The following is a 252,939-nucleotide window of genomic DNA, read 5'->3' as shown; positions in this document are numbered from 1 at the left end:
ATGTTTTGTTTTTATGTCATTGTAAAAAAGTATTTAAAGTACAGCATAATAGCTTTATTTTAGACTTTGTTCAGTGTGCGTTTTAGAGAAACACAGTTGTGGAATCTAGGTGCCCAATTTAGGCCACTTGAGGGAGCTGCAACCTGTTTCATAATTCCAAGAGGGTTTGCAATAAAAGCCAAGTAAAATGTGCAGCACCTTCTCAATTAAGCTTTCATAGACTAGAGCTTGGTTTTTCAGGATTGGATTGATGGTGTTCACACAATGTACTAAGCCATCCTTAACAGTAACCAAGGTTAAAAGTAACTGACGTAAAATTTGTGAAAATGTGCAATGACCTAATTAAGTATGCTGTGTGAACACAGCCAAAAAAAAGAGAGGGAAATGTATGACTTATCCTAGGTATATTCTAATTCGATTGACACATAAATAAATCACGTTACCGGTTTTGGACTTAGTGATACATTAAGCCAATCTGTGATGACCCAGGGCCCCGAACGGAGCAAAGCAATTAGCTGGTCAGAATAATTGTCTTTGTAAGCACTGCCAACGTTCACCCAACAGCCCCCACATATGCTGGCACAAGGTCAATAAAACAGTCAACAGAGTTAAACAGTTCTTTAAAGTAAAACAGATAACAAAGTATGATCTTTTCAACGCCCAGCTTGCCTGTAACCTGCAAACTGCAAAACTGAAGACAGCAAGGAAAATTCAGCAGGAAACAAACTTGATCCAAAATACACAAGTCCAGGTACAAGAGCTCACATCACAAGAGTTCACGTTTGTTCCCGGCAAATGCCCCACCCCACAGCATCTCCTTAAATACCTATTTCCCAGGTGTGCCTTGTGAAGTGGGGCGTGACGCTGCTCTCCTTGCTCTGGGATCTGGTGGGGAGGGGCCTTGCTCCTTGCCTGAGATCTGCCTTCCCTGTTCCAAACTTGAAGGCCCACCTTGCTTCAGCCTGTTCCTCCCCACAGTCCTCCGAAGCCACAGACATCCCCCCCCTCAACAGGGAACTCCATGTCCTCAGAGTCAGGCTCGGATGGAGGCATGACACAATCATTGATTTGAAATCTGTGGTATATGGCATGGTGCTATAGTTGATTCTGGCTACTGTGGCTTATTGAGCAAACCAGAATTAAAACATTCCTGGTGTCAAGGCTTGTTTGAACACAAATATTACACTTTAACTGTTCAAAGAGTGTTGAGACTAAGTTAAATTTATTTTGCATATAACGGTGGCGAACCTATGGCATGGGTGCCAGAGGCGGCACTCAGAGCTCTCTGTGGGCACGTGCGCTGTTGCCCCAGTCCTAGGCCTTCAGCTGGGTTTTATAAAACCTTTTCACTTTAGGCCTTTGCCGCTGTGTGCAAAAAAAAAAAAAAAAAAAAGGTTCAATCAATCAGTCAATTTCAATTTCTTACGTGTGGGGGGGGAAGATCTTGCAAAGTTGGAATTGATTGAACTTTTTAGTCCCATCCAGTCTGCCGTTACCACCGTAGCCCCACCCACCCAATGGCCACACCCACCCGGCACCTGATGATGCATAAATGGGCTTTGGGTTGTAGTTTGGGCATCTGGTCTCTAAAAAGTTCGCAATCACTGGCATATAACATTTACTGCACATTTACAGTGGTATCTCAGTACTCGTCAGTTGGTTCCGGCAGACACAACAAGTACTGAAAAGTACCAAAAAAACCATATGACTCAACATGTGACCCTTTGTTTTGGCTGGAAAAGGTAGCTAGTCATGAGGCAGTTGACACCAACAAGCTCTAGCTTATGCGTCAAGTACCAAACAAACGGGTACCAGGACAAAAATTTTGCGTCAAAATGCATCAAGGATCAAATTCAACAAGTTTTAACACAGTTAATGTGTTAACTGTGTTATGGCTGTAATCAGCTCCTGACTTTTTAAGATGACCAGTCTTGGAGGGATGGATGATGTCTAATATTGAGCATAGGGATGATGTCTACAAGTCCAGTGAAAGATAGAGCAAAAAGCCATTGACCAGCCAAGGCCCATGTTCCAGATGAGATGGAAATTTCTTAATGTCATTTGGATTCTAATTTTTATTACCTAGGGGAAATTTTGAAAATCTCTGGCACGGTGATCATGCTGGTATCTTTAATTAGCCTCGGAAATTTGTAAGCCTTTCTATCCTGATCTAAATATATAAGCAGAGTGCAAGAGAAAACACTATTTTACTCTAGTTTTTATAGAATATTATGCCACCAAGAATGGCTCAGTTACCATAGTACTACAAATATCTCACACATGACATCACAAATGGCTTCAGGAACCGCATATAAAGAAGCAATAGTTGCTGCCACTCTCACCACAAGCAAGCCAAGCCAGGGAAACTAATAACTACCGAAGATCCTCTATGTTGCATCATAGGAAAGGGCTACTCTCCATCCCCCATGATGACACATCTCGCCATGCAATAATGATTAATGGCAACAAAGTCTGGGATGTCCAATCTATCAGCTCATCAACCCCATTCATGCAACATCACCATGCAGACACATGTTGCGAAGTTTTAACAGAAAAATGCAATAAATCTCAAGAAACATCTTCACCAGTGGCTATTCCACCACACATCCAGTACAATGGAGAGAAAGATAGATGGACTTTCTTCATGAGCCTAGCTGGGGGTAATTGCTGCTGGGCTCCTCCCACCCTGAAGAGACAACATCAATGGCAAATCCCTATGACAAATATCAAAATGGAATAACCAATGAAGTAAGCCCTCTTCATGAACCTGTCTGGAAACAACCCTCATTGGACTCTTCTTCTGTAGAAAAGATTCCATCAATAATTGTTCCTCCTCATGGCTATCTGGGGATTGACAAAGAGCCAGGTCTTCTCCATGAGCCCATCTTGGACCAACCACCAGTGAATTCCATTGAAACAAAAGCAATTCCACCTGTGGTCATTCCTCCACGCAAGTGTAGAAAATGGATGAATAGATGTATAGGCCCCCTCCACGAGCCTGTCTGGGAACAACCACCTTTGGGCACCTCTCTCTTCTTGCAGACCCCTGCAGTACCTATTGAATTTGGCAGGTCTCATAAAGAGAAAGACACACAGTTGTATCTTCATGACCCTAGTGTAAAGCAACAGCCATCAGCTACCTCCTTTCCAGGGAAAACTCCCAGAGAAGTTGCTGATTCTAGGAACTCTAAGAAGAGTGTAATGAGATCACTAGGCTCACTTCATGAACCTGTTTGGAATCAGCCACCACTGGAGACCTTTCTATTCCAGACTCCACCAGAACCCATTGAATCTGGCAACTATCAGAAGATGATGCCAAGTCAGCTGAATCATATTTGTGGGCCTAGTTTGAGCCAAAAGTCATTGGGCTCCACCTTCCCAGATCAAACTCCACCAGTGGCATCTAGCAATCATGAAAAAGGGAAGAGGCAGCATTCTACCCCTCTCCATGAGTCTATATGGTGCCGAATGCCATTTATTTCCTACCTTCTGCAACGGATTCCATCACCCCTGAACATTCCAAATCCCCTTTATCAGAAGAGGGTAGAAAGGCAACCAGATCCTATTGAGGCATCACATTCCTCTCAACCTGAACAGTCACCATCATTGACTATTGCACCAAACAGTTGCCAGAAAGGGATGAATAGATATTTGGGACCTCTGCATGAGCCTCTCTGGGATCAACCACTATTGGGCTCTTCCCTCCTACTGCAGACTCCACCTGAGCCTATTCAACTAGATAATGGTCACAAGAAAGGGCAGGACCAGCTAGATCCATTGCCTGTGCCAGATACCTTCCAAGCTCAACCCACTACTTCAGTGACCATTCCACGTTGCAGTAGTCATCTTGGCAATCTCCATGAGCCTACATGGTGTCGACTGCCATTGGGCTCCCCCTGCCTAGAACGGGCATCATCTGTAGGCATCATACCTGGTAAAGGCCAAGAAGTAGGGGAAAGACCTTTAGGTCCTCTCCATGAGACTCTCTGGGAATGATTACCATTGGAATCCTCTTTCCTTAAAATGGTGTCCATCGGTAGCCAATTCTGTCAAAAAGAGCCTGGTTGTCACCACTTGCCATGAGTTCTCTTATTCCTTCCAATACCATCAGTAGCCATTACATCTGGACCTGTTTTGGTAAAAAAATAATAATGAAGGTATCCAAGCAGTGACTTAGCTTGTTTTCTTATTTTTCCTCCACCGTTCATACTTTTTGTTCCACTTTTATGAGATTTTAACTCATTTCAGTTGCGTTTCTATAATTTTAACAATTAAAATCACCATAAGAACTATACTGTAGTGCATGAAGCAGATTGCTCTATATAATAAGAAGACTCACAAAAATTAGCATGATCACAACGATGAAAGTGTAACATTGCCATCACTTTTCCAAAATCGTACAGCATTGTAAAGTATTAAGGATTCTCGCTCTCCCATTAGATTAGATAGCTTGCAAATTTGAGAAGCATAGTAAATTGCACTTATATCAGAAGTACCAAGACACTTCCAGGTTGAAAGGATTAGCTGATGACATCACCATTACCTGGGAATGCCCAGTTAGGAGCTCCTTTCAAGCCCCTCCTTTGAAGCTGAAGTGAAGGATAAGAGCTCATTCCATCCCACGGCAACACTCAGATCTTGAACCTGGGCTTGTTAACCTCCAACCCAGCATCCTAACCACAACATGGGGTCTTTTTTGGAGTCAAATACCCACTGGCTATCAAGGGTTTCCCCCCAAAGCAATCTCTGTAGCTCAGTGGTGAAATGTATTCTGTCAAAGCAATAATATCCTATATTAACAGCGTGACATATTCTTTGTAGTAGAACCATGACATATTCTTTGTAGCAGAAGACAGCAGCTGTAGGAGATCTCAGTCCTCAGCACCTCCATATATAGCAGGAGAAGACACTTCTGAAAACATGGAAAGGGCTTACCAATCAATGTAGAACTCTAATAAGAGTTCACCTCATTAGAGCATAGCTTCCTATGTGCTGGGTGGCAGCTCATTTGTAGAGCACATGCTTCAGATGTTGAATATTCAGCAATCCCACAAAGGTTCAGTAATATTCATATCTGAAATACAATAGTGACTAAATGCACCACTGTTCTTTATCATAGAGGTCCCCAACCCCTGGTTCATGGACCAGTACGGGCCGCGGCACGCCTGCAGCCAGGCTGCACAAGAAGCAAAGCCCCATCTGCGGGATGCAGTCACCACACAAAACCACACCCCCTCCAGTCCACGAAAAAACCTCTCCCCATGTAACCAGTCCCTGGTGCCCAAAAGGTTGGGGACCTCTGCTTTATCAGATATGTTTCAGATCTCCTCCATCATCCAGGTCTTGAACATGGATTCCTTAAAATCAGTGCCTACACATGAACTTGTTTTCCATCTTCCATTCAAGTATAGATGCCATGAAAAGAACTTAGCAAAGAATCTCATAGTTGTAATTGAATATGTGTCAATAGTGAGGCACAGTGGCAAAGAAAAATGCAATTTAGGGTGGTGTCAATAAAGGTATAGTTTCACAGTTGTGGCGATTAATAGTTCCCCTGTGGGAACTATTGCTTTGGTCAGACTCTAGCTTAAATATTATGTCCATTTCTAGACGTTCATTTTGAGAGAGATTTGGGAAGAAACTGGAAAAGTGCAAAGAAGAGTAATGAAGATAGTAAGAGAGATGGAAAATAAATTTAACAAGGAAAGTCTGAAAGAACGAAGAGTGTTATTCTTGAGAGAAGATGATTGGAGGTGGAGTGTGACAGGGATAATTGTTTTTCTTTTAATGACCCTGTAATCCCTTGCTTCAGGGTGGAGTTGGGATGACTGAATGGAGCTGAGTGTTTACTGGCTGGATGCCCTTCCCAATGCCTATGTGGAGCTCACAGCAGATATTTTCTCTTTGCCCCAGAGAGAGAAATATCTGCCGCTACCTAGGATTGAACTCACAGACTCCTGATTGTGAGGCAAGATTTATCCCTGTGATAGGGATAAAATAACACTCTCCAAATACTGTAGCTAAATAGAAGTCACACAGAAGAGCTTCAAGAACACAGGATCATTATTTCAAATAACAGAGTCTGGTTGAATATTAGGGGAAAAAAAATCTAACTACAGTATAAGAACTGTTGAATAGTATATACTGGGGATGACTTTCCTGTGTCGATTTCAGTGTTCAAGCAGATGCTGTAAGCTTATCCGCTGAGTATGCTTTAAACTGAATTCTTGCTTGGGTGGATGTTTTAATTTAAAGCCTTTTCCCAACTCTATGATTTCATAAGAGCATGAAAAATATACTACGCATACACTATTTTGATCTAATGCACTCTTCAGTGAACCAATCAAAAGGTCGTTTCACAAGTAATATTGTTTCTTGAAGGAATCACCTTCTGCAACTATTTGTAAACATATTCAGGAACCCCTTTTCTAATCATAATTACCACAGCTCCCAACACAAGAAAGTCAAGGAAAAACAGGGATCATTCCATCAGTAACCAATTATTATCACTGTAATTGCTATGGTTCCTGCTCATCAGTGATGATGATGATGATGACTCCCGTGACAACACATATATCCATGCAACAATGACCAGACTCAGCAAAAATTGAGATGTCCAAATCTATCTCATTAGCAGCCACACTCCTACAACATCAACATGGTAGCGATTGATACAAATCCTGGATAGGAAGCCACAATAAATCTCAGCAGATTCTCCAGCAGTGGCTATTATAAAACCCACTCTTGAAAGAATTAAGAGGCAGATCAGGTCAGCTCATAAGCTTGATGGAGATTGTCAGTGAGTATTACCTACCCACAAGAAATACTACCAACTGTCACTGTCTCTGGAAACTAGTAGCAGGAAATGAGCAGAAAATCAGTTTTCTTTCCTGTGCCGGCCTGGGAACAAGCGTCACTGAGCTCTTCCTCCCTGGAATGTGATTCACCAGAGATTCTTTCAACTCATGGCAATCCAACACAGAACGACGAGCCAGGTGCTCTTCACGAGGCTGTTTTGGAGCAACATTCTTCTGGACTCCCTTTGAACTCTTCCAAACGAGATTGGATACCACCAGTAATCGAGGCACAATGCAAATGTCAGAGGTGGATGGACAGCATGAAAAATCCTAGGCAAGAGCTGGTCTGGGATCAACCAACACTGCATCCCTCTTCTCCAGAACTGTTTATCCCATTACGCATGAATCAGGAGAAGAAGAAACAACCAGATACGTTCTGCAAGGTTGGCTTGATACCACCACCACCATCAGTGGGCTCAAGACAAACTTTGTCAGGGGTTACTTCATTTGGAAGCTCAAAAATTAGGAAACGGGATTATCTAGGTCCTCTCCATGAACCGATCTGGAATATACCATTAGAATCTTCATCTTCAAAACCAGTTCTTCCTGTAGTTATGTCACTACCATGTTGTCAGAAAGGGAAGAAGAAAGAACCAACATCTATTAATAACTTGAACCAAAAGCCTTTTGGCCTTGTTTTCCAGGATCAAACATCATCAGGAGTCACTGCATCTGAAAGTCATAAGAAGGGACATCACCTAGGCCCTCTTCATGAGCCCATTTGGGAGCAGCCCCCTTTAGACTCTTCCCTACTAGTGCAGAATCCATTGGTGGCTGTTCCAGCTGTCAACTTTCAAAGGGAATGGGAGGAAGACTCTCACAATGAGGAGCAATTGCCTTCTGCTCAGCCAGTCACAGCCAGCAACTCTCAAAAAGGGAGGAGACTGAGGAATCATCCCTGGTCTCCATTCACCTTCTGTAAACTCCAGTAGTGATGATTCTGCCAAATGCTGGAACACAATAGACAGGCAGGCAAATCATTTCAATCTGCCAAGTTTCTCCTGACCAAGCCGGGAGAAGTGGAGAAAGTGGAGTTTCTCCTGGCTATTGTTTCAGAGTGGCTGAATCCCTCTCTACGAATCTTCTAATCTAGGGAATGATTGTCATTGAGCTCTTCCTCACTTAAAAGAATTCTATCAGTGATTATGCTTCTGGAGAACTGCTGGAAATTTTGGGGAGAAAAGTCAGACTTTTCCCATGAGATATGTCTCCTTCAGAGAATTCCACCAATTGTTGTTTTAATTGGCTTCATTAAAAAAAAGAGAGAGAACATAAATGAGACTTGGCTTTTTTTTGTTCTCCCCTCACTTTCATTCTCCTTTACTTGCTATGCTATGTTTATTAGATTACAAGCAATCTGTGAAGAACACATTTGATAGTTTAAGCATACATTTCTTTAAAAACTTCTGCACTGCCTGTCATACTGCCGCAGAAAGAGTGCAGAGAAGAGCAACAAAAATGATAAGGGGTCTGGAGGCTAAGTCATATGATGAACAGTTAAGGGAACTAGGTATGTCTAAGCTAATGAAGAGAAGGTTCATAAGAGTTGGGGACATAAGAGTTGTCTTCTGATACTTGAAGGGCTCTCACAGAGAAAAAGGAGTCAGCTTATTCTCCAAAGCACCTCAGGGTAGGTCAAGAAGCAATGGGTGGAAGCTTATCAAAGAGAAATCCAACTTGGAACTAAGGAGAAATTTTCTGACAGTAAGAATAATTAATCAATAGAACAGCTTGCCTCTTGGAGGTATGGGTGCAACATCACTGGAGGTTTTCAAGAAAAGATTAGACAACCATTTGTCTGGGATGAAATAATGTCTCTTGCCATGGGTAGAGGGTTGGACTAGAAGACCTCTAAGGTCTTTTCCAACACTATGATTCTATTCTATAAAAGCTGATCTCAATAGATTGGAAGAGAAGTATTCTTCTTAGTGTTATACAAAAGGTAACATAATTTTAAAGATTTTTTTAAAAAAACCTCAGTGTGTTAAGAATATGACCACTGAATATGAAGTATTAATATTATCTCTTAAGACAAACTATAATGTCAGGCATTATCTCACTGGCAAATATCACTAGAAAAGTTGCCTGTGAAATCTTTGGTGCCCAATGTCTCCTGCAAGATAATTTCTATAGCTCAGTGTGAAAAGTTTTCAGAAGGTTTAAATCTAGCATATCCAGAGAGAGCTGAAAAAGATGTTTCTCTGAAATCCTGGAAAATCAACTTGGAGAGTGTAAATGTGCCAGTTCCTTAAGATTCCATTTATACGGTCGATTCAATGAGTCAAGTCAAGGAGTCAATTTTATTCGCTGAGTCAAGTCAATTGACTCAAATCAATCTGAATCATCAAATGGAATTAATTGTGTTCAAATCAGCCACTGGAATTGGAAAAAAAGTGAACCCAGCCTTTGCTAGTACCTGATGAATCCTCCAATCAATTCAGAGTTGCTTGATTTTGCTAGACACGACAAATTAATTCTGCAATTCAGTCGACCATTTGGTTCAAAGTGGAGATTTGATCAAATCATCTTTGAATATTGTCTTTGGATTGAATTGAACTTTCTTCCAGTCACAGTGAACAATACTCAGCTAAATGGACTAATTGTCCAAGAGAAGTCAGCTTCCTGGGTTCTAACTAGATAGAAACATAGCAACAAAGCAAATATTTTATATGAAAAAGACAGTGTGGAAATTGTGTTTGATATGGATGAACTATTAATTTAGATAATTAAGATGTAACCTGATTTTATCAATTATCTGTTGTTATTTCTTCTGGATAAACTTCCAGGACTGATACAAAGGAGAACCAAACAAGAGGAGGAATAAGATGGGATGGGCTTCTGGGTTCCTGCAGAAACAATCCAACTAGGGACTCCCTTCAAACCAGTACTAAACAACAGAAGTATTAGTGACCCTGTAGTTTATCTGAATACTTGCTTTAGTTCCAAATGGTTCGATGTCACCTGTAGGATTCCAGAGACAAAAACAAATGAAATGGAAAACCCCTAATATCTAAAAAATGTAATGTAGTAATCATGTCCATCAGGCATCAAGCCATTTCCCAAATTGTAGTTGTATTTTGGGCTTCAGTTCTTGTCATCTCATTTATTATGATCCTAATTAATGGCAGTTATAGTCTGAAAAACTAGAGGGCACCGAATTGGGGAAAAGTGGTAGAAGCTGTATTGTCAGTTGTGTTCTATTGGTGAGCAACTGATAGCTAGCCATGTCTGGGGCCCTACCAAAATGAGTAGAGCTATAATTTTCAATTTTTTTTAAAATCAAGATAGAGATTTTAAGAGGCAAAATGGCCAACCAGCTTTTCAAAGAACAAAGGTGCCCATAGCAACTAAAAAGCAGAAGAGATTTGAAGAATTTGGCTCCACCCACCCATGACATCATAAAGTCACTACAACTCCCTCACAAGGAGACAGAGGATGCCTCTTCCCCAGATGGAAAAAGATTACCAATCTTTTCTCAGGTTGCCTGTGTCCTGCTTCTGGTTTTGAATTCTGACTCACACAGTTGCTGTAGTAGTTCACAGTTTACTCAAGGTCAAAGGGTTAACAGTCTTAAATATGCAAACTAAAACAGAGTCTCTGACAGATGCTTGCCTGAATGGTTAGCTTTTAAACAGGAATATGCAGAAGAATGCTGCAAAAATAGATTCAAGGTACTGAGTCAAGGTGGTCAGAGTTTCATCAGTAGACTCTACAAGAACATGATGCAAGCACTGGAGATCAGACCACTGTTTCCAACAGAAGAACATGGACTAGTGCTACCTCTTAAATCAAACTGCAGCCAGTTTGATTTATTTAATTTTTAATCAAGAGATTTACTCTTAATATCTGATGCTGTTGGGCAGGGCATGCTGTCGATGTACTCCTGTGTTTGGCAAGGAGTCTCATGGAACATCTCCACTCTGTTCACCTCTCTACTCATCAGGTGAGAAGGCTGGGAGACCTTAGTCGTCTTCATCTGATGGCTCCAGCTGTCCAGATGGTACCTAGTTTTGATCAGCCCATGTGATTCTTAGCTTTTTGTCTCCTGAGATTGATAGCCCACAGGTTCTGCTATAACCTCTTCTTCAAAATCAGAGTCAGCTTCTTCAAAATTTCAGTCCTAGCCCAGTGCAACCCAGCCTTTCATATCCAAATATTAAGTATTCATGGTGAAATTGGTTCAAGTTCATGGACCATCCTAGGCATCCAAAGTCTATGAGCTGCGTGTGAGTTTCTTTAAAGGGACATCTATGTGTAAGTTGCCAGTTAAACAGATCTCCATAGTCAAAGAACAGATATTGTGTGGAAGTAGCCCTAGGATATTCTATTGCAAATGAGACAAGCAATACAGTGGTGCTTTTTACCCTATGAATATCCTATAGCCAACAGGACTTGTAATGACAGAAAATATTGCTTTCCTCTCTGTGTGTACATGTGTGTATATGCTTATTTGTCCACTGCATTGCACAGTTGGTCAATAGTCTCTCAGTGCTATGAAGAATGATGTTGGCAATCTTTGGACATGATTGGCTTTCACCCCTATGACATCACTCATAGTTTCAGATGTCGTTACCAGAATTCCCACTATAAATAGATCCGGGGTCTCTTAAAGGGTATGATACTCAAGCGTTCCCATTGCAAGCTAGATGGACATGCTACATCATAACAAAAGACTGCCAAGTAGCCCTCCTTCTTCCATGATGACACATCCATCATGCAATAATGACCAATGTGAAGAAAAACTTGAGTGTCCAAATCTAACCCACATCATCTTCAATCATATAACATCCACTATGTTGGCCATTAATGAAAATGGCATATGAGAAGTCACAATAACTCTAAAGACAGTGGCTGTTTTACTACCCAAGTCCTGGAAGGGCCTCATCAGTTAAGACATTTTCTCAGTTGTTGCTCTCCCTGGTAGGCGACAGCGGGGGATGAGCAAAAAGTCAGGTCCACTTCATGAAGCTGACTGGGAGATCCCAACACTGACTACTATTCCTACTCATGGCAATCTGGGGTTTTACAAAGAACCAGACCCTCTTCATGAGGATGGTCGGGAGCAACAGCTTCATGGAACCCTCTTGGAATCTTCCAAGCCAGAAAAGACTCCATCAATGGCCGTAGCACAGCACAGATGTCAAAAGTGGATGGACAAACAGATAAGTCCATTACATGAACCTGTCAAAGAGCAACACGTGTTTGTGCCCTCAGGTAGTGTTCAGAAGGACACAGAGAAGCAAGGAGAAACTTTGTGCCAGCCACTGGGCTATGTTTCATCACGACCATCATTCTCAAGTGCCACTGCACTTGAAAGTTATAAACAGAAGCCTTCAAGCCCTCTCTCTGAACCTGTTTGGAAACCACCAACACTGGATTCCAAACCTTCAGAACTGAAGCCGTCCGTGAATTTATCACCAGGTAGCTCTCAGAAGGTGAGAGAGAGAGAGTCAGATGCTGTCCAGGGCTTGGATCAATCATCTTTGGGTCCTGTCTTTTCAGGACAAACTTTATTTACACCAGTAAAATCTGTGAAAGAAAAGGAGAGTCATCCAGTCCTTCTCCAAGACACTCTTTGGAAGCAACCACCACTAGGTTCTTCTCAAGTACAGATCCCACCTTCGACGGCTTTGGCCATTACCTTTCTTAAGGAAGAGGAAAAAGATTCTTTCTGGGGGCAGCCATTGGATTCCTCCCAATCAAAACAGACTTCTTTGGAATCAAACAGCTTTCCAAAAAGGAAGGAGAGACACATAACTCCACTTTCCGAGACTCCCTTAAGGAAACTAACTATGGGTTCTCCTGTCTTCCTTGCAACTCCTTTAGTATCCATTCCACCTGCCCACTGTCAGAAGCAGAGGCAGAAAAACCCTCTCAGTGGGCCAGGCTCCTCCTTTCCGAAGCAAAATTCTTCTGTAGCTATTAAAGATGACGTCTCTCGAAAGAAATGAAGACAGACCCTCTTCAGGCACCTGTCTGGTACAGACTGAACAGGCAGCCGGTACCTCTCCATGAGCCTGCCTGGGATTAAAATCATCAGATCCTTCTTTTCTAGAATGAACTCCACTGCCTCCATTGAAACTCTGAAGGACGAGAATGGGAGAAACACGTATTAGCTGGCTAGAAGAACGTGTGTTGAGGTCTCTTCCCTTCTAGAACAAATTCTATCAGTAATGGTTCCACCTGGTCTCATTAAAAATCAGCATTCCCAAGCCTCGAATGTGCCTGTTTCTTCAAATGTTTGGTTCTGTTACTTTTAATATTATCTACATTGGCTTGCAAATCATTCTGATGGAAGCCATTGCATTAACTATGTAAGTGCTTCAAAGGTAAAGTTAACAGAAAGGATACAAAGTACAATGGTGCAACATTGCTTTTGACTAAATGCACTTGTGTGCTTCACATGTTTAATACGCACCTATGAGCACTGTCACTTTGTACTTCTTCCCTTGTTCTGAGTTACTGCTTTGCAGAAGGGGTCAGTATACTACCAGTTCTACAGGAAACAGTGCATCTTATCAGGGATCACAAACCAATTCAAACATATGAAATCGATTCAGAAACCCCAAAGGAAGGAAGCCAAGGAAAATGGTGATCATCTAAGATCTATTAGCTTCTTAGTTTAAACACTAGATGTACTCTAATTTCTGCTCATTAGTCATGTTGCACCCATAACAAAGGCTTTCATCCCAAAGATGACACACCTTCCCATGCAACAATAACCAATGCCAACAAAAACTAGAGATGCCCCAATCATACTGCTCACACTGATGCAAATATTTCAAGATGAGACACACAATGATTCTTGGAAGATTATTCCACAGTTGAGATGATTCCATAGCTAAGTTGCCAGAATGGGGAAAAAGAGAGATGAAGGCTGCTGAAGAGCTTGCTATACATTATTAGGAGGACTCACCCGTCTTCACTAGACACTATCTGCATTCATTCTTTTTTGAAGCTGTCAGCAAGGGATGAATAGAAATCTAGAAGCTCTTCATGAACCTGTCTGGGAGAAACCATTGTTGGACTCAACCCCCCTAGAACATGTTCCTTCAGTAATTGTTCCACCCCGTGGAAATCTAACCAGAATCGCTAAAGAGCCAGGCCCTTTCCATGAAGCTGTTTGGGAACAGGAACTTTCTGAAGTCCTTTTGGACTTTTCCAGGCCAGAATGGACTCCAGGAGTCATGGCACAACAGAGATGTCAAGATTGGATGAACAAACAGATAAGCCCTCTTCATGAGCCTGTCTGGAATCAACCATCAGGTTCTTTATCTCCAGAACTGGTGTCACCAATTTTTATTCCACCTTGCATCTGTCAACAGGAGCAAAAGTCAGTAACTTCTGGCTTGGGCCAAAAGCCACTAGATCCCTTGGGAAAAGAAGAAAACTTTAAGAAGAAGAAAGGAAATTATCCAGGTCCTCTCCATGAACAAGTCTGGGAGCAACCATTATTGAACACCCCCCTTCCAGATGCTTTCCCCCCAGTGCTTATATCAACATCTGGCTATCAGAAAGGAAAGGAGAAGGAGCCAAAACCATCGTATGATATGAACCCGCACACCTTTGGATCTGTCTCTGCAGAACAAAGCTCCTCAAATATAAATAAACCTGGAAGTTCTAAGAAGGGGAAGGGGAGGTATCTAGGCCCCTTTCACGAGCCCACTTGGGAGCAGCCTATCCTGGAACCATCATTGGGCTCTTCCTTTCTGATACAGAGTCCATCTGTTGCCATTCCAGCTTCCACGCATGAGATGATGAATGAGACGGACTTTCACCCTGAGCAATCTTTACATACCTCTCAATCAAAGCATATTCCATTACTACCCAAAGTACCCAGCAGTAGTCACGTGTATGGAGGGAGATACTTAGGTCCACTTCATAAGACTAACTGGGAGGAACTACCAGTCACTTCTACACCACTCCTAAAGACTCCCTTGGCATCCATTCCGCCTGGCAGTTGCCAGACCAAGACAGACAGACAGGAAACCCATTTCAATGCATCAGGTTCTTTCCTCAAAAAGCAGAGTCAGCCAGTAGCCATTAAGCCTGGGAGTTCTTCAAAAGAGAAGGAGAAACAGCTAGGGCCTCTTCAAGCACCAGTCTGGTATAGATTGACCCGACATCCAGTCCCTCTCCATCAACCTGCTTGGGAATAAAGACCACTGAGCCTTTTCTTCCAAGGATGAGCTCCATCAATAGTTAACCCACTTAAAAGTTGTAAGAAGAAATTTACAGCTGTAAGAAGAATGGAGAAGCAATTAGGTTCATGAGTGATGGGTTACTTCCTCTTAGATTCTAGAATCGGTTCCACCAGTCACCGTTCCACCATCTGGCATTAAAAACAATGAGAATTGGGTCTCAAAATTGCTGGTTTTCTCCTTTCCTCCACCATCCTTAATTCCTCTGACATAGTTACATGATTGCAAAGCACTTTTGTGAATTAGAAGCAGATATTCCTTTAAAGCAGAGATCTTCAAACTTGGCAACTTGAAGACTTGTGGACTTCAACTCCCACAATTCCTCAGCCAGTCAGGGAATTAATCATGGTTCCATGTGTAGTGCTAAACTCCCCAGTGGCAGTTGGAGTGTTCCCCAAAGGAATAGTTGGCACTTGGAACTATAGGCATATATGTTTAGGCCCAGTTATAGGCCCGGCAATGGTGGCCTGTTCTGCTTCTCTAAAGGTAGTTTGCACAGTGCTGGGGAAAGTGCCAGAGCTTTCCACAGTGCCTTGCAGACCACGTTGGGGGAAGCAGAACGGATTGTTCTAACGCTGGGCTGCATGACCATGTTCCAAAAGCGTTGGCCATTTCAGCACAGTCCAGGAACACACTCAGAGATGGTCTGCCTTTCTTTCCCAGTGTGAAGTCCAGAGCTTCAGAAATCTTCAAAAGATAAGTATGCGATTGGTGATGGCGGGTAAGGAAGAGTCCAGAGCCTTTTGGGGAGCCAATGGGGGAGGAAACAGTTTGCAGAAACCCAATGGTGGTGGGGGGAAGCAGGCCCAAGGGCTGCGGGGACCCTGAGGTGGAGCCCAGGGTGTCTTGTAGGGTGCATTTGTGGGGGCTTGGGAAGCCCCAGGCAGATGGGCCTGTGCCTGTGCCGGGGCCTCACAAACCCTCATCCCATTCTCCACTTAATGACCCACATGTTCATTTAATCAGGGAGAGCTGGGGGTTGTTAAGTGAGACAATCTCATTAAATGGCCTTTACGGCAAATGATTGTAATGGACAGACTCCATTGCTGCCTTACACCCAGGACTACCTTATATTATTAAGTACCTAAAATAATTGCCTGTGTTTGAGAGCTATTCTGTAACTTTGTAAAATTTCAGTTTGCATGACTGAAGCAGTATACGCCCTTGTAATACATAAATAAACCTAGTGAAGTTTTTAAATGTCTTTTTATTTAATTGCTATGGTAAGATCTATAAACCAATAACAATGGTAAATTAAATAAGCAAGTTTGCATTCTGTAGGTACACACAGTGACACACACACACACTTACCCACCGACCCACTTGCACCCATGCATAACAGAGTTAAACTTATTCCAATATAGGTAGTCCTTGACTTACAACCATTCATTTAGTAACTGTTCAAAGTTATAGCAGCAGTGAAAAAAAATATTTTAACCATTGTTCACACTTATGAACATTGCAGTCCCCCCATGGTCACGTGATCAAAATTCAGAGGCTTGGCAATTGGCTCATATTTATAACGGTTGCAATGTCCTGAAGTGATGTGTGATCCCCTTCTGACAAACAAAGTCAATGGGGAAGCCAGATTCACTTTGCAACCGTGTTACTAACTTTGCCACTACAGTGATTCCCTTAACAACTGTGGCAAGCAAGGTCATAAAATGGGGCAAAACTCACTTAATAACGGACTAGCTTAGCAACAGAAATGTTGGGCTCAATTGTGGCCGTAAATCGAGGGGTCCTTATAAATCATAAAAAATGGGATGAACGGGAAAGGCTTGAGCTGAGCCTTTTTTTTTTTTGCATTGCGACTCGCCACCGCAGCGGCAGATTGCCGAGTTTGCGTGCCGGGCGTCACGCTGGGAGCTGGGTGGGGGAGCTCGAACAGGCGCTAGAGGGCGCCGCAGCCCCTCCGTCTCTCCCTCTGCCTCCTCCCAGCAGCTGAGCGAATGGAAACGGATCAGGAGCGCACGTTTCCTGAGTCGGGGAAGGAGCGGGGCGCGCTCTGATTGTTGAGTCCCGGCGCCGCGGGCGACTCTGGGCTGGAGCCGGAGGGAGGAGGCGTCCCAGCCGCCATCCTTGCAGCTCGGGCTGGCCGTCGCCCTGCCTAATTTGCTGCATTTCCCGCTCCCACTTCGCGGTCGCCTCCGGCAGCGTCGGGCTCGCCGCTCGCCGCCTTCCTCCTCCTCCTCCTTCCAGCCGCTGCGTTGCTCCGGGTTTCTGGTTGCATCGGGAACAAAGGAAGGGCATTTGCCCCCCTCCCGCTCCTCCCCGTCCCTCCCCTCCCCTCCCCTCCCTGTCCCTCTGGGCTCCCGACGCGTCTCTCAGCCGCGGGGGACAGCCGAATCGGCCGTGCCTTCCTCGTCCAACCGGAATCAAAATGTCTCGGCTGCTGCCGTCGAGGCCCCGCAGCCAGGCAGGGCTGCCGCCGCCGCTCCTGCTCCTCCTGCTCCTGGCCGGCCACATCGCCCGGGTAAGGGACATCTGCCGCGCCTTCGAGGCATCCCGGGTCGGCTCTCGTCCGCCAGGGCTGGGCCAGCTTTGGGGCGCTCCCCGTCTTCTCTTCCAGGCTTCCCCCTCGCTTCTGTTCCGCCTGGATCGCGTCTTCCGTGGGTGGTCGGGCGCATTTCTTCAGGCCTTTTTTTTTTTTTTTTTAAAGAGGGGGATTCTGAAGCGGGGAGGGGTGGGTCACTATAATGCGAGACTCCGGACTTCCCTGAGCGGCGAGGTGGGGGTGCTTTTTAAAAGAAGCGAATGCAGGGAATGAGAGGCGTTCCCAAGGCGGTAAACCAGTCCTGCTGAATGGGGGGGGGGGCGAGACCCCTCTAGGCATTTGGCTGCCGAGGGAAGGGTCTGGACGCCTACCCCAGAGTCGGGTCTTAACGGCTCCTCTGCTTTTAGGAGCATCTTTCTCTCCCTTGGCTGAGCGGGGCGGAGGGCGTATGTGGCTTGGAGGGGGGTGATGGAGAGAAAGAGGGGAGTCTGAATGAGCGGCAGCTGCCGCCGTTTGCAATGAGGGGGATCGGTGGGTGCGCCTGGTTTGAAGGAATTAGCCAGTGCCTCACACGCCCCCCCTTTGGGGGGGGGCTTGCATCAGGCTCCTGAACCCGAGAAGAGGATCGGGCCGGCTTGCTGGAGGGTACCGAACCGCTCCGAAGCAAGTCAAGGGAGTGTCCATCTCCCGGAGTGAATGGGTCTAGTTAGATCAGTGGTTCTCAACCTTTCTAATGCCGTGACCCCATAATACAGTTCCCCATGTTGTGGTGACCCCCAAGTGGGTGTGGCCACCAATAAGAGGGAGTAGGACAGCTAGGGAAAAGGGAAAAAAATGGCGGACAGTGTGGTTTGGAGACCCCCGTGAAATGGTCGTTCGACCCCAAATGGGGTCCCGACCCACAGGTTGAGAACCACTGAGTTAGATGCGGAGCGGGGGGGGGGCCCGTCTTGCATATTCCCAGGTCATCACGACGAAGGTTGCAGTTTTGCTGGAGAATTAAGACAACCTCCCCTTTCCTTCACTGGGGCTTATGTCTTGTTTTGTAGCTCTAGTTGCAAAAGCTGTAGTTGCAAAGGGAGAGGAGAAAGTATTATCTCCCCTGCCCCAATTTGAGTGCACAACTTGAGTCATTTGAACGGAGTCCAGCCACACCAAAGGGCATCTGCAAATCTTCAGCTCTCAGCTCTTTTTCCTGTGACCTGTACAAGCTCCCCTTTTGGGAGGGTGATGGGAGAGGGTGGGAGGTGGGGGTGGGGAAAGGTGAGCTATGATGTCATTTGAAGGTCGATAGGTTTGTATGGAGGGGGCATTTCCTCTCCTCCTGTAATTGCTTGGTTGTGTAGCTCTGGTGTCTTGTGTGTGTGTGGGGGGTGTGGGGGACAGAGGAAAGGATTATGTGTAGGATTATATGTAGAACGATATTTGCTTGTCAGCTCAGTGGGTCAAGGTCTTCAGGGAAATAGAGGGAGGGTTGAGTAGGGTGGGAGTGAACCATAATCCTCTCCGCTTACCTGTTCAGTCTTTCAGGGTTCAGCTCTCCTGTCCAGCAGAAGCAAAGTAAAAGTAATCAAAGAGAAAGTGCCTCCCGTTTGGATTTCTCTTCCAAAGTGGGGAAAGGATTGCCCACTCCCCTATCTAGAGAGACCTATGACTGCCTCATGGGCAAAAGCTGGAAAGGAGGGGTCTTGACAGGGGGGATGGAAATAGGGGCTGTTCAATGAATTCCATGGTCAGGGGATCCTATGTTACTTTCCCTCCTATGTTTTTAGGCCTCTGAAGCCGCCTGCAAAGGGTGTGGCTGGTGTTGGGGGGGGTGACATCATCAGAATGGGGCGTGGCTGAAAGCATCCATCCTTTTACACTTTGGGGAGGGGGTAAGGTTTAATAGAAGAAGGGTGTGTTAAGCCTATTGTTTTCATTGACCCTAGAAAATCATACTTCTTGGGGTGTGGAGGATGTCCACCTTTGGTATTTGCCCTGGGTAGGTGTGGCTTGAGGATATCATGAATTCTGAAGCTTTGACATTATTGAAGAGGTACTTTTTAACAAGGGGGTGTGTGGCTTTCAAAGGCCCCATTGCTCGCTAAGAGGGATAGAAGCAGTAGCCCATCTGGCAGAATAGCACATTCAATAGGCTGGTCTATCGAATGCAGTATGACATCAGTGGGGTTGTGAAAGCCTAGGGCAGGGGTCTGCAAGCTTGACAACTTTAAGACTTGTGGACTTCAGCTCCCAGAATTGCTCAGCCAGCTATGCTGGAAGCTAAAGTCCACAAGTCTTAAAGTTGTCAAGGTTGTAGACCCCCTGGCCTAGGGAAGAGACTGGGACTCAGGTTGAGGGCATACCACAGGTAGTCCTCAACTTACCACTACTATTGGGGCTAGTGAGTTGTGCTTGATTTTACCATCTTTTTTGCCATGGTTGTTAAATGATCAGCACAGTTAAGACAAATCCGGCTTTCCCCACTGACTTTGCTTGTTGGAAGCTGGTTGAGAGAATGCTGCAATCATTGTAAAAACAGCTGGTTGCCAAGCAACTGAATTTGGATCCTGTAACTTGGGGATGCTGCAACAGTTGTAAGTGTGAGTCGTAAGTCCTTTTTTTTCAGTGAAGTTGTAACTTCAAACTGCCACTAAATAAATGGTTGTAAGTCAAAGACTACCTGTACACCCGTGCAGAAGATCTCAAGATGTTTCTCTGGTAACCTATAATGAACAAGTCCTGAGTCTAAAGACTCCAGTGTAAAGCTGATCTGGGCTATCTGGCGATATTCTCTCTGTCCTGCATCCTTCTGCCCTGATTGCATGATGTTGGCCGTTGTTCAAATTGTTGGCCAGAGTGTTGCCAAGATGACTTCATGTTCTACATTCAGCTTACCTGAATGTTGGGAAGGATCGTCCTATGGCAGAATTTGTTTCTCCTAGTATAAATTCAGCCACCGTGAGCCTGATTCATGTGCCTTATTCATAGCCTCTGAGATCACTCTCAGATGCCTCCAGGATGTGGATGGGAAATTTAGTGGAGAAAAATCCTCTAAACTTCTTGTAGTTACTTTATTGCTGTCTTTGGCTGCTGTTGTGCCTGAAACTTTCTAATTCCTGTGTCTTAGAGTAAAGCTCCGTTAAAATCCATTGCTGTAGTGCCACAATGCAGGGTGAGAGGAACAGGCAAAGGAATGGGTTTGAGGGCACCAGAACTATGTATACTTCCATTATTAAATAAATGAAGTTCAGCCTTGCAACATTTCAGATTTATGATTATCTTAAACAGAGAGTCATAGGCAAAGTCCTCCCATAAATCATTGCAGATAATTGCAGGGTTTACTTGGGTTTTTTGGTGTGTATCTGTGGGGTAACTTGGAGTCGATTTGCAGTTTTCTTGGCAAGGTTTTTCAAAAGTGATTGGCCACTGCCTTCTTTTTCCTAGGGCTGAGAGAGTAGAGTAGAGTAGGAGATAGGAGATAGGAGATAGGATAGGATATAGGATAGGATAGGATTCTTTATTGGCTAAGTGTGATTGGACACACATACAAGCAACAGGTGATAAATCATGATCATAATTATAAAATACAATCATCATAAATCATAATATACAAAAATCAGTGATAGCCAGAGGATATTAAATAAACAATCAGCATAAATCATAGTGGGATACTAAATAAAAACAATAGAAATCATAAGATACAAGCAACAAAGTTATAGTCATAAGAAGATAAGGAAATAGGTAATAGGAAAGATGTGAGGGATAATAGTATACACTGTAGTTTGATAGTGTTGTGGGACTTAATCTAGTTGTTTTGGCATGCAATGCCCTATAGCGTCTTGAGGGAAGAAGTTGAAATAGTTTATGTCCAGGACGTGAAGGGTCTGTAGATATTTTCTTAGCCCTCTTTCTGACTTGTGAAATATACAGCTCCTCAGTGGAAAGCAGGCTGGTTGCAGCTGTTTTTTTTTCTGCAGTTTTAACTATCGTTGAAGTCTGTGTCTGTCTTGTTTGGCTGCAGTGCCAAACCAGACAGTTATAAAGGTGCAAATGGCAGACTCAATAATTCCTTTGTAGAACTGTATCAGCAGCTCCTTGGCCAATTTGAGCTTTCTGAGTTGGCGCAGGAAGAACATTCTTTGTTGTACGTTTTTGATGACATTTTTGATGTTAGGTGTCCATTTGAGGTCTTCAGATATTATAGAACCTAGAAACTTGAGGGCCTCTACTGTTAATACTGTGTCATCTAGCATTGTAAGAGGTGATAGAATAGGAGGGCTTCTCCTAAAATCTACTATCATCTCTACAGTTTTGAGTGTGTTCAGTTCAAGATTGTTCCAGCCACACCACAAGGCTAGTTGTTCAACTTTCCATCTGTATGCAGATTCGTGGCTGTCTTGAATGAGACCAATCACTGTTGTATCATCTGCACACTTCAGTCCTTTTACAGAGGGATCCTTTGAGATGCAGTCGTTGGTATATATAGAGAAGAGTAGTGGAGAGAGCACACAGCCCTGGGGGGGGGGCTGTGTTAATTGTACAGGTATCTGGTGTAATTTTGCCCAGCTTCACCTGCTGCTTCCTATCTGTTAGAGATCTTGTGACCCACTTACAAGTGTAGTCAGGCATGGCTAGCTGAATCGGTTTAGGGAGAAGAATATCTGGAATGATGGTATTGAATACCAAGCTGAAGTCTACAAAAAGAATCCTTGCATAGGTCTTTGGAGATTCAAGATGTTGTATGATGTGGTGCAGAGCCATATGTGACAGGTCCGGCTCAAGGACACCACTTTGGCTTCATGCTTAAGGCAGGACTAGAACTCACAGTCTCCTGGTCCCTAGCCTCCTGCTTTAACCACTACACCAGACTGGCTGTCTACATGGTATTAAGAGCTGAAAAAAAAAAAGAAATGAAGGGTGGGGGGGGGAGTCAAAAGTGAATGGCCTCCAGCTTTTCTTTGTGATAACCTTTTCTCTGCTTTTCATATTCTTCTTTCCTCTTTTATTTTTTTCTGCCATTCTTCTTTCACAACAGTAGCTTGTGGCAGAGCTTTCGCCAGCAATCGGCAGGGATCTCTTCCAACAAGTTTTTGAAATTAGACTGAGGGTTGTGGCTGGCTTGAATTGCTCATCTTAAAATGAAATAATTGCCTGTGAAACTCATTGGCATACATAAGATAGCCCTTTCCTCATGGATCCCACTGGCCGGATTCACATAATGCATTTTCTTCTCCATCTGAGTTAATATAAAACAGTTATCCCCCCCTCCCTCCCTCCCTCCCTCTCTCTCTCTCTCTCCCTCCCTCCCTCCCTCCTTTCCTTTCTCCCTCCTCCCTCTCTCTTCCTCTCCTCCCTTTCTCCCTCCCTCTCCTCTTCCTCCTCTCTCTCTCTCTTTCTCTTGTATACTTTATACCAGATGTGTAAGGACCCACCCCACTTTGCATCTTAAGAAGACAGAACTCTTGGAATAATTCTTCCAACAGGAATCCTTTATTAAGAAGAAGTGGTTGCAGGCGTGCTAGACAGGACTTGGGGTCCAAGCCCTCCCATTCAAGGTTTTAAGAGGTTCCCCAGTAGTCCCACCCAATCAACCCCCCTTCCAGTGATAGTTTCAGGTATCACAATTCCACCCCCTTTTTTCTTTCTTCCGTCTGGATGGAGACTTCAGATAAACTACATGAAAGGCAAATACCCTTCTTTGTTATGGTAAGGTTCTTTGGTGCTAATGCTTTGAGGTTACAATAAACACACATTCAGCATTCAGCTCCTTAGAAGTATACTGAAGGAAGTGAGGGCCATAAAGCCCCTTTGTTCTCCCCCTTCTCTCCCTCTTATGGCAGAATCCAGAGAAGGCAGAATTGGGAGTTTCTATATTTGATAATTAAAGATGAAATATAATTGGATTCTGACATCATGTGTGCAACTCACAGCCTGCGGGCTGCATGTGGCCCTACAGGCTGCTAGTAATGTAGCCCCACAATGTTGTAATAAAAACATAAAAAATAAAGGAAGTTTGTTCTTTATATACATTAACTATGTTATATATTTTATATGTGGCCAAGACAATTCCTCTTCATTCAATGTGGCCAAGGTAAGCCAAAAAGTTGGATGCCTGTGCTTTATATCATGTTCTGAGACCACGGCTGGGTTTTCATAGCATACAGAAACGCAAACTGACAATCCTCTTTTAACCTAGTCTGATGTGCTGTCTAGTGTGAGAATAAGACTGGGTCTTGCATTAGGGCTTATTTTTTGGTTAGGGTTTATATTTGGGGAAATATGGTACTAAATGTGTCCATCTGGCTGAAGATCTTAACTGGTGCTTATTTTTGGGGTGTGCTTATATTATGAGCATCCTGAAAAATCATGCTAAGGTTTATTTTCTGGTTGGGTCTTATTTTTGGGGAAACACAGTAAGTATGTCTAGCTTTATTGCTTCTTGGACAGTTTTTTTTTAAATTGCCTTTTCTTGCTGGTGCTCCCACATAGAAGGAGCTTTATAAATCACGTGGTCTCACATTCCTCCTTATTGCCGAAAATTATGAGATGGAATTGAAATGCAGAAAAACAAGCCCTGATGCGTAAATGATCTCTTGGTATTTATGAGTTAGCAAAGAGCTTTTTGTCAACCAGATATTGGGTAGGGCAACCTTTGACTGAATTTCTGTAGATTAAGGGAATACTAGCCGGGTTCAAAGCAACATGTGTAAAAGGGCTTCTAGATCTGGATCATGGAATCCAGATGACCAACAATGCAGGGAACTGAATATTCTTATTCTTTATTATCATTTTGAAGTCTTCTGGAGTTATACAGCCCAGAACTGGTGCTGAATTAACATATAGTTTGTTGGTTTTGGCTTAGTATGACCTGTAAATCTGCTCTTCTCTAGAGATTTTTCAGAATTGGGTCTCAGCCTTATTAATGACAATCTTCTGAACTGCCAGTTTAGTCACTTATCTGAAGTCCTCTTCAGTGCTCTTGGCAATTTTAAGTTGTGTGGATTTCCAGAATTCCCCAGCAACTATTGGCTGGAAATTTCTGGGAGCTGAAATCTACCTATCTTAAAGTTGCCAAGTTTGAAAAACACTGCTCTAGACTTATCTGAGCCGGTATAAGAAAATATACCCCTACCCTCTCCCAAAAAAATACCTCAGAGAAAAATAATTCTGCAAGATGGTCTTTTTATAACTGGAGCAAGAAAAGGACAATCTTTGAATGAATGTGTGATTAGGTAAATGTATTCTGATTAATGTTGGTTGCAACATTTGTGTCTGTATAACAGGAAGCCACTGAAAAAATATTCAGCATACAGGCTGCAAAAGATTAAAAAAACCTATTTTAATAGCTGAAAATAACCTGTTTATCCAAATGATGTTCTTATTTCCTAAACAGTCTGTTCTCTGTATAAACAACTTCATCTATTTAATTCTTTTAGTTTGATTTTAAGCATGCACAGAGACAAATATTTATAGGAATTAGCTTACTTAATTAGCAGACCATCCATTTCCCAAGTATATTTTTCTGAAAGTTTATCATGAAAGAAACACAAACATTGACCTTAGTATAAATTGTAGGGTTTTTTTTTTTCCTTTAAAATTCCTCCATCTCTTGCAATGACTACTTGGAGTTGCTAACAAATGTTTCAACTCTACCAGAAGGCACTAAGAATTAACAACAACAACAAAAACGTGTCACTGTGATGGGTTACGAAAGACAAATGTTAAGCAACTGGAAGCCATGTCAAGTTTGCAAAGACTCCCGGAAGAATTCATCCACTATGAAATTCCTGACTGAATGGGTAAAGGCAACTATTCTATCAGCAGCTGTGGAAAATGGCTATGGTTGTGATAGGTCAAATTTCTACTTTCCCTCCAGGTGTGTGCTGAACACTTGTTTAGGTATGAAGCTTGTTGCTTGGAGATGTTTCACTTCTCATCCAAGAAGCTTCTTTAGCTTCTTCTTCAGAACTTGGATGAGAAGCAAAACGTCTTCAAGCAAAAACAAAGAAAGTCCAATTGCCTTTTGAAAAAGCACCTTTGGGACTTGTTGGTTTGGATTTATTTTCTGTTTAGGAGTTTTGTATGATTTTATTGGCTTGGGATTCCTTTCTTTTCTTTTGGCTGAGAAATTCTGGGAGTTGAAGTCCACAAGTCATAAAAGGGCCAAGTTTGAAGACCCCTGGTGTACACAGCATCCCAATCTAGGCTAATGGGGAGGGGTGGATTGTTCGTGAGTTGGTTACAGTTTTGTACAAACTTTGGTCATTGTCTACAAATGCGGAGAGAACAACACTATCAGGTTAAATGATAATAACTGGAGTGCAAAACATTTTGTGTGCCTGGCTATTGTGTTCTGTTATCAGGAATTAGCATTTAATATTGTTGTGTGAACCAATCATTCATTGCTCATCAAGCAGGGGACTGGAGCACATGCAGACTATATTGCATGTTTTAATAATTTGGTTTGGAGTAAAGAACACTTATGACTCCATTGAAGGTTCATTTCTTTCAAAACTAGACAGGCAGTTTAACAGAAGTGTCAATATTAGCTGAAGTATTTGCTTAGTTATAACAGCTAGAGAAACTCCATGGTGATTGAGAAAACAGATTGTGATTGGGAGGCAAAGTGCTTTATACGAGAGAAACCCTGTTTCTTGTAGTCAGTGGGCTGGTAATGGAGAACTGAGGTTTTATAGCTCATCTGACGGGATGTATAAATCATCTAAAGCTGTAATATTCAGGCACAGTTTGGCCCTTCAAAACAGCCTCACTAGGATAGACCAAAGTAGGGAATCAACACCACAGGAAGGCTTGAGCTAATTTTATTGAGTTTATTGGCTATCATAAACAGAATTTTGCAAATCTGATTGTTCTCCAGCATGATAGATGTAGCATCCACCGATTGGGTAATCAAAGCCCTCCTGCTCAGATTCAGACTAAGACCAAACTTTAGCCACGCCTCCCTTGGGCGCTCCTTTTCAGTTTTGTCTTAGTCTATGCTCAGAGAGGACACAGTTTTGTTAGCTCCTCAGCAATTGTTAGTTTAAATAGTGTAGCATTAGGATTATTAGTATAGCTTCTTGTAGTGTACTCTTTACATAATTTTTGTTTTTTGGTAAAGGATAGTGAATTAGCAATCTTGGAGATTTGCTTTCCAGAGGACCTAATTGGCCTTGTGGATCGTCGTAGCTTTTGCCACTGAGGCGGCTTTCAGCTCAGAGTAGCTGTTCAGCGCACTGAGGGAGACTTCCCTTGCGTCTGATAACAGTTTTATTGCCAGCGTTTCTGGAGAATTCAGCCAGTTACCAGAGCTTCTCTCTTGCCTCATGGCCACGAGGCTCTATCCAGGATCGCACAGAGACTCCCCCATGCTGCAGAATCGCAAGTAGTTTGTGGTGCCTTATAGCTGTAAGGGGGGAAGTGTGTGTAAGGTTCCCTCCGTCTTTTTGCCTGCCTGAACGGGGACTTCAAAGAAGAGGCTGGAGAAGCTGTCTTACAGCTCTGACTAAGAGGAGAGGCCATTTTTAGGCGCCAAGAAGACTTGTGGCTGCCATTTTGAACTTGGTGCTGGGCGCGGTCGCCATTTTAAGGTTGCTGTTTGCCTCTGATTCTGGCCTAGCATTAGTGACTCACTGCGTTGGGTCCTCTTGGGGGTTTAGCTGTTGTTTTTTTCGACGCATTGCTTCTCAGAGATTTATAAAAAATAAAATAAAATAAAAAAATAAAAATAAACAACACCTATTATCTTAAATTGTGGGGTTCCTGACCTGTTCTATTTAGCTCCCGGCACTGTGTCAGCAGGGCCCAGCAGACAGTTTTAGACAGCTGTTCTGGCTGTTTGCCATTGTGGTTGTCTTAGGGCGCGGGAAGCTTCCCTCCCGGACAACTTGATCTGTGTAGTTACCCCCACCCCAGGGCTTCTCCTACCTGGAAAGCCTGGGCACAATGGCAGATGGTGAGTCTTCTCAGGCTTTGCAGGGTTCTGATGTTCCCCCCATTCAAGCAAAACGCAGATCCTCTGATTCAAATACAGGGGGGAAGAAAAAAGCTAAAACCAAGCATTTATCAACCAAAGAACCCTCCAAGACTGCTGAGCGAGAGGCCTCGAGGAGATACCAGGCACTGGAGAAAGAGTTCTCCAAAGCACAAAGGCTCAGGTCCAGAGAAGCTGAATTGGTTCCCCCTGCTTCTCTGGCCAGCTCACCTTATGAATCCTCACTGGTGCCGTCTTATCAAGCCCCCAGGGCATGGTCTCCTCAAGGGGGGACTGAACAGGTCAGTCTATCTGCCCCTAGCCAACATATCCCTTCATCCCCTTCCGTTTCTCCTGCTAACATTAATACGCATACTCCTGCGACCACCGCTGCTAGTGTGCCTTCAGCTGAGTGATCATTATGGGCTCAACAGTTTCAGAACTTTATGCACCAGGCCTTCAATCAATTCATGTCTTCTTTCTTAGCAGCTGGTCCCTCACAAGTTTCACCTTCTCCACCCTTGCCCGCAGACTGCACTGGACGTCCCCAGTCAGCGGGTTCAGGTATTTCTGAGACTTCATCTCAGTTTGGGGAGACTGAATCTGTTGACCTGGCGACAACTGAAGGACCCTATGTCTGAGGATGAGGAGGTAACTCAGGATCCAACCCCAACATTGGGGCTTTTTGATCCAAACCTATTCAAATCTCTTTTGTTAAAAGCCTGCACAACTGCCAACCTGGTCTCGGAGCAGGAACCCAAGCCATCTACCTCGGCTGCACAAGAGTCAAACCCTTTGTTTGCTAGAAAGGTGGTAGAGGAAAAACAAGTTCCTTGTCCAGCTGTTTTCCACGAGACGGTGGAAAAAGAGTGGACCTCATTGGCCACCCTACCCTCTCCTAGCAGCACGGAAAAGAGATTGTATAATGTATCTTCTGCATTCTCTTCCCTTCTAGAGGTTCCCACAGTGGATGCTCCATTAACATTTTTGTTCTCCACATCCACTGTTCCTGGAGACATGGCCGAACATCTCAAGGCAGAGGATAAACGTTTTGAGTTTTCTCTCCGCAGGGCTCACCAGGCCTCTGCCTGGGCCATCAGGGCGTCTTCGTCCTCGTCCTTTTTCACGAGAACTTCTATCATGTGGCTCCGGGAACTACAGGCGTTAATTCCTCCGGACCAGGTACGCGCGCAACAAACTCTAAGTAAACTAGTAGCGGCAGCGGAATACATATCAGATGCTTCCCTCAATTCCACCAAATTTTCGGCCAAATCTGTTGTGGTCACAGTTGCGTCCCGCAGATTCATGTGGCTCAAACAGTGGAGGGCTGACCTCAAGTCAAGATGGCGTCTTGCTACAGACACCTACAGTGGCAAGAATTTATTTGGCCAAATCCTAGAGCCATACCTGGTTGAAGGGAAGGATAAGAGAAAAACCTTAGCTCATCCGTCCAAGAAGACTGATAGGAGACCTCAACAAGAATTTCACAGGCAGTCCTTCAGGGCCGAAAGTTCTTGGGAATGGAGGCAGCCCTTTCGATCAGGGCAGTCCTGGGATTGGCCCAGAGGTTTCAGATCCTTCTCCCCCAGACAGGATCGCCAACAGGACTGCCAGAATTTAGGAGCCAGGGGTCAGTTCCAGACCCCCTCAGGGGGGCGGGAGGCCGTCCATTCCGAAGGTCTAAGTGACGCCAGATTGGACTCTCCCATAGGCGGACGCTTAACCCTGTTCAGCAACACTTGGGAGGTCACCACAAACGATACCTGGGTAAGAGAGACCATAAGATTCGGTCTAGCCCTAGAACTAAAGTCCATACCTCCAGACCGTTTCCTTCAGTGCCCCACCTCAAGACACGCACACAAAGCCGAACTAGTAGCCACAGCAATATCACACTTATTGGAAATAAGAGCCATAGAATCAGTTCTTCTGGAACAAAGAGGAAAAGGGTTCTACTCTATTCTCTTCGTGGTTCCCAAGGCCTCGGGGGGATGGAGAGCGATATTAGATCTAAAGGGACTCAACCGCTTCCTAATCTACAGGAAGTTCAAAATGCAGTCCCTCAAGTCAATTCTAGCCAGTGTCAGGAAGTGAGATTACCTCTCCTCCGTAGATCTGACAGAAGCTTACCTTCATGTTCCTATCAGACCACATCACCGCAGATTCCTCCGCTCCTGCCATGCAAACAGACATTATCAGTATAGGGCACTTCCCTTCGGTCTATCCTCGGCACCATGGGTATTCGCAAAGATACTGGCAGTATTAGCGGCACATCTCAGACTAATACCGGTAAGAGTACAATGTTACCTGGACGATATAATCATCCAGTCCAGTTCATTCCGCACTGCTCAACTAGATCTACAGACCACAATAGAGACACTTCAGAGACATGGCTTCTCAGTGAATTTCAAGAAGAGCCACACCACCCCTACCACTCGGATCTTGCATCTAGGGGTGGTAATAGATTCAGACCTATGCAAGGTCTATCTCTCCCAGGACCGCAGGGACGGTATCAGATCCCTAGTTCGCAGGATCCAGAGAGAGAAGGTAGTTCCCCTTGTCCAGTTGTCACAGCTGTTGGGGAAGATTTCTTGCCTAGGAATAGTGCCATGGGCCAGTCTTCATTCCAGACGTTTACAATGGTTCCTGCTTCCCTTCCAGAAGCGGAACATGAGTGCCTCCATACGGAAGGTGAGAGTTCCGTACCACACTCTACAGTCACTCAGATGGTGGGGGTCACCAGCCATACACAAGGGGAACCTTTTCAAGGAGCCTCACAGACTTATCCTGACCACGGACACCAGTCTGTTCGGTTGGGGAGCGCACATGCAGACACATATGGCTCAGGGTCAATGGTCCAAGCGAGACCTCACACACAATATAAATTGGCTAGAACTCATGGCAATATACCTGGCTCTTTGCCAGTTCTCCAACATAGTGAAGGGGAATCATGTCCTGGTAATGACGGACAATGTCGCAGCCAAGGCTCATATCAACAGACAGGGAGAGACCAAATCTTGGTCCCTCATGCAGGAGGCCCTGGGTCTGTGGGCAGAATCCCATCTGAAATCCATCAGAGTAGAACACATTTCCAGGGAGGAGAATCGTCAGGCAGATTCTCTAAGCAGGGCGACGATAGATCACTCGGAGTGGCGATTGGAACCAAACCTCTTCAGAGAAATATCGGAGAGGTTCGGGCAGCCTCAGGTAGACCTGTTTGCTTCACCAGCAAACGCTCAGCTTCCCAGATATTTCACGCGGTTTCCGTCACAGGGGGCGGAGGGAACGGATGCGCTACGCAGCAGATGGCCCAAGGGACTTCTGTATGCTTTCCCTCCACTTCCCCTGATTCCAGCTGTCATCAGGAAACTTCTATTAGAGGGGGCAGAATTAATCTTGCTGGTCCCACATTGGCCAAGGTGTCCTTGGTTTGCAGATCTCGTGGACCTATCGATCTCCCCACCTTGGATGATTCCAGCAGATCGCATCTCCCTCAGTCAGGGCCAGCTCCAACATCCGGACCCTCAGTGGCTTCAACTAGCCGCTTGGCACTTGAAAGGGAGAACTTAACTAGACAGTCCTATTCGACTGGAGTGATTGCTATAATTCAAGCCTCCAGATGTCCCTCCACTAACAGGATCGACAATGCCACGTGGAAAAGTTTCTGTGCATGGTGTAACACCAGGAGGGTCAACCCGCTGGCTACCACCATTCCGATATTATTGGACTACCTTTTAGATGGACTAAACAGGGGACTGTCTCACAATACCATCCAAAGGCAGATCGCAGCATTATCCACGGTCCTCATTTGCGAGGATCAGGTCCAGCTATCTCATCATCCAGCTGTTATGGCCTTCCTTAAGGGAGCCGTTAATACAGGTCCCCCGCTACTACACAGATATCCCAATGGGACCTGCCAACGGTTCTGCAGGTTCTTACCGTTTCACCATTTGAACCCATCAGATCTTGTTCAATACACTTCCTTTCATTGAAAGTAGCCTTTTTGATAGCCATCACCTCAGCAAGACGCATCTCGGAACTTGCTGCATTCTCGATCAGGGAGGATCTTTGTATTTTTCTGGATGACAGAGTGATCCTAAAATTGGACCCTTCTTTCATTCCGAAAGTCAATACCGGCTTCCACAGGTCTCAAGATCTGATTCTTCCGGACTTTTGTCTGCGACCTTCTCACCGTCTTGAAAGATTGTGGCATACATTAGACGTACGCAAGGCTTTGCATCACTATGTGAAGCGAACCGCTGCATTTCGTAGATCGGAGGTCTTGTTTGTGTCTTTCCAACCTTCTTCCATGGTCTGAAAGTATCATCCTCGACCATTGGTAGATGGATTAGGGCCTGCATCTCTCACGCTTACAGAATTCAGTCTCTTCCTGTTCCTCCTCGCATCACTGCTCATTCTACATGTAGCGCTGCTACATCTGCGGCCTGGTCCACTCAGGCCTCGATTGAGGAAATTTGCAGGGCAGCCACCTGGGCTTCCCCCTCTTCATTTATAAGGCATTACAAGCTTGATAAATTCGCTACCTCAGACGCATCCTTCGGCAGAAGGGTTCTGCAGCAGGTAGTCTTTACGCATGAGCCACAAGCCTAGACTTCCCTCCCGACAGGGACACGGGTAGCTTTGGTATGTCCCAATTGGTGGATGCTACATCTATCATGCTGGAGAAGGGGCATTGTCTTACCTGAACGCCTTTTTGTCAGCATGAAGATGTAGCATCCACACCCACCCTTAACACTTAGTCTAGGCCAGTGGTTCTCAACATTTTTAATGCCGCGACCCCCAACCGGTCGTAAGTCGAGGACTAAACCGGTTGTAAGTTGAGGACTAAACCAGTCGTAAGTTGAGGACTTTCCCTGCCCGGGAGTGCCGCACATGCGTGGTGCCGCTCCCTGCGCCGGCCAAGGCATAGCTGGTAAGCGGCAGAGACGGAGCAGGCCGACCACCAGCTGGGCCACCAGCTGGCCCAGCCCAAGGGAGGTAAGGCACCCACCAGAAAAGGGGGAAAAAATGGCGGACAGCCGTGCTTGGCGACCCCCGTGAAATGGTCGATCGACCCCAAATGGGGTTGCGACCCATAGGTTGAGAACCGCTGGTCTAGGCAGATTTTTTTCCGGAGGAGCTACTGTGTCGGACCTAATGAACGCTTCGCCTCGACAAAATTGGGAAAGGAGCGCCCAAGGGAGGCGTGGCTAAAGTTTGGTCTTAATCTAAATCTGAGCAGGAGGGCTTTGATTACCCAATCGGTGGATGCTACATCTTCATGCTGAGAAAAGGTGTTCAGGTAAGACAAGGCAGTCTTTATTTACCATCCGCTGGTTCAGTGACTGTCTGAACTTATGACAGTGCTGAATGATGGGGAATTATGACAGATCTTCATAGTTGTGGCTGTTGGAGTGTCCCTATCGTTCATGTGATTGCAATTTGGACACTTGGCAACTGGTTTGCATTTATGATGGTGGCAGTGCCCCACAGTCATAGGATCACCATTTGCAACCTTCATTGCCAGCTTCTGACGAGAAAAGTCAATGGGGAAGCCAGCAGGAGGTCACAAATGGTGATCACAGAATGTTGCACCTGCTCAGGATTTGCCTAATCATGGCAACTGGGATTGGCACAACTGCGGCTGTAAACCAGCAGTTTTGTGACTGTCAACTCTACAATGAGCCTGTCTGCAGCTATCTTTCTCTTCATTCTAGGTTGCTACACAGGACGGAGGGAGCGGGGCTTGCCCAGATGCTTCACTAGTCATAATAATCTTTGTCCCATGGGAACCAAAGTCATTTACTGCTCCCGTGATCAGGGGCTGAACACTGTATTAGAAAGCCTGCCAAATGAATGTATTGGGGAACGTACTGATGACATCATTTTGTGGGTGGGACATTATACTTTGTAACTGGGAAATTTTAGTGGGAATTTCAGACTTGGTTTCACTTTTGATCATGCCAATACTTTGTAACTAATAAACCTGTTCTTTGAGGAATTTTTAAGCCTCGGACTTCTGCTTTATTTGTCTCTGTCTGCCGGAACCATGACAGTGACATTGCACTTTATGACTGTGTCACTTAGTAAATTACTGCCAGTCTCAATTACCCTACTTAAGTGAGAACTATCAGCAGCTCCTCCTCCTTATAGTTCCGTAAAATAGGGAAGCATCTCCCTGAACTGCTTCTGAATATTATCCTGTTGCTCTGGACTTACAAAATGGAATCTGTAAATCTCTATAAAGGTCATCTGCTACACTCTTTACACTAGCAGCCCCCCAACCTTTTGGGAGTCAGGAACTGGTTTTGTGGAGAGCAGTTTGTCGAACTGGAGAGGGGGGGTTGATATGTTTCTTGCATATTGCCTGCATCCCGCATGTATGCGGATGGACTTCTGTCATTTGTGTGGCCCAGTTCCTGGTGGTCCACAGCTCAGGAGCTGGGGACCCCTGCTTTATACTTTCTGTGATGCCCTGATAATCCTTTGGCATGTCCACTAATTTGCTGGAACCCCTGTAAAAGACATGCCTGATGCTATTAAATGTGCTGGAGCAGGTTGATGGAACGATATGAAAGTTTGCTTTGTTCTTTAGAAATAGGAGATGTGCTGCTTTGCAGGGTAGTTTTAAAAGAGGATTGTTCCTGCAGCAATAACAAAGCAAAAACCCTCCTCTGAATAGCTTTGTTATTTACAAGGATGATTTAAGCTGAGGACTTAATCCATAATTTAGGGTGGGGATGTAATCTCTGTCCTTTATATGACCCCATTCCCTTCAACCTAATGGTATCTTATCACTAAGAATTACATACTCATCAGGATAACAGACATAATAAATGAATTCATGGTATTTAAAAAAAATTATTTCCCTCTAAAGATTACTCTTCTTCCATTCCTCCTCCTCCATTTGGTACCTGTTTCAGCCAGAGGTTTGCTAGATAGCAATGAATGACAACTGAACAGTATTGCTTTATAAATATGAATGATGTGTTCCATAAATGAGAATCTCCATTTCAATTACTTTTGTCATTTATCCTAGGAGACCAGGCTCAGCTTACAGTTACATAATGAAAAGAAAAAAAAAGAAAAGAAATAGAGAGAGAAGCAACAAAAGGCAGTCTTTAAAAACATCTCTAGCTGGGAAGAACATCAAACCAGTTCTTTAAGCCTCATTGGTTTCATGGATTGTTTAACCATATTTGACCATGAAAAAAAAGGTATTCAGCTGACTGTTTTTCAGAAATAAAGGAGAACGGCATCCTTCAATTAGTTTTTTAAAATTAAAACTCAGTATTCTTCGGAAAGTTTCTTTCTTTAGGATTCTGAACACATCTGTTCCTCCAGTGTAAAGTCCCTAGTGAAATCTTAGAGGAAGGGCTAATTTTAAATTCAGAGTTTCAAGGATACAACATGTAGCATCTTGTTTCTCCAGTACAGGAGATGGATAATCCATGGATGGGTTTTCTCTGTCTGCCTGCTCTTGAGACCAAGTAGCCAAAGCTTGACACGCCCCCACTTCCTGTGGAGTCCATTCTTAACTTGGTCTCTGCTCGGAGAAGACTCGTTTTGGCGTGGCTCTCAGCTTATCAGGTTAGACAAGAAATCCATTGATTGATTATCCCTTGATAATTGGCTTCCCCTTCCCAAAAAAATTTTCCACCTATAGGAATTTAACCACAAAATTTTCTGGGGATCAGTCCTGATCTCAAACCTAAAATTAAAAAGGGGATTGGTGGGGAGGGAAATTTCCCCACAGATATCAGCCAGCCCCAGGGCTCTGGGGGGTGAAAAGGGGGGGAAGAAGGCATCAGCAGAGACTACTTGCTGAACCTTTTCCCCAACCACTAAGTTTTCCTTGGGATCATCCCTGATCCTATATTAAAATTGAAAAAGGGGGTGTGGGGGGGGGGAAAACTCCCCACGGATCCCAGTCAGCCCCAGGGCTCTGGAGGTGAAAAAGGGGGGGGGGGAACAAAGGCATCAGCAGAGACCACTTGCTGAGCTTTTCTCCCCAACCTTCCAAGGGATTTTTTCCTCAAATTGGGGGAAAAAATAACAATCTCCAGGTCCGGATTCAAACTTGAATTCGGATCATCGGAGATTCCCTAGCAGCCCAGGGCAACCGCGGGCGCCATTTTAGTTGCCGTTTTCAGACAACAAAGGCAATCCCTGGCTGGGATTCCCTTAAAACGTCACAGCGCGCCAAATTTAAATCCCCGGGCACAAGCAGCTTCTGGGAGGCTGCGGAGCTTATCTTCAGAGGGAAACGAAGCACAGGAAGGGAGTAAGCCCCAACCAAGAAACGGAGGCTAGAGAACCCTCCTGGGATCTGCAAAGCCCTTTTTCAGGGAGAAACGAGCTGTGACTGCCATCTCTTGCCAGAGAAAGGCAAACCGAGCTTAAGGAAGCTCTACATCATATCTGGAATCACTGACAGAGGCGGAATAGGAGCACACAACCAGCGCTCCACCCCCGATACACACATATAATAATAGGACAAAATATAATAATAATAAAAATAGATACATAAATTTTAAAAATAATAATAATAATAATAATAAAAAAAATTTTTTTTTAAAGCTAAAAATTAAGCGACTGCAGGGCCAACAGGCCTAAAGACAGAACACACAATATTATCATCATCACCATTATTGTTGTTGTTATTATTATTATTATTTTACTATTATTGTTGTTCCTATTATTAGTATAATAGTAATAGTATTAATAAGAATAAATTCCGCTCTAGGTGACCGCCATTTGATACCTGCTGTGTATTAAGTCAGGCCTACAGACCCTTTTGAGGTCGCCACTGATATTTTTTGCCTCCCTTTTCCTTTTTCTACTGGTGCACGTTGCCTGGTCACCTAAGGCCTCCGGGCGGAACCCAAAGAGTGGTTCCAAACGTGCCTTCGGTACCTCCCTCAGCTACCGTGACCTTAGCCCAGAGAGAATATTTTTGTTGTGGTCGGGTGATCAGGGGAACAGTCCTGGTACTTGTTCCAATTTCGCTCCCGCCAATACTTGCCTGCCTGAGCGTCTTCTCAGTTTTTCTGGGACTGCTCAAGCGGAATGGAGGGACCCTCGTTGCCTCAATCCATGAGCACGACCCCTCCACCTCCCAATTACGGCTGCAACACACCTTCTGACCAGAAGGCGGCAGGCAAGTGCAAAGCGAAGACAAAACACTCGCTCAAGAGGCCCTCCAAGTTGGCGGAAAAGCAAGCCAGCCGTAGGCACCAGGCCCTGGAGAAGGAGTTCTCCAGAGCGCAGAGGCAGGCCCAATTGGAATTGGTTCAAATAGCGGCCACCGAGATGGAATTACCATTGGGTCCATCCACATCAACCCAGAGCGCGTGGTCCATTCCAGGAACACCGCAACCACTGGATCCGCCATCTACATCAGCCCAACAAACAACCACGGCGGCAGGCACAACCACTGAGTCCAACTCTCCACCTGCGGTCACCACACCCAAAGGTAATGACATAGGGGACATCTGGGCAGATGGACGGCTAGAGGCCCTATTAACCAAAGTGGTGGACCGAGCCCTAGCACAGCGCTCCGCCCACCACGACCAGGGGCCCTCCATCTCAGCCATGCCACACTCGGAACTCCCCTCAGAGTCCTCAGGCATTCAGGAACCCGTCTCCCCGGCCCAGTCCTCCATGAGTGGTTATTCTTCACCACAAGAGGAGGATCAACCTGGGATCTCTATGTCAGAGGATGAGGAACTTCCCCCTGAGCCCCCCTCAGGGGGATTATTTAATCCCAACCGCTTCCTCACGATACTACGCAAGGCCACAGCCATTGCGGACATGGGGACGGATCAGTTTTCTCAGCCGCAAGCGACACCGGCCACCACATCCAGACCCGTATTCGTAGAAAAGGTGACAACGCAACACCATATACCTTGCCCCGCCATTTTCCTGAAAGGGATCAAGAAGCCATGGGACTCTCCCGCTTCCTTCCCATCAGTGAGTGGTACGGACAAAAAATTATACAGCACTGCCACAGACCTCAATGAGGCCTTAGAAATTCCTAAAGTAGATGAAGCCTGGACCCCCTTGGTCTCCCAGACAGCCATGGCTGGGGACCTAGTGGAGGCCCTTAAGGCAGATGACAAAAAGTGGGAACAAGCCTTTCGCAAAACCCACCAGACAGCGGCATGGGCCATCAAAGCAGCCACCTCGGCCTCCTTTTTTGTCCGGGCCACCCTCATCTGGTTGCAACAACTACAAACCATAGTTCCTATGGAGGACATACGAACACACCAGGACCTGGCTAAGATGGTAGCAGCCACGGAATACGCTGCAGACGCAACGTTCCAATCGGCCATTTTTTCATCCAGATCCATAGCATCCAACATAATTGCCAGGAGAATGCTATGGCTAAAACACTGGCAAGCTGACACCAAGGCTAAGTGGCGGCTAGCGACCGCCCCTTACTCAAGCAACGGTCTGTTTGGGGAGGCCTTGGACCCCTATCTTGTAGAGAACAAAGACAAGCGGAAGGTCATGGCACACTTGAACAAAAGGTCAGACAAACGTACCACACCTTACTTTCGTAGGCAGTCCTTTCGCCAACCGACAACCACGCCTATCAGTCAGGCACCCAAGCCATTCACTCCCAGGCAGAACAAACCGTACGGCCGCCCCTACGACAGACCGGGGTTCCAGCCCAGACAACAAAACCAGTCGAGACGACCCTTTCGTGGAACGGGTCGTCCGTACCGGAAGACAAAATGACTCCTACATAGACCTACCCATTGGAGGAAGACTAGCTCACTTCTTCCACCAGTGGGAGCAGACCTCCACGGACAACTGGGTACTACAAACCATCCAGTCCGGGCTGTCCCTGGAGTTCCTGGTCACACCCCCAGACCGACTCATCAACTGCTCGGTCTCCAGGAACCCCACCAAACGCAAACTCATGCAGGAGGCCATCCAACACCTGTTGGACATTCAAGCAATAGAACCGGTCCCAGCGGAATACAGAGGCAGAGGATTTTACTCCATCCTCTTTGTGGTTCCAAAGACTTCAGGAGGATGGAGGGCAATCCTGGACCTAAAAAACCTCAACCGCTACATCACATACAAAAAATTCAAGATGCAATCCCTTCAGTCCATCCTGGGAAGCATCAGAGAAGGAGACTTCCTGGCATCGATAGACCTCACGGAAGCCTACCTTCACATCCCCATCCACCCAAACCACCGCCGGTTCCTACGTTTCTGTTACGGGGGAAAACACTTCCAATACAGAGCTCTCCCCTTCGGTCTATCTTCGGCACCCAGGGTATTTACCAAGATACTAGCAGCGGTAGCCGCCAAACTGAGAAAAATCCCAATACGCGTCCAATGTTACCTAGACGACATACTAATCCAAGCAACATTCCTACAGACAGCTCAGGCGGACGTAAGGACCGTCATTCGCGTCCTCCAATTACACGGATTCTCAGTAAACTTTCAGAAGAGCCAGACAGTTCCCTCGTCCAGGCTGCTGCATCTGGGGGCCATGATAGACACAACCAACTGTATGGTCTATCTCTCCCAAGACCGGGTGGCCGGCATCAGGGAACTGGCTCGCTGGGTTCACAGGCAACGTTCAGTTCCGATACTAACACTTTCCCAATTATTGGGCAAGATGGTATCGGCCATAGCCATTGTACCCTGGGCCAGGCTCCACCTACGGGAACTACAGTGGTTTCTGCTCCCGTACCAACGGCAGAACACCAGCGCATCCAACCACCTAGTCAGGGTCACGGCACAAATCCGCAGGGCGCTACGCTGGTGGTGCTCTCGGGCCGTGACCAAGGGGTCACCCTTCAAGGAACCAGTCAGAGTTACCATCACTACAGACGCCAGTCTGTATGGTTGGGGAGCCCATCTGGACTCCCGGTTTGTACAGGGACGTTGGTCCGCCACGGATCTGAGAAACAACATCAACTGGCTAGAACTCAGGGCTATCCACCTAGCCTTGCAACAATTCAAAGACAGAATCAGAGGCCACCACGTTCTAGTCCTAACAGACAACGTAGCAGCCAAGGCGCACATCAATCGGCAGGGGGGGACCAGATCAAAAACCCTGATGACAGAGTCACGACTCCTATTCAGCTGGGTAGAGCCCAATCTGAAGTCACTAAAAGCGGAACACATATCGGGGGTCAACAACCAGCAAGCGGACTTCCTAAGCCGCACCACAGTGGACCCTTCGGAGTGGGGGCTACACCCGAACTTGTTCCTAGACATCTCCCGCAAGTTCGGGTACCCGATCCTCGATCTGTTCGCATCATCAGACAATGCCCAGCTCCCCAGATTTTACTCTCGTTACTTCAACCCGCGAGCAGAGGGGACGGACGCTCTGAGAACTCAGTGGCCTCAGGGTCTGCTTTATGCCTTTCCCCCACTACCACTCATACCGGCGGTCATCCGAAAGCTGATTCAGGAGCAGGCAGAAGTGATCCTAGTAGCACCATATTGGCCACAGAGACCGTGGTTCGCCGACCTGATGAACCTGTCTCAGTCGCCCCCATGGAACATTCCCCCTCATCAAGTGTCCCTACACCAGGGAACCATCAGTCACCCGGAACCCCAATGGTTACAACTGACCGCCTGGCACTTGAGCGCCAGATAATGGCACAGGAACTATTCTCTCCCGGGGGCATTACCATAATTCAAGTTTCACGCTGTCCGGCAACAAACCGCATTTATGACTCCACTTGGAAAATTTTTTGCCTTTGGTGCAGGGAACGGCAGTTTGACTTACACAAACTCTACATCCCTCAGATAGTAGATTACCTCTTGGAGGGACTAGACAGAGGCCTCGCCCCCGCGACCATCCGCAGGCAAGTGGCGGCCTTGTCCACCCTCCTCACCTGCACGGATTCGGTTCCCTTAGCTCACCACCCCAGGATCCGCGCCTTTATCAAGGGCGCCTATAACACCAGACCTCCAGTAATTCACAGGTACCCGTCCTGGGAACTACCGCGAGTCCTTCACGCACTCACTCGGTCACCATTTGAACCATTGGCGACCGTTTCCTTGCGACACCTGTCGCTAAAGGTGGCGTTCCTGATTGCCATCACATCGGCCAGACGAATTTCGGAACTGGCCGCACTGTCAGTCAGAAACGACCTATGCATTTTCCACAAGGACAGGGTGGTCCTTAGGTTAGATCCTGCCTTCATACCGAAGGTGAATTCACTCTTTCACAGGACACAGGAAGTAATTCTCCCAAACTTCTGTCCAAATCCAACACATGACCGGGAGCGGCAGTGGCATACATTGGACGTCCGCAGAGCCTTGCGGCGTTATATAAAGCGTACAGAACCCTTCCGCAAATCGGAGGCCCTATTTGTGTCCTTCCAAGCGGGCACCTTGGGGCGGAAAGTTTCCGCGGGCACCATTGGAAGGTGGATCCGAAGCTGTATCGCAGAAGCTTACAATGTATCATCCCTGCCGCCCCCAAGTCATCTCACAGCCCATTCCACCCGAAGCGCTGCAACTTCGGCGGCATGGGCTACCCAGGCGTCAATCGAGGAAGTTTGCAGGGCCGCGACATGGTCCTCGCCTTCCCCGTTTATACGACACTACAAGATAGACCGCTTTGCATCGGCGGATGCCTCCTTTGGTAGGAGGGTCCTCCAGCAAGTTGTCTCAGAGATCAATCTACCGGCCTTATCTGTTTCCCACCCCTTGGGACAGTGAGGCTTTGGTACGTCCCATCCATGGATTATCCATCTCCTGTACTGGAGAAGGGGCGTTGGTCTTACCTGAACGCCTTTTCTCAGTACGGAGATGGATAATCCACACCCACCCCAAGGCCAGCAGGCCGCTAGTAGGGAGCTGAGAGCCAATACCTCGTCAATCATCAGCCAATTCGCCCTCGTTAAGAATGGACTCCACAGGAAGTGGGGGCATGTCAAGCTTTGGCTACTTGGTCTCAAGAGCAGGCAGACAGAGAAAACCCATCCATGGATTATCCATCTCCGTACTGAGAAAAGGCGTTCAGGTAAGACCAACGCCCCTTCTCTTTAACTTGCTTCTGTCTTGGTCACTTACAAATCTAGGTTTTGCTTTTCTTTCTTTTTTCTTGTCCTCTTTCCTTGTTTTTGATTCTAAGATATCACCTGTCTTTGGTGGCAATTTTAATTTTCCAGTAAAGTTTACTCAGGACAGTAACAGATTGCCTTGTGATGTTTCATGTTTCTTTTAGAATAGATGATAATAAAAACTAAAATGTAACATTTATGATTTGTATCCATATAGGGTTTCTTTTGTAGAGATCAAATATAGGACAACAGAATTCAGCATATTTTTGATAATGTAAGAGATATTTTCAAACAAGCTTTCCTTGGAAAAAATTTAAACTGGATTGTTATAATGGTCAGGTTTTTAAAGAAACAAATGAGAGAGAAAGAGAGATGGCAGCCATTCAGACATAACAGAAAATCATATTTTTAGAGGATCCTGCTGAATCGAGGCTTTTTCTGGATGAGATTTAACCTGTTTTACTCCTAGATGGTGACCTCCAGGTATGTGAGATTACAACTCCCATAGTTCCTAGCCAACCAGGGCAATCTTTTTAAAAAAGTCAGCATTCAGGAAGAAAAGCTTTGCATTTTCTATCTCCTTCACCATCACATTTTCTGCTTTGATTGTCAGAGAAGAATAAATTCCACTATGGCTTGTTAACCTCTACTTAGCAACTAGTATTATTGATTTTAATGTCCTGCTCAACTTTAGGTCTTGGACAGTTCAGTGTATGACACTCCTAACCAATTGAAATGTTCAGTTCCATTCAAAATGTCAAATTCTTTCAATTCAAAATGGTGTTCCAGTTTGAAATGTCAAAATGATTTCATTTGAAATGTTGGTTGCAATTCTCAGCTACGCATGGGGAAAAAAAGATGCTGCTGCATTTGTATGAAAGTGATAATGTTATCACATGATTTGAACTGTTCTGATGATTTAATTCCGTATTTTAAACAAGGAAGTAGATTTTACCCTGGACACCTGGAACATTTTTTTTTCAAACCGTAAGCATTTGAGCAATAAAACAGAACAAGATTGCCTCTCTTTTGCTGGAGCTGTTTAAACAGAGGTGTGAGAGTCATTTATTGGAATGCTGTATTATACTGGGCAAGGGGTTGGACTAGAAGATCTTCAAAGTTCCTTCCAATCTGTTCATTCAGTTCCGGTCATTTGATTTGGTGGATTGAGCCCATTACCATCAAATCTCTTAACTCAGATGGTCTCTAACTTTGGGTGTCATGGTTCCGACAGATGAAACTCTTCAAAGAACTTCGAGGCATTGTTTTCCTTAAAAAATCTTTATTCGAGTAATATAGCATCAACATGTACATAGGCGAACCCAAAATCTGAATTCCCCTCCCCTGCACACATAGTATCAAGCCAATTCCCTCCTCTGATTAACAGTCATAAATCACATTCTCCAATTAGTTTGAAATGCAGGCTTTCCCTCCAGTTCTCCAACCTGCCATTTCTTATAATCTCTTATTTAAAAAAAAAACACCTTGATTTTCACACTGCTACAATATTGTTATGTCTAACTAGCTCCCGTACACATTCCTCCTCCCCCCCCCCCAGTATCATCTAATTCTAACTCCAAGAATAAAACATAAGAAGGAAAATGTTGTTGTCAAAGCAAGAACATCCGATGTTAGCAGTGTTGACATTGGGAACTTCAAGACTTGTAGACTTCAAGTCCCAGAATTCCTCAGCCAGCCATGGAGTTGAAGTCCAGAAGTCTTAAAATTCCCAAAGTTGGACACTCCAGAGTTAACTGATTCCTTGCACAGTCCTGTTAAGAAGTTGCCTGCTCTCAGCTACTGTAAGCTGAAACTCTGCTTTTCTGTTGTTGTTGTTGTTAATTGCGAAGTCGTGTCCGACCCATCGTGACCCCATGGACAACGTTCCTCCAGGTCTTCCTGTCCTCTACCATATTCTGGAGTCCATTTAAGTTCATACCTACTGCTTCAGTGACTCCATCCAACCATCTCATTCTCTGTTGTCCCTTTCTTCTATTGCCCTCAATCTTTCCCAGCATTAGGCCCTTTTCCAGTGAGTCCTTCCTTCTCATTAGGTGGCCAAAGTATTTGAGTTTCAACTTCAGGATCTGGCCTCCTAAAGAGCAGTCAGGGTTGATCTCTTCTAGGACTGACTGGTTTGAACGCCTTGCAGTCCAAGGGACTCGCAGGAGTCTTCTCCAGCACCATAGTTCAAAGGCCTCAATTCTTTGGCGTTCAGCCTTTCTTATGGTCCAACTTTCACAGCCATACATTGCAACTGGGAAAACCATGGCCTGGACTATACGCACTTTTGTTGGCAGGGTGATGTCTCTGCTTTTTAGTATGCTGTCTAGATTTGCCATAGCTTTCCTCCCCAGGAGCAAGCGTCTTTTAATTTCTTGGCTGCAGTCCCCATCTGAGGTGATCTTGGAGCCCAGAAAAATAAAATCTGTCACTACCTCCATTTCTTCCCCATCTATTTGCCAGGAATTGAGAGGGCCGGATGCCATGATTTTGGTTTTCTTAATGTTGAGTTTCAAGCCAACTTTTGCACTCTCCTTCTTCACCCGCATCAAGAGGCTCTTTAGTTCCTCTTCACTTTAGAGTGGTATCATCTGCATATCTTAGGTTGTTGATATTTCTCCCGGCAATCTTAATTCCAACTTTTGATTCATCTAGCCCTGCCTTTCTCATGATGTGCTCTGCATATAAGTTAAATAGGCAGGGCGACAGTATACAGCCTTGCCGGACTCCTTTTCCAATTTTGAACCAATCAGTGGTTCCGTGTCCAGTTCTCACTGTTGCTTCTTGACCCGCATATAGGTTTCTCAAGAGACAAATGAGATGGTCTGGTACTCCCATCTCTTTAAGAACTTGCCACAATTTGTTGTGATCCACACAATCAAAGGCTTTTGCATAGTCAATGAAGCAGAAGTAGATGTTTTTCTGGAACTCCCTAGCTTTCTCCATGATCCAGCGTATGTTGGCAATTTGATCTCTAGTTCCTCTGCCTCTTCGAAATCCTGCCTGTACTTCTGGTAGTTCTCGATCCACATACTGCTGGAGTCTAGCTTGTAGGATTTTAAGCATAACTTTACTAGCATGTGAAATGAGTGCAATGGTGCGATAGTTTGAACATTCTTTGGCATTGCCTTTCTTTGGAATTGGAATGTAAACTGACCTTTTCCAATCCTGTGGCCACTGTTGAGTTTTCCAAATTTGCTGGCAAATTGAGTGTAGCACTTTTACTGCATCGTCTTTTAAGATTTTGAATAGCTCAGCTGGAATACTGTCACCTCCACTAGCTTTGTTGTTGCTCAGATTTTCTAAGGCCCATTTCACTTCACATTCTAGGATGTCTGGTTCGAGGTCAGTGACCATCTCATTGTGGTTATCTGGGATGTTAAGCTCATTCTTGTATAGTTCTTCTGTGTAGTTTTGCCATCTCTTCTTAATCTCTTCTGCCTCTGTTAGGTCTCTGCCATTTTGGTCCTTTATCATGCCCATCTTTGCATGAAACGTTCCCTTCATATCTCCAATTTTCTTGAAGAGATCTCTGGTCCTCCCTATTCTGTTGTTTTCTTCTATTTCTTTGCACTGTTCATTTAAGAAGGCATTCTTATCTCTTCTAGCTACTCTCTGGAATTCTGCATTCAATTGGCTGTATCTTTTTCTTTCTCCTTTGCCTTTCGCTTCCCTTCTTTCCTCAGCTATTTGCAAAGCTTCGTCAGACAGCCATTTTGCTTTCTTGCATTTCTTTTTCTTTGGGATGGTTTTAGTTGCTACCTCTTGTACAATGTTGCGAACTTCCATCCATAGTTCTTCAGGCACTCTGTCTATCAGATCTAATTCCTTAAATCTATTTGTCACCTCTACTGTATATTCATCAGGAATATGATTTAGTTCATACCTGAGTGGCCTAGTGCTTTTCCCTACTTTTTTCAATTTAAGCCTAAATTTTGCAACGAGAAGCTCATGATCTGAGCCACAGTCAGCTCCTGGTCTTGTTTTTACTGACTGTATAGAGCTTCTCCATCTTTGGCTGCAGAGCACATAGTCAATCTGATTTCTATGTTGACCGTCTGGTGATGTCCATGTGTAGAGCCGTCTCTTGGGTTGTTGGAAAAGAGTGTTTGTTATGACCATCATATTCTCTTGACAAAATTCTATTAGCCTGTGCCCTGCTTCATTTTGTACTCCAAGGCCAAACTTGCCTGTTATTCCGGTTATCTTTTGGCTTCCTACCTTAGCATTCCAATCCCCCATGATGATAAGGACATCATTTTTTGGTGTTAATTCTATAAGGTGCTGTAGGGCTTCATAAAACTGGTCAATTTCATCCTCTTCAGCACCAGTGGTTGGGGCATAGATTTGGACTATTGTGATATTGAATGGTTTGCCTTGGATTCGAATTGAGATCATTCTGTCATTTTGGGGATTGTATCCCAGTATTGCTTTTCCTATTCTTTTATTGACTATGAAGGCTACTCCATTTCTTCTGAGGGATTCTTGCCCACAGTAGTATACCTGATGGTCATCTGAGTTAAATTCACCCATTCCTGTCCATTTTAGTTCGCTGATTCCTAAGATGTCGAGTGTGTCTACTCTAGCTTGATCTACGTCTAGCTTGCCTTGATTCATGGATCTTACATTCCAGGTTCCTATGGAGAAAAAATCTTTACAGCATCGGACTTTCCTTTCACCACCAGATATATCCACAGCTGAGCGTCCTTTCGGCTTTGGCCCAGTCGCTTCATTCTTTCTGGCACTACTAGTACTAGCCCTCTGCTCTTCCCCAGTAGCATATTGGACACCTTCCGACCTGAGGGGCTCATCTTCCAGCGTCATATCTTTTTGCCTTTTAGTACTGTCCATGGGGTTTTCATGGCAAAGATACTGGAGTGGTTTGCCATTTCCTTCTCCAGTGGATCACATTTTGTCAGAACTCTCTGCTATAACCTGTCCGTCTTGGGTGGTCCTGCACGGCATAGCTTATAGCTTCATTGGGTTATGCAAGCCCCTTCGCCACGACAAGGCAGTAATCCATAAAGGGGATTGCTTTTCTACAGGGACTTAAACTAGGAAAAAATGGTTTGCTGGAAGCTCTTGGCATTGAAATGCAGACATGAAGCTTTTCATGAGTTCTGAATGTCTCAGCAAGACCTTTGCACATCTATAACCCAAAGTTTTCTTTAAGCATTCAAGATAAGAAAAGGAAATACAGTAGTTTGCAAACATTCTTCCCTTTTCTTTTTTTTTTGTCTGTGAGCTGTGATATTAGCCTCTATCTGGAGTTGGTAAAGGGGGATTCCATAATTTAACTGCTGAGCATAGCATTTTTGGATGTCCCCAATGGATATCACTGTTTCAGTCAATCAGGGGCATAGGTAAATGAGCAATAAACAGGTCGAAGGGTGAGATGAATGTTTTCACTTCCTCCGTATTTTAGTCAAGCTTTGCCAATAGCTTTTTTTGTTTACAATCATGCTGTCTTTCTCTGCTTAGGTTAATGGCTTACAGAAGCAAAAGAAAACAATTTTGGGATCCTAATGTGCTCATTAGCACAAATGTTTTAATTTGTGCATGTAACTGTGATGGGAGAGAGGTTGAGGGGTACTGCATGGATGGATACATTATTTTAAAATTGAGGGCTGTAGTCAAATGAGATATACGTATATGTTTGTGTGTTTATTAAAATATTAAGAGCAATTATAAGAATGAATGTAAACTAAACTAGAAGAGAGGAAAAAGAAAGAGAAATAGAAGAAAAAGCTAAAAGTGCAATAAAAGAAAACAAGCTTAGAAAAAAGAAAGATATAAATAAAAATATAAAGGTTTAAAGACTTCTTATATTTGTCACAATGGTTGTGACAAACACAGAGTAAAAGCAGGAAAGAAAGGAAAGAAAAGCAAAAATGCAGAAAGAATAAAAATATAAAACACCTTTTTATTTCCCTTGCATCAAATATACACATAACATTATCTCTTATTCTATGATTACAAAAGAAAGCTCACTCTTTTCTGATACTTAGTTTTTTCCTCTAATCATCAAAACCACAAATCGTAAGTGCCTTTCCTCCCCCCTCCCCTCTGTTTCATGCAGAAAGTCTGTAAGGGATTTCCAGTCAGCCATAAATACAGATATTGTTTTTTCTCTAATCAAAGAGGTTGATTTAGATTATATAGATGCATTTCTTGGCAACAGCAGGAAGTGGTTTGCCATGGCCTTGTCCTAAAATATAGTTTTGATTTCCCATATAGCTCTGGTATTCCCAAAGCAATTTCTTATTTAAGAGCTACCTAGACCAGGGGTAGGCAAACTTGGCTCTTTTATGACTTGTGGACTTCAACTCCCAGAATTCTTGAGCCAGCCATGTTGGATCAGGAATTCTGAGAGTTGAAGTCCACGAGTCATAAAAGAGCCAAGGTTGCCTACCCCCGACCTAGGCCCTACTGTAGTTTCCAAGCTCCAAGTTTCAAATGGTTGTGTCGCTTCCCAAGAACCAAATATCCCGTACCTACCTTCCACGAGAGGTTGATCATATATTAAGATCTGCCATGTAATCAATAATCAGGGTCCCATTTTTGAGATTCTGTTTCTTCAATTTATAGTGGCTTTCCCCTCCTAGATGTCTATTTCATGGTGTGGGTTCACATATCATGTAAAGCCATAATGTAGGGGTGGGGCTTTTTTGTTTTGCTTTGGGCTGAAGATATTAACTGAGCACAGCCACATGGTTTATTCAGTAAAATATGGATATACAAACCATACTTTGGTTAATACAGTATGCAGATATAGCAATAGCACTTAGACTTATATACCGCTTCACAGTGCTTCACAGCCCTCTCTGTTTACAGAGTCAGCATATTGCCCCCAACAATCTGACCTCGGAAGTATGGAAGGCTGAGGCAACCTTGAGCCAGTGAAAATCAAACTGCCGAACTGCTGGCAGTCAGCAGTCAGCAGAAATAGCCTGCAGTACTGCATTCTAACCACTGCGCCACCACGGCAGCGAACAACAAATTCAATGGAGTTTATTCATTTTGGTTTCTATAGGATTGCCCTCTTTGACTGTGCATTTATATTTGCTTGCCCAAGCATGAATCCAAATAAATCCATTCATTGGATTGCACCATTGGACCATTAACTCTCCAGATTACTTTAAATACACGTTGAGACAAAATGCTTAACCTTGGCCAACCCATGTTCTTGAAATGAATGCATCTCTTTGAGCTTTGTTTAAAGTGAGCATAAGAAGTCCTTTCAGTTGTGAAACTCAGGACTCAACGTCCTCATCAGAGCTTGGACTTTTTTCTTTTATGGTTTAACAGTTGTCATGCTTACTATTTGAAGCCACTTTCTTGTTTTCCACACCTGGTCCATTGCTTTTCAGTTTTATAAATGTTTTGTAAACATGATTTGTCATTCAAACTAAGTAGTGATGGAAATCACAGTAAAACTATAAAATAACATGGTCATGCTCACCAACATTTGAAAATAATTCTAACTGATCCCGTAGGTCCCCAACCTTTTGGCACCAGGGACTGGTTATGTGGAGAGAGGTTTTTCTGCGCAGGGGGGACATGGTTTTGTGTGCTGCCTGCATCCTGTGGATGGGGCTTTCCTTGTTTGTGTGGACCGGTTGCTGGCATGCCACGACCTGGTACCAGTCCACAGACTGGGGGTTGGGGACCCCTGCCATAGAGGTTTCAGTTTAGGGCCAGCTGAGTCTCTCTGGAGACAGGTTTCCAATCATAGATATTCAAACAATGGAGATCAGTAAAAAATGGAAAAGCCATATAGCAGAAGAATGGAAGAAAAACCCTGAGATGTTCAGGTTGGAGAAGTAAAAAATTGTAGACTTCAGATAACCTGCAGGGTTATCCAGAGAAGACATGAGTGCTGTACAAACAGCAGGATAAAAACTAATGAGTGGAACAATAAGGCAGCAGTTGTGGAGATGAGGATGTAGGATTTGTAAATTAACACTTTTGTTGAGAACCTTCTTGGGGATGACCACTATCCAATTTGTTGTTGCACTGGAAATTAGAAATAATATATCATTATTTCTATAGAAGAATGGCGAATTAATTTGTGGCAGTATGTATTGATGTCAAAAATATCCTTATCTTTGAAAAACAAATCTGATATAGCATTCTGTTTAACTTTTGCAGATGACAGTTCTATAGACAATTCTGTAGGAGAGCCAGTTTGGATTAATAGTTAAGGCACCAGGTTAGAAGGCGGGAGAATGTGAGTTCTAGTCCTGCCTTAGCCATGAAAGCCAGCTGGATGATCCTGGGCCAGTGGCTCTCTCTCGATAGCTAGATAGATAGCTAGATAGATAGATAAATAGATAGATAGATAGAGTGATGAGAGCTAGATAGAGCTAGATAGAGCTAGAGAGACAGAGAGAGAGATGAGATAGATAGATAGATAGATAGATAGATAGATAGATAGATAGATAGATAGATAGATAGATAAATAGAGATAGATTAGATAGGCAGGCAGGCAGACAGACAGACAGATGAGGTACCTGTGAACTGCACTTGAGGGAGATGTTATCTTTTTAAGGTCCCCTTCTCTATTTTTAAGATAAGAAGATAAATCGGTATGCCAGAATTTCCACCTTTCCCAAAGTCTTTCTCCTAAGCCTGAAGTCACTTTGGTGAGATAATCCATATAAATTGTCCAAATACCCACATAAATAATTGGCAGCCTTTTTTGTATTTATTTGGTTACTCAAACAATATATGTATGTAGATTATCTCACCAAGGTGACCCAAGGCAGCGGAGAAAGATTAAGACCAAAGAACTATACTATAAATAATAAAAATCAATACACCTTTCAGCCCTGCGGCTCCTGGAGATGTTGTCATGTTGCTGCCATATCCCTATGATCTTTGGTAGCCAAAAGAATTTGGCCAAAAGAAGAAGAGCAAAATAGGGCTATGAGTTACAATGGGCTCGGGTTTGGGTTATTTAGCATAATATAACTGTGGACTGAGAGAGTCACTGGCTCAAAGTCATCTGTGGCTGAAGATGGACTAAAATTGCTAGTCCAGCTCCTTCATCACTACATCACATGGGTTGTCACCTTTTTTTTTGTTGTTGTTGTAAAAAAAATTATTTTCAACTTTACAAAACATAACAATCTTACAAATACTTCAGATAAAAAATAAAACAAATTGATACACACCACATTCGGTCTTGCCCGCCCATTTCCCCCCAAACTGCATCCCACCTCAAACCAACTTACTTCTTTCCCTCTTTTTCTTCACTCACCCCCTCTCCTCCTTCACCTCAACCTTCCTACTTACTTCTCACCTTCTCCCTCTTGATGCGGTCCAGGGGAAATGCCCGAGCAGTTCCTCCTCAAAATTAAAACATTAATATTACATACAATAAGACTATTTCTACTTTATCTGAACTACTTAAACTTCAACCCATCCACCCCCCCTCCCCCCGACTTCCCAGAGCAAAATACAGGATTATGCAAACATATTAAACATAATCTATTTAAGTTTACTAATTATACAATGAACAAAATCATAAAAACCCTTAACTCTCTTCAAACTTTAACATCATAAGTTTATAAACAAAATCATTACTCATAGAATAAGTGAAACTTTGTAGTTCCATATTTCTTCTGAACATATTCTATCCATCTTCTCCATACGTTAAAATATCTCTCTTGTGAATGGTCCTTTAAATAAGCAGAAATTTTAGCCATTTCTGCTAAATTGTTATTGTTGTTATTGTTGTTGTTAATTGCGAAGTCGTGTCCGACCCATCGCGACCCCATGGACAACATTCCTCCAGGTCTTCCTGTCCTCTACCATCTTCTGGAGTCCATTTAAATTCACACCTACTGCTTCAGTGACTCCATCCAGCCATCTCATTCTCTGTCGTCCCCTTCTTCTATTGCCCTCAATCTTTCCCAGCATTAGGCTCTTCTCCAGTGAATCCTTCCTTCTCATTAGGTGGCCAAAGTACTTGAGTTTCAACTTCAGGATCTGGCCTTCTAAAGAGCAGTCGGGGTTGATCTCTTCTAGGACCGACCGGTTTGAACGCCTTGCAGTCCAAGGGACTCGCAGGAGTCTTCTCCAGCACCACAGTTCAAAGGCCTCAATTCTTTTGCGCTCAGCCTTTCTTATGGTCCAACTTTCACAGCCATACATTGCAACTGGGAAAATCATGGCCTGGACTATGCGCACTTTTGTTGGCAGGGTGATGTCTCTGCTTTTTAGAATGCTGTCTAGATTTGCCATAGCTTTCCTCCCCAGGAGCAAGCGTCTTTTAATTTCTTGGCTGCAGTCCCCATCTGAGGTGATCTTGGAGCCCAGAAAAATAAAATCTGTCACTACCTCCATTTCTTCCCCATCTATTTGCCAGGAATTGAGAGGGCCGGATGCCATGATTTTGGTTTTCTTAATGTTGAGTTTCAAGCCAACTTTTGCACTCTCCTTCTTCACCCGCATCAAGAGGCTCTTTAGTTCCTCTTCACTTTCTGCCATTAGAGTGGTATCATCTGCATATCTTAGGTTGTTGATATTTCTCCCGGCAATCTTAATTCCAACTTTTGATTCATCTAGCCCTGCCTTTCTCATGATGTGCTCTGCATATAAGTTAAATAGGCAGGGCGACAGTATACAGCCTTGCCGGACTCCTTTTCCAATTTTGAACCAATCAGTGGTTCCGTGTTCGGTTCTCACTGTTGCTTCTTGACCCGCATATAGGTTTCTCAAGAGACAAATGAGATGGTCTGGTACTCCCATCTCTTTAAGAACTTGCCACAATTTGTTGTGATCCACACAATCAAAGGCTTTTGCATAGTCAATGAAGCAGAAGTAGATGTTTTTCTGGAACTCCCTAGCTTTCTCCATGATCCAGCGTATGTTGGCAATTTGATCTCTAGTTCCTCTGCCTCTTCGAAATCCTGCCTGTACTTCTGGTAGTTCTCGATCCACATACTGCTGGAGTCTAGCTTGTAGGATTTTAAGCATAACTTTACTAGCATGTGAAATGAGTGCAATGGTGCGATAGTTTGAACATTCTTTGGCATTGCCTTTCTTTGGAATTGGAATGTAAACTGACCTTTTCCAATCCTGTGGCCACTGTTGAGTTTTCCAAATTTGCTGGCAAATTGAGTGTAGCACTTTTACTGCATCTCTTTTAAGATTTTGAATAGCTCAGCTGGAATACTGTCACCTCCACTAGCTTTGTTGTTGCTCAGATTTTCTAAGGCCCATTTCACTTCACATTCTAGGATGTCTGGTTCGAGGTCAGTGACCATCTCATTGTGGTTATCTGGGATGTTAAGCTCATTCTTGTATAGTTCTTCTGTGTAGTTTTGCCATCTCTTCTTAATCTCTTCTGCCTCTGTTAGGTCTCTGCCATTTTGGTCCTTTATCATGCCCATCTTTGCATGAAACGTTCCCTTCATATCTCCAATTTTCTTGAAGAGATCTCTGGTCCTCCCTATTCTGTTGTTTTCTTCTATTTCTTTGCACTGTTCATTTAAGAAGGCATTCTTATCTCTTCTAGCTACTCTCTGGAATTCTGCATTCAATTGGGTGTATCTTTCTCTTTCTCCTTTGCCTTTCGCTTCCCTTCTTTCCTCAGCTATTTGCAAAGCTTCCTGAGACAGCCATTTTGCTTTCTTGCATTTCTTTTTCTTTGGGATGGTTTTAGTTGCTACCTCTTGTACAATGTTGCGAACTTCCATCCATAGTTCTTCAGGCACTCTGTCTATCAGATCTAATTCCTTAAATCTATTTGTCACCTCTACTGTATATTCATCAGGAATATGATTTAGTTCATACCTGAGTGGCCTAGTGCTTTTCCCTACTTTTTTCAATTTAAGCCTAAATTTTGCAACGAGAAGCTCATGATCTGAGCCACAGTCAGCTCCTGGTCTTGTTTTTACTGACTGTATAGAGCTTCTCCATCTTTGGCTGCAGAGCACATAGTCAATCTGATTTCTATGTTGACCGTCTGGTGATGTCCATGTGTAGAGCCGTCTCTTGGGTTGTTGGAAAAGAGTGTTTGTTATGACCATCGTATTCTCTTGACAAAATTCTATTAGCCTGTGCCCTGCTTCATTTTGTTCTCCAAGGCCAAACTTGCCTGTTATTCCGGTTATCTTTTGGCTTCCTACCTTAGCATTCCAATCCCCCATGATGATAAGGACATCATTTTTTGGTGTTAATTCTATAAGGTGCTGTAGGGCTTCATAGAACCGGTCAATTTCATCCTCTTCAGCACCAGTGGTTGGGGCATAGATTTGGACTACTGTGATATTGAATGGTTTGCCTTGGATTCGAATTGAGATCATTCTGTCATTTTGGGGATTGTATCCCAGTATTGCTTTTCCTATTCTTTTATTGACTATGAAGGCTACTCCATTTCTTCTGAGGGATTCTTGCCCACAGTAGTATACCTGATGGTCATCTGAGTTAAATTCACCCATTCCTGTCCATTTTAGTTCGCTGATTCCTAAGATGTCGATGTTCATTCTTGTCATCTCTTTTTTGACTACGTCTAGCTTGCCTTGATTCATGGATCTTACATTCCAGGTTCCTATGGAGAAAAAATCTTTACAGCATCGGACTTTCCTTTCACCACCAGATATATCCACAGCTGAGCGTCCTTTCGGCTTTGGCCCAGTCGCTTCATTCTTTCTGGCGCTACTAGTACTAGCCCTCTGCTCTTCCCCAGTAGCATATTGGACACCTTCCGTCCTGAGGGGCTCATCTTCCAGCGTCATATCTTTTTTCCTTTTAGTACTGTCCATGGGGTTTTCATGGCAAAGATACTGGAGTGGTTTGCCATTTCCTTCTCCAGTGGATCACATTTTGTCAGAACTCTCTGCTATAACCTGTCCGTCTTGGGTGGCCCTGCACGGCATAGCTTATAGCTTCATTGAGTTACGCAAGCCCCTTCGCCACGACAAGGCAGTAATCCATAAAGGGGTCTGCTAAATTAGAAACCTTAAATACCCATTCTTCTAAAGAAGGCAGAGTATCCTTCCAATATTGACCCACCAGTAATCTTGCTGCTCTTATTAAATTCAACATTAAAATAGTTTCTTTAACATTAAAGTCCACGAAAATTCCCAAAAGAAACAATTGGGGAATAAACTTAATCTTCCTTTTAAAAACCTTTTGAATGTTCCACCAAATCATAATCCAGAAGGCTTTAATAACTTTACAAGTCCACCAAACATGAAAATAGGTTGCATCCAAGCAACCACATCTCCAACATTTAGGTTGCAGGTTCGGGTACATACAGGACAGCTTTTTAGGATCCAGATGCCATCTATAAAACATTTTGTAAAAATTTTCCCTCAAATTACATGGATTGTCACCTTGAATGCTCATTGACAGGAGTGGGAGACAAATGATACAATTGGACCACAGAATCTTAGTCTACTATCCTTTATCACTATCAGGAGCTAAATGAGCAAGATTTATTTTTTTTCTTGGTTGGATATGAAAGGAAAATACTGAGCGCACGTGCTGATATATTCCATTAAATTGTTCCTTTTTAAACCAAAAGAAAGGTTAGTGTCTTATGCTCCCTCCTGTGAAAACGTTGGGGAGCACAGGGCTGCTTTCCAAGACTAGCCATTAAATCACAATTCTTAAATAAACAGAGATTCTGAACTCTAGGCCACTCCACTTTCTCCTGCCTTCCGGTCCCCACCCTGGAAGCTTAAATGGAACATATTGATCAAAAGTGCTTCTCATAACCCTTCCGTGCTGCAAATAATGATGTTTACTCTTAGACAGTTGGATCTCATTATAGAAGAAGATATGCACAACTTATAATTTTGGCGCTGCATCTCTTTCTCTCTCTCTCTCTCTCTCTCTCTCCCTCCCTCCCTCCCTCCCTCCCTGGATGACAAAGAGAAAAAAAGAGAGAGAAAGAGAGAGAGAGAGAGAAAGAAAAGAAAAAGAAAGAAAGAAAGAAAGAAAGAAAGAAAGAAAGAAAGAAAGAAAGAAAGAAAGAAAGAAAGAAAGAAAGAGGCTGGATCCACATATCACCCTGAGCTATGGTTGTTGAATAAGCAGCAATTAGCTGAATTCATACAACATGCCAAGACATAAATAATGGTTTGCAAATTCTGGTGGCTAGGTTGAAACAACATGTCAAGACAGAATTAAAGACCTGACATGAAGGCTTCGCTAAATGTGGGAATCCAGCTGGGAGAGACAATGAATAAATGAAACTAAGAAATGAACATCCCACAGTGTGGAAACTTTAGTTGAGAGCAGTGATGGTGTCATGGGACGCCACATTATATCTTCATTCTTATATGTGGCCAAGTGCAATGATAGGGCAGAAAAATCTTATGCATTTGGTAAATCTGATAATCTTTTCCTAGCTGTGAGTATGCACATTGCATGCCTATCTGATATTTGGCTGGATTTTCAGACGCCGTAATTTTCAGTTTGAGGACAGCTCCTTAGTTCTTGGTTGGCTTCTAAGTTGAGTTCAAAGTGTGTATTTTAGTCAGTCTAGATATTTATACATTCTCCTTCAAGACAAAACAGCACTTTCTCAGACTGGCTCTAAAAGGGAGTTAGAATATAATACTTTAGAGGCATGGCAAATGGATAGAAAAGATGACAAACTGTATGGCTTTGAAAAAAAATTGCATTGTTCAAGAGCCGTTGACCGTTATCTTTCCTGCACTTAATCCTCATGTGCTTCCTGTGTTTATTCATAGCACTAAGCTATGATGTGGACCTGTTTGATTTTGGCTTAGAACATTGTACCTAAGTCCAGCCATTGAAGTTTGTAAATCATAGTTTATGATTTAATGTTACATGTGAAAGCCTTTATTACTTTGTTGTGTAACAGAGTTGGGGTGAGAATGGGGCCAGCAGGAGTCCTGCCAATTAGGCAGAAAGATGAGGAACTCCAGCAGCTGCCATGGGTCTGGCGGCATGGCGTGGCTCGGAGGAAGGTAGAAAAAGTAGAAGGAAGTCAATAAAACGGAGGAAGAGAGAAGGCTTGTTGGAGCTTGCCGTTCTGAGCCAGCTGATTGAAGAGAGAGTAAGAAGCTGGGGTTTTCACGTTTGCTTTTTTTGCTTCGTTACAGGAAAGCTGATGAAAGGGGGAGGGATAGAGAAAATGAGAGTAGTTGCTGGAGCTGTTTGCTTGAAGCAGGCCAGGCAGCGAGGGATAGAGGGTGAGAGTAGTTGCTGGAGCTGTTTGCTTGAAGCAGGCCAGGCAGAGAGAGAGGGGGGGGGGAGGAGTGGGGAAAGGTGAAGTTTTATTGTTTCTTTTTCTTTCGTTGTGGGCAGGCCAGACTAAGAGAGGGAGAGGGAGTAGTTGGGGAGTTTTAATTCCTTTCCCTCACTTGTTGTAAGTTAGGCAGAGGGTGAGTTAGGGAAGAGTTTGACATATGTCTTTTAGTGGGAGATAAGGGGTTTTTTTCTTTATAGGATCAGCTGGGGGAGATAAAAAGGGATTACATAGAGTGAGGTCAGAGAGTGGTGAGGAGAGTGGACAAGGGAGGCCTTTGCTAGCACCAGAGATTGGTTGCCATCGTCCTGGGAAAGTTGTTGCCATCAGAGACTGGCTGCCATTGTTTTACGCAAGTTGCTGTCACCAGAGACTAACCACCATTGTTCTGGGCAAGTTGTTGCCACCAGAGACTGGCTACCATTGCTTTAGGCAAATTGCTGTCACCAGAGACTGATTGCCACTGTTTTAGGCAAGTTGCCATCACCAGAGACTGACCGCCATCATTCTAGGCAAGTTGCCATCACCAGAGGCTGATTAACATCGTTCTGGGCAAGTTGTTGTCTGTAGAGATTGACTACTATCTTCCTTGTAAAGTTCTTATTGCGTGAGATCAACCACCATCATCCCAAGTGAGTCACCGCCCCATGTGCGTGGCTGCCGATCATGACTGAATACCACTATGTTATGTGCCCTGTTAGGCAGAGGCGCCAACGCCTCTGGGCTGATGGCCACTTGGAGGGGAGGTCGGGAAGGCCCGGACTTAAGTGGTCCTATGGGGGTGGCGCTACAAGTAGGTGCTCGTTATGTAATGTTTGCTTAGTTTTGGTGATTCCTTATTTGTACATTGCCCAGAATCTGTAGAAATAGTGTAAAATAAACAAATCATGCATTTGCAGAGAATATTCAGCAGCCAGGCTTACCTCAGCAATCCAAAGTCCAATCCATTGGGTCTTCAACACCAATGGAAAGAGAACTTTGACCTTTTTTCTTTTCTTTTGGGCCATGGTGAGCAGAGGAAAGAAGTATCAATGATGTGTTAATCTGGGGTGGAAAGTTTAAAGAATGGTGAGCTCCCCAGTTGGAGGTTTGGAGTTTCTGAAGAGGTGGAGTGCTGATTAGAACATGAAGCAAGACGTTTGCCAGATCTCTGGGGGCCCTTAATAACTGATATTACAGTTTAATTTTTCAACCTCCCCTGGGTCAGAAATCTTTCTCTCAGGCTAAAGAAGGCTGGTTAATTCCCTTTGCTGGAGATCTGAGAGGTCTTGGACTGGTGCTCACCATTTGGAAGCTTCCTTGTTTATTCCAGAGAAGCCTGAATGATCAGACAAGACTTCCAAAGAAGCTACTGTGCAGGCAGAATGAACCACTCACCAGAGCCAACTCACCACGGCTAATTCACCGTGGCTAATTCACTGTGGCCATTTCACCACAGCCAACTTGCCATGGGATTCACTTAGTTCCTTTTATTTTTGTTGACTATGTTTTCATCAAAATTATTTTATCTCTTGTATAAGGGAAAAAATCATTCCTATGACTTTTGTAGTGCTTTGATGAGTAACAAAAGGAACTAATACCACATTGAACTGTCCTGTGGTGAGTTGTCCCAGGGTGAGTTGGGGAAGTCAGATTCACTTACAACCCTATTACCAATTTAACGCTGATTCACTTAACAACTGTGGCAAGAAAGGTCGCCAAATGGAGCAAAATTCACTTAACAAATGTCTCGCTTAGCAACAGAACTTTTGAGTTCAGTTGTGATCGTAAGTGGAGGACTACCAGTATGCACAGCCATTTTGCTTCTCTGGAATTATTTCCTGGGCATGCAGGTGTAGGTGCAGATAATTGGGGAGAGGCTTTGAAACCACTCCATGAGCTTTCTGGAGGATGCAGCTTCTTTAATGCACTTCGTGAAGCTCCCTTTTGAAAGCTCTGCACAGCTCAAATGAATATATGTCTGCAATACTGTGACACTGGAGCATAGCTACCCTCCACCCACCCCAGCTCCACCTCCAGTCTTCATGCATTCTGCCTCTTCATTTACACAAGCTTGGACTGGAGGGAGCTCCATTCAGTCAGCTCAGAGTTGTTTCTCAGATCTGTGCCCAGGAGGCATGCGGTCATTTAAATTCACAGATTGCCCATTATGAACAGTAATGGTTCCTATCAGATGAGCCTTTAGTAAATAGAACTGGAAAGGTCACTGCTTTGAAACCTCCCTACCCCTAGCTAGATCAGCCACCAGTTCTATGGTCCCTTGGGGCATAATCCCAGGACACGGTTATCTCCATAATAGCTTTTGGTCTCCTAGCTTGTTTATTCTGTAGGATAACATTTAATTAAATTCATCAAATAGAATGGTCTGTGAACAAGCTGGCTTAGCTCAGTTCCTTATTAACATGGAGGGTCCAGAGTTGCTGGTGAAGAACCCGCCATTTCTGTATTAATGCTACATTCCGTGCTTATCACTGAAATCCACATTTATGACATTCAGATCTGCAATTTCTCCAATCAAGTCTCATGACCTCGCTTGTTTCAGCAGATGATACTGTGTGCACAAATTCCAAATGAATCCACATTAGGTTTATGATCTATGCTGGGAAGGAGCGCAAAGCGCTCCATTAAATTGCAAACTACAGTAAAAGTATTTTAAGAGTTGCACTGGCTTGCATTTAGCATTGTTCAAGAAGAATAAAAAATACAGGTGGGGAAGCTTGAATTCAATCCAAGGTTTTCGGTTGACATTTTATCCCTTCGGTCAACCCATTCACTACCAACACAGAGAGAATTCTCAGGCTAATCTCACGCTGAACATCCTAATCACTGATTGATAATTTCTGGTTCCATAAGTATTAGGGTTTTCATTTGAAGATTTGATGTGAAGCTTTGATTTGAAGATTGGATGCAATCATGAGTCAGTTGAATAACCCCTTCAGACCAAATCATCAAACTGAAGGGTTAAATCAGCTCAGTGCATTGAATGGACTTGAAATATTTGAATTGATTTAGCAATTCAGTGAACTTCTACACGTATACGGTTCTTATCAAATCAATCTAATGCAGCTCTTGAGCTGATGATTTGAATTCATTCAAATCAGCCTGTCCAATCAAACTGATGATTAATCTTGGATCTTAGATGATTCAGTTACTCATAGACAACAAGGGCTGACAAAAAACTGAGAGCAGAAGTAGCTTCATTCTCAATCAGCCCCTTGATTCAGGAGACTCACCATGATACTTGTGCACCTGAACTCTACAGAAATCTCTAGAGGTGCCTCTCAGTCCTTTTGCCTGATCAGGTGCCTACATTTTCAACATGCTTTTAGAAAAAAAAAAAAAAAGGATTGAGAAATGGATGTGCTACAAAACAAAGCATCATCTAAGAATGCTCCTTGGCCTCATAGAGACCCCTACAGGTACTCCTGGAAAATAAAAATGGTAAGCATCTGTTAACTCAGGGCTTGGTTTCAAAATGGGTTCATCTGAAAAGAAAAACAGAGACTCATAGCCATCTGGGACAAATGAGGATGATGATGATGTCATGGGCATCATGATGATACAATCATGTCTTTGATGACATTTGTATCATTTGAATGATAATATGATGCATGGGATATCATTGCTTCCCCCCCCCCTCTTCCAGATACAATTGCAGTTAAATGTTCTTAGTTGCCAAAGAGGAAATGGCAGGGAATAATATTATCGGTTTGTCTGCCAGTTCTGGTGTTCCTTTTTTCCACCTCAGTAAATTTTGGTTAATGGAATCATTGATTATATGCCCTCAAATCAAGAAGCTAAAAGGAATATCTTATTTGAGAAAAACCCACCACCAGACCTTCCTTCCTTCCCTCCCTCCCTTCTATCCCTCCTCCTTTCTTCCATCCTCCCACCTCCTCCTCCTCCCTCCCTCCAAAGAGTTGTTTCTTCCTGAATCCTTTTTACCAGTATGTTCTTAAAAAGCATATGCTTAGAAATTGCTTTGAGTTATTGATGGGAGAGATCAGGGTCTTTCACAAGACTATGGCAATGGCAGCAAGGGTTGCCATGCCACTTGTTTCCTGCTGAACTGTCTTTGCTTTCTGTGGATACTTCTTCTCTGCCTTGATCATCTTCAAGTTAGAGGAATAGAAATATGAGTGAATTGGCAACCGTGATCTCAAACAGTTCATTGTATCTGTTAATCAAGTGGGAGGGTGTCAAGCTTGGTTTTCATCAAAGATTTGTTTGTTCCTGGGGGAGGGGGTAAATAATCTCTTGCTCAGCAAAGACGTAAATGCCAGATGGTAGTAATAGTATGCATTGGGCAGTGCGAACAATAATGCAGACTATTCTGCAGTGCTACTGAATTCTTTGTCTTGCCGAGGTGTAAATTTTAAAAATCTTTTGCTGAGAAAAAGAAAGAGAGAGAGAGAGAGAGAGAGAGAAAGAAAGAAAGAAAGAAAGAAAGAAAGAAAGAAAGAAAGAAAGGTCAAAGTAGCATTCTGTTGTGCAAAACTGGCATTTTGAGAGATGTTTTCTGGCCCCATAAAGTCTCTATAAATACTTTAATTGGAAAAAATGGAGGGTGGCAGATAGAAGCCTAGGGCATTGTTTATTCCTCAAAAAACAAAAGTAAGTAGGGTTAGCATCATTTCAGAATGAGGTGTTTAAGCAAGGAACAACTGGTAAATGGGTCTTTAGCAACTGGCCAAATTCACAATGGCAGCTGTTTTGTGAATATTCAAGCCTGCCTCTCAGGGGGATGTCTCCTCTATTGCCAGTGAAATTAATTGAAATAACTTGGTCCCCGCATTTTTTTAAAAAAAAATCCAAACTTAAGGCAACAAATAAAAAAAGCCCTTTAATTATTCCTTGCTAGCAAAAAACAGACGATGGTTTCAGGCGATAGTGTGCTTGCTCTCTGTCAGTAATTGGCAATTATCAGCAGAAAACAAGCTGGATGGGCTGCTGACATACTTCTTGCCAGCAAGCAAAGAAATCCTTTTGCAGCATGTGAACATGCCCAGTGATGTCATTATGCAAACCCCGCCCTGCAGTGATGTCATGATGCAGGTACAGTTTGCAGACAAAGGACTTGAGCAGTGATATCATTGCAGGGTGTGGCTTCTCATAACTTGTCCTATTTGTGGCAGACTCTCCTAGTCTCTTGGCAGTCATTTTGTGAAGGAACTCTTTCTTAATATTGTCCATCCACTTAAAAAAGATTGCCCCTCTCATATAGTCTCCTGGAATAGAATTATGGGTCCTTAGCTCTTAAATGTGGGCCAAAGAAGGACAGAACCTCAAGAGGGAAATTTCCTAGCAGTTTAAAAAAATCTCAGCCAACCTAAGGAACAGCAGTGACACCAACACCAATCATAGAGGTGGCTATTTCACTGCCTGTGGCAAAGAAAGCTGTTTTGGCTATTTGAGGACTAGTAGAAGGATAGAACCATAGTTGATAGCTGATGCCAAAGATCTAACATAGTGTGTTTCTGACACATGAAGATTGTGCCACCAATTCTCACTTATTCAATTAGGGAGACTGACTATCTACAACTATCCCAACGATCCTCCATGCTGACTGGAGAATTCTTGGAGTTGAAGTCCACACATCTTAAAGTTGCTGAGGTTGAGAAGCACTGGTTGCAAGTTTGATCCTTGTCCTGGGAATGTTTTTTTCTCCAGCATGATGAGTGTAGAATCCACTGTGGGTAATTTCAGCCTTCCTACTCAGTTGAGACTAAGTCAGAATCTTTAGCCACGTCTCCTTCTGGGCCGCCTCCCCCCCCGTTTTTTACTTAGTCTCAACTCAGCAGGACGCACTCTATTTGGCTCCTCAGTTTAGACTAGGTTAAAGTTAATTAATGAGTTAGGTAATTAGTTTATTTAAACCAAATTTCTAATTTGATGCAGATTACCAAATTATTCATTGGATTGTTAAATTTGCAAAGCCCTTTCTTCAGGCCAACTGCAAGCTCGATAGGAGTTGGAATTAGGACCTTTGGATTGCGGAGCTGCAGGGCTCCACTTCTCAGTTGATCCGCGCGAAGCGGAGATTTCCTTTACTGGGCGCTGCTCTTCGGAGCTCCGGAAGGCCGGAGGGCCTCGTTGGGACCGCGTGGTGGTTGCGAGGCTTCGCTCGGTGATCGGATCGCAGCGGAGGCTGCGCGACGAAACTGCAAGTGTTTTTGTCTTAATCAGAGCGAGGGGAGAAAGCCTCTATCCAGCAGGCAGAGCTCCCCAGGGCTTCCCCAGGCCGAAAAAGACCAAAACACTTTCCTTTAAGCTTTAAGATTTGGCACGATCGCCATTTTGGGAGCGATTGCAGGGGCGGCCGCCATTTTGGAAGCACTACAAATGCGTCCACCATTTTGAATAGGCCTCGTGCTCTGGTAGAGCACGGGGGAATTTCTTAGCCCTTATCTTGGCCTACTGGGTTAGGTCTTAAACGGGGGGATACTTTATTGTGTGGTCTTGCACAGGCCTCAGACCTGTCCATCCCTACAAGGGACACCAGCTACAGGGCCGTGGCTGCCATTTTGGATTCGCTTTGTGACCATATCTATTAATCAGACATCTTCTATTTCTTGAACTAAAAGATTCTGGAGGGGGAATTGTAGTCAGACTCCACCTGCCTCAACTAGTTTCGTGGCGCTGTGCCGCAGGGCCTGGACAGGCAGTTCTAGTGGACTGTCTGGCTGTTTGCCATTGTTGTTGCTTCAGAGCGCGGGATTTCCCTCTCTGACAACCAGATCTGCGTAATGTTTTCCCCCATACCTGGACATCTCCTTCCGGAATATCCAGGATGCAATGGCAGACAGTGTAGCTCCTCAGCTACCGCAGGGCTCTGATGTTCCCCCCGCACAAAAAAGTGCAGATCATCTGATTTGGACGTGGGGGGAAAGAAAAAGGCCAAGACAAAGAACATAACTACCAAGGAGCCCTCCAATGCAGCTGAGCGAGAGGCCTCGAGGAGACATCAGGCGCTGGAGAGAGAATTCTCCAGAGTACAAAGGCTCATGTCCAGTGAAGCAGAAGTTGTTTCCCCCGTTCCACTGGACCGCTCCCCGTTTGAGCCTCAATTCGTGCCTACTCAGGATGCTTCTAGGGCATGGTCTCCTCAGGGAAACTGGACAGGTTGGTCCCCCTCCTCCTCCTCCTCCTTCTCCTCCTCCCCCTCTTCCTTATCCTCTTTCTTCGATCACACCATAACATGGACCTGAGGCCATGTATACTCCAACCGCAACTGGCCTTCGTTCCTCTGATCAGGACATGTGGTCAGAACAGTTTCAGGCCTTTATGCATAATGCATTTCAACAATTCATGACCTCATCTATGGGTCAGAGGCCCTTACAGGTGCCATCTCCTCCACAAATGCCCCTTCCACAAGCAGGGCTTGACCTGTCCACTGGACCTGGTGACTCTGAGACATCCTCTCAGTTAGGTGAGGAAGGGTCCATTGATATTGAGACGGCAGACATGCCCATGTCGGAGGATGAGGAGACGGGACCGGACCCGGCATCGTCATCTGGCCTCTTCGACTCTTCTCTGTTTAGGTCTTTACTCCTGAAGGCCTGTACCATGGCCAATCTTGCTTCTGAACAGGACCCCAAGCCATCTACCTCTGCTGAACAAGAATCCAATCCTTTGTTCTTGGAACAGGTAGTAGAGGAGAAACAAATTCCGTGCCCTAGCTTCTTCCGCAATACGGTGGAGAAACAGTGGTCCTCTTTGGCCACTCTTCCGTCTCCCAGTAGCATGGAAAAGAAGCTATTCAATGTATTTTCTTCCTTTTCCTCTCTGTTGGAGGTGCCCACTGTGGACACTCCTTTAACTTCCTTGTTTTCCACCTCCACTATTCCAGGTGATATGGCAGAGGCTTTGAATGCGGAGGAGAAGAGATTCGAGTTCTCTCTCCTCAGGGCTCACCAGGCCTCATCATGGGTGATCAAGGTGGCAACATCGTCTTCCTTTTTGTGGATCCGCGAGCTTCAGGCTAGCATACCACCTGATCAGGTACGGGCGCACCAGACATTAGGCAAACTAGTAGCTGCAACTGAATACATGGCGGACGCATCACTCGGCTAGGTATTCCACGAGATCCATTGCGGCTATCGTCTCGTCCCGCTGACTGCTGTGGTTGAAACAGTGGCGGGCTGACCTGAAGTCCAAGTGGCGCCTATCCACCACGCAATATAGTGGAACTCATCTGTTTGGGCCAATTCTTGAACCTTACCTCGTAGAGGGAAAGGACAAGCGCAAGGTTCTTGCGCACCCCTCTAAGAGGTCAGACAGAAAGCCACAACAGAACTTCCGTAGGCAGTCCTTTCACACAGGAGGTGCATGGGACTGGAGACAGCCCTTTCAGGGTGGGCAGTCCTGGGATTGGCCCAGAGGTTCCTGTTCCTTCACCCCTAGGCAGGATCGACAGCAGGACCACCAGAACACCGGAGCCAAGGGTCAATACCAATCGAAGCATCCCTTCCGGGGTTCAGGAGGTTGCCCTTTCAGACATAACAAGAGATGCCAGGGAGGATTTCCCCATAGGTGGTTGCCTGTCGCGGTTCAGCGACATTTGGGAAGCCACCACTACTGAATCTTGGGTGATAGACACCATAAGACACGGTCTCACCCTGGAGTTCATTTCCAAGCCTCCAGAATGCTTCATACAATGTCCCACTTCAAGAAACCTGGTCAAGGCCGGTCTGGTATCCAAGGCCATCTCCCACCTTCTAGAGATAGAGGCCATAGAAAGAGTACCCATAGAACAGAGAGGAAGAGGGTTTTACTCCATTCTGTTCATGGTACCAAAGGCCTCGGGGGGATGGAGGGCAATACAAAAGGTTCAAGATGCAATCCCTCAAGTCCATCTTAGCCAGCATAAGGAAAGGGGACCTTCTTTCATCTATAAATCTGACGGCAGCTTACCTTCACGTTCAGATCTGTCCAGAACACCGCAGGTTCCTGCTGTTTTGCTACGCGCACCGGCACTTCCAATACAGGGCTCTCCCGTTTGGCCTCTCTTCAGCCCCACGGGTATTCACAAAGATCCTAACGGTATTGGCTGCCCATCTGGGGTTGACTCCAGTGTGCGTGCAATGCTATCTGGATGATATACTCAGTCGGACCTGGAAATTACAACCAGGACACTTCAAGACCACGGATTTTCCGTGAACTTCAAAAAGAGTCATATAAACCCGTCCACTCACCTCCTTCACCTAGGGGCGATAATAGACTCACGCCTATGCAGGGTATTCCTCTCTCCGGACAGCCGGAACAGCTTCAGGACTCTCGTCCACCGGGTTCGGAGAGAGAAGGTAGTTCCTCTGGTCCAACTGTCCCTACTGTTGGGAAAGATGGTCTCTTGTCTGGGGATCGTTCCATGGCCAGGCTACATTCCAGGAACCTCCAGTGGTTTCTCCTTCCGTTTCAGAAATGGTGCATGAGTTCGTCCACAAGGAAGGTGAGGGTCCCACATCAGATACTAGCATCCCTTCTGTGGTGGACCTTGTTGGCCATGGCCAAGGGGTCCCTCTTCAAGGAGCTAGCCAGGCTCACCTTGACCACAGAAGCCAGCCTGTTCAGATGGGGTGCCCACATCCAGACTCATCTAGCTCAAGGTCAATGGTCACATCAGGACTTGGCACACAACATAAATTGGCTCGAACTCAGAGCCGTCCATCTTGCCCTCTGTCACTTCTCCCTCTTAGTCAAGGGCAAACATATTCTGATACTGATGGACAACATGGCAGCCAAGGCAAACGTCAACAGACAGGGAGGGACCCGATCCTGGTCCCTCATGCTAGAGGCTCAGAGTTTAGGGACCTGGGCGGAGTCCAATCTAGGTTCCATAAGGGCAGAACACATATTGGGGGAGGCAAATCGACAGGCAGACTCCCTGAGCAGGGTCACGGTCGACCACTCGGAATGGTGCCTGGATCCATCGCTGTTCAGGGAGATTGTAGACAGATTCGGGCAGCCACTCATGGATCTATTTGCCTCATGGAAAAATTCCCAGCTGCCCAGGTACTTCACAAGGTTCCCATCTCCGGGGGCGGAGGGAACAGATGCTCTTCGCAACAAGTGGCCCTCCGGACTGCTGTACGCATTCCCTCCATTCCCGTTGATACCAGCAACCATCCGCAAGCTCATTCAGGAGCAGGCAGACATCATATTCATTGTTCCGCACTGGTTGAGGCAACCTTGGTTTGCCAACCTTGTGGATCTATCAATTTCCCTATTGTGGAGGATCCCATCTCCCTCAGCCAGGAGACACTATAGCACCCGGACCTGCAGTGGCTCCAGTTAGTCGCCTGGCACTTGAGCGGGAGAACTTAGCCAGGCAATCCTATTCATCTGGGGTGATCTCGATGATCCAAGCCTCTAGGCGCCCCTCGACCAATAGGATCTATGACGCCACGTGGAAGAATTTCAGCACGTGGTGTAGTAAGCATCACCTTAGTCCCCTCTCGGTCACCATTCCTAATATTTTAGATTATCTCTTGGAGGGCATGGATAAGGGGCTCTCCCCGAGTACTCTCTGCAGACAGGTTGCGGCCTTATCAACGGTATTGATTTGCGACAATTTAGTTCCTTTGACTCAACATCCGGCAGTCGCTGCCTTTCTCAAAGGGGCAACTAATGCCAGACCTCCGGCTGTTCATCGCTATCCCTCTTGGGATCTATCAAAGGTTCTACAGGCTCTAATGACTTCACCTTTCGAACCTCTTGGGTCTTGTTCCCTTCATTTTCTTTCTCTGAAAGTTGCCTTCTTTGTAGCGATTACATCGGCCAGACGTATTTCAGAGTTAGCCGCGCTCTCTGTTAGAAGTGACCTGTGTACCTTTCTCGATGGTAGAGTTGTCCTCAAATTGGACCCTTCATTCATTCCAAAGGTTAATTCCTGGTTTCACAGGTCCCAGGACTTGGTCCTTCAGGATTTTTGTCCAAATCCATCTCATAGGCTGGAGAGGCAGTGGCACAAGCTAGACGTGCACAGGGCCCTGCGCTATTACATTAAGCGAACGTCTACCTTTCGTAAGTCAGAGGCACTGTTTATTTCTTTCCAACCCTCTTCCATGGGTCAGAAGGTCTCTTCTTCGACCATTGGTAGGTGGATTAGAGCATGCATTGCCCGGGCCTATCTCTCGCAGTCTCTCCCGGTTCTGGCCCACATCACTGCCCACTCCACTCGCAGTGCTGCTGCGACCACGGCCTGGTCTACCCAGGCATCCATCGAGGAAATCTGCAGGGCGGCGACTTGGTCCTCACCCTCATCTTTTATTAGGCACTATAAGATAGATAATTTTGTGGTGGCGGACACCTCGTTTGGTAGGAGGATCCTACAGCAGGTAGTTTCTTCTGGCGGGACACAAGCCCAGACTCTTCCCTCCCAGTAGGGACATGAGCGGTGGATTCTACACTCATGCTGTCCCACCAGTGGATTCTACACTCATCATGCTGGAGAAGGGGCGTTGTCTTATCTGAACACCTTTTCTCAGCATGATGATGTAGAATCCACACCCACCCTTCAGGTCCGTCTAGGCATGTGTCATTATAAGAGGAGCCAATGCGTCAGACTTTGTCATATTTGCTTTGCCTTGTCAAAAACTGGGAGGGTGTGGCCCAGAAGGAGGCGTGGCTAAAGATTCTGACTTAGTCTCAACTGAGCAGGAAGGCTGAAATTACCCACTGATGGATTCTACATCATCATGCTGAGAAAGGTAAGACAACGCTTACCTTTGCCTCCTCTGGTTAAGACTTTAGGGATTCACTCCTCTGTGGACATGGCTTGAAGTGGCACAAAACCACTTCTTGTGATTCTTCCCATCTTACTTCTTGCTCCAAACTGGTTCATTTAGGAGCTGAAGGATCACCTTGTCATTGGAACTGTCGAGACTGATTAGCTGTTACTTTCTGCAGAGCTCTGAAACTTGCTTACATGCGCCCTTTTGACTGTTCTGCTGAGGACGTTCAAGTGTATTATACCCTTTGGTTCGAGATGCCATTACTATTGGATCAGGAGCAAAAATGAAAGATAGTGTGTATACAGTGAGTTTCCACAATCACCATTGTAATAATAATAATAATAATAGTAGTAGTAGTAAAGTTGGAAGGGACCTTGGAGGTCATCTAGTCCAACCCCCTGCTTGGGCAGGAAACCCTACACCATTTCGGACAAATGGCTGTCCAGTCTCTTCTTAAAAACTTCCAGTGTTGGAGCATTTACTGCTTCTGGAGGCAAGCTGTTCCACTGATTAATTGTTCTCACTGTCAGGAAGTTTCTCCTTAATTCTAGGTTGCTTCTCTCCTTGATTAGTTTCCTTCTGATTTCTGATTTCCTTCTGCATACTCTTATTCAATCTGTCTCCAGTCCAGCATTGATGGATGGGGCTTCTTGAAACACTTATTTTTGAAAGGATATTGCTATCACCTCATTTTAGCTAGTAAAGAAGGAGACACAAAGGCTTTTGCAGTGGCTCCTGGTCTCTGTTTAAGCCAGCCTTCTCGGCACCACGAAGCTGGCTGCCGTGAATATTTGGCTTCACAGCATGACTTGAGCTGGGAGTAACATTTGCTTCAGATGACTTTGTCCCAGAACTGATCCAAGGTAGTTTTCTGGCTGAGGTGTAGCAGCTAAGAAACCATATTCTCCCATTCAGTAACTTCAAAAGTTGGCCACATTATTTGGGCAAGGGAGACCGAAGAGTCCCCCTTAATATCATTCCTTACCCCTTGCAATTGAAACACAATACAGGAATGACAATAGAGGGTGCCCAGTTTTGCTTCCATGGAATTTCCTCATGAAGACTTCCTCAGAAGATGTGATTTTGAGAGTTGAAAGAAAGAAAAACCCTTATCCAATTCTCACCACACATTCTCATATGAGAATGTTGGATCCAGATATCAGTGGCAGTTAATTTCCTCTTGCAATCACGAGAAGAACTTCAAACTCTCTTATTTTGGCTATGGAGATGCAGGCTGCAAAATGCAGGTGAAAGGATGTGGTGAAAGACGAGCTTGCTAGAGCCAAGAGACAGAATTCTTGGACTGGTGCCATGGCATATAGGGGAGAAAGTAAACAGACAAAGAGTTTTCCAGTCACTTCTCTATTACATTCATTACAATTCATCTTGGATATAGTCCAGATGCTTGGAGGAGGGGGTCGCTCTGGAGAACAGCTTGAAGTGTTGCCACATGTGGTTCAGCAGGCCCGGGAGTGTGTATGTGTGTGTGTGTGTGTGTGTGCGTGTGTGTGTGCCTTCATAAGCTAGCATGTGATAAATCTGAGATTCACTGTTACTAAAGAATTACAGGCAGAAAACAAAGAGAAGACATCAGCCAGATCTTCAGTTCATTTAGAGATCTCAAAAATTCTGAGCCTAACGCAGAGAGTATTTGATCTCTGAATCGTTCCGCCCCATTAATGTTAAGATTTGTTGAAGACTTTGTGATCCTACTCACATCTTACAGTTATCAATGTTTCTCAACCTTGACAGCTCTAAGATGTGTGGACTTCAACTCCCAGAATTGCCCAGCCAGCATTTTGCTGGCTGAAGAGTTATAGGAACTGAAGTTCATACATCTTAAAGTTCTCGACTGCTATAAGTTGATATTTATTTATTTTGCATGGCCATCCAGCTCACACACACTGACTTTGGGCATTTTACATCATTAAATAAAAGCTTTAGGTTTCCATGGCAGCTATATGTTGGAGGGCGGAATGGGACAACTTGGTGCAGCCAACTTGCCATAGCCAACTTGCCATGGCCAACTCGGCACGGCTGACCCTCTGTAAGACAACTTGCTGTGCGACAATTCAACGATTTAAGTATTTAAAATAATTTTAAAAATATTTTAATTTTTGTCATTTACATTTCATTGTGTCCCTCCTTTTGCATCCTTTTTAAAATGATTCTATTCTACCATTTCTTTGATATTAGTTTAACTCGGGGGTCTTCAAACTTGGCAACTTTAAGACTTGTGGACTTCAACTCCCAGAATTCCTCAGCCAGTTGGCTGAAGAATTCTGGGAGTTGAAGTCCACAAGTCTTAAAGTTGCCAAGTTTGAAGACCCCTGGTCTAACTCTTGTCCTGCAGTGAGTTGTCCCACAGTGAGTTGGCCAAGGCAAGTTGACTGTGTGGTGAGTTGATTGCGCCAAGTTGGCTATGCCCAGTTGCCCTAGACCAGGGGTAGGCAACCTTGGCTCTTTTATGACTTTAACTCCCAGAATTCCTGAATCATAAAAGAGCCAAGGTTGCCTACCCCTGCCCTAGACCCATTGGAGGGTGTTCCTGTTCCCCACATCCATAAGACGGGTGCCCAGAAACAGGAACTGACAAGTCCCTAAGTGTCAAAATATTCTCCAGCATGAGGATGGAGAATCCACGAATGGGTTTAGATTGTCTTCCTGCCCAATTAGACTAAGTCTGACAAAGTAGCCATGCCTCCTGCTGGGTCCTGTGCTCCCAGACATGACTTAGTCTTCAGCCCAGCAGGACACGATTGTGGTTGGTTCCCTTATCAGACTTCTGGACAGGTTGTAACTTTCCTTTTTTCCCCTTCATGGATTCTCTTCCTTAATCCCAGCACTGAGATCAGCGCTGCCCCAAAGCCCAGGGTCTCCTATCACAACTGGATCAGGACTAAAATTAATCAAAACTATAGTTTACTTAATTTAATTTAAATTTCATAAAAATTACGGCTCTGGGCCCAGTGTTCCCTGCAGGGAACGAAGGCCCTCATCAAGCCAGCTGAGGGCCAGACAGCTCAGAATTGACTGGCTGAGCACCGGCATCAAGTTGCAGCTACAATCCCGTTTGGCATGCCGATCACGGTCACCATCCCTTTGAACTGCATGGTTTGTTCCCTCTTAGTGCCTGCAGGGGACCAGGAGGGGCAGGGGCAATACATCTGGGTCAGAGGAGGCTTGCCAGGGGCCTGGGACCCAAGGACCCTTTGTGCTCCGTTTTTGGTGCGCGGCCGCCATTTTGGCCACGCGGCCGGCGCAACCATGCAGTTTTAAACTTGCCACTTCAGGTGGAGACCAGCTGATCGGCACAATCAGCAGGAACTGTAGTATTCAGGCCAGAGGAGGCTCGACAGCTGAGCCTCGGCATTTAAGAACTCCTTGGTGCATCCATGGCCGCCAGCTGATCGGCAGGAAGCAGCAGCAGAGACACCAGCCTTGGTCCAGAGCAAATGATCTGCCCCAGGCGGCCTGATCTCCAGCTAGCCAGGCCAGTATTATTAATTGACATTAATAATTAGTAAATATTATTAATCAATTTAATTAGTTACTATTAATTATTAATCAAGTTGATGGTTAAATTAATTTTAAGAAAAAATAATATTAATTAAATCAATATTTCTAAATTACTAAATTATTATCAAATTAATTTAAATCAGTATTATTAAATTGCCACAACTAATCCTCACAACATCGAGGGCAGGTATTTATCACCAGGGTATACGCTGCCACTAACAAGGGACATGTGTGCAGGCGCTCGCCAAATTGTGGTTTTGGCTGCCTCATCTGCCTGACCACTGCGCTATCAGTGCGCTCTCAGGCATAGATAAAAAGCTATCAGGAGCATTTTGGTGTGAGAGAGGCCTACCGGTCCAGCGTCCACCAAAGTCTAGAGCAATTACTGGCTCTGCCAGTATCTGGGATCACAATCACACCCAGCGCTCTGCTCCCATATCTCAGTGGTGATGGTAGACAATGCGGTACCTCAGAATACGCAGGGTGCACCTGGCACTCCCATGCCAGGGAATCCCAAGTCCTCCAAGTTGAAGGCTGCAAGAAAGCTTAAGGCCAAGGCCAAGGCTGTTCCTGGCAAGAAGCCCTCCAAGGCAGCAGAGAAGGAGGCCAACAGGAGGCACCTAACCTTGGAGAAGCAATTCTCCAAGGCTCAGCAACTAAATACCAGTGAGACGGTCCAGACTCCCCAGATCCCACATGATGGTTCACTATTTAACCTGCAGCTGGCCCCATCCAGCTCCCTAGCTCAACGAGCTTGGTCCCCAGTTGGAGAGGCCAGACAGGGAGAAGGCCCACCTCTCAATCAGGGAACAAGCCCCCAATGGATGGCTCATTCACCCAGGTCCCAATTGGCACCAGAGGCCACATTCACACCCAGAGCGGCTGGCCTCCACCCTGCTGAGCCTCAAGGGATGCGGCCAGAGCAGTTGCAGGTGTTACTGGCTCAAGTGTTTGCCCAGAGAAAGGCATCTTCTTTCAACCAGGGGCCTAGGTCAGAATTTGTGACTCCCATGACTCCTCAGCACTACCAGGCAGAAAACCCGGGGTATCTTTAATCTGATCATTCATCTCAGGACAGAGACTCAAGCCCAGAAGAATACGGGTCAATGGATGAGGATGAGGAGTCTGCTCCGGACCCCTTTCCCTTCATTGGCCTATTTGACCCGGGCCTGTTTAAGTCACTCCTACTGAAGGCAACTACATCGGCCAACATTTCCCCTGATCAAGAATCCCAACCGGTTCCCTCCACCAGCCAGGACTCAAAGCCCCTCTTCTCCAAGCCCATGATTATGGAAAGGCATATCCCTTGTCCCCCTTTTTCCCTGAATGGTATTCTGACCTAGGCCCCTGGTTGAACGAAGATGCCTTTCCCTGGGCAAACACTCCCATCACTGGGGGGGGGGGGGAACGGACAAAAAGTTGTTCGTCGCTCTGGCCTTGTCAGATTCTTGGAAGTTCTGACCATTGATGATTCACTAACACTAATTTTTTCTTCTTCCATGGTGTCAGGAGACATGGCTGAGGCCTTAAAAGCAGAGGACAGAAAATCGAGTTTTCCTTACGCAGGTCTCACCAAGCCTTGGCATGGTCGATGAAGGCATTCACTTCCACCTCCTTCTTTGTCAGGACTTCCATTATATGGCTCCGAGAGCTCCCAGCCATGATCCACCCGGACCAGGTTCGTGCTCATCAGAATCTGGGTAAGTTAGTGGCCACATCTGAATACATGACGGACACATCTCTACACGCCCCCAAATTTTCATCCTGAGCCATAGCCTCTAATGTCACAGCCCGCAGACTCTTATGGCTCAAGCAATGGGGAGCGGACTTAAAATCAAAGTGGCACCTGGCTACCACCCCCTATCGAGGCGGGCAACTATTTGGAGAGGCGCTCAACCCTTACCTGGTGGAAAACAGGGACAAGCACAAGGTACTGGCCCACCTTAACAGAAGGGCAGACAGACGGTCCAACCCGTACTCACATAGGCCACCGTTTTGATCAGGATCTGAGTGGGCTCCGCCTCCTCGCCCTTTCCACTCCAGACCTGACCGCCAATCGGAACGCCCCACTCCAAGGCCATGACAATTCCAGGCCAAGTGGCCCTTTGGAGGCCGCCCCTTCAGAAGAAACAAGTGACTCCAGGATGGCCCTCCCCATAGGCGGCAAACTCACCTTCATTCACGAATGGGAGGCCACCACCACAGACACCTGGGTGCTCAACACAATCAAGTACGGCCTTCCCCTCGAGTTTGCATCCCATCCCCCAGAATGATTCATTTCTTGCCCAGCTCCCAGCAACCCGGGCAAGATACGACTCATATAGCGAAGCCATTCATCACCTTGTGGAAATCAGAGCCATAGAGCCAGTGCCGGCTGGCCAACTGGGAAGGGGATTCTATTCCATCCTATTCATTGTGCCATAGGCCTCGGGGGGATGGAGAGCAATACTAGACCTGAAGGGATTAAACTCTCTTGTCTACAAAAGGTTCAAGATGCAGACACTTCAGTCCATTCTGGCCAGCATCAGACGGTGCGATCTTCTAATGTCTGTCGACCTCACAGAAGTGTACCTTCACATCCCCATCCTCCCCGACCACCGTAGGTTCCTTAGGTTTTGTTATGCGAATCATTACCAGTACAAGGCTCTACCATTCGGCCTCTCGTCCGCTCCAAGAGTATTTACCAAGATCTTGGCAGCCCTGGCCGCTCACCTAAGACTGGTCCCAGTACAGCTCCAATGTTACCTGGACGACATCCTCATCCAGTCCACTTCCTTGCAGAGGGCTCGGTCAGATCTCGCCTTGTCCATCAGGACCCTCCAAGACCACAGGTTCTCGGTGAATTTCCAAAAGAGCCAGACAGAACCTTCAACCCGCCTCCTTCACCTGGGCGCGATCATAGACACGAATTTGCATGGTCTATCTGTCACCGGAACATTAGGACAGTATCCGGGCCCTGGTCAGGCAGGTACGGAAGGAGCGGGTGGTCACCCTGGCCACACTCTCCCAACTGTTAGGAAAGATGGTTTCCTGTATGGGGATAGTGCCATGGGCCAGACTACACTCCAGAACCCTTCAATGGTTCTCACTCCCATTTCAGAGACAGGGCACCAGCTCCTCCAACAAGAGAATAATTGTTCTCGCTCAAACTCTAGAATCTCTTCAGTGGTGGACCTCCCCAGCAGTAGCCAAAGGATCCCTATTCAAGGAACCAGCCAGACTTACCCTAATGACAGATGCCAGTCTATTTGGCTGGGGGGCACACCTACAGTCACAGTTAGCTTGGGGCGGATGGTCACAATTGGACTTCAAACACAACATAAACTGGCTAGAGCTCAGGGCCATACATCTGGCACTATGTCATTTCAGTGACAGGGCAACGGGACAACATGTCCTGGTGTTCACAGACAATGTGGCAGCGAAAGCCCATGTGAACTGGCAGGGGGGTACTCGGTCCAGGTCCCTCATGACCGAGGCCCAGCTGCTGAGCTATTGGGCAGAAACCAACCTCTCCTCCCTCAAAACAGAGCACATCTCAGGAGAGGCAAATCAGCAAGTGGATTCCTTGAGCAAGTCGACGATGGACCACTCAGAATGGCGCCTGCATCCCAATCTATTTAGGGAAATCTCGGAGAGGTTCGGACTCCCGTTGCTGGACCACCTCCCCGTCGAATGCCCAGCTCCCAAGGTTTTTCTCCCGGTTCTCATCTCCAGGGGCAGAACAGGCGGATGCCCTCCGCAGTCCATGGCCCGAGGGCCTGCTCTATGCCTTTCCCCCTCTCCTTTTGCTCCAGGCCATTATCCAGAAGACACTACAGGAACAGGTGATATTAGTTGCTCCACACTGCCCGAGACGACCATGGTTTGCCGACCTCGTGAGCCTTTCCATCTCTCTGCAGTGGAGAATTCCTCCAGATCGTGTGACATTCAGCCAGGGAGCCCTTCAGCACCCAGACCCTCAATGGCTCCAATTAGCCGCCTGGCACTTGAATGGTGGCTCCTGACATGAGAGTTCTTCCTGGCGGGCATTATCTACATGATTCAGGCTGCAAGATGTCCCTCAACCAACAGGATCTACGACTCCTCGTGGAAGAACTTTTGTCACTGGTGCACAAGGAACCACCTCGACCTATCGACCATCACCATCCCAAAAATCCTTCAGTATTTACTGGAGAGACTCAATAAAAGCTTGGCACCCAATACCATCTGCAGGCAGGTGGCGGCTTTATCCACAGTTCTTACATGTGACAATTCAACGCCATTGGCTCAGCACCCTATGCTGCAGTCTTTTATCAAGGGCGCAAATAACACCAGGCCACCCGTGGTTCATTGTTATCCCTCTTGGGAACTCCCACAGGTCTTGCAAGCCCTAACCTCACCACCATTTGAACCCATCAAGACATCTTCACTACGGTTCTTAACCATGAATATAACATTCCTCATAGCCATCATGTCGGACAGACGTGTTTCGGAACTAGCCGCTCTTTCTGTCAGAGAGGACTTATGCGTTTTTCACAATGACAGGGCGGTCCTCTGACTGGATCCCTTCTTCATACCGAAGGTAAATTCTCTGTTCCACAGATCACAAGAGGTGATTCTCCCAAATTTTTGTCCTTGCCCATCACACGTGTTGGAGCGCCAATGGCACACCTTCGACATGTGAAGGGTGTTGCACTATTACCTCAAGCGGACTTCAGCCTTTCGCAAGTCGGAAGCGCTCTTTATTTTCTTTCAACCTTCTTCCATGGGACACAAGGTCTCATCTTCAATGATAGGCAGGTGGATCAAAGCATGCATTGCCAGAGCATACCAGTCGCATTCCCTATCAGTTCCAAGCCACATCACCGCTCACTCCACCCGCAATGCTGCAACATCAGCAGCGTGGGCGTCACAGGCATCCATTGGGGATATTTGTAGGGCGGCAACCTGGGCCTCACCTTCCCCATTTGTGAGACATTACAAGCTGGACAGATTTGCCTCTGCGGAAGCTTCATTCAGCCAGAGAGTGCTCCAGCAGGTGGTACCTCAAGTGGGACACAGGCCCAGACCAATTCCCTTCCATAGGGACAGGGTAGCTTTGGTATGTCCCATTCGTGGATTCTCCATCCTCATGCTGGAGAAGGGGCATTGTCTTACCTGAACGCCTTTTCTCAGCATGATGATGGAGAATCCACACCCACCCCTTTAGGTCCACCAGGGCCTGTGTTAGGGGTAGGGAAGCCAACACATCGGACTATCATCAATAGCTTCGCCTTCATCGTGTCTGGGAACACAGGACCCAGCAGAAGGCGTGGCTACTTTGTCAGACTTAGTCTAATTGGGCAGGAAGACAGTCTAAACCCATTCATGGATTCTCCATCATCATGCTGAGAAAAGGCATTCAGGTAAGACAATGCCCCTTTCATCCCTGATAAAAGTCTAGTAGCACAATATCTCCTAGCAACATTAACACATGATCTACACTGGATTGGTCAGAATTTGGGAAGAAACAGTTGGGCACTAGAGAAGGGGATGTAATGGCAGTAAGGATGGTGCATGTTCCACTAGCACAGGGGTCTTCAAATTTGGCCCTTTTATGATTTGTGGACTTCAACTCCCAGAATTCCTCAGCCAGCATGCCTGGGTGAGGAATTCTGGGAGTTGAAGTCCACAAGTCATAAAAGGGCCAAGTTTTTTTTTATTGAAAATTTTTTAAAAACTTTTACAAAGACAGAAAAAAAACAATGACAACTACAATAAGACAAAAAAAGAAAAAAACAACAAAACAATACAACCCTCCCCCAACCCCTCCCAAATCACCCCTCCCTCCCCCCCCGAGCTTCCCAGAGCAGAATATAGGCTTAATTAAAAGAAGTTAACAAAATTATAAGATAATTAAGAACAAAATATATATGAATAAAGAATTATAAACCTTAAAAAGAAAAAAATATTTAAAAAAAAACAAAGAAAAGAAAAAAAAGTAGAGTTTTTATACAAGTTATAAAAAAGCTAAATGGTATTTTTTCATATCCAATTTAAATTGTATAAAATTTATCCATTTTTCCCATACAGCAAAAAAATTCTCTTGCGTTTGCTCTTTTAAGAAAGCCGAAATCTTTGCCATTTCCGCCAAATAAGATACTTTAAAAAACCACTCTTGCAAAGTAGGCAAAGATTCCTTCTTCCAATATTGACCTACTAGCAGCCTTGCGGCTGTAATCAAATTCAACATCAATATAACCTCCTTAGCATCACAATCAGTAACAATACCAAGCAAAAACAATTGTGGAGTAAATTTTACCCTCTTTCTAAAAATTCTCTGAATGTTCCGCCATATCTTAATCCAAAAAGCTTTTATATTTTTACACGACCACCAAATATGATAATAAGTGGCATCCAAACAGCCACATCTCCAACATTTAGGCTGTAAGTCAGGATACATGAGAGACATCTTTTGTGGATCAAGGTGCCATCTATAAAACATTTTATAAAAATTCTCCCTTAAATTCTGGGCTTGTGTAAACTTAACATTTCTCACCCAGATAGTTTCCCAGGTATCCAGTAGAACTGGTTCACCAAAATTCTGCGCCCATTTGATCATACAATCTTTAATTAATTCTGATTCTGAATCCAGTTCCACTAGCACCCCATAAATTCTTTTAATATGAGTTTGTCTTTGATCCTTTACTTGCTTGAAAAGATTTTGATCTTCTCTAAGCAGACCTAAATTACGATCCATCTTCCATCTATCTAATAGTTGTCTATATTGAAACCAAGAATAGGTAATATTTTCATGTAACAAATCTTCCAAAGATTTTAACTGCCAATTTAGACCATCCCATCTAAGTAATTGTGTATAAGACACCGTATCCATTTTAACACCTCTCTTTATCCCCTCTATCGCATGCCAAGGTATGGCCCATAATGGTATTTTAAAATCACTTTTATAATATTTCCTCCAGACTCTAAGTAGAGAAATCCTTAAAATATGAGATTTAAAAGCCCGATCCACTTTTTTATTAAATATTAAATAGGCATGCCAACCAAAGAATAAATCCCATCCCTCCAGATGGAGTATCTCTGAATTTGTTAAGTTTACCCAATCACTAATTAACGTAAAAACCACTGCATCATAATATAATTTCAAATTCGGTACCTTGAGTCCACCTCTCTCACGGAAGTCCTGCATAATTTTAAACTTTACCCTTGGTTTTTTCCCTGCCCAAATAAATTTGTTAATACTTTCTGCCATTCATTCAAATTAACCTCGTTCTTTAAAATAGGTAACATTTGAAACAAAAAGAGAAATTTGGGCAGGACATTCATTTTAATCACTGCAATTCGTCCCATGAGAGATAACTATAACTTCTCCCAATTCCTCAAGTCCTTCCGTATACTGGCCCACAGCCTTTCATAATTATTCTTAAACAATTTTGCATTAGAAACAGATAAGGTGACCCCCAAATATTTTGTCTTATCAACAATTTCAAAACCAGTCAACTCAGTCAAAATCTGTTTGTCCTGAATAGTCATATTTTTAGCTAATATTTTAGTCTTATTATTATTAATTTTAAAGCCCGAAACAAGTCCATATTGACGAATCAGCTGTAATAAGTTAACTACAGAATAGGTAGGTTGAGATAAAGTAACCACCAAGTCATCTGCAAAAGCTCTTAACTTGTACTCTTTTTTATTAACTTCTATTCCTCTTATTACCTGCGATTCTCGGATTTTAATCAACAAAATTTCCAATGTTAAAACAAACAGCAAAGGTGACAGAGGACATCCCTGTCTAGTACCTTTTTCTATTGTAAAAACCTCTGACAAACCCCCATTAACAATAAGTTGTGCCGTTTGCTTTTGATATATAGCAGTAAAAGCTTGTAATATTTTCCCTCCAAAATTCATCTCCTCAATTGCTCTTAACATAAAATGCCAATTCAATTGATCAAAAGCTTTTTCAGCATCTAAAAATATCAGCCCTGCAGGGACTTGGTTGTTCTTATCTAAATATTCTAATATGTTAATAATTTGTCTAGCATTATTTTTCATGTACCTGCCAATTATAAAACCCGATTGATCCTAATGGCATTTTAAAATGACGGTATGGAGCTTCCGCCGGGGAGCGACGTTGATGGCGGCTACCTTGTAGCCGTCCTCCTGGGACGGCGTTAGATCCGCGGTGTGCAGCGAAAATCAGCTGGCCCGCGGCTCGGAAATCCCCTTCCCGGGCGAAGGGAAGGGGCAGAGATTGCAAGAATAGAGGTAGAACCTCTTAGCCCCCTCTGGATTTTTCTTTTGAGGGGACAGAAAGAGCGTTCCCTCGGAGTTCCTGCTTTCTCCGCCTCCCAGCTGTTTTTGCCTCTTCGGAGACAAAAGGAAACGCCGCTACCAGCTCCGCGCTTAAAGTGTTCCGGTGAGTAATTTTTAAAGCGGACAGAGCAGTTTAAAGGATTTTTTTTTAGTTTAGTATTTTATTTTAAATTTTTCTTTTTAGTTGACTCTGATTCTTTTGTTTCTTTTTTGCTGGTACGGAAAGTGAAAGTAAGATGGCGTTTTGAAAGTACTTTGTTCTTTGTTCTTTTGTTCTTTATTTTTTTTTTCTTTTCCCTGGAAAGACAATATGGACTTAAATGAATATATTTACTGCTTCTAATTTTCTCCTTTATCTTTTGATTGTGTTTTGGATACTTTTCTTGGCTTTTTTTAAACTTTAAGAATTTTAGTATTTTTTTTTCCTTTTTTTTTGTCTCCTCTTTCCTTTTAAGAGGAAAGAGAGAGAGAAGAACACTTTGAAAAATGGCTTCAAAGAGGCAACCGGCCTCTATACTTTCTAAGGTGGTTTCCTCTCCTACAACTTTAACTGTACAACAATAACTTAAACCTACACCATCAGTATTGCTTCCACCCTCTCCTCCTTTGCCAGGTTCATCTGCACAAGAGATTAAAGATATAATGGGAAATGCTGTATCCCAAATTAGAGATGAAATGAAGCAACTTCTTGAACAGAGTAAATCTGAAAGCAGAGAGGAAATGAAAGACCTTCTTAAACAGATTAAACAGATTAAATCTGAAACTAAGGAGGAGATGAGAGACCTCCTTAAGCAGAATAAAACTGAAAGTAAAGAGGAGATGAAGCAGCTGTTAGAAGATAATAACACCATTTTGAGACAAGACATAGTAACAGCTTTGTCAGGCCTGGCTTCAGTGGTCGTGAAATTGGATTCCAGAGTGGAGGAGGTCGCTGATAAAGTTGATTTTATTGAAGATAAATTTCAGGATATGGAAAGAAAGGTGGAAACTTCACAAGAGGATATTCTCATGTCCCAGTACAGGGAAATGGAGTATGCCTTGAGAATCAGGGGCTTGAAAGAAGATTTGAATCAAGACCTGACACAGATGGTGCTTAATGATCTAGCTCTTGTTTTGAATATGGATAAAGACGAATTATGCAGAGAAGTGGAAAAAGTCTACAGAGTCAATTCTTGGATTGCGAAACAAAAGAATTTGCCAAGAGATGTGGTGATTTATTTTTCTAAGAGGTCTCTGCGTAATGAAATCTTACAAGCTTATTACAATAAGAGATTTCAGATTGCCGCCCAAGATGTCATTATTTTAAAAGAAATTCCATCCAAAATTTTAAGAAACAGGAAAGACTTTGCTTTTTTAGCTAATGAACTCAAAGCAAGATCGATGTCATTCAGATGGGAGATTCCTATGGGTATTGTTTTGAGCCATGCGGGGATGCGTTATAGGCTTAACATGGTTGCCAAAGCTAAGGAGTTTTATAATACGGTCCTGGGAGCAGGCTCATCTTTACCTATGATTCAGAAATCTTTGGGTGGCAAAGAGGTGGAACAGCAATCTGGAGGGCTAGGTCTGATTCCTGCTGGGAAGTCACAAGTGGAGACATAAATAAATATTTAAGTGAGGCTAACTTTCCTAAATTGACAGAAGATCAGAAGCAAGAAATTAATGGTCCAATTACCAATGAGGAGATTGTGACGTTATTAAGCAATTAAAATTAGGTAAAGCGCCAGGTACGGATGGCTTGACATCTATTTATTATAAAACTTTAGTTGAAGAGGTGACTCAACCTTTAGTTGAGCTTTTTAATAATATATTGCAGGGTGCAGAGATCCCTCCATCATGGCGCAGTGCTTTTATATCCTTGATTCCAAAAGAGGATCAAGATCTTACTTTACCAAGGAATTATAGACCTATATCTCTTTTAAATGTAGATTATAAGATTTTTGCAAAAATTTTAGCTAATAGGCTTATGAAGGTTGTGCATCAGCTTATACATAAAAGGGCCAAGTTTGAAGACCCCTGTACTAGCACATGGACTTCAGTTAGGTCGTAAAAATTATGCAAAGACTTGGCCAGATAGAACTGCTCTGGGTTAAATGCCACTGAGTAACATCTGAAGGGGAAGGGTTAAAAAAAAGGCAAATGATGAATGTGGTGTTGTGATGCAAGGCCTGTCTCTTTTCACATATGTGCCACATCTGGCATCTTGGGTTTTTTTGATCCCCCTGTGGATGCCTGCCGGAGCATGTGATATCACAACTTACTTTCATCCTGATGGCATCATTATGGTTAGGAATAGATTGCAATATTTGTAGCTCAGACCTGTTGCTTGCAATGTGGATTGTTCACAGTAGCACTCTTTGCTAGGTTTTCATTTTAAGGAGGAAAATATTAGATCCCAGCATGTAACTCAGCTTGGTTGTTTTCTTGTAGATAATTCATTACCATTGAATAATTATACACTGATGATATTACCTAGTTCAGTAATGAAACATCTGCAAGAAAACCACAAACCTCAGAAAGCACAAGGACCCCACAGATGCAAAGTCCTATTCATGTATTTGCACCTATACTGGACAAATGGGATGCATAGCGTTCACAAGGGATAGGAGTTTGATTTTGCTGTCACGGATTTTGATCCCTTTCAGCAGCTGAGCCATGACACTTACCCATCCAGCAGAATGAGATGGAACACAAGCATGTGTGTGTTCCATACAGCTAGGACTCCAGTGTAGGCCAAGTGGCATATCCAAATAAATATTTTACTTGACACCACTCATCTCCCTTAGCTGTAAGCTATATCAGGCAACTTCTGTGGAATTCCCATTTCTCATTCCATCCATATACAAATAAATATTTTACTTGACACCACTCATCTACCTTAGCTCTAAGCTATATCAGGCAACTTCTGTGGAATTCCCATTTCTCATTCCATCCAACCTGAAAAGATGAAGCTGGGATATTAAACAAGCTTAAGTCATGATTGAAAACCCTGATTTGCTCCAAAGCTTGTGAGTATCTTCTTCTGATCCAAGAATAGCCACCCCTTAATTGCTTCTTCAGCCAAGATTCAATTGTCTAGTAAGAATAGTTATTGTCAACTCTGTCAACTTTGGACACCTTCCCACTGTCATTCCAGACACAAGTTTGGGTTGTTTACTGGGTTGTTTAGGTTGACTTTCTTTTTTTCCTCTCCCTATTCCCCCACCCTTTATTATGACTCTCTCCCATTGCATCCTTGTCTCCAATTCCTGTTGAATCCCAAAGCATTTTCAAGACCTCCTCCCTGGCTCTATTTGCTCTGTAAGGGGCTAGTCTGGTTTCCTGCCTTGACTTTGTCTGAGTTCTCTTCCTTCCAAAATAAACATTTGGAATTGGGAAGCAGCTAAGAAGAATCAAAGGAGTATAAATATAAACAGTATTGTTTGCAAGCCTATTGTCTCTTTATAGAAATTTGAGATATGGATATGGGATATGGGATAGCGATTCGGGTAAGAATGATGAATAAACACTTATGCTGTCTTTGGAAGGAAAGGTTGTACCTGGTGACCTCATCTGAATGTTTCCATGTGCCAGGCCACCATTTGCCACCAAGGTTGGCAGATAAGAAGTAAATTTTGCCTCAGTTATCCTCCTATCAAGTCACAGCTCAAGGAGAAACAGTTTGGAACTTGGAAGTGATCAGTTTAGCACTATGGATGGTATCAGTAAGTGCTTAACAGGGTGCAGCCAATTGAAGGAATATGCACTACCTTCCTAACAATGAGCAACAGGGTAGCCTTCCTTCCCATCCAAGGATGGTTATTATGAGTTCGCAAACTAGCTGCAGTTCCATTCATTAACTTGAAGACACGCACATTTAAACTCCCAGGATTCCACAGCCATCATGCTACTGGTAGCTGGGGAATTCTGGAAATTGAAATCCACATGTCTTCCAAGATGCCAAAGTTGAGAAATACTGCATTGAAGATTAAATTGAACAAACCTGAACAGGGAGGATGAGATTGGTGGTTGTGGTGGCTGGTTGGAAAGCAGTATTGCAGACTAACTCACTGCCTACTGCCAGGAGTTCAATCCTGACCACTTCAAGCCTTTGGGTCAGCTTTCCATCCTTCCGAAGTTGATAAAATGAGGACCCAGATTGCTGGGGGACAATATGTTGACTCGGTAAACCACTTAGAGACCATTCCAACTTACAACAGCACTGGAAAAAAGTGACTTATGACCATTTTTCACACTTATGGCCATTGCAGCATACCCATGGTCACATGATCAAAATTCAGACACTTGGCCCCTGGCATGTATTTATGATGGTTGCAGTGTTCTAGGGTCATGTGATCACCTTTTGTGACCATCTGATGAGCAGTTAGTGGCGCAGTAATTAGAATGCAGTATTGTAGGCTAACTCTGCCCACAGCCTGGAGTTTGATCCTGTTGACTCAGTCTTCCATCCTTCTGAGGTCGGTAAAATGAGGACCCAGATTGTTGGGGGGCAATATGCCGACTCTGTAAACCGCTTAGAGAGGGCTGTAAAGCACTATGAAGCAGTATATATATATAGATCTAGTTGCTATTGCTATTGGTTTGGCAGTATAGAAATACTTGGCTTGGCTCAGGTTTTAAAACCCCGTCCATAACCAAAGAAAAAACAATTAAGCATAATGAATATTGTGTGGTCACTTAACATGTGCTTGTGATGGAATAAGGGAGAGGAAAGGGAGGTTGGGAGAGAATATCTTGGCTGGTCTTTTGCATTTGCAAATGGATAGCCTTTAAAAGAAATTAAAATTAGCGGAGCTTATTTTATCTTATCTTCATCGGCTGCCAGGTACTTAAAATGCAGGCATTTTTTTTACATGCCTATCTCTGAATTCATTTTATTTTAAAAGCTTCCTACTGCACTCAGAACCTGATGTACAAATGAATTCTCTTTTTTAAAAGCAAGCCCTCCCACTGGGGAAAACGGTGTTGAAAATTCTGGACTTGCTCCCTGGAAAGATGTTTCTCTATTATCACCCTGCTACTCTTCTGTTCCTCTTGGCTACTGTAAAAATATTTATTTTGAAAAACACACCTCTCTCCCCAGTTGCAGAAAACTTGCCATTCTCTGTTTTAGAGCTAAAACCATCATATCTAGCAAGCAGAGAGAGTTCTTAGCTAGCTGGTGCCAATTTTGGTTATCTAAGTAAGTTATGATCTTGTTCAGTATCTGCTTATTTCTTGGGGGTTTGGGATAGGTGACTTCAGCATGGAGTTGATTCTCTAGGCCAGGGGTCTTCAAACTTGGCAACTTTAAGACTTGTGGACTTCAACTCCCAGCCAGCCAGGGAGTTGAAGTCCACAAGTCTTAAAGCTGCCAGGTTTGAAGACCCCTGCTCTAGGCCAGTGTTTCTTAATCTTGGAGACTTTTTGTGAACTTTAACTCCCAGAATTCTGGCTGGCGAATTCTGGGACTTAAATCCACATGTCTTAAAATTGCCAAGATTGAGAAATACTGCGCTAAAACTTTCCCTTATGCACTACCTCACTGCATCACATATGGAAGAGCAGATTATGATCTTTTTTTCTGAGGAATCGATGGGTGAATTGTATCCCTTTGAAATTGGTTAATATTTGTGAGGAACGGCCATTAGAATACAATGCATTGAACAGCTGTAGACAGCTGTAAGGCTGCCTTCTTGAACCTGGACTTCTTCCAGAAACATGGATTTCAACTCCCAGAATTCAACAATGGCCAGCTACTGTACATAGAGAATTCTTGGACTTGAGGCTTAGTACATCTGGAGGGTGATCAAGTTGGCAACAGCTAGAGTAGGAGGCAACTATCTTTGGACTAGTGTAGAGCTAAAGGTAGTCCTTCACTTAAACAGGTCATTTAATGACCGTTCAAGGTTATAGTTGTTATGTGCTCCTGGCTACTTTCCTTCGTGACCAGAGGCAAGCTCGCTGACCAATAACCAGCCAAGACACAGTGAAGGCCTTTTGTTTCGTTTATTGCAATAAGCGGGGAGAGAAGCTATCAAAGCTTGGTTCTCTCCAAAGTTTTAACCCAAAGTATCTCCTTCTTTTATTCATCCCTATCACCGGCCGCTACAGCCCTCCTCTTTCCCCATTGGCTGAGGTAGTATGAGGTTACACTCTTTCCGTCTGCCTATACACATTTCCTGATAACATACTAAATCATATTCACATATACAATAAGAATAAGAAAAAATAGACATTTAAATGGTTATTTTAAACTCAGTATATTTATGTTCTCATTTTAAACAATAAGTTCTTTTCCTGCTTTTCAATTCAATGTGCCTCTCTTCTTATCTTATTCAGCTTATTTTCCTTATTCTCCACCTTCCTGGCTAGCCATTTCCTTTATATTTTTATAGCTTCTCTTCTTCCTTTCTCAGACCCAACTATTTTTGCCTTATCTTACTTCCTTAATCTCTTCCTGACTCTCACCATCTGTATTTTTCTTATTCAATTAGCTTCCATTGTCTCTGAAGATTTATCATATTGATGTATATTTATCAATCCCCCCTGTATTTCTGTATACTCTGATGAATCTTCATTTTTGGCTATATTAGATAACATAAGTTGAATCTGTACATCTTCTCCAGAGATGTTTTTCGCTATGACCCCAATGTTTTGGTGCAAAATGAAATACAGCAGGGTAAACATTGGAGACAGACACAACACATAATACCTATCACAACTATAAACACTAGTCCTATAAATATTTGTTTTAACCATTCAAAATTGGGAAGCCAATTTGTTAACCAACTCCAATCACCCCACATATTTTCATACTTTTGTTCAGGAGCTTTGGCCACATTCCTGATTCCTTTTGCAATGTCCATCACTGCTTCATGATTGTCAGCTACCTTTAAATCCCACAAACAAATTTTTACCTTTATTTCCCAGGCTGTTCTGGTGTGTTGTCTTCAGTAATATTAGAAGTAGAATCCACCCTTCATGATTATTACACAGTATTTTCCACCCACAAATTGATCCACAATTAAAACAATAACAGCTACAGCAATCACAGTGACAATAACAAAAGATATACATTTACCACCTAATTCTTACAATGTACAATTCTACGTTTTCAGTTTCTAATGGTATGACTTCTGACTTAATTATTCATTTTATTTGTAACAAACAACTTTTACTTCTCTGATGAGTCACCACCAACATCTTTGTTCTTCGTCTGGGGTCACCTGAAATTCTAATAGAGATATTCAAAATAGGTAGGGGTTCTGGTCCACTACACATTCAAGTCCTTTTAAACGTGGCTTTCAGTCCTTGTCCTGGAATAACCGTCCACCCTCTTTCAGGTCCAGTCACCACCTTTGCTCATGTGTAGTGAGTCCAACCCTTCTCAGCCCTCCGGACAGCAGATTTCATATAAGGAACTTCCTTTCTTTGGTTGTAGAAGTTCCTCCTTCCATTTACGATTCAGCACCCACTGCCCCAGTTGGATCTTATGGACTGGAAATTCCAAAAGGAGTTGTTTGCACCACCAAGCCTTCCTGTCAAAGAGAAGACAGAGACCCCAGTACTTGTTCTACATTTAGCTATTTGTCTCCCTCCTTTGGGAGCCTTAACCCTTTATTAACCCTTTTACATATCAAACATCCCTCTGTAGCCCTTTGGGCTATCCCATAAATTCCAAGGGTAGCATAGAATTTCAAATACATTTCTACCTATGCTTTAATTCCCCAATATTTCCCCTCATATAGTTTTTGGATCACCATTCTTGCAGTACCTTGTGATAACCACAGAAACCCCTTAAGACCATTTTTGTTGTTTGGTAATTATAAATCTACTATATCCTCAATCCTTTTACTATCTATTTTCCTTTCCCCTTCAACTATAATATATTCTAGATATTTTACCTCCTTTCATACCAATTGGGCTTTATTTGCTAGACACCCTCAATCCTTTCTTCTGCCAAAAAGTTGCTTTCCCATTTCTTTATAATTCCCAGAATAAGATCTTACAAAATTGGGAAGCTACATAAAAATGTATTTGCTTCCACATCTTAAAAGGGGAGGAAAGAAAAGAAAGAAAAAAAATCATTTGTCCTGTATCAGATAGACTACACTTGTCCATGGAAGCTCTATCAAAAATTGTCACATTTTTCTTTCTCCTCCCCCTTTCACCCTGATTAGATACCATGTTACAAAAATATAACTCAATAAACTTATTGTAAATAACACATTCAGGATTTTAAAAGGTAAAGCACATAGGCTCACCAATTAGCATTGGGCCAACATTTCTGGAATGCCTTTTGTCTCAGGCAAATAACATTCAAATCACTCTTGTGGCAGCACATCAAAGAAACCAGGATAGCTAAGAAGACAAAAGATTGTCTCTCCCTTCCCCCTCTCACCAAACCAGACAGAGTAAAAATTTATACAAAACTTTTGCTTGAAACAGCCTTCAGGAGGAAAATTGCCATAACATTTACAAAAGTGGCTTGCCAATACCTCCTTCCTAGGGCTAAAAATAAACCAGCCCCAAAACACTCAGCCAACCCTCATGGCTAAAACAGGATTTGAACTCAAATCCAGCCTTGCAGCCTGTGGCTATAACCCTGAAACCAAATTGGTTTTCTATAAAGATTTCCCTCCCCCTCCTTGGCTCCAAGGAAAAGGAAAACAAATTGGACATACACAGTATGCAGCAATTAATCATCTTTTCTGCAGTAGCAAGGAGTCCCAAAGACACATATTTATCAGATGTTAAATAAAACATCATAAGATTGTTCCTTTGACAAGAATACCCTCAAATGCATTATTAAGGATAAATCCAAACTAAAATGCAAAGGAAAATCACTGAAGCATGCCACACATACAAAAACAGAATATCAGAGTTGGATGGGACATTAGAGGTCCTCTAGTCCAACCCCTTACTGAAACAGGAAACTCTATCCATTTCAGACCCTATCAATTTCTAACCTCCTCCCAAAAACCTCCAATAATTAAGCATCCACAGTTTCTGGAGACAATTATCCCACTGATTAATTATCCTTACAGTCAGGAAATTTTACCCAATTTCTGTTCTTAAAAAAAACAAACACACACATACACACAAACAAACATGCAGACAGAAACTGCCTCCCCCCCTTTTTCTTTTTTTTTTCTGCATCTTTTACTTTTCCAAGGCAGAAATTCTTGGGTTAAAAAAGTAACAAACTAAACATGTTTAAAAGAATTGCTCAAAAATTTCACCCCCCTTCAATAGCCCTTCCACCATGGGTTTTAAACCCATTCTTCCTTCCAATGTAATGTTATACTGTATCTGGTGAATTACTTCACCAGGGTTCTTTAAAGTCACCTTTAAAGGATCCATGAGTACCCCTCTTCTATTGCCCTCTTGGGCCCATATAAGAGGGTCCACTTTTCCTTGAGCTTCCTCACTGAAGGTCATAATATTTACAATTATTTCTCTTTCATTCCCCATAATAACAACCCCCAATTTACCAATTAAGTACCTCCTGGCCAAATTACAGCTCCATTTAACCAATACAAAGTTCAGGTCCTTTTACTACTGTCTGGACCATAGCAGATTTAAATATTGTTGCTTCTACTACATGTCCCCAATTCCCTGATCCTTAATCTTCCCTTTCCCAATTTGCATTCCTGGAGGTAAAAGTAAATCTGGTGGTCCAGAATCCACCAAGTACACCCTTTCCTCCTCCAGGGATCCAACCTTTAAGGTTTATCAGGGTTTCCTAAAAAGCTGAACCAGAAAACAGATTTGTCCCCTGACACCCCTAATCCTCAAAATTCACCAAATGTGCTAGTTCTTCCCCCTCCTTCCTCTTAAGGTACCGTACTCATTTTCCCAGTGTCCTTCCTCCTTACAAAAGGCACATTTATTTATTTATTTATTTAAGGACTGGTGCCAACTGGCTGTCCTCACCCCCAGCCTGCCTTACTGATTTCCCCATCCTCTTTGCTGGCCTGTTTGCAATAATTGAGCCATGAATTTTATCTTATCTTATGTTTATCTCTCTCCTCTTCTCACTTCGCATATACTTTCTGAGCCTCTTTTACCACTAATAAACCTTCTATTGTTTTAGTTTTCCATCTGTCTAATTTCTGCATTTGTACCCTAATACCTTCCCATGCTTTCCATTGGTCCTAAAAAAATTTCTAACCTATTTTCCTACTTCAATAGGATCTTCTATTAGTTTGGGCAATTCTTTCCTAGATTGCCTGATTTCAAAAGCTGTTAGGGGGGACAATTCCCCCCCCCCTTTGGATAGAGGTTTTCTCCTCTCTTGTTACCTTCCAAACTATAGGAACCTCACGAAATACATAGTTTTCTACTTAACTCTTTCACACAAAATAGCAGATCAGAGTTCTCGCCTTTCATCCTGGCCAGGCATAAAACTTCACACAGCTCCTTTCTTTCTCTCTCTCTCTTTCCCTCTCTTCCATCTGATTATTTCCATTCTTTTAACACCTTCCATTGTCCTTCTAATTACTAAGAAACTACCCTTCTTCACCCTTTCTTGCTTTTACACCAGACACAAAAAATTCCAAATGCTTCATCCCAGGCAAAACAATCATTCTTATTTTCAAGGAACTTTTTCAAAGCCAATGAGTTCCATCTCCCAAATTTTCCTTTTGGAATAAGACCTTGTTGTTTTGTATATTACTGTTAGAGGGTCTCTCCCTCCCCTCCCCCAGGTCTTTAGAAATGAGTCAATACAATCCCCAAACACACAGACCATTAAACATCATTTCCAGATCTTTAAATCTCCACTTTTACTCTTTTAGGGCACTTGTAGCTTGTTCTCCAGGCAGTGGGGAAATGCAAGGAGCGTTTCTGATGGACCTTATCCACTGCCTATCCATTCCCCACCCCTCTAAGCTAAGCTGAGAAGCCCAATTTAATTTGTTGGCTGGCCAAACATGTACTTAGGCCAAATATATACTGTAATGTATCATCCCTTCCTTTGTTCAAATGCCTTGTTTAAAGCATTGACTTAAAACACTTCAACATTCTCCCTAAGGGATTCCCATCTCTCTAAGGGGGTTCATTCCAGAATGTAAATACCTTTCCTCTTTTTCCTTATTGGCCGGTACACTGGCCGGGGAGGCGTCCCTCCTCTTCAAACTCTTATTGCCCATTAACACCTCTCTGATATACAGATACCCCTCTGGTATCTTACCTGTCAGGCTGAGTTGAAGTCCTTCCTTAGGTCGGCCGACTTTCCCTTAGGTTTTCACTGGGTCCTGGCTTTCCATCTCGGGATCTCCAATTCCTCCTTGTTTGAGCAGGGGCAATCCGAACTTTAGGGCTGGGAAAAACTTACCCAGGTGCGCACTCCCCTTTCGAATATTCCCGGCTGCCAAAGATGGAACGGATGCAAATCCCGGAGGAGCCCCCAAGGCTGTTATGTGCTCCTGGCTACTTTCCTTCGTGACCAGAGGCAAGCTCGCTGACCAATAACCAGCCAAGACACAGTGAAGGCCTTTTATTTCATTTATTGCAATAAGCGGGGAGAGAAGCTATCAAAGCTTGGTTCTCTCCAAAGTTTTAACCCAAAATACCTCCTTCTTTTATTCATCCCTATCACTGGCCGCTACAGCCCTCCTCTTTCCCCATTGGCTGAGGTAGTATGAGGTTACACTCTTTCCGTCCACCTATACACATTTTCTGATAACAATACAATAAGAATAAGAAAAAATAGACATTTAAATGGTTATTTTAAACTCGATATATTTATGTCCTCATTTTAAACAATAAGTTCTTTTCCTGCTTTTCAATTCAATGTGCCTCTCTTCTTATCTTATTCAGCTTATTTTCCTTATTCTCCATTCAACCTTCCTGGCTAGCCATTTCCTTTATATTTTTATAGCTTCTCTTCTTCCTTTCTCAGACCCAACTATTTTTGCCTTATCTTACTTCCTTAATCTCTTCCTGACTCTCACCATCTGTATTTTTCTTATTCAATTAGCTTCCATTGTCTCTGAAGATTTATCATATTGATGTATATTTATCATAGTGGCACTGAAAAAAGAGATTTATGAGTAGAGGAGTGTGGGAGAAGATCAAGAAAAGAGGGGGAGTAAAAGAGACAGGGTGGTGGCAGGTAGTAATAATAATAATAATAATAATAATAATAATAATAATAATAACAACAATAATAATAATAAAGTTGGAAGGGACCTTGGAAGTAATCTAGTCCAACCTCCTGCTCAGGTAGGAAATCCTATAACATTTCAGACAAATGGCTGTCCAGTCTCTTCTTAAAAACTTCCAGTGTTGGAGCATTCACAGCTTCTGGAGGCAGGTTGTTCCACTGATTAATTGTTCTCTTAGGGTAGAAATTTCTCCTTAGTTCTAGGTTGCTTCTCTCTTTGGTTAGTTTCCTTCTGTTGCTTCTTGTCCTGCCTTCAGGTGCTTTGGAGAATAGCTTGATTCCCTCTTCTATTTGGCAGCTCCTGAGATACTGGAACACTGCTATCATGTCCTCCTCATCCTTCTCTTCATTAAACTAAGCATACCAAATTCCAGCAACTGTTCTTCATATGTTTTAGCCTTCAGTCTCCTGATCATCTTTGTTGCTCTTCTCTGTACTCTTTCTAGAAACTCAACATCTTTTTTACATCGTGGTGACCAAAATTGGATGCAGTATTCCAAGTATGGCCTCACCAAGGCATTGTAAAGTGGTATTAACATGATCTTCACATGATTCTATCCCTCTGTTAATGCAGCCTAGCACTGTGTTGTTTTTTTTGGCAGCTGCAGCACACTGCTGGCTCCTATTTAAGTGATTGTCCACTAGGATTCTGAGATCTATCTCACAGTTATTACTATTGAGCAAGGTACCACCTATACTATACCCGTGCATTTGGTTTTTCTTGCCTAAATGTAGAACCTTACCTTTTTCCCCATTGAATTTCATTTTGTTAGATAGCCCCCAATGTTCAAGTCTGTTAAGATCCTTGACACAGCTGACTTGGCAAAGCAGCCAGGTGAGATGGAAGGAGAGAGGTTAGGAAATAAGAGAATGAGTCAAAAGAGATAGAAGTCAGAATATTTTTACAAGAGAGAAAAGTCTGTCTCTTAGGGTAGAAGTAGAAATCCTGCTGTTCCTGAACATATATAGACGCCACCTCAGCGAAAGCTACAGTATCTACGAATGAAGCCACTTTTCAAGGTTCAGTTTGTCAGTTCAGATACAGCTATAGCACATCACCATTTCCCCATAGTATCCTGTGGCAAAGAAGCTTTAAATTATGACTTCAAATCTGAATATAGCAATTTCTCGTAAGCCATAGCTTCTCAATGGACTTCAGTGTGAGACAGTTCTCGGGATTATAGATTGGATCTTTGGGAATTAACCCTGACCTCGATTGTTCCCGATTTTTCTTGCCTCTTTTCATGTGCTTTTCCTGTTGTAATCAAACTCTGGTCTATGCTTCTCTGCAAATCGGCATACGACGATTTGTGACAGGTGAGAATGGTGGCCAGGGGCTTTAATTTTTGAAGCTGGGGTTTATATTGTTGGAGTTGAAGTTGAAAGAGTATACTTTGGCTTTTATACTCTACAAAAATAGGTAGGGTCCAGGTCAAACACTAAGTTGGATTTAGGTTTAACAACATTAAAATTAAACATATGTGTTTGTCAGATTTGCACCGTTCCTTTCATTCAAGAATGCAAGGTGACATCCAAAAACTTTCTTTTTCAGTTTTTTTCCTTCACAATATCAAACATATGTGGTAGGTTGGCTAGAACAGCATAATGGCCCTCTTTGGCTGAGGGGGGGGAACCAGAACTTGAGCCTCACTTCTAATCCAGCACCTTAACCATTACACTCCACTGGCTAAATATAGTTAAAAATCTAGTAACAAAAACAACTATCTGTACAAGCAATTAAATAAAATTAAAGAATTAACTAAATTAAATAAATACAATTTACTCTAGTCTAGCAGAGGAGCTACCAAAATTGCGACTGCTCTGAGCAAATACTAAGTTAAAACTGGGGAAGGACCGCCCCAAGGAGGCGTGGTTGAACTTTGAACTTAGTCTCTCTGAGCAGGAAGGCTGAAATAACCCACCGGTGGATGCTACATCTGCATGCTGGAGAACAAATGTTAAGACATATGACTAAAGAATCTTAGGCCTGTGTTTTCTACTATAGCCTACTGTGCTAGGCTCCTAAGGGGGAAAATTATACTGTATCTTCTTGGCTTTCCTTATTACTTACTTTATTATCATTACTAAAGGAGAAGTGGAATCTGAACATATACACATAACACAATCTGTTATAATTAAGGGACTATTTGCATTACCTGTTCCTATAGCTCGCAGGTGCTGTTGTCAGCAGGGCCTAACCAGGCAGTTTTAGTGGACTGTCTGGCTGTTTGCCATTGCTGTTGTTCAGAGCATGGGAATTTCCCTCTCTGACAACCATTCCTGGATATCTCCTACTCGGAATATCTAGAGAGCAATGGCAGACAGTGAAACTCCTCAGACATCACAGGGTTCTGGAGTCCCCCGCACACAACCAAAGCGCAGATCTTCTGAATTGAGCGTGGGGGGGGGGGGAAGAAGAAGGCTAAAACTAAGCATTTAACCACCAAGGAACCCTCCAAAACTGCTGAGAGAGAGGCCTCGAGGAGACATCAGGCACTAGAAAAGGAATTTTCCAGGATGCAAAGGCTCAGGTCCACTGAGGCTGAAGTGGTTCCCCCTGTTTCACTGGACCGGTCCCCATTTGAGCCTCCAGGTGTGCCTTCTTATGATGCCCCCAGGGCTTGGTCTCCTCAAGGGGAAACTGAACAGGTTAGTCCCTATTCCTCTCCTCATTCCTCTCATCTTCCTCCTCCTCCAACTCCTCCTCCTCCTCCTCCTCCTCCTGTTTCTTCTATCACGCAACAAGTTCCAGAGGTCACACATTCTCCCACAGTGGTTGGTCCTCATTCCACAGATCAGGCCATGTGGGCAGAACAATTCCAGAGCTACATGCATCAGGCATTCAACCAATTTATGGCTTCTTCAATGAGTCAAGGGTTTCCCCAGGCACCACCGCCTCCGTCCGTACCTGTATCACAGACGGGGCGTGTTCAGATATCAGGTTCTGGCGCATCTGAAGCGTCATGTCAATTAGGAGAAGGTGAATCGGTGGACCTGGAATCGGTGGATATTCCCATGTCAGAGGATGACAAAGCTGCTTACACATAGAATAGGATTAAAAAACAAAAGAACAAATTATCAGCTAATTTGCGATATTCGGTGGGGCTTCGTAACTTCAGTTGTCTCAAGTGTTTTTCTGAAAAGCCAAGTTCTTAAGGTTTCTAAAATATACAGAGGAAGGGGGTTGTCACACTATTTAGAGGCTGTTGCAAAGGAGGGGGACATGACTGAGAAATCCTCACTATGAGGCCCCTGAGAATGGCATTCCTGTGGTGGTAGACCTTCAGCTTACCTTCTCTCCCAGATCTTTCTTAGTGGCAGATTAAATCTCCAGGTGGTCTTGGAGATATTCAGCCCCTGAGCAGTAGGGTTTTAAAGGTGACAACTAACACCTTGAATTGTGTCTGGAAGGTAACGAAGAACTAGTACATCTCCTAGTGATGGTACATGAGCAATCTTGGTGTTTTCATTATTCCCTGAACTGCTGAATCTGACCCAACTGGACTTTCCAGTTGGTCTTCAAGGGAAGTCCCATGCATAGAGAATTGCAATAGTCTTCTCTAAATTCCTCCTACCTGTCCTAGGCTTGGCAGAAATTATTTTGACCAACACTCCTACTCTCATTGCCTTCTTGATATCACGCTGTGCTATTGCCCCTGCCTCTTTAATTGGTTGTTTTTGTTGTTGGTGTAGAACTGAAAGGAGTGCCTGCTTTCCATTTATCCAAAGATAATTGTTTTGGGTTCAGAGTAGTAATTCAGTTGTTTGCTAAGCAGCAATTAGGAGGCTGGGAGAAGGCTGCATGGAGGCTGGTGATGCAGTTATTATCAGTATTGCTGGCTGGCTAGCATCTCCTCTTAGATTGGCAAGAGGCCAATGCTCCCTTCCACGCCAGTGGAAATTTACCAGTATTTGTTGGCAGCAGTGTTGCTGTGTCTGGCTAACTAGCAAATCTGGACAGAAGAAGTCGGATAAGAGCCATGTGCACGTGAAAGGAATCTGGAGAGATGCAGGATAGTCCTCAATTTACAACCATTTGTTTAGTAACCGTCTGAAATAACAGTGGCACTGAAAAAATGACTTGCAACTGATACACTTAACAACCACCACAGCGTTCCAAGGGTCACGTGATCATAATTCAGGTGATTAGCAATTGGCATGTATTTCACAATAGTTACAGTATTCCAGGGACACATGATTGTCCTCTGCAACCTTCCAACCAGCTTCCCACAAGCAGAGTCAATCGGGAAAGCTGAATTTGCTTGATTTACTTAACTGCAGTGATTTGCTTAACAATCTTAGTGTAAAAAAAAAAAGGGTGTAAAGTAGGGCACAAATCACTTAATAGTTATTTTGCTTAACAACAAAAATTCTGGTCCCAGTTGTGGTCATAAGTTGACATCCACCTGTAATGACTTCCTTCCTTCCTTCCTTTTCCTTCCTTCCTTCCTTCCTTCCCTCCCTCCGTTCCTCCCTCCATCCCTCCGTTCCTCCCTCCATCCCTCCCTTTTTATCTTGTCCTTTCCATCCAACTCCTCCATTTTTTCCCCATTGTAAAAGGGTTTTCTGGCATTTACAGATGTGGAATTGTGTTGGAAATTTGCATACCGTGCTGCTGAACCCAGGGAGAATAATGTTTGCTTGGGTCATAAGTAAAACATTCAGTGTTCAAAATGGTATGGAGTGGTGGTGGAATTAATCAAGCTTGATATCCTCAAGGATGCATCTTGAAGAAACTCAATCTTGGGAAGAGAGGAGGGAGGTGGTTCTTCTCAAGTACCTGAAATGATGTCACACTGAGGGTCAAGATCTGAAGTAAGTCACTTCAGAGTGAGCACATAAAATAATGGATTTAAGTTACAGGAAGGCGAATTCCTGATGAATGCTAAAAGAGAAAAATGTTCCTAGCTGTTCAATATAGAATAAGTTGTATCCTACCCATCACAGTTACACAATTCTGGAAATGAATACTACTGCTTTAATAAGTCACATTATTATTGCACTTATAGTCTTGCATGTTTCAAAGAAGGTCTTCTGAATCAAATCCCAAGTATTGCATAACTCTAGTCCAGTGGTGGCGAACCTATGGCATGCATGCCAGAGGCAGCACTCGGAGCCCTCTCTGTGGGCACACGTGCCGTTGCCCCAGCCTTGCCTTCTCCCCCTCCTCACCAGCAGCCCCCTGGAGTAGAATCCCCCACCGAGCAGAGCAGCGCAGCCAAGGACGTGGCAGCTAGGTAACGTAGACAAGAGTCTGCCCTCACACCCCATTACGCACAGTTGATGCTGCGGGGCGTGGACAGAGGGCATGGCCACAATGGTGCTGCTGGGCTGCCTGGGCAATCTGTGGTGGGCCCTGGAGGTGGTGAGTGGCCCTGCAGGCAGGCAGGGTGGAGGTGGGGCAGGGGGGGAGCGGGGGAGGGGCCAGTTTTTGGGCACTTGGTCTCTAAAATGTTCGCCATCACTGCCCTAGTCCCTAGTAATAGGGAGTAGAATCTTGTGGTCTCTGGCAATAGGGCTTGGTGCCTATCAAAAGGAGAGAATTCTTGTGGAAAACGGAAGGACTCTTAACGAATTCCAGAGGTTTTAGCAGAGAGATTTATTGCACAGGTTCAGAAGCTATAGCGACAAGCAATTCTGAACCTCAAGGGCGGGTTCAGACTTCAGTTTTATACTTTCCCTTTCTCAGGAACAAAGGAATACACATTGTAATACACATTGTAATACATTAGGTTCGTTTCTCATGGGTATACAATGGGGAGAGTTTGCTACATACATTGTATCCAAGTGTAACGCGCATTAGGTTAGTCACATACTACTAACACAGCATTATTCCAGTAATTATGCAGACACATAATTATTCTAGTGATTGTTCTTATTCCACATTATTCCCCCCTTTGGAAGTTTTCCTACTTAAACTTCCATCATTCTATCTCCAATTCAGGATCTTTAGGGGGCAATATTTTATATTCCCATAAAGCTAACATTGTTTCATGTCTTGCAGTTAATTGGGCTGTACTTTCTGAGATCCTCGAATCATTGCTACAATACAGGGAAGTAAGCAGGGAATCAAAATACATCCTAGAATTAACAAGATTGCTATAACTATGATGGTTTGTAGGCCTGGTAACTTTGGCCGCCATCCTGAAAATATGTCTTCCAAATTAAATCCTTTCCAGGTTTGCACCGGAACGTGAGTTAGTTTGACCATTTTGTCTGTTATGTCCTTCAACACTTTTCCTCTTTCATCTGTTTCGATGCAACAGTTTGTTATGTTGAATTTTCCACATACCCTTTCTTCTTTGGCCAACAGATAGTCCAAGGCTAACCTATTTTGCATAATATATGTCCTGGATTTCACATTTTCTTTGGCCAATTCAGTTAGTCCCTTCACTGTCTCATTAGTGATTAACTCTACCACCGCTTGTAACCTAATGAGCTTGTTGAGCATATAAATAGGGGTACAGTATCCATACATTCCATCCTCAGCCCAAGTAGCCGGACCATAAACTAGGATAATGTGGCAAGGTGGCCATTCATGTTCTTGCCAAGTGACTCCTGCGCATTGGGTGTGTGCACTTAGTTCCCTTCTTTGTCTTATATTGCCAACTTCATCATAGATGGGAACTCCAAGAATTTGCTTAGTTTTTAATGGTAACAGGAAAAATCCTGGTCAAATTATTCTCAATACACAAGATCCACACAAGTTCTTAGGTAGTTGTCCGTATGCCATTTTTCTGCAAATCCAGTACATTCCATCTGGGGCGAGCCAAGGGAGACTGGTATTTGTGGGGTCTTTTAGATATGGCACCCCAGATACGTTAGTAAGGGCATAATGATCCATAGTAGTGGTTTTGTTGGTTCCAGACCACCATTTACCGTTTTCCCAAGTCCCTGTGCATAGGAGGTTACGTACTGCTACACAAGATTCTGTTTTGTTTCTTGAGTAACATACATGTCCTACCAGGTTGGAAGTGAGAGTCCAATCACCATCTTTCCCGCTTGTATAGGTTAAACTATTATTCTCAGACATTTCTAGTACCTTGGTATAATTTAACTCTTGTTCCTCCCATGGCCATTTTTCTCCCATATTTGTTCCACCACAGACAAAACAGTTGGACATGTCTAAAGTATGGGCAATATCTTCAGCTAACTTAACAAAGGTATTGGCTACATGTCTAGGTATTTCAGGAATATTTAGTTTCTCCATTTTCTCATAATATGACCAAAATAATGACTTTTGTTCTGATCTTTTGGTTGCAGCTATAATTTTGATTTCTACCTCTGATATTGGGTCGTAGCCATTGGCATCTATTCCTATCCCAAACATCCAATTTTGTCTTTCCCATTTATTTTGTTCCAGGAACCAACTGCCATTCTTGACTGTGAGAGTCACCAAATTACAGTTATCCCTTCCACAGGAGTCTGCTTTTGTATTATTATTTTCAAACAAGATGTGTTCCATCTCCTTTGGGTCTTGGGTATGCCACTTAATACATGACCACCACTTACATCTGCCCGTGGAGACTGCACACCCATCCAGTGGGCACAAATACTTATGGTTTGGGATATAGCTGTGGCTTTGACTGATCCCTCCACAACCATCTATTGCAGCCCAATAATTAGCTGCCTTACAAACATCAAAGGTGACGCTAAAACTGGAGTGTGGGTTGGATTTCCATTGAGAGATCCCTAATAGTGCCTGGTCCCTAGAGCTCCTATCTGTTCTATGTGTTCGGATTTGTAAGGCCCAACTATCAGGATTAGACTTTGGGTTATAACACTGATCTTGGACCCCTTTTCTACAAACTTTATATGTAGTTCTATTGTATGTACAGGAGCTAGGGGAGCTATCTTGGCACCCTTCTGGTTTCATTGTATAATAAATCAAAGTCTTAGTTATCTGGCTTCCTTGTTTGTAATCTTGATGCAGTTTTGACAATCCCGGTTTCCCTGTGTTTTTGTTCTTTCTTTGTGTGTACTACTCAATAGTTTTCTATTAGAGGGTTTCTGTGATATGACCTCTCGTGTAGCCATTGCACTGATTTGTGTAGGAATATGTGTGTATATTCCCCATATTAAATAACTAACAGATATTATGAGCTGTAGAATCCTCATGTCTTCCACCATGCATAGAGAGACAGCTTCCAGAGTGTCTCAGCAAGGTCTGATGTTCACACCATGTGTTGAGAACCCATTGCCGGTAGGGTTTGACAGGGTGTATTTCTTGTAAATTTTAACACTAAAGGTTTGTCAGTTTTATTCATCTTGTAAGTTACTGGATCGGCAGGTGCAGCTGCTTTCAATCTACTCCAGTGGACCCAGGACTTTCCCTCCAAGGTTTTCACTGCCAAAGGAGAACACATGACAGCAGTCCTTTCCATCTTGGGCTCAAGGGATCTGATTTCCAGTGTTTTACCCATACTCTATCTCCTGGTTTGAACCCATGTGTTGCTGTGACCACTGGAGGGGGTTGTTGTTCCATCATATAATGGCGCAAATTTGAAACAGCTAAATTATGAAGCTGTAACTGATGTAACAATTTTTGTTGGTCTATCCCCCCCTTATGAGCCAAGTCCAGCCAGCCCTGACTGTGAGGTTTAAATAGACAAGGGGGACGGCCAAACATGAGCTCATAAGGACTAAGTAAAATCAACAACGACATAGTCCATTGGAAAATAAACGATTGGTTGTTGACCAGGTGGTACTATCGGTCCCTGGCATGCATTGGTTTGGCACAAATGGAACATTGAGAACATACTTGTGCCGTTAGCGAAGAAGCAAAGGGAAGATAGAAAAATCGTTCAAGCTGCTGTAATAATGCAGTTTTTCACAAATGTTGCTGCTTATGGCCTGAACAATAAGGGGGAGGGCAAGCGCAAGAGGAACAGCAATGCGTCCATTGGGAAGGGTGTACTAGCCTTTAACCCAGTGGTTCTCAACCTGTGGGTTGGGACCCCATTTGGGGTCGAATGACCATTTCACGGGGGTCGCCAAACAACGCAGTCCGCCATTTTTCCCCCTTTTCCTTACCTGTGCTACTCCCTTTTATTCTATTGCCTTTTGAAAGCCAATAGAATAGACTCCCTTGAATAGAGTCTAATTCTATTGGCTTTCAAAAGCCAATAGGAATTGTCCAGGCTGTCTCTGCCCTGCTGAGCCCGCCAAAAGTCCCATTCTGCAAACGGTGCTGCACCAGTTGAGTAGTCCTTGACTTACGACTGGTTGAGCAGTCCTCGACTTACGACCGGTTGGGGGTCGCGGCATTAAAAAGGTTGAGAACCACTGCTTTAACCAGTTCGGCTTGTACATCCTGCTTCAACTTTTGGCTTTCCTGTTTCGCATATGTAGGATCAAGTTGTTCTAAGTAAGTGTCTAAATACATGAACCTGGTGACATCCAATTGGAGGGGGGGGCTTCTAATGCAGCTCTTTTGGCTTCTTTGTCTGCCTTCCTATTGCCCTGGGTAATAAGGCTTGAGTCTTTTTGATGTCCAGGACAATGGATGATTGCAACTTTACACGGCAATTGAGCTGCCTTAATAAGTCTTTTAATCAAAGTTGCATATTGGCTAATCTTGCCTGTGGAGTCCAAATATCCTCTTTCTTTGTAGATTGCGGCATGTGCATGAATTGTCAAAAATGCATACTTGCTGTCCGTATATACATTTAAAATCATTCCTGCAGCTATTTCTAATGTTCGGGTTAGGGCATATAATTCTGCAAATTGTGCACTTGCTTGGCTAGGTAATTGTGCTGATTCTACAGTTGCAGTTTGAGAAACAATTGCGTAACCAGAGTATCTAATTCCTTGATCCATAAAGCTGGATCCATCAGTAAACCACTGAAAGTCTGGATTATGCGATGGTTGGTCCGTAATGTCAGGTCTGAAAGAATATTGTAGTTCTATTGTTTGCATACAGTTATGCACGGGCATAGTTGAATCTGGTATTGGCATAAGAATGGCCGGATTGAGAGTAGAGTACTGTTGCAGTGTAACTTGTGGATTTTCTAATAAAAGGACCTGTATCTTATGCATCCTTTGATTGCTAATCCATAAATGTCCCTTATAATAATTGTCTGCAGGGCATGATTAGTACAAACAGCCACCGGAGCAGCAAAGGTTAACTTATTTACCTCCTGTAGTAATAGCATAATTGCTGCTAGAATTTTTAAACATTGTGGCCATCCTTGTGCCACCATATCCAATTGTTTTGACAGATAAGCGACTGGGCGATTCCAATTTCCCTGCTTTTGGGTAAGGACTCCTAAAGCCACATTCTGTCTCACATCAACATAAAATGAAAACGACCTAGATATATCAGGTAGCCCTAGAGCTGGTGCTGTAGTAAGGGCTTGTTGAAGGTGTTTCATTGCTTGGGTCTGCTCTTGTTGCCACAAAAGGGGTTCCTTTTCTGGTCCTCTTAAAACTTGGTACAATGGTTCAGCTGTGAGAACGAAGTTAGGAATCCAAATTCTACAGAAACCTGTAATTCCCAAAAAGGCTCTAACTTCCTATTTTGTTTGGGGGATGGGAATCTGTAACACAGCTTGCTTTCTCTGGGGGCCCAGAGTTCTTTGTCCTTGTGATAGCTCATAGCCTAAATACATTACAGTCATTTGACATAATTGTGCTTTCGTTTTGGACACTCTGTAGCCACAGTCTTGTAACATTCGGAGCAGTATGGATGTGTTTTCAAAGCAATCCTCCCTGTTTTGTCCAGTTATCAGAACATCATCCACATATTGAAGGCAACAGTCTTCTTGTCTGACTAACTTCAAATATGCAAGATCTTGGCCTAAAGCTTGACCAAAACACGTAGGTGAATTCTTAAAGCCTTGTGGTAGTCTAGTCCAGGTATATTGAGTCTTAACTTGTGTCTTTGGATTAGCCCATTCAAATGCAAAGATTGGCTGACAATTCTCAGCTAAAGGTATGGTGAAAAATGCATCCTTTAAGTCCACAACTGAAAACCATTTAGCGGATGCAGGTATTGTACTTAAAAGAATATATGGATTAGGAACAGTCACGTGTAGGGTTAAGGTCAATTTATTAACAGGGCGGAGATCTTGTGCCGGTCTCCACTGTCTGTCGGGCTTACGAACAGGTAGAATTGCAGTATTCTAGGGTGACTGAATTTTTCTAATGATTTTTGCTATCAAGTATTTTTGGATTAATTCTTGAATGGCAATAGCAGCCTCTGAAGTACAGTATCATTGAGGCACTCTAACAGAATATGCTTGTGGTTTTAGTTCCATCATAACGGGCGTGGCGTATTTCGCAAATCCTAGGGGGTTATCCTCTGCCCACAGTAGTGGGACATTAAATTGTTGCCACTTAGTACCTCCTACTTCTTCTGTCACTATCATCAAGCGCCATATTTCTTCCACTGGGTGGCGCACTTGAATTAATTGCTTCCCATTGTCAAAGGAAATGGTTGCTTTTAACTTATTTAGCAAGTCTCTTCCAAATAATAGGACAGTCTGGGACATATAAAAATTGATGTTTACTATTCCTTGTCCCACTTGGCATGTTAGGGGTTCCAGGAGTGGTCGAAATTGAGTTTCTCTGGATATTCCCTGAATTTGGATGGTCTGGTTTGATGGCTTGCCAATAGATTTATTTAGGACCGATCTGGTGGCTCCCGTGTCAACTAACATTGGGACAATCTGTCCTCCCACCTGTATTTTAACAATGGGCTCCGGGGGTGGGACCATAGAACCCTGTCCTCTTCAGTCTCCCCATTCCATGTTGGCTAAGCTGATCATGTTTTCTTCTCTTTCTTCCGTCTGACTGGGATAGGGTGGACTCCCTTTTCCCCTGAAGCTTCCCTTACAACTTCTTTGGAAAGTCCCTCTAAATCCTCGTCCTCTTCCATACTGGCAAGATTGTCCCTTAGGTTGGCCATTCCTCTGGGGGCACTCCCTTTGTCAGTGTCCTTCCTGTTTACAGATGGCACATTGGTTGGGTCCAATACGCATCCCCCCCAAGGCCACTGCTAACATTTCAACCTTCTTTTTTTCTTTCTGATCTGACTTACGTTCTTCTTCCTTTTCACGGTTACGGAACACTTTCTGAGCTATTTCCATGATCTCTGCTATATTCTTCCCTAATGCCCCTTCTTTGTGTTGTAACTCTTTCTTTATGTCTGGGGCATTTTGGGTGATAAATCTTTCAATTAGGAGTGGGTGATTTTGTGCCACCTCCATATCAAGACCTGTGTTTACTCTATAAGCTTCTATCAGTTGGCTGAGAAAAGCGGTTGGTGACTCATTTTCATCTTGCCAAATACTAGTTATTGCAGCATAATTAACTGGACGAATTGCGGCTTCTCTCAGGGCTTCTAAACACAAAAGCCGATAATTCTGCAACAAAGTTTGGTGTTGTCCATCGTTAGCATACTGCTTCGGTATCTCTGCTTGCCTGATAATTCACTCCCCCATCAGGGTGTCGGCGGGCAAGTACTTTTAATTCTCCTAACCTATATTTCTCTCTCCCCTCCATATCCAGTAAAGTAGAAATAAGTTGTTGCATATCATCCCACATGGGGTTATGCGTCTGAATAATGGTGGAGAATAGGTCTATTACTTCTTGAGGTTTTTCTCAAAATGGTCCATATTGCCGACGCCAATTGAGTAGATCAGTGGTTGTAAAGGGAACATACTGGAGCATCGGAATATTGGTGTTGTTTGGTCCAGGGACCAAAACTTCTCTTAGAGGGGCTATCATTTCTTCTGTTTTTACCCTCGTTTTACTTATAGACTAGAAACTAATGTTTTGCTGTCATTGCTATCTAAGTCCTGATCTTTCTTCTGAATGGTTTTATCTTTTTTTATCTTTCTTTTCACACCGGCTTCTGGTTGAAGGTGGACTTCATTTCTTTCAACTAGAGGGGGTGGAATTTGCTGATATTCCCCCCTTCTTTTCTAGAAACATAGGGCGGGGGCCTGACAACTTCCTCCCTTTCTTCCTGGCTCAAAATCTTAGCTTTTGGCTTTTTGGTTTGCCAAATATATTTTAGCACATTCTATCTGACACTTTGCTAACCATCGAGGCTTTTCTTCAATATTGATCTGCCATTGGTCTATATAGGGATATTGGTCCCAATGACTACTTCCAGTCACAATTTGATGAACCCATGCCACGAGTTCGGGATTCTCCAATCCCTCTTTGGACCACCCTATGCCAAAGGTGGTCCATTCAGATTCACAGAATCTTTTTAACATGGCTGGATTTGGTCATGGATCCCCATAATCCCTAGAAAACCCCTTTTTGAAATTTCCTAACATACACTGAAGCAGCGTCTGACCAATGCCCTTCTTAGTCTGGTTTCCTCCCATTTCTCCCTAACACACTACCACCGACCTGGAGTGCCGGATGTTCCAATGGTCACTCTTCAGGAAATGCAATGGTTTAACCTTCCACACAATCCTTCCTATTGAAGACTTAAGGACGCCGCCTTGTCTTCTAGGGGGTGATCAATCCCCTCTTCCGATCCAAACGGGATCAGGTATCCCCTTTTATATTACTTGCCTGCAGGCATTCCAGACCCTTCCGCGGATTAAAGATCCATCTGCTACCCTCGTTGGATCCTTGACTGGAGTGCTTCGCTGGCGGGTGAGTTCCCCTCCCGTCCCGTCGAGGTCTCCCCTTAGACAAAGGCCACGGAGCCAGCTTGGAGGAGTCGTTGTTAGGAGAGAGGCTACCCACCAGGGCAGTCCATCTGGAAGGTCAACGGCCTCTTCCTAAGAGTCCCAGCGGAGTTGCCAGAATTCTTGTGGAAAACGGAAGGACTCTTACGAATTCCAGAGGGTTTTAGCAGAGAGATTTATTGCGCAGGTTCAGAAGCTATAGCGACAAGCAATTCTGAACCCCGAGGGTGGGTTCAGACTTCAGTTTTATACTTTCCCTTTCTCAGGAACAAAGGAATACACATTGTAATATACATACATTAGGTTCGTTTCTCACGGGTATACAATGGAGATAGTTTGCTACATACATTGTATCCAAGTGTAATGCACATTAGGTTAGTCACATACTACTAACACAGCATTATTCCAGTAATTATGCAGGCACATCATTATTCTAGTGATTGTTTTTATCACACATTAACATGATTGACAGTTTATATTATAGGTCAAAAGAGCATGAAGACAACTTGGGAAAGAGGAAAAAGTGAACTTAGGTCTGTAATAGTTGAAGCCCTTAAAGTGAGCTTGGCAGCTCATTCCTGTAGACCAGTGTTTCTCAAGTTGTGAGAAACTTGAGAAACACTGAAGTTGTGTGAACTTCAGCTCCCAGAACTGAGTTATATCAGTTTGGTATACAAGCCTTTTCTGCAGTGGCCTCCACCCTGTGAAATCATCAAAGTAAGGTTGGCCCCATTTGGGGCCCATTTTTGCTGACCTTCTGGAAGTCCCTCAACCCAGATCTGGTTGTGTCAACAGATCTGGGGTTTGCAAGGGAACAGTGATCTGATGAGATGGTTCCACTGTTGATAATCTGATGCTCTCTCTTTTCATGTTAATATTAATGTTTGTACTTTTAATGTTTTTTTAAAAAATTTAACAGTTCTGAAAGCGGTTCTAGAAAACTTCCAAGGTCCCTTCTAGCTCTGTTATTCTGTTAGGATGGGTGGCCATATAAAATAGGCAGGCAGGCAGGCAGGCAGGCAGGCAGGCAAACAAATGAGGTATCTGTGAACTGCACTTGAGGGAGATGTTATCTTTTTAAGGTCCCCTTCTCTATTTTTAAGATAAAAAGAGAAATCGGTACGCCAGAATTTCCACCCTTCCCAAAGTCTTTCTCCTAAGCCTGAAGTCACTTTGGTGAGATAATCCATATAAATTGTCCAAATACCCACATAAATAAATGGCAGCCTTTTTTGTATTTATTTGGTTACTCAAACAATATATATATGTAGATTATCTCACCAAGGTAACCCAAGGCAGCGGAGAAGGATTAAGTCCAAAGAACCATACTATAAATAATAAAAATCAATACAACCATTTAACCCTGCGTCTCCTGGAGATGTTGTCATGTTGCTGCCACACCCCTGTGCCCTTTGGTAGCCAAAAAAAATTGGCCAAAAGAAGAAGAGCAAAATAGGACTATGGGTTACAAAAAGGTTGACTCTCCCTGCCTTAAAGTGTTGCTTTAAGCTCCAATAGAACATCACAGCTTCTCACCCTTCAGGCTTTTGTTCCTGGTGCCCATTTCGTATTGAAACTGCATCTTCTTTTGTCACCATTGTCTCTTTGCCTTCTCATCCCTGTTTTCTTCAAATGCAAGAGATGGGTTGCCATGGGAACAGTTTCCTGGTTAACAGGCAGCGTTCCATCGATGCTCATGCATAAGCTGCAGGAAGTCGGGTGTCTTGAAATGCCCTTTGCATGCCGGGTGTTTGGAAGAGCCCTCTGTCTTTGGTTTGCTGGCCGAGCAGCTCAAGGTGTGGCTGAACTCAAACCCTATGAGGTGATGCCTCTGGGAGAGGTCATGGCTGAACATCTGAACTGGGAAGCTGCTCGGGGAGGCAGCAGAGGTGACAGGATCAGTCGTATGATGCCTTGATTTTGCAAGAAGGAGACATGTCACAGCACCAGCATTGCTTGTGCTACCAAATTCATATGTCCCACATTTTTGCAGGCTTTATCTGCATGCAGTTTTATTTCAACTAATATAGAAATATAGAAGGCTGGTTTATGTCAGACCATTGGTTCTCCTTCCTTCCTTCCTTCCTTCCTTCCTTCCTTCCTTCCTTCCTTCCTTCCTTCCTTCCTTCCTTCCTTCCTTCCTTCCCTCCCTCCCTCCCTCCCTCCCTCCCTCCCTCCCTCCCATATAAGTCCAAAACACATGCAGAGGTAGGTTTCCCCATAGATCCTTCTGACCTCCCCAATATTATTTCAGCATTTTTGAGTAGGATGTCCTGTAGATTCCCAGACTCTGAAAGACTTTTCAGCTTCCAAACCAAAAAAGAAGAAAGACTTATCCATCTTAAAACCATAACAATGGAGATTATGGTATGTGGATACCTGTCTCTCAGCAAATCCCACTGTTTCCTAAAATTATGAAAAAAGTGTGCCAAACAAGAAAGAGAAAAATGTCTTATTGGCACTTCTCAGCTTGCAAAGATTGTTATGCAAACATCAAGTGTGACACTTTTGGTCAAGTATCACTCATTTCTATATTATCTATTAATTTTCTGGAAGATCTTTTCTTAATGGTGATGGCTGGCATGAAGAGGAAGTGAAATCTTGTTTATTCCTGTTTCTTCTCCAGACTACATTCAGGGTGAGCAGTACAAATATTTATAGATTTATACAAATAAAACATAAGAAGACAGGAAGGGTTTTTTTTAATGAAGGACTTTATGAACTAATGAACAAGGAAGAAACATATTTGACATTCAGTGGTACTTTGCAGCTCTTAAGATTCTGGAAAAACATCCCCTCCCCCCCAAAAAACCTCCCAGTTTTTTAAATAATTGGTCTCCCAGAACATTCTTGGAGAAGTGTATGATAAAAAGCCTTTCTTTTTTCTTTTCATAAGATCATGTGTATTTATTTTAGATAACAATAAATTGTGGTGATTTCAATATACAGTAAAATGACAGTCTAGGGTTTTGTAGTATATATTCAATTGATTATTTGATCAATGGAATAATGAAGTAGTGAATTCTACATGTTATGACACTTGTAAATTCCTTGTTATTTATTGATATTTTGTTATACAGCCATTATGCCTTTCATTGTTTTCTTCTTTCTTCTTGGGTAGTTATTTATTTATTATTTTTCACACGTTTTAAAGAATATCAATAAAGAAGTCAAAATACTGGCCACAACCTGATGATCTAAGCCTCCTTTTTTACATGTGTTGGGAGGAACTCCCCCGTTCGGTTCTTCCAGCCGGGATTCTCCTTGACAGCGCAGTGCAGAAGAAATAGATTGTGAAGCCAGCTACCAGAAAGAGGTTTTATTTCGAGGATCAGCGTTGAGTGACAATTCAGCTTGCGTCCCCGGCTAGCTAGACAGAGTGATCTTTAAACAGGGGTTTTTATACCCTTTTGTGGTTTCCAAACTTGTCATTTCTGATTGGTAACAAACTTACCATTTCTAATTGGTGAGTTAAAATTTGTCTTTCTTGATTTGCTGGTTTGTGACTATTATTAGTTCCTTTTTCTTGCCTAAAAGGTGTTAATTACTTTTATTGTTGTGTCCTGATTGCTGCTAGCTGGTTCCTCATTGTGTGTGTCAAGTGTTTGCTGTTTTAGCCTCAGGCTGCTGTTGACCCAGTTTAGTTGGGGTGTTCCTAGATTATTTCTTAGTTGGGCTGGGGAGGGGGTGTCCAACTCTCATCAATTCCCCCATTTTGGGCTATTACTGATGTATCAGTAATTAGCCCAACTGGTTCATATATACGGTAGTGGTGATCAATTTGGCACATCATGAGAGATGTTTTCTTGCTCTGTCCCTTGCTTCTGATGGGAGTTGTGCAGACCTTTAGGCATTTTAACCCTAAAGGTGCTAATTGGCATAGGCAACAAAGGAGGGCTCCACCTATTGCGACTGTGATTATACTAACAATGAGAATTTTCAACCAATGGAAGTCTGGTAACCATGAAAAGAGCCAGGAAAGGTTCCAGGATGACTGGTTGTGCCCAATGTTTTGTGCTAGTTCTCTTAAATGTTGGATGTCACCTTTAGCTTCCAGTCAGGTTTGCATACCCCCCAAAATTCTTCACAGCCATGGTTCTCCTTAGTACATGACCACTGGCTGCCCAGTTTCAAGGGTTGTTTCCTGCCTTAGCTCTTAATTCAGTGCATCCAGGTTTGTAATGCCCAACTGCCAGGCTATTAAATTTTCTTTAAATTGCACATAATGAGTTCTAGGAATCCCAATCTGAGCTCAACAGTGCAAAATATTCAGGGCATAAGTTTGGGATTTTTCCTATTGCTTCCTTAGTCATGGCATATGAATTGCAAATCACCTGAGGGGGCCTAGTTCCCTCCCCCCTGGAATCTGTTGGAAGTTGGCCCCACAAAGCTTTGGTGCAATAGAGCAAAAATCAGCCTGGGGAACTTCACTAAAGGTAGGTGGAGGGGATAGACTCAAGTGTGATTCTGAATGGTGTCTCTCTGTGTGTGCATGTATATGCAGCTACTTTTACAAAATAGTCAATACAAACATTCTGGATAAATTTTCCCTCCCACCATAGAAGTCCAAGGTGTTCAATACTTGTTCTGCCACCTATTCCTAAATGCCATCTCTCCACTAATACATTCAACTGGCTTGTTACAATACAAATGGGGCAAGAAAGAAAAGTTTACAATGAGTTTCCGCCCTCCCCCCACAGTCTTAATTTTCTCTTCTGAGGCTTCACATGGCACCACCTTCCTTCTGCAGCTCTCACAGGCATCTGGGTAAATGGTAGGACTTGGGGAAGATGTTCCCCACTCAGATTGCATGGTGGCTTTTTAGTGGATGGCTGGATTCAAAACTCAATTCCATGGCTCAAATGGACGGAGGCAGCATCTGGGTCTGTGTGTTCTGCTTCCAAAGGCTTGGGAGAGGGTTTCAGGGCTGAAAGATACAAGAACAAGGTCTCCCCCCTTTCTGGATGGACTCTCCCAGGAGAGGAAGACAAAAGATATGGAGAACAAAGGGCAGGAAAAGAATTGGAAGGGGGGTAGCTTGCAGACAGTTTGAAAATGCTGAAAACTCCAAATAATTTTAAAAGCCTAATATTTTAAGATGTGCAACTTGCCAAGGGTAGGAGAACATTTATTCTAAAATAGACCACATTATTTTAGAGATTAGAAAATGCTTATTTGTTTCAGAAAAGTTTCATAGTAGTTTCACCAGTAAGTTTTAGGATATGAAAAGTAACTTAGGAAAATTATTTCCCCACACAAGCAGACTTGAGCTTCAAAAGGCTCTTGTAGATAGACACACATTTTTCAGGAAAAGGATAGATAAAACACATACAGTAAATGCAAGTGAAACTTTTCCAACAGATAAACTTAAAACAATCCCTCCTGGTAACTTAAGGCTGTTCTTGAGCGTACACAGAGAGAAAAAGGAAAACAAACAAACAAACAAACACAATTCTTTTTCTTCACTCTGTTTGTTGGCCAGACAAACAGAGTGAGGTATTTCCTTTTTGTGGCTTATTTTTAAGCATAATTTCTAGCAGAATTTAAAATTCTTTTTTCTTTGGATTTGAAACAGTTAACAGTCACATTTACCTCTCACGCAGACTTTGACAAACATATATACACAAAGACAAGAGAACAGAAGACTTAGTTTTACACATCCTAGTCATTCCCACCATAAATTTCAGATAACTCAAGTTAGGGAAGGCACACATTTTAAACATACCATGTGGTTGCATAGAGAAGAGAGAGAGAGAGAATCACTATTTTTTATTTTCCCTTTTAAGTACCTTTATTTAGCCAAATTGGTTTCCCAGCAAGGCCCTAAGCAAAGTCTATCTTTCTTTCATACACTACACAGTCGAAGTCTCCTTGTGAGACTTCTTTCCTAACTTTGCATTGCTTACAGGGCCTTACCAGCTAGTTGCCCAAATCCAATTCTTTAATTCACTCATTCCATTTCATTTTCACACAGTCTCTCCCTTTTCCCTAACAAAAGGTTCTGTGCTCTAGCCAACCCCCATGCTGTCCAGGTTCTGCCAATCAAACAGATCCTTTCTGCGGCTAGGAAAGACCAGAAGCAGCAAAATCCAATTGTGAGTGTCTACAATAGACTTTATGGTCTCTATAACGGTTTGAGGATCCGCACGAAAGGTGGCAGTATCCTTTTTCCAAACAACCAAATCGGACGGGGAGAAAGGGGTGTGGGTTAAAATGTGTCCTGTCTGGCCCCTCGGTCGCCCAGGTATGGGCCTGTTCAACAAGGGGGCCATGAAGGTCGGTTCAGGGTTATCTAAGGGAGGCTGGGGGTCCAAGTTGACTTGGGTCGGGTTCCTCTGTCTGGAGAGTTCGACCCAGCAATACCAGTACGGTAGTTGGGTTGGCTCTATCCTTGACCTAAGTTCTTTTAGTATTCTGATTTCTAGGGTGTCACCTTCAGGCCAAATTTGTCTCCCGCAGTCATCTTTAAGCAAAGCCCATTTCCTACATAATTCCCCTAATCGCTTCTTCTTCATTCCAGCCTAGACAGGAAGCTGATTCCTGTCCCAGGCTTCAAGCAAGCTCTCAACTGGGAAACCCACTTCGGCCCTTGAATTGGAACTCCCCAACCTTTTATAACGGGGTTTTAAACCCACTTCAGCCCTTGAATTGGAACTCCCCATTCTTTTATAACGGGGTTTTCCTTTCAATGTTAAAGGGCACTAACAGTCGAAGTCTCCTTGCGAGACTTCTTTCTCCTAATACAGTCGAAGTCTCCTTGCGAGACTTCTTTCTCCTAATACAGTCGAAGTCTCCTTGCGAGACTTCTTTCCCAATACACAGTCGAAGTCTCCTTGCGAGACTTCTTTCCCAATACACAGTCGAAGTCTCCTTGCGAGACTTCTTTCCCAATACACAGTCGAAGTCTCCTTGCGAGACTTCTTTCCCAATACACAGTCGAAGTCTCCTTGCGAGACTTCTTTCCCAATACACAGTCGAAGTCTCCTTGCGAGACTTCTTTCCCAATACACAGTCAAAGTCTCCTTGCGAGACTTCTTTCCCAATACAGATTCTCGGAGGTGAGCGGCCACCTCTGCTCGGGGCTACTGCTTTAATATTTACTGGCAGAAGGGGTCCTGGCTTGCCCAGAATAGAGTTTTCTCTCTCTTTCTCTGCCCGCTCGGTCCTCCTCTCTCACCAGAAGGTCTCACGCTCCGGTGCCCCCCCCTTGCTTTCCCGAATTCCACCGGTCACGGCTCTACTAGAGCTAGCAGCAGGTCGGGGTGCGGCTAGAGGGCACACGGAGGGAGCGAGCTCCAGCTGATTCTAAGAGGAGGATGCCTCACATACACACTCATGCATTCTTCCTTTCGTTCCCCCATACCCTTTAACCTAATAGATTTAAATTTGGTGGCACTTACCCTCTTTCCTGGTAGCTGTTCGAGCGTAAGACTCAAAAACCCCCTTTGCTACCCGATGCCGACCAGGCAGGGTCCGAGGAGGCTTCCCCACGGATCAAAGTGTCCGCTGCCGGCTGGGTGATGACTCTTCTGGGCCCGGTCCGGTGGCTGGGTGAGCTGGAAGTCCCTTCGTAGGTCGCCAGATTGTTGGGAGGAACTCCCCCGTTCGGTTCTTCCAGCCGGGATTCTCCTTGACAGCGCAGTGCAGAAGAAATAGATTGTGAAGCCAGCTACCAGAAAGAGGTTTTATTTCGAGGATCAGCGTTGAGTGACAATTCAGCTTGAGTCCCCGGCTAGCTAGACAGAGTGATCTTTAAACAGGGGTTTTTATATCCTTTTGTGGTTTCCAAACTTGTCATTTCTGATTGGTAACAAACTTACCATTTCTAATTGGTGAGTTAAAATTTGTCTTTCTTGATTTGCTGGTTTGTGACTATTGTTAGTTCCTTTTTCTTGCCTAAAAGGTGTTAATTACTTTTATTGTTGTGTCCTGATTGCTGCTAGCTGGTTCCTCATTGTGTGTGTCAAGTGTTTGCTGTTTTAGCCTCAGGCTGCTGTTGACCCAGTTTAGTTGGGGTGTTCCTAGATTATTTCTTAGTTGGGCTGGGGAGGGGGTGTGCAACTCTCATCACATGCAATATGAAATGCATTGTGACTAACATAAAAAAGAAGCGGGGCTTCTGTTGTACAGTTGTGGTTACCATCTACTTTTTTATCTCTCCTCCTTTAGTGGATGCCCTGGCACCATTCCCATAACACATGGCATTTTATTTTATTGATTGTGTATTTTGGTTTGTAGAGTAGTCCAGCGTAATCTGAAAATCACTTTTAAAATTTGAAGAAGAATCTCTGATTCTTAGTTCTGTGGTGATCTCTTTCATTGTAACAAATTCCTCTTTAATTTCCTTTAATTCCTCTTCTGGTATATTTTGGTTTATAGCATAAACAGATGTAATCTGAAGATCAGTTTGAAAGTTTGGGATAGCATCAACTCTTCATTCTGCAGTAATCCTTTTCCTTATAGCATATTTCTTCAGAAACCTCATAAATCTTTTCCAGTATAAGCTTGCAATTTAAATGAGAGTGGAGTTTCTCCATTTTAAAAGTAATCAAAGAAAGTCTTTTCATTATTATTATGGATCATCGCACAGTCAGCCAGATGTTCAGACTGGATTTGGCATTTTTTCTACCTATCAAGTCTTTACCAAGGACCTGGGATAGGCAGATGTGGATGTTTGATGGTATTACAGATATCGTCGCAGGATGGAAGCAGTTCCTAGTAAGGCCGCCTTTTGCAATTGACTAATAGCGAATTTGTCAACGCCAATGGTGTTCAAGTGGTGCTCCAGTTGTTTTGGGATTGCACCCAAGGAGCCTATTACTATTGGTACTACCCTTGCTTGCTTTTGCCACAGTCTTTCTATTTCTATTTGTAGGTCTTTGTATTTTGTTATCTTCTCCAGTTCTTTCTTCTATTCTGCTGTCTCCAGGCACTGCCATGTCCATTATCCAGACTTTTTTGTCTTTTTATCGACAGTTGTTAAGTCTGGGGTGTTATGTTGCAGGTGCTTGTCTGTTTGAATTCTGAAGTCCCAGAGCAGTTTAATTTTATCATTTTTTATGACTTTCTCTATTTTATGATCCCACCAGTTTTTGCTTACAGGCAAATGATATTTTTGCAGATCTTCCAATGCACCATTGTTGCTACTTTGTCATGCCGCTGCTTGTAGTCAGTCTGTGCAATCTTCTTGCAACAGCTTACCAAGTGGTCCACTGTTTCTTCAGCTTCTTTGCATAGGCGGCACTTACTGTCTGTTGCTGTCTTCTCAATTTTGACTTTATATGCATTTGTCCTTAAGGCTTGGTCTTGTGCAGCCAGAATTAGTCCCTCGGTCTCTTTCTTCAATTTTCCTGCTCTTAGCCATTGCCAGGTCTTGTTATTATCTGCTTTCCCAGCTATTTTTTTAATGTATTGGCCATGTAGTGCTTTGTTTTCCCATGCCTCTATTCTGTTCTTCATTTGGTCTTTCTTGTAGGCCAGTTTGGTCTCTCCAGTAGTCAGTAAGCCTTCCTGATATATTAATTTCAGTGCATCTTCATCATTGTTCTTCAGATATTCTCCCAAAGCCATTTTTTTCTTCTTCAACTATCTGATGTACTTGTAGCATTCCACGCCCACCTATTTGCCTTGGTAGATAAAGTCTGTCAATGTCACTGCGTGGATGAAGGGCAAGATTCATTGTCATTATTTTTCTGGTCTTCCTATCCATTGCTTTTAGTTCTGCTTGAGTCCAGTCCACTATTCCAACTATGTACCTAATGACTGGGATTGCCCAGGTGTTGATTGCCTTTATGGTATTTCCTCCATTGAGTTTGGACTTTAAGATCTTCTTTACTCTCTTGATGTATTCACCTCTAATCTTTTTCTTGACTTCAGTGTGCTTGATGTTGTCAGCTTGAAGGATACCCAAGTATTTGTAGTAATCTTCCTCATCCAGACTCTTAATGTTACTTTCGTGGGGCATTCTGATTCCTTCAGTTTTCACTATTTTTCCTTGTTTGATACTATTATTACGACTACTACTACTACTACTACTACTACTACTACTACTACTACTACTACTACTACTACTACTACTATATGAAGGCTGTAATTAAACATTGTCCACCCCCTCAGTTCCCACAACTGCACCAGCTTATCTCTTCCAGGAATAATTTGAAGGTCAGGTTTCTATCCAAAAAATAGTTGCAATATTAGCTTTTCACCACTAGATGTCCTCAATAAATAAAAAAGAAACTTTTTCAGACACCATTGTTTTTCCTTTTTTCTCTCTTTTAAAGGAAAGAATGGAGAAAGAAATATTTTTCCAATGTTAGCTCTTAATAAAATTCAAAAAGGCATTTTTTTTCTGTATCCCAAAATGAGTAAAAATAAAGTATAGTCTTTAAGAAGTTTTTATTCTCAACGCCTCTCTTCCCACACATACAGAAGCCGCCCTTTCCAAACGGGGAAATAATTCCAACCCAAGTTTTTCAGGCAAAAAAAAAACCCAAGTAAGGGAAAGAGAGGGGCTAAAGGGGTCTCACCCGGATCCTCCGTGGTGGGTCTAATATCACTTAGCTGTAATTGTGACTTTGGCTGGTGCAGCAGGATGATCAGCCATCTTGCAGGATGATCGTTGCTCCGTCGGCCCAAAGGAAATAGCTGGAGCCGTGGGAGAAGCTGCCGCTCTCCCGCAGCCACCAGCAAGCCTCCTTCTTGGTGGTTGCCCCTCCAGGGCAGCTTTTGACCCACTGGGGGGTCTACCGATGCAGAAAACCCGGCCAGGCTGGAGATAAGTCCCCAGATATGACCAACATCGCTGCGTACCAGAACTGGAAATCCCAAATGGCCTTTCTAAAGCCAAGGGTTTCAGAACTTTTGGGGCATCACACACAGATCTGCCGTTCAAAGAATCAGTATGCCAAGATCCCACTGTTTAGATTCAAACCCATTGGCTTGGCTATGTTAGCTCTTTATATCCTGGGCTTTGTACCAACGTGGTTTGTTACTGAGCCAGTAATACTAAAGTCTTTAGTTACAACAATATAATTAAGCTGTGGCACCACCTTAATTGGATTGCAGTTGTCAGCTTCATTTAACATTGCACTGGATGCTTCCTCCCCGCTTTGTGGACCAGAATCCATAAGGAAGATCAACACTCATCATAATTTCCTTCGGCTTCCTCATCAGCAACTGTGGCTTGAGCATTACTATATGGAGGGGATGATTAGTTTTGATGCACAGAAAGCAAACTAGATGGGCTACGAAGCAGGGAAGCATTATTTATAATGTGACAATCATAAGGATTTTGAGCTTGACCCAGAGTTACACATGGGACTGTACCCCAAAAGATTGTTGGGGGGCGGGCAAAAAAGTCAAGAGGATAGCTTTTTTATATGGATCAGAGGCATGTCACATGTAAGAAAAGAATGGGTGCTGCTGCCTTCTTGATTCTGCCCCACGGATGCCTCTGTACAACAATAAATCCAGCTACAGCTTTTCATCCTTTTCAAAATATTCCATGTGAATGCATTTGGAAAAGAAAGGACACATGAATAGCTATACTGATAATTCATGTAAGATTGTTGTATATTATTTTTGCTTTGTATCTAGTGATAGTAATAGTAATAATAATAATGGACCATTGCTTGAATACCATTGGCATTGACAAATTCACATTCAGTCAATTGCAAAAGGCAGCTTTACTCAGAACAGCTTACATCCTGCAGTGATACCTTTAACATCCACATCTGCTCATCCCAGGTCCTTGGGAAGGACTTGATAGATGGACAAAAATGCCAAATCCAGTTTGAATATCTGGCTGACTATGCGACAATAATAAAAATAATAGTACCTGGAGACAGCAGAACACAAGAGAAAGAACTGGAGAAGATAACAAAATACAAAGACCTGCAAATAGAAATAGAATGGCTGTGGCAAAAGAAAGCAAAGGTAGTACCAATAGTCATAGGTTCCTTGGGGGCAACCCAAAAACAATTGGAGCACCACTTGAACACCATCGGCATTGACAAATTCTCCATCAATTTCAAAACGCAGCTTTACTTGGAACAAGTTACATTCTGCTATGATATCTGTAACACCCTCGAACATCTACATGTCTCTCCCAGGTCTTTGGGAAGGACTCAAGAGGTTGACAAAAATGCCAAATCCAGCCTGAACATTTGGTTGACTATGCTACAAATCATAATAATAGAAATTTGATAGTGTCAAAAGAAAGCCAATATGCTATCAGTCATGACAGATGCTTTGGGCACAATCCCAAAACATCTGGAGGACTTTCTGAACACCATCAACACTGACAAAATCCCACTTGGTCAATTGCAAAAGGCACCTTCACATGGGACAGCTTCCAATCTAGACAATACCTTTAACGCTGTCAAACAACAACACTTGCCTATTCCACTTCCTTGGGAAGGACTCTATAATGGATAAAATGCCAAATCCAGCCTAAACATCTGGCTCACTGTAAGACAAATCATAATAATAAAAATTGCAAGTAGGCAGTAGTGCAATTGCATTAGCTCATCTATTACTTCTGGTTTTGACAGAAGTGGTCTGGGAGAACAGCCAATGGTGCTTCTGTAATTATCAATAGATACTTGCTTATTATTGAAGATATTGATTACAAGGAAACCACAACTCATGGTGATCTGTAGTAGAATATTATGGAGTATCACAACTCCCAGTAGGTCCAAGCAGAGGAGAAAGGTCTAATAGCACTATTTTGGAAAATGTCCAAAGTGTTCATATTTTTTGTGTTTCATTGCATTTTATGTCAAAAGCTGGTGTTGTGACGTGATATTCAGTTTTCTGAATAGCCAGCTGTGCCATTCCTGTAATCCTTGAGACTATTTCAGCTCATTAAACTGTTTTTGAGACGTTTTCCTCACTTGGAGCTTGTTTCTATGCTTTTCTACAAATGCAAATATTGAGGTTTTCTCTGGCTCATTCATTTCCCCCTCTTGGGAGTTAGGATGCCACAAGGCAGGAAGAAGCATGGTTTATCAGTGAGGGATCCCAAGTTAAATCTTTGCAATTCTCTTCTCTCCATGTTTCCTCTTCATGCTGATTACCCCAGAAGGAGTTGTGGTTTTCTCTCAATGGATCCATTTTGAAATGAGGCATTATTCTCACACATGTTTTTGAAGTGAATGGCACTCTCAGTTCTGAAATGCATCTGCTTCCCAATATATGTGAAAAATTTGTCCAGCCAAAGAGTTGCTTATATTTCTGAGCTTGTTCTCAGTGAGGCAAATAGTCTGAAAAGTTACATCTGGAGTAGTGCCAGAAGCCTTTTCTGGTGTCTTAACATGAAAGGAAAAGAAGGAACGTGAGAGAGAGAGAGAGAGAGAGAGAGAGAGAGAGAGAGAGAGAGAGAGAGAAGAAAAGGAGTCATAGATGGCTTAGTGTTTTTTGCTTGCATCACTTCCCAACTGACTACAATACAGCCAATGTTAAAGAAAGAAAAAGAAAAAGAAAGAAAGAAAGAAAGAAAGAAAGAAAGAAAGAAAGAAAGAAAAAGAAAGAGAAAGAAAAGGATGGATGGATGGATACTGGGAGAGAAGAAAAGGAGTCATAGATGGCTTAGTGTTCTTTGCTTGCATCACTTCCCAACTGACTACAATATGGCCAATGTTTCCATGCAAATAAATCAAGAAGGCATTGCCAATGTTCCTTTCCTTTCCCATGTAACTGCTGTCCTGTGATTCTTGCCCCACAACAGGGACAGTTTCCTCATTGATGCTCCAGTTTGTCTCAAATGTGATGTGGCTCTTTCTCAGGGTGGTTTGGCCTTCTTTTCTTGGCTTTATCTTAATATTATGTACTCTGGGAGAAATGTTTGAGAGTGTTAGGCAGTGGAGGTGAAGAGGCCTTTGTTCTGGGCCACTGGGACTTTGCTTGGCATGGAATTGCCCAGAGATTTGCTGGATAGAAACTATGACCCAAGTCTGTTCTGATCTCCCCTTCCCCATCCCCCTTTCCCCTCCCTCCCTCCCTTCCCCCCCACAAAAAGGAAAAGGGTTATCTTCCTGGTTAGCATAGTTTAAAAGAATTTGAATATTTTTAGTTTGGATAAAAAAGCATGCATGGTATGGCCAAAATCAATACCAATAATTCTCTGGGACAATGGGCAATGGGGTGGGAAAATCAACATAATTGTATGGATCAAATAGCAGGGTGGAAACCAGGGAGGCTTCTGTCAATTGCAAGGAAAGGATTGCCCATGAAGGAGCCTTCACTCAAAACATCTTCACTTGTCACCTGCTCAATGCAAGAACATAATATTATTTTAATGAAAATGTTCCCACATTTGCTTTTCCTTTGAAAAACTTTTCAGTGGTAAATTCTTTTTTATTAGGTTGAGTACGACAAAATGCTGGAAGGGGGTGGATTCCTCCTCCCCCCTTTTTGGCATGGTGCTAATTCTACATTCTGTCCTTCCCTTCAATAACAAGTTGGCCCCTCTAAAAGTATCTACATTCTACTTTGCTTAAATACACCCCAAACAATTCTGGTTGACCATCTGTAAGGAACAGAAGTTGGATTATGAGAATCTCTGCTCTTATTTTCTTAAACTGCATATTCTTGGCTGTTGCTAAGCTTTTCCCCATAATTGCATGGCAGGATAGCAAACGCTTGTTTACCTCTCTATTTATAGCTATGAAGGAAGGTTAAGGGAAAGGGTTTGCATACTCAGAAACGGAAGACTATATCAGAATTGCAGAGTTTGAAGGGAGTTTTGAACACTGAAGGGAAGACCACTAATTCAAACTCTTGTAATTTTGGCCTCAGACCTTGAGTGGCACATGGAGATGGCTGGCCGAATGAACCATTCCTGAGTAAATTGCAGGTTTAGAATTTTAGATCATGGCTTTGGATCTGTTTGTTCCATTTCTTCCTGGCAGAATGCTTGAAACAAGCGAGTTGCTTCCATGACATTAATAGCATTGACCCAACAGCCATGAGGCAGGATAGTTCTGATTGACATCTCATGAGAACCAATGTTGTCTTTGGCTTAAGAAAGTGGGTGATGCCACCATTGATGAAGTGAAGAAAGCCAAGGCTCAAAATGAACTAAGGCTTGCAACCAAAGTCAAAAATAACAAAAAAAGCTTCTTTCAACATGTAAAAAACAAGAAAAAAGTGAAGAAAATGATTGGTCCATTAGTGAGTGGAAGTGGCAAGAAAGTGACAAGCAACAGGGAGAAAGCAGAACTATTTAACTCGTTTTTTGCATCTGTCTTTACACAAAGGGAAAAAACAGACCAACCTATCAAAAATAGTGCCATAAAAGACAAAATAGAAACACAAGTTAAGATAGGCAAGAAAATGGTAAGTGAGCACCTGTCCAGCCTAGATGAGTTCAAATCGCCAGGACCAGATGGATTACACCCCAAGGTTCTCAAGGAACTGGCAGATGTGATATCAGAACCACTGAACTATATTTTTCAAAGATCCTGGAACACAGGGGAACTACCAGAGGACTGGAAAAGAGCTGATGTAGTTCCCATCCTCAAAAAAGGGGAAAAAATGGATCCAGGAAATTACAGACCTATTAGCCTGACCTCAATACCTGGGAAGATCCTGGAAAAGATAATCAAACAACGAATCAACCTAGAGGCAAACAAAGTCATTACTAAAAGCCAACATGGGTTTGTCAAAAATAGATCATGCCAGACAAATCTTATTGCATTCTTTGACCAAGTGACAAAATTAGTGGATCAGAGGAATGCTGTGGACATAATTTACTTGGACTTCAGTAAGGCATTTGATAAAGTAGATCACAACCTACTACTTGATAAGATAGAAAAATGTGGGGTAGACAGAATCACCACCAGATGGATCCGTAGCTGGCTGACCGGCCGTACTCAGCAAGTGGTCCTCAATGGAACTGCATCTATATGGAGGGAAGTGTGTAGTGGGGTGCCCCAGGGCTCTGTTCTTGGCCCAGTGCTCTTCAACATCTTCATCAACGATTTGGATGAAGGGATAGATGGGGAACTCATCAAATTTGCAGACGACACCAAGCTGGCAGGAATAGCCAACACTCCAGAAGACAGGCTTAAGATACAGAAGGATCTGGACAGACTTGAACACTGGGCACTAACTAACAAAATGAAATTCAATGGTGAAAAAAGCAAGGTTCTACATTTAGGCAAGAAAAACCAAATGCACAAGTACAGCATAGGTGGCACCATGCTCAATAGCAGTAACTGTGAGAGGGACCTCGGAGTCCTAGTAGACAATCACCTAAATATGAGCCAGTAGTGTGCTGCAGCTGCCAAAAAGGCCAACACAGTGCTAGGCTGCATTAACATGGATAGAATCAAGATCATGTGAAGTATTAATACCACTCTACAATGCCTTGGTAAGCCACACTTGGAATACTGCATCCAGTTTTGATCACCACGATGTAAAAAAGATGTTGAGACTCTAGAAAGAGTACAGAGAAGAGCAACAAAGATGATTAGGGGACTGGAGGCTAAAACATATAAGGAACGGTTGCTAGAATTGGGTATGTCTAGTTTAACGAAGAGAAGAACAGGGGGGGACATGATAGCAGTATTCCAATATCTCAGGGGCTGTCATAAAGAAGAGGGAATCAAGCTATCTTCCAAAGCACCTGAAGGCAGGACAAGAAGCAACAGGTGGAAACTAATCAAGGAGAGAAGCAACCTGACAATGAGAACAATTAATCAGTGGAACAGTCTGCCTCCAGAAGCAGTAAATGCTCCAACACTGGAAGTTTTTAAGAAGAGACTGGACAGCCATTTGTCCGAAATGGTGTAGGGTTTCTTGCCTGAGCAGGGGATTGGACTAAATGACCTCCAAGGTCCCTTCCAACTTTACTATTATTATTATTATGGATCATCGCACAGTCAGCCAGCTGTTCAGACTGGATTTGGCATTTTGTCTACCTATCGAGTCCTTACCCAGGACCTGGGATAGGCAGATGTGGATGTTTGATGGTATTACAGATATCGTCGCAGGATGGAAGCAGTTCCTAGTAAGGCTGCCTTTTGCAATTGACTAATAGCGAATTTGTCAATGCCAATGGTGTTCAAGTGGTGCTCCAGTTGTTTTGGGATTGCACCCAAGGAGCCTATGACTATTGGTACTACCCTTGCTTGCTTTTGCCACAGTCTTTCTATTTCTATTTGTAGGTCTTTGTATTTTGTTATCTTCTCCAGTTCTTTCTCTTCTATTCTGCTCTCTTTGACTCTTTCTTATCGACAATTGTTAAGTCTGGGGTGTTATGTTGCAGGTGCTTGTCTGTTTGAATTCTGAAGTCCCAGAGCAGTTTAATTTTTCATTTTCTATGACTTTCTCTATTTTATGATCCCACCAGTTTTTGCTTACAGGCAAATGATATTTTTTGCAGATCTTCCAATGCACCATTGTTGCTACTTTGTCATGCCGCTGCTTGTAGTCAGTCTGTGCAATCTTCTTGCAACAGCTTACCAGGTGGTCCACTGTTTCTTCAGCTTCTTTGCATAGGCGGCACTTACTGTCTGTTGCTGTCTTCTCAATTTTGACTTTATATGCATTTGTCCTTAAGGCTTGGTCTTGTGCAGCCAGAATTAGTCCCTCGGTCTCTTTCTTCAATTTTCCTGCTCTTAGCCATTGCCAGGTCTTGTTATTATCTGCTTTCCCAGCTATTTTTTTAATGTATTGGCCATGTAGTGCTTTGTCTTCCCATGCCTCTATTCTGTTCTTCATTTGGTCTTTCTTGTAGGCCAGTTTGGTCTCTCCAGTAGTCAGTAAGCCTTCCTGATATACTAATTTCAGTGCATCTTCATCATTGTTCTTCAGATATTCTTCCAAAGCCATTTTTTCTTCTTCAACCATCTGATGTACTTGTAGCATTCCACGCCCACCTATTTGCCTTGGTAGATAAAGTCTATCAATGTCACTGCGTGGATGAAGGCATGATTCATTGTCATTATTTTTCTGGTCTTCCTATCCATTGCTTTTAGTTCTGCTTGAGTCCAGTCCACTATTCCAGCTGTGTACCTAATGACTGGGATTGCCCAGGTGTTGATTGCCTTTATGGTATTTCCTCCATTGAGTTTGGACTTTAAGATCTTCTTCACTCTCTTGATGTATTCACCTCTAATCTTTTTCTTGACTTCAGTGTGCTTGATGTTGTCAGCTTGAAGGATACCCAAGTATTTGTAGTACTCTTCCTCATCCAGACTCTTAATGTTATTTTCGTGGGGCATCTTGATTCCTTCAGTTTTCACTATTTTTCCTTGTTTGATAGCAAGTGTGGCACATTTGTTCAAGCCAAACTCCATTACAATATCTTGGCTATATATACGGACAGTGTTGAGTAGCGATTCTATTTCAGATGATGTTTTTCCATACAGTTTCAGATCATCCATGTAAAGGAGATGGGATAGTGTTGCAGATGTTTTTGATGTTTGTTAGCCATGTCCTTAGTTATTCAGTATTGTTGACAGAGGAAACAGTGCAATGACAAATAGTAATGGTGATAATGAATCTCCTTGAAATATTCCTCTCTTGATATTAACCTCTCCCAGCCTCTCACCATTGATCTGCAACTGTGTCTTCCATTGTGCCATCGATCTTTGCACAAATTTTCTGATGTTTCTACTGACTCCTGTTATTTCTAGGCACTTGATTATCCAGTCATGTGGCAGAGAGTCAAATGCCTTTTTGTAGTCAATCCATGCCACATTCAGGTTGGTCTTCCTTTTCTTGCAGTTTTCCAAGATCATTTTGTCTATTAGGAGTTGATCTTTTGTTCCTCTGCTATTGGGGCAGTTTCCTTTCTGCTCAGGTGGAAAGAGATTGTTTTCAACTAGATGCTGTTGTACTGCATCAGCTACCACACCAGTTAGTAATTTGAAAGTTGTTGGTAAGCAGGTAATTGGCCTGTAGTTACCTGGTGTTGCCCCTTTTGCTGGATTTTTCATTATTAGGTAGGTTTTCCCAGTTGTTAGCCACTTTTCAATTTCTCCTCCTTGTAGTATATTGTTGAACTGCTTGGCAATGAGTGGGTGTATAACAGTTAGATGTTTCAACCAAAACCCATGCAGTTCATCTTCACCTGGTGCTGACCAATTTTTGATTTTCTTTGCTCTTTTTTCTACCATTTTTGTTGTTATTACTAGTTCTTTCATTTCAACTTCTGTTTTATTTGCATCCACCTCTTTTAACCAAGCCGCATCCTTGTTGTATTTCTTTGGGTTATCCCATATCTGCTTCCAGAACTGCACTGTTTCTTCCTTGTCAGGTACTGACTGATTCCTTGCAGTTTCTCCATTGATGGATTGGTAGAAACGTTTCTGATTGGATTGAAATTGGAGGTTCTGCCTATAGTTTGCAATTCGAGCTTCATATCTACTGATTTTCCTGGCTATAGCTGTTATTTGTTGCTTTATTATTTCCAGTGCTTCCTTGATCTTCCTTGTTTCTAAGTGGTATTTCTTGATTAGGTATTCTTTGGTCTTCTTGTTCTTCAGCTTCTTTTCTTTCATCTGTTCTAGCTTGCTTGCATGTGATCTTAACTTGCTGATCTTATTTTCTAGTCTAACCTTCCATTTTTGTGGTGCACTGTTTGTTTGTTTTTCTTTTTTGTTGATTTTGCATCCCAGATATTCTGTTATAACTGCAGCTGTGCTGTACATTAGTTGGTTTGTTTCTTGCAGTGAATTGGTGTTTATACTTGATATTGCAGTATTTGCATCTTTTAATGCTTGTGCTAGCTGTTTCTTTGAAACAAGCTTCAATGCAGGCAGCCTTATTCTGTTGTTTTTGTGCTGTTCTAGATGCACAGTTATTCTTTGTTTCAATTCTTTTATTTCTTTAGTTAGAGGGTTTTGTTCTTCCTGAGGAAGAGGTGCCTGGTTTCCAAATGAGAACAGTTGTATATGTCTACTGGATTCCTTCACTGCCAACTCCCTCTGGTTTGCCTCTACATTCTGAATTACTTCTGGTAAGGCTTTGATTTCTTTGCCCTGGGTAAACCTTTGCAGTTCGTCCAATTCTGTTTCTGTAAATACTTTATTTCTTATTATAAATCGGCGTTGATCTGCTAGTCTCTGTTCTGTTATTTCTGATTCTGGATGTTGTTCTTTCCAGAATTCGTGCATTCGTTTTAGATATCCTCGTCTTGTTGGGCTTGATCTGTAGTAACAGATCATTATTTCTTTGTTTTCCATCACTGTGTATCTGCGACGGGTAAACACCTTTTCTTCCAGTAGTTCTGCAGCTGCTGGCCCTGGTTGCTCAGCCAACAGTCCTGAGTCCTGTAACCCATTTTTCACCAGATATCCAGGAACTCCAATATCTAGTGTGGACCTTGTTAACCCGGGCGACATCCGAGCCGGTATGGCATTCTGAAATTTACGTCTCACCATATTTTTTATGGGAGAGACACCCTTTGTCTGACTCCTCTGATGAGACCTGTCCAGTATGGTTGAACCTCTGGCATAGCTCTCACCTTTCTCAGAGTACACAAGCCCCACAACCACTATTATTATTATTATTATTATTATTATTATGGAACATCGCACAGTCAGCCAGATGTTCAGACTGGATTTGGCATTTTGTCTACCTATCGAGTCCTTACCCAGGACCTGGGATAGGCAGATGTGGATGTTTGATGGTATTACAGGTATCGTCGCAGGATGGAAGCAGTTCCTAACAAGGCCGCCTTTTGCAATTGACTAATAGCGAACTTGTCAATGCCAATGGTGTTCAAATGGTGCTCCAGTTGTTTTGGGATTTTATTATTATTATTATTATTATTATTATTATTATTATTATTACCATTGTGGCTTGTAATATATGGCTTGGGGCTTCACGTATGTTGTTTACTTGGATAATGGCTTACATAACAGTATTATAAATCTCGATCTTATGGCTAATAAACCTCCCCATAGCTTGCACCGCCAATTCATGTTGTATTTTTTCTCTCTTTTTTACAACTGCTGATGTTCAATTTTTTCCTGAATTAATTGGAGGCCTGGATGGGATACTCAAACAAACCAGGAATAAACCAAGAACTATAGATGAATCTTAAGTTCTGAATTATAGAACAGAGTAAATCACAGTTGCTACCAACAGTAAACCATGACTTAAAATGATGATGCATGGCTTCCAAGCTAACCATTGGCCATTCTTTAAGACACCCACCCATTGATACATCACCCACTCAGGCTGGGTTTCCTTTGTGCAAAAATGGCCTCACTCCAGAGATTAAATTAGCAGAAAATACTTTTCCAATTCCAGGACCTTTTTAGGGGCTGGGGGGATGCTTTTTTGTGCAATAAAGAAGGAGGGGAAAAAGAAAAAAAGGGGGGGGGAAGGGTTTTGGATTTCTTCTTGGTGATGTTTTGTCTCACTGGAAAAGTTTGTGTTTGCTTGGGAGAATGTTAATGGACTGCACTTAGAAGGGAACAGCATATGTTTAAAAGAAAGGCAACTTTGTTGTCAAATGGAAAATGTTCCTGTCTTAAACATGCACATGAACGAACACCACCCCGCCATCCACCTCTTGTCCTCGAAGAAACCATTCTTCCTGGCTAAGAGACCTTTCTTTAATGCTAGTTTTCTTGGCGGGTGGTAGGCAGATGTAGTAATTTTGCTGGAGTATTTTGTTTGAGTAGCTATGCTCAAAGGGAGTTTCAGATGAGTCCCCGACTTCTTCTTCTACTGCATTGATTGGGTTTAGGTTTAGGTTTGAGGTGGATCTAAGGCTGATTTTTTTTCCCAAGTCCATATATCTGACGTGCCAAAACTGCTGTAGGCTTTCTTGCCACCCAAGACATCTGTCAGAATCCAATTATATTTCATTTCTAGTTACCTACTATGGAAAAAAAAAACATTTCTGCTCTCTCTGGATTCTGTCATACTACGAAGGGGAAGGGGGATGAGCAGGGGGGTTTTATGGCTCACACTTCCTTCAGTAAACTACAAAAGGACTGGATGTTGATTCCCATCAAGAGGACTGACCATAACAATATGGCCATTGCCTTTCATCTACTCAGCTCTCTGAAGTCTTCCTTTTGCTGACAGTGAGGGAAAAGAGAGGGAACAAGGCAACGCTTGGAATCTGGGAAAAGAAGATGAGTGATCGTCGCTGGAAGAACTATGGGGTGGGGGCTGCTTGGGAACACTTAAAACATTAAAGGATGGGAGAGAACTCAGATCCTGTCTAGAATGCCTGCAACCATCTTCTCTTAATAAAGATGCCTGTTGGAAGAGATATTCCAACATTCTGTCTTCTAAAGATGTAAAGTGGGGTGGGTCCTTACATCTACCCTCAACTTTCGGCTTACATGAATGCTTTCCCACAGCTGTGGTGGATATTTTTCTAAAGAGTTTGCTTAATATAGTTTTGGAACCTGAGAATTGGCAGCCTTGTATGGAATCAACTTTCCTGTTAATGACTGGTGTGCAGGATTCGGAGCAGATGCAGCCCAGGGAGGACTGACCGGTTTCTGCTTGAAGAGGTCCAGAAGTAGCAAATCTGTTTCTCCTGTAACTTTACACAGCTTTTTAGACAGCCATAACCTATGCTCAGACTTCAAGATGTTTGCCATAAACCATGTTTAGTTTAAGCCTCCCCTCCTATATCCCTTCTAGGGGTGGAATATTGTGCCATGAATAACATACCCATGGATTCCTACCTTGACTCTCTAATCAGCCTGGCTTAGGGCTAGAAAGGATAATAAGTTATATCTCTACCAGTTAGCCTTCTCAGATGCTTTACCTACATTACAGCAATTTTGGAAACTGGCTGTTTTTTTCAATCATTTAGTATAGAATAGAGCTGGAAGGGACTTTGGAGGTCTTCTAGTCCAGCCCCCTGCTCAAGCAGGAGAACCTATACCATCTCAGACAGGTGATTGTCCAGTCTCTTCTTGAAAATTTCCAGTGATGGAGCGCCCACGATTCCTGGGGGTAAGCTGTTCCACTGGTTGATTGTCCTCACTGTCAGAAAGTTTTTCCTTAATTCCAGGTTGCTTCTCTCTTTGATCATTGTTTCTTGACCTTCCCTCTGGTGCTTTGGTAAACAACCTGACCCCCTCTTCTTTGTGGCAGCCCCTCAGATACTGGAATACTGCTATCATGTCTCCCCTATTTCTTCTTTTCTTTAGACTAACCAAACCCAAGTCCTGCAGCCGTTCTTTGTATGTCTTGGTCTCCAGGTCTTTGATCATCTTAGTTGCTCTTCTCTGATTTTTTTCCAAACTCTCAACATCTTTTTTGTGATAATACTCACAGTTTATGAGTATTCACACTGTACTTTCAGAATCTCCAGAGTGCTCACCAGCCCTTGGAAATCTGCTTACCCTGATCTAGACATATAGAGGATCGTATTGCAGTTAAATAGAACTAAAGAACAAAAGCCTTAAATTCTTTGCAAAACCTCAACATAAAGTCCAAATCTTACCTCTTGTGGTGAGGAGGATGCCTTTCACATTTCTGTTGTATTGCATCTTCTGAAAAGTAGAGTTACCATGGGCTGGAGAGAAAGCTGGATCAAGTCACACAAGGAATGAATGTTTAATTCTGCAGCCAAACAGAGGGGTCCAGGGGGAAGAACTGGGACAAATGACGAGGCAAATATCTTGAAAGCATGACCCAAGCTGCACCCAAGCTGCACTCCTTTAGTATGCATAAACTCAAGAGGGATTGAGTTTATGACACACTCATTGTGATGCTGATTTAAGTCTTTTTTTATTATTATAAATTTTTTACAATTTTACAATAAAAACCCCTTCCCCAATCCCTCCCAACCCACCCCAAAACCCTCCCTCATTCTTCCCAGAGCTGAATACAGGGTTAACTAGAACTTAAAATAAAAAACTTTTAAACTCAAATAAACCTCAAACAAATATGATTACATTCAATAAACAAATTGTTAGTACTTTAACTCCATTATATATAAAAAACAGAAAGAGAAAAAGAAAAGAAAGAAAATAAGAAAAATAATAAAAAGAAAAAAACAAAACTATTCTACACTTCTAAATAATATCTTAAACTTTAAATATAAATTATTCAAAAGCCAAATGATATTTTCTTATATCATACTTATATTGTATAAAATTTATCCATCTTTTCCACACCAAGAGGTACTTCTCTTGCGATTGATCTTTCAAAAAAGCCGAAATTTTTGCCATTTCAGATAAGTAAGAAACTTTTAAAAACCATTCCCGCAAAGTAGGCAAAAATTCCTTCTTCCAATATTGTCCTATTAACAACCTTGCCGCTGTAATTAAGTTTAACATTAAAATAATTTCTTTGTCATCACAATCAGAAACAATACCCAACAAAAACAATTGTGGGGTAAATTTTATCCTTCTTTTGAAAATTCTTTGAATATTCCACCATATCTTGATCCAAAAGGCTTTTATACTTTTACATGACCACCAGATATGATAATACGTTGCATCCAAGCAACCCCACGCATATAAGCTTTACTTGCATCCCATACCATTGCCATTGAAGTTCCCTTATGCATATTTAAAACAAAATATTCCTTTAAATACTCTTTAAGTTTCTGAACATTCATTTCTTGTCTAAATAAATTTTCATTCAACCTCCAAGATCTCCTCCTCTTTTTCAGTAGCCAGTTCCATCCACATTGGGCTGTGATCTGTCAATGTCCTTGGGAATATCTTTGCATTCTTTACCCTAAAATATAAATCCGTTGTAATAAAAAAAAGTCAATTCTTGAAAAAGATTGATGTCTATCCGAAAAAAAGGTAAAGTCTCTCTCTTCCATATTATGTTCTCGCCAATAATCTCGCAACTCCCAGTCCTCTTTCAACTCAAAAAAGGCCTTAGGTAATTTAGCCTGTTTAAAAGAAGTGGAAAATCCTTTTTTGCTGATTTAAGTCTTTTGACAACATGGCTGCCTTCTGCAGCATCCTCTATCTCCAACAGGAAAATGTCTTTGTCTTGTCTAAATTATTTTTCCTACGTTTCAGGTGACGGTCGGTAGAATTGTAGAATGCAGGGAAGCAGTTACTGTCCATCAGTCATTTTTCTATACATCATAGGTTTGCTTCTGATAATACCCACTGCCCTGCTCAGCTGCACTTAAAAAAAAGCAGATATTATCAACTGCAGTATTTATCTTTTTGGTCAAAGCTCTGCAAAATTGAATCTAAGACTATTGCAGTCAGTTTCGGTGCATTGCACCTAAAAGCACAATGCGAACAAATACATTCGCGGCATTCAGGATACCAGACACCATACTTTCTTTTAGCTTTCTATGAAACTTCTTGGAAAAGAGCTTAAGCAGGTACAAATGTTATCGAACAGCAAAGTTTGAAAAACAACGGAATCCAGCCACTGAAAACAGAATGTCAATTTCTAATAGTGGCTACTGGTGAAAATCAAATTGCTTTGTGCATTTATAAGGTTGAGATGGTGTAATGGTTAGCGTATTGGCATAAAGCTTTCTGGGATGCAATTGTCATTTATTTATGATGGATATTCTGGTAATTCTTTCTGAAATGAAGCTACCTCTGAGACTTTTAATAGGGATCAAATGATGTAAGGTAGTCCAAAGTTCTTGAAGAAAGAAGCTTGTTTTAATTAACAAGCACAGTAATAAATGAAACCTGGAGTCCCTGCTTTACTAGGTCAATTCTTGGTTTAAAGCTTAATGGCTGCATTCGCAGAACTGGCTTTATTCTGTTTCTTGCGTTGGTAGGCATTGAAGAGGCAGGAGTAACAAACAGGTACTTCTTTATTTCAGGCTGAACAGAACTCAAAACAAAATGGCTCCGCCCCTTTTTTATACATTCAGCTAGGGTCGGTGTCAGCCAATGAATGCAGCATATTTTCCTGCCTAAATGCATACTAACTTGTAGACAGCCTGTCTGGGTTAGCAGGCCACGTGGTCTGCTAATGATTCAGTGCAGCTCCCTGCACCTGTTCCTCAGTTTAACACCCCTCCCTACCTGGTTCTTGGACACCTGCACAATATTTCTTGTTGTTCAATACAACACACAATAACATTCAATAATACAAAATCTTACAATTTCACTATCACAACACAAAACATTATAGGTCATACAAAACACAACATAGTACAAAATCAGTTCAGTCCAAAGACTTACACAAGCATTTCAGTTTGCAATAAAATACATAAGCATTTTAAGGTTGCAATGACAGAAACCTCACATAGTCCTTTAAGAACTTTGGTGGGCCTTTAGCCCGCTCCGATCGTCTCGGAGCTGCTGCTAGCGCCCGATCTGCAAGCTCACCTGCTAGGCTCGGCAGACCGGGTCTTTGGGACCCATTCGATACAGGTGAAACCGGATCGTGAATGCTGGCCTCTTCTCCAGCATGAAGAATGGAGAATCCACGAATGGGTTAAATGTGCTCTCCTGCCCAATTAGACCAAATCAGCCAAGTTGCCACGCCCAGCTGGGCTGGGTCACGCCCCAGTTTCGATTTGGTCTCAGCCCAGACAGACATGATATCTTGGCTCCCAGATCATAACTTTCAAAAGCAGATTGTACACATTTCCTCTTTAATTCGTGGATTCTTCCATTCCTTTCCATCTGGTCAGCGCTGGGATCAGCGATGCTCCAGATCGGCTGGATGCATGCGAGAGCTCTTTGTTAGGCAGAACAGCCTCTGGAGTCATCTCAGCTGATCGTCAGCCGTTTTGAGCGCTATGCAGCGATCGGATCACTGCCGTTTCGACGCTTTTTCTTTGCTTACCGAGGATTATAGTGACTTTTAAGACCAGGGAGACTTCTGTTTAAGGATTGCTTCATGCTCACCGCGGCCACCATTTTGGGGCTCCACGCGGCCAACAGCCGCATCTAAGGATTTTAAGCTTCTGGCTTCTGACATTGCCTCTTTCTTGCTTTCCTGAAAGGAAATCTAGTAAAGGAGCAGGCAATTTAAAAATACCTTAATTGCATTACAAGGGGTCTTAATTAATTCCTGTTTCCCTACAGGGGAATTAGGGTTATTACTTTGTTGCGGCCACCATTTTGGAACGGGACAGGGATTAGCCGGCCAGAACCCTGGTGGGAGTATCAGGCTGAGTGATTCTGTCTCATTTCCCCAACAAGGAGGCAGGGATTAGAATCCAACTCAATCCATAAGTACACCACCTTTCTCAATTGATATTTATAGTTCTTTGAGCCTCTGCTAACATAGCCTGTGCCACTGTCTGCATCTAGTGGAATGGCTGGGAACTGTGGGAACTGCCACTAAGTGAGACACATAGGATCCGTCACTAAAAGAGCTCTTAGCCTTGACAGTAGCCCCTCACCATTCTAGTCATCGCTATTAGTGATGCGCGACATCCATCACTAAGTGTGATATCTGTAGCTAAGTGTGACATCTGTCACTAAGTGTGACTCCGAGCTTGCCGGTGGGCCTGGACTTCACAGATCCGCATGTAGGCCAGTCCCACCTCGGTGGACCATAGCCGCATCTCTTGCAGACCGGGACACTTTGGCATTCTGCTGAAAATCTCCCAAATTAGAATGGCAGATAACACTGAGCCACAGGCTTCCACCTCTGGTGGACACACGAAGCGTAAGTCCTCCAATCAGAAGGCTGCTGTGAAAATCAAGGCCAAAACCAAGGCCAATCTAGACAAGAGAGCCTTCAAGGCAGCCGAAAAGCAGGCAGGCCGCAGACATTGTGCCTTGGAGAGGCAATTCTCAGGGGCTCAAAAACTGGCAGTGGAGCAGTCAATCAGCTCACCCCCGTCCTCTTTTGAGCCGACATCGGGTGGCTTACACATTGTACCTCCACTTCCTGCATGGTCTCCAGAATGGACCACTGTCCAGGGCTCCTCCTGTGTTCTCGATCAGGACAACCTTTTCCTCTTTGAAGAGGAAGCGAGATCACAAGAATCCAATCTGGCTCCTGAGGCAACCTTTGAACCGCCTGCTACGCTGCTAGGGTCTATGGTTAGGCCGTCCCTAACAGGCCAACAACAAGCCCCGATGGCGACGTTTACACCTACTGCAGCGGGGCTTCGACCAGTAGAGCAGCCATCCTTTACTGACCAGCTACAGGCCATGATCTCCCAGGCGGTCGCACAAGCAATGGCGTCCACAGCGTGCCCACAGGCGACCCTTGCCCCAATGGCCTCCCTGGCATCTCCAGATCTCTCGCGATCTGGGGATTATCACTACCCGCACTCGGGCTCACCCCCATGTTCATTTGGGAGCGAGGTCTCTGATTTTGCAGAGTATGGCCACACGGAAGGTCAATGGTCAGACGATGAGGACTCTTCCTCGCAGGTTCCTCCACTTATAGGTTTGTTCAATCCTACGTTCTTCCCATCTCTGCTCCGCAAGGTCTATGCTACTGGTAAGATCGGTCCTGAGCAGTCCTCGGCACCTGAACAGGAGCAGTCCTCGGCACCTGCCAGGATGCCAACCCATTGTTTTCTGAACCGGTTGTCAAACACCAGCAGATTCCCTGTCCTCCAATGTTTTTGAAATCCGTACAGGGTCAATGGGGATCCCCAGGCACCTTCTCCACCCTCAGCGAGATCGACCGTAAACTGATACATATGGTTCTGACCCTGAATGAGGCGTTGGATGTGCCCGGAGTTGATGAATCCTTAACCCCTTTGTTTTCTGATTCCAAGTTACCAGGGGACATGGCGGAGGCATTGAAGGCTGAGGATAAGAAATCCGAGGTTTCCCTCCACAGGACACATCAGGCTTCGGCTGGGGCAATAAGAGCATCCACCTCAATTTCATTCTTCGCCAGGATCTCCCTGATCTGGCTCCATGAACTCCAGACTAGAATTTCTCCAGAGGAGGTAAGAGTCCACCAGGATGTAACTAAACTAAAGGTGGCCTTGGAATATATGGCTGACGTGTCTCTTCAAGTGGCCAGATTTTCGGCCCTTGCCATAGCCTCCAACATCGCTGCTCATCGGTTATTTTGCCTTAGGAATTGGAGAGCTGACACCAAACATAAATGGCAAGTGGCCACCGCCCCTTACCAAGGAGGGCGTCTGTTCGGTGAGGCCCTCACCTCATACTTAGTAGAGAATAGGGAGAAACAGAAAGTCCTCTACCACCTCTCCAAAAGCTCGAGTCGACGGTTTGTTCCGTATGGCCGCCACCTCTCTTTTTGGTTGGGACCTGACTTGGCACCGGGGAACACCTCCCAGCCCTTTCCAGCAGCGCCAGATCGCTCCTTTGACCGGTCCGGCTACAGGGACAGATCCAGACAACAGTCCCAAACCAAGCGGCCCTTTAGAGGTAGGGGAGGCCGTCCTTTCCAGAGGCAGAAATGACTCGGGGAGGACCTTTCCCTTAGGTGGCAGACTAACTTATTTCATCCACCAGTGGGAGACCACCACCACGGATGCTTGGGTGCTAAACACCATCAGAGATGGCCTGTCTCTGGAGTTCGTGACAAGACTGCCCCAATGTTTCATTTCCTGTCCCATGTCCAGAAATCCTGTAAAGAAAGGGCTCATGGAAGATGCCATTCAACATCTATTGGACATAAGAACCATAGAGAGGGTACCAACAGGTCAAATAGGTCAGGGATTCTACTCCATCCTTTTCATTGTCCCAAAGGCCTCGGGGTTGGAGGGCGATACTAGACCTCAAAAGTCTAAATTCCCACTTCTCGTATTGCAAATTCAAAATGCACACACTCCAATTCATTCTGGCCAGCGTCCAACGGGGGGACTTCATGACTTCGGTAGATCTTATGGTGGCATACCTTCACATTCCAATCCATCCGGGTTACCGACAATTTCTCAGGTTCAGTTATTCCAACAATCACTATCAGTAAAAGGCTCTGCCATTCGGCCTCTCATCGGCTGCCAGAGACTTCACCAAGGTCCTAGCGGTACTTGCCACACACCTCAGATCGGTACCGATCTGTGTTCAATGCTACTTGGATGACATTTTAATCCAGTCGTCCTCCACTCTGAACACCCAGGCAGACTTAGCCTTAACTATAGGGATGCTTCAGAGCCACGGATTTTCGATCAATTTACGCAAAAGTCACCTGATCCCTTCAACTCATCTTCTACACTTGGGCACAGTGATAGACACAGACCTTTGTCAGGTCTATCTGTCTCGAGAGCATCAGGTCAGCATTCGAGACATGGTCCTCAAGGTCCGCAGGGAGCATGTAGTAACACTGGCTTTGCTTTCTCAACTATTGGGAAAAATGATATCCTGCATTGCCATAGTGCCTTGGACCAGACTACACTCCAGGCACCTTCAATGGTTCTTGCTCCCATTTCAAAGACTGGGCACAAGCTCCTCCACCCAAAGGGTATGGGTTCCATCTCTGATTCTAAGATCCCTCCAGTGGTGGACCTCCCAGCGTTAGCCAAAGGGTCCCTTTTCAAGGAACCTGTCCGGCTAACCCTGACTATGGACACCAGTCTGTTTGGCTGGGGAGCGCACCTCCAATCCCAGTTGGCTCAGAGCCGGTGGTCCCAATCGGACCTGAAGCACAACATCAATTGGTTGGAGCTCAGAGCTATACACCTGGCCCTTCATCACTTCCGCAACACTGTTGCAAGACACCATGTGCTGGTCCTCACAGACAATGTGGCAGCAAAGGCCCATGTCAACCGACAAGGCAGTACTCGATCTCGGTCTCTTATGGCTGAGGCTCGGTTGTTGGAAGCCTGGGCAGAACAAAATCTCCTCTCCCTGAAGGCCAAACACATCTCGGGAGAGGTGAATCGACAGGTGGACTACCTGAGTCGCTCGACAGTAGACCATTCAGAATGGCGTCTGCATCCGGATCTCTTCGGAGATCTCGCAAAGGTTTGGTCAACCGATTCTCAACCTGTTCGCATCTCCAACAAACTCCCAGCTTCCATGGTTTTTCTCTCAGTTCCCCCTCCAGGGGCGAAGGAAATGGATGCCCTTCGCAGCCCATGGCCAGGGGGACTACTATACACCTTTCCCCCTCTCCCCCTGATTCTGGCAGTCATCTGGAAAATGCTATAGGAGCAGGCGGAGGTGATATTCATGGCCCCACACTAGCCAAGGCGACCATGGTTCATGGATCTCGTGAGCCTCGCCGTAGTTCCTTCGTGGAGGATTCCTCCAGATCAGATAGCACTGTCACAGGGAGTCATATAACATCCAGATCCACAGTGGCTCCAGTTAGCCGCCTAGCATCTGAACGCCGGTTCTTAACACAGGTCATACTCATCAAGGGTGATTTCAATGATTCAGACTGCCAGAAGGCCGATGACGAATCGCATTGCCACTGGTGTGAGCGACAACACTTGGCCGTGTCAGAGGTGACTATACCATGGCTCCTAGAATATCTGTTGGCAGGCCTATACAAGGGCCTAGTGCCCAACACTATCTGCAGACAGGTGGCAGCCCTCTCCATGGTGTTCACCTGTGACAACTCAATGCCATTGGCCCAGCACCCCAGGGTCTGCTCCTTTATTAAGGGGGACATGAACAGCAAACCGCTTGTAGTTCATCGGTATCCCACTTGGGAGCTATTACGGGTCCTACAGGCCATTACCAGGTCACCCTTCGAGCCCATCAGAATCTGCAATCTGCACTCGTCTCTCAAGGTGGTCTTCTTGGTTGAGGTTACCTTGGCTAGGCGCATCTCGGAGTTGGCAGCCCTTTCTGTCAGAGAAGACTTATGCGTCTTTCACCAAGACAGAGTGGTCCTGCAGTTGGACCCATCTTTCATTCCTAAAATTAACACCATGTTTAACAGGTCACAAGAAATCGTGTTACCGGACTTTTGTCCTAACCTGTCTCATGACTTGGAACAGCAATGTCATACTTTGGACATCTGCAGGGTGTTGCATTATTAAATCAAGCGGACAGCTGCCTTTTGCAGGTCGGAAGCCCTTTTTGTTTCATTCCAACCTGCCTCTAAGGTTCAGAAGGTCTCTTCTACCACCATCGGCAGGTGGATCAAGGCCTGTATCGCAGAGGTGTATCAGACGCACTCCTTGCCGGTTCCAAGTCATCTGACAGCACACTCACCCATAGTGCTGCTACATCTGCATGGGCTACTCAAGCGTCCATACAGGATATTTGCAGGGTGGCGATGTGGTCCTCGCCTTCCCCTTTTGTGCGGCATTACAAGCTCGATAAGTTTGCTTCTGCAGAGGCCTCTTTTGGCCAAAGGGTGTTACAGCAGATAGTGCCGGTGGCAACAACACAGGCCCAGCCTGCTTCCCACCCATAGGGACTAGAGGGCTTTGGTAAGTCCCATTTGTGGATTTTTCATTCTTCATGCTGGAGAAGGGGCATTGTCCTACCTGAACGCCTTTTCTCAGCATGATGAATGGAGAATCCACCCCCATCCCTTGTCCGCAGTCAGGTCCAGTGTCAGGGATCTGGGAGCCAACATGTTGTACAGTCATTTGCTTCGCCCTTTTCGAAACTGGGGCGTGACCCAGGCCAGCTGGGCACAGCAACTTGGCTGATTTGGTCTAATTGGGCAGGAGAACACATTTAACCCATTCGTGGATTCTCCATTCTCATGCTGAGAAAAGGCGTTCAGGTAAGACAATGCCCCTTCTGGTAGACCTGAGCCCTTGTCCAGTTGATTTTGACTGGCCTGTTCCGGTAAGCCCAAACCAGAGTTCCGCAGTGGGGTGGAATTCCCCTGATCGGCGTAAGTTGGGAGCACTGTCCTGTTGGCGCAAAGCCTGACGTAGTAGTGGCATGAAAAGCCGATTGAGCGCAATGTCCCATGGATGTAGTGCCAGACTCAGGAGCCGCCTTGTTGGCAAAACCCCCTTTGGTGAATGCAATGTTCTGCTTTCGCTGAGCGGCTGAGATTCATGATCGGAATCGTGGTCCTCCTCCCCCCCGAGAGCAGAGTAAGGAGTGGAAGGGTGGTTAGGTAACCTCCATTGCAGCTGGTCAATGTGCCTGCGTAGCACACGACCACCCTCCAATGCCACTTCATAGGAAAGTGGCCCAGTAACCATACAAACCACAGCTACCACCCACAATTGCCCTGGTCCATAACTGCGTGCCCAAACCGGATCACCCACTTTCAATTGCCTCAGTGCCTTTGGCTGTGGCACTTGCGATGCAACCCGATCTGTGTGTAATCTATCCAACTTGGTGATAAGACGGCGACCCCAGTGGAGCTCAGCTGGGCACGAGCTCTTGCCCATGGACGTGCATGGTGTTGTTTGTTAGCAGAGGAGAAAATCTGCCAACCTGTGATGCCAGTTCCCATGGGTTAACCTTTTCAAAGCTTCTTTTGTGGTGCGAACCATGTGTTCCGCTTGACCATTTGAGGCCAGGTGAAATGGTGCCAAAGTAGCATGCCTAATCATATTTGCCCTTAAAAAGGACTGAAACTCCGATGAAGTAAACTGAAGCCTGTTATCGGAGACGATGACGTCTGGAAGCCCATGAGAGGCGAAAATGCCCCTCAAAACCTGGATGGTCTTGGCAGTCATTGTAGTGGACACTGGAATGATCTCCAGCCACTTAGAGTGACTGACCACAACAATGAGGAAGAGCTGCCCCTGAAAGGGGCCAGCATAGTTGGTATGAACCCTTGACCAAGGAGCATGTGTGGTCCCCCATCTATGTATGGGAGCCTGTGGCATTTCTGGCCGGGACTGCTGGCAAATGTGGCACCCTTGGACCTAGGCCTCAATCTCTTTATCGAACCCAGGCCACACAGGTAGCTGCGCACAAGCGCCTTCATCCAGACTATTCCTGGATGTCCCTCATGCAGAGAAGTCAGGACCCTAGTCCTCAGTGAGATCGGGATTACTACCCTATTGCCTCACAGTATGCATCTCTTAAAGGTAGATAGCTCATGCTTCCTTTTCCAGAAACTCTGGAAGCTAGTGCCAGGACGCGTGTCAAGCCATCTTGTGAGCACCCAGTTCAACACATGTGTTAACGTATTGTCAGTAGCTGTTTCTGCAGCAACATCCCCTGCGTGGAGGGGAGACTCCAGCAAATCCTGGATAGACAGGATGTGGTTGGCTGGTGCAGGATCTGGCTCTATTTGTTTTAGAGGCAACCTACTAAGGCCATCTGTGCGGCCCATTTTTCTACCCAGTTTGTGAACCAGGCAATAATCATATGTAGAAAAGAATATTGACCATCTCAGCATTCTAGGAGAGATGATTTGGGGTGTCTGTTTGTGGGTAGTGAACAACCCCAGAAGTGGCTTGTGATCAGTGAAGACCGTGAAATGGCGGCCATACAAAAAGTCGTGAAACTTCTTGATGCCAGCCACAATGGCCAATGCCTCCCTATCTATTTGCGCATAATTGTGCTCAGCAGCAGAAAGAGTCCTGGAGTAATAGGCTACAGGGACTTGTGTCCCATCAGCCCTGAGGTGGCTTAAGACAGCCCCAATCCTGTAAGGGGATGCATTACAAGCTATGCTAACTGGCAGCTGCTCATTGAAATGAGCCAACACTGCATTAGAGGACAACAATGCTTTGACCTCAGCATAACTCCTCTCGTGGACACTTGTCCACTTCCATGGGGTCTGTTTGTCCAAGAGCTGGAGTAGCAGCTCTGCCACTGTGGCCTTGTGGGGGAGGAAGGCATGGTAGAAATTTAGAAGTCCCAGGTAGGCTTGAAGCTCTCCCTTCAACTTGGGACTGGACGCCTGCTGAATCACTTTGAGCTTGGGATTCAGCAGGATGGATGCCTTTGGCATCTATATGAAACCCCAGGAATTCTGTGGAAGTGACTCCTATTTTGCATTTCTTCTGTTTGAGCTTCAGCCCCGCTTCATGGAAACGCTGCAAAATGGCCCGGAGCCTGTCAGACAGGTTTTTGACTGATTCCCCTGCGATGAGGACATCATCGAAATATGGGCATACACCTGGAATGTTTCAGAGTGTGCACTCCATCACGCTTTGGAAAATGCTAGGGGCTACATTTACTCCGAACTGTAGCCTTCGCACCTTAAAAGCTCCCCGGTGAATCACAATCGTTTGGGCCTCTGCTGTAGCATTGTCCATCGGCAGCTTCTGATAGGCCTGGGCCAAATCTAATTTGGCAAAAATGCACCCTCCCTGTAAAGATGCCAGAATATGACTTACTACAGGTACAGGGTAGGAGTGCTGCTGGAGAGCTTTGTTTAACATGCATTTATAGTCAGCACAAATGCAGACTTCTCTGTTGGCCTTAAATGGCATAACAATGGGGGTTTCCCATGGACTACTATCCACAGGTTTCAAAATACTCTGCTGTAACAGTTTGTCCAATTCAGCATCGATCCTCTGCTTGAGAGCAAAAGGCACCCGATGAGGCTTAATCCTGATCGATGCAATAGAGGGGTCTAACCTAAGAGCGATTGAAGGCCCTTTGTATGCCCCAAGCTCAGGGCTGAAAACATCAGCAAATTCTTTGCATACCTCCAAAAGGCTTGCCGTTTGCAAACTGTTTAACCCAGTCACCTGAATTCCTAGCACATCGAAACCAATCGAGTCCAATCAGACTTGTGCGGTTGCCCTCGACAACTGCAATGTCCAAGGGGCCCTTGAAATCCCTGACCTGCACTCCGAGTGTGGCCTCCCCCTTGACGCTAACTTGGGAATTCTGGAAGTCTGTCAAAACGAGATTCGACGGCCTGAGTTTAATTCTTTGGCCGCTTCTGCAGCAAATCTGCTTCAAGGTTCTCTGGGAGATTATAGACAGAGCTGAACCCTTGTCCAGCTCCATGACTGAAGGGACCCCTTGTAGCTTGACTTTGAGGTGAAGCTTTTTCTTGAGTGGGCGGTGGGCGCCTGTCCTAAGTACACTCCTCCTATTCGTGCAAAAACCCACCCTGTTCTGACTGGGGGGCCCAGTACCTTTCCGAGGCAACTGTTCCGACGGACGATCTTTCCTGCGACCCAAACAGAAGCGGCAATGTGGCCCAGCAAGTGGCGGAATGAAAATGACAGTCAGTACGTTTGTAGCGGCCTCCACACCCGAAACACCAAGAGAAGGGAACTGCCTTGTCAAAGCTTTTGTCCGCTTGCCTTTGAGGCCTTCTTTCCGCCGGTTGTTGCAACCGATCGACCTCGTTGTCCACCTTGGAGTCTTCAACCCTCTCGGCGTCCTCTAGATGGACTATGTCCAAGCAAGGAGGGTTCTTGGAAAGCCACAAGGCCTTAACAGCACTGCCTGCTGCTTCTTCGGTCGTTATCTCCTTCAGTGCATCTTGGAAGGAAACAGTTTTGCTAGCAAAAATCTTTTGCTGAAGTTCTTGGCTCCTCAGACCACAAACTAGCTGGTCTCGTAGCCGTTCTTCCAGGTCCTTAAATTTGCAAGGCCTTGCAGCTTAGCGCAGAGCAGCAATGAAATCTGCAGTGGACTCCCCAGGACACTTGTCTCGCTGTTCAAAAGCATGTCGCCAAGCAATGACCGACAGCTTCAGCTCAAAATGTTCTTTGAGCATTCTTTTCAGTTCAGTGTAAGCAATGGGCTCCAAGGGCGCTGGAGCAACCAAGTTTTCCGCAATGTCAAAAGTTTCTTGACCTCAAATACAGCAGCATTGCGGCCTTCAGTCCCTCCTCCCGAACTTGGTTGACTCTCAGATAATTTTCCACCCTAGCAATGTAGAAGTTCCATCGTTCTGGATGCTTGACGTCGAATTCAGAAAGATGACCAATCTTTGCCATGGTGAATCTTTGGCGGCCTTTTCAATGCCACATGCTGCACAGGCTTCGAAGGGGTTCCAGGACAGTTTTTGAAGCACTCTCCTCCAGCATTTTCGTACTGGCAGGCAGAGCGAAGGAATTTGGAACACCATACTTCTGAGCGCTTGCTAGGCTTCCTGTGGTGAGTCAGCCTTTGAAATTGCGGCAGCGTGATCCCACCCTCGTCACCAATGTTCTGTTTCTTGCGTTGGTAGGCATTGAAGAGGCAGGAGTAACGAACAGGTACTTCTTTATTTCAGGCTGAACAGAACTCAGAACAAAATAGCTCCGCCCCTTTTTATACATTCAGCTAGGGGCGGTGTCAGCCAATGAATGCAGCGTATTTTCCCGCTTAAATGCATACTAACTAACTTGTGGACAGCCTGTCTGGGTTAGCAGGCCACGTGGTCTGCTAACGGTTCAGTGCAGCTTCCTGCACCTGTTCCTCAGTTTAAGCTCAATACATAACAGACTTAATTTATGAATCAGTGTGTTGTGCAATCCCAGCTAGTGACTAACTGTAGGGACCAGAAAACACAGGTTGTGTGAACATAGCCAGTAAACCAATATGCCTAATTCCTCAGAAATAACCTTAATTCATTGATAGAATATATCGTTTTCACAGCAAAGACTTTTCTTTAGACAAAAAGCTCTTCTCAGAGGTTAGAGCTGTTTGTTTACAGAAAATGTATATATTAGGCCAAAGTCTCCATAATATTAGGTCAAAGATTGCATAATATTAGGTCAAAGGTTACGTAAAATCAAGGCAAAGATCATAAATGACTCTAAAGGCTACAGATTAGACATTCTTCTCCTGCACTGATAAATAATAGATATCCCTACAAGGTCCTCCTGATTTGAAGGCATCGTGTTACGTGACTTCTTGAAGCTGATCAGATATCTAGCTAGTCAGTACCCGGATGAGAGAAACAGAGGGAATCTCCATATACTCCTTTGATTGATAGTAGAAAGAAGGAAGAATCTAACTGTAGCTAAATACAGCAACCAGATTCTAGTTGCTGCATTTAGCTATAGTTAGGTTCTTGCCTTCTTTCTACTATCAATCAAGGGAGTCTACGGAGAGTCCCTCAGAGGTCTTCTAGTCCAACATCCTGCTCAAGGTAGGAGATCTTATACCATCCCAGCGATGGTATGAAAGTCTCCAGCGATGAAGCATCCACAACCCCAAATTTGGCTTGGCTTTGGTGGTTAGCGAGATTTCTTGCCATGCTTGCAGAGGATGTGTGCTGTTCTCTGTTGGTTTATTTTAGAATAGAGGTGCCCAAAAGTTGGGGACCGGTTCCGTGGAGAGAGGTTTTTTCATGGACTGGCGAGTGCATGGTTTTGTGTGCTGCCTGCATCTCGCAGATGGGGTTTTACTTGTTTGTGCAGACCGGTTACTGGCATGCCATGGCCTGGTACTGGTCCACGGACCAGGGGTTGGGGACCCCTGTTTTAGAAGACAGATTGAGAATCAGTAAGGAAAGAGATTTCAGCTTAATAGGAGGAGAAGGCTCCTAACAATAGAAGTTGTGAGCAGTGGAAGATGCTACTTCAGATTTTTCTTCAGAAGAAACTTTTAAAAAGTCCCTGGTGCCCATCCTTTATACCCCATATTTGCAAAACCCCACAGTCTGTTCTGATTCTATGCTCCTTTACATCACAAAGAATCAATATAAAACATGCAGGATTCAGTGGGACTTTTTGCTGCTTTCTAGCTGTCTGCAAGTCACACCCTCCCCACCCCCGCCTCCATGCCCCCATTGTTGAGAACAATCCCCAGCTTTCTTAAAGCTGAGAAGTCTGCCTGTAGCTGTATATGCCCATGAAAAGATGTACTTTCGTGATAAGCGGGTGCATATATTTTGGGGGCTTTTGTTGGACGAATATAACCCTGCCGATGCCATGAATGTTAAATAATGAGGCCATGTTATTCCCGCTTTGTAAAAATATCATAATGGGAAAGCGAGTTCTTTGTGGCTTCTAAGAAGTTGAGTTTTGTCCGACACACTGAGCCTTACTCATACATACAGAATGATGGTGTTTTCTTTGTCTGATGGCTTTGATATATCTCCTTGAAGTGGTGATGAAATCTATGGTATCCAGTTCATTCATATGCAATGTTAGCAGGGTATGGTGATGGAAGTCAACCTTTTTCTTGGACAAGGACATTGATTGTCTGGTGTGAACGTTCTTTGCCAAGAGTCCCGATTGCTCTCCATGAGTAAACACACCATCTCGAAGATCACTGCTCTCACAATTGTGTGCTTGCCCTTGCAAGTTGGTTAACAGTCACGGCACAGCTAATTTCAAGAGCAATCATCGGCATGAGATCAGGCTATGCTCAATTCTCCTCGCTTCAGAAATCCTGAAAGGAAGGCAGGTATTGTCAGCCAGACAGAAGACAATAGAATGAATAGAAACAGAGAAAAATGAAAGTTCATCAGTTTATCTGCCGAGGATCAGCTGCTTATTCAAACAAAAACCCTTTTGATTCTCATTTTCTTTTAATTGATTGCAATTTGCCATGGTAGTGGCTTCAATCAAAAGGTGGGGCATACCTTGTTAAAATAAATAGCTCGGTGTTTCTGCACAAACATCTACGGCCAACTAGCAGGATGGGGTTTTTGAAAGTGGAATTCTTAGCGTAAATATAGGCAAGGTGAAGGGCATTATTTTTTATTTTTTATTTATTTGTTTGTTTGTTTGTTTGGGGTATTTTTTAGAAATGGCAGACACAAAATGAGATCCCTGGGGAAATGAATTGCTGCTGGTTATCCAGCATTCCAATCTCAGAGCTGGGAATAAATTTCAGACAGACTGATACAATTTATGCCAAGAGAGAGCTTTACTTCCAATGTCCTGTCCAGCTTTAAAGCTGGGAGAGGAGGGGAGGGAAGGGAAGGGGAGGGATGTTTTTACATCTCTTCCCTGAAGACAGAGCTGAGCCAGTTTGGAAATAGCATGTGGCTAAGAGGGCATGTGATGAGCATTTTATATTTCGCCTGAATAAATCCTGAGAAGTTTAAGAGCATATGAACACATTCTATCTATTTATATTCATTTTATTTATATCTCGGTTTAAAACCTGCTTTCCTAATAACTTGTTTTTTCCAGCTTTTCTCTCTTTTAAAAAAAAGATGCTCTTTTTAGACCAATTGCTTTCATCACATGATAAGGGCTGATAACTTTTTCGTGGTCCAAGGGTCAATTAGTGTTTTTTACTCCAAAGCAATGATGTCATAGAAGCATTTTGCAGTGTGGTGGGCTTGGGGAATTGATGGAAATGAGATGTTAAGCTTAACAAAAATTTAACATGCCAGTTTGAGTCTATTTCATTAAAAAAAATTAAAAGTTAAAGAAACAATGATAAGATGGGTGAAAAACTTTGGCTATAATATAGAACTAGAAAAGTTGCAAAAGCTATGGGAGAGAAATTACAAATTAACAATGTCAACTTTATATAAAGAAAACTTGTATAAAATGTTTCATAGATGGCACTTGCCACCAGCAAGATTAGCAAAAATGTTTAAAAATATGTCAGATAGATGCAGGCACATACTATCACATTTGGTGGACATGTGGCAAAGCTAAGGCTTATTAGAAAAAGATACATACATGGTTAGAAAAAATATTAGGTGAACATGTTGATTTTAAACCTGAACTTTTTTTACTAGTTATAATGCCTGAAAAGATTTATAAGCAGAGTTTATATTTAATTTTACACATTATTACAGCAGCGAGAATAATCTTTGCGCAATACTGGAAGAATGAAAGATTACCATCAGAAGAAGAAATAATCCGAAAAATATTGAAATATGCAGAGATGGACAGATTAACTATGAGACTGAAAGATAAAGAAGACACAGACTACTACCAAATTTGGGACTTATTTTATTGTTGGTTAGAGGAAAGAATGAAGGATTAGGAATCGAATATGTATTAGCATAGCTAACCCCAGACAGCTTGTTGATTGGAAAAATTAACATATGTATACAAAAAACCCCATTAAATCTCTACAAAAAAAAATGAAGTGAGGACTTCGGCTTTTTGCTTCATTTAAGCAACTGTCCTTCCAATGGTTGCCCTTGAAGGGGAATTAATGAAATTATTTTTGTCCTATGTGAAGTTCTTAATATCTGTGATTTTTGAGTGTATACAATATATTGAAACAGAATTTGTTTGCTTAAACAGTTAGATTCGCAGTCACAACACACATAGACAAAAAGCAAATATTTTTGTTGGTTTAATCTTTATATATTTAATTATAGCCAAAAATTAATTAAGAAAATTTCAATTAATCTTTTATATAGCCTTACACATGAATAGAATAGAATAGAATAGAATAGAATAGAATAGAATAGAATAGAATAGAATAGAATAGAATAGAGCTGGAAGGGACCTTGGAGGTCTTCTAGTCCAGCCCCCTGCTCACACAGGAGAACCTATATCATTTCAGACAAGTGACTAGTCTTTTCTTAAAGACCTCCAGTGATGGAGTGCCCACTATTTCTGAAGGAAGCTGCCCCACTGGTTAATTGTTAGGAAGTTTCTCCTTAATTCCAGGTTGCTTCTCGCTTTGATCAATTTCCAACCACTGTTTCTTGTCCTGCCCTCTGGTGCTTTGGAGAATAGTTTGACCCTCTCTTAATCTGGTCTACTTTCAAGTGTATGTTTCTAAGTCCAACACTAACTGTTATGTCCCGAGCCTTGCAAACGGCTCGGGCGTTTGCAGGCGGTCCCGGGCAGGTGCAAAGCTGCCCGGGACCAGACAGGCTGTCGCCAGCGCCGTGCGCATGCGCGGGTGCTGGCGCGGGAAAAGTAACACATTTACCCGGGAAGCGTCTATATAAGAAGCTGGGAGGTTTTGGGAGCTGCTGAAGCCATCTACTTGTAAGCTGAACGCTGAATAAAGGAAACTGAGAACTTCAACTGCTTCTCGTGTCTGCTTCCCGCCAAGGACTCAACACTGGCGACGAGGATGGGATGCCTTGCACTACCTGGAAAGGAAGAAGTGTAAGCTTACCCAAGGAGTCCTGAGCGGCGGAAAGGAACGGCGTCGACTCGGCAGCTGCCCGCCAATCCGGTGCGCATTCGGGGGTAGGCTGGCTGATAGACCCGTCTCCTGAAGATGAAGATGGCGAAAATCGGAAGGCTTTCGGAATTCGACGTCTCACATCCAGAGCGGTGGGAGTCATACGTAGCCAGGGTGGAGAACTACTTCAAGGCAAACCAAGTGAGGGAAGAGAGCTTGAAGGCTGCCACCCTGCTTTGTGTTTGCGGTCAAGACGCCTTCGACATCGCAGAAAACCTTGCAGCACCTGTTCCAGTAGAGTCTGTCAGCTACGCAAATCTAAAGAAGCTACTGAAAGAGCACTTCCACCCCAAGATGTCCGTCATCGCATGGCGCCACACCTTCGAGCAGAGGGATCAACGGCCCGGCGAGTCGGCCAAAGAATTCATCGCCGCATTACGGAAGGCCGCCAAGCACTGCGAGTTCAAAGACCTCGAAGAACGACTGAGGGACCGATTCGTGTGCGGGTTAAGGCATCGAGATCTACAACAGAGACTTTTCGCTAAAGAAGAACTGTCCTACCAAGATGCCTTAAGGGAAGTCACCGCAGAAGAAGCAGCAGGCGGCGCTATCAAGAACATGCGGCCGATCAGAAACAGTCCAGAGGTTGCATCCGTGCACCAGGAAGACGCCCAAAGGAACTCCGAGGAGGATCCGGACGAGGAAGTCGACCGTCTCCACCCCACGACGGAAGAAAAACAGAAGGGAAGCTCTTCAGCTCCGCTCAAGTGCATTGGCTGTGGAGGTCGCCACAGGAGAACCGACTGCAAGTTCCACTCCGCTACCTGCCGGGCATGCGGCAAACAAGGACACATTGCAGCTGTGTGTCTGGGCCGACGAAAGGTACAACCTCAGGAAGAACCGCGCCTGAAAGGTACCAGATTCCCCAGCCAGAATAGGGTAGGGTTTTGCGCATCGCGAAGAAGCATCCTTAGGACAGGCACACACAAGCCAATTAAGAAAAAGCTGTCACTCAAGGTGAAGCTACAAGGGGTTCCATTATCTATGGAACTAGACACAGGGTCTGCCTTTTCAATTATCTCCTTGCATACATTTAGGAAGATTTGTTCCGGTAGTGGAACTCAGGCCAAGTTAAGGCCTTCTGACATTGTGTTAACAGATTTTCAAAATTCAAGAGTGTGTGTTAAGGGGGAGGCCACCCTTAACGTGCAATACAAGAGTTTTGAAGGTCCACTAGACTTATTAGTAGTAGGGGGTGAACGAACGAGTCTCATAGGACTCGATTGGTTTGAGGCCCTGGGGATACACGTCACAGGACTCAACAGTTTACAAACACTCGACCTACAGGAAGTCTGCAAAGAATTTGCAGATGTTTTCAGCCCCCAGCTGGGCACATTCAAAGGACCCCCTGTGTCCTTAAAGCTAGACCCCACTGTCACTCCCATTAGAATTAAAGCAAGAAGGGTCCCTTTTGCTTTAAAGAGTAAAATTGACACTGAGTTAGACAAACTGATTCAACAGGGAATCCTAGAACCTGTTGATTCCAGTCCTTGGGAGACCCCCATTGTCACGCCTCTAAAGGCAAATGGGGACATTCGCATTTGTGCTGACTACAAATGCACTCTGAATAAGGCATTGCAGCAACATGCCTATCCTGTTCCTGTGGTCAGTCATATTCTGGCCTCCCTCAAGGGGGGGGCGCGTTTTTGCAAAGCTTGACCTAGCTCAAGCGTATCAACAGCTGCCTGTTGATGATGATGCTGCTATAGCTCAGACTATTGTGACCCACAGGGGAGCCTTTAAGGTAAAAAGGCTGCAGTTTGGAGTGAATGTCGCTCCTGGGATTTTCCAAAGCGTAATGGAAAACACACTACGGGGTATACCAGGGGTTTGCCCCTACTTTGATGATGTCTTAATTGCAGGAGACTCCACACACATTCTAGCTGAAAGGCTAAGGGCTGTTCTGTTAAGATTCAGGAAGTCAGGCCTCAAGCTCAAAAAAGACAAATGCAAGATTGGGGTGCCTTCTACTGAATTTCTGGGGTTCAAAATTGATGCTGCTGGGATTCACCCTGCTGAATCCAAACTGACAGCTATTTTAGAAGCACCTAGGCCAAAGTCCAAGGCCGAACTTCAGGCCTTCCTGGGCCTCCTGAATTTCTACAATTCTTTTCTTCCACATAAAGCTAGTGTAGCTGAGCCTCTTCACAGGCTACTAGACAAACAAGCAGTGTGGCAGTGGTCACATACACATGAGGCTTGCTTTAACAAAGTCAAGGCCTTGCTCACTTCTAACAGTGTACTTGCACATTTCAACGAATCTCTTCCTGTGTGCATCGCATGTGATGCGTCCCCTTACGGGGTAGGAGCTGTCCTGAGCCACCTCAGGTCTGATGGAACTCAGGTTCCTGTTGCATATTACTCCAGAACATTGTCTTCTGCTGAGCGCAACTACGCTCAGATAGACAGGGAGGCTCTGGCTGTTGTCGCTGGAATTAAAAAATTCCACGATTTTCTCTATGGCAGGCATTTCACGGTCTTTACTGACCATAAGCCTCTGCTGGGACTGTTTACCACACGTAAGCAGACTCCCCAAATCATTTCCCCTAGAATGCTTAGGTGGTCTATTTTTCTGTCTGCATATGATTTTTCTTTACTCCACAAGCCTGGGAAAGAAATGGGCCATGCTGATGGCCTCAGTAGATTGCCTCTGCCAGTAGTAGAAGCTGACCCTGCGCCAGCTGTCAACATTCTATCAATCCAAGCCTTGCCCGAGCTCCCTCTTTGTGCCAGGGATGTTGCCGCTGAAACAGGTACAGATCACACACTTTCACGTGTCCGTTCCTGGGTTTTGTCCGGTTGGCCTGAGCACTGCCCTAGTCCTGAGTTTCAGAGTTTCTGGTCCAAAAGAAACGAGTTGTCCCTTTCTCAGGGTTGTCTGCTTTGGGGAAACAGAGTTGTCATTCCCTCCTCAATGAGGACTAGGGTCTTAGAATCCCTCCACGAGGGTCATCCTGGCATTGTTCGTATGAAGGCTCTTGCACGCAGCCACTTGTGGTGGCCTGTTTTAGATAAGGATATTGAGGCTAAGGTGCATGCATGCCACCTGTGCCAACGATCTCGCCCAGAGATGCCCCAAGCTCCCGTGCATAAATGAGAGGAAACGCAGTCCCCATGGTCTAGGGTGCACATTGACTACGCTGGGCCCTTTCAGGGCCAGTTCTTCTTGGTCCTTGTTGACAGCCATTCAAAATGGCTTGAGGTTGTACCTGTCTCTTCCACCACCACTGCAAAGACTATTCAGGTACTGAGGGGGATTTTTGCTGCACACGGGCTTCCAGATGTCATCGTGTCTGACAACGGCCCTCAATTCACTTCCTCCGAATTCCAAGCTTTCTTACAGGCTAACATGATTCGTCATGCCACGTCTGCACCCTTCCACCCGTCCACCAACGGTATGGCTGAACGTATGGTGCGCATCACAAAGGACGCCTTGAAAAGACTCACCTACGGGGACTGGCATCACAGGTTGGCTGACTTTCTCCTTTCTTATCGCACCACACCGTCCACTTCTACAGGGAGAAGCCCAGCTGAACTTCGCTGGGGGCGTCAACTTACTACTAAACTTGACCGGTTGCATCCGGACAGACTGCCTTCTTCTACCTCACATCCTAGGGCACCTAGACAACTACTTGTGGGTGCCCCGGTTTGGGCTCGCAATTACGGGCCTGGTCATACCTGGGTCCCCGCTTCTATTTCCAGGGTCACAGGTCCTCTCTCCTACGAGGTTGCCCTGGACAACGGTCGTGTCCTGCGTCGGCACATCGACCAACTCCGCCCTAGGCGGGACTTTTCAGATGAGACTCCTGGGTCTTTTCCAGGGGGGGAGGGGGACCCTTTGGAGCAAAGGGAAGGGCACGAGCTGCTGCCCATCTCCACTGATGGAGCCACAAACGGCCCATCCCAGGGTTCCGCAATTGCTCCGAAAAGGAATTCATGGAGCTTACCCACACAACAGGCACTCACGCCTACTCCAGCCAGGGAGTCACCCCGGGGGCATACTCACCTTCCACACACATCACACAGCACTCCAGTCACGGAGGATACCCGGGGGCATCCCAACAAATCATTCCCCGCAAGAGAGCTGGCACACAATCCCCAAGGTTGGCCTGACCTTACCCCAAATTCTACAGGGGGTCAAACATACAGGGAGGTGGTCGAGGAACCAAGTCCCGACTACAACACCTCTAGCCCAAATCAGGGAGTAACTGAGTTTTGGGAAAGTACAGAACCCACACAAGCCCGGACACAGAACGGGGTTCAGGGAATGGTCAGCCTCCTGACAGGTCTTGGACGGACCTAGGAGGTTCAACAGAGACGCCCAGCAGTGGCTATCACTTCAAGGGGCCCGAGGGTCTACAGCTAGGCAGGTCAACCAGGTCACAAAGTGACAGAAGCCCTGGCCTGACGAGCCCGGTGGGCAAGCAAGCAGGCCAGGCATCAGGGCACAGTCCTTGGAAGGCACCAAGGCAAAATAAGGAGAACAGGCTCACATCTCCCTCCAGTCAGGGAACTCATGCTAGTAACCCAGAGCTGAGAAGGTCACAGAGAGCAAAGAAGTCTCCTAAATACTTAGAGGATTACATAACATTGCTGGCTAAACAAAAGCCAGGTAACGATAGGAGCACTGAGAAGCAGAACACTGCATAAAATAAATGTTTATATGTTGGTAGTAGTTTTAGCCCGGGGGAAAGGGGTGTTATGTCCCGAGCCTTGCAAACAACTCGGGCGTTTGCAGGCAGTCCCGGGCAGGTGCAAAGCTGCCCGGGACCAGACAGGCTGTCGCCAGCGCCATGCGCATGCGCGGGTGCTGGCGCGGGAAAAGTAACACATTTACCCAGGAAGCGTCTATATAAGAAGCTGGGAGGTTTTGGGAGCTGCTGAAGCCATCTACTTGTAAGCTGAATGCTGAATAAAGGAAACTGAGAACTTCAACTGCTTCTCGTGTCTGCTTCCCGCCAAGGACTCAACACTAACAAAATGAGGTTATGCAATAAAGGGGCACCCTAAGGTGTAAGCTCTGAACTCCTAAATATCGGAGAATTTTGGATGAGGAGAATTTTGTCTGTGTCTTTTTTTCTATTTTTTTTTTTTTTTTTTTTTGCAACTGAGATTTGCATAGTTTTTGCAGGGAGGATTTTCCTTAAAATAGTAATTGTTCTCTTATCGTGAAAAACCACATGTGTCTTCTTGGAAGTCTAACAACTGAAAACAATGACTGAGAAGACAACATAAAAATGGCTAGCAAATTAGACACTTAATAGATTCAGCTCACAAAGCAGAGCACTTGTTCTTATGTAGGATATTCGGGATCTGGGAAGCACTCTAATGCATAGGATATTGGGATACCATATTTCTTAACATAGCTAGAAGCTAGGAAGGAGTGGAAGAGAGAAACCCAGAATATACAGTCTGTGTTGGCAAAATATAGAAAGATCTGGACTGAATCGCTGTCAGGTTTTTAAGCTATGAGGGCTACCATTTCATTTTGTTTTTCAAATATTCATTTGATTGCACTGTTGCTATTTAAACTCTACCTTTCCTTGGAGGCATTTCTTTTCCATCCAAGTGAAACCAGCCAGAGCTGGCCATTTGAAAGAACTTAAGTAGGATAGCTAAGATCACACAGTTGACATCAAAGACCTGGAGAGTATCTTTGACTTCCAAAAGGTGTTCCTTCATCTCAATCTCCTTGTCTTCTTCTGAAGCCTAGAGATACCAGAGCACAGCCATTATGATGGAGGAAACAGTTACTATGGTAACTGTTGTCATGTCAATGACTATTAGGATAGTATCCCAGCAGGTTTCCTCAGTTCTGAACTGGGTTTTATAGTCTACTTTTATCAATATATCCTGACCAGCCTTTTCTGTGTTTTGTTACATTAGCAAATAAAATAAAACCCTGCTAAGATTAGTCTGGTTTCTTATAAAGTGTAATAAGGATTACATTTTTTTTCCTTTGCAAAACTATTGGGAGCTGGATATAGGCTTAGTTGTTCTTAAGTGGGGAAATTACCATTCATTTCAACAGGTCTGTGGTAAACCTGGGTCAAGATGGATTCATCCAGAACCAGTTTTTAGAAAAGCATATCACATCCTTATCTCATCATTTCTCAAATTAGTTCACTCCAGATGAGTTTGGCTATAAGCCTTTTATTCCCATTCAGTATGGTCAATTAAGAGTGATGGGAGCTGTCATTCAACAGACCTTTAGAGAACCAGATTACGGAAGGCTGGGAGCTGGTGATTCTTGAATGCCCGGAGAAATGTTAGGAGTTGCTCATTCTGATCCAGAAACATACTGAAATGGAAAAATAAAACATATCTCTCCTACCCCATAGAGTAGATAGCTATTTTTTACAATGTCAATAACCCTCTAGGTCAGGGGTGTCAAACTCAATTTCATTGAGGGCCGCATCAGCATTGCGGTTGCCCTCAGGGGGCCGGGTGGGTGTGGCCAGGGTGGGTGTGGCCTACTGGGTGGGTGTGGATGGAGTGGGTGTGGCCAGTTCTACATTGTTCGCATCAAGGGTGCCTGTGGGAGCCTGGGCAGGAGTGGGATAGATCTGAAGGTCTCTGGCAGAAGGGGGTGGGGCATGTGCCAAGGCATAGTCCTCTGGAGGAGCCCCACTGTTCCTCTCAGGCCACGCGGGGGAGGGGCTTATGGAGCTAAGACTGAATGCCTTTCAGCATAGATGGCCACCACAAAATTGTACATTGGCTCCCGGCTGGCCTGGGCCAGGGCCAAGGCAGTGGGGGCCATTCCCTCACTGTTTCCAGGATGGTTTTGCGGGCCACATGAAACCACATCGCAGGCCGCATCCGGCCCCTGGGTCTTGTGTTTGACATTTCTGCTCTAGGTAGCCAAATACATTTCTTTGGAATTAAAGATACCTCCGTTCATTGAATACCATACATTCTAAGTTTCACTTGGCCTCAATACTGCTGGCAATTTGTAAATCTTTGAAAAACTGGATGTTCCCATCAGTGTGATTTCTTTTATATGTTCATAATCTAGGTCAGATTGTCCTTGAGTGCCTAGATTATTATTATGTTATTATTTTTATTACTTGTTGCTTTTATTGCTTTTAATCCAATGTTTACCATCCAGAGTCCCAATTGTGAGATGAGCAGCTATGCAAATCAATTAAATAAATAACGAGACAACCCCAACTTTCCAAAATAAAAAAATGCTGAAAATATTGGCTAAACACCTTGCTGGTGATTTCACTGTCTTCTCCACACATCAATGTCTACTTAGAATAGAAATTTGCAAAGTTTGGGGTACTGTAACCCTGTAAAATGATAAAAAGGCTTGTCTGATCTTTGAGAAGAAAACCAACAATTTTGTTGAGGCTACGGGTGAAAGTGATATACAGTAACTCTATCATTTTATGTTACCTCTGTCATATGATCTTGACTTAGGCTTATTTTTATCCGTACTAGCAATAGATTAGTTATCTCTGGCCTTTCTCAGACCATCTAAAAAAAAGATTTCCATCTTAAAAAGTCTGAGAGGAAAAATAATGGGAAAATGTCCTGAATCTCACTAACTTCCATAAATAATCCCAAAACAACCAATATATTTCCACTGCCAGAAGTTACCAGCCAGTAGAAAACCAGCCACCAATGACAGTGTTAGTGGATGTTTTTGATGGATGGTTAGATGAACCTATGCATTTTGCCAACACTCAAACTCATTCCAGGCTTTGCTCCTCATTCCTGCTTATTGCTGAAAATCCACCTAATAAAAATTGTGGGTACAGACCAGAAAATTGTCCACAATAGCTTTGGGAAATAACCTTTGGAAAATTGCCTACCACTGTTCTGAGAAGGGAAGCTGGAGTTTTGTGTGCACATTCAGGGCCTGACATCTCCAATAAAAGCTCCCCCCAAATCAGCTTGAAACTTTGGAAAACTCTTGCCAGGAAACTGCATTATAAATACAAAGTGATGTCAGAATTCAGCAGGAAAGGGAAAAGAGGCAGACTTGTGTAATGTCTCACCCTGTGATTATTTATTGAGTATCTAAAGGCAAAACACATCATTTGATATGAAGGATGGCTTCTTAGTATGTCTGATGGTTGAAACTGCAATTTATAAAAAAAACATGTATTGCTCCAGTGAATAAACAGGAAGAAGACTTGGTAACTTTTTACTGGGTGAATTTATAATCTCTTGCATGGTATCCCAGAGGACATGTTTGAAATAGGCAGTGGTTTCTCATAGGCTCTAGAGCAGTCTTTTTGAAACTTTGCAACATTGTGATATGTGGACTTCAATTCCCAGAATTCCCTAGCCAGCATGCCGAGTTGAAGCCCACGTATATTAAGGTTGCCAAGTTTCGAAAACACAGCTCTAGAGCAGGGGTGTCAAACTCAATTTCATTGAGGGCTGCATCAGCATTGCAGTTGTCCTCAGGGGGGGCAGGTAGGTGTGGCCAGTGTGGGCATGGCCTACTGGGTGGACGTGGCTGGAATGGGTGTGGCCTACTGGGTGGGCATGGCCAGCTCTACATCATTTGCGTCAAGAGTGCCTGTGGGGGCCTGGGCAGGAGTGGGACAGATCTGAGGGTCTCTGGCAGAAGGGGGTGGACCGGGGCAAGCACCAAGGCATGGTCCACTGGAAGAGCTTGCTGAAACCCCTCCCCCGGAGCCCATCAAGCTGGATAGATAAAGTAAGTGAGGGCCATTTGCTGGCCACTTCCAGGTGATGGTGCATTTATTCATTCCTCACAGAGGGTGATACCTCCCCAGCATGTACCCAGGGGGCAGGGCTGACACGGCAGGGGTGGTCCCTTGCTGTTTCCAGACAGCCTTGTGGAGCTAAAACTGAATGGTTTCAGCATAGATGGCCACCACAAAATTGTACATTGGCTCCCGGCCAGCCTGGGCCAGGGCTGAGGCAGTGGGGGCCGTCCCCTCATTGTTTCCAGGATGGCTTCGTGGGCCACATGAAACCACGTCGTGGGCCGCATCTGGCCCCCTTGTGTTTGATATGTCTGCTCTAGAGAATCTGTAAGAGCAAATCTTGTCTTTCCTTCTCTTCTCTTCCTATTTGTAAGCCTGCAAACCATAAATATTTCAGTGTGATGGGGCTACAGAGTGTCTGCCAGCCCAATCAGTTTTCCTGGTTGATGGCCAGGTGAGATTGTTAGAAGGATGACCAGACACTAGACTGACTTCTTGGCACTAGTGGACTGTAGCTGTTCATTTTCCATTTGAATCATTTAGTGGCAAAATCCCAATGCCATTTAAGTTCAAATAGGGATAAGTCAGAGACCCAATTCCACGGTTGGTTGGCTGTTGTGGCTTAGTAAAATTACAGGTGCATTTGCTGGTAAATGAGTCCCAGCTTTGAAAGGGGAGATACCAACAATACATCAGCATTCAAATAGTGCTGGGCGACTCCCTCCATTTTAACAACTTAGGAATTTATTTCATGCTTGTGCATTTTCAACATTTCTTCAGGATTACATACTTTCCCCCTTTTATACAGTTTGTATCACTTATGCCTAACTTTTCCATATAGCCCAAGTAACCTTCAACAATGTAATGGTCTCCAAACATTTGTGACTCTGATGTTATGGTTCCGACAGATGAAACCCTTCCAAAGAACTTCGAGGCATTTTTTACCTTAAAAAATCTTTTATTCGGGAAACAAAGTATTGGCACTACATAGTTGAACCCAAGAACTAAATTCCCCCTGATACAAAGTAACAAAGTGCAATCCCCACTCCCAATAAACTGTCATAAATCACATTCCTCAATGAGCTTAAAGCATGGGCTTTCTCCTTAGCTCCACAGCCTGCAAAACTTTATCAGCTTGCCCTTGGGTTCCCACCATAGTGTTATATTATGGCTAGCTGAGCTTACATTCCAATCCACCCCCCCCCCAGTGCACCTAATTTCTAAAGTAAGAAAAAGCATGTTAAAGGAATAGAGAAAATGGTTGCATTTCCATCAGTTGCCAAAGCAGGAACATCCTATGTTAGCAGCATTGACATCTGGTTTCTGCCTGCCGCAATGAGCATAACAAATATTCAGCACCGAGGGGACATAGTTTAAAAAAGAGAAGCCCTGGTAGCACAGTGGTTGAAGTACAGTATTGCAGGCAAACTCTGCCCACAGCCTGAAGCTGGATCCTGACGGTGCTTAAGTTTGAGTAAGCCTTCCATCCTTCTGAGGTCAATAAAATGAGGACTCAGGTTGTTAGGGGCAGTATGCAAATAATATGTACATTGCAAACCTCCCAGAGAGGGCTGTAAAGTGCTATGGAGCGGTATATAAGTCTAAATGCTATTTCTATTTATGGGTTCAAAATTTGGGAAGGTTACCTAAATATATGCTGCAAAGTCAGAAGGTAGTCCTAGGTTAAATGCACACCGGCAATCTGTGTTTGCTTATATATTTGGACCTTTTCTGCAGGAACTCAAAACAATATACAGATAGTCCTCGAATTATAGCCACAATTGAGCCCAAAATTTCTGTTGTTAAGCAAGTTGTTAAGTGAGTTTTGCCCAATTTTATGACTTTTCTTGCCATTGTTGTTCACTGCAGTTATTAAATTAATAACACAGTTGTTAAGTGAATCTGGCTTCCCCACTGACTTTGCTTGTCAGAAGGTCACAAAAGGGGATGACATAAGTGCAGAACACTGCAGTTGTCATAAATACGGACCAGTTGTCAAGAGTCCGGATTTTGACCATGTGAGCATGGGGATGCTGCAACAGTCGTAAGGGTGAAAAATGGACATGCCGCTTTTTTTCCAGCACTTTTGCAACTTTGAACGGTCACTAAATGAACGAGGGCTACCTATATATAACAGTAACCATAATCCTGTGAGATATATGATTAAGAGATATGACCGGCCCATTGATCCAGAGGAATTTTAAAGAATAATATACAAGTGAGACCAGAGTTTTTTCTTTTGGGATTAATGGACAAACAATTAGAAAAAAGTCATGGTATTTTGTTTTTGTGAATGATAATTGCAACAGGATTATTGTATGCCAAAAGGTGGAAGGATTCGGTACCACTTTCCATGGAGGAATGGTTGGTAAAGATGATAGACTTTGCTGAGATGGCTAAGTTGACTTCTTTGATCAGACAGAAGATAATACCTACTTTTTATTGCTCTCTGGAGACCTTATGGACTTTTTTTTCATAAAAAAGGAAAAAGTGAACTTGCGTTCTCCAGCAGGATGGCTGTAGAGTCCAATGGATGGGTTCTATGACAGCCTTCCTGCCCGGCAGACTGGGTAAAAACTTTGGCCACACCCCTTCCTTTGGGCGTGACCCCAGTTTTGACTCAGTCTCGAAGCCCGATAGCAGTGCGAGATTCAGCTCTTCAAAAATCCATAGCTTAAGACAAAATCTCCCTCTTCCCAGACTAAATTTCCAGACGAAATTAGCAATAACAAGACCTTTAGCAGCTGGCTCAGACCGGATCTCCACCCAACGAGGATCGTCGGAGCGGTGAGAGTATCCCCAGGGGCTAGGGAGACCAGCCAAGGGGTTCGGGGGGCTCACCGGGTCGTTTACCGACCCCCAGCACGTTTATCAGCCGATCGGCGCGGGGATCATAGGTTCAGCGCCAAACAGCTGTTCGGTGCGAAAACAGGAGCTACAGCTGATCGGCGTGGACAATTGCGGCCGGAACAGCCGACGGAGTAGCGAGCCACGCGCCACCTCAGGGGAGGGTCTCCCCCCCTTGCACTTAAAGCCCGAAAGGGCCGCTTTAGCCGGCGTTCGCCGCCTGGCTTGCCCCCCCCTTTTTTCCTTTGCCGGCGCGCAGGGAGGACAAGGAAAATTTCAGAGCTGGCAGCTAGAACCGCCATTGTGAGCCTCGTGGTCTCCATAGGCTGTGGTTGGGGGGGAGTGGCCTCCTACAATTCGCCATTTTGAACGAGCGGATTAACCCGCCGTTCCATTGAGGGTGGGGCTTTTCGCCATCCGGAGGAGCCTACTTGCATTACAAAGAGGGAAGAGGGGGAAAATAGGCAAACTGCAATCAATTCGAACGTGATCTGTTTTTACAGTCACAGATTGGGGGAGTTAAAGTCACCAGTTGCATTGCGTTGGACCAGGGCTGAAGAGTCCTGGAATTAGGTGAGGAGGTGAGGAGGAATAATTTTCTCTAACTGTTCATATAGTGACCTTTAGTCACTGCCTTGCAGGATCTCCTGTCCAAAGAATCCTGTCTGTCCAGCCATTGTTGGTATAGGCAGAGGAGGGCTCAGCCCCAAGCATCTGCATCTGATCTGCGTATCTTATTCCCCCACTCCAGGCATTACCTACTCGGGGTGTCTGGCACAATGGCAGACAATGTCTCGTATTCAGTCACAGAGGTCCCTCAATTGTCCCCCCCACAACAGCAGCAAAAACGCAGATCCTCTGAACCAGAGGTGGGGGGGAAGAAGAAGGCTAAAACAAAGCATCTTACTCAGAAGGGACAATCTAAAACGGCTGAGCGAGAGGCTTTGAGGAGACATTTGGCTTTAGAAAGACAAATTAGCAGGGCACAGAGAACCAATTCCACTGGGACAAACATGGTTTCCCCTGTCCCAGTGGTGACACCCATCTCAGAACCTACTGCCCAGGAAGTTCTCAAAACTTGGTCTCCTCCTGGGGAAACTGAACAGTTAGATTCCTCCACTCCCTCCTCTCCAACTTCTTCACCCGACCACACTCCAGCGTGTCATTCCAGCGACAAAGCGCAGGAGAACATATGGTTGGCACGATTCCAGGCATTCATGCAGGATACCTTTTCCCAGTTCATGGCTTCTAAGGGACAAGTGGCCTTTCACACACCCCATAAGGGACGACCCAGGCCGCCCCCTACCAACATTTCTGAGACTTCCTCTCAAATAGGAGAGGGTGACTCATTAGACCTTGATATGTCAGACATGCCCCTTTCAGAGGATGAGAAGACCGCACCTGAGCAGGCGACGAGCTCTGGCCTCTTTAACCCTGCGCTCCTAAAATCACTCCTGATAAAGGCAGTCTCCACAGTCAGCCTAACTTCAGTACAGGAGGAGATGCCCTCTACAAGCAAGGAGGCCAATCCTCTATTTGCCAAGAAGGTCTCACAGGATAAGTACATTCCATGTCCGGAGGTCTTCATGACCACGGTAGAGGAACAATGGTCCTCACTGGCAAGCCCACCGGCGCCCAATAGCGTGGAAAGAAAGCTGTTCAACCTTTCTCCCTCATTCTCGAACATGTTAGAGGTTCCTATGGTAGATAACCCCTTGATCTCATTATTTTCTACCTCCGCGATTCCAGGAGACATGGCGGAAGCCTTGAAACCGGAAGAAAAGAAATTTGAACACTCCCTCCGTCGCTCCCATATGGCTGCAGCCTGGGCGGCCAAAGCAGCCACCTCATCATCATTCTTCGCGAGGGCCTGCATTATGTGGCTGAGGGAGCTGCAAAGCACGGTGCCTCCAGATCAGGTCAGAGTACACCAGACATTGGCCAAGCTCCTCGCGGCCTCTCAGTTCATGGCTGACGCTTCGCTGTACGCAACGAAGTACGCGGCAAGATCCATTGCGGCCACAGTAGCCTCGCGTAGACTACTGTGGCTCAAAAATTGGAAGACAGACCTGAGGTCCAAGTGGCGTCTCTCGACGTCCAAATACAGCGGGGCATTCCTATTTGGGTCCATACTGGACCCACATGTCAGTGAAGGCAGAGACAAGAGGAAAATATTAGTACACCCATCAAAGAAGTTTGATAGGAGAAGCAGTCAAGACTTCCAGAGACAGGGCTCCTGCCCAGGAAGCCCCTGGGAATGGAGGCAGCCCTTTCGGTCAGGGCAATCCTGGGACTGGCCCAGAGGCTCGCGATCCTTCTACCCGAGACAGGATCGACCCCAGGATCGCCAAAGCACAGGAGCCAGAGGCCAGTTCCAGTCCAGACGCCCATATAGGGGATCGGGAGGCAGATCCTTTAAGCGCACCAAGTGACGCCAGACAGGACACTCCCATCGGGGGTCGGTTAGGAAATTTCATCGAGGTCTGGGAGCAGACCACTACCGACTCCTGGGTCTTGGAAACGATCAGGCATGGCCTGACCTTAGACTTCTGTTCTCCCCCACCAAGCTGGTTCATCAGATGTCCCATCTCCAGAAAGGTACACAAGGCAAGGTTGCTAACTTTGGCCATAGCTCACCTCCTGTCAATTCAAGCCATAGAGAGGGTACCAAGGGGAGAGGAAGGAAGAGGATTTTATTCCATCCTCTTCGTTATCCCGAAGCCGTCAGGAGGATGGAGAGCAATATTGGACCTGAAGGGCCTGAATTATTACATAAAATACAGGAGGTTCAAGATGCACTCCTTGAAATCCATCCTAGCCAGCGTCAGGGAAGAGGATCTACTATCCTCAATAGACCTAACAGAGGCGTACCTACACATCCCCATTCATCCCAGCTACCGGAAATTCCTCAGATTCACCTACGCGGGCCGACATTACCAATACAGGGCCCTACCCTTCGGACTATCCTCAGCGCCAAGGGTATTTACCAAGATTCTAGCTGTAATAGCGGCCCATCTCAGACTGATGCCGGTTCGCGTACAGTTCTATCTGGACGACATCTTGATCCAGTCCAGATCTCAGAAACAAGCAAGGGTAGATCTCAAGACCACAATCCGAACCCTGCAGGGGCATGGATTATCGGTCAATTTGGCCAAAAGTCATCTCACTCCCTCAAGGAGACTGCAACACCTAGGCGCAGTAATAGACTCGTCACAGTGCAGGGTATACCTTTCCCAGGATCGACGAATCAGCATATCTAAGCTAATTCAACAAATTCAGAGAATCAGGAGAGTGCCCTTGATACAGCTCTCGAAACTCCTGGGAAAGATGATATCTTGCATGGGCATTATACCATGGGCAAGACTCCACTCGAGGGAGTTGCAGTGGTTCCTCCTACCCTACCAGAGGAGGAATCTCAGCACCTCCAACAGGAAGGTCTTGGTACCAGCACAGGTGATGAGATCTCTGAAATGGTGGATATCTCCCAAGATACTCAAGGGGAGCATATTCAAAGAGCCGAACAGGGTCACGCTCACGACAGATGCGAGCCTGTTCGGATGGGGAGCCCACTTGGGAACCCAGATAGCACAGGGCCAGTGGGACCAGAAGGACCTCTCACACAGCATCAATTGGCTAGAGCTCCGGGCCATCCACCTGGCCCTACGCCATTTCTCACATCTAGTAACAGGGAGGCACGTCCTCGTGTTAACGGACAATGTATCAGCCAAGGCCCATGTAAACAAGGAAGGGGGAACGCGATCAGCGGAACTAATGAAGGAGGCGTTAGCTCTGGCTCGGTGGGCAGAAACCAACGTGAGTTCTATCAAAGCAGAACACATCTCGGGGGAGGCAAACAGCCAGGCAGACTCCCTGAGCAGAGCCAAGGTGGATCAGGCGGAATGGCACCTGGATCCGGCTCTGTTCGAGGAGATCTCCCGGAGATTCGGGCAACCGCACCTGGACCTATTTGCCAACCACAAGAACACACAACTCCCCAGGTTCTTCTCCAGATTCCCGTCTCCGGGGTCGGAGGGAACGGATGCTCTCAGGTGTTGGTGGCCGGCGCATCTCCTGTACGCCTTCCCACCGTTGCCCTTAATACCGGCGACCATACGCAAGCTGATCCGAGAAGGCGCAGAGATAGTTTGCATTGCCCCGCATTGGCCACGGTGCCCGTGGTTTGCCGACCTCGTGGACCTTTCGATATCACCCCCGTGGAGGATTCCCCCGGACAGAGTAACTCTCAGCCAGGGCAAGTTGGTGCACCCAGACCCCCAGTGGCTACAACTAGCCGCTTGGCATTTGAGCGGCAAAGTTTAGCCAAGCAAGCTTACTCGGCAGGGGTGATATCGATCATACAAGCTTCACGACGAGTGTCCACGAACAGGATTTATGATGCTACATGGAAAGGCTTTTGTAGGTGGTGCGCTTCTGTGCGCCTAGATCCAGCTGCAGTATCCATCCCCAATGTTCTAGATTACCTCCTGGAGGGTCTTAACAAGGGCCTGTCAGTCAACACTATTCGCAGACAGATCTCAGCCCTCTCAACTGTTCTCTCTTGCGACAACTTGACATCCCTAGCGCAACATCCAGCGATTAGCGCCTTTTTAAAGGGGGCGTCCAACACAAAGCCCCCCGTCATTCACAGGTACCCGTCTTGGAACCTGCCTAAAGTCCTTCTAGCCTTGACATCAGCACCATTTGAACCCCTTGATTCATGTTCTCTTCACCACCTATCGCTGAAGGTGGCCTTCCTCATGGCAATCACTTCAGCAAGGAGAATTTCAGAACTAGCGGCACTATCAGTAAGGAAGGATTTGTGTACCTTCTTCAAGGACAGGGTCGTCCTTAGGCCAGACCCGGCCTTCATTCCGAAGGTAAACAGCATCTTTCACAGATCTCAGGAATTGATTCTTCCCAATTTCTGCCCAAAACCCAAACACAGGCTAGAGCATAGATGGCACAAGCTGGACGTGCGTAGAGCGCTGTGTTTCTACGTGAAACGCACGTTGACATTCCGCAAGACAGAAGCATTATTTGTTTCCTTTCAACCATCATCTATGGGAAAGAAGGTGTCTTCTTCCACCATAGGTAGGTGGATCAGAGCCTGCATAGCCCAGGCCTACGTTTCGCGGGAACTACCAGCACCCGCACATGTGACTGCCCACTCAACACGGAGCGCAGCCACTTCGGCGGCGTGGCTAACACAAGCGCCGGTAGAAGAAATTTGTAAGGCAGCGACATGGTCTTCACCGTCTGTCTTCATCCGGCATTACCGTTTAGACTCCCTGGCCGCATCAGATGCTGCCTTTGGTAGAAGAGTGCTACAGCAAGTCGTATCTGCTCAGAATTCGGTAGCCTAGACTTTCCCTCCCAGGGGGACATGAGGGCTTTGGTATGTCCCATCCATTGGACTCTACAGCCATCCTGCTGGAGAAGGGGCGTTGACTTACCTGAACGCCTTTTCTCAGCAGGATGATGTAGAGTCCAAGCCCACCCAGGGGTTAGGTCTAGGCAGGCAGGTAATAAAGAGCTGCAATATTGATTCCAACAAAGTTTCTCGCCTAAGTCAAAACTGGGGTCACGCCCAGAGGAAGGGGTGTGGCCAAAGTTTTTACCCAGTCTGCCGGGCAGGAAGGCTGTCATAGAACCCATCCATTGGACTCTACATCATCCTGCTAAGAAAAGGCGTTCAGGTAAGTAAACGCCCCATTTACGGATTTGGTGATTACACAGGATAAGATCATAGAAAAAAGAAAGTATGTTGTAACCAGCTTTAGAAGTTCAGTTATAATTGTACTTATAACTGCTGTAAAGAAGATCAGAAGCTATTTCTTTTATATTTTTCTTTCTTTTTTCTTTTAATTCCCCCCTCCTTTCTTCTATTTTTAGCTTTCTCTTTGATTTCTCTCTTTTTTCTTCATTTATATTATTTTGTATTAGTTTTTATCTTCCTTTTCTTTTTTCTTTTTTTTTAAAAATACCTTTAATAAAAATATATATAAAAGAGAGAGATATCTGGCCCAGAGTCATCTAGTTTGTGGCTGATGGTAAATGGAGAAACAGAGTTTTCCCAGTTCCAATAACACCTTAACTATTACAGCACATGGGTTTATTATGCAAGGCAGTTGTTAGTGATGCAACCATATTCAGCTAGAGATGATTGAAAAATTCATTTGAATTCTGATAGAGCTGGCTTCCATAGTGCAGATTTCAGAGTTTTTTGTTTCTGCTAAGCATGCAAAAATTGCTTGTAGTATTTCTGCTGTTGTTGAACTTTTCCAGTGAAGAACTGCATAGCTTCATTTTTAAATGCACATAACTTGCTGTTTCTCTTCCTTGATCCCTGGATTCTCTTCTCCCTCCGCCCCCCCAAAATGCTACTGATACAAAAAAAATGTGGCATTGGATGAGGGGGAGATTGACAAAAATGTAGTGCTTTGTAAGGACAAAAGTACATTCTGCTAATGCAAATCTGCAAGAGCTAGAAACTCCATTAAAGCAGTTTATAAATCAATGTTTTTCAACCGTGACAATTTTAAGGTGTTTGGACTACAACTCCCAAGAATTGCTAGCTGGGGAATTCTGGGAACTGAAGTCAACACATTTTTAAAGTCATCAACATTGAGAAACATTGTAATAAATAGTTCTACACCATTAAACCAGCTAAGTTAATTAATTATAACATGCTTTCCAGGTTTTTTATGAGCTTTTTTTTTTTTTAATGTTTTCAGCAGAGTTCCAAAACCAAGAAAATCGCCATCACATCTTGAATGAACAGCTTTGAATTCCTGGTGTCCTTTCCACCTATTTTAATCTGCTTTTCTGGAGGGGAAATATATATAATAAATGACTCCGAGACAAGTTATCTTTTACCAGCTGCTTGACTTTGGTGAACAGTATTCGCTGATTTCATGACATTTGCACTGAATGTAATTATCCTTCCTTGCCAAAAAAAACTGTGTTGCCTTGGAAGGATTTATGAGTGTTGTGATCTAGTAAGTAGAGAGGAAGGCAAGGGAAGGGCTCCTCAGTTCTCCAGAGAAAAAGTAATACAGTTCTGGACAAAGCGATCTGTAACTCATTGAAGCCTTCATATAGGCTTCAAACCATTTAGGCTGCTCTGTAGAAAGTTTCTACTATTGAATCCATGTGAATAATACGTTTATTTGTCGGCCCTTTTGATCCTCTAGGCTCAACAGTGGCGGAATGAAAATTTTGAACGGCCTATTGACATGGAAGGCTCGGGGGACGATTACTCCTTTGAAGATGAAGAACTAGAGGAAATGGAGGACTTCTATTCGGGATCTGGCTCGGGATGTGAGTACTGTATGGAATTAAAATGGCAAGAATTACATCATTCCAGGAAGGAATACATCATGCCAGTTGTGGTTTTGATAGTCCGATTAATAGAACAGATGGAAAGGCAAAGGTCCTTTTTGGGTTGAATTTTTATACTCCGTATATCTCTGTGTGTTGGATAGTCAGCATTCCTTTGAGGGAAAATCAATTGCTTTTTCTTTCAGGAAGAAAGTTTCAGGAAAATTCTGAGAGGTGGTGGCACTTTCTTTGGATATGAGGTAGATGTGAAATACAGTAGGTGTGATTCACATATTGTGCTAAGCCAGCAATGGGCTTTCTATGATTTTTCCTTTTGATGTGATGTGAACTCAGCTAACTGTTCATGGTTCATGCAATGGACAAACCTAGTTCATACCATGGTTTAAGGCAGCAATGGGCTTTCTATGATTTTTCCTTTTGATGTGATGTGAACTCAGCTAACTGTTCATGGTTCATGCAATGGACAAACCTAGTTCATACCATGGTTTAAGGCAGTCTGCAAACCTGATCAGTGCCTTATCTTTCATGGTATGCTCAGTTTTTCAGATATCTGTAGAATAATGGAAAGATTCCTCTCCCTCCCTCCCTCTTTCCTTCTCCCTCTCATCTCTCTCTCCCTCCCTCCCTTTCCTTCTCCCTCCCCCCCTCTCTCTCTCACATACACATACACACAAATCTCCGAGCACTATGTGTTCCCTCACAACAATCAAGTCTCTGGTCACCCCTATTGCCTCACTGGAAAAAGTTCTTCAGAAAAGGAGACTCCTATTTCAGAGGAAGCAAACTTTTGAGAATGTGTGAATTTTGATACAATATGTGTAAAGAGGCACATATTGTAGAAAGCCCCTTTCCCAATTTTTGTGCTCCCCAACACCTATCGAGATAAGGGTCAACAATCCTGTTTTTATGGACAATATAAGGGACAGGGTAGGTATGTGAGATCTCTTGGAAACTTAACTGACCTCTTTTACTGCTTCAATCCCATAATGATGAGCTCACTCCTGGCCGTGTCCGTCAAAGACCCCCGGGAAGATGCTGGTGCTGGATCTGATGTATCTTTGCATTCTTTGGGTCCAAATATTGTACAATGGAGTTCCTATCACCCACCGAAGTCCTTTGCAATTCTCACTGAATTCAACAGATTAAAAGAATGTTGAATGCTGCCTTAGGATTTATGGAGATTTGCATCTTTTAGAAGGGAAAATAATGAATGTTGCAAGAGTATAAATTTCTTAAGGATTAACAAATGGTAAATTCCACAGAATTGAAAAGAATGACTTCTGAGGGAACATGTAGATAATCCCAGTGCTATTGTTCGGCTCTGGTTGTAAAAACATGGAAAATCAAAGCAGGTTTTTAACACTAACTAAAATAGCAGGACTGCCCATTAAAAACCAAACTGCAGCAGTTGCCATGCTCTAATTTGCCAGCTAATATCCATAGCTTAATTTTCATTCAGTTCACAGTGCGTTGTTTTGATTCATTCATTGACTTTAATTATTTCAAAGAGATGGAGTTTTCTGCAGAAGCAAATCGAACAGCAAATCTGAATGCCGTAGATAAGAAGGCAGATCCCTCGTAGATTGGGGCTGCACTTTCCAATAATCAGAATCCAGAAAACTGGCATAGCTTCCAGATTCTTCTGAGTCACAACTCCCAGCACCCCTCTTCTCTAGGCAACTGGAGGACTACAGCTTTCCCAATTCGTATTATAAAATAGCTCTTTGTCGTATCTTGTTTCACTTGCAGTATTGCAGTTATGATAACTAATAATATTAATCAGCGTGAATAGTCTACTACTGAAAAAATGAGTTATGACCATTTTTCACACTTAGGACCGTTACAGCATCCCCTTGGTCATGTGATCAAAATTTGGATGCTTTACATATTTATGATGGTTGCAGTGTCCTGAGGTGATGTGATCACTTTTTGTAACCTTCTGACAGGCAAAGTCAATGGGGAAACCAGATTCACATAACAACCGTGTCACTAACTTAATAACTGCAATGATTCACTTAGCAACTGTGGCAAGAAAGGTTGTAAAATGGGGCAAAAGTCACTTAACTGTTTTGCTTAGCAATGGAAATGTTGGGCTGACTTGTGGTCATAAGTTGAGGACTACCTGTATTCCTGTTCATTTCCTGCCTTAGGGTAATTTAGAGTATTGTTATTTTCTATATGATGTTCGTGTTCTGTCTTCCAGATTTCAAGCAGGACCCTGAATCCAAGACAGTTGTGCGACTCACCACAGATTCACCCATCCTTCTTGCTACCACCTCAGCTGTGTTGCCTGTCACATCTGTGCAACCAGTTGCCACCCCTTTGGCACCACTCCCTACAGAGGAAGTTATTTCTAATTCAGCTACCAACGGTCTGTACATCCCCAGAATTTCAGAAACACCAGCAGTCACCATCTGGAAAGCAGTAGGTGTTACTGCAACTACTGCAGCCCGCGATGTCACTACTACTACTACTACTACTGCTGCTGCTGCTACTGCTGCTGCTGCTGCTGCTTCTACTATGGCTACGACAGCCTCCACCACAACAGTTACCTCTAAACCAACAACTGCCCTGAGGGACCTGCTGCCTGTGATCACAATTGTTGCTGTGACACAGTCAATGATGCTTGAAACCCCAACTGTAGCCAGAACGGAAATTCCAGCTTCTCCCGTGGGGACCAGTGAGACAAAGGTCAGAGATACATCACAGCTCAGCACTTCACAGGAACCAGATGTTACAACAATGCCCCAGCCTCCTACAGCAACACCAACAGATGCTGCTCAGGTAGACCTGAAACTAGGAAAGAGTTTAAAGAGGCTCTTTGTCTCAATATGGTAATTTCTGCATGAACTAAACCAGAGGTGGGCCAGCTATAGCCTATGACTTGTGGACTTCAACTTCCAGTCATAAGGGGCCACAGTTTCTCACCCCTACTAAACCATAGTCTTTAATGAATCAATCAATGTCAGCCAATCATTAGTTTCCTCCCTTTCTTCCATTTTCCCTTTCTTTCTGCCTTCTTTTGCTTAGAAACAGTTCAATATTGTTGGCCCAATTGGTTTTGAAGCAATAGCTTTAACCCTGGAAGTGCCATTTCAGTGCAAATGTTCATCACTTCTTTGTTTCTTCTGTGTTTAGCTCTTCACTCAAGAAAAAGGATTCTGGGTGGAGTCTGCATATGCAAAGAAGGGAAAATAAATAGTGAAACTGGGAGTCATAAAGGAAGACTACAACTTTTGCTCCTAGTTTCCAATAGTTTCAGCATTTCCCTAAATGACTTGTATGAAGAAATTGAGGGAATGATGATCAGATTTCCAGATGACATCCCACTGGGTGGGATTGCTACTACGATTACCCTAGATAGAAGACAGAAGTTCAGATGGATGGTTTGAGATGTGGGTTGAAAGTAACAGCTTGAAATTTAGCAGAGATGGATGTAAAGTTCTTCATTTAGGAGAAAGATGTTGCAATACTACAGAATGAGAGATACCAGGCTGGGTATAGCAATAGTGCTTGTGAAAAGGAACTGGAAACCTTAATCACGAGTGAAATGTGTTTCAGTTTGCTGAAACAGTCAAATGCAGAGGTATAGTTTCCAAATCAGAGTGTGTATGTCGAAACCCGGAGGTGGGGGATGTTATTTTAAAGGAAGATGCTATCAGTGGGAAGAATATGAGAATGATTTCCAAAAACTGTCTATGGAGATTCTCAACCATCCAGGTCATGGTTGTCCCAAAGGTGCTTTTCCAAAAGACATCTGGACTTTCTTTCCTTTTCCTTGAAAACGTTTTGCTTCTCATCAAAGAAGCATGAGAAGCTTCTTGGATGAGAAGCAAAAGGTTTTCAAGAAAAAAACAAGAAAGTCCAGTGTAAGGACCCACCCCACTTTGCATCTTAAGAATTGTTGGAATATTTCTTCAAAAAGGTATCTTTATTAAGAGAAAATGGTTGCAGGCATTCTAGACAGGACCTGGTGGAATTCACATTTCAAGAGTTTGGCATATAGGTGGGCGGCTTGCAGTTTCTTTAAAACCGCTCTGACTAGGTTAACATGTTCCTCTTTGGATTCGGTGAAGATAAGAATGTTGTCTAAGTAAACCAGGACCCCCTTAAATAGGTGCTCCCTTTAGAACGTCATTGAATAATTGCATAAAGACTGCAGGGCCCCCTTGTAATCCAAATGGCAAGACTTTGAATTGGTAGCACCCCATTGGGCAGTTAAATGCGGTCTTCCATTCATCCCCTTCCTTAATTCTCAGGCGATAGTAAGCTTCCCTTAGGTCTAGTTTAGAAAAAAAAATTCTCTTTTGAGAGGTGTGACAACATGTCTTTCATGAGTGGCAGAGGGTATAGGTTGCTTTCACTGATTGTATTCAGGGCCCTATAATCCATGCATAAGCATAAAGAACCATCCTTCTTCTCTCTAAAGAGGACTGGGGCAGCCACTTTAGGCTTGGCTGGGTCAATGAACCCCCTTTCTAGGTTTTTCTTTATGAATCTTTCCATTTCCTCCTTCTCCTTTGGGCTCATGGAGTATAATCTGGGCTTCAGGAGTTTTGGCCCAGGCTTGAATTCAATGGCACAGTCCATGGGTCAGTGCGGGGGGGAGCTCATCCGCCCTCTCCTCACTGAAAACTTCAGCAAGGTCTCTGTATTCCTCTGGTATTTCTGGTAGTCCCTTTTCCTCTCCCATGGATGCTTTTTCTGTTCTTGATTTTGGTAGCCCCCTTTGGAATTTTATGTCCATAGGGTCCTCCTTCGGGAATTTGATTTTTGCCATCCTCCAATTCACCCAGGGGTTCCATTTTTTTAACCATTCCATCCCTAGGATCATCGGGCATTCCAATCCTGGGGTCACTACAAACGTTATGTCTTCCTCATGTTTGCCCAGGGAGAGGTGTATTGGTAAAGTGGCTAAGGTAGCTGGCACCCACCCTGCTATGGACCCATCTAATTGGCCAAATGAGATTGATTGTTCCAGTCTCCTCGACGGAATGCCCACATTCCCCACTAGCATCGGGCTAATGAGGCAGCAGGTGCAGCCAGAGTCTGTTAAGGCTTTCACCTTCATGGCTTCGGGCATGGGGGGAATTAATATAGTCACTGTCTTGAGGATGGGTGCGATGCATCCACTTACCAAGGGTTCGCCCTCTGAACTGTCGTATGAGGCGTCCACCAGCCCTGCGGTGTAGGCTGGAGTTCTTTCCCCCTGATGAGCAGAGGTGGGGGATTCAACAGCCTCCATCAATCTCATGGCAGGTTCTTTTGGCTTAGCCGGAGACTTTCTGGATTTGCTGGCTGGTGATCTGTCTGGGTTGTGCTGGGGGGCTTTTGAGCGGCATTCTACAGCCTGATGCCCTTCTTTCCCACACTTGAAACACCCCATTTGCTTCTTGGCCATAGCCGATGGTTTCACTGGTTCACGTGTCAACTCAGGCGGGGAGCAGCTCCATTGTTTTCCTCGGCAGTGCCTCTTCAGTAGGTCGATCTCTGCTTCCTCTGCCAGGACGTACCATTCGTCAAGTTGGTGTGGGTCCCCTCGGGGCAGGCAAGTGTCATATAGGTCATAATTTAGTCCGTCTTTGAAATGGCTAAGGAGGATGTCTTCCGGCCAGTTCAGTTTGCTGGCAAAGGCCCGGAATTCTGGCGTATATTTGGCTACCAGGCGTTTGCCTTGCCTCATCATTTTTATCCTTTTGTGGGCTTTGTGATCAGCCAGGGGGTCCTCAAATCACCTTCTCAGAGAGGACACAAAATGGTTGAAGTCGTTGAGCTCTGGGGCATTGGAGTCGGGCAAGTTCACCACTCAATCTGTGGCTGGCCCGTCCAGGGCAGATTGCACGATCCGGATACGGGCTTTGTCGCTGGGGATGTGCTGCCCGTATCCCTCCATGTAGCTGACGACTTGGGTTAGGAAAACCCCCAAGTGTGTGGGCTCCCCCTTAAATCTCACGTCCAGCGGCGGGAGTCGTTGAATGGTTCGGTGCCTTCGTTGTTGGTGGTAGTTTCTTCTATCCAGATCGCTGTCTGCGGGTCGGTGGGGAGTGGGGACTACTGGATCAGCAGATGTCCCCAGGCTGCAGGTTCCACTTCCCCCTCGGTGTCTCTCCCTTTGCAGCTCCAGGAGCTGGGGCGGCCGTAGGGCTCAGAATTCTCCTCTCCTAAGGAGCTGAGGGTTCTCTTCATCAGGTCGATAGCTTTCTCTAGGATCCAGCCCAAGTACGGTGCCCAGTTCCCTTCCTCTTCGCTTGCGTGCAGGGATTTCTCCATCTCCTGCTTCCATTCTGGTTGGTTGGCCCCCCATCTCAGGGTCACCTTTCTTGATTTCTTTTCCCACTCGCCTTTCTTTCCAACGCCCATTGACCACCGAGGTTTGTGGTCCCATGTCTCCACCACCTCTTCTCCTGAGGAATCTGACCTCTCAGATTCCAACAGCTGACAGTGTTTCAGTCAGGGCAGCGGCTCCCTTTCCAGGGAGTTTTCTCCTTTCCCTGATCCGTCGTCTAACATGGTAATTTTTGCAAAGTCCCCCAGCAAGGTTCTTCTTTCCAGGTGGGCTAATTCCACAAGTCCTGTCTAATGTAAGGACCCACCACACTTTGCATCTTAAGAAGACAGAACTCTTGGAATATTTCTTCCAACAGGCATCTTTATTAAGAGAAAATGGTTGCAGGCGTTCTAGACAGGACCTGAGGCCCACGCCCTACAGTTCAAGGTTTTAAGGGGTTCCCAGCAGCCCCACCCCACCCCACCATCCTTCCAGCGACAATCCCAGGCGTTACATTTTCACCCCCTTTTTCCTCACTGCTGGTGGAAGGGAGACTTCAGAGAGGAGTAGATGAAAGCTGATGGCCCCATTGTTATGATTAGTCCTTTTGGTGGTATCCACATTCAGTCCCTTTGAAGTTGTACCAAAGGAAGTGAGGACCATAAAACTCCTTTGTTTACCCCCCCCTTCCCCTTCATCGTATGACAGAATCCAGAGAGGGCAGAAATGGGGTTTTCCATAGTCGATAATTAGAGATGAAATATAATTGGATTCTGACATCCAGTTGCCTTTTGGAACCTTTGGGATTTACAAAATAATTTATGAAGAAGAAGGCAAAGACTAGTTTTTTACTGAGGCAGACTGCCAGAAACAAAACAGGCAATAGGAAGGCTGCTTCCATTTGAATGTTAGGAAACGTTTAATCATAAAAATCACTTCAGCAGAGAAACTAATACTGTATGAGGATAATTATTATTTTTTTCCTAAGTTTTTTATTAATTTTCCAATATAACATTTACATATTTGAAAAGTAGCGTGGCGGTTGAGCATTGTAATTCCATTACATTTGAATATCATCAGTACAAATCTCAAAGTATTACAACTAATTCCCTCTCTTTCCCCCATAAAATCTACTGTCATATTCAGATCAATACAGTTCTTATTCTATCAATCAAACAAAAAATACCTTTCTAGTATTCATCAATAATCTTCAGTCTATACCAGTGATGGCGAACCTTTTAGAGACCGAGTGCCCAAACTGCAACCCAAAACCCACTTATGCATCGTCGGGTGCCGGGTGGGTGTGGCCCATTGGGTGGGTGTGGACAATTGGGTGGGCGTGCCTGCGGTGGTAATGGCAGACTGGGTGGGACTAAAAAGTTCAACCAATCAATTCCAACTTTGCAAGATCTTTTTTTCCTGCAAGTTGAAATTAACTGATTGATTGAACCTTTTTTTTTTGTACAAAGCAGCAGAGGCCTAAAGCAAAAAGGTTTTATAAAACCCAGCTGAAGGTCTAGGACTAGGGCGATGGCGCGCGTGCCCACAGAGAGGGCTCTGAATGCCGCCTCTGGCACCCGTGCCATAGGTTCGCCACCACTGATCTATACATATCTTAATTAATTTGACATTCCATCTTTTAGACAATTACCTAATAAGTTTTTCTTAACTTTAATTTCGCATTGATATTTAAATTTAATGTTTAATCTTTATCATTTCCGGATTTTAAATGATCCCAATTTCTCAGTCCCCTATCTCATATTTAGGGCTAATAATTTTTTTTCCTTTCCTCTTTCTACTTCCTTCCTTTCTTCCTTTCCAGAAAAAGAGAAATAAATAAATAAATAAATAAACCATCAACATTTATACCACAAGCCAATATACGAATTTAATTATTAGTATTGATACTAATCAACTCATGACAATACCTTAAATTCAAGTCTTAGTTATCTATAAACATTCAAACTTTTAGCAAATCAGTAACCTGGCGATTAATTTTCCCTTAATATTTTAATTTAACGTTTACTATTTATTTATTTTTTCCAAATTTTAATTAAGCACAATTCCTTTATCACAATTCCTCATATAATCTAATATTTAAAATACAAACCTTATATGTAAGTTCTACCATATATCTTAACACTAATAAGACAATATACCATTCTTATTTCGATATTTATATTTCTAGATTTTATAAAACCATTTTTTTATCTCAAATCATTACAATATCTTATGTTCAAAATACATATTCTATTCATTTAGATATATTCTATTTTAGATCTCATGTATAGATCAAAACCCCAATCCCTTTCAGTTTTATTCTAGCTTTTTTCCTCTGCCAAATCATCTTTTGTATCTTCGCTTTTAAATCATCAAAAATATCTCCTTGTATTGTTCTGATTATTGTTTGATATTGATAAGGGCATTCAGTTGCTGTTTTCTTAAGAGGGCTAGCTGATTTAGCAGGTCGTCTCTTTATTTTTCCAGTTCAATACAGTTGTCCCAAAGTATTTATCTTCTTTTTCATCTGTTTTTCTTTTTTATCTTCAAATTCCTTCTGGTTTATAAGAAAAGTCCTTTCCTTGTTCTCTATTACCAGTTTCCTTTTTGTGTTTTCCACTGTTTGTATTTGTTGAGTATCTAAGTCTTCTGTCACAGCATTTGGTTGTTTCCCTTTCTCTACAGAATTCTGTATAAATGATTCTTTAGTTGAAGTCATAGTTTGAGCTTGCATACAAAGAGTTTGGATAATTGCGTTTAACATATAAAGAATTTGTTCCTGTACTTGCTCTGTGGGAGAAATCCATTCCTGTTCTTCCATTGTAGTGTATTAAATTAAACAAAAAATTTACAATCAGAAAGTCCACCAAGTAAGGAGCTGAGCTGAGTTTCTTGCAGATGGGGCTTCAAGGTTGCTTTATATCTTATCTATTTTCAAGGCTTTCAACAAGTCTCTCTTAAAGAATAGCAGGTTACAGTCTCAAATTTAGCCAGCAAATGTCATCTCAGAGTTAGTTAGATCTTTTCAGTTTTCTTTTTCCCCTCTATTTTAAGAGGGGGGGAAGAACCCAAATCTTCAATAATAGTTAGTGTCAGAATCCAATTATATTTCATCTTTAATTATCAAACATAGAAACTCCCAATTCTGCCTTCTCTGGATTCTGCCATAAGAGGGAGAAAAGGGGGAGAGCAAAGGGGCTTTATGGCCCTCACTTCCTTCAGCACACTTCAAAGGACTGAATGTGTGTTTATTGTGGCCTCTAAGCTTTAACATATCAAAGAAGAGTAATTGCCTTTCATGTAGTTATCTGAAGTCTCCATCCAGACGGAAGAAGAAAGGGGATGGAATTGTGATACTTGAAACTATCACTGGAAGGGGGGTTGATTGGGTGGGACTACTGGGGAACCCCTTAAAACCTTGAATGGGAGAGCTTGAACCCCAAGTCCTGTCTAGCATGCCTGCAACCATTTTCTCTTAATAAAGGATTCCTGTTGGAAGAGCTATTCCAAGAGTTCTGTCTTCTTAAGATGCAAAGTGGGGTGGGTCCTTACATTAGACAGGACTTGCAAAATTAATCCACCTGGAAGGTAGACCCTTGCCGGGGGATTTTGCAAAAAATTACCATGTCAGACAACGAAGCAAGAGAGGGAGAAAACTCCCTGGAAAGAGAGCCGCTGACCCAGTTGGAACCTTGCCAGATGTTGGGATCCGAGAGGCCAGATTTCTCAGAAGAAGAAGTGGTGGAGACACAGGACCACAAGCCTAGCTGGTCGATGGGCGTTGGAAAGAAAAGCGAGTGGGGAAAGGAATCAAGAAAAGTGACCCTGAGACGGGGGACCAAGCAACCAGAATGGAAGCAGGAGATGGAGAAATCCCTGCACGCAAGTGAAGAGGGAGGAAGCTGTATGCCGTACTCAGACTGGATCCTAGAGAGAGCTATTGACCTGATGAAGAGAACTCTCAGCTCCCTAGGAGAGGAGATTCCTGAGCCCTACGCCCGCCCCAGTTCCTGGAGCCACAAAGGGAGAGACACCGAGGGGGACGTGGAACCTGCAACCCCAGGGACATTTACTGATCCAGGAGCTCCCACCCCCTACCGGACCACAGATGGAAATCTGGACGGAAGACACTACCACCCACAATGGAGGCACCGATCCATTCCAAGACGTCCACCGTTGGAGGTGAAATTCAAAGGGGAGCCAACACGCTTGGGGTTTTTCCTAACCCAAGTCCTCAGCTACATGGAGGAATATGGGCAGGACATCCCCAGCGACAAAGCCCGCATCCGGATCGTGCAATCTGCCCTGGATGGACCAGCTGCAGATTGGGTGGTGAACCTGCATGACTCCAATGCCCCAGAACTCAGTAACTTCAACCGTTTCATGTCCTCGTTGAGAAGACGATTTGAAGACCCCCTGGCTGATCGCAAAGCCCGTGAAAGAATAACAACGATGAGGCAGGGCAAACGCCCAGTGGCTGAGTATACACAAGAATTCCGAGCCATTGCCAGCAAACTGAATTGGCCAGAAGACATCCTCCTTGGCCGTTTCAAAGACGGACTAAACTATGATCTATATGATGCTTGCCTGCCCCGAGGGGACCCACATCGACTTGAGGAATGGTACGTCTTGGCAGAGGAAGCAGAGATCGACATATTGAAGAGGCACCGCCGAGGAAAACAATGGAGCCGCCCCCCGCCTGAGCTGACACACCAACCGGTGAAATCATCGGATACAGCCAAGAAGCAAATGGGGTGTTTCAAGTGCGGAAGAGAAGGGCATCGAGCTGTAGAATGCCGCTCAAAGGCCCCCCAGCACAACCCAGACAGATCCCCAATCAACAAACCCAGAGGGTATTCAGCTAAGCCAAAAGAAACAGCCATGAAAATGATGGAAATTGCAGAAAACCCCCACCTCTGCTCACCAAGGGGAAAGAACTCCAGCCTACACCACAGGGACGGTGGATGCCTCAGATGACAGCTCGGAAGGCGAACCCCTGGTAAGTGGACGCATCACACCCATCTTCAAAACAGTGACTATATTAATCCCCCCCATGCCCGAAGCTGTGAAGGTGAAAGCCTTAATAGACTCTGGCTGCACCCGCTGCCTCATTAGCCCAACACTAGTGGGGAATCTGGGCATCCCATCCAGGAGACTGGAACAACCAATCTCATTTGGCCAGCGAGATGGATCCATAGCAGGGGGGGTGCCAGCTACCCTAGCCACTCTGCCAATACACCTCTCCCTGGGCAACCATGAAGAGGACTTAACGTTTGTGGTGACCCCAGGTATGGAATGCCCAATGATTCTAGGGATGGAATGGTTGAAAAAATGGAACCCCTGGGTAAATTGGAGGACGACAGAAATCAAATTCCCGAAGGGGGACCCTATGGACTTAAAACCCCAAGAGAGGCTACCAGAATCAAGAATAGAAAAAGCATCCATAGGAGAGGAAAAAAGATTAACAGAAATACCAGAGGAATATAGGGACCTTGCTGAAGTCTTCAGTGAGGAGAGGGCGAATGAGCTTCCCCCCCACCGACCCACAGACTGTACCATTGAATTCAAGCCTGGGGCAAAACTCCCGAAACCCAGATTATACTCCATGAGCCCAAAGGAGAAGGAGGAAATGGAAAGATTTATAAAAAAAAAACCTGGAGAGAGGTTTCATTGAACCAGCTAAGCCTAAAGTGGCTGCCCCGGTCCTTTTTAGAGAGAAGAAGGATGGCTCTTTACGTTTATGCGTGGATTATAGGGCCCTGAACACAATCAGTGAAAGCAACCTATACCCGCTGCCCCTCATGAAAGACATGCTGTCACACCTATCGAAAGGGAAAATTTTTTCTAAACTAGACCTAAGGGAAGCTTACTATCGCGTGAGAATCAAGGAAGGGGACGAATGGAAGACTGCATTTAACTGCCCCATGGGGTGCTATCAATTCAAAGTCTTGCCATTTGGATTACAAGGGGGCCCTGCAGTCTTTATGCAATTAATCAATGACGTTCTAAGGGAGCACCTGTTTAAGGGGGTCCTTGTTTACTTGGACGACATTCTTATCTTTACCGAAACAAAAGAAGAACACGTCAAACTTGTCAGAGCGGTTTTAAAGAAGCTGCGAGCCGCTCACCTATATGCCAAACTCTCAAAATGCGAATTCCACCAGGAAAGGATAGACTACCTAGGCTATCGCATATCCCCACAGGGCATTGAAATGGACCCAGAGAAGGTCAGAGCAGTATTAGAATGGGCACCACCCCGCACAAGAAAGCAACTACAAAGTTTCCTGGGCTTTGCAAATTTTTACCGCCAATTCATCCCCTCATTTGCACAGATAGCCTTGCCCCTCACCAACTTACTAAAAACGAAGGGAACATCCTCAGTAAAACCTAGCCAGCCACTAACATGGACAATGGAGTGCCAAGCAGCGTTTGAGAGACTAAAGAGACTTTTTTCTGCCGAACCAGTACTAAGGCACCCAGATATGGACAAGCCCTTCATAATACAGGCAGATGCAAGTGATGTGGCAGTGGGGGCTGTGCTATTACAAGAAAATGATGATGCAGTATTGCAACCCTGTGCATATACATCTAAGAAACTCACGGAAACAGAACAGCGCTGGCCCGTATGGGAGAAGGAGGCTTATGGGATACGTTGGGCATTACTCACGTGGCGACAGTTCCTGGAAGGCAACAAAATCCCCTTCCAGGTATGGACTGATCACAAAAATTTAGAAGCCCTGAAAACTTCCAGGAAACTCAATCCCAAACAAGCCCGCTGGTCCCAGCATTTTCACCAATTCCAATTTAAGCTCAAACATTTACCAGGAAGAAAGAACTTCCTGGCAGATGCACTATCTCGCATGCCCCAATATAACAGCGCACGAACCACAGACTCTAGACCAATAATGGCAGAATCACAACTGGCAGCGCCAGTAACCACAAGAACCCAAGCCAAAATAAAACCACAACTGGACAGCCAAACTGGGATTGAATTCAGAAAAAGTTTGGAAACAGATGATTGGTTCCAGAAAAACAAACATGTGTGCACAATGAGAGACGGATTGCCTTGGGTAGGGGAAAAGTTATATATACCAACAACTCAAAGACTAACTTTCATGCAACTTTGCCATGACACAAAATCAGCAGGGCATTTTGGATTTGTAAAAACTTTACACTTAATTAAACGGCAATTTTGGTGGCCATCAATAAAAAAGGACATAGAAAGTTATGTTGCCAGCTGCCCAACCTGTGCATCAGCAAAGAGGTTGCAAGGGAAATCGCCAGGGCTGTTACAACCAGTGGCAAGTCCCTCAGCCCCCTGGAGGGAAATAGCCATGGATTTTATAGTGGAATTGCCTGAAAGCAATGGGAATACTGTTATCTGGACAGTCACGGACCTATTTTCCAAACAGGTGCACTTTATCCCTTGCCAAAAAATTCCCACTGCAAAGGCCTTAGCAAAACTTTTTATCCAGCACATTTACAGATTGCACGGGGCACCCCAACGCATCATCTCTGATAGGGGAGTGCAATTTACGTCTACATTTTGGAAGGAATTTTTATCCCTCTTAGGGACCACTCAGGGACTGACATCTAGCCATCACCCTCAGACAGATGGACAAGCGGAACGCTGCCAGTCGGTACTTGAGCAATATTTGAGATGTTTTTTAAATTTCCAACAGAGTGATTGGACGGACTTACTTCCTTTTGCAGAAGTTGCCTACAATAATGCAGTCCACTCCAGCACAGGCTACACTCCTTTTCAAATAGCCAACGGCCAAAGTTTCAACCCTATGCCAGAGTTAACCCCAAAAGAACCAACGATCCCTTCACTGAAAGAATGGATGGAAAACCTACAAAACACCTGGCCAATAGTCAGAAAATCACTAGATGAAGCTAGGCGGGCATACAAAGCACAAGCCGATAAAAAAAGGGTTGAGCCTACACCATTCATTATAGGAGAAATGGTGTACTTATCTACAAAATACCTAAAGTCCCTACAGCCCTGTAAAAAACTTGGACCAAAATATATAGGACCTTTTCCAATTAAAAGGATCATAAATCCAGTAACAGTAGAATTAGAATTACCCAAAAACCTCAGGCAAATACACCCAATTTTTCATTGCAGCTTGCTGAAAAGAGAGCATCAGTCACCTCTACGGCCAAAAATCCCCCCCCCACCACCTCCAATCATGGTGGAGGGGGAACAACACTTCGAAATAAAAGAGATCCTTGACTCTAGGAGATATCGTGGAACAACTCAGTACCTAGTTGCCTGGAAACACCTCCCTGCCTCACAAAATGAGTGGGTCCATAAACGTCACGTCAGAGCCCCGAAGCTATTGAAGAAGTTTCACACAGAGTATCCTAACAAGCCTAACTAAATTTTTTACTTGTGTTTTCTTTCAGGTGGATCTCTCTTATTGTTAAGAGGGGCCGGATGTCAGAATCCAATTATATTTCATCTTTAATTATCAAACATAGAAACTCCCAATTCTGCCTTCTCTGGATTCTGCCATAAGAGGGAGAAAAGGGGGAGAGCAAAGGGGCTTTATGGCCCTCACTTCCTTCAGCACACTTCAAAGGACTGAATGTGTGTTTATTGTGGCCTCTAAGCTTTAACATATCAAAGAAGAGTAATTGCCTTTCATGTAGTTATCTGAAGTCTCCATCCAGACGGAAGAAGAAAGGGGATGGAATTGTGATACTTGAAACTATCACTGGAAGGGGGGTTGATTGGGTGGGACTACTGGGGAACCCCTTAAAACCTTGAATGGGAGAGCTTGAACCCCAAGTCCTGTCTAGCATGCCTGCAACCATTTTCTCTTAATAAAGGATTCCTGTTGGAAGAGCTATTCCAAGAGTTCTGTCTTCTTAAGATGCAAAGTGGGGTGGGTCCTTACAGTTAGAGTAAAAATCAGAGAAGAAGAAAAAAAAGAGAGTAGAAAGTTACAAGTCTTATAATCTACCAGTTTTAGAAAATAGAATTCCAATTAGGATCCCAGTATTTTTCCAACGTTTTAAACTCCCGAGTGATTGATAGCTGCTGTTTCTGGAGGGAGGGCTAAAATCCTCCTTCCCTCACCAGGGGGGGGAAGTACTTTAGCAGCTTAAGCAGGTAATTAAGTAATTAGGATGTAAGAGAGGCAGTTCTTACCCAATCCTTTCCACGCTGCTTTGAAGTTGCCAGATGTTAATATGACTTCGGCTATTAGCAGCCTAGGGACGAACCATATTTCTATGGCCGGTCCTTTCATCCACCGGTTTGGAGAGATTGACAGCTCTAACAGGAGAGTTGCTGCTCTCCTGCAATCCAGCAAAAGCCCCTCCTTGCTAGTCGCCTCTTCAGGGCAATTTTTGGGCCTTTTCAGGGCCCCCCAGCGATGTGAAACTGAATGGGGGGGGAAGAGCAGATCTCCCAGCCATCCATGGTGGCTGCGTGACGAAACTGGAAGCCTGTATGAGGATAATTAGCTCATCCTCACTAGATGGGCTCAAAGAGACATCTTTGGGAGTGCTTTGAATTAGATCCCTGGTATTTAATGACTTGTTTTTCCTCTGTGAGTCTGTAAAATGCACCATTCATTAGCATGAAGAAGAAACATAATATAGAATTAAATTATGCATCTAAAGATGCCTAAGTTAGCTTCCTACCAGAAAACAGACTTTTCAAATTGATTAAACTAATTGTAGAAATCCCACTTCTGTTATTGTGTACACACACAGACACACACACACACACACACACACACACACACACACACACAAAACTGAATATCCAGGAGCAGTGAAATATGTAATTAACCTGACTAAAAATTTAGTTCTTTACATGAGTAGATAATACTTTAATGTCTTATTCCTTTGTGTGTGGTCTCCATGGCAACTTAGAACAGGAATTTAAATGTAAAACAATTGAATGAACTGTATCGCTAAAAAGGAATGACACAGATTAAAACAAAATTAAGCTATGAACAGATCTAGATTTCATTCTGCTACAGTTTGGGAAACCAAAAGGTGTCTAAATGGAATGAAAACTGGTGCTGTGTGAATATATTTATCAAGATCTATTAGGTCATTGTGATTCAGTGGGGAATGTTGGTGAAGGGGTGGTTGAAGCCCAGAACCATGAAGGCTTCAGCTGTTATTTCAGATGATACAAAAACCTACTTATCTTTCAATGCTTCAGTCCATTCTGTTGAGTGCCATCTCAAATATCTGAAGGTGGCCCTACTTGAAGCAAATTAAAGCAATGAAAAAAATGAGGGATCCTTGGTGCTGTCTGAGCTTGGTGGTTTTCTTGTAGACATTTCATTACTCAAATTAAGTAACATCTTCAGTGTTAGACTAGCACCGATGATGTTACCTAGTTTGGGTAATGAAATGATTGCAAGACAACAACCAAGCTCAGAGAACACCAAGGACCCCTTATTTCAATGCTGAGCTACAAATATTCTCCTTTATTAATGAGAAAAATAAAATGTAGAGTTTCCTCAAGGTGATACACATGAGGAACTTTGTGGGAAATGTAAAATGGGGGCTTCCCGACCCAGCCATCGTGATGGAACATTTCTAGGGCCCTTGTATCAATGGAAAAGGGATGCTGAACTTTTTAGTTCAGAAAATGTATCACCCCAAACTTTGGTTAGCCAATTCTGCAGCACATCAGGAGTCCCGATATTAGCTCCAAAGTTCCCTTCCAGGAGACTCTCATTGCCTTTCCTATGGGAGAAAATGTTTTTTCCTGGCTCCATTACACATTGTGGCTGTGACATTTTCTAAGAGGAAGACAAAGGGGCGGTGGGGAAATCACATCAGCCAATAGATGTGGCACATCCCTGAATGAATTGTTTCAGTCAGAGCCATATATGGCATCATTTTTAACAGTCCAGTGGTTGTAAATATGACAGGTGTTGCTGGGAAATCTGATCTTGCTCTGTCCTCTCTTTGGAAAATAGAAAAAGAAGAAAAGGGGATTTCTTCACTATTGTTAACATATTAAAAAACAGGGACCAGCTGTGCGTAGGTGGGAATAGGTTGAGGTGAAGGATGAAGTACAAGAATCAAATTCAAGTACCAAGCCAAGGATAAATCGAAGCTGGGTTTACTCCTCTGGTTTAATATCTATGGAGATTCTCTATTATCCAGGTCATCCAAAAGGCAACTGGGCTTTTTTCCTTGAAAACATTTCGCTTCTCATCCAAGAAACGTCTTCGGTTCTGACTGAACTTAAGAAGTTTCTTGGATGAGAAGCGAAATATTTGCAAGGAAAAAAATCTAGAATATCCAGTTGCTTTTTGGAAAAGCATCTTTGGGAGACTCTTCTGGCTTGTTTCTTTAAGCTTTTTCTCTCGCTTCCATTTTATCCTTACTACAACTCTACAGCAGTAGGCTGACATCATACCCAAACTTTGTAGCTGAGATGAAAATTCAGATTTTTGTTTTTTCCAACTCCTGCCCAGGACTCTGGTTTCATCACCAGCCTTCTCTATCTAGTCTGCTACTTTCTGATGTTAGAAGAGAATGATTGAAGATGAATTCTTACACATCTAAAGGTCACCAGGTTGGGGAAAGTGACAATCAATCCAACTGCTCAAAGTTGCTGGAAGTTGGCTGGCATTACAAATATAATAAATTGTAGTTGGTTGCACAGTTAGCCAGAAGTTCAGATTGGATTTGACATTTATATCTTCCTATTGAGTTCTTCTCAAGGACCTGGGATAGGTGGATCTTGTTGTTTAATAATATTAAAGATATTGTCTCAGGATGTAAACTGTTCAAAGTAAAGCTGTCTTTTGCAATTGACTGATTGTCAGAATCCAATTATATTTCATCTTTAATCATCAAATATAGAAAACCCCAATTCTGCCTTCTCTGGATTCTGCCATAAGAGGGAGAGAAGGGGGAGAACAAAGGGGCTTTATGGCCCTCACTTCCTTCAGTATACTTCTAAGGAATTGAATGTGTTTATTGCAACCTCAAAGAGTTTGAATGTAAATAGCACCAAAGAACCTTACCATAACAAAGGGGGCTATTTACCTTTCATGTAGTTTATCTGAAGTCTCCATCCAGACGGAAGAAAGGAACAAAGGGGTGGAATTGTGATGCCTGAAACTATCACTGGAAGGGGGGGTGATTGGGTGGGACTGCTGGGGAACCCCTTAAAACCTTGAATGGGAGAGCTTGGACCCCAAGTCCTGTCTAGCACGCCTGCAACCACTTCTTCTTAATAAAGGATTCCTGTTGGAAGAATTATTCCAAGAGTTCTGTCTTCTTAAGATGCAAAGTGGGGTGGGTCCTTACACTGATGGGATTTTCTCAATGCAGTTAATGTTCAAGTGTTGCTTCAGATGTGTTGGAATTACATCCAAGGGGCCTTAGTATTGCCACTATCTTGGATTCTTTTTTCTTTTTTATCACAGTTGTTCTACTTCTATTTTCAGGTTTTTATATTTTGTGATTTTCTCCAGTTCTTTCTCTTCTATTCAGCTGTCTCCAGGTGTTGCAATGTTCACTAGCCAGACTTTTTATCTTTTATCTTCTTTCTCTATCAACTGTTAAGTCTGGAATGTTGTGTGGCAGATGCTTGTCTGTTTGAATTCTAAAGTCCCAGAATATTACATTGTTATGCCATTGTTCATAATCAGTCTCTGGGATCTTCTTGCAGCAGCTAACTAGATGGTTCACTGTTTCTTTAGCTTCTTTGCCGAGATGGCATTTGCTATCTGTTACTGTCTTCTCAATTCTGATTTTATATGGATTTGTTCATAAGGTTTAGTCTTGTGCAGCCAAAATTAGCCCCTGTGTCTCTTTCTTCAACTTTCCTGCTTTTGGCCATTGCGTGTTCTTCTTTTTTTTTTATTTTTTTTTTATTGAAAAGTTTTTAAAGGTTTTTACAAAAAACAGAAAACAACAATACAACGACAAAAAAGAACAGGATTAAACAAAACAAAACAAGCCTCCCCCAACCCTCCCCAAACCACCCACACCCTCCCCCCCCGGAGCTTCCCAGAGCAGAATATAGGCTTAATTAAAAAAGTTAAAAAAATTGTATAAAAAGAAAAAAAAAGAAAAAAGAAAGATTAACAATAGAATATATATATATATATATATATATATATATATATATATATATATATATATATATATATATATATATATATATAAAAATTATAAAAAAGCTAAATAATATTTTTTTATATCCAATTTAAATTGTATAAACTTTATCCATTTGTCCCAAATAGCAAAAAATTTCTCTTGCGATTGTTCTTTTAAGAAAGCCGAAATCTTTGCCATTTCCGCCAGGTAAGATACTTTAAAAAACCACTCCTGCAAGGTAGGCAAAGATTCCTTCTTCCAGTATTGTCCTACTAACAACCTTGCGGCTGTGATCAGATTCAACATCAATATAACCTCCTTTGCATCGCAATCAATAACTATACCTAACAAAAATAATTGTGGAGTAAATTTTACCCTCTTTCTAAAGATTCTCTGAATATTCCACCATATCTTAATCCAAAAAGCTTTTATATTTTTACACGACCACCAAATATGATAATAGGTGGCGTCCAAACAACCACATCTCCAACATTTAGGCTGTAGGTCAGGATACATGAGAGACATTTTTTGTGGATCAAGGTGCCATCTATAAAACATTTTATAAAAATTCTCCCTTAAATTCTGGGCTTGTGTAAATTTAACATTCCTCACCCAGATAATTTCCCAGATATCCAGTGGAACTGGTTCTCCAAAATTCTGCGCCCATTTAATCATACAATCTTTAATTAATTCTGATTCTGAATCCAGTTCCACTAGAACCCCATAAATTCTCTTAATATGGGTTTGTCTTTGATCCTTTACTTGCTTGAAAAGATTTTCATCTTCTCTAAGAAAACCCACCTTACGATCCAACTTCCATCTATCTGCTAATTGTCTATATTGAAACCAAGAATAAGTAATATTTTCATGTACTAACTCTTCCAATAATTTTAACTGCCAGTTATGTCCATCCCATCTAAGTAATTGTGTATAAGACACCGTATCCATTTTAACACCTCTCCTTATGCCCTCTATCGCATGCCAAGGTATAGCCCATAGTGGTATTTTAAAATCACTTTTATAATATTTTCTCCAAACCCTAAGTAAAGAAGTTCTTATAATATGAGATTTAAAAACCCGATCCACTTTCTTATTAAATATTAAATAGGCATGCCAACCGAAAAGTAAATCCCATCCCTCCAGATGGAGTATCTCCAAATTTGTTAAATTTACCCAATCACTAATTAATGTTAAAGCCACCGCATCGTGGTATAATTTCAAATTCGGTACCTTGAGTCCACCTCTCTCACGGGAATCTTGCATGATTTTAAACTTTACCCTTGGTTTTTTCCCTGCCCAAATAAATTTATTAATACCTTTCTGCCATTCGTTTAAATTAATCTCATTCTTCAAAATCGGTAACATTTGAAACAAAAAGAGAAACTTGGGTAGGACATTCATTTTAATCACTGCAATTCTTCCCATGAGAGATAGCTGCAACTTCTCCCAATTCCTCAAGTCTTTCTGTATCCTAACCCACAACTTTTCATAATTATTCTTAAACAGTTTTGCATTAGAAATAGATAAAATAACCCCCAGGTATTTTACCTTATTAACAATTTCAAAACCAATCAGATTAGCCAAAATTTGTTTATCCCGAGTAGTCATATTCTTAGGTAATATCTTAATCTTATTAACATTGATCTTAAAACCCGAAACCAGTCCATATTGATGAATCAGCTGCAATAACATTACTACAGAATAAATAGGTTGAGACAAAGTAACCACCAAATCATCTGCAAAAGCTCTCAACTTATATTCTTTTTTGTTAACTTCTATTCCTTTTATTTCCTGCGACCCTCGAATCTTGATCAACAAAATTTCCAATGTTAAAACAAACAATAACGGCGACAATGGACATCCCTGTCTAGTACCTTTCTCTATTGTAAAAACCTCTGACAAACCCCCATTAACAATAAATTGTGCCGTTTGTTTTTGATATATCGCAGTAAAAGCTTGTAATATTTTTTCACCAAAATTCATCTCTTCAATTACTCGTAACATAAAATACCAATTCAGTTGATCAAAAGCTTTTTCAGCGTCTAAAAATATCAACCCTGCAGGAAATGGTTATTCTTGTCCAAATATTCTAATAAATTAATAATTTGTCTAACATTATTTTTCATATATCTACCAGTTATAAAACCAGATTGGTCCCTTTGTATGAGGTGGTGCACAACCCTCATGAGCCTATTAGCTAAAATTTTTGCAAAAATCTTATAATCAACATTTAAGAGAGACATAGGTCTGTAATTCTTTGGTAAAGTAAGGTCTTGATCCTCTTTTGGAATAAAGGATATAAAAGCACTGCGCCATGACGGAGGGATCTCTGAACCCTGTAAAATACTATTAAAAAGGTCAGCTAATGGTTGTATCATCTCTTCCATTAAAGTTTTATAATAAACAGATGTCAAGCCATCCGTACCCGGTGCTTTCCCTAATTTCAATTGTTTAATTACTATCGCAATTTCCTCATTAGTAATTAAACCATTAATTTCATGTTTCTGATCTTCTGTCAATTTAGGGAAATTAGCCTCACTTAAATATTTGTTTATATCTAGAGTTTGTACATTAGTAGATTTATATAGTTTTTGATAGTAATCTAAAAAAGATTTCTTAATCAATTCCTTCTGGTACACTAATTTACCCTTATAATTTATTTTATCTATTATTCTCTGTCTCTGTTTCTTTCTTAATTGGTAAGACAACCATCTCCCTGGTTTATTGGCATTGCAAAATGTATTTTGTTTCATAAACAATAAGTTGCAGATTGATCCGCCATCAACATATTAAATTGTGTTCTTAGCAACTTTATAGATTCTTTAATCTTTTCATCTAAAGGAGTTAAAATCAAAGCCTTTTCTTTTAATTTAATCTCATCTTCCAATTCTTTACGTTTCTGAATCTGCTTTTGTCTATGAAAATTATTCATTTTTATCAAGATCCCACGCATAAATGCTTTACCTGCATCCCATACCATTGACATTGGTGTCCCCTTATACATATTCAAAGCAAAATAGTCCTTTAAACACTCCTTTAACTTTTGAACATTCTTTTCTTGTCTAAATAAATTTTCATTCACCCTCCAGGATCTTCTCTCCTCTTTTTCTTGAATCAGCTCCATCCAGACTGGACTATGATCCGTCAACGACCTAGGAAAATCTTTACATTCTTTACCTTATTATATAAATCCGTTGTAATAAAAAAAAAAATCAATCCTTGAAAAGGATTGATGTCTATCTGAAAAAAAGGTGAAGTCTCTCTCCTCTTGATTACGTTCCCGCCAATAGTCTCTCAATTCCCAGTCTTCTTTCATATCAAAAAAGGCTTTAGGTAATTTAGCCTGTTTAAAAAGAGGAGAAGAACCTTTCTTGTCCCTTTGTGTGTCTAAGACACCACATTGCGTGGTCTTCTTGTTATCTGATTTGCCTGCTTTTTTTAAATATAGTGACTGTGTAATACTTTGCCTTGCCATGCCTCTCTTCTTCATTTGCTGTTTCTTATAGATCAGTTTGGTCTCTTTGGTGTTCAGTGATGTGGTGTTCATGATGTACTAGCTTTTCAATTCCTCTTTGTTAATGTCCTACAGGTGTTCTTCCAATGTCCCCTTTTTTCTTATTTTGGTTGGTTTCAGAGTTAGCTTTGTTGTCCATTTATTTTGTCCTCCCTAAGGACCTGTTATTATTATATAATTATTTCTACCATCCTAGCTGTGATTCCAGAGGAGTTTTCCTCCTTATCTTCAGTGTGCCTGAGAAATGTGTGCATTTAAGCATTTATTTAGAGCCCTCTTTTAAAAGCTTTCTCATTCATTCTTGTTTTCTGTCTGTCTGTCTGTCTTTCTTTCATTTGGGGCAGTACAAAGGTGGCCCTGCTGGTACCAGGACATAGAGACAGAATTAGACATTTTGCATTATTATGAAAAGAAATTATTACATCACCTATTCATGTTTCGATTTCTCTCATTCCTTTACTTTTGCCACCACTAAATTGAGCATATTCCAGATGTGCAAACTGGAACTTTCAAAATTTCATAGCCATCATTACTGAGAATTTTGGGACATGAAGTCCACACTCAGTTTGGAATAGTATATCCTAACTCTGGCTATCTCTCCTTTAGTGTTTCAAGATGGTATTTGCCCTTTTATGTATAATATCTTCTATCCTGAAGCTGCCATCCAAGCAGATTTCTTCTTATCCACTGGACATTTCAGTCTGCTGATCTAGGCATCCTCTCCCTGTTTTCCCAAGCAAACTCACAGGAGACTATTCTTTTCTTTTCTTTCTTTTTTTTTTTTTCTTTTGCATCTTGAAGACTTAATTTGTGACAGGCATGACTAAATATGAGTGGTGAGGTGGGGGCTAGTTCAAAAGGGATGAATCTCTAACTCCCCCTACTGGCTAGCATCCATAAAGGCAGCAGAGCTGATTCTACACAAATAGACACAAAAAACCTCAATCCCTAGTGAAAATGGTCACTTACCTGCTCTATATATATCACTACCATCCCAGCAGAAATAAATTGGAAAAGAGGCCTTGTACAAGCAAGTCAATTTGTTTTATCAAAAGTACAAAGCTTGATACAGAAAAAAAGTATTGATGAAACTTTCAAGTAACAACGGGCAGGTTGTGTGTGTGTGGGTGAGAGGGAGGGAGAGAGAGAGAAAGAGAGAGAGGGGGTCAAGAAGGGAATATCTCTAGGAGATGAATAGCCAAATTAAAGCTCATTTAGGCTCATGGCAGCAGGAAGAATACCTTCTTCTTTTTTTCTTGGACACAACATTTTGCCTCGTTTTTCCTCTTCCTATAGCTTCCTGTGTAAATGATGAATGCTTAACAATTAATGCTCATTGAAGGAGCCTCTTTCAAGCCTTATCTTTCATCCCCAAAAGAGGTGAAACAGCCTGGGGTTGAAACTTTTATTCCACCTACTCCTGGATGCTCCTGAGCCATCTGCAGGTCCTTGTAAGCTCTGGGTCATCTATGTCTGTTGTCCTGTATCTCAGGCCAACACAGGTAGTGGGCAAGTAAAATCTTGCTCATCAGCTTGGCTAAGTGCTGGAGAGAAATGCACTGAAAGGAGGGGGGCATTATTATTTAACTTTCCTGCTTTCTGTATGCTCTTTTTTCTCCTCTCTCTTCCAGGCAGAACCCATGGAAACGTCCCTTCCCACAGTTACAGTGAACGAACTTGAAGTTCCCATCAGTGGGGACTTCGAAATTCATGAGGAAGAGGTAGCTCAGACCGAGCTTGGCAATGAAGTGGTGCCCCTGGTCACCCCTGCAGCCGGGCCAGGATTGAAAAAGAAAATGGAACCAGGGCTCCTAGACAATACAATAGAGTCTGGAAATTCAGCAGCACAACTCCCCCAGAAAAACATATTGGAAAGGAAAGAAGTGCTCATAGGTAAGATGTATTACAGATTGCCAATCTGGCTCCATGGCCATGTCTGAGGGGAGAGAATGGAATGGTCTTTGTGGAAAGCAACTTCAAATGCATCGAAAGCCAGAGGATTGGCTTCCTTGCCTCAGAGCGCATGAGGTGGCTTTCCAAAATGTTGCCTTGAGGAATTTACTATATTGCATCGGTTAGTTGTCAGACTGATCAAGATTCAAGACACATTGTGTAGAGAGTAGCTGCAAGCTGCGCCATAATCCATGAAAAGACATCACCACCTTGCTGGATCACTGGAATGGTTGTTTGAAAGAAGTTCAGAAATTCTCTAGCCTAACATATGTGGGGATACAATATTAAAAGGGAATAGCTCCATGGCTAGAATTTTTGTAACCACATCCCATCCCTCTAATCTCAATAAATGTTAAAGAAGACAAATCTTGCTTGAAGGCATTATTTCTAACCAAGGCAACTGCCAGACTATCTGACACTGCAAGCTGGACTATAGCGTGGAAGAAACAAGGCAGAGGAAGGAGAAAGACAAACGTTCATATACCTAAACTTGCACTATTGTGAGCCATCATTTCTTAACTTTCTAGTGTTTTTTTTTTAAAATTATATTGTAAAAATCCACATCACTTACCATTTTCAACTCAAAACTTTCCTTTGCAATTTCCCTAATATGTGCATAATATTTAACATAAATGTCCCATGTCATGCAATTTTACTGAGGTGTGAAGATTACTTTTGATCCAGTCTGATTCAGAATCGACTCTGAACATTCATTTCAGTGATTTGATCTTAAATTGACTTGTTTCAAAAGTTAGATTTCATTCAGAGTCTTGCTTTCAAAACGCACCTCTAAACCGAAGTTTCCACAGTCCTTGTTTTCTATGGCCTTTTTTCTTTTGTTTATCTCATTCTGCTTTTTAAAACAGATTTTCCTTAAAGTTCTCCCCCTTCCATGCTTGATTTATTGTGCAACACCTTCATCTTATTCTATCTGAGCCTGCTTTTATGCACTGTTTTTATTGTTGCAGCGACTTCTTTGGCCACTGACCATAAATAAATAGAAATACATTTCAATTTTCAACTTTCCAAAGGCTGCTAGGCCAAAATGCGTCAGGGGTCCAATCCAATAGGGCCCTGCTTAGGTTCTTATGTACATTTGAAGTCAACCACAATCATTCTCATAACTCTTACAGTATAGGCTCATCTAATGCCTTGATCCAGTATTTGAGGGGAAAAAACTCAATTTTTCAAAGCTTTATGGAAAGCTAACAATTTTGGGAGCATGAAAACCCAGTGAAATATAAAATATGTCAGAGGTAGCTGTGGTGGGGGTGGGATGATAAAAAAGTCAAGATGGTGGGCACAACCATCAAAGATACACTCCATTTGTATGCATGTGACATGTTAAAAAGGGGATTTCAGTAATGCAGTTGCAGCCACACTCTTGACTATTTTGATTCTCCCTCTATAGACACTTCTGAAATCCATCCATCGGTCCATCCACCCATCCATCAGTCCATCCACTGTCCATCAGTCCATCCATCCATCGGTCCATCCATCTGTCCATTCCTCCATCCCTCCTTCCCTCCCCAAGATTTTAATATTCAATTTTCTAAATTTTTGTTTTTATACAAAAGGTAAGCAGATAAAGATGTCTTTAACTTTCCTCTGTGGTCCCTTTGCAGCTGTGATTGTGGGAGGGGTCGTCGGGGCCCTCTTTGCCACTTTCCTGGTGATGCTTTTGATCTACCGGATGAAGAAGAAAGATGAAGGAAGCTACACGCTGGAAGAGCCCAAACAGGCAAGTGTCACATACCAAAAGCCTGACAAGCAGGAGGAATTTTATGCATAGACTGGAACTTCAGGTGCCTCACAATCTCTTTCAGTCTCAATGCTGTCCTTTTTTAAAAAACAACAACACTACAAACCCATCTCTGATTCAACTTGTCTCTTTCTAATCAAGTCTATCAAGTTTAACTCAAAAGTTTGAAGAAACCAACCATTTTAAAAAGAGTTGCTCATTTTTAGAAGGCAACAAAGCTGACTTGCATTGTAGCATGGGAGATCCTGAAAGGAGTGCCGAAGTGGGGGACCCAAGAGATAGATCTTTTGACTGTCTCCTAGAAGATCTTCTGGAATTAACAGGAAGTCCTGGTCTCATGCCTAACTCAGGACTAGAGCACTGATCTTTTTTAAAATTAAGTGGACACTTTTGGTTGTCGATACTTTCTGATACTATTGAAGACAAGGGTTTGACTTCATGTGGTAGAAGATGCAATATTTGATAGAACGGCTGCTCATAGGCCACCACCTCTTCCAACTGAGCAACTGTGCTGGAGTTGACCCTTGGGATTGCTTCCTTGAAGATATCATCTGGTTTGCAGGGGCACTCCTTGTATCTTGCTTCCTTTCTCCCTTCATCTCATCACTGTTCACAGCCAAAAGACATCAGATGCTACCTTTCTCTTGCAAACCCACCCTAAGCTTGCCTTGCTTTCCAGCTGAAGCTTGTGCCCAGATTTATTGGGATTCATTGTGACGTTAAATCTTGATTAGCACAGTATTGCAAGTCTAGGCAAGAGGCTGAAGAGCATTTTTCTAAGATATTGATCATGAGGAGGAGATGGCAATACCCATTTTTTTTAAAAAAAATAAGTCAAGCTATCTTCTAAAATCCTGTAGGAAATAGATGATATTTCACACATCTTGATGAATGGTGTGGTCATTTCTTCATTGGCGGGGGACTGGTGGGAGGTTTATTGGGGAAACCAAGAGTAGAGTGATGTGAGCCTAGATCTTTGATTCCATGGAACTCTGTAAATAGATGAAATAAGTACAGTATATAGAGGGGGGGGGGAGAATCCTGATTCTTCTGAAGCAGTAAGTGGTAGAGTAACAGTAAGCATAAAAGAGAAACGTTTCGGTCAAGTTTGTTAAGCAAGTTCATATTTTATAACAATGTAGGAGAGGTGACTGTGCTGACCCCAAAGAGTTATAAGGATGTTATAAACCCCAGTCTGAACAAAGAACAAGAATAAAAATGGTAAATGATCCAGATAATTGGAATGTTGGAAACCATGCAATAAAATCAAGCAGTGGAAAGAACCAGTGTTTAACCTATTGGAAGGTGAAGTCAAAATAACAAATATGTAGTAATTGTTTGAAAAAAGACAAATGAATGATAAATGTGCTGTAATTATGTCAGTAATAGAATGTTGTTACAAGATGCTTGTTGTTCTTGATAATTGATAATTCCTGTTGCATTAACTGAATGTTGTACACATGCACCTTGAGTAGAGTGCAATGACCAAAAGCTGTGATCATATTATTTGTGGTTGTGAAGAAAGTAGAAAGGATGTAGAGTTGTACATTAACACACTCCCGACAAATTCATATGGAGAGAAGCTGGGAATTATGTTTTTAAAAAGTAGTGAAAATGGAAAAAATATCAAAGGTGCAGATAAGTAACTTCCAGCATCTAAAAGCTTGTCAAAGCCATTGAAGGGGAAAAAAGAGTGTTGTTTTTAGAACAATAGTAATTTTTATTGAATTTTCAAACCAATACAGTTAATTATAGTAGTACTTCTAGTAATAAAACAAGTAATAATGATTAAGAACCAAATTAATACACTTCATTTCATTTCAACCATCTTGAGTAAATTATACATCTAAAAAATTAAACAGCGCAAAAGAAAAAAAAGAATGAAAAAATATAAAAAACATAAACATTGTGAAAAATTAGTACTTTTCTATTATGTTAAAGTAATAGTATTGTATGATATTTATTCAAATTGTTACAAATTAGTTTTTAAACTTCATGTTAAATCTGGAGCACCTATAATCATATCATCCAATATTGCCTCTTGATTGCTGCAAAGTTGGAGAATTCACAAATTTCATTAAGCCATGCTCTGGAATCTTAAGGATGTCTCCTTCTAGTAATATACCAGAATCACTTAAAAAGAAAAAGACAACAATTCAGATTTGATATATCCAAACCTTTTTACAGATACACAATGCTCAAACTTTTAGAAAGTACAGGTAGTCCTTGATTTATGATCACAATTGAGGCCAAATTTCTGTTGCTAAGTGAAACATTTGTTAAATGAGTTTTGCTCCATTTTACAACTTTTCTTGCCACAGTGGTTAAATGAATCACTGTGCTTGTTAAGTTAGTAACATGGTTGTTAAGTGAATCTGGCTTTCCCATTGACTTTGTTTGTCAGAAGGTTGCAAAAGATGATCACATGACTCTGGGACACTAAACTGTCATAAGTACATACCAGTTGCCAAGCATCTGAATTTTGTTCCCGTGACCACAGGGATTCTGCAATGGTCATTAGTGTGAAAAATGGTCACAAATCACTTTTTTCAGTGCTGTTGTAACTTTGAAAGATCACTAAATGAACTGTGGTAAGTCGAGGGCTACCTGTAACTTATTAACATTCCTCAGCTTAAGGAACAAAAAAAAATAGCTGTTCAAAACAAAATGAAAGAAATTAAAACACCAATGTTTTAGGTAAAATCCTATATATCTATCACATAATATTACAATCATTTGAATGGGGAAATGGAAAAAAAATCCATTCCTTCTACCCATTCAGCATCCACATGTTGATTTGCCCACATGTTCTCCAACATGTGGTTTAGAAGAATCTGAAAGTGAAAATGAATGTGTTAGTTAGGTATCCTCTAATATACAGAGGACAAGGACCAACAGATGGAGTGGGAATAATACATTCATCCCCCATTTTCCCTTCATGCAATTATTATTGGGCATGTCTGAGTGGGTGGGTGTTTGAACTAATTGATGCAGTGGTGGGATTCAGCCGGTTCCCACCAGTTCAGCAGAACCGGTAACCAATTTTTTATTGCCCAGGCCCAGAATGGACTTCTGGAAGCGGCATCCACACAGAGAACTGTTTATGGACATATTTGAATCCCACCACTGGTTCTAGTCCCGTCCTAGGAATGAAAGTCAGCTGGGTGACTTTGATCCAATCACCAGGAGACTGTGAGTTCTAGTCAGTGGTGGGATTCAGCTGGTTCGCACCAGTTCAGCAGAACTGGTAGCTAACTTTTGTTGCCCAGGCCCCAAACGGACTTCTGGAAGCGGCATCCACACAGAGAACTGGTTGTTCACATATCTGAATCCCATCACTGGTCTGATGGGTCCATTGTGCAAGATGGCACCCAGTGAACTCTCTTACTATGGATATAAAAATTCAGCGTTTGCCAACTTTGACCTTGAACAAGCTAAAAAGGATTAGGCCTGGTTAGCATTTGGATGGGAATCCAGTCAAAAAACATCCGAGAAGAAGACCAGAATGGGAAATCCAACTTCTGAATCATTGCCAAATTCAAACAGTCATCAGGAGGGGAGCCTGACTTGAGAGACACTTAAATTTGTTGAATTGAAAAACAACAAAAATAAAACTGGCAAAAGGGAAAATGTTGAAATTACATGTGTGTGTGTGTGTGTGTGTGTGTGTGCGCGCGCGCGCGTGTGTAACTGTATGTTCAAACTTAAGATATTTGAGAGCATATGCATATTTTTATTCTCAGCCCATATTAATCCACTGAGGGACAATTCCATCGAAGGTTGTGGACCATCTTCTATCAGTGCAGGTTGTTAGAAAGATGTTTTTTTGACCTCTCTAGGACTGAGAGAAAGTTGCTGGCCCAAAGTGACCCAGCTGGCTGGGTGCTTAAGGGAGGACTAGAAGCTGGTTCTCTCTCTTCCTAGTCCAGCTTTTTAACCACCCTATACACAATATTGGTGGGCTTGCTGTTGCTCTCTTATCCCACTCTCACCACCCTCCCATCTCTCTACACCAGATCTTGTGTGAAAGTACAGAACAGTGGTCCCTGAGCTCTGAGAAGGTTGCTAAGCTTAGCAGTCATTTGGATTGTTCAGCAAACTTTGATTTAAATGACTCAGCAATGTCTGAATCTATTTATGGCACACCATAAAGATTTCAGTTGATTCAAGAGACTTTTTTTTGTCCATTCCAATGGGTTGAGAGAGATTTATTCCACAGATAATATGCAAAAGTTGCAGCTGTAGATAGCAAGAAGAAATAGGCTTCATTTTAAGAATGGTTTGATGTCAGGACATGGAAAATTGCCTCTAGACATTTTGAAGGAGATTTTATGAGCCTTTCTTAACAGCGGTACAGAAAACTCCCATTCTTTAGTTATAATGATTGAGAGGGAGAACAAACAGGTTTGATTTAATGTCTTTAGTCTCACAAGGAAGGAAGGTAAATCAACAGGGAGAAAGGGAAGGAAAAACAGAACAAAATGTTATGCTTAAATTCCCCTCCAGACAGAAAAATAAATGTGGTTATCCCCCCCCCCAAAGAACAGAAATCTGTTGGATTCTTGTTATTGGGGTGGAAGTTGGAATTAGTAATTGTAACCAAAAGGTTTGAACTGGAGAAGTTGAGTAGTCTGCTTTAGCAGAATAACAGAGTTGGATGGGACCTTGGAGGTCTTCTAGTCCAATCCCCTGCTCAAGCAGAAAACCCTATGCCATTTTAGACAAATGGTTATCCAATCTCTTCTTAAAAGAGCTTAGTTAACTAGTTAGCTCTAACTGTAGTTAACTAGTTAACTATGTAGTTAACTAGTTAGCTCTAACTTAGTTCCTTTTAATGATAGAAAGAATATACTGCTCATGAGCTGTTGAGTTTGGTGTTATGGTGTTATGCTATGCTGCATAAACATTCTTCAATCAGCACTCTATAGTTGTGTTGGATAATATTTCCCATCATTCCCAAATAGGGACACCACATGACTATAAATTATGGTGTTCACATTCCAATACAACTGTAGTCACCAAGTTGGGGAGGACTGTCCTTGATTTCAAGCTTTGCAGTGAGCAAACAGTGGTTGTCTGAAGCCTCCCACTTATATTGGGATTAAGCCACACATTTCCAATTCCAGACATCCTATCAAAGAGTAATGTTTCTGGCTGTCTTTGCTTCTCAACCTCAAAAAAGCTTCTATGTTTTCCCTAAGGATTTTTGATGACAGTGTTTCTCAATCTCAGCAATTGTAAGATGTGGGAAGTTTGATTCCCATAATTCCCCAGTCAGCATAGCCTTTGAAGTCCACACTTCAAAAGTTGCTGAGATTGAGAAACACCAATCTATGGTATCACCAGGCAGAAGAAATCTAGGATTGAGGCTCTTAAGTTCTAGAACGCTTTCGCTAGTCTGGTACCTTCTAGATGTGGACCAGAATACAGCTCCCAAAGTTTTCAACAAAGATAGCCAGTGACTGGCAATTCTAAGAGGTGATGATGAACCAGAGATGGGAACCTTATGGTCCTCCAGATGTTGCTACATCTCACCAGCCACATCTAGCATGGGGAATAATGTGAGATGCTGGGAATAACATCTGGAAAGCACCAGTTCTTTGCCTCTGGCCTTGAGCAACCAAATGTTCAACTGTGTTGAGGCTTAATTTGTGCCTTGAAGGCTAAGCTATTTTGGAAGGCGCAACTAACAAGGAAAGAAATGATATCCTTCTGCAGAAATAACAAAAATGTCTCTTCCTCCTTCCCAGAGCTCTTCACAGGGAGTTCTCTTGCCATCAACTCTTGCTCTGAACATGCCACTGAGAAATCTTTCAGAAAGAACTGCCTTAAATCTTAATTCATGTCAGGACCAGCACAACGGACAGCCAATCACTCTGGTAAAAGATTTATTTTGAAGAGAAAGCCTTATGAAGTCTCACCTTTGAACAAATTGCCATTTCTGTTCATTAGTGTCTTCAAGTTCAATGCTATGTGTGTGAGTTTAGTTCTTTTCTAAATTATGTTCAGCATTCTAGACCAGTTTGAGTATTGTGCTTGGAAAGAATGGTAGCTCAGTTGCAGAACCCCTGCCTTGTAGAGAAAAAGTTTCAAGTTTAATCATTAATATCTCCAAGGTAGGACTGAAAAAAATACCTACTTGGACAATTGCTGCTAATCAGATTAGAAGTCTGAAATAGGTGGCTGTAGGAAAAGCATTCTTGTACTCCACTATGGTGTGTTTAGATGCAGATAATTTTCTGTGATCCATCTATACGTGTGTTTTGTGTGAGTGAGAAATCAGAAATAGCTTCTTTAAAACTGACAATCAGAATAAGAGCAAAAAAAATACCATATTCATACACTGTTTTATACAACTTTTTTCTAAAAAAATCCTTTTATCAGTAAAACAGCTTGCTTGCTGCAGAGACTTCACCTTTGTTTGTGTCTCTCAAGACAAAAATCCAGTCTACCAGTTTTGTAAATAGGAAACAAAACGTGTATAAAAATTTCAGAAATAAAGCATTAAGATGTCTATCTCCCAATTAACTCTCAAAAAGAATTGAAATGGCAGTGAATAATTTCAGCAGAATTTAGATAAAATAGCCCAAATGATATTCTGTGCTATTAACTCCGGGGAGCAAAGCATGTAAATATTTTAAAGGATAAAATGTCTTAAAATAAAACAAGAATGTATATAACTTCTAGAGATTAGTATCAAAATAGCTATTTAGTGTCTGTTTTTAAAAAATGGAGGATGGATGACAAATTTCTTTTAAAAAGAACCACATGTTTAATTGTTTTTGACCAGAGTCTATGGCCAAAACTTTTAAAAATTATTAAAAATATTTTTTTTTGCCAATGTAACACTGTAATGGTAATGTCTATTTTTTTTTAATTACTCTTGTGTTGCGCCCATTTATAAAAGGGAGCCAAAATAAAACACAAATGCTAACTTGAAGTCTTTGGTTTGTACTTTTTTTTAATACTTTGGGAAGAAGCAAACTGAGGGTTTGATATAACCCTCTGTTGGAGAATCATTCATATTAAGATGAATTTGTTCCAGCAATAATGCCAAGATTTGTTCAGAATTCTAGATTTACAGCTTAATCAGTTTGTAGCCATTGGCTTGGGTGAAAAAAAAAACTGATTTGAGACTTGATTCCAGGTAAAAATTATAAACTTGCAAATTAATTTACCAGGAGGATTTCTCATGATTAATAGAGCCACTGTGCCATGAAGATTAATGCTTTAGAGTTCAAATACTCAGATATGAAAATACAATAAGTTAACCAGCCATGGAGGGAATCAACATGTCATTTGCCATAATATTCTCTTACCAGAGCAGTTGTTTCCAGCTGGGGACAATGCTAGGTTGTTTAGACTGTAAGACTCCAGGGGCAGATAATTTATACTCCAGGGTGTTGAGGACTTGACTTTGGAACAGCTGAACTTGTAGCCTTTGAAAACTCTTAGGGAACAAATGAACTCCAGGAGAGCTGAGATAAATATTGCCATCTTCAAGAACAGATACAAGCTGCAAATCAATAAAGGAGAATATTTGTAGCTCAGGGTTGAAATGAGGGATCCTTGGTGCTCTCTGAGCTTGGTTGTTTTCTTGCAGACATTTCATTACCCAAACCAGGTAACATCATTGGTGTTAGTCATCATCAGTGCTAACACTGATAATGTTACCTAGTTTGAGTAATGAAACGTCTGCAAGAAAACAACCAAGCTCAGAGAGCACCCAGGACCCCTCAACCTGCAAATCAAGGCATCTGGTTTCCATACCAGGTAAAATTCTAGAACAGATTATTAAGAGGAAAGGATTATGAATATGTAGAACCTGATACATTACTCAGCAGAGCCAACCTAAGTGAGAATTGTGTCAAAACCATGCAATGTAATTTAAGCAAAGCCTTTGTTATACTTGTACATGGTTTTTGACAGGTTGGAAAAATGTGAATGGATTCATGGTGAAACCACAGCTGCACCTACTTGGAGAACTTGCCCTGCATTCACCAACATTTTTAATAAATGACTTGGGAGAAAGTACAGGAGGGATGTTGTAAAATTTGCAGATGACACTAAGCAAGGAGGCATAGCTATCACCAGGAAGACAGACTGTATTCACACAAACACATGCCTCAATCTTTATTTGATTTGGGGTTCAGCACAATGTGTTAATCCATCCATTGTTGTCTTATAAACCAGTGGTTCTTAACCTTTTTGAACGAATTGCCCCTTTGAGCCAATGAAGAAGTTGTCATCACCCCCCTCTCAATCACAACATAAGAAATAATTCTTCAATTTATGCAAACATTTTTTTGTTTTCTTTAAAATTGTCATCTGGACATATCGGTGCAAATAATTTATTTCCAGTCTTTTTCCCATATCTCAACTGTGTGAAAAATTTTGGTGCCACTCGTCACTTTATTCCAAACTTCGTGATACATGTATTTCATTATTATCTTATTTATTCAAGACACTTAAATGTAATGACCACTAAAAACAAAATTCAATTGCAAGAAAGTGAAATGCCCGAAAAGAAAAATAATAACATTTAATGATTGAATTACAAATTTAAGATGCAAAAAGAAATATAAAAAGGGCATAAGAACAAACTGCAATGTGCATGAAGATAAGTGATACGTATTCACATATGTACAGCATTCTGTACTGAAGCTAGCTAGAGGAACATTTGAAAACACAATTCAATCCACTAATAGCGAGCGATCTGATGTTTTTGTACGACAGATATACAGTGATTTACTGTACGAAAAAGTCTCAAAAGTGTCCTCAAAACATCTCGCTCCATTGCCCCCATATTGCCCCCTTTTTGTTCCTTTGCCCCTGCGTTGCCCCTTTTCATTCCATCGCCCCCCTGAAAAATGAAATTGCCCCCTGGGGGGCAATATCGCCCAGGTTAAGAACCACTGTTATAAACATAGTTTATCCTATATAAGTCTCTCTAATTGTGGTTTATTCAATCATACAAGGTTAAACAAATGTGTGAACTCATTCACAGTCAAGATCAGGGGTCTTCAAACTTGGCCCTTTTATGACTTGTGGATTTCAACTCTCAGAATTCCTCAGCCAGCGTGCCTGGCTGAGGAATTCTGGGAGTTGAAGTCCACAAGTCATAAAAGGGCCAAGTTTGAAGACCCCTGGTCAAGATAGAGAAAGAATGTTCGGCTAAAATGCTCAGCCCACAACATGAATATAAAATTCAATAAATGAGTTCAAATTAAATATCAAAAGGAGTATATTGAGGAGGGGAAAGATATAATCCAAGAACAGTACTCATGTTTGAGTTTGATTCTGTTGCATTATCTAGTGCAACCTTAGACTACCTTAGAACTGTGTAAGGCCCAGACTCCAAACTTGGCAACTTTAAGAGTTGTGGACTTTAATTCCCAGAATTCCTCAGCCAGTCATGCTGGCTGGCTGAATTCTGGAAGTTGAAGTCCACAAGTCTTAAAAGTTGCCAAATTTGGAGACCCATAATATAAAACCAAGTCCTCTGAAGAATACAGTATTGAAAGAGCCAGCTATGTATAGCCTCCTTTCTACAACACATCAGAAATGGATTTATTTCCAACCTTTCCAGTGTTATGAATGGAATAGAATAAACATGATCTGCCTCTTAATCCAGGAGTAAAGATCAGCAGATACTCAAGAAAGGGATAAGGAATAATATACTTATTTACTTTTGTTTAATTCATAAAGCTTGCTTTTTATCAAATGCAAATGTGCACTTTTGGTTCCGCTATTCAGGTCTCAAAGAGCAAGAACTCCTGGGACAGACCTTTATGAAACAACCTATTTTTGAGCCTGCAAAATTAACCTCAACTGCACCATACTCAAAATATTCCTGCTATTAGCTTCATTCAGTAGAGGGAGCAACTGAGCCAAGGACAGCAATTGACAATCCTAAAGAAGTTTTAAGAGAGATAGTGAAGGAAGAGGAGAAGGAGAAGGAGGAAGGGCCCAAGACTGGGAAAAATAGAGCCACTATACATTTAGGTTTCTTTTTGAATTCCAGAAGTTAAATATTTTTAAACGTTCTTTAGTATTTTGAAATGGCCATTGCTCAATAGCTCTAATGCACTTGATAATAATTTTAGACCTGAGATGCACATTTCAAAACCTTTGTGTAGGATCCCCAGAAGTCTTCTAATAACAGCCAACAAATTGCCTCTTGCAATGCTACCAGTGCATGTGTGTGAACCTATTAGTTGCATTCAATTTTGTTGAAATTCATTAAATTTGGTCCTGGCTGAATTGCTCTTAGAAGTGTGGTCCTCCTGCAGAAAGCTAATTCTCTTTATTGGTCCCCTTGGTATGCACTCTGGATTTTATGATCAGGATATCCTATCTCGTTTTTAGATGGCATACTAGCACATTGTAACCAGCGGTGGGATTCAAAATGTGAACAACCGGTTCTCTATGTGGATGCCACTCCCGGAAGTCCATTCTGGGCCTGGACAACAAAAAATTAGCTACTGGTTCTGCCGAACTGGTGCGAACTGGCTGAATCCCACCACTGATTGTAACTAAGTAGAATAACTTAGCATGGTTGTGATTGTCCCCCCCCCTCCTTCTGCAGGCTGGAATGCTGGACTTTCCAACATGAAAGATTGCTATGAGGACAGAAGTAGCATATTTCAGTTCCCAAACCATCAGTGATTTGCAATTTACAATAATTGCAATTAATATATCAGCCATGGTGCTAAACCAGTGGCTATGTTTATTTGGCACCATTAAGCCAAAGCAAGCAAATCATATGATGACTGTTTTATGTCTGGGGTGTCTAACCTTGGCAACTTTAAGACTTGTGGACTTCAACTTCCAGAATTCCTCAGTCCACCCTTCTTAAAGTTACTAAGGTTGAGAAATATCATTTCACGGAACTTAAGTCCTATCGTGATTAGTTTTGTTTAGCCACTGTGGTTTTAAGCATGGTTTATGATCACTCTACTGTGTGAACTCAGGCTTAGTTTGAGAAGTTTCTCTGCCATTGAACCCATATGTCTATATTTCATCTTATATGGGTAATGGAACAGTTGTTTTCATTCAACAGGGCTAAAAAACTTTAGTGATAAATGCACTGAGCAATGGAATGGCTAAGTCCAGGATAGCCCACTCTCAGGAAATTAACTCTTCACCCCAAATTTTGCCAGGGGCACCAAATCAACTGGCAGAACTAAGTTTTAAGGTGCTTCCAGAAAGCCAGAAGGTGGGGTAGACCTCATGGTGGCAAGATGTTCCAAAGAGAGGGGGAATAGCAGAAAAGGCTGTTCTATTAGACCCCATCAGCCAAAAACTCCTTGACCTATGGAGTCTGCAGCATACTTTGCTAGAGTGAATAGGGTGAGCCCATTCCATTGGGATTGCATCACACTTATGTTGGAAGCACTGAGACACTTCCTTGTTGAAAAGATTAGCCAATGAAATCACCATTGCATGTGGGGACACCCAGTTGGGGGCTCCTTTCATGTCCTCAGCAGGAGCTGGAGCCAAGGACAGGAACTCACCCCATCTCTTGGCAGCACTCGGGTCTCAAACGTGGGTTTGCTAACTTCCAACCCAGTGTCCTAACTATACGAGCCACCATGCTCCTTGGCTCCTCAGATAATCTGGTCCCATGCCATGGACTTAAAGAAAGAAGTTTGTGAGGTAGCTCATATTCAGAGAGGCACCACCACGATTTCCCCAACTTTGCATGTTCTTTTATTCATGCAAAAAGGATTGCTGCTTATTCTCTTGATTAGAATCCAGGTACCTTATTTACATTTTGTCTGAAATTAATTCAGTTGATTCTTTGAAATGTAAATGCTTGGAGTGCAATGGCTGAAGAAAAAGTGGAAATTTGTCCTCTAAGGAGTGACAGGCGATGTAGAAATAATTGGTAGTTCAAATATGTGTGAGCAAGTGCATTTAGGATTGTTACAAAATCCTCAAAGAAAGGAGACAGAGCTGTAAATGTTTTGATTACAAACCAGAAATTGCTGGTAGATTTTGCCCTGTAAGTTGCTTGCTCCATTATTCAATCAATCATATGGAAATATATTTTTAAACAACCACTACTGTGCTACAAGTATGAGATGAAAGGTTGTAATGTTTCCCCAGATAGCATACACAGCTGTGATATGATCTTCTCTCTGTACCCTTCTGCTGATGTTTTGTACAGATAGTTTTGACTTACAACCATTCATTTAGTGACCATTTAAAGATTCAATGGCACTGAAAAAGTGACATGACCATTTTTCACACTAACAACCCTTGCAGCATCCCCATGGTCACATGATCAAAATTCAGACGTTTGGGAACTGACTCATATTTATGACAGTTGCAGTGACCCGGGGTTGTATGATCCTCTTTTGTGACCTTCTGACAAGCAACATCAATGGGGAAGCCAGACTCACTTTACAACCATGTTACTAACTTAACAACTACAGTGATTCTCTTAACAGTTGTGGCAGGAAAGGTTGTAAATGGGGTAAAACTCACAACAACTGTCTCACTTAGTAACGGAAGTGTTGGGCTCAATTGTGGTCATAAATCAAGGACTATCTACAGTGGTGGGGTTCAGCCAGTTTGGATCGGTTCGGGAGAACTGGTAGCTAAATGTTGTTGTCTTGTAGAAAAACATAAGAGACTTTTACGAATTCCAGGGGGTTTAGCAGAGAGATTTATTGTGCAAGGTTCAGAAACAGTAATAACAAGCAATTCTGAACACTGAGGGCGGGTTTAAACTACAGTTTTATACTTTCCTTTTCTCAGGAACAAAGGAGCACACATAGAAATCTACATTGTAATACATCAGATTCATTTCTCACGTATTAAATTCATTTCTCATGGGCATACAATGGAGAATCTGCTACATACATTGTTTCCAAGTGCAATGCGCATTTGGTTAGTCACAGATTGCTAACACAGCTTTATTCCAGTAATTATGCACACACATCATTGTTTTAATGATTTTTCATTATTATTATTATTATTATTATTATTATTATTATTATTATTATTATTATTATTTCACATTATTCTATATTATTCTACCTTAGTCCCCCCTTTGGAAGTTTTCTTGCTTAAACTCTGATTCAGGATCTTTAGTGGGCACCATTTTGTATTCCCATAAAGCTAACATTGTTTCATGTTTTGCAGTTAATTGGGCTGTACTTTCTGAGATTCTTCGAATCATCGTTATAACACAGGGGAGTAAGCAGGGAATCAAAATACATCCTAGAATTAACAATACTGCTATAACTATGATGGTTTGTAAGCCTGGTAACTTTGGCCACCATCCTGAAAATATGTCTTCCAGATTAAATCCTTTCCAGGTTTGCACCGGAACATGAACTAGTTTGACCATTCTATCTGTTATGTCCTTCAACACTTTTCCACTTTCATCTACTTCGATGCAACAGTTTGTTAGGTTGAATTTTCCACATACCCCTCCTTCTTTGGCCAACAGATAGTCCAAGGCTAACCTATTTTGCATAATATATGTCCTCGATTTCACATTTTCTTTGGCCAATTCAGTTAGTCCCTTCACAGTCTCATAACTCTACCACCGCTTGTAACCTAATGAGCCTGTTGAGCATGTAAATAGGGGTACAGTATCCACACATTCCATCCTCAGCCCAAGTAGCCAGGCCATAAACTAGGATAATGCGGCAAGGTGGCCATTCATGTTCTTGCCAAGTGACTCCTGCACATTGGGTGTATGTACTTGGTTCCCTTCTTTGTCTTATATTGCCAACTTCATCATAGATGGGAACACCAAGAATTTGCTTAGTTTTTAATGGTAACAGGAAAAATCCTGGTTGAATTATTCCCAATACACAAGATCCACACGTTGTTAGGTAGTTGTCCGTATGCCATTTTTCTGAAATCCAGTACATTCCATCTGGGGCTAGCCAAAGGAGACTGGTATTTGTGGGGTCTTTTAGATATTGCATCCCAGATACATTAGTAAGGGCATAATGATCCATAGTAGTGGTTTCGTTGGTTCCAGACCACCATTTATTGTTTTCCCAAGTCCCTGTGCATAGGAGGTCACCTACTGCTACGCAAGATTCTGTTTTGTTTCTTTTTTTTTTATTAAAATTTTTTTAAAAACTTTTACAAAGACAGAAAAAAAAACAATGACAACTACAATAAGACAAACAAAAAACAAAAAACAAAACAATACAACCCTCCCCCAACCCCTTCCAAATCACCCCCTCCCTCCCCCCGAGCTTCCCAGAGCAGAATATAGGCTTAATTAAAAGAAATTAACAAAATTATAAGATAATTAAGAACAAAATATATATGAATAAAGAATTATAAACCTTAAAAAGAAAAAATATTTAAAAAAAAAGCAAAGAAAAGAGAAAAAAAAGTAGAGTTTTTATACAAGTTATAAAAAAGCTAAATGGTATTTTTTCATATCCAATTTAAATTGTATAAAATTTATCCATTTTTCCCATACAGCAAAAAATTTCTCTTGCATTTGCTCTTTTAAGAAAGCCGAAATCTTTGCCATTTCCGCCAAATAAGATACTTTAAAAAACCACTCTTGCAAAGTAGGCAAAGATTCCTTCTTCCAATATTGACCTACTAGCAGCCTTGCGGCTGTAATTAAATTCAACATCAATATAACCTCCTTAGCATCACAATCAGTAACAATACCAAGCAAAAATAATTGTGGAGTAAATTTTACCCTCTTTCTAAAAATTCTCTGAATATTCCACCATATCTTAATCCAAAAAGCTTTTATATTTTTACACGACCACCAAATATGATAATAAGTGGCATCCAAACAGCCACATCTCCAACATTTAGGCTGTAAGTCAGGATACATGAGAGACATCTTTTGTGGATCAAGGTGCCATCTATAAAACATTTTATAAAAATTCTCCCTTAAATTCTGGGCTTGTGTAAATTTAACATTTCTCACCCAGATAGTTTCCCAGGTATCCAGTAGAACTGGTTCACCAAAATTCTGCGCCCATTTAATCATACAATCTTTAATTAATTCTGATTCTGAATCCAGTTCCACTAGCACCCCATAAATTCTTTTAATATGGGTTTGTCTTTGATCCTTTACTTGCTTGAAAAGATTTTGATCTTCTCTAAGCAAACCTAAATTACAATCCATCTTCCATCTATCTAATAGTTGTCTATATTGAAACCAAGAATAGGTAATATTTTCATGTAACAAGTCTTCCAAAGATTTTAACTGCCAATTTAGACCATCCTGTCTAAGTAATTGTGTATAAAACACCGTATCCATTTTAACACCTCTCTTTATCCCCTCTATCGCATGCCAAGGTATAGCCCATAATGGTATTTTAAAATCACTTTTATAGTATTTCCTCCAGACTCTAAGTAGAGAAATCAAAATATGAGATTTAAAAGCCCGATCCACTTTTTTATTAAATATTAAATAGGCATGCCAACCAAAGAGTAAATCCCATCCCTCCAAATGGAGTATCTCTGAATTTGTTAAGTTTACCCAATCACTAATTAACGTAAAAACTGCTGCATCATAATATAATTTCAAATTCCGTACCTTGAGTCCACCTCTCTCACGGAAGTCCTGCATAATTTTAAATTTTACCCTTGGTTTTTTCCCTGCCCAAATAAATTTGTTAATACCTTTCTGCCATTCATTAAAATTAACCTCATTCTTTAAAATAGGTAACATTTGAAACAAAAAGAGAAATTTGGGCAGGACATTCATTTTAATCACTGCAATTCGTCCCATGAGAGATAACTGTAACTTCTCCCAATTCCTCAAGTCCTTCTGTACACTGGCCCACAGCCTTTCATAATTATTCTTAAACAATTTTGCATTAGAAACAGATAAAGTGACCCCCAAATATTTTGTCTTATCAACAATTTCAAAACCAGTCAGCCAAAGTCTGTTTGTCCTGAATAGTCATATTTTTAGCTAATATTTTAGTCTTATTATTATTAATTTTAAAGCCCGAAACAAGTCCATATTGACGAATCAGCTGTAGTAAGTTAACTACAGAATAGGTAGGTTGAGATAAAGTAACCACCAAGTCATCTGCAAAAGCTCTTAACTTGTACTCTTTTTTATTAACTTCTATTCCTCTTATTTCCTGCGATTCTCGGATTTTAATCAACAAAATTTCCAATGTTAAAACAAACAGCAAAGGTGACAGAGGACATCCCTGTCTAGTACCTTTTTCTATTGTAAAAACCTCTGACAAACTCCCATTAACAATAAGTTGTGCCGTTTGCTTTTGATATATAGCAGTTGTTGTTGTTAATTGTTGTTAATTGCGAAGTCGTGTCCGACCCATCGCGACCCCATGGACAACATTCCTCCAGGTCTTCCTGTCCTCTACCATCTTCTGGAGTCCATTTAAATTCACACCTACTGCTTCAGTGACTCCATCCAGCCATCTCATTCTCTGTCGTCCCCTTCTTCTATTGCCCTCAATCTTTCCCAGCATTAGGCTCTTCTCCAGTGAATCCTTCCTTCTCATTAGGTGGCCAAAGTACTTGAGTTTCAACTTCAGGATCTGGCCTTCTAAAGAGCAGTCGGGGTTGATCTCTTCTAGGACTGACCGGTTTGAACGCCTTGCAGTCCAAGGGACTCGCAGGAGTCTTCTCCAGCACCATAGTTCAAAGGCCTCAATTCTTTGGCGCTCAGCCTTTCTTATGGTCCAACTTTCACAGCCATACATTGCAACTGGGAAAACCATGGCCTGGACTATACGCACTTTTGTTGGCAGGGTGATGTCTCTGCTTTTTAGAATGCTGTCTAGATTTGCCATAGCTTTCCTCCCCAGGAGCAAGCGTCTTTTAATTTCTTGGCTGCAGTCCCCATCTGAGGTGATCTTTGAGCCCAGAAAAATAAAATCTGTCACTACCTCCATTTCTTCCCCATCTATTTGCCAGGAATTGAGAGGGCCGGATGCCATGATTTTGGTTTTCTTAATGTTGAGTTTCAAGCCAACTTTTGCACTCTCCTTCTTCACCCGCATCAAGAGGCTCTTTAGTTCCTCTTCACTTTCTGCCATTAGAGTGGTATCATCTGCATATCTTAGGTTGTTGATATTTCTCCCGGCAATCTTAATTCCAACTTTTGATTCATCTAGCCCTGCCTTTCTCATGATGTGCTCTGCATATAAGTTAAATAGGCAGGGCGACAGTATACAGCCTTGCCGGACTCCTTTTCCAATTTTGAACCAATCAGTGGTTCCGTGTCCAGTTCTCACTGTTGCTTCTTGACCCGCATATAGGTTTCTCAAGAGACAAATGAGATGGTCTGGTACTCCCATCTCTTTAAGAACTTGCCACAATTTGTTGTGATCCACACAATCAAAGGCTTTTGCATAGTCAATGAAGCAGAAGTAGATGTTTTTCTGGAACTCCCTAGCTTTCTCCATGATCCAGCGTATGTTGGCAATTTGATCTTTAGTTCCTCTGCCTCTTCGAAATCCTGCCTGTACTTCTGGTAGTTCTCGATCTACGCACTGTCATTTAAGAAGGCATTCTTATCTCTTCTAGCTACTCTCTGGAATTCTGCATTCAATTGGGTGTATCTTTCTCTTTCTCCTCTGCCTTTCGCTTCCCTTCTTTCCTCAGCTATTTGCAAAGCTTCCTCAGACAGCCATTTTGCTTTCTTGCATTTCTTTTTCTTTGGGATGGTTTTAGTTGCTACCTCTTGTACAATGTTGCGAACTTCCATCCATAGTTCTTCAGGCACTCTGTCTATCAGATCTAATTCCTTAAATCTATTTGTCACCTCTACTGTATATTCATCAGGAATATGATTTAGTTCATACCTGAGTGGCCTAGTGCTTTTCCCTACTTTTTTCAATTTAAGCCTAAATTTTGCAACGAGAAGCTCATGATCTGAGCCACAGTCAGCTCCTGGTCTTGTTTTTACTGACTGTATAGAGCTTCTCCATCTTTGGCTGCAGAGTACATAGTCAATCTGATTTCTATGTTGACCGTCTGGTGATGTCCATGTGTAGAGCCGTCTCTTGGGTTGTTGGAAAAGAGTGTTTGTTATGACCATCGTATTCTCTTGACAAAATTCTATTAGCCTGTGCCCTGCTTCATTTTGTTCTCCAAGGCCAAACTTGCCTGTTATTCCGGTTATCTTTTGGCTTCCTACCTTAGCATTCCAATCCCCCATGATGATAAGGACATCATTTTTTGGTGTTAATTCTATAAGGTGCTGTAGGGCTTCATAGAACCGGTCAATTTCATCCTCTTCAGCACCAGTGGTTGGGGCATAGATTTGGACTACTGTGATATTGAATGGTTTGCCTTGGATTCGAATTGAGATCATTCTGTCATTTTGGGGATTGTATCCCAGTATTGCTTTTCCTATTCTTTTATTGACTATGAAGGCTACTCCATTTCTTCTGAGGGATTCTTGCCCATAGTAGTATACCTGATGGTCATCTGAGTTAAATTCACCCATTCCTGTCCATTTTAGTTCGCTGATTCCTAAGATGTCGATGTTCATTCTTGTCATCTCTTTTTTGACTACGTCTAGCTTGCCTTGATTCATGGATCTTACATTCCATCTTACATTCCATATAGCAGTAAAAGCTTGTAATATTTTCCCTCCAAAATTCATCTCCTCAATTGCTCTTAACATAAAATGCCAGTTCAATTGATCAAAAGCTTTTTCAGCATCTAAGAATATCAGCCCTGCAGGGACTTGGTTGTTCTTATCTAAATATTCTAATATGTTAATAATTTGTCTAACATTATTTTTCATGTACCTGCCAGTTATAAAACCCGATTGATCCTTATGTATAAGCTGATGCACAACCTTCATAAGCCTATTAGCTAAATTTTTTGCAAAAATCTTATAATCTACATTTAAAAGAGATATAGGTCTATAATTCCTTGGTAAAGTAAGATCTTGATCCTCTTTTGGAATCAAGGATATAAAAGCACTGCGCCATGATGGAGGGATCTCTGCACCCTGCAATATATTGTTAAAAAGCTCAACTAAAGGTTGAGTCATCTCTTCAACTAAAGTTTTATAATAAATAGATGTCAAGCCATCTGTACCTGGCGCTTTACCTAATTTTAATTGCTTAATAACCGTCACAATCTCCTCATTGGTAATTGGACCATTAATTTCTTGCTTCTGATCTTCTGTCAATTTAGGAAAGTTAGCCTCACTTAAATATTTATTTATGTCTGAAATTTGTACATTAGTAGTCTTATATAATTTTTGATAGTAGTCTAAAAAAGATTTCTTAATCAGTTCCTTCTGATACACTAATTTACCATTATAATTTATTTTATCTATTATTCTGTCTCTGTTTCTTTCTTAATTGATAAGCCAACCATCTCCCTGGTTTATTGGCATTACAAAATGTATTTTGTTTCATAAACAAAAGATTAGTTGCAGATTGATCAGCCATCAACATATTAAATTGTGCTCTTAAAAGCTTTATAGATTCCTTAATCTTTTCATCTGAAGGATTTAAAATCAAAAACTTTTCTTTTGATTTAATCTCCTCTTCCAATTCCTTACGCTTCTGAATCTGCTTTTGTCTATGAACGTTATTCATTTTTATCAGAATTCCACGCATAAAAGCTTTACTTGCATCCCATACCATTGATGTTGATGTCCCCTTATGCATATTCAAAACAAAATAATCCTTTAAACAGTCCTTTAACTTTTGGACATTCTTTTATTGTCTAAATAAATTCTCATTCACCCTCCAAGATCTCCTCTCCTCTTTTTCATGAATCAACTCCATCCAAACCGGACTATGATCCGTCAATGTCCTAGGAAAATTTTTTACGTTCTTTACCCTATTATATAAGTCAGTTGTAATCAGAAAAAAATCAATTCTTGAAAGAGATTGATGTCTATCTGAAAAAAAGGTAAAGTCTCTCTTCTCTTGATTACGTTCACGCCAGTAGTCTCTCAATTCCCAGTCCTCTTTCAGATCAAAAAAGGCTTTAGGTAATTTAGCCTGTTTGAAAAGGGTAGAAGAACCTTTTTTGTCCCTTTGTGTATCTAAGACACCATTCCAGTCCCCCATTAATATAACGGATCTATAGTCCAGCGAAATTATTTTCTGATGTAACAGTTTATAAAATTGTTCTTGTTGCTGGTTTGGTTTTTAACCTTGAGTAACATACATGTCCTACCAAGTTGGAAGTGAGAGTCCAATCACTATCTTTCCCACTTGTATAGGTTAAACTATTATTCTCAGACATTTCTAGTACCTTGGTATAATTTAACTCTTGTGCCTTCCATGGCCATTTTTCTCCCATATTTGTTCCACCACACACAAAACAGTTAGACACGCCTAAAGTATGGGCAATATCTTCAGCTAACTTAACAAAGGTATTGACTACCTGTCTAGGTATTTCAGGAATATTTGTTTTCTCCATTTCCTCATAATATGACCAGAATAATGATTTTTGTTTTGATCTTTTGATTGCAGTTATAATTTTGATTTCTACCTATGATATTGGGTCGTAGCCATTGGCATCTATTCCTATCCCAAACATCCAGTTTTTTCTTTCCCATCTATTTTGTTCCAGGAGCCAACTGCCATTTTTGACTGTGAGAGTCACCAAATTACAATTGTCCCTTCCACAGGAGTCTGTTTTTGTATTATTCTTTTCAAACAAGATGTGTTCCATCTCCTTCGGGTCTTGGGTATGCCACTTAATACATGACCACCACTTACATTTGACCGTGGAGACTGCTCATCCATCCGGTGGGCACAAGTACTTATGGTTTGGGATATACCTGTAGATATGACTGATCCCTCTGCAACCATATATTGCAGCCTAATAATTAGCTGCCTTACAAACATCAAAGGTGATGCTAAAACTGGAGTGTGGGTTGGATTTCCATTGGGAGATCCCTAATAGTGCCTGGTCCCTACAGCTACTTCTTGTTCTATGTGTTCGGATCTGCAACGCCCAGTTCAGGATCAGACTTTGAGTTATAACACTGATCTTGAACCCCTTTTCTACAAACTTTATATATAGTTCTATTGTATGTACAGGAGCTAGGGGAACTATCTTGGCACCCTTCTGGTTTCATTGTATAATAAATCAAAGTCTTAGTTATCTGGTTTCCTTGTTTTGTAATCTTGATGCAGTTTTGACAACCCTGGTTCCCCTGTGTTTTTGTTCTTTCTTTGTGTGTGTATGTTCCCCATATTAAATAACTAACAGATATTACGAGCTGTAGAATCCTTATATCTTCCACCGTGCGTAGAGAGACAGCTTCCGGGGTTTCTCAGCAGGGTTTGTTCACACCGTGTGTTGAGAACCCATTGCTGGTAAGTTTCGACAGGGTGTATTTCTTGTAAATTTCAACACCAAAGGTTTGTCAGTTTTCTCCACCTTGTAAGTTACTGGACTGGCAGATGCAGCTGCTTTCAATCTACTCCAGTGGATCCAGGACTTTCCCTCCAAGGTTTTCACTGCCAAAGGAGAACACATAACAACAGTACATGGTCCTTTCCATCTTGGGCTCAAGGGGTCTGATTCCAACCCATACTCTATCTCCTGGTTTGAACCCATGTGTTGCCGTGACCACTGGAGGGGCTTGTTGTTCCATCATATAATGGCGCAAATTTGAAACAGCTAAATTATGAAGCTGTAACTGATGTAACAATTTCTGTTGGTCTATTCCCCCCTTATGAGCCAAGTCTGGCCAGCCCTGACTGTCAGGTTTAAATAGACAAGGGGGATGGCCAAACATGAGCTCATAAAGACTAAGTTGCAGCTTAGTGCGGGGGGCCAGTCTGATTGCATACAAAACCATAGGCAAAACATCTGGCCAATGGAGATGAGTTTCCAAACAAAATTTGGTAATGAAGGTTTTAATTGTGCAATTAGCACGTTCCACCCTTCCAGCTGATTGGGGGTGAAAGGCACAGTGAAATCTCCACTTAATTCCTAAAGCCTGGGCTAAAGCTGTAATAATTTGGTATACAAATTCAGGGCCATTATCTGATGAAATCCTAGTTGTTGTTGTTGTTAATTGCGAAGTCGTGTCCGACCCATCGCGACCCCATGGACAACGTTCCTCCACGTCTTCCTGTCCTCTACCATATTCTGGAGTCCATTTAAGTTCATACCTACTGCTTCAGTGACTCCATCCAACCATCTCATTCTCTGTCGTCCCATTCTTCTATTGCCCTCAATCTTTCCCAGCATTAGGCCCTTCTCCAGTGAGTCCTTCCTTCTCATTAGGTGGCCAAAGTACTTGAGTTTCAACTTCAGGATCTGGCCTTCTAAAGAGCAGTCGGGTTTGATCTCTTCTAGGACTGACCGGTTTGAACGCCTTGCAGTCCAAGGGACTCGCAGGAGTCTTCTCCAGCACCATAGTTCAAAGGCCTCAATTCTTTTGTGCTCAGCCTGTCTTATGGTCCAACTTTCACAGCCATACATTGCAACTGGGAAAACCATGGCCTGGACTATACACACTTTTGTTGGCAGGGGGATGTCTCTGCTTTTTAGTATGCTGTCTAGATTTGCCATAGCTTTCCTCCCCAGGAGCAAGCGTCTTTTAATTTCTTGGCTGCAGTCCCCATCTGGGGTGATCTTTGAGCCCAGAAAAATAAAATCTGTCACTACCTCCATTTCTTCCCCATCTATTTGCCAGGAATTGAGAGGGCCGGATGCCATGATTTTGGTTTTCTTAATGTTGAGTTTCAAGCCATCTTTTGCACTCTCCTTCTTCACCCGCATCAAGAGGCTCTTTAGTTCCTCTTCACTTTCTGCCATTAGAGTGGTATCATCTGCATATCTTAGGTTGTTGATATTTCTCCCGGCAATCTTAATTCCAACTTTTGTTTCATCTAGCCCTGCCTTTCTCATGATGTGCTCTGCATATAAGTTAAATAGTCAGGGCGACAGTATACAGCCTTGCCGGACTCCTTTTCCAATTTTGAACCAATCAGTGGTTCCGTGTTCGGTTCTCACTGTTGCTTCTTGACCCGCATATAGGTTTCTCAAGAGACAAATGAGATGGTCTGGTACTCCCATCTCTTTAAGAACTTGCCACAATTTGTTGTGATCCACACCATCAAAGGCTTTAGCATAGTCAATGAAGCAGAAGTAGATGTTTTTCTGGAACTCCCTAGCTTTCTCCATGATCCAGCGTATGTTGGCAATTTGATCTCTAGTTCCTCTGCCTCTTCGAAATCCTGCCTGTACTTCTGGGAGTTCTCGATCCACATACTGCTGGAGTCTAGCTTGTAGGATTTTAAGCATAACTTTACTAGCATGTGAAATGAGTGCAATGGTGCGATAGTTTGAACATTCTTTGGCATTGCCTTTCTTTGGAATTGGAATGTAAACTGAACTTTTCCAATCCTGTGGCCACTGTTGAGTTTTCCAAATTTGCTGGCAAATTGAGTGTAGCACTTTTACTGCATCGTCTTTTAAGATTTTGAATAGCTCAGCTGGAATACTGTCACCTCCACTAGCTTTGTTGTTGCTCAGATTTTCTAAGGCCCATTTCACTTCACATTATAGGATGTCTGGTTCGAGGTCAGTGACCATCTCATTGTGGTTATCTGGGATGTTAAGCTCATTCTTGTAGAGTTCTTCTGTGTAGTTTTGCCATCTCTTCTTAATCTCTTCTGCCTCTGTTAGGTCTCTGCCATTTTGGTCCTTTATCATGCCCATCTTTGCATGAAACATTCCCTTCATATCTCCAATTTTCTTGAAGATATCTCTGGTCCTCCCTATTCTATTGTTTTCTTCTATTTCTTTGCACTATTCATTTAAGAAGGCATTCTTATCTCTTCTAGCTACTCTCTGGAATTCTGCATTCAATTGGGTGTATCTTTCTCTTTCTCCTTTGCCTTTCGCTTCCCTTCTTTCCTCAGCTATTTGCAAAACTTCCTAGAAGGGCAACCAAATCTAGGAACAATTTCTTTTAGAAATATTCTGGCAACCTGTATAGCTTTCTTATTTACAGTTGGAAAGGCTTCAATCCACCCTGAATAGGTATCAATTATTACTAACAGGGCTACATATTTCTTACTCCTAGGCATATCAGTAAAATCAACAATGACATAGTCCATTGGAAAATAAGCGATTGGTTGTCGACCAGGTGGTACTATCGGTCCTTGGCGTGCATTGGTTTGGGCACAAATGGAACATTGAGAACATACTTGAGCTGTTAGCGAAGCAAAGGGAAGATAGAAAAATCGTTCAAGCTGTTGTAATAATGCAGTTTTTCCCAGATGATGTTGCTTATGGGCTTGAAAAATAAGGGGGTGGGCAAGTGCCAGAGGAACAGCAATGCGTCCATCAGGAAGGCTGTACCAGCCTTTAACTAGTTCGGCTTGTACATCCTGCTTCAACTTTTGGCTTTCCTCTTTCGTATATGTAGGATCAAGTTGTTCTTAGTAAGTGTCTAGATACACGAACCTGGTGACATCCGACTGGAGAGGGGGGCCTTTTAACGCAGCTCTCTTGGCTTCTTTGTCTGCCTTCCTATTGCCCTGAGTCTTTTTGATGTCCAGGACAATGGATTATTGCAACTTTGGATGGCAATTGAGCTGCCTTAATAAGTCTTTTAATCAAAGTTGCATATTGGATGATCTTGCCTGTGGAGTCCAAATATCATCTTTCTTTGTAGATCGCTGCATGTGCGTGAATTGTCAAAAATGCATATTTACTGTCTGTATATACATTTAAAGTCATTCCTGCAGCTATTTCTAATGCTCGGGTTAAGGCATATAATTCTGCAAATTGTGCACTTGCTTGGCTAGGCAACTGTGCTGACTCTATAGTTGCAGTTTGAGAAACAATTGCGTAACCAGAGTATCTAATTCCTTGATCCATAAAGCTGGATCCATCAGTAAACCATTGAAAGTCTGGATTATGCAAGGGTTAGTCCGTAAGGTCAGGTCTGCAAGAATATTGTAGTTCTATTGTTTGCATGCAGTTATGCACGGGCATAGTTGAATCTGGTATTGGCATGAGAGTGGCTGGATTGATAGTTGAGCACTGTTGCAGTGTAACTTGTGGATTTTCTAATAAAAGGGCCTGTATCTTATGCATCCTTTGATTGCTGATCCATAAATGTCCCTTATTGTCAATAATTGTCTGCAGGGCATGACTAGTACAAACAGCCACCGGTGCTGAAAAGGTTAACTTATTTGCCTCCTGTAGTAACAATATAACTGCTGCTAGAATTTTTAAACATTGTGGCCAACCCTGTGAGGCCATATCCAGCTGTTTTGACAGATGAGCGACTGGGCGGTTCCAATTTCCCTGCTTTTGGGTAAGGAATCCTAAAGCCACATTCTGTTTCACATCGACATAAAGTGAGAACAGTCTAGATCACAGGTCGGCAACCTGCGGCTCCGGAGCCGCATGCGGCTCTTTGAGCCTTCCCCTGTGGCTCCCAGCCTCCTCTGCCTTTGCAGAGAGAGACAGAGACAGAGAGAGGAAATTGCACTTCCCTGCTTCTGTGTGTGTGTGTGTGTGTGTGTGTGTGTGTGTGTGTGTGTGTAAAAGAGAGTGCACTCACAGTGTTCTCCGAGGAGCTGAAAAGCTTTCTGGGTGGAGCTCCTCCCTTTGCTGCGTCTCTGAAGGAAGCAGGAAGCAGGAAGGGCAGGAGAGAGCTAGCTAGCCCAGCTAGGCTGACTCAGGAATTCTGGGAGTTGAAGTCCATGAGTCATAAAAGAGACGAGGTTGCCTACCCCGGAGGTTGTTGGACAACAGCTTGAAGCTTGCCACGTGAGCAGCAGATAGGAGGGGGGGGGCAGAAAGAGAGAGAGAGAAAGAGAGAGAGAGGGAGAGAGAGAGAGTGGGGGAAGAGGAGTGGCAGACCAAGGGCAGATAGAGAGGGAGGGAGAGAGAGACCCTTTTGACATCTAAAATGAAGATAAACTGCATATATCCTTTTTTTTACCTTTGTGTGTATGTAATTTTATTCTCTTAAAGCATTCTCTTGGTGATCATTGTTTTAATAGTATGGATATTCCCAAGAGTCATATTTTTACTTTTATTTTTAATGTGTATGTGTGTGTGTGTGTGTGTATACATATACACATACACACACACACACACACATACACACACCTATAATAAAGGTTAGAAAGGATATATGCAGTGTTATCTTCATTTTAGATATCAAAAGGGTTTTGCGGCTCCCAGTGTTTTGTTTTTGGTGGGAAACGGGTCCAAGTGGCTCTTTGAGTGTTTTGGGTTGCCTACCCCTGGCCTAGATATATCAGGTAATCCTAAAGCTGGTGCTGTAGTAAGAGCCTGTTGAAGATGTTCCATTGCTAGGGTCTGTTCTCATTGCCACAAAAGAGGTTCCTTTTCTGGTCCCCTTAAAACTTGGTATAATGGTTTAGCTGTGAGAGCGAAGTTAAGAATCCAAATTCTATAGAAGCCTGTAATTCCCAAAAAGGCTCTAACTTCCTGTTTTGTTTGGGGTATGGGAATCTGTAACACTGCTTGCTTTCTCTGGGGGCCCAGAGTTCTTTGTCCTTGTGATGGTTCATAGCCTAAATACATTACAGTCTTTTGAACTAATTGTGCTTTCTTTCTGGACTCTCTGTAGCCACAGTCTTGTAACATTTGAAGCAGTCTGGATGTGTTTTCAAAGCAATCCTCCCTGCTTTATCCAGTTATCAGAATATCATCTACATATTGAAGGCAACAGTCCTCTTGTCTGACTAACTTCAAATATGCAAGATCTTGGGCTAAAGCTTGACCAAAACACGTAGGTGAATTTTTAAAGCCTTGTGATAGTCTAGTCTAAGTATATTGAGTCTTAACTTGTGTCTTTGGATTAGCCCATTCAAATGCAAAGATTGGCTGACAATTCTCAGCTAAAGGTATGGTGAAAAATGCATCCTTTAAGTCCACAACTGAAAACCATTTAGCAGATGCAGGTATTGTACTCAAAAGAATATATGGATTAGGAACAGTTGCATGTAGGGTTAGGGTCAACTTATTAATGGGGTGGAGATCCACTGTCTGTCGGGCTTACAAACAGGTAGAATTGCAGTATTCCAGGGTGACTGAATTTTTCTAATGATTTTTGCTATCAAGTATTTTTGGATTAATTCTTGAATGGCAATTGCAGCCTCTGAAGTACAATATCATTGGGGTATTCTAACAGGATATGCATGGGGTTTTAGTTCCACCATAATGGGCATGGCATATTTCGCAAATCCAGGGGGATTATCCTCCGCCTACAGGAGTGGGACATTAAACTGCTGCCACATATTACCTTCTACTTTCTCTTTTTCTGTCACTATCATCAAACGTCATATTTCTTCCACTTGCATTAATTGTTTCCCATGGTCAAAAGATATTGTTGCTTTTAACTTAGTAAACAAATCCCTCCCCAGTAATGGAATTGGGCAGTCTGAGGCATATAGAAATTGATGTTTAATGATTCCTTGTCCCACTTGGCATATTAGGGGTTCCAGGAGTGGTCTGGATTGAGTTTCTCCAGATACTTCCTGAATTTGAATGGTCTGGTTTGATAGCTTGCCAATAGATTTATTTAGGACAGATCTGGTGGCTCCCATGTCAATTAACATTGGGACAGTTTGTCGTCCCACCTGTATTTTAACAATGGGCTCCGGGGCTGGGACCATAGAATCCTGTCTTCTTCAGTCTCCCCATTCCATGTCGGCTAAGCCGATCATGTTTTCTTCTCTTTCTTCTGTCTGACTGGGATAGGCTGGACGCCCTCTTCCCCTGAAGCTTCCCCTGTAACTTCTCTGGAAAGTCCCTCTAAATCCTCTTCTTCGTCCTCTTCCATGCTGGCGAGATTGTCCCCTAGGTTGGCCAGTCCTCTGGGGGCACTCCCTTTGCCAGTGTCCTTCCTGTATACAGATGGCACATTGGTTGGGTCCAATATGCATCCCCCCCCCAATGCCACTGCTAACATTTCAACTTTCTTTTTCTCTTTCTGATCTGATTTACGCTCCTCTTCTTTTTCACAGTTACAGAATACCTTTTGTACTATTTCCATAATCTCTGCTACATTCTTGCCTAATGCCCCTTCTGTGCGCTGTAACTTTTTTCTTATGTCTGGGGCACTTTGGGTGATATATCTTTCAATTAGGAGGGGGTGATTTTGAGCCATCTCCATATCAAGACCTGTGTTTATTTTATAAGCCTCTATCAGTCTGCTGAGAAAAGTAGTTGGTGGTTTTTGTTGCCAAATACTAGTTACTGCAGCATAATTAACTGGATGGATTGCTGCTTCTCTCAGGACTTCTAAACACAAAAGCCGATAATTGTGCAATAAAGTTTGGTGCTGTGCATTGTTAGCATTCCAGTTTGGTCTTTCTTCTACTGCATTGGTATTTCTGCTTGCCTGAGAATTTGCTTCTCCCTTGGGGTGTCGGTGGGCAAGTACTTTTAATTTCCCTAATCTATATTTTTCTCTTCCTTCCATATCCAGTAAAGTAGAAATAAGTTGTTGCATATCATCCCAGGTGGGATTATGCGTCTGAATAATGGTGAAGAATAGGTCTATTATTTCTTAAAGTTTTTCTGAAAATGGTCCAAATTGCTGACACCAATTAAATAGATCAGTGGTTGTAAAGGGAACATACTGAAGCATTGGAATATTGGTGTTGTTTGGTCCAGGGACCAAAACTTCTCTTAGAGGGGCTATCATTTCTTCTGTTTTGACCCCTGTTTTACTTCTAGTTTGACTAGAAACTGATGTTTTGCTTTCATCGCTATCCAAATCCTGTTCTTTTTTCTGAACGGTTTTATCTTCTTTTATCTTTCTTTCCACACCGGCTTCTGGTTGAAGATGGACTTCATTTCTTTCAACCAGAGGGGGGGGGGAATTTGCTGATGTATTCCCCCTTCTTCTCTTCTAGGAACATAGGGAGGGGGTCTGGCAATTTTCTCCCTGTCTTCCTGGCTGAAAATCTTAGCTTTTGTCTGAGGTTTGGCTTTTTGGTTTGCCAAATATATTTTAGCACATTCTATCTGACAATTTGCTAACCATTGAGGCTTTTCTGAAATATTAATCTGCCATTGGTCTATATAAGGACATTGGTCCCAATGACCACTTCCAGTCACAATTTGATGAACCTGTGCCACGAGTTCGGGTATCGCCGATCTCTCTTTGGGCCACCCTACGCCAAAGGTGGTCCATTCAGATTCACAGAATCTTTTTAACATGGCTGGATTTGGTCTTGGGTCCCCATAATCCCTAGAAAAACCCCTTTTAAAATTTCCTAACATGCACTGAAGCGGCGTCTGACCAACACCCTTCTTTGTCTGGTTCCCCCCCATTTCTCCCTAACACACTACCACCTACCTGAAATGCCAGACGTTCCAATAGTCACTCTGCAGGAAATGCGATGGTTTAACCACCCACACAATCCTACCTTTTGAAGACTTAAGGACGCCACCTTGTCTTCTAGGGGGTGATCAGTCCCCTCTTCTGATCCAAAAGGGATCAGGTTTCCCCTTTTACAATACTTGCCTGCAGGCGTTCCAGACCCTTCCCAGGATTAAAGACCCATATGCTACCCTCGGTGTATCCTTGACTGAAATGCTTTGCTGGTGGGTGACTTCCCCTCCCTTCCTGTCGAGGTGTCCCCGTAGACAAAGGCCACGGAGCCGGCTTGGAGGAGTTGTCGTTAGGAGAGCGGCTCTCCACCAGGGCAGTCCGTCTGGAAGGTCAATGGCCTCTTCATAAAAGTCCCATCTGGAGTGCCAGAATTCTTGTAGAAAATTGTAAGAGACTTTTACGAATTCCAGAGGGTTTAGCAGAGAGATTTATTGCGCAAGGTTCAGAAGCAATAACAACAAGCAATTCTGAACACTGAGGGTGGGTTTAAACTACAGTTTTATACTTTCCCTTTCTCAGGAACAAAGGCGCACACATAGAAATCTACATTGTAATACATTAGATTCATTTATTACGTATTAGATTCATTTCTCACGGGCATACAATGAAGAATCTGCTACATACATTGTTTTCAAGTACAATGCGCATTTGGTTAGTCACAGATTGCTAACACAGCTTTATTCCAGTAATTATGCAGACACATCATTGTTTTAATGATTTTTCATTATTATTATTTCACATTATTCTATATTATTCTACCTTAGTTGAGTTCGGAGAATGGGCTGAACCCACATTCTGGAAGTCCGTTCTAGACCTCGGAGGCTTGGAGGAGGCCTCCCAGACCTAGAACAGCCCACAGGAAGTGCATGTATGTCAATTCCGGAAGTCCATTCTAGCCCTGGGAGGCCTGGAGGAGACCTCCCAGGCCTAGAACAGCCCACAGGAAGTGCATGGATGTCACTTCTGGAAGCCCATTCTAGGTCTTGGAGGCCCTGGTCTGCATCTACGCAGAGAACCGGTTGTTCAGGTATTTGAATCCCACCACTGACTATCTTCTTTCTTTCTTGCGATCAAAAATGTTAAATAGTCAGAATAGCCAATTCAGCTGAGAGTTTCTCATAGATTCATGGTTCTTTGAGATCCCATTTCTCAGCCAGATCCCTTTGCAAAGCCCCAAAGAAATCTGTGAAGTTAAGGGAACTTTCCTGTTGTTGCAACTTGTTTTTCTATGATTCTATGGGCTGAACATAATAGTGGTTGAATCCATAATTACTTTTACTGCGGATATCAAGTCTCTAAATGCTATTACATAGTAGCTGCAAAAAAAAAAAAAAAGTAAGAAGGATGTGAACATATTCTCCCTTTCTCTGTGCTACTCTTCAGCTAACCTTCCTTCCATAATTATGGGGATATCTATACAGAATATATGTTTAACATTATAAATGTATCAGAATTTGATATAAGCAGACAGGTTACTGAATTCCTCATTCTGTTTCCAATTAAGAAGTCAGTGTTGTTGTTCTGGTCTGGCATTCCAAGCTGTGATTGTACAAAAAGCAAGCCAAAAGAAAGAAAGGTGTGTATGTGTATTGCAATGCAAGTGCTCCCCAGAATCTCTCAGAAGAATGAATTCTTCCAAAGGAAGAGTTTATAATATCCTTTGAAGAAAGAAAAGAAGACTTCTTTACAGTAAATAAAAGTCCAATCTACAATTCAAGATCAACAAGCATACTAAAAATTTACAAAAGGCAAACCTACAACCGATCAATTAGCATCAAACAGAATATTAATACACTTAAACCACTCTGAGAAATCCATGGCTACAGATGGCTATTAAGCTATCCTTGGCAACATTGCTTGAAATTTCAGCACATTCAGCTGATAAGAGATGGGTTGATATAAGAGTTTCTTCCTCCAAGTTTGCTCTGAAGGAATTGCGATAAACAGAGTGCAAAACCTTATCAAGTTGGTAGTGCTATAATAAATGACTCACTGTCACTAGTCTCCCTAACTACTATGGGCTACACCATGCATGATAAAGAACTTACCAGATTTCACCTCTAAAAGTATCAAATATTAAATTCTTCTGGGACTATCTGAAGTAGGAAGGTAATGCCAAGATCTGAAGGAAGAATTCAACCAGATTTACTTATCTTTTGTAGCTTTATTGTATAAATACACTGTTATTCATGTGATTGTGTACTGACTTATACCAATTGTCCTTGACTTACAATAGTTCATTTAGTGACAGTTCAAAGTTACAACAGCACTGAAAAAGTGACTTATGGCTATTTTTCACACTTATGACTGTTACGGCATCCCCATCATTACCCGATCAAAATTCAGATGCTTGGCAACTGACTCATATTTATGATGGTTGCCATGTCTTGAGGCCATGGGATCAGCTTTTGTGACTTTCTGACAAACAAAGTCAATGGGGAAATCAGATTCACTTAACAATCGTGTTAGTAACTTAACAGCTACAGTGATTCACTTAACATCTATAGCAAGAAATTCAACAAATTTTTCACTTAGTAACAGAAATTCTGAGGTCAATTGTGGTCGTCGTCGAGGACTACCTGTATATGTTCATTTAAGACTAGAAATTTACTGTGTTGTCAATACTCCAAAGACCAACAGTGTGTGTATTTTAGTTAAGCAGCAGATCCAAAGCTATGGAGGGTTGACTTTTCATGCATATTCAAGGAGGAATCATTTCTGTAGCCTCCCAGCCTTCAAAACACTGCCAATATTGAAAGAGCTTTGTACAAGGTCTCCTCTGTGAAAGGAATTATTGTCCTAAGCTGGGATCAGTCTCTGGAATTATTCTGAAGGATCAATACTGATGGGCTGGATGCCAAAACAAAGCAAGATTAGGCATACACTTCAAAAGAGTCCAGGAAGTCTGTAATTGGGAGTTTGTGTGGCAACAACAAAGAATGCTTATTCACAAGAAATATGCATGTGTGAAGCTTGTAACAATTCTGGGTGGTTACTGATAAAAGTAATGAAGAGTTAAGCATTTTGCAGACTCAGCTAAAAGTTCAGAATAGGGATGGCCTGGAGCAAATAGGATGTGTATTAGATAACTCCTGAAGCATTCATTAGCCAAGGCTTAGGAATAGGGATGGCTAGAGACCAATAGAATAATTGTTAGATCATTATTGAAATGTTTATTAGATGATATTTCTTATATATCCCACCTTATCCTGCCTTCTGCTTTAGAGAAAATGTATAAAGCTTTATTAATTCTAAGATTCGAGGTTCCTTGGCATTTTGGCCAGGATCAGTTTCTTTGAGCACTTCAATAAAAGACAACAAAACCTGCACCCAATGTCTGGTGTTCTTCATTGGCCTCAGCACCAGGCTCAGGCCTGAATTGGGGACAACAATATTTTTCATGGAAAGCAAACAAGCATCTTAGAGTCCAAACAGTCTTGCAGGCTTTCAGATTTCTCATGTTCTCTTTTATTAGTTAATGAACCTCAAAGGGGAAAAGAATAGGACAAGTCTGCGTGGTGGATTAGGCTGAGAGAGGGGGACTGGCCCAAGCTCACCTAGCTGGCTTTCATGGTTAAGGCAGGACTAAAACTCACCATCTCCTATTTTGTTAAACGAGGCTTTAACCACTAGACCAGCGGTTTTCAACCTGTGGGTTGTGACCCTTTTGGGGGTCGAACGACGCTTTCACAGGAGTTGCCTAAGACCATCGGAAAACACATATTTCCGATGGTCTTAGGAACCGAGACACCGCTCCTCTATCCGGCCACCACCCCCGCCGCCCTCCTCCACGTCCGCCAGCTCCTCCGCCTCCAGGGCGCCCTTCTCCTGCGACAGCACCTGGTCCTGCCACCACAGCGCCATCGCGCGCGCCCCCAACTGGCTCAGCTGAGTGGGTGGCTGGGCCGAGCCGGGTCTGGGCCACTGCTGGCGCTGCCACTGGGCTGCTCCGCCGCTGCCGCCACTGCTGACTGAGATGAACTGTGGCGCCGAGCCGGTTCCCACGCTTCCTGGTTGCCCAGCCACGCTCCTCCCTGGCCATCCTCCATGCTGGAACCTCCCCCACACCGCCCGACTCGCCTCTCTCGCCATCGGAGGCCGCCTCGGCCCTCTGTTGCCTGGCGCGGCCCTGGGGCTGGCAGGCAGGAGTGGCTCCTTCCCAGCTTGCCGGGCTCCGGGCCTCGGAAGTGGCCAGGCTGCGAGGAAGAGGGCGAGGCGGCGGCGATGCCTGCATGTGCGTCAGAGGCCAGGAGGGCAGGCCGGGAGGGGAGAAGTGGCGCCTTCCGAGCGGGAGCTGGTGCTCCGGCCGCACCCCTCTTGCATGTGATGAGTTGGGGAAGGGTCGTGGTGGTAAAGGGCTGTGCGGTGTGGAAAGGGGCTCCCGCAACCCCGCCACTGCGATGGTGCTCAGGAGGCTGGAAGGGCGGGCAGGTCCTGGGGGGGTGGCTGGGAGAGGGCAAAAGGTGCCGGGATGAGAATGGGGGGCTCCAGGTTGGAGGGTGCGAGAAGGCAGCTGGCAGCTCCGAGGCCCCAGAGTGCCACCGCTTGGCTCTCTGCCAGGCTCTCCACCAGACTACCATCCCCAGCAGCCCTAAAAAGCACTGTGGAAGAGTGGGGAATGCTGGGAGTTGCAGTTCATCACCATCTGGGAAAACATGACTCTCCAAAGATCAATCCTTCCTTCCTTCCTTCCTTCCTTCCTTCCTTCCTTCCTTCCTTCCTTCCTTCCTTCCTTCCTTCCTTCCATCCATCCATCTCCTTCCCTTCCCCTTCAATCTCTCCTTCCTTCCTTCCTTCCTTCCTTCCTTCCTTCCTTCCTTCCTTCCTTCCTTCCTTCCTTCCTTCCCCCTTCAATCTCCTTCCTTCTCCATCTCCTTCTTTTCCCTTTCAATCTTCTTTCCTTCCATCTCCATCTCCATCCCTTCCCCTTCAATCTCTCTCTCCTTCCTTTCTTCCTTCCTTCTTTCCCCCTTCAATCTCCTTCATCTCCTTCCTTTCCCCTTCAATCTTCCTTCCTTCCTTCCTTCCATCTCCATCTCCATCCTTTTCCCTTCAATCTCTCTCTCCTTCCTTCCTTCCCCCTTCAATCTGCTTCCTTCTCCATCTCCTTCCTTTCCCCTTCAATCTTTCTTTCTTCCTTGCATCTCCATCACCATCCCTTCCCCTTCAATCTCTCCTTCCTTCCTTCCTTCCTTCCTTCCTTCCTTCCTTCCTTCCTTCCTTCCTTCCTTCCTTCCTTCCTTCCCCCTTCAATCTCCATCCTTCTCCATCTCCTTCCTTTCCCCTTCAATCTTCCTTCCTTCCTTCCATCTCCATCTCCATCCCTTCCCCTTCAATCTCTCTCCTTCCTTTCTTCCTTTCTTCCTTCCTTCCCCCTTCAATCTCCTTCCTTCTCCATCTCCTTCCTTTCCCCTTCAATCTTCCTTCCTTCCATCTCCATCTCCATCCCTTCCCCTTCAATCTTTCCCTCCTTCCTTCCTTCCTTCCTTCCTTTCCCCTTCAATCTCCTTCCTTCTCCATCTCCTTCCTTTCCCCTTCAATCTTTCTTCCTTCCTTCCATCTCCATCTCCATCCCTTCCCCTTCAATCTCTCCTTCCTTCCTTCCTTCCTTCCTTCCTTCCTTCCTTCCTTCCTTCCTTCCTTCCTTCCTTTCCCCTTCAATCTCCTTCCTTCTCCATCTCCTTCTTTTCCCTTTCAATCTTCCTTCCTTCCATCTCCATCTCCATCCCTTCCCCTTCAATATCTCTCCTTCCTTCCCCCTTCAATCACCTTCCTTCTCCATCTCCTTCCTTTCCCCTTCCTTCCTTCCATCTCCATCTCCATCCCTTCCCCTTCAATCTCTCTCCTTCCTTTCTTCCTTTCTTCCTTCCTTTCCCCTTCAATCTTCCTTCCTTCCATCTCCATCTCCATCTCTTCCCCTTCAATCTTTCCCTCCTTCCTTCCTTCCTTCCTTCCTTTCCCCTTCAATCTCCTTCCTTCTCCATCTCCTTCTTTTCCCTTTCAATCTTCCTTCCTTCCATCTCCATCCCTTCCCCTTCAGTCTCTCTCTCCTTCCTTCCTTCCTTCCTTCCTTCCTTCCTTCCTTCCTTCCTTCCTTCCTTCCTTCCTTCTCCCTTCAATCTCCTCCATCTCCATCCCTTCCCCTTCAATCTCTCTCCTTCCTTTCTTCCTTCCTTCCTTTCTTTGTTCCTTCCTTCCTTCCTTTCTTCCTTCCCCCTTCAATTTCCTTCCATCTCCATCTCCATCCCTTCCCCTTCAATCTCTCCTTCCTTCCTTCCTTCCTTCCTTCCTTCCTTCCTTCCTTCCTTCCTTCCTTCCTTCCTTTCCCCTTCAATCTCCTTCATCTCCTTCCTTTCCCGTTCAATCTTCCTTCCTTCCATCTCCATCTCCATCTCCTTCCCCTTCAATCTCTCTCCTTCCTTCCTTCCTTCCTTCCTTCCTTCCTTCCTTCCTTCCTTCCTTCCTTCCTTCCTTTCTTCCCCCTTCAATCTCCTTCCTTCTCCATCTTCTTCCTTTCCCCTTCAATCTTCCTTCCTTCCATCTCCATCTCCATCCCTTCCCCTCAGTCTCTCTCTCCTTCCTTCCTTCCTTCCTTTCCTTTCCTTCCTTCCTTCCTTCCTTCTCCCTTCAATCTCCTCCATCTCCATCCCTTCCCCTTCAATCTCTCTCCTTCCTTTCTTCCTTCCTTCCTTTCTTTGTTCCTTCCTTCCTTCCTTTCTTCCTTCCCCCTTCAATTTCCTTCCATCTCCATCTCCATCCCTTCCCCTTCAATCTCTCCTTCCTTCCTTCCTTCCTTCCTTCCTTCCTTCCTTCCTTCCTTCCTTCCTTCCTTCCTTTCCCCTTCAATCTCCTTCATCTCCTTCTTTTCCCTTTCAATCTTCTTTCCTTCCATCTCCATCTCCATCCCTTCCCCTTCAATCTCTCTCTCTCTCCTTCCTTCCTTCCTTCCTTCTTTCCCCCTTCAATCTCCTTCATCTCCTTCCTTTCCCGTTCAATCTTCCTTCCTTCCTTCCATCTCCATCTCCATCCCTTTCCCTTCAATCTCTCTCTCCTTCCTTCCTTCCCCCTTCAATCTGCTTCCTTCTCCATCTCCTTCCTTTCCCCTTCAATCTTTCTTCCTTCCTTGCATCTCCATCTCCATCCCTTCCCCTTCAATCTCTCCTTCCTTCCTTCCTTCCTTCCTTCCTTCCTTCCTTCCTTCCTTCCTTCCTTCTTTCCTTCAATCTCCATCCTTCTCCATCTCCTTCCTTTCTCCTTCAATCTTCCTTCCTTCCATCTCCATCTCCATCTCCATCCCTTCCCCTTCAATCTCTCTCCTTCCTTCCTTCCTTCCTTCCTTCCTTCCTTCCTTCCTTCCTTCCTTCCTTCCTTCCTTTCTTCCCCCTTCAATCTCCTTCCTTCTCCATCTTCTTCCTTTCCCCTTCAATCTTCCTTCCTTCCATCTCCATCTCCATCCCTTCCCCTTCAATCTCTCTCTCTCCTCCCTTCCTTCCTTCCATCTCCATCTCCATCTCCATCTCCATCTCATCCCTTCCCCTTCAATCTCTCTCTCTCCTTCCTTCCTTCCTTCCTTCCTTCCTTCCTTCCTTCCTTCCTTCCTTCCTTCCTTCCTTCCTTCTGTCCTTTCTTTCTTCCTTCCTTCCCCCTTCAATCTCCTTCCTTCTCCATCCTTGAGAGGGAGGGAAGGGGGAGGAAGGAAGATTGAAGGGGATTCAATCTTCCTTCCTTCCTTCCCCTTCCCTCCCTCTCAACATTTTTGAGCAAGGAAGAGTAAGCTTTTCCAGCGAGCATTGCTATATTGTTTTTGTGATTAATCACTATGCTTTAATTATGTTCAATTCGTAACAATGAAAATACACCCTGCATATCAGATATTTACATTACGATTCATAACAGTAGCAAAATTACAGTTATGAAGTAGCAACGAAAATAATTTTATGGTTGGGGGTTACCACAACATGAGGAACTGTACTAAAGGGTCGCGGCATTAGGAAGGTTGAGAACCACTGCACTAAACCAAGCCAAATTACATTTCCACATAGCTTATTGAAAAGATAGCTGGAAGAACAAAGAGGAGGCTTGGCCTACTTAATTTTGCCTTCACCCCCTCTCCATTCCCCCCCTGGAAATAATTTAAGTGCAGAATGAATGTGCATCTCTGGGACACCAGTTTTCACATTTGTACACTTGTTGAAGTTTTAAAAAAGCAACGGAGAACTATACATTGAAGAAATATACAGTGTCCTTTATCTCAGATAGACCTGGACTATTGAGCAGTGGTGTCTGAGAAGCAGAGATGGGTCAAATCCTGCCCCACAAAGTTTTTAGAACAATTCCTGGGTGCATTACTTGCACAATGAGGTCGGAATCCTGTATTTCAAGGGGTTTGGAGATAGTGTGATTGCCAAAATGTTCTCATGGTGGGATGGGTTTCAGATTGGATATACTTGCTTCTTGAAAAACATTTCATGAAAGTAATGTGGAATAATGAAAAAAATCACTAAAATAATGATGTGTCTGCATAATTACTGGAGTAATGCTGTGTTAGCAATATGTGATTACCTAATGCGCATTACACTCGGATACAATGTATGTAGCAAACTCTCCATTGTATACCTGTGACAAACTAACCTAATGTATCACAGTGTGTGTATTCCTTTGTTCCTGAGAAAGAGAAAGTATAAAACTGAAGTCTGAACCCACCCTCAGGGTTCAGAATTGCTTGTTGCTATAGCTTCTGAACCTGCGCAATAAATCTCTGCTAAACCCTCTGGAATTCATAAGAGTCCTTTCGTATTCCACAAGAAAAGGAGGAGCAAGTTAGGTGGGCTTTTGCACAGGGCTGCATTGCTGTCGATCTTCTAAAAATGAAGGCACAGGGTGATCTTGTACCTTCTATGTGCTATGTTTATTTGATGCAATATTTTTACTTAGCTACAAAGTGGGGTCGGGTGGTAAGGGAAATCTGACAGCAGATGTACTTCGAGTTCTAAATTTACTGGGAGATGCTGAAAAAGGAGAGAGAGAGGGAGGGAGGGAGGGGGAGAGGGAAGAGAGAGAGAGAGAGCGCTATCTAAAACAGTTGGCAGAACATAATGTATCATTGCCTGACTGATCTTTCCAACATTTGTATATGTATAAAAATCTGTTTATGAGCTACCTCCTTGTTCTCTCATTCAGCTGCAGATTTCTAAACCAGAAGTGATAAATTATTGTAAAAGAACAATCCACACCTCTGTTTTTCAATTAGCTGGAATTGCCAGAGATGAGGTAAAGGCGCAGGAACATTGTGATCCAAGATAGCATGATATCCTCGGGAAATGCCAATAATAGAACCTGATTCATTGCTTATATGGTGAGAAGAAAGGATCTCTTAATAAATCAGTGGCTAAACACAGGTCTCTTCATGCTGACGGTGTTTGAAAAATGTTTGCTGTCCCCCAAAGCTAAATGTCTATGGAGATTCTCAGTCATCCGGGTCACGGTTGTCTCAAAGGTGCTTTTTCAAAAAGCAACTGGACTTTTTTCATTTTTTTTCCTGAAGATGTTTTGCTTCTCATCGGAGAAGCTTCTTAGTTCCTCAGTCATTCTTCAGTCAGAACTGAAGAAGCTTCTTGGATGAGAAGCGAAATGTCTTCAAAGAAAAAACAAAGGAAGTTTCAATTGTCTTTTGAAAAAACTGCATTTGGAGTACCCCCAAAGTGGCATTAATTGCTGCCTTTCACGGAGCTGTCCTTTTCACCATCTGCAAAATTCCTGTCTTTTCTGCAAAATCTGCTTATTATAACTGTGTTTCTATTTTTATTCATTGTTTATTTTAGGAGAGGAAAACCAGGGTTACTGGATACATAGAAACTCTAGACAACATGGGTTATTATGGCAAAAGATGCTGGGAATTTTAGAGCAGTAACTTCTTTTATATTTTTAAGGCCTTTATCACTCATTATGGAATGTGATACAGCCTTCATTCCTGAAGAAATTTGAATTTTTATTACAGAATCATACACAGAATTGCCAGGGATGAATTTGAGATTGAATTACATCAATTTGAGATTGAATCAGAATAACAGAATAGCAGAGTTGGACAGGACCTTGGACGTCTCTAGTCCAACTTCCTGCTCAGTGCAGGAATCACTGGAGCATCTCTGAAAGATAAGCTTTCAATCCTGTATGAAAATCTCTAGTGAAGAATTTACCAGCTTATGTATTGGCCTTTTCCACTGGCTTCCCAACTGATTCCTGGACTGGACTGGAGGCTAAAACATAAAGAACAGTTGCTGGAATTGGGTATGTCTAGATTAATGAAAAAAAGGACTAGGAGAGACATGATAGCAGAGTTCCAATATTTGAGGGATTCCTTCAAGTATATGAAGGGGTCAATCTATTCTCCCAAGCACCCAAAACAAGAAGCAACAGATGGAAACTAATCAAGGAGAGAAGCAACCTAGAACTAAGGGGAAATTTCCTGACATTGAGAACAATTAAGAAGTGGAACGACTTGCCTCCAGAAGTTGTGGGTGCTCCAACACCAGAAGTTTTTAAGAAGAAATTGGACAACCATTTGTCTCAAATGGTATAGAGTCTCCTACCTGTGCAGGGGGTTGGATTAGAAGACCACCAAGGTTCTTTCCAACTCTGCTATTCTGTTATTCTGATTCAATTCCAAGTTGTTGTCTAGGCTGAACTGTGTTTTTAATCTATTGGTTCTAGTCCTGTCACCTGGAGCAATAAAATCCACTCCCTCTTCTATATGACAGTCCTTCAGACCTTTGAAGACTGTTATCATATAGCATAATTTGGTACTGCTATCATATAGCAAATTCACAGAGCAAAATCTGGTACTCTACCCTGGTCAATTGGCTTCATGAAATACCTTGAGCTGAGGACCCATTCCTCCTTGTCAGAAAACAGATCTAAGGCCACAAGTTCAATCTTCAGTGTTCCCTAACAGGGGAATAATAAATGAGAATGAAACAGAGAATCCTAAGTTTTCTTCTGATTCCTACTTGTTCACTTCAGCAGAACACACGCAGGGTTCTCAGAGTAAGTAACCTATTACAAGAGATGTTGAAAAAAAGAAAGGTTCCCATTATTTACTTTCAAAATTAAGTTCCACAATTTTTCTCTTATTACCTCTAAAGAAAGAAAAATGTCTTCTACAGAAAGTCTTCTATTGTCTACCATTTTATGTCCCCAAATTTGATGTTGTATCTCAGTGCAAGATGTGGGGGTACCATTCATTACTTTGGAAGAGCAGAAATGTCAACAAGTGAGGAAACAATAACAGTGCATTTTTTTTCCTTAAGAAAGAAATTCAAATAACTCACCCTGAACAATTTTTGGAATATTTCTTATAACTCTTGTATTCCAGTTTTGGGGAACCAATGCAATTCAGGTAATTAGGGCCCACCCAGACACTGCTGGTTATTTGATTTTTGCCCACTGCCTCATTTTTATTTAAGATTTCCTGTAAAATAAGCCTTAATTCAGTGGAAGAAACACTGTCTATAGAAACTTGTCTTACAGAAGGGGAGGGGAGAGGGGGAATAATATATTTTAAATATTTCCACATAGCTGTGGTTGAGATCTTCAAAGAGGTCGGGATTGTAGGTTTTATAATCCCTGAGGCCAGGTGTCAAACTTCATTGGCATCTTGGCATGAAAACTGGCCTTGTGGTTTGGCATAGCACCAAGTAATTGCTTGTCTAATTCATGAAACCACCACAAAGATCTGATTATATTTGGGAGGAGAAGGTGTTTCTGATAAAGACTTAGCCACATTGTGAGAGCAATTCATTTGCAACATGAGTTAGTTCCTGATTTTTTTCCCCAAACTCAACCAAAGGATATATTATGAAGACCTGAATTAACTCTTTTCTCATGCTGGATTCAGAATCCATAAAGCAAGGGTGATACCTTTTTATGACTGATGCTTTTGGAACCTGAACCATTGCTTGCTAAAAGGTGAAGTGTCATGGTTCTGATAGTTGACATGAAGACTGTTCTGAAAGTTTGATATAGTGATGATCCCATCTCCTTAGAATGAGAACTGTTGTGTTTTCGGTTCGTTGGCAATTGACGAAGACACATGGTGAAAACAACAAGCTCTTTATTTCTCTCTCCTACAACCAAGCAAACAGTAAAAGGCACGCAGGCCTTTTATAGTGCCTGAAACCCTGACAGTGTGAACCAATAGGAATTAACCATTTTCGCGCCTTGCACATGCGCACAAGGCTGGCACTACTCTGTCTGGTCCTGGGCAGTTTTTGGATTGCCCGGGACCACTTGCAACAATTCTGAATCTGCTTTCAGCTCTTGCAGTCTCAGGACACAACACCCCTCCCCCCTAGATGAAACACATCTAGCTTACGTACAGGTGCATTGTGCAATGCAGGGAGAGTGGAACACAGATGCATTATTCAAATGCAAGGAGGGTGGAAATGCTCGGATCTGCACGCAGGCAGACACCTTTCAAAATAATTATTTAACTAAGATATATCCAAAATCAAAATAGTATATGAGACTCTCTCTGAGTGTTACCCCCCTCATTCAGCGACCTCATAGCAAGGTTCCTTATGTATTGACAGGAACCTCACATAATCTCCTAGATGTTTAGGAGGGCACTTTGCCCACTGCGACCTTCTAGAGGCCGGTGAGGGTACCTGGTCTACCTGCTTGCCTACCAGGCTAGGCAGGCCAGGACTTTGATGCCCTGAATACCCAGGTGAACCCGGTGAGGGTGCCTGGCCTACCTGCTCACCTACCTGGCTAGGCAGGCCAGGACTTTGATGCCCCAAATACCCAGGTGAACCACCCAGCTGCTGACTGGCTGGACCCTTTGAGTCCAAGCCAGTATACCTTGGGGGGTGGAAGTCCCTGAGTCCACAATGGACTCCTCTTGGGAACACTGTCCCTCGAACCCAAAGCCAGCAGATGGAGAGGACTGAGTGGCAGAAGTGCCCCAGTACTCCATAGCCCCCGTGCACGTGCCAAGGGTGCCAGAGTCAGGAGCCGCCTCCATGGCAAACCTGCTACTGACTTCCTTTTTGGAGCAATAGCTGAATTATGAGAGTGCCCCTGATGGAATTCCCTTTCTATGGCTGTGTTTGATTTATGTGGATACCCCCAGTCTGTCTCCCTGTCTGGAGCACCATCTGACATGTTTGAATAATGGGGATACCCCCAGTGTGACTCCCTGTCTGGAGCAATAACAGATGTGCGGGATGACCCCCTATCCTGGAATTCCTGCTTGGAGCATTTGCGGAGTCTTGGGATGACCCCCAAACAGCCTCAGCAGCTTGTGAGGCCCTGTTATGCCTGGGAACCTGTGACCCAGAATGCATATTAGGATCCTCCCCCCCCCCAGAGCAGAGCCAGGAGCGGAAACGTGGCTATCCAGTCTCCAACGCAGTTGGTCTATGTGTCTGCGAAGAATGCGGCCATCATCAAGGCAACTTTGTATGACAATGGCCCAGAGACCTTGCAGACCACAGCTGTGACCCAGAGATGTCCAGGCCCATAGTTCCTTGCCCAAACTGGATCGCCCACCTGAAGTCTCCTAGATGCCTGCAGTTGTGACACCTGTGAAGCCACCCGGTCTGGGTGCAACCTGTCCAATTTGGTGATGAGGCGGCAACCCCAGAGGAGTTATGCAGGGCTCTTGCCTGTGACTGTGCAAGGTGTGCTGTGGTGTGCAAGAAGGAAATCTGCTAACCTGTGATGCCAGTTACCATAAGTCAGTTTCTTGAGAGCATCTTTGGTCGTGTGCACCATTCTCTCTGCCTGTCCATTGGAGGATGGGTGGAAGGGAGCAGAAGTCGCATGCCAAATCAAGTTGGCCTGAAGAAAAGCCTGGAACTCAAAAGAGGTGAATTGAGGGCCATTATCTGAAACCAGGACATCTGGAAGCCCATGTGAGGCAAAAATTCCTCTCAACACCTGGATGGTCCTGGCAGTAGTAGTGGAGGAAACAGGAATAACCTCTAGCCACTTGGAATGGCTGTCAACGAGGAGAAGGAAGAATTGCCCCTGAGAGGGCCCAGCATAATCTATGTGCACCCGTGACCATGGGGTTTGAGTTTCCTTCCACCTATGTACCGGGGCCTGAGGCATTTCAGGCCATGACTGTTGGCACACTTGGCACCCGTGCACCTGAGCCTTGATAGCTTTATTGAGTCCAGGCCACCAAGTGCTTTCATCCTTACTATACCAGGATGTCCCTCATGCAGAGAGAGCAAGATTCTAGACCTCAATGAGGCTGGGATTACTACCCTACTACCCCATAACAGGCACCCCCTTGAAAGTGGAAAGTTCATGCTTCTTGTGCCAGAAGCTTTGGAACTCAGTATCTGGGCACGTGTCAGGCCATCCTGACAATACCCAGGTCAGCACGTATGTGAGCGTGTGAGCAGTGACAGTTTCTGCAGCCATGTCCCACAGCATTTAGGGGAGATTCAGGTAACTCCTGAATGGAAAGAATATTAATGGCAGGAGCAGGATCTGCCTCTATTTGTTTAAGAGGTAATCTGCTGAGGCCATCAGCATGGCCCATTTCTTTTCCAGGTTTATGAATTAGAGTGTAGTCATATGCTGACAGGAAAATGGACCATCTCAGCATACGAGGAGAAATGATATGTGGTGCCTGTTTGTTAGTGGTAAACAAACCCAGCTTATGGTCTGTGTAGACTGTGAAATGGCAGCCATATAAGAAAACATGGAATTTCTTTATGCCAGCCGCTATGGCAAAGGCTTCTCTGTCAATCTGAGCGTAATTCCGCTCTGCAGATGACAGAGTCCTTGAGTAGTAGGCCACAGGGACTTGTGTCCCATCAGTCTTCAGATGGCTAAGTACTGCTCCCACTCCATAAGGAGATGCATCGCATGCGATGCAAATAGGCAGTTGCTCATTGAAATGTGCTAAAACAGCATTTGAAGAGAGCAAGGCCTTAACCTAATTGAAACTCCTGTCATGGACTTTAGTCCACTGTCATGGAACTTGCTTGTCTAATTGCCGGTGTAAAGGCTCAGCCACTGCAGCCTTATGTGGAAGGAATGTGTGATAGAAATTTAAAAGCCCCAAGAAAGCTTGCAGCTCACTTTTGGACTTGGGCCTTGGGGCCTGCTGAATCGCTTGAAGCTTGGATTCAGCAGGGTGAATGCCTTGGGCATCAATCTTGAACCCTAAGAAGTCAGTGGAAGTGACTCCTATCTTGCATTTATCCTGCTTCAGTTTAAGGCCTGCTTTGCGAAAACGAAGCAAGACAGTCCTTAATCTTTCTGCTAAATTTTGAGATGACTCCCCAGCAATGAGGACGTCATCGAAGTAGGGACAGACCCCAGGAATACCATGAAGTGTGCTCTCCATGACACTTTGGAATATGCCAGGGGCTACATTTACCCCAAATTGCAGTCTTTTGACCTTGAAGGTCCCCCTGTGAGTTACAATCGTCTGGGCCTCTGCAGATGCCTCATCAACAGGTAGCTGTTGATAGGACTGTGCCAGGTCAAGTTTCGCAAAAATGCACACACACCCCTTGAGGGAGGCCAGAATGTGGCTTACAACTGGCACTGGATATGTGTGCTGTTGCAACGCTTTATTCAGTGTGCATTTTTTTTAAAATATCTTTTTTATTTTTTATTTTTCCAAACTCTCCCCCATACATATACCGTGATATTTATCAGATGTTAACATACATTCTTTTTACATTCATATATAAGATACTTTTAATAAAATGAAATAAATACATACACATGACTTTTGGTGTTGCTCGCCCATTTCCCCTTTCACTGTATCCACACTCCTTCTTCTCTACCTTCTTTCTCCCTTTCTTCTCTTCCTTACTTCCCTCTTCTTCCTCTCCTGTTCTCTTTCCTTCACCACTCTCCTCCCCTTTCCCACTTCTCCAACCTTCCTACTTCCTTCTCCCTTCCTTTACTCTTTTCTCTCTCCTCTCTCATCCCTCTTCAGATACAATTCAGGGGTAATGTCCAAGCAACTCCTCTCTCCAAATTTCCCTTTCTGTATTATATACAATAAGATTAATTTTCTCTTACATTAATACTTCTATTTATCTAACCTTCTCAGTATATATTTCTATAAATATTTATACAACCTCCAGTTATTCAATACTGTGTCGCCTGGGTCTCCCTCCTTATCTGCTTCCATCTAAATTTAACGTATTCTCTTTTCAGCCAATCATAAAAAGTTCCCCAGATTTCATAGTAGTCTGACTCTGTCTTATCTTTAATTGTCATTTTTAGTCTATTCATTTCTGCACATTCCAGTATTTTCCCAATCATCTCTCCCTCTGGGGGGGGGAGCTTTCAGTGCTTTCCAATTTTGTGCAAACACAATCCTGGCTGCCGTAATTATATGAATAATTAAATATGTTTTCTCTTTATTGTATTTCCCTGGTAGAATACCCAACAGGAATATTTCTGGTCTTAGTTCTATACGTTGTTGTATCATCTTTTCTATCCATGTTCTAATTATATTCCAATAAGTTTTAGCTTCTACACATGTCCACCACATATGGTAGAAGGAACCTGGTATCTGATGACATTTCTAACATTTCATAGACCTGTCAAACATTTTAGCTAATCTTTCTGGAGACATGTGCCATCTGTAAAACTTTTTGCACATATTTTCTTTATATGCAGTCGCCATTGTCAATTTATAGTTTCTTTCCCATAGTTGCTGCCATCCATCTAATTCAATTGTGTATCCAAAATTCCTTGTCCATTTTATCATTGTCTCTTTCACTTGTTCCTCCTCTAACTCCATATGTAGTAGATAACTGTACATTTTTTAATCCATTTTTCTTCCGTTCCTGTGAGTATTTCAGGACAACTCTTTACTTTCTCCCAGACCACAAATAAAGAATTCCTTATATGGCATCTCTGGAAATAGCTATGTATTCTGTTTTTTCCATACCATATGAAAGCATGCCATCCCAACTGTAAATCATGTCCCTCTAATGTCAATAATCTTGTATTCCTCAGTAAGATCCATTCTCTCATCCATGATAATGCTGCAGCCTGATAGTACAATTCCCAAGTAGGTAGACCAAACCCACCTCTCAATCTTGTATCTTGTAACATTTTTAGATTAATCCTTGCCTTTTTTCCCTGCCAAATATATTTCAAGATTATTTTATTAAGCCCCTCAAAATATTTATCTAATCTTATTGGTATTGTTGAAAACAAAAACAATAATCGTGGTAATATATTCATTTTGATTATCGCAATCCTTCCCATTAATGATAGTTGTACATTTTTCCATTTATCCAAATCTACTTCAATTTGTCTTTTCAATTTATGATAATTATCCTCTTTAATTGTTGTGCATCTTGCTGTCAGGTGGATCCCTAAATATTTTACCTTCTTTACAATCTGTATATCTAATTTTCCCACCAGTTCTTTTTTTTTTTTTTCAGTAATATTTTTCACTAACATTTTGGTTTTATCTTTATTAATTTTCAACCCAGCTACCTCACCATATTTTTCTATTTGTTCTATTAATACAGATCCTGTCTCTAATGGTTCCTCCAAAATAAATACTAAATCGTCTGAGAATGCTTGTAGCTTATATTCTTCCCTCTTAATTTTCTTCCCTTTTATGTCATTATTCTGTCTTATATGTCTATTTAATACTTCTAATGTCAGAACAGACAACAGTGGAGATAGGGAATAGCCCTGTCTTGTTCCCTTCGTAATGTTGATCTTCTCAGTCATATCTCCATTTATCATTACTTTGGCTGATTGCTTATTATAAATTGTTCTGATTACATTTATAAATTTCTCCCCATAATCCATAGTCTGTAATTGGCTTATCATGAATTGCCAGTTCACATTGTCGAATGCCTTCTGTCCGTCCAGGAACACCAATGCCATCTGTTTCTCGGGGTGTGTTTCATAATATTCTAGTGTGTTCAATATAATTTGCATAATGTCTCTAATCTGTCTTTTGGGTAAGAAGCCATTTTGATCTGATTGTATAAATTCATTTAAAAACTTTTTAAGTCTTTCTGCCATTATTGATGCAAATATTTTGTAGTCCACATTCAGTAGGGAAATCGGCCTGTAGTTCTTTATTTTCTGTGTTTCCGTTTCTTCCTTTGGTATGAGAGTAATAAGAGCTTCGGACCATGAATCTGGTATCTTAGCTTCAGAAAGAAGTTCATTATAAAGTTCCAACATTACATTACCTAGTACTTCCTGCAATGTCTTATATAGCTCTGCTGGTAGTCCATCCGGTCCTGGTGTTTTACCATTTTTTTGTCTGTTGATTGCTTCTATTAATTCCATCATTGTTATTTCCCCTTCTAATAGCTTTTTAAATTTCTCTGGCATTTTAGGTATCTCTGTTTCTTCCCAAAAATGTTTTATCCTATCATCTGAAACTGTTTGTTGCTTATATAAGTTCTCATAATATTCCCAGATTATTTTTTTCTTTTCTTCATTTTGATGTTGTAAAATCCCCTCAGCATCTTCCAATTGTTTAATCCATCTCTTCTCTTTCTCCTTTTTAATTTTATATGTCAACCACCTCCCTGGTTTGTTTGCATGTTCAAAAAAGGTTTGCTTAGCTGCCTTTATTTTCATTGCCACTTCTTCATTTTCTAGTAAGCTCATTTTATGTTTGTTCAGTTCCATTAAATTTGTTTTGTGGATCTTTCTGTAATTCTTTCTCAAGTGTTTTATATTCTTCCTCCAGTTTTCCCTTATTTTGTCTTTTCTGTTTGTTCTTTTCCCCCAAATAATTCATAGCAAGTCTTCTCATGTATGCTTTCACCGTATCCCAAACATTTTGAAGTGAAGTATCTTCTTTTTTGTTTTCCTTAAAGAAGAAAAGTACTTCTTTTTTCATATATTGCTGAAAATCCTTTTCAGTCAATATAGTTTGGTTTAATGTCCATCTTGTTCTCTTTTTTTGTCCTTTCCATATGATTGTAACTGGGTTGTGATCCGCCCATGTGCTTGTTTCTATGGCTATATTTTGTATATTTGTAAATAAATCTGTTGACATCCATGTCATATCAATTCTCGACCAGGACAAGTGTCTGTTAGAATAGAACATATATTGCTTCTTTTCCGGATATTTCTCTCTTCAAGCATCAAGTATATTTAATTCATCCACCATATTATAGAAGGATTTAGGAAGTGTTCTTCTTAGAGTCTTTTTTTTTTTGTATTATAATCCAGCTCAGGCTTTACAATAGCATTAAAATCTCCAATCATACATATGCTTTCATATTCCAGTTCTATTATTTTCTTATGTAATTTTAGATAAAAATTCTCTTGATTTTCATTTGGATCAAAAATTGCTACCAATAATGATTTTTTACAGTTCATAATTACTTCCACCATAAAGATTCATCCTTCTTCGTCTGAATATATCAATTTAGTTTGTATTAATATATAATGCCACACCTCTTTTACTCCGGTCCGCAAGTGAGGTGTATAATTCTCCAAATTTTGGATATTCTAATAAATTTTTATGTTGTTTCCTAATATGAACTTCTTGTAAACAAATTATGTCCATTTTTAGTTTCCCCAGTTTATTTAGTGTTCTTTTCCTTTTTATGGTGGAGTTTAATCCATTTATATTTATTGAGATTATTTTTATCTCTTCTTCCATGATTATTTATTTAAGATTTTAGCTGATCTTGTCATTCTTATCTCTCTTTGCTCTTTTGCCTCTTTTGCCCTTACTCCTTCTACCAATGCCCTTTCCTCCTGTTCTTTGCTATACTCATCCTGTTGTTTCTCTATCTGATCTCCTTGATGTCTAATTCCTCTTTCCCTTCTCAGCCTTTCTTCTTCTTGCTGTCCAAAGTAGCGATCATAAAAAAGCTCTGCTTTCTCTAATGTGTCTAGTCTGTGTCTCTGTTCTTGCCAGTTTACCATTACTCCTTCTGGTATTAACCATCTAAAATTTATCCCTTTTTCAAAAGACTTTTGTCAAAAATTGATACTCCTTTTTCAAGTCTCTCACTCTTCTTGGAATCTGCTTTAATATCACTATCTCTCTTCCTTTATATTTTATTGTAACATTTCTCAGTTTCTGTAATATATCTACCCTTAATGCTTTTTTAGTAAACCTTATATGGACCTCTCTAGGAAGCTTATTTCTCATTGCATATCTAGTATGTATTCTAAATATCTCATCTATATCATTATTTTTTCCTTGCTTTCCTCCAGTGCTTCTACAAATATTTCACCCATCACGTCTGCTAAATTCTCTCCGTTTTCTTCAACATTTTGGAATCTTAAGTAATAATCAGCTCTATCCATCTCTAGAGAGATAATTATTTTTTCCTGGTTCCTATCTGTTAATGTCAGTCAATTGTCCATCTCCTCTACTCTCTTATACATTCAATTTTCCCTTCCACTTGTTGCAGTCTTTGTTCACTTTTCCCTATCAATTCTTTGACCTCTTTTAATTCCTCTTCTAATTTACCTAACCCTTCCTTGAAGTCTGTATGTAATGCCTGTATCATATTTTTCAATTCCATATTAAATTTATCTTGTTGTATTGTAGTGTCCAGTGTTTTCTGCACCACTGGACTCTGTAGTGTTGAGGGGGCTGTTAGGTGTGTTGTGATCTTCTTCATCTTATCCAATGATTTATAATCCAAATGTCAGTGTGCTATTATAATCCCAATATGTTCCAAGAAAAGGAGGGAAGAAACAAAAATAGGAGAAAAATCCCACCTCAAAAATCCAAGGGCAGGAAAAAGTACAATTTACACTTCTTTATTTCAGGCTCTTTGTGCCTTAATCCGAAAAAAAGGAGGAGATCGAAAATAAAACCTCCATAAGGCAGTCCACTGTTCTCCAAAACAAGAAACAGTTTCTGTGTTAAATGCAATTAATATCTCACTTCTTATCACTGAGCCCAGCAGATGTTGTTCAAGGTCACTTAGTCTTCTGCTTTAGAAGAAGGAAGCTGAAGAAAAAGAAGCAACCCACTTAAAGGAAAAAGCAAACAATCTAGGCCTCCAACAGTTATTTATTCTCAAATCAGTTCTATTAGTCCAATTGTTTTCAGTAGTCTTTTTAAATTCCACAGTCTTTACATTGATTTATTGATTTATTGCCTTCCGCTTTTTTCACTGCTGAAATTCCAGAGGAGGAATAGGAGCAGCTTAAGGGTCCACTCCCCCCACTTTTCTCTACGCCTTCAAATTCTTCTTATTCCACCTCTCAGCATTTCCAGCATTTAAGAGAGAAAGTTTTCCTCCTTTTAACAATCTCTTAATCAGCTCACCCAGGCGATTCTCCAATTTTCTTTTTGATTCTTGGAAGCAAACACCCGGCTTGTGACAGCTTGCAATGGCTGTCTGACAGCTGCTGGTCTGGGAAGCTTCCGTTTAGCTCTCCAGGAGATTGCGATCCCTCCTGTGCTGCCAAACTATCACTGTCCCTACAGGACAAATCTGGTCTGTCTAGGACTAGGCAGACCTCCCCAAAGAGCTGGAAAATGATGATTCTTAGGGAGCCCCCAAGGAATACGTCATGCCGCCGAGACGTTCACTCCTCCTCCCATTCAGTGTGCACTTATAGTCTGCACATATACGGACTTCCCCATTAGCCTTACTATGGGGGTTTCCCATGGACTAGAATCTACAGGTTCTAAAATGCCCTGCTGGAGCAATTTGTCCAGCTCAGCATCTATCTTACTTTTGAGGGCAAAAGGCACCCTTCTAGGCTTGACCCTAATGGGCATGATAGTTGGGTCTAACCGTAGGGCAATAGGAGGCCCTTTGTAGGATCCTAGCTCTGAACTAAACACATCCGCAAACTCCTTGCAAATCTCTGCAAGGCCCAACGTTTGCAAGTTGTGCAGCCCAGTTACTTGGATTCCCATAGCCTCGAACCAATCGAGTCCAATAAGACTCGTACGTTCACCCCCAACTACCACCACATCTAGGAAACCTACGAAATCCTTATGCTGTACCTTGAGCATGGCCTCTCCTTTTACACAGACTTTAGAATTTTGAAAATCAGTGAGTTTTAGATTCGATGGCCTGAGTTTAACTCGAAGGCCACTACTGCTGCAAATCCTTTTAAAGGTGTCCATTGAAATGATTGATAGAGCGGACCCTGTGTCCAGCTCCATTAATAAGGGAACCCTTTGCAGGTTCACGTTAATGCAAAGTTTTTTCTTAAGGGGCTTGTGTGTCCTTGTCCTTAGAATACTCCTGTGCGATGCACAGAACCCCTCCCCCGTGTTGGCTGGGGACCCTGGTACCTTTCTGAAGCAATTCTTCCCGAGGTTGGACCTTCTGGCAACCCAAATGGATGGAGGCAATGTGGCCTTGCCTGCCACATGCCTGGCAAAAGGTGGAGCGAAACCTGCAGTCAGCTTGCTTGTGGTGTCCTCCACACCTGAAGCACTGAAGAGATGCTGGGGCCTTGTCTGGATGCCCCTTCGGCCTTCTTTCTGCTGGCTGGTGCAGTCTGTCCACCTCCTCTTCAGGATCCGCTTTGGATTCTTCTTGATGGACAGTAGCGGTGGCTGGAGAATTCCTGGCAAGCCGCAAAGCCTTCACAGTGCCGCCTGCTCCTTCTTCAGCTGCCATCTCTCTTAACGCATCTTGGAAGGAGACATCTTCTTTTGCAAAGATCTTTTGTTGTAGGTCTCTGCTTCGTAAGCCACACACGAAGCGATTGAGCAGCCTGTCTTCCAGATCCTTGAACTCACAAGGCCTGGCCACTTGTCTTAAGGCAGCAATAAAGTCTGCAGCAGATTTACCCGGCCTCTGGTCTCTCTGCTTGAACGCGTGCCTCCAAGCGATAACTGATAATTTCGGCTGGAAATGTTCCTTCAACGTCTTCTTCAAGTCAGCATACGATACTGATTCCAGAAGTGCAGGGGCCACCAGATTTTCCGCGATGTCAAAAGCTTCCTGTCCACAGGCACACAAAAGAGTTGCTGCCTTCAGGCCATCTTCTCTTATTTGGTTTACTCTAAAGTAGTTCTCTACCTGTGCTACGTATAAATTCCATCTCTCTGGGTGGGAGACATCAAAATCAGTCAAACGGCCAATCTTTGACATTGTAAGCTTGATGGTCTTCGCTAATTGCCTCCTCTGCAAGCTAAGATTTGGGAAAGGGTCCTTTTGCCAAGCTCACCTCCAGCGACGCAGGCTGAGTCGCGAATGCAGGATGCCATCTTCCCGATCATCAGGACTTCCTTGGTGAGTCCTAATCCTTTTCCTTGCTTGCAGGGATCCCACCTTCATCGCCAGTGTTGTGTTTTCGGTTCATTGGCAATTGATGAAGACACATGGTGAAAACAACAAGCTCTTTATTTCTCTCTCCTACAACCAAGCAAACAGCAAAAGGCACGCAGGTCTTTTATAGTGCCTGAAACCCTGACAGTGTGAACCAATAGGAATTGACCATTTTCATGCCTTGTGCATGTGTACAAGGCTGGCGCCATTCTGTCTGGTCCTGGGCAGCTTTTGGATTGCCGGGGACCAATTGCAACAATTCTGAGCCTGCTTTCAGCTCTTGCAGGCTCAGGACACAAAAGAACTGTTGAACATCTATTAGAAATGAGCATTTCCAGATAAGCAGCTTTGTTACTGCATTTGTTAAATTCAATGACATTGTTGGTTCTTCACTTCATTATCTACTGACTTCAAGGGGCCCAATAGGGTGTAGATAGATACTGTGAGGAGTCCTTGGTGCTTTCCAACTTTGTTGTTTTCTTGCACATGTTTCATGACCTGAACTAGGTAACATCATCAGTGCACTGAGTACATTACCTAGTTGGGTCATGAAATGTCTGCAAGAAAGCTCAGAGAGCACCAAGGACCTCACAGTCCTCCTCCTCCTCCTGCTCCTCCTGCTCCTCCTCCTGCTCCTCCTCCTCTTCTCCACAAACCCCACTTCCTTCTAGGACTGATGATGTTCCCTAGTTGATGTTTCATGACCTAGATGGGTCATGAAACATCTGCAAGAAAACCATCAAACTCAGAGAGTACCGAGGGCCTCTCGTTTCAATCTTGAGCTACAAATATTCTCCTTTATTGGTTTACATTGTGTTTCCTCTTTGCCTATTACTTTGTCAATAAGATTGCTAATCTTCTTCATCCTTTCTTGCCAGCTATGCATATAGAACACATCCTTTGACTTTCATTCCAGTAGGTAGTAATGTATGTCCTATAACAACAACCAAACCTCTTTCAGATATAGTTACAAAGCTTGCTTCAACAATCATTGTTTCACTCAGATTCCTGCTTTCAAGAATGTTCACATGCACACACTGACCGCTTCCATCTATCCTGGCTTGTTGATTGAGCTCTACCATTAGGCAGGGTGAGGGGGTCACCTCAGGTGGTGGATTTAGGACAGTGTTTCTCAACCTTTTTAATGCTGCGACCCCCAACCGGTCGTAAGTTGAGGACTACTCAACTGGTCATAAGTTGAGGACTACTCAACTGGTGCAGCACCGTTTGCAGACTGGGACTTTTGGGGGGCTCAGCAGGGCAGAGACAGCCTGGACAATTCCTATTGGCTTTTGAAAGCCAATAGAATGAAACTCTATTCAAGAGAGTCTATTCTATTGGCTTTCAAAAGCCAATAGAATAAAAGGAAGTGGCACAGCTAAGGAAAAGGGGGGAAAAATGGCGGACTGCATTGTTTGGCAACCCCCGTGAAATGGTCGTTCGACCCCAAATGGGGTCCCGACCCACAGGTTGAGAACCACTGATTTAGGATGTGATGAATGGGCAGTTGCTGGCTCATTTGTTATGATTATATGTGATTGCCAAGCTTTGGACACAAATCATTTTGATGTTTGGGAATATTGATAATTCTGATAAATAAGTATAGGATGATTCTTCAGGCACCTGATTAGCATGTTTATGAATTTCTACATCTGGCACATAATCAGTCAAGTGTGCTTGTTTCACCCAGTAGACAACAGAAATAGAAGTTTGGTGTTTGTTATGGGACTAGCCACAAATAAGAGAAAACTGGCATGGAGGTTTTGTTTATTGACCTGACTTGGAGACAGGCAGTAGAAGGCTGGATTCTCTTGCTGAAAGCATCCTTAATCTACGTGATCAGATGATTCAATTCCAGGGTGTTGTGAAATTATTCCAGCAGATGGAGACAAGAGTTTTGGCAATGAGAAATGAGCATTTATCCCCTTGAAATAATCCAAGGCATTATCGGTGTATCCCTTAATTCAAAGTAATGGGGTGTTATGAAATTACCACGACATCGGGTTTGTCTTTTGTAAATTCAGTAAAGCCTTTAGGATGGGTATTATCCTCATGTCAGTTCAAACCCTTGAAGAACAAGGGCATAAATATCAATTCATGTTTCATCAGTTTTTATAGGGGGAAAGTACCCTTCCCCTTGATTAATTTGGACACCATTCCAATAATGTCCCACTGGTTTCATTATTTATTGTCCAGTCTAAAGCGAAAGAGCTCTATGGCAGAGCCCTTCAGAAGAGGTCAAGTTAGATCAGAAGATTTCATTAGAAGGATCAAGCAGAAGGTGCCAAATTAAAACCATTGCTTTGCCTAAAATCCTGGATTAATATAGTCAGTCAGAGCAGACATGATTGGATTGGAGAAAAAAAAATAACTAATTGGAATATGCTCCTAAGAAAAAATATAAGAGAGGGGGAATTGATAGCTCACAGATATTCCTGGGCAGGTCCTATCATCCCTGTTTATTTTCATCCTTGTTTGTTGGTGGGACATAAACTTTGGTTGCTTCAGCACCATTTGGGATGTGTTCCTATTTACCCAAGGTTGTTTTTCTGTGGTTGGAAGGAGGACAAGATACATCAAATCCAATTAATATGTCAGAAAATGTATGGTTTGGCACAAAGCTATGAAAGCTTCAGCTCTTTTCTGCAAGGCTGAGTATTCATTTGCCTTCCAAATAAATTGTGTGCCTGGCTGAAAGGAGGACAAGGTAGGCCCATCCAATTTTCTGGAGTATGAAATGGAGGCTCAGAACTCTTCTATAGACAGCACAATCTCCAAGACAATATTGATGACTTAGGGCCATACGGTGCGCATAATTCAGGCCTCCCATAACTTGCCACTATTTGTCACTCCTTGGATTCTGGCATTCAAAATAGCGGAACCATTCTGCTTCACTAAGCAGGATTTCAAGGCCACATATTTGCAGTTCTCTATTAAGCCCTAACAACCAGTGCATTACAATAAAGACTTGTATGTTATAATAAGTACTTGACATTCTTGGAATATAAATTATACCAGGAAAGTGTTTCCCATAATTGCTACTTTTTAGTTCTGTTTGCAAAACACACTTAACAAATCCAAGTGTTGATGTATTGGTACACATTAAACCCGATACATTTGTTGTTGTTGCTTAGGATGCTGTGAAATTGAGTTAATTTATGGGTCGGGTTAATTTATGGTTCAGAGTATTGTGCAAACACAGAATATGGATTATTTATATGACATGGTTAGCATGTGGTGTGAAAATAGCAATTCAAAGCTCATTTACTTGGCTTTGGCATAATTTCATATTGACTTTGCTCTTGTTGTCCTGGGTTATGAGGACAAAAGATTGGGAGTTGGGAAGGAGAAGCCAGCAAGATATGTTTAATCCTTCATCTTCTTGTGTTCCTAGTCTGAGTTTGGGACTATAGTGTAATTCTGTTGGTGTTCTGCAGGGTTTGTTATATTAAATCCATACTGAGACAAATGCACAAAAATGCACATCAGGAACTTGAATTATGGAGATTATTTCACTAGATTTACTCAGAAGAAAATATAGGGTTACAAGAATTCTAACAAATGAATGGCTTTTGATGAATTGGCAAGTCCTCTTAATTCTTAATAGGGCTGAATATAAAACTTAAACTGAACCCTTATCAACCTGGAAATTGGCTATCACATCTGCTTACAGTTGTCCTGGGGAGGGAAAAGTGTTTCACATGCATAGTGTGTGTCATAGCCTGTTTGAATTCATATGAAAGGTGGAAGAGATAGAAACATTGGAGAAAGAACCAAAGGAGATCTGAGCAGGGACTTGTCTCCAAAGCAGCTCTTTCTTTTGGATCTGCAATTTAGCAGATCTCTCACAACCTTCAAGCTAGTGAGAATAGGCTTGTTGCTGAGTTTAGAGCAACAAATAAAATGGTCTAGGCTTCAAGGCTGAGTTCCTTGAGACCACGCTTTCTTAAGAAGTTCCAGTTGGGTTCAGCCTAAAGATCTCGAGCAGAAGAGAATCAACTTCTTAAACTAATGTTGATGATGGCCTTTCCTATCACTTGTGCATCCAGGATTGCTACTACTTGTTCCCTTGAACTCCTAGATCTCATTCTTCCTTTGACTAAGCTCTGTGCCTGCTTTTCTAGGTCTGTTTCTTCCTCTGCTATTTTGAACACTGTACTAGATTTTGATGTCATTGCAGAAAAGGCCTTCTGTCTATTAAGCCAGCTGGTTAGGCTCAGAAGTCAAGAAAGAAGGATCCAGGCCTCTAAAAGCAAACTTTAGTTCACTGGCAGAACAACAAACTCCAATGAACGCAGGTGCTAAATTGAAAAGCATAGGAGGTTGCTTTTAAATTATAAATGAATGGTGTGACTTGTATTTTTTTAATGCTGTCTTCAAAGTTCATACATTTGGTTATAAATGGACATGAGAAGAATCCAGGAATTCATTTTTTTCCTTTGGGTAAATAAGATGCTAGGATCTTGCTCTTTGAAGTTCAGAGGAAAATGATTTATATTTTGATACTAAACATGCTTGCTGCCTCTTTACCTTGCAGATATCTATAAATACTGATGCACAAAATCTGAAGCTGCCTTGCTGTGTTTTTAAAATGTTAATGTTCCTTATATACCACAGTTTCTAAAAGAAATTCCAAGCAATGTATTTATCTTTCTATGGCCATTAACAGAAAAATGACAGAGAGAAAATTCAGACTTTTTTTTTTTCACAGTAAGAACAGCCATAGAGAGTTCATTTACTGGAGGCTGAATGTATCCCATTCATGACTATATGGGCTTGTCTATACCAAAAGAGCTTTATATACAGGGCAATGCGTGGAAAAAAAAACAGTTTTGGGAGAGAGGCACTGGGATGTTTAAAGTTGCTGTGAGATGTTTACATAGGGATATTTTAAATTAACTGGAATAAAATTTGTGTTATCTAGAGGTAGTTCAAATATACGTTTTCCTATAAAATGTAGAGATCTGCACATAGGATGTATCCATATATATTACATACAGGTTGGAAGGTTTTTTGGAGGGGTGGGCAAATCTGTGGGCAAAGATAGAAGGTTAGATCGGGGCTTTTCAACCAGTGGTATGGGTACCACCTGTGGTACATTGGCACCTGGCAGGTGATATGCGACCATCCTAGAAAAGTGGTAGTGGGGGAGGGGAATGAGCTGAACCGGAGGCAGCATCGCACAAGTCTGAGCAAGAGATGGATGGAGCTTCAGGGCTGTCAGGGCTCAGCGGAAGCACCAGGATCAATGACAGGCTCCAGCTGGAGCTCGGCACTGATCCTGGCACTTCTGCTGAGCCCAGAAGAAGCGCCGATCAGCTGGAATGTTGCAGCATCTCCAGGGTCTTGTGATTTACATTCAGATGCTTGGCAACTGATTCATATTTATGATGGTCACAGTGTCCCAGGGTCATGTGAAGTGACCAAAACCTGCTGCAACCACCCAGCAGATGGGTGGAATAAAAACCAAACAGCACCCCACCCCATCCCTGCTGCTCACAACAATGAAAACCTCTGACAGGAGGAAGAGCGCCGCCGGGTGGACAGGCAGGTGTCTTGCTCAGCTGTGGCTTGGGGGGCACTTTTTTCAGTGCCATTGTAACTTTGAACAGTCACTAAGCAAAATGTTGTAAGTCGAGGACTACCTGTACTTTATCACTTTTTTCCTTTTTTTTTTGGTCATCAAGTTTTTGACACCTTGCTAGGTGACTGGTGGTACTCGGATATTGCCATATCCTAAAAGTGGTACAATGGGTGAAAAGGTTGAAAAGCCTTGGGTTAGATGATTTTGCTAAAATTTACAAATAAATTGAAGAGCCTCCAGCCTTTTCTCAAGGGTAGGGACATCTAAGCAATGCTTCTCATGGTTCGCAGTTTTAAGACATGTGGACTTCAACTTCCAGAATCCCCCATGCTGGAATGTTGAAGTCCCTTCCAACTTTATTATTATTATTATTGAGTCCACACATCTTCAAGTTGGCAAGGCTGAAAAATGGTGTTTGAGTGGCTTATAGATTCTCTGACTTCTCATGCTTCTATTCAATCCCCAAAAGAGATATTCAGTGAAAACCTCTTCAGGACCTTTTCAGCACAGTGCTGGTGTTAACACCAAGAGAGAGTCTTACTCTTGAAAAACGTCTGGAGACCCCAGCCTGCAATTAACATATAGGGATATGTGTATATATGTGTGAGAGAAAAAAATGTGGCCACCTCACACAGAACTACGTCTTGGGTTACATATTTTACATATTTCCATGCCTAATATTTGTGAAGGGTGTAATATCCTAAACTGTAAAAAGTTTGATATTAGCAATGAAAAAGATCGACCTAGGTTCAAAAATTTAACTTGGTTTGAAACATTAAATTTGATATGTCCAAAAAATTGTTTTTCTCCAAAGCAATTTTTAAAAAGTGCACATGCATAAAACTATTCTAAATCATCAGAATTATTGGCAAGCATTTAACTCAGCTGCTCACCCTATGCTGATTCACCTGAGAAAGTCATCAACCAAGAGAAATTTTGTTGATATTACTATGGAATAAAAAGGCACCTCTCTAGCCAATGCATTTCCTTTTAATTTTCTATTGCTGTATTTCTTCACTAACCATCAAGAGGAATGTTCTGATTGAGAACTGCATTAAAATGTAAAATTCATCTTTTAGTTTTGAATTTTCAGTTTTATATCTCCTCTATGACTTTCAGTTCTCTACCTTTCAAATCAATGCTAAAAAAAACCCCACCAGGCATATTAGCAAAAATGAATAGGAGTGTTACTGTTTCCTAATACCTTTTTGAGAAATGTTCCATGTACTTATGTAGTTATTTATGGAGTCCTGCATTGGTCCTCAGTGTTCCAGAACTTAGAAAAGGCCATTGGCCCAAGACAGTAGAAGCAGTTTACTTACTGCGGCAGACCCTAGACCAGATTAAAGTTGGTGATTGGCAGATAAACCCTTTTCTTCAGCTTTAGTTGACTGCTTTCACTGTTCAGGGCTCAAATTCCCTGCATTCAGAGCCTGTCGCTGGTCTTTTTTATAACCTCCCAC

The 252,939-nt window shown here is 43.0% G+C and overlaps 1 protein-coding gene and 1 long non-coding RNA gene across 3 annotated transcripts; one reads left to right on the top strand and one right to left on the bottom strand.

Annotated features, from left to right (window-relative positions):
- The first annotated feature begins 16,919 nt into the window (after positions 1-16,919).
- SDC3 (syndecan 3) lies at positions 16,920-200,266 on the top strand. Of its 2 annotated transcripts, XM_039329166.1 has the most exons (6): positions 16,920-17,534; positions 166,587-166,713; positions 168,938-169,518; positions 191,243-191,504; positions 193,190-193,305; positions 199,077-200,266. In XM_039329166.1, exons 1-6 carry the CDS (start codon positions 17,442-17,444, stop codon positions 199,221-199,223), a joined length of 1,326 nt encoding a protein of 441 aa, XP_039185100.1. In that variant the 5' UTR covers positions 16,920-17,441; the 3' UTR covers positions 199,224-200,266. The 2 variants fall into 2 exon arrangements, with proteins under 2 accessions (XP_039185100.1, XP_039185101.1); XM_039329167.1 differs by lacking the exon at positions 199,077-200,266 and having other exon boundaries at positions 16,922-17,534; positions 193,190-195,226.
- LOC120301655 lies at positions 87,633-108,215 on the bottom strand. Its single transcript, XR_005554969.1, has 3 exons — positions 107,673-108,215; positions 95,393-95,518; positions 87,633-87,853 (listed from the first exon to the last, which is right to left on the bottom strand). It is a non-coding gene; the product is annotated as an uncharacterized LOC120301655 (long non-coding RNA).
- Positions 200,267-252,939: the final 52,673 nt, after the last annotated feature.

Source organism: Crotalus tigris, unplaced genomic scaffold, assembly GCF_016545835.1.
Source record: "Crotalus tigris isolate CLP2741 ecotype Arizona unplaced genomic scaffold, ASM1654583v1 scf7180000024388.1695876, whole genome shotgun sequence".
Lineage (NCBI taxonomy): Eukaryota > Metazoa > Chordata > Lepidosauria > Squamata > Viperidae > Crotalus > Crotalus tigris.
The sequence above is the reverse complement of the archived record's forward strand: the minus strand, read 5'-3'. Positions and strand labels throughout refer to the sequence as shown.

What these genes read in the sequence shown, in the direction of transcription:
- SDC3 (XM_039329166.1), top strand. Translation starts at nt 17,442, where the DNA reads ATGTCTCGGCTGCTGCCGTCGAGGCCCCGCAGCCAGGCAGGGCTGCCG. An exon ending in CACCAACAGATGCTGCTCAG is followed by an intron (nt 169,519 to 191,242) that starts GTAGACCTGAAA and finishes TCTCTCTTCCAG; the next exon opens with GCAGAACCCATGGAAACGTC. An exon ending in AAGGAAAGAAGTGCTCATAG is followed by an intron (nt 191,505 to 193,189) that starts GTAAGATGTATT and finishes GTCCCTTTGCAG; the next exon opens with CTGTGATTGTGGGAGGGGTC.